Source organism: Parasteatoda tepidariorum, chromosome 10 (genome assembly GCF_982258835.1).
Source record: "Parasteatoda tepidariorum strain Cologne lab strain chromosome 10, Ptep-v5.0, whole genome shotgun sequence".
Classification (NCBI taxonomy): Eukaryota; Metazoa; Arthropoda; class Arachnida; order Araneae; family Theridiidae; genus Parasteatoda; species Parasteatoda tepidariorum.
The window spans coordinates 1,875,133-2,123,404 of NC_141764.1; the positions used below are offsets into that span (position 1 = coordinate 1,875,133).

At 31.6% G+C, this 248,272-nt stretch overlaps 3 protein-coding genes and 2 long non-coding RNA genes across 8 annotated transcripts in view; 3 read left to right on the forward strand and 2 right to left on the reverse strand.

The window, feature by feature from the left end:
- The window catches only part of LOC110282487 (uncharacterized), a 13,063-nt gene extending 2,247 nt beyond the window's left edge, over positions 1-10,816 (forward strand). The window contains exons 2-4 of the long non-coding RNA XR_015429638.1: positions 3,891-4,021; positions 7,254-7,357; positions 9,017-10,816. This is a non-coding gene — a long non-coding RNA (uncharacterized LOC110282487). The remainder of the gene's footprint in view (positions 1-3,890; positions 4,022-7,253; positions 7,358-9,016) is intronic.
- Positions 10,817-23,798: 12,982 nt separating this feature from the next.
- On the forward strand, positions 23,799-101,336 carry Nep3 (M13 family metallopeptidase neprilysin 3). 2 transcript variants are annotated; one of them, XM_087153381.1, is made up of 19 exons: positions 23,799-23,978; positions 32,002-32,029; positions 55,855-56,170; positions 57,338-57,547; positions 58,213-58,340; positions 59,812-60,030; positions 61,639-61,755; positions 62,564-62,799; positions 65,307-65,529; positions 67,378-67,476; positions 69,907-69,984; positions 73,255-73,417; positions 76,753-76,804; positions 81,061-81,128; positions 84,458-84,582; positions 88,055-88,120; positions 89,164-89,336; positions 93,835-93,949; positions 99,748-101,336. In XM_087153381.1, exons 2-18 carry the CDS (start codon positions 32,006-32,008, stop codon positions 93,932-93,934), a joined length of 2,397 nt encoding a protein of 798 aa, XP_087009507.1. In that variant the 5' UTR covers positions 23,799-23,978; positions 32,002-32,005; the 3' UTR covers positions 93,935-93,949; positions 99,748-101,336. The 2 variants fall into 2 exon arrangements, with proteins under 2 accessions (XP_087009507.1, XP_087009508.1); XM_087153382.1 differs by lacking the exons at positions 23,799-23,978; positions 32,002-32,029 and adding an exon at positions 40,532-40,678.
- Positions 101,337-115,411: 14,075 nt separating this feature from the next.
- On the reverse strand, positions 115,412-133,722 carry LOC107450837 (SUZ RNA-binding domain-containing). The gene is made up of 4 exons (XM_016066747.4): positions 133,458-133,722; positions 128,973-129,025; positions 120,896-121,141; positions 115,412-117,989 (listed from the first exon to the last, which is right to left on the reverse strand). Exons 1-4 carry the CDS (start codon positions 133,515-133,517, stop codon positions 117,878-117,880), a joined length of 471 nt encoding a protein of 156 aa, XP_015922233.1. The 5' UTR covers positions 133,518-133,722; the 3' UTR covers positions 115,412-117,877.
- Positions 133,723-145,969: 12,247 nt separating this feature from the next.
- Positions 145,970-243,390, reverse strand: LOC107450836 (uncharacterized). 3 transcript variants are annotated; one of them, XM_043048297.3, is made up of 5 exons: positions 243,170-243,390; positions 182,917-182,950; positions 160,942-161,085; positions 154,051-154,293; positions 145,970-150,001 (listed from the first exon to the last, which is right to left on the reverse strand). In XM_043048297.3, exons 1-5 carry the CDS (start codon positions 243,173-243,175, stop codon positions 149,970-149,972), a joined length of 459 nt encoding a protein of 152 aa, XP_042904231.1. In that variant the 5' UTR covers positions 243,176-243,390; the 3' UTR covers positions 145,970-149,969. The 3 variants fall into 3 exon arrangements, with proteins under 3 accessions (XP_042904231.1, XP_042904230.1, XP_042904229.1); XM_043048296.3 differs by lacking the exon at positions 243,170-243,390 and adding an exon at positions 197,190-197,670; XM_043048295.3 differs by lacking the exon at positions 243,170-243,390 and adding an exon at positions 197,190-197,355 and having other exon boundaries at positions 182,917-182,966.
- LOC147802070 (uncharacterized) lies at positions 226,981-227,386 on the forward strand. The gene is made up of 2 exons (XR_015429777.1): positions 226,981-227,075; positions 227,175-227,386. It is a non-coding gene; the product is annotated as an uncharacterized LOC147802070 (long non-coding RNA).
- Positions 243,391-248,272: the final 4,882 nt, after the last annotated feature.

The following is a 248,272-nucleotide window of genomic DNA, read 5'->3' on the forward strand; positions in this document are numbered from 1 at the left end:
AAGTTTTTACAATGAATTTTTTCTAAGAATTCAAAAAATTAGAATAATTTTCACAGTGGTTCAAAAAATTAGAATAACATGAACAAAAATAGCATAATTCATTTAAATGAAATCTGCATGAATAGTTAATACTTAGTAGCATCTCCCTTAGCTTTAATAACGTCACGCAAACGATTTTGCATACGATGCACTACTTTTTTGCAGTCATCTTTGCTGATAGTTGCCCAAACGGATTTCACGGTTTCTATGAGTTCATTTTTGTCCTTTGGAGCTAAATCCTGAAGGCGTTTCTTCATTAAACCCCATATATTCTCGATGGGGTTCAAATCGGGTGAATTGGCCGGCCAAGGAAGTAATTTGACTTTATTGTTAGTAAGCCAAGTAGTGGTGGCGTTTGACGTGTGGCAAGATGCAGAGTCTTGTTGGAAGATAAAGTCACCCTCAAATAGATCTTCCGATGACGGAATCATAAAATGTTCAAGTACCTCCTTGTATACTTCAGAATTTACCCTTCCTTTTAAAAATGCACAGCTTTCCTAAGCCCTCAGCACCCATATACCCCCAAATCATTACAGAAGTGCTAAACTTCACTGAGCGTTTCATGCAATCTGAGGTAAAAGCTTCTTGCTTGCAACGCCAAACACGGACACCCTGATGACCGTGGGAAACGCAAAACATCGATTCATCGCTAAAAAGTACGTTATTCCAGTCCTGAATACCCCATTGCAATCTGTCTTTGCACCACCTCACTCTGGCTCGTTTTTGCTTGCGTGTAAGTAGCGGCTTTTTCTTGGGCACACGTGATTGAAAATCAAGTTCATGGAGTCGTCGTAGTGTGGTAGATGTTGAGGCATCCACTCCTTGTTCTCTCCACTTTCTACTTATGAATCTCAAGCTCTTGAAGCGATTTTTAGTGACGACACGTTTCAGCATTCTGTCTTGTCTCAGTGTGGTTATTCGTTTACGACCACTATTTCAGCGATTATTTTTAAAACTTTGATTTGTAGAATAATCTTTTAAAATTTTACTTACAGTTCCTTGAGAGAAATTCACTTTTTTGGCAATCATTTGTTGACTAATTCCCTCATTGCGTAGAGTCACAATCGCTGTCTTGGTAGTGTCCGGTATGTCTTTCGTTCGACCAATTTTAACTCCCAACTAACTAAATCTGATTTTCAAACGAGCCTTTATACGCGTACTAGCTCTACAGTGGCGCAACTTATGCAAATTTTATGATTAACGTTGACCAATCACACAATTTTACAGATATTCTAATATTTTGAATCGCCTCTGGAAATATTTTAATATTTTGAAAAATTTCAATATTTTTTTTATAAAATCTCTAATACTTCTTTAGGTGCGTGTGAACAATAATATCATACGTCAACTAATTGTGGACGGTTAATAATTTTTTCGTTCGCCACCGTTGTTTATTTTTAAAGATATCACGCATTTTATAAGGTAATACAATGCCTTTTTTGGTTATTCTAATATTTTGAATTGGAGTTGTAGTGGACTGGAAACGTTTGTCGGTGAACAAATTCCTGATCTTTTTAGGCCTAGTTTAAAACGTTTCGCAATTAATATGCAGTTTTTAAAACTTTTGTAAGAACTGGATGAATCAAAGTGTAACTAAACATTTTTCAATTAGATTCCTGTATTTTGCAAGCTTTGATTTTGGAATGCTACCCTCAAAGCATGGCGATCTTTTTTTTTTTTTGTAATCTGTATTTTAATGAATCTGCATCCTTTTGAGATAATGCTATACCGCTGAAGGTCTTCACCTACGTAAGTAATATAAAAAGTATGGGAAATAAAGAGGTAAAGTTAGAAGCTTTCAATATGCAAATTATGGCAGGGTTGTGCAAGATTATCATATCTTAGAGTTCTTGCAGAAAAATTTTTCTTTTGAAGAAAAATTACTTTTCTACTGAAATGTTTACTCGTAATATTTGAATCATGCGATTGGATCATCACTTTTTGACGCGCTCCATTTACGACGATTGTATTGTAAATCGATGTAATGTCCTGATTGTATTTTCGGCAGTTATTGGTTTTCGCGTTGATTTTAAATATCCCGATATATTTTAAACAATATGGAAAATTCGAATCGTGCATTCGAGTGTTTACTTATCAAAGCAATAAATCTATATAGTTTTTGGCAGTTATTGATTTCTTAGTTTTTAAATCCGATATTTTTACGAGAAATTTATTACAACAACGTAATCTTGAAACGAAACAGGCATTTGAGGAGCAGGATTCCCGTAATTTCGTCTTTTTTTTTCGGCAATTACTACTACGGATTTCGTGATTTTTAATATTTTTTATTGTAATAATTGTTTACAAAATTCGAAGTAGGAAATAATTTGTATGCCCGTCCCACAAAATGCGAGAATATCACCCATAATATTAGAATAATTATGTTTTTATTAAAAAATTAGTTTTTGGTAAACACAGTATTTTTGTTATTTTAAATGAGTAACATATGTTTGTTATGATTAAAAGTATCTTGCAGAAAGATATTGGTGCTAGAGACTTTTGTCGCAGATAGCTCTAAAAATTCTAAGACAAGGTTTGAATGTTTTAAAAAAATATTCGAAGCTTCATGATTTACTTTAAATCACCTTTCTCTAAGCTAAGATGATCAGACGTTCCTCAAAGAATGAGTCTTGTACTCAAATTTCAACACCTCTAAAATTATAAAGAACAGAACGTTCTCAAATTTTAATGTCTTTGAATTGTTCGAAAACATTTCAGTTTTTTTACATGCAGTGAAATATTAAATATACGAATGTTTTACTAAACAAGATAATTTTGTCTAGAGAGTACTAACGTAAAGTACCATGCCAAAACTTATGGAAACTCTATAATAATCTGAAATTTTATCAACAAAAATAAACTAAAATATCATGTCTTCGTTTTACAAGTGTTAGCAAATGAGGGATATCTAATGATATAAAGCTTGATGAAGAATTTTCTTAATCTGGTATTTTTAAAAATTAGTATTTTGGCAGAAGCATTTTCCACAAATAAAGGGTCGTCCACGAATTTTAAAGTTTGAGGGAGATTGTCATCAAATCATAGTTTTGCCATGAAGCCTTTCCACCTCCCTATAGCAATATCTTAAAATGCCTCTTTTTTACAACATCGTGGATTCACTTTCGATAATAAATATTAAACACTCGTTTACACTCATTAAAGAATGAGAAAATAATACCTAGCTTTATTGCGAATTGCAAAATTCTTATATTTCACCACTTGGCAAAATCTTTCCAAACAATCGTATGGATTGGTAATTCTGCATCTGCTTAATCCATATGAGGATCTGATTCTTTGCGTTATGCGTGAATTAAACAACGTGTACAAATAAAAGTACAGAAATGGATGTAATATGCTACAAGGAGACCATGAAGCTGATCGCCAACATGCCAGATTCTGGTACGCGTAGGTCACAGACATCTGATACTATATATCAAATACGATTTTGCGATCATGAGCGATATGTATCTATTACTATAATATCGCGACCATTATCTAGTTATAATAGTATCGTGAATAGTACACGCGACAATAATTGACGTGACTGTTAAACTTAATAAACTGAAATAATAATCCAATGCAAAAATTTGAATTCTAAAAATTATCATGGTAAGATGTTAAACATAAATATCTTAGGAATACAAAAAAATTTCACTCTTAGGGAACTAGTTCTTATTGGCGAAAGAATCTGTCAACTCGTGGTGCCTATTACCGATAAGTACCCGTAATAACTTTCCGCTGTATCTAAACAGTGTGCTATACTTCCTAATTAAATGCTTTTGATTTTAAGTCAGTCATAAGTTGCTTCGATAAATGTTTGGGACAGGGTTTAATAAACTGTTTACTTTCAGCTCTGACAGTAGTCTAATTCAAGAAATTCATGCACAGACCTCTTAAACAGAACATCCCGTAGTTGGATGGAATATTCGAACAAACACCAATTTAGAATCTAAGAGTAAAAACTTCTAAGATTTTACAGCCGGTAAGTATATAGTGGTAAACTACTAAATTTTAACTCTTTATTAATTATCTAAAGTAATTAAAGATTTATTTCCTGAAAGTTGTACGGTCAAATGTGGGTTTCTTTATATATAATACAGTTCCCATATTAGTATGAGCATTTTATCGAGTAATCAATACATTTCAGTAAATGGTTTGAATCGTTGTGGCTCAGAGGGTAAAGCATTCTCCTCGCGATAACGTGACCTCGGGTTTGAATCCTAGTGGTGGCTGGTTCATATGAATTCCTTTCCAGACTAGCTCATACCAGTGCTGAAGTAAAATATTCTCATCGTGGGCTAGTTCCATCAAAGTCCACCATGAAGGCAAATTTCTCCCAGCACTTGATCTAGGAGTTCCATTGTCTTCTGGGTTGGGTTCAAAATTAAAAGATTAGAGTTGAGCGTTGATAGTCGTGAATTTTGTATTGAGGCTGCTGTTTAAATGCGGTTATAAGATAAAATCAGTCAGACAATAGTTTCCATTGTCGTTGCATTTGTACTATCAGGAAAACGAAATTGGTAGAGGATCCATTGATCTTCCTATTACAATTAAACGCCTTAAGGATACAAAATAAGTTTTCCACTTTCTTATTCTTTTTGGGTTTCTAAATTAAAGGTTAAAAACTAATATTACCTTATGCTATATAAAGATCTTACTCTGCGTCGAAACTTGACAGTGTTTATGCGCACTATAAATCAGTTAAATGATTCCTTCTAAGATGAATTTAGTGATCAGCTTTATGGACAATGTGGTACAACTCATAAAAGTGAATTTGTTAAACGAAACTTGTTTGGTAATATTAAATTACGTTTACGAACTCATCTAATTAGAACATAGCTTTAATTTTAAATATTTTTAAAAATTATTTTCGATCAAAATTATGTTTACTTGATGTATCTTAATATTGTCTAAGTGTTTAGGCGTAAAAAGCGCAAAAACATTTTCAATACATGTATGTGAATAATTTAAATTTTCGTAGAAGACTTTTAATACCAGCACTGCAAAATAATTCAACGATAAAAGTAGGGCAAAAAGCACTGACACACTGTATGTAAATTTTCGTTACCGTAAAATTTTAGAGCAAAATCTATACAGTCCCGTATAGATTTTGCTCTATAAAATTGTATCTATACAGTGCCGTAAACTATAAGATTCTATGTAAAATTTTAATTATCAGTTGACTCTACAGCTTTATTGTTTTTACGCTACTAAAACCGGTTGGGGCTTGTTTATGTTCTTGTATCAGTTGGTTAAATTATACTATATATAAATTCGACGATTAACTAAATTAGACTATATATTATATAAATATAGAATATTTATTATTGGTATTAGTATATAATGATAATGAGCCAAATGATTAGACGCAAGGTTGTGTTCTAATAATGACATGTTTTGCACAAGTTTATAGGCAATACTTTTGTAGTTAAATATACATGTAATGAATCTTTAACCAGAAGATATTTTATATACTTCCTATTTGTATTTATTTTTTAACGTATTGCTTTACAATGTTAACCAGTTGATACACGAACGTAAACAAGTTTAAACCGGTTTCCGCCGCCTAAAAACAATGCTGTATAGGATAATTAAGATTTTTCATAGAGTATAATAGTGCGTCTCATAACTTGGTTAGGAACTGGAGTTTATTTTTTATACAGAAAGATTTACTGTAAAATCACTAAAAACTCTAACCTACGGTTTAAATTTCAACGATAAAGGTATTTTGTTTACCGTCCAGTACTTTTTACTGTAATTTTATCTGGAATTGAAGACAAACTATTCGAAGTAGTAGTTTGTGGGTGAGCTGTAGTTGCTGATAGCTCTAGTAATATAATGGAAAATTATAATAATGAATATTTTAGCTAAGCTCAATTTTTACTTTTTATTTAGTGAAATGGAATTTCCAGGATTAAGAAAAGTTTCTAAAAGTGATTAGTTATAACGGTGTGTTCGGGCTCATTCAGGTTTAGTGTGTAGTAAAGAATTTGTAATTTGCTGAAGGTTTTCTTAAATTCGGCCATAATTGAAGACATTAAGTGGAAGGTATCCAACATGCGGGCTTAGAAATTTATACACTGAGGAAACAACTTAAGCTACTAAATGAATTTTTACGAACAAAATATGCTGTTTGTAGTTAGAGAGTCATCAAACTGGGTCTTATTTCGCAAAGTTTAATATTAAACTTTAAACATTTTTAAGGATTTGGATTCTTTATCATGTAGCCGCAGTAGACTTTAAGAAAAATTTATAAATTTCCTATCTTAATACTGGTCATTTGAATGAAAAGATGTGCAGATGTCGACATTTTTAATTTCGTTTTAATGACAAAATCAAAGCTTGAATATAATTCTTCAAGTTTATAAGAATTTCTGAAGAAAGATGTTTGATACCATCTAGCGTGTTTAAAAAAAAGTTAAATTATTATTAAGAGCTTTAAACTTTTGATCTCCCGCTTTTTTTTCTCAGCCGCTAAAACTTTTAGGGGGATATTTATTCGCTTGCACCAACTTTTCCGTATTTTGGGCTTTCAATTCTTAGTTCATAGAAGAGGTTACGTTTGTTTCTGAGAAAGTTCATTTGTATCAAGTTTTTCCAACTTAAAGCGCAAATTAGCGTATTTAAGTGAAATCGCTTGAACCATAAAATTGAAACTGCGATACGAAACAATCTAGACTCTAAATAAATTTAAAGCTTTAATTTTTCTTTTGCTAGGAAATTTAAATATTCAATGATTATTTTAATGGGGAAAATTAATTCTTAATACTATTCCAGTTTATTTCCAAAGATTGCTCCATATTGTGTTTTTGAAAATTATTAAACGCTTGCAAAACATTTCAGAAAATATTTTTGGTTTACTATTGTGTCCTTTACAGAAGATTTTGTAATTAAAAAAACGTCGGTAACCTTATTCTAGATATAGATCAAGATGCGAAGTCAAGAAAATGGGTATTTAAGAAAGAGCATTTGATTCTATTTTAAAAACTAAACTTATGACAATTTTTCTTAAACTAATAGATCCTAATTAGTATTGCGTTGCACCCATTATCTCTCATCAGTATTTTTTTTAAATTGAGCCTTTTTTGAAGAGCTCAAAAGTAAACAATAGTTTTTACAAGGTTGCCATTGGGTGCTATGATGTTATAACAGTACATATTTATAATAGTTTAGTATAGTATATTTAGTTTTGGCAGTCACTTTTTATCTTTTAGAATTCCGAATAAGAAGACATCACCAGGAAAGTTACATCTTCTAATTACCTAACCATCCCGAAGTCCGGAACTTTTCCCCGTGATAATGCCTAGTGTTTATAAAAGTGAGTATGTATTTCTCGTTAAACACTAAACATAGCAACACTTAATGTATACCTATTTCTTCAAATGAGCGGACTTTATGTTTCTTGATTGAAGGTATGATACATGGATATCAGGAAGGAGATAAACTGAAAAGAAAAAATTTATTAAAATTAAACAAAACTGTATTTTGCGAATTTTATGTATTACAAACACTGAGAATAAGAATTTTTAATTCATTACTCAACACATTTTTTACGAATACAGGATGTTTCCATTGTACATTTCCCGCGAGCATATTTCTTCTAATTGTTATTATTTCTATAATTGCTATAATTATACGAAATATAATTCTTATAATTAATATTTGTTCTTCTAAGAACTTGTGATGTCTTGTTTCGATATTTTTCTGTTAGCAGGTAGAAATGAAGTAAAGCTATCCAAAATAAAATATAAGCTACTTGCCAAAACATGTAGTTTTTGTCACTTTTTTCTGAAACAAAAATGCCAATCTGAAATTTTAGGTATTTTCTTGATATTTGAATTCAGTTATTCTGATTGAATTCTCTACACAAGTCTTTGCAGCAAATGTGCAACTCATCCAATGCAATACGTTGAACGCGTATTACGCTGTAATTTCTGTTCCGGTAACCTTTTTAAAGCAATAAATTATTCTCTCCGTCAAATGACCGGTTGTGGTAGAAGTAGGTATATGACACATATTATTCGAAACAAAAAAAATACAAAAAAGTGGAATATTAACTGTATATAATTGTTAGAAAAATTCATGAAGTCAAATGCGCAGAAAAGATAAGATGTTAAGCGCATTTTCTATGGCAAAGTTCTTAAACTGCCATTTGACCGGTTATGGTAGTGTTAAGGTATGGTAGTGTTAATGTTAATTGTCACATTTTAACACTGAAAAAAAGAAACTTGAGCTGTGTTCCTTTTTGGCTGTCCATCGTAAAAGCTGTACATATAAAATTCTGTGCACGGCACAATTCCCGCTAATCTTTATGGAAAACTCCCTGAATGTGAATGACCCCCGTTCACCTTATAACTATGTTTTAGTTTCCACGCATTCGTTTTAAAAGCGGAGGGCAGTCTTATTTTCAGACTTTCGCAAACAGGAGCAGCTGTAGCGAGAAGAAATTTGAACAACGCAAGATCTTCCTCCTTACAAGTGTTTTAAAACATTCCATTCCTTACAGGATTTCTTACGGAAAATTTTCTTCCTTCAGATTAATTTGTTAAATTGTGGGCTCAGATTGAGAGTGGCAAAAATGTGAGAAATTTTGATGCTTAACAACTTTGTCAAATATTTTTGCAAAATATATTTGAATTGAACCAAACTTATTTTTATTGTATTATGTTTTTAAGTTTGTTACTTATATTTAAATTTTCACACTGGTCTATATTTTGAAACTAAAAATCAAAGCGACTTAAAACTGTAGACGCGATTTGCGCAATGCTTATGGTGGTTTAAATTTTCGTAACTATTAGGACAACCCCACACCAAAAATTTTAGATACCCTGCTCCAAATAAAACTCATGGTTATGAAATTATCAAAAAGTGCTAAACATTAAGGTGATCTTAATAAAAGGTGCTAATTCTACTTAGAAAACTGAAATGTATTTTATTTAGCAATCTATTTTTGTTCCTAATGTTTCTTTTATTTCAGGTATTAAAAAAAGTCTCTACATTATTCTGCTAGAACTGTCTATATCAATCCAGTCTACTCAAGATGACCCTAGTGACGTCTCCCATCCTTTCATTCAGAAGCATGCTCAGATTTTTGTTTCCCAGTAGTTTGATACTTCACTTCTTATTATCAGAGCCAGCAATCTCCTGCCCTGAAGATATGACCATTGTGACATCACCATCCTTTCATTCGGGAAAAGGTTATGTTCTTGAGATTTTTGTTTTCCAGTAATTTTACCCTTACATAAAGTCTTCCTGGTTTCAGAAATATGTGTCAATTTAGAACTGGCCCATTCAATATAAATTAAAAGCATGTATAAACATGTTACTCAAACTTATCAGAATATTTTGTATAATATTTCAATTTTTAATGGTTCTAAACTTAGTTATCAATTTAAGTATAGCAACTTTTTTTCCTAACAGAACAATTAAACTCATTAAGTAGTGTAAAACCTATACGTCGAAAATTAATCTTTCTAGATTTCTTAATTTTTCGATATTTAAATATTTTCCATACAAATCAATGTTGAACTCTGAACGACTACTCTGTACTCTGTTTATTTTAAAACAAAATTTAAAATCGCTTAAATATTAATATCATTAACTTATGTTAATCATGAAATTATTAGAGTAAATTTTTGCTGTAAATTCAAACCTTAAAATTCTTTCTCAGTAAAATTATTTTAAATGCTAAACCCTAAAATCTATATAAAATTAAACAAGATTTATTATCGTATGGTTAAACTTTTTAAATTCGAAATAAATTTTATACGCCCTCTTAAACCAAATCTCATAGCTGCTGCAACTTTTAGTTTACATTTAGAAAGTAAACTCAACCAAAACTTTTATTTTCCCTTCGATTTTACTATTTTGATTTATTGGTGTCAGTTTTCTCTACATTTCATGGATCTAGAGTTGTTGGGAACCTTTGTCTTAATGAAACAACGTATTGAATCTATAACTTTGTTTGCCTGTAACAGTAAAGGTTAACGTTGGGTCAGGAAGAGAAGAAAAATTTATTCCCAAAATTATTATCTCAACTTAAATTGATAAAATGGCCCTTATAAACGGTTCAACTAAAACAAATGTGGTATATAAATTTCAAAAGGGAACACTTAAATTAAGAGTTGTTTTGCCTGTTGCTTTATGATTATACAATGATTAGGGATCTAACCGTTCTGATTTTGTTAAAGTAGACATTCAATAGTACTTGACAGACAGTAGACATTCTTAAAAATTTGTATTCGTACTTGTATAACTAAATTGTTTTAGAGAGTCATAAAATTATCCTTACATAAAAGCGTTTAGCAAGGAAAGGAGAACGTACATTTTTGCATTCAAACTGCATAACTTAGAGTAAAATTTGAAACTGCATAGAACTTGTACGTTATAAATTTTTTTAAGGAGTATGAAAATTACGATTATCTCTTTTCACTAGAGTAGTTAAATCATTTTAGTTTTTTACTGAATTTGATTTTTTCAATTTTTCGAGAGTCCTAAAGTTTGCAGAGGTGAAAATATTGTCCGTTAAATCCAAGACTTAAGATTTTTACATTACACTAGATTTCCGAATAATTTATTTGATAAGTTTTTACAAATAGTTATCGTGAATATTTCTAATCAAACTGATATTTAATCCGGATAAATTTTTTACTAGAAAAAAATAGTTTAATCTTATACTCTGAGACAAATACTTTCTTTTGTAGCGAAATTCCTCAAAACATTATCCACTATTGCCTACACTTAGTATAGAAAAAAGAACTAGATACAATAGAGTAAAGTGTTATTTGCAAAATATGATTTTAAGATTTAGATATATCTAGCTTTATGATTAATCATAATATAATTTTATTAGATATAGCTATAATTAGGTATAGATATATTTTAGTTAAGATTTAAATTTATATTACATAGAATGAATAGATTTCTAGTTTCCTAATTAAAATATCCAAGGAAAAAGTTTTAAATAAGTTGATGCTTTATTAAGGAATTTCGTCACTATAACAGTTTCTTACTAATCTATAACATCTTGACTTAACCTCTAATGAAACTTGGCTCAGAGTTATAAGATTTCACTAGCGTAAGAGATTCAAAATAACTCTTTATATTATGAAACTACATTTTTCACACAATTATAAAACTTTTGCCTGAAGAAAGTAACATAGCCGTTTCGAAAAATGTGATTTCAATTATCTTGGTGGTTATAAAATTGTGAGTAGTGTTTCAAAAGCATGATTTTAAAAATTGCTTTGTAAATTTCTTCTGACCTAATAATTAGATTGCAAATTACTTTAAAATATAAATGACTTTTTAAACATTTATAAATTTCTAAAACACCACTTATTAAAACAAAAATTTGAATTAAATCGTCTACCTGACAGAATATTGTCTGTCAGAAATTGTTTAAATGTGTCACAAACTAACGGTGAAGCGTGATTTCTTCGATTTCCGAAATTTTTAATTTTACGTTCCCTAAATCTGTGAGATTAAAACAGTTTGATTAAAATTCATAAGAAAATTTTGTCCGAACTTTCCATCAAACGAAAAATATAAATTGTTGGTATCTTTTATATATAGAACAGATTTTTATACTAAATAAATGATCCAGTAATATGAATTTTCGATAGTGAAATCATTCATCGGATTGTTATATTTAGCGTATACTTCGGATTCAATTATAGTAAAGTCATTATTGCGCATTCACTTTTTCATAGGCTTTATATACCGTCACATTTTTTAATCAATGCATTGCAAAGGAACCTTTTGGCATGTTTGTGTGTCATGAAAAATTGCATCAAATGAGATTTTTGTTTCTTTCAATATCCAAAGGGATACAGCAGAAGTTAATAAAAGATTTAAAAAAATTCTGCTGCCTCTACTGACTTTTTACTAGTTACAGCATAGCATTCAAGGAAAAGCCCTTTCTTTCGTGTAATTATATTCAGTCAGTTTTTACTTTAATGTATAAAAGTGTCTTTAAACTTTTCTGACAGGTCAGAGAAACAATTTAAACCTTTTGAGGTGTATAATTGAAACTAGCATTTCTGCAGGAACTTCGACTTGATTACTGCACGAGATCAAACGTTACGCTGCACATACTGACTAGTTATTTTTTTTTTTTTTTTTTCTTTTTTTTTAACAAGCGTTATTATATCTTCTCCCGATTTGGCGGGTAATTGCTTTTTTTTACTTTTGTAGAATTTCCTCTCTATTTTTAATTTAATAATCTTTGAATGTTAGCTTTATTTTATAACCTGCAAACAGCCGACCTCATGCTGAGTAGACTACTCTCCGAGTTTAAACTCCGCAGTCTTGTCATTTTCACCTCAACCCAGAAAACAAGGGAAATGTTGTGTAAAGCATTAGCCTGAATGGAAGGCATTTTGATGGAACTAACCCGCATTTGCGTTACATGGAGAGGAGAACCTTTTACGGTTAGCCCGACGGCAAAAGAGTTCTAAATCATTCTCTCAGTCTACAACTAAGATTTTACTCTAGCACAGCGGTCGGTTAAGTCAATGATATATATATTTTTACTGAAATATTCAGCTTTGAGCATAAAGTTGATAAAAAAGATTCGTCGGATGTCATGGTGACCGTGTTTTAATTGTTCATAGTGACTGCCTGACTACTTAACTTCGTATTAAAATAGCAGAATTTTTAAAATCTGAGTCTATGCATTATTCGAAAAAAATGAAATACGCGAAAACGTAAGTAACTAGTTCATCCGCAATGGAACGATAAGCCACGTGACACTTTTGTAAGTCGCGAACATAGTATTTTTAAACCACTTACGTTCGAAAACTATTGCGAGAAGAGATTCACCGAAAGCAGCTCATGGGGAGCGTTGCTCAAACAGCAAAAAAGCGTGCACGCATGGATCGGAAATTTCGAAGCTGCTGGGGGAATGAGAGACACGAAGGGGGAGTGGTAGACGGCCGTTCTGCTTTCTCTTTGTGTTTCCTCATTCTTTCAGCCGTTTCGGGACTCTTCAGTTCATTCGTGCAAGCCTTCTGCTGTGGAACAATGTCCTTATACTGTGTAAGAATGCTGACGGTTATTCTCAGTACTTGCAATATCTTAGCATGAGTGCACATTTAGAACAGTCATTTGTTTATCGATATTTGGCATGTTTAGTTTAACTTCGGTTTTTTTTTTAAAGTTCACTTTCATCAAGTCAATCTCTTTGGTTTCAAACCTTATCAAATTCTAGGACTTCGTTCATTTTTTCAAAACGTAAATGCTGGGTAGTTTCGAAGTACGAAAGGAAAATATTTTGCATGCATGTAAATATATTACGAGGATAAATGAATTATGGGTGAAGGTAAGGGGATGAAAATATTTTCCTTAATTCCAAAAGTAAATCTACTCGCTATAGATTTCATAACTTATCGAAATATTAAGAACTATTGAAAGTAATTTTAATTTATTTTTCTTTAGAAATTGAGTTAAAAAAATATTCATTTAGATTCAGTTAAAATTTCGCTTCTACGAAAAAAAGGTTACTCATAATAAACCATACCATTGCGATGACTGAACTACTTTACCAAAAACTGTTTTAGCGTACTTAAGGATAGTTTGTCCTGTCGGAATAAATTCAAATCCGTGAAGAACCCCGATGCATTAAATGCGAATGTTTTTATTTTATTTTTACTAAGACTTGTGCGAAGTGTTAATCAAATGACGCTTTAAAAGAGTAAAGCAAAATGGGGCTTAAAACCACCTAGAGATGTTTGCTTTTCTAGAAGGTATCGATTAAACCATATGCTACCAACACATTTAAGGAAATTGTAGGACCCACTCTTTAAAATAGACAAAGGGGCCGTTACCAACTCATAGTCCCAGATAGGATCCATGAAAGATATCAGATTCGTTCTATATTTGCAGCAAATATTCACCCTAGATAAAGTCTGATAGTTAAGTCATATCAAAGTCCCTTGGGTGAATCCTTAACCAAATCTTGAATTGAAATCTTAGGTTTTTCTGATTTGAAATTTTAAACTTAATGCAAATAAAATTAAAAATTTTCAAAAAGCCAACAGGATCTTAATTTAACGTATTTAATTATAAATACATAATATTTAGACACTGCTATGCAAATAAGAATTTTCTAGAAATTGAAGGTACAGTACTAATAGGATGAGAATTAAGTATAAGAGGGTGTGAGGCAATTAAATTCTGCACAAAACTATTCTCCCTCATTTTCAGAAACTTCATTGAATTTTTATCTTTTTCAAGATAACGTGTTATACATTTGTAAGTGTATCAGAGACTGTTGTGAGTAAAATTCTAATCGATTGGGGCAAGAAACTGGTATAGATGACCATTCCTGTAATAAGTAAATTATATTTTTCACTTAATTATACTTCAATTGTATCTTAATCTGTATTTTAGAAGTATATATACTTAATAACTGAATATTTAAACTTTAAATTTATAATTTTTAAAAAGTAATCTACTTTAAAAATGCGTAAGTAGTTCAATGGAGACAATAAATTAAAGCTAAACTTTCAACAATTTCTTTTAAAGACTTTTTAACAAATGAACTCTTCCGATGAAATCCTAAATTTTAAATTAGAAAAGAGATATTGCAGAGAACTTCCAATTAAAGTAAAAATTGGTTAAATTTAGAAATATAAACTGTTCCTTACCAAAGGTAATTTTGCATAAGGGCTGCAATAAAATGATCGAAACTAAATTTATGAAATATATAGTAAAGTTCATCGACCTTTACTAAATACTAAGATAACGATTACACACAAAGTTAAAATGAGTAGATTGTTTTAAAATAAACAGCTGCAGTTCAGAGTAATTAAACTGAAAGAAATTTAAAATTCTTTTAAAATTCCGTATAAATTATCTAGATTGTTAATGTTTCGGCAATGCACTGAAATTGACTGAAGTCTACGCGATACGAAGGCATCTATCTGCTATAGAAGCTTGCAAGTATGAACCGGAAGTTTTGTCATTGCTGGGAGAATGCGGGGTAAGAATGGGAAGTGGTAGACGGCCGTTCTGCTTCCTTTTTCCTATTTCGTAATCTTTCAGCAGTTTCGGAACTTCTCGATTCATGCATGGAAGCTCCTATAATAGAGAGCATATCCTCGTATTGTGTAGAAAACTTCTGTTAAATTTCGGTGCCATTAGTGACTAATTTTAAATTAAATCTATTAAATTTAAGCCTAAGATGTCACTTAAACTTTATAATCTTGGGTCTTATTTCAAAAATTTAAGATACTTTAAAATAAAATTAAATAGCAAATTACTTGAAAATAGGGATAAATTTTATGCTGTGTTCAAGCTTATGGAATATTTTAGATTTAACAATTTACTCATACATAAAGAGTTGTTTTTAAGGCACAATAGTATTTGATTTAAAAAGTTGAGCTTTATTTAAAATCTGTCTAGAATTGAGAATTTAAATATTTTCACCTTTTAAAATTGTTTTTGTAACTTGTAAAATTGTTTTGGAAGCTATTTAGATTCGCTTATTGTTAAAATTCTGAATTTTATTCATTCACTGAAACTTTGTTTCCATATTTATATGCATCGTTTTATTGAGTTGTAAATTGTGAAAAGAACTGTGTATACTCTCGATATTGTAAAAGAGCCCAGATGCAAAACTGCTGCCCAAAAGAAAGATTTTTAGAAAGCATGCAAGCAGACTTTTGAATAATTAATGCTATAAAATGTTTAAGAATATTAATAAAGCTAAAAAATATTTAACTGCTTTTAAAGATGGTAGTTCCAAAGATTTGCACCTGGACTTATGAAATAAATTGTTATAGAATTTATTTTTTCAGAATGTGTGTTGTAACAGTGCGAATTTATTAAATAAACGTTAAACTATCTCATGTACAACTATCTCATGCATTGTTTCATTAAATGTCAAACAGCTCCTGTAAATATCTTGAATAAATTTTGTAATTTTGAATTTAAATTTTCGTGTTTATTGTTCAATATAACTTAATAGCTGATTTCGATTTTTCTTAGGGGGGGGGGTTGAAATATTACGAAAGCGTGTTTTGGGAAATTTTGGACTCATCCCTCTTGTCAGCAAAAGAATCGTACTTCCTCTATTCACTAGAGAAAGTCTTTTAAAAAACCTTTTTTTTTTCATTAACTGAGAACTAATATATTTCTGTAAAAGAAAAAAAAATCAGTTTAAAATAAACGACGAAGTTTTCCGAAGTGATCAATTCTTATAAAATTTCTCGTCTAAAATTCTTTAGGAATTTTGCGTCTACCTTCAGTGGTTTAAATCTCTTGACCTCTGAAACACCTAGAAATTTTGTCAAATTTTTCCTCTCTTAAAACAATATTTTATTTAAAATTTTGAGAGAAATTTTGAAAATGTGGTTTTAATCTGTTACCTAAGCGTTGCTCATACTCCTCACCCTTGTCTGCATAAATAATCTCAAACCCTATCCCATTTTGCTTTTGCAATATTTGAACGACCCCTCGTGTATTTGAATAGTTAAGAAATTCAACAATTAAACTACTCTAATGTAACCTTTCCAGAAAGTTTAAAAGTAACCTTGTATTAAGTGTTCATTCTTTACAACATATGCTAAGACTTTGTTTGGCATATCGTGCTTTGGACTTTTTCTCAATACATTCTGCATTCTATTTATGGTGGATGTTTGCTTTATGAATTTGAGTATTGTGCTCTATCCAAACTAATGAAATAGTGATAAAGGTGAAAACGGTTCAATTGAAAAATCTATGAATATTATTAAAATACATCACAATACACATCAAATAAGTACACTGGAGTAGCTACACTGTTCGAAAATTTTTATAGATAATTTAAATCTCTAATTTTATACATATTGATAGTAATTGAGTACGATGGTGCGAGTTCAGGAATTTTATTTGTGGTAAATAACTATTGTAAAATACCAATGTTAAAATAATTTGAATAGGTATAAATATTCCCATTGTTAAATCTTTTCTTTTTGACATTGTGATATTAAAAATCCAAATCTTTTCAGGGAACTCGTGTTGGCGACAAAGCGGAAAAAGCAGTTGTGTTCGTATAACCGATAAATACCCTAAAAGTTATCGAACTTGTTTATCATTAGTTTTAATTTAAAATTTATTAGTCTTTTATTATTAAATTACTTTTATAATAAAATTACTTTCGTTTATATGACTTTAAGCAGATTTTAAAGTAATTAACATTGTGAAAAAAACTTTACTCGAAAACTCTCTCCCTCCAAAATTATAAAATTATTTTAATAATTTTAACTATGTATTTTTTTTAATTAATGTACATAGAAAGTGTACGTTTTCATCGCCCTTAATATATACGTTAAGAATTCTTATAAAAATCTAAAAAATTTATTATTTGAAATTAGTGTATAATAATAAATAAAAAAAACGAAGTTTGTAAATGTCAAGACAGTTAGTAAGTACATATTTTTCTGGAAATCTAAGAATGAAGCTATGCTTTAAAACTCCCAGTATGTTTGAAGACTGGTATCAAACTTTCCAGTACGATTTTAAATCTGGTATTAAAATTTCCAGAATGGTACCATACAAGGTTTTAAATTTCCAGTATGGTCACACTGGTCCTGGTATAATTTTTACTGGTTTTTGATACTTGTTCTACAATTTTTTTACAATAGGGTAACCCTTTACGCAGATGGGACGTCCCTTTCTGACTCTCTTAATTAAAAGTTAAAATATATTTAGGTATTTTTAGTTATAAAATGTCTAGTAATCCCTAAGAAAATCTGTTAGATTATCCGAATTTGTGCTAAAATAAAATCTAAAAGAAAGTAGATTGAAATTTTTTTATTTCTTATTCAAGAATTTTCAATTTATTTCGTAAATAAATTTCACCGATTGCTTCTTTTAGATCTAAAGTGCAAAGATGAAAAATTCTTTAGAAGTGACAGCCCTGTTTGGAAGATTTTACCTTTAACGCAAAAATGGATGCCATTTTCCAATGTTTTACCAAACCAAAAATAATTAAAATACTTAATATATTTCTTCATTTATTTTGACCTAATTATTATAAATTAATACAAAATAATGAAAAGTGTGAAATGTTAGATGAAATTTCGGCTTCAAAGGGTTAATAATACCATTAATTTTTTTCCAAAACTGGACGCAATAAAAGTGTGTTTTCACGAGAAATATAACGGAGTAGTGTTACCGCAAAAGGTGTAGAAATCTTATTCTACAGACTATTTAGACCTGATCAACTCTGGGGGATCCGTTAGTGTCAAAAAGTTCTCAAATTGAGTGATCTGCAACATACATAGATAATCTGTAAGTTAACCTACCAGGCACTTATTAAAAATAAAATCGTACGTTTAAATAAACAATGTTTGGTTACTAACTAACTGAAAAATGAAGAGTGCTGTCGATATTATCGATCACTTTAAGAAACTATAATACAAAGAAACAAATTGTTTAAATGTTATTCAGAAAATTAACTAGTGTCAATTTCCGACATCTAAAGGAACAGATCAAAGCTATTAGAAAATTATGTTATGGAATGATAAACGCGTTATTACGTTATCGATAATGTAAATTTATTACTTTAACTGCGCTGATTTGCACATTAATAGGGGAGTAGTGAGGTTGGAACGTTAATTGCAAAAATAGTCCTCTATATAACCCTGCTTTACTACTTTTAAACTGCGATTTTATTTTCCCATGATTTATTCTCTTATAGATAGTTCTCTTTACGTAGTATAGGTACAACGGTGATTTCATGGTTGATCAACATGAAAACGTTATATGGAAATATTTTAAATTTCTTGCGACAGTTCGTAAGTTTTATTAATAAATCTTTCATAAGAATGCAAGCTCTTCTACATTATAATTGAACAATAAAAATGTGCCAGTAAAAATATTTTTTGAATTGTTTTTGGAAAAAACAAGTACACTGAAGTAAAGGAAAACGAACTCTTCGATAGTTCAAACGATTTGAAGATTGTAGATTAAAAATAATCTTTGATCAATTTTGATTCCGCCCTCGCTGCAATGTGGTGACTTGCGTTCCGGTAAAAAAAAAAAATTGCGTTACAGTAGTGTTTTGAGAAACACACACTAGATACCATAAAATAAAAATCCTAATGACTTACTCAAGAAGTTACATGCACAATTATATAAAACTGACAAGTATAGTGCACATAATAATGCAGTGTGCGCCAAAAAAAACTGACCACCCTGGAGTACCTTTGATCTAATGGGGTCGGATCTTCATGTTTTAGGACTCAATTTCAGTGGTTCAAAGGGGTGACTTTAAATATAATTATTTAGTGCAGACAAAAAAAAACGTACTTTCTCTGAATAAAAATACCTTTTTTCGACTGATTTGGATTTCTAACCTCAAAAATACAGGAAGCTGCATTCTGGAAACATAGTCTGGGACAAAAGAGCTCTTCAAAGTTTAGACCCCTTAATGTTAGTTTTACTTTTTTCGTATTTCGCTATATCTAACTTTTTAAGCCAATTGAAAAAAAAATTTCTCACAATTATAAAATTTATCTATTCAAAAATAATTCCATGCAAATAATAATTTTTAGCAAATATTTATTATTTTATTTTGAATTGTGAAGTATAAAATGTTTTGAATCATTTTACTTTTTTCATATTTCGCTATAACTGTAACTTTTTAAGCCAATTGAAAAAGATTTTCACACAATTATAAAATTTATTTATTCAAAAATAATTCCATGCAAAAAATAATTTTTAGCAAATATATATTTTATTTTGAATTGTGAAGTATAAAATGTTTTGAATCATTTTAAAGAATGTAATTTTATAAGGCAAAATTTCAGCGAAATCGATCGAGTAGTTCTTGAGAAAAAGAATTTCTCAAAAGTCCATTACTTAAAATTTAATTAAATGATTAATAACGATTCCTTGCAAATCATGATTTTCGATAATGATTTATATTTTATAGTCTAGTTTAATATTGATAGATGAAAAATGTGTGTACTATAGGGTGATGAAACCTACGCATTTGACTGAAATATATCAAACAGATTTTAAGAAATACTCCAATCATCAGCAACTATGTGTTTGGTTTTGTAAATATTATGTTCAAAAAATAAATATGTGAATAAATACATAAAATAAAAATGCCACACCCAATCCAATGTTCTTTTTTGCCACATATTTCCCTAGTAATTGAGTATGCTACGAATTTTGCTCCCTCAACGAATATGCGAAATAAAATAAATATTGTATATTTTTTTTTCAAATAAGACATTTTAAATCATTAAAGTGAATAGTAACTTTTTACAGATAAATAAGTTTATGGTTCTGTATTATCAATATTTTTCAATGACAAAAATAGGGGGAAAAAATTGACTGTAAGCTTTTTTTATCATTTGTCAAAGTGTATCGAAGTGATTTAAAATATTCTTTGCAGCACATGTTTTAGTTTAAATTTTAATCAGTTCCAAGATGCTCTAAAATATCTTTGTAGTTTTTTTCTTTCTTCAGTCTCTTTTTTCAATAAGGTGTTGAGAACGTGGAAAGTGTTTTTGTGGCTGACTGTTTTGTCCCGTTTGCAAATTGCTGTTGCAAAGGTTGCGGTGGTTACACGCAAGTGGACGCATTAGACAATACTCTCATAGAAGCCGCTGTTCAAACAACAAAAACATTTTTCGGAAATTCATTTCAAGGTACTCGCCATACTCGATGGAAACCAATCATTGTGCTCAGGTGAACCATTGGGATAAATTTTCATTTTTGTTTTTTAGATTGCGATTGTTTTGAAATGAAAAAGCGAGGTAAATGCACCATTATTGAAACTGTTTGTTTTAATGTTATGGTTCTATTGTTGTCAGACAAACTATATTTTTTATAACATTCAGTATTTTATAACATTATGTATTTTATATAACATTTTTCGAACGTTTCTTCCGAATGATTTAATCGAAATATTCGGACTATGTTTAGGATCGGGGGTTAAACTCACCTCTTTCAACTACCCTTTAAAATTCAGTACAGTAGCTTAAACAGTTCTTGAGTTAAAAGAGAGACAAACACTTAGAAAAAGCTCTTCAATTTCTTATTATATATTATCAATCGATACATAAACAGTATCTAAAAATACGTATAGCCTCTAAGTCTTTTTTTTTTTAAATAAGTCCTTTGATCCACTACTTTTAAAATTCTCCCAAAGTAGGTAAATGCATCTTTCTAAAACGATTTTCTTGCGATCTATTGGCTTCAAGGTATAGGTATAGAAAATGTTGGTAGGCTTTTCAACATTCGGCTTAGTTTCCCTTAAAACGTTTTCTATGAAGTCGATATTTGTTTATGACTTGTAGAAAATTATAAAGATTCAAAGTGCGTTGAAATTACCAACGACAGAGATACATTAAATATTTTAAAAAAATCGTATAATCCAGTGTTCAAAACTCTTGCAGCGTATCTACTACTACATCATTAAAACTACAATTCACTAGTGTATATAAGACATGTTAACTCGATTCTATGTCGGGGTACCTTTTCATAGATGAAGGTTGACATTGTCGATAGCTACCATTGCCACATTGGTGACCCGGACGTCATATGAACACGCCTACGTTGGCAAAAACCCCCTCTTCGATATGAACACGCCTATCTAGACAGTAACGCCTACTTCGATGGATGATCCACATGGAACAGTTGACTTGTGACAGCGACATTATCCACGTCCTCGCACTGTTGCTACTGAGTCTCGTCTCGATCACACACACGTCAACCTGCATACACCCGACTGCTAAAGGCTACACAGGAACGACTACGATCATGATCTTAATACAGCTCTCAAGATTAATGTTGAAAAACCCGGTGACCTTCATCCAGCTCTCCCGGTCTGTCACAAATACAGCAACTAGTGGTATCCGTGTATCGAATTCTATCACAACTATAATTCTGGTGGGGGAGTACGGTAACGTATCTACCACTACAAAATTACAACTACAATTAACTAGTATATAAGACATGTTAACTCGACTCTATGTCGGGGTACCTTTTCATAGATGAAGGTTGACATGGTCGATAGCTACCATCGCCACACTCTCATAAATTGTAAGTGAATCCTATTAGAACAATCTATCAGGCTAAATATCAAATGTTTTCGTGGGCTTTCTAATACCACTTAATTTCTCCCAAAAATTCTTCCAATGAAGCTATTTTTTTCTAATTAATTTTAAATTTAGTTTTTATTTTCCAAACTGACAAGAATACAAAATTAAAAACTAAGAACCACTTGAATAATCAGCAATGGTGATAAAATAAATAATGATACTAAAAAAATTATTTAATCCATGGCTTTTAAAATTCTCAAAAAATTGGTAATTGCCCCGGATCTAGAAACATTTGATTACATGCCAAAAAAAAACTCATTGACGTCAGGTTAAAGTAGGCTGCAGTAGTTTTTTTTTATAAATTTTCAAATATCGGTTAGTTTTATTCAAAAAATATTTCACGAAGTTAAGTTTCTTCCTGTAAATTTCAGAGTTTCTTTGTTGTATCGAATTTAAAATGACAAGGTCAATAATAAACCAAATATTGATCATCATTATAAAAAATGACGTTAAAATGAATGATAATTTAAAAAAAAAAAAGCATTTGAATCATGCGTTTAAAATCAATTATTTAAGTCTCTTATGGAGAGTTTTCTACCTATATTTTATCTTTTCTTTCAACAATTACAATTATTTTAAAGTTTGGTTCGCAAAATCATACAGTTATTACCGTTAATTTCATTTATTTTTTTCTCTTTTGTAAGGGGACTGCATTCTATTAATTAGATGTGTCTCTTGGATGGAGGAACTGCTTAAAGACAGTTACGAGTTTGATTTGTCTGACTCAGCAGTAAGTACTGTTCAGTCTCTCTTAAAAGAGTAATCAGTTACAGTCTCTCTCTTAAAAGAGTAATCAGTTACAGCCTCTCTCTTAAAATAACGATCAGTTACTGTCTCTCTTGAAAAGAGTATTCAATGAAATTCTCGTCATTATTTAGAATTTGTGTACATTATAAAAAGGAAGCAAATAAAAAATAATTCATGTGAATAAAATGGTTTTTTAGAATTTCTTTATAAATTCACAAGAACTTTTAAATATCAAAAAAAAAAAAAAATTTTTTGCTTTTTAAAACCAAAATTATTAATCTAAGAAATGATGCTGTCATAAATTATTAATTCATAAATAATAAATTCAATAGTAAAAACATGCCTAATTTTCTTCCTAAAATTTTCAGCATAGTCTTTTTTTTGTTGGTACTAAGTGATAAAGGGATGCGCACGCACGCACGAACGCACGCACACATAATATATATAAGAGAGAGTATAAGCTAAAAAATATAGAGAAAACTTGGAAAATATAAAAGATTAATAAAAAGCGAAGAAAAAAAATAATTTTTAAAAAAAATATTTACAAAAATTTTTAAAAATATATATTAAAAAGTTAAAAGGACGGTAAACAAAAAAATGAAAAGATATAACTCCGTTTTTCGGATCTTATCGTGTTCTTAATTCTACTCGTTTTTTTTTCCTTTTGATTGGCATTTCTCTACATTTTGAACTTATTTTATGAGTTCTATATCCTTGCAGCTTATGAGCAGTAAATAAAACTTATTCATTTTTCTCCTTTTTTTTCCTTCTTTTTATCTTTATTTTGATATTGATATAATATTTTCTATGTATCATTACTTTCCACTTAATTTTTCCCCCTCCTACGGACAATTCCGGAGAGAGACAGCGCCTAGACGAAGAACATGACTGATCCGGAACTAGAATCCCGGGAGAGTATAAAACAGCGCCATCTAGCGGTATCCCGGGAGAAAAACAATATGGCGCTACGGCCATCATTGGAGGGATGATACCATTTCCGGATTTTAAATAATTCTAAAGCGTTCCATTCCGACCCTCGACTTTGTTTTTTTCCCGTTTTATTTTATCGAAAAAAAGAAAAACAAAGAGGTAAGTTCTTCTTTTCGTGACTTCCATTCGATTTCGAGGTGGGGATTATGGGAAAAAAAATGTCTCCCATGTTCATCTGTTTTGGAACATTTTATTCTACGAATGGATCGACCTTCCTCTTTACATTAGGAGGATCAGAGAAAAGAATGCTATTAATTCTCAAAATATTTCAAGAAGGAAATTCTGTCACCGTTTTATGAGTGTTTAAAATTAGCTTTTATGCTAGACTGTTGTTGAAATCGCAGTTCTGAATGAAGTAGAATTAAACAAGATGAATTTATTACTTTCAGTCAAGTAAACACGAAAAAGAATTGTTGTAGAATAGGTATCGAGAAGAGGTATTGCTTCGCTATAGAAGTTCATTTTGAATTGAAAACTTCGAAAGTAAATGACTGATATAGTTTTTTATAAATGCATATTTTCATAATTTATTTAAATGTATTTCTATCAAAATAAATATATAATTTTAAATTCTCTTTCCATTTTAATCAAATAATTTCTTAAAAATCACCAAAATATTAGGTAAATAATGAATTCTTAATTTGTTTTAAATATAATTACACTTTCCAGAAATCTCAACTACTGAGTCAAAAAATAATTTAATAAGCATAAAAGAAAGTCTGCATAGAATGTTATTGGAACCACTCTCCTGTAAAAATAGACGAAGCAGCAATCAAATGATGCTCGAGTTTCAACCATTAGTTTCTTACTATATAGGAATTGTGTCGCAGTTCTCCATTGTTGTCAATACATTTTTATTGTCCGGAATACATTTTTATTGTCCAGTGTAAAATTGGTATACAGACCATATTATTATACGCACTCTAAGATTCTATGTAAAATCTTAATGCTACACAACATGATTGTTTTGACGTGGCTGTCAGCACTTGCTTGTTCCCAGCAGATCACCGAAGTCAAGCATCACTGGCTGCTGTCAGTGTGCGGGTGGGTGACCACTTGGATCAGTCTGCGTAGGGACCGAGGGTGTGCGGTATGGGTCCTCGTTAAACTGTGCTACCGTGAACTGCTCGACTTCGCGCGCAGGTCGTCGGGCTACTGAAGCGGGGGTGCCATCCCCTCCGCAGAGGATCAAAATTGTGATGGCATGTCTTCGGATCATCCTCCGGGATGCTTCCCAGACCGTCGCCAATAGCCCATTGTGCAGCTCTAGTGCGACGTAAATTAACAACAGAAACAGTAACAGTTTGCACTTGTTTACGTTCGTGGATCAATTAGTTAACATTGTAATGCAATACGTTGAAAATGTAAATAGGAAGTATACAAAAAATCTAAATAAAAACCCATAACGTGTGTTTGAGTATAAAGATATTGCTTAAAAACACGTGCAAAACATGTTATTATTAAAAGACTACAGTGCGTCTCATCATTTGGTCTAATTATTACACTATAATGTTTGATATAATAAATGCTCTATATTTATGCAATATATCACTGTCCAATCATCGAATTTATATTATATATAGTCTCATTTAACCAATGGATACACTAACGTAAACTAGTGTAAACAGTCACATAAAAACAATAAAGCTGTATAGTGTATCAACTGATAATTAAGATTTTACATAGAATCTTAGAGTGCGTCTTAATAATTTGGCTGTAAGTCATGAAGGTGTTGTTTTCCTGTAAATATTTTTATATCTCTAATTGAAGGGTAGGGGAGAGTGGGGTCAATTGTAACAGGGTACGATTGTAACAGAGCAAAAATTTCGAGTGTCGGGTTCTAGATTTGGTTCCTAGGTGGCGCACAAGGTGTATTTAATAAATCTACATGCGCACCCCTGATGGCAACCATTTTTATGTACTTTTGATAGAGTTACATCACAAAAGATATTTTCACGCCACGCAAGTACTTTTTTTGGTATTAGAATATTGTATTGTAACAAAGTAATTTTGTTTAAACAAATAAAAATTAGTAACCGAATGTGTAAGTGGACACCTTAATTAACATTTCAATAAAAAAAAGATTAGTTTTGCTAATTAACTAGCATTGTTTTTTACAACCGAAGCTGAAATGGCGTCTTGGGGACAATTGTAACAATAAGTAAAGGGACGATTGTAACAGCTGAAAATAAATAATCTTATGTTTACAAACCATTACTTAACTCTTTAAGAACCACCAATAGTTTCCTATATCATTTATATTATGTTGCATGTGCATTATTTTATGTGTCACCTTTCACAGCAAAAATTAAAATTTTTAACCCCTTAAAGTTAAAAGTTTAACTCTTTAGGTTTCTGCTCATTATTATTTTTACTCCTAAAATATCACTACTATTTTGATCAATAAAAAAATATATCACAACTATGATAATATGTATAATTAACTATGTTTTAGTTAAATTTATGAACTGTTACAATTGACCCCGTAAGTGGGGACAATTGTAACAATTGCACGACTGTCAAAAATTGTTAATAACTAATATAATAATATTTAAAATCAGGTATTTATTTTTTTTCTAGTAGAGGATAGTCTACTTTACTCGTCTGTCAATTAATATTAATAATATATTGGATTTTTTGTTAGTTAAAAATAGTTAAGTAAAAAATGTTACAATTGACCCCACTCTCCCCTACTGTTATGACGTTTTTGATTTTGCTTGTTTTCTAAATATCAAAAGTTTAAAAGGATTGTTTTTATTTTTTTTCCTTGTTAGAATAAAGTAATTATTCGCTACAGTTTTAAGATAAAATTATTTAAATTGGTGTTTGAGTCTTATGAGTCGTTTTGCAATTATTATTTTCCGGCTATTATGAATGACACTTAAAGATATTCGTTCAATAATTTAGATGCACAAAGTGATGAATGCAAAAATTGCTTTTACAATATGCATCCCTCCGGTAAAGCAAAAACAGTTGTGAATTTGTTACTTTTAAATGTTATTTCAAAAAAATTATTACGTAAAAAAATGATTTATGTTCGCTTATAAATCTTAATAGTATCATAAGAGATATATTTGGACGCGGGCAGATAAGTGTTCTTTCATAGATTTTTAGTTGAATAATTTCAACTAAAAATCTATGAAAGAACACTTATTTATGCCACGAAACAGCAATCATCGGGGTTGAGCCGTGATGGGGATAGAGCGTTCGCCTTCCAATGAGAAGAACCTGGTTCGAATCCCAGCGATAGTGGGTCCTGCTCGCACCGACCACTGTGCTGACATAAAATATCCTCAGTGGTGGACGGATTATGGGTTAGGCTAACCGTGGGTTGTTTTCGTGGTTTTCCTCTCCATGTAACGCAAATGCGGATCAGTTCCATCAAAAAGTCCTCCTTGAAAGCAAATAATAAAAAATCTCCCAATACTAGATCCAGGAGTTCCCTTGTCTTCTTTATTGAGTTCAAAACTACAAGTCTACTGAGTGAAACATTAGTAGTCGTTTCAAATATTTACCATTCATTGAACAATAGCTTCGTTTGCCCGTCGGATATGTCGTTATTAACCATTATGAAAATATATATATAGCATTATTTTACAGCTTTTAACAATGCCATGTGCATGTGTAGTTCCAACATGTAAAGGGAACTACAAAAATGGGCTTAAAGTATCAGTTATTAAGTTTCCGAAAAGTGAGGAAATGAAACGAAAATGGATTAATTGCCTTTAACGAGACAGTTATCAATTAATTGTTAATAGTCGAATAACTGTTATTTATCTTTTATGTTCTGAATTTCTCTTTTTGCAGACTTTATAATGAGCTTTTTAATAAGATTTTCAAGAAGTTGCATTTAAGAATAACTATGTTTTAGGTACTGTTTACTGTTACCGAATATTAGAATAGAAAACTAACGAAGCATTCGTACTGTTGCAAAACTTTTAGACGTGAAATAAAACAAATTTAAACATCATTTGTCTTGTTTAAATATATATAAGCAGATATCATTTAATAGTTGGCTTTTTATTTTTTAAAAAAACTAGTAAAAAAAAGCTCTAGTTATATTTTTAAGAGAAAGAAAAATTAATAACAATGTTGATTCGAAATTGAAACTTATTTCTTCCTCCGATCATATCAGTAAAATTTCATAAATATTCATACTTGAAAGCAAAAACTCTGATGCATTAAATCATATTAATAAAAAAGGAATTTAATTCATTGTTAGGCATTTTAATTTTTGTACGTTATAATTTTAAATGAATATTAATGAAACTCTTGTTCATGCTTATGAATGCGTACGAATAAATTTTGAGTTAGCTCCAGGTTAAATGTGCTAATCTTGTTTTATTCCCCTTTTTATGTTTATTTTGCAAATCTGGAAGAGTTTATGTAAACAAACTTTAAAACAATAATAAATAAGAGTATACACATGCATGCATATTCATTCAAATGTATCTTATAAAAAAATATATTAATTAATGAGATGTATCTTATTGAGTAGCAGGAAAAATTATTTAAATAAATGCTTTAATGTTTTTTCTATCCTAGTTTTTTTTTTATTTATTTTTTAAATTACGATAGAAAAAACTTGTAGACAATTTCAAATGTAGTTCATAAAAAATATTCAATATTTTCTGGTCTTTTACAGTGAATGAATTTTTTTAGTTATTGAACAATTTCTGCTCATAATATTATGCTGATCTATATATATATTTCTCTTACACGGCACCAAAAAAAAACCTCATTACAACTCCCCGAATGGCAACGTTAGAAAATCGACCAATGATTGCTGCTAAAAATGTCACATGGCAAATGTCACATGAGGTGGCTCAACATATAGCGCTTTTAAAAACGGAAACAATAACCAGAGTGAGCATTATCAGGTTGATCAATTCAGATTCATGCCCTAAAAACATGATAATATTTCATTTAAACTCAATTAGGAATTAATTAATTAATTGAAGTGAGAATGCTTTAAAAGGCCGCTGTTGAATTGATATTTTTCTACTGGGAGCTACCTAAACGTCTAAAAAACGTCTAAGTGTTTGCATTGAATGCATTGAATTTTTTTATATTTCGCGTTTATTTATGCATTGAATTTACACGCTTTAAAATGCAGAATATTAGTAAAGCTGCTAGGGCTTTTAAACGTAATGAAAGAAAACGTGTTCGAAGAGCCCAAGAAAGTGTTGAGGAATGTTATGGAAGACGTAGATTGCAGAGATCAAGTGCAATAATAACTGTTCAAGATGTAACAGTAGATGTCGAAGAGTGTAATATCTGCCAAAATCAAAACTCCCCGATTAGAAATGCAGCATGGCGACCTCCACATGGTATTTCTTGGGTAATGATAACAGCCATGCATTTTAATTTATTGTATGTAAAACATCCTTATTTTGTTCTAAAATGTTATGTACTTTATCACAAATGTTAATTAATATAGAAATTGATTTCAATAATGCTGATCACCAAAAAATATTTCATTTGGCGATAAAACAAATTTTTGTGTTCTTGAAAATGAAAGACTTTTTGAGGGTTATTATCTCACAAGGAAAAGTTAGGGTTTAAAGTTTATATTTTTAAATAATAAAATTTTTTTCTAAAACTTTCAGAATTTCTAGCATTAACTAATTTATTATACACATTTAGTTGAATTTAGGTGAGTAACTGCAATATTTGATAATTTATTTTGCTAATATGTTTCTCATTTAGCTAATGTTTTGATTTTTTCACCATGTACAATCTAAATAGCTAATATACTTTTTTAAAAGCCAATAAGAATATTGATAGAATTCTTCTACATAAGTACAATACTACGTCTTTGATGATAAAATACTATGTCTTTGATGATAATATACTATGTCTTTGTGCTAGAACATTGTGTTCATTGGCGAGCGAGCGCAGCGAGCCATGGTTCACGGCGTGAACCACATAGGATTGCGTAGCAATTCTCGGGGGTTGGCGAGCGTTAGCGAGCAGGGGGTGGAGCCCCCTAGTAATACTATATTATACTAATAATTTTCTAGAGGAATCTCCATTTTGGGATATTTTTTTTACAAATTTTATAAGAAAGATTGTCATCAATAAATTTATATGTTAGAAAAACTTAATATTTGAAAATACTTCACTTTTTTATAATAATCTACAAAAATAAAAAACGGTATATTAATTTTTGAAAATAATAAATGCTATTTTAAAGTTTTACAATCTTAAGCATCGAAATACTTTGCTAAATTATTTATTATTATTACTTTAAAATTAATATACCTAGCTAAATTCTTTTGTCCTATTTTAATATTATATGCGTTGTTTATTTGTAAATAATTTCAGTGCATATGTTTAGATTATTTCCACTTGGAATTTAAGTGTATATCATACGATTCTGAAATAATTCCTTAGAACCTATTTTAAAATAAAAATGTCATGAATGTGCCAATAAAAATATAATTTTTTTATTTGTCTCTTTTCTGCCATGGTATAACATATTTTTATTTATCTCGTATTCGTTTCCTTATTAAAATGTCTCTTTTCTTATTTTCAAATGTGTGATTGAATCTAATATTTGATTACATATTATAAAATAATAAATTATACACCTAAATAAGATTTATTCTTTTGATATTTAAAATAGTTACGATGAATCAAGATTTAAAATTAAAAGAAAAAAATATGATAAAATCATTTTTTATTATTAAATGCGCATAATGTTGCTTCATGAAAAGCGTCAAACAGTCCTACATGTTCATTTTAATGAGTTATAATGTGATAAATAACATTAATTTATTCTAATAAAAAGCTAAAAATTTACCACATAAAAATATTTAAGCTCTATTAAATTAGCTAAAGCATCGCTCAAGAGTTTGAACTATTCATCATAGTTTTCTCCTAATACAATTCTGAATACCGTGTCATCTTATGGTTCGCTAACACTTTCGAGGATGACGTCACAAATGTACTGAGAGGCCTTGAATCTCGGTGGCTATGCTCTAACCCATGATCAGTCTACCACTGAGCATATTTTATGTTAGCGCTGTGTTCGGTGCAAGCCGGATGCGGAATTCGAACCGACCCGACAAGGCTAGGATTTGAACCCGATTCACCTCGTTGAAAGGCAAACGTTCTACCTCCTGAGCCACCACGACTCGTTAATACATGACAGGAATATCAGCCACTGTCACACGTTGACGCCAGCTGAAGACGAAAGTGCTCTTTTATATTCGCTTAAGGCCTCACATACCTTTTAATACATCAAAAAATTGATTTTTTTAATAATATTTTATTCTATTCTATGGATCTTTCTGAAAATTTTGAAAAAAAAAAGCATAAAAAAATTCACATTAGATCAAAAGTTATCGAAAAAATAAGTCATACATTTTCTTTAATAAAATATGTCCTGTTTTGTGTTTAAACTCATTTATCTCAAAATGCTATTTTTACACCTTGCGCGCACAATATCTCGAAAACTATTGATTAGAATTGCACAAAATTTTTACAGCAGGTCTCAAATACCTGTTTCTATAAATTAACGAAGCCATTTGAAGGTGGGATTAATGTATTGACATTTAAAAAAATGAAATAGCAATTTTTTTTGTTAAAATTTTTTAATAAATTTTAAAAAAATTTTTGCATAGAGAAAAAAGTAAAATTATTTGTTCATTCTTCGTCATTTTAGTTTTACCATATATTTCTATACTCACAAAAAAAATCAAGCAAATATTATGTAAACTTTTTCCAGAAGCTTGCGCGCAAATAAAAACAGAAAAATTTTATTGAATTAAAATTTCAATTAATTAAGAAATTTCTTAATTTTTGAAAAAAAAATTTGCATTGTTTTCAAAATGTAGACTATGTATAGTGTCATATTTCAAAATTTGGTATTTTTAGAATAATTATTATAAAATTGGCAGATGATTGAAAATTGCTCGTTTTCTCTCATTTTTTACCTATTAAAAGGTATGTGAGGCCTTAAACGCGCCACAGGGATCCTTAGATTTTTTTATTTTTTTTAAAGATTTTCTGTTTTCTTAAAATATACTCAATGCAAAATATACTCTATAAACGTAATATAAACTACTCATAATATTTGTTCCCTATCCTCATATAATCGTTTTTATTTTATTTTCAGTAACATGAATGGTATTCAACTTCAACCGGTAAGTTTTGCTCTTTTTAATGTCTTCTTTTAAATTTGCAGGCTAAAGAAATATGTCTGATGATACCATTCTAAGTTGCTCTTGTTGTCGTTGTCGTACGCGTTATAAGGCAAGGTAAACGATCGCTCTTGTTTTCCAATGGCGCCACCTCTGGCCGAGAATTCTACTTTTGTCACACCCATTTACAGAGTGGACCCATTCGGTCATCCACAGTTCGTAATTTTGACCTGAATCAGAGAACGATCCCTCTTAATTCATTACCCCCAGACATAATTTGTTATAGAAGTATGGAGGACCGTGTGACCCGACAGATTTAATGTGCATCATTTACTACAGGGAGAGGCTGGCCGTTCACACGAACGCGATCTCCTCGCTAACCAGGCTATCTTTACAAGTTATTGCTCAAGATTGATCTTCCTAGTTTAAGAATCTAAAATTATTTTTAAAAAAATAAATAAATACCTAAATATAAAATATGCCTTATGCTTTTTAAATTTAATTATTTTAATTAGCTTCTTGGCTTTGAAACTTATTTTATTATTTAAGGATTGCAATGGGTTAGCATCTTCTTTTTTTTTTTTTTTTTTTTTTTTTTAAGTTATGCATAATTAAAAATTTATTTATTTTATGAGTATTGAGTTTTGGGGGTCATAAAAAATGTGTTTACGTTTGTTAAAAATATTTCAAATCTTAAAAATGATTTATTTTATGTATGTAAAGCTTTAATAGTTCAATTTCAAACCGCATGATATGTTATAGGAACCCAAAACATTTCTGTGCCTGGGGGCCCAGCTTGCATTTAAGACTGCCCTGAACTAGGTATTAATAATAATTTAACTGTTACATGTATGATTTAAACTAAAATCATACGTTTATTTTCAACAATTTGTGAAATAAAAAAAGAATTTAAAAGTAAAGAAATTTCTTTTTTAATTTAATTTCTTTAAATGTTTATTTGGAATAATGCGAGTAATAAAGAAATGTGTTAAAATATAAATTTAAACATTTAAAAGGTCATGATCAAATAAGGAAAGAAAGTAACGAAATTATGCATACAGTCAAACCCCGGTATAATGAACCTTCTAGGGACTGAAATTTCTGTTCACTATAACCGGGAGTTCACTATATTCGTACTGCAAACAATTTCAAATTCAAAACAACTCTTCGTCTTGCGTACAAAAAAAAGTTTAGGGATGAGAAACTGAGATAACAGAAACAAACAAGAAGAAAAAAATGCTTATGGCTACATTCCCACTCAATAGATGGTTTTAAAAATCGGTATATGTGTTTTATGTAGAAATTTCAAAATAACCAAAAAATGAAGAAAAAAGTTCATAATATCAGATTTTCTCTTTATTTTAGTTCACTTTATCCACAAAAAATATGTGTATAGCGAGGCACAAGAATGAACATTTCGTTCACTATATACGGGTGTTTACTATAAACCATGTTCACTATAGCGAGGTTTGACTGTATGCGCTGTTGTTGCAAGAAATTATACCTTATTTGTAAAAAACAGTAATACAGTAACAATAATAAAATTTTATACTTGAGTGAGACGTTTTTAGAGTGCATTTATTTACATAAATATGTTTATTTTCCTTGATTTAACCCTTCTTTTCAAAGGCCCCCTAACTAAAACTAAAGTTCTTATACAGTACAGAACCGGAAAACAGAAAACCAAAAAACCGGAACGAAATTCGATAAATTTTCGCGCAATTTTAAAAAAAAAAAATTTTTTTTCCTCATAAGATTTTAGGATTTTTCTTTCTTTTTTGAAAGATGTTTACCTTACCATCATTTCAGAAATAAACATTAGTGTATTACCTCATCGTTTTTTCTTATTTTTAAGATTATTTCCAGATATATATATTTTTTTTTAGTTGGGTTTAACACTAAAAAAACTGCTTTTTGTAGCGATTCAGAAAACCGGAAAAATCAGTTATTCGGAATAACGATAGTCCCGATCGTTCCGGATAATCGGTTCTCTGCTGTAGTTATTTTTTCCTGCACCTTCGGATACCATTGTTACATATTTCCTAGCTTTTAAAATTTCTTAAATTTATTTTATATTAATCATTCTGAATCGAATTTTAATTAAGTTAAACCCCATTACTTAATTTTTATTACATTTCATAAAAAGCGAATATAAAATATTTTATTCTTTTCTAAACAATAAATGTAACGGCTAACTTTTTATTTCAATACTAATGAAAGACTTATTAATTCACTCTGTCGCGACTAAATATATTTATAACTCTTTTATTTCCTACCAAAAAAGTGTTTCAGTTACAGGGTTATATTAATTCTCACAGCCTTTCTGACGATTCGCGTTCGACAAATTATTTTCAAATTTAATATTGATTATGGGACTTTGTTCTTGGCTATGTTATCTTTCGAAAAATCGCCAACCATGGATCTTTATAGAGTCATATCATTCAAAATCTAGAGAATACATGGAAAAATTACAGAACAATGAAGAAAGGGAAAAAGAAAAATAATAATAATGAAAAATTATAAAAATCCAGAAAATAAAGTATATAATCTTTTTATCAGCTCACACGATTATATCCGCAAAAAAGAGTACTTTCTAATATTGTATCGATAAAGTCAAAGCAAAATATATATCAATACAATAGTGTGAGGTGCAGTAAAAAAAATCCAGAATTTTATTTTATTTTCCTTTTTTTCGGATTTTTATTATTTTTCTTTTTCCCTTTTTACATTGTTCTGTAATTTTTCCATGTTTTCTTTGAACTTATTTTGAAGCTACATTTTGACTTATTGAGTTCTATTTACTTGCAGCCTATGCGCAGTAAATAAGACTTATTGTTTTTCTTACTTTTCTTCCTTTTTGTGCATATATATATATATATATATATATATATATATATATATATATATATATATATATATATATATATATATATATATATATATATATTAAGCTATAAAGTTCCTTTTTAGTAAATTTTGAAACAATACTTTCTATATCAATACATTCGACTGCCAAATGACAAAAAATTTCCTAATAGCATCTGACAATTTTTTCAGTAAACATAATCGAACAGCTACGAAACAAAATTTAAATTATAAAAAAAAGTGAGAAAAAAAAATAAAACTGTTGACGCATTTAAGGAACTTTCTTGGGTGATATCTGATCTTTGACCTGATTTTATTTGTTTCCTGAATGACGTCGCTTCTTTCCATTACACACCCTTCACTACGTCATTTACGTCAATTGAATGAATGATTTATATTATTCTCTTTGATTTCAAACGAATGGATAATTCTCTGAAATGTTGCAGTGTTGCCAGATATTAAGATTAAAAAGTGACGGTTTCAAAAAAAAAAGAAAGAAAGGAAGAAAAAAAAACGTTATATATATTAAATTAAAAAAGTAAGTAAAATTTTAATTCATTGCTTAAAAATATTTTGTCAGATTCAGTATTTCGTTTTAATTCAGATGAAAGGTCACGTGATTTATTTTTCGAGAAAATATACGAGATATCCAGAACTAAAGCGGATGGGTTTTCAACGGAAAAAAAAAACAGATTATAAATTAAAAATAAAGAGAAAAAGATTAAAAATATAGAGAAAATATGGAAAATAATACAGATTAATGAAAATAAATATTTTAATATTTCACATTTAATATTTCATATTTAAAATAAATATTTTAATATTTCACATTTAATATTTCATATTTGAAAGAAATATTAAATTAATAATTTTTAATAAAAAAATATTTAAATTTTTTTTAAATATATATATATATCATAAATAGCCGGGGGAAAAATGAAACGATATAATCACTTCATCAGCTCACACGATTAAATCTGCAAAAGGGAGCGTGTGTCGAACCATTACAGGAGTATTTCCTGTTAACATTGAAAGCAATTAAACCTGCAACTATTGTTAAATCTTTTCAACGTTTTTTAAGTTCAATAAATGTGAATATTAAATTTATAAATAATTATGACAAAATTAGAGCACCTTTAAAGAACCTCTTGAAAAAAGATACAACTTGACATTTGACTCCCAAATGTCAAGAAGCACTCGAAATCATGAATAATTCTTTAATTTGTAAACCTGTTTTTAAAATATATAATCCTGAATTACAGTCCGGCATCGAAAAGACACGGCTCCCAGTAGAATACTGAAAGTTAAGCATCACTGGCTACAGTCAGTAAGAGGGTGGGTGACCCCTTTGATCAGCCTGCGTAGGGAGCGAGGGTGCGCGGTATCGGTCCTCGTTAAACTGCTCTACAGTAAAGTGCTCCACTTCGCGCGCAGGCTGTCGTGCTACCAAAGCAGGGGAGCCATCCCCTCTGAGGATAAAAAGTGGCGATGGCATGCCTTCGGATCATCTACAAGGATTTTTCCCAGACCGTCGCCAATAGCCCATAGTGCAGCTCTAGTGCGACGTTAATTAAGTACCTACCTAAATAACAATGTCATATTTTTGTGGACGCAAAAGTGGTGTTGGAGCAATTTTGAAACAGCCAGATGTTTCGGGTGTCTGACACACACAATAGCATTTCAGTCTCGTTCTTTAACACTAGAAAGACTGAAACTTAGTATATATAGTATATTGCTCAAAAGCAGTCAAAATGACTGGATTGTAAAAAAAAAATAATGTGTAAAGAAATTACTTTAAAAATATTTTTTAATATTTTTTATAATATTTACAATTATATAACAAGTTATTAGTAAATATTAACAATAAAAAACATTTTATGTTATACAAAATTCTAAGAAATTGTGTCGTTATATATATCATTGTTTTCCTAATTGAAATTAAAAGCTGTCAAAATGACTTCCTTAGGCAACTTAGTGTTCATGAACTATGAGAAAAATTATGAAAAATCACAGAATTGGAATGCCTCGCTATTGTTGATGCATTAAACAAATTTCATCATTATTTATTTGGCAATAAATTTACCATGCGGCTAAAAAATGTAAAAAAATCTAAAAGCTAGGATGTTCCGCTGGTCTTTACAATTAAGTATGTATAATAATACACAAAAGGCATCTTAAACTTTGAAGCCGACATGTTATCTCGAGATATTCCTGACACTATTGAACACGATAATAATATTGATTGAAGTAATGTTAGCCATTTTTCACATGTTTTGCAATTAGACGAAATTCGCGAAGCCCAACGAAATGATAATTTAATTGGAAATTTTATTGAAATTAATAATGTTTTATGCTTACGTAAAAAGAGTTTTACCAAAACTGTTGTTCTATTTTCTTAAATTACTTGAAATTATTCTTAAAACATTCGGTTATTTTAGGGTTCGAAAAACAATTAATTTACTTACTCTTGTTTATTATTGGTAAAATACAGGGTCATTCATAATGAATAGAGCGATAACAAACTGTTAAAGCTATTTAATGAAAAAGGTTTTACACAGAATGCCGAAGGAACTTCAACATTTTGTATCATGCATCACAGATTTTCTATGTGACTTCCCTGGGTCACACTTGGTTCATTTCATTCTGAAGCATTTGTGCAGTCACCTTTTGCACAACAATCCTATATGACATCTGCGCATGTTGTTACTTATTGATTGTGACGCTGTCTTCTCTGCACTGTGAATGACAGAATGACAACTGTTAAACATGCAGAGGACTCGCCATTTTCTCTGTAATGAATTCGCGCATGCACAGGATTCCGCTTCACCTACAGCTAAGAAAAGAATGAAATTTTGAGTTAAGAAATTCTAGAGTAAAAAAATTTTGAAGTTCCATTTATATTCTATGTTAATCTTATCGATAAAAATCATTGTCTTCTCGGCACTGTGTTTATAGAATGACATTTGTTACAAGCAGAATGCTTCGCCATTTCCACTTTTGAACTCGCGCATGCGCAGTATTCCTTGCGCATAGAAATGTTCCATCTACATTCTGTGTTAATCTTAAGGATAAATTATTTTTCATTAAATAGTAGTTTTGTTTGTATTCGCTCCATTTCTTTTGATTTCTCCTGTTTTACTTCAGATATTATAAATTTTAATGAACATTGTTATTATTCTTGGCAAAAAGCGATATGATTTACTTCAGGCAACCTTCGACAAACCATGTCCTCTCCAGATGACAAACCTTTTGAAATAATTGCAGTGGACAGTGTAGGTAGTTTTAATTATTATAATTCCACTAAAAATCTTTTATCTTATATAATTGTTCATTACACTCGATATATGTGGTCTCTTGAATCTAAATCAGTAACGACAAAAACCTATATTAACTCTTAAAAGTATTTTGATTTATCGAAAAGAGGTCATTACTTCTTCGCTCTTAAAAAGAAAAAATTCAAACATTGTAAAATTAAACAATTATTAACTACAGCCCATAGACCAGAAACTAATGGAAAAATTGAACGTTAAGGACAAACCATTGCTTAAAATGTAAAATGAGTCATTCATCTAAAAAAAATTCCCTGGCTAAAATAATGAAAAGAATTAATTTCAAACTCAGTGACTAATTTTCCTCCAGCTGATTTAACACACCGTTCATCAGAAAAAATGCATCCAACAATAGAAGAAAAATTTTGCTGTTAGAAGAGCATAACAATATTATGAAATCTATTATGATTCCTCGAATCGATTTCTCTCGTAACGATACAGGAATGTATGAGGATTTCACCAGCGATTTTCAAACATTGTGCCGCGCCACTTTTGTGTGCCTCTAATTGTTAAAGTGTGCCGCAAAATTTTAGAAATGATACACTAAATATTATAATGCTTTTCATGCTACGAGTAAAGTTTAAAAACAATAACTATAAAAAGAAGCTAACAATTAATAAATAGAAAAAGAAAAATAACAGTTAACTAATTAATCCTTTAATAAACGTGTTTTTGTAGTGAATTTTACTTTATTTCATATACAAAATTATTATCACAAACTATTTTACACAGTGTATTATTATAGGTAAATAAACAACTTTTAAAACTTATTTTTCTTTGTGTGCCGTTAAATTTCGAAATAGTTAAAAGTGTGCTTCGACAAAAAAAAAGAGAATTATTGACATAAAATTTGAAGCAATTTCTGACGTTAACTATAAAATAAACCAAAAGAATAAAGAAAATACAGAAATGTCAAAATTGCGAATTTACCACCCACCTAACAAACTAACATTTTGTCTTGAGTAATAAATGAATGTAATAAATGGAATATTAACACGGCTTAATAATATAAATATAATTAATTTAAAATTTATTTAACCATTAATGGATATTTTATATCAAATTTAATGCTTTCATTTTTATTCATGGTTGTTAAATTTAATTTACTTTTAAAATAACTGCAACTAAGTCTATCTAACGTGTTGTCCCCCCTTTTTTCTAAAAGTTTCGACTCTTCAGCGTTTCCCCATATCTGAAATAGATATGGAGCGATGCTTATCATTCCTTCTATATCTTTTCTTTTTCTTCCTTCTGTCGCATAGGCGAAATGATTGTGTCGATGCCGCGATGGATTAGAGGATAGAGTGCCCCAATGAGGTTACCCAGCTTCAAATCCCAGCGATGGCTGATTGATACAAAACTCGGTTCTCACAGACCATAGTGCTCAAGAAAAATATCTTTAGTGCTCGACGGATCATGGGTTAGAGTCCCCTTGCAGTCAGGCTGACCGAGGGAATTTTTCGTGGTTTCCGTGGTCCCATGCAACGCCTATGTAACGATAAATAGGTTGCATCAATGTTGAGGAAAGAAATAAAGAAAATTAAATAAATTGATCGATGCTAATAGGAAAAAAAGTTTTTTTTAGCATTTACAATTTTTTTCCCGAAATATATTTTATAACCGTGGATAATTCATTGTTTACTTAATATTTTGATCTTCTTAAGAAATTAATTTTTTCAAACTGCGAATGGAAAAAATAAACAAAATATATTTATTTTGATAGAAATACATTTAAGAAATTTTAAAAAGAATATGCATTTTTGAAAAATTATATTCGTATTGATTCTGTGGAAATCGAAATGAATTTTAACCGAATTCTACAGCAAAGAAATGCGTTTTCTAAAGGTGGGCAACATTATGTAAAACTGGCCTGACTTTAAAATGGTAGCCTTTTCTAACACTATATAATGTTTTTTTCTTCTTTTTTGTTTTCACTATAAAATACACTGTCATTGCATAGAATAAATTTACCGTCTGCAGTTACTCTGGAAGAATTGGTGATTAAAAACATATCTTGAGCTGTTATATATATATAATTAAACTAGAGGACTAAGTAATCCCTATTTCGCTAACGCTCACCCACCCCAATTTCAACTCAATAGACTTGTAGATTTATGGAATTTTTTTTTTCCTAAATAAATAAACTTTGGTTTAAATAATTTTTTAAAAAAAGTAACAGGATGACTCCTGTTTTGAGATTTTTGGCATCGATTCCGTTTCTCAATCGTCACTGTGCGATAGATAAAGTGCCAGAATGAAAAAAGTCGTTCATTGTCAAGGTGAGAGGGAATTTCGTAGGGATAATTGGTGAAGTGAGTAGGGGGAAAAAAACGTCTTGAGATCAACCTCTTTTAACTCTCTCATTAGAGAGAGGAGAATTGCGCAGCGTGAGTTATTTTTGAAAAATGTGTTTTGGATAAGAGTTTTCACTCCGAGAGAAATGATGGCAAATGACAAAGTAAGTCCGACATTTTTTTCACAAACAATAGATTACTCAATATTCTTAGAATATTCCTTTACGCAACAGAAGTAAGTTTCCTTTGCTCTCTGAAGCAGCATATGTGAACAGTGACCACTTCACTCCCTCCCGATATATATATATATATATATATATATATATATATATATATATATATATATATATATATATATATATATATATATATATATATATATATATATATATATATATATATATATATATATATATATATATATTATTCACTAAAATCGTAAACCAAAAAAAAATTTGATTCGGCTGTTCAACAAAGGTTATAAAATAATAAAATAAAATCATGGGGGTGGGTGAGCGTTAGCGAAATGGGTATTACTTAGTACTCTAGTTTGAAAATATATATTAACCACCTCAAAATATGTTTTCCAACCAGCAATTCTTCTAGAATAACTGCAGACAATAAATTTATTCCTTGTAATGACGACAGTGTATTTTATAGTAAAGGAAAAGAAAGAAAAAAAAAGTTAAATAGTGTTGAAAAGGCTACCATTTTAAATTCAGGCCAGTTTTACAGAATGTTGGCAAAACCAATTAGAAAATGCATTTCTTTGCTATAGAATTCGGTTAAAGTTCCTTTCGAATTGAAAACTTTAAAGAAAAATACGAATATAAATTTTTAGAAATGCATATTCTTTTTAAAATTAAATTATATTTAAAGCATTTTTAATCTATCTATCCATATATATATATATATATATATATACAGTGGCGTATGCAAGGGAGGGGTTTAGGGGTTTAAACACCCCCCTTGAGCTCAGACAAAATGGCAAAAATAAAAATTTTAGTAGAAATTATGCGAGCTATTATTTTTTAAGACAATATATTTTTTTCTGCCTTATGCCTACTTTTTTTTTCTCACGGTATTTCTCAGAATACTGAAAAAACATTTACTATAATAGGGTTGTACTTTTGAAATCAAATTCACGTGATACTGTTACGGACTGGTTCCTTTCTGTCCTGCCAGTATAGTTTTCGAGACTGGCTGTCATTCGTGAGGTCTTTACGCGATGATTCTGGAATCCTAGACGTTCTGTCGTCTTTGAGACAATTCGAGAATTTTGGAGATGCGGTGAAAAATTATATAAAAGGGGGAACGGAGTACAGTGGATGATGTAATATCAAATAATTAGGGGCCCCTTAAAATGGATTTTTTTGAAAATAAATTTTAAAAAATTAAGAAAAACAATGATTTTTTAAAAAAAAAAATCTATTTTAAATATATATTAAAATTTTTTCAAAATGTTATGATTAAAATTTAGTTCCAATTTAACAAAATAAAGTAAAATTCAATTTATTAATATTTATTTTAATTTTAAACATGCTTTCTGAAATGAAAAGATGTATAAATACTTTTATATTTGAATAAATAAAAAATATACGAGAAAAACAACTTAATCGAAGGGCCCCAAAAATTTGAATGGCCTAGGTCCCCGCGTACGCGCCGGCCTTGAGCATAGCAATTATTTTTGTGCCAATATATATATTTACTGTTCTTGGATCTTTAGGATGTCAAAACTTAAGAATTTAACAATTTTTAATTATTTTGAGAAAAAATCACGACCTGAAGTTAGTGAGGTGACAGCATCTAGTATCAATGTAAGTTTTTCTGTTGTAAAGAAATGTGATACTTCCGTTGAAGAAAACGTTTCTAGCATAACAAAATCTGATGAATGTGAAAGTGGCCCTCAAAGTGTTACTTCCCACCCATATGACATTGGACTTTTTTCAGAAGATATTACATTATGTTCTTAAACTTAAAAAATCAAATCAAAATTTAACCAAACAATGTTGTCTAAATAAAAAGTCAAAATTGTCTAGCTGTCTAAATTAGGGAAATAATAGTGCTTTATTACAGACTCGAATTTCTTTTAGTAGTTTCAGAAAATTATGAACACCCCCCTTGAAAAAATTCTGCGTACGCCACTGTATATATATATATATATATATATATATATATATATATATATATATATATATTAGTATTTACCTGGTCCACATTATCTGAACCTTTAAAAATGACAATGAAGAATTCGAATTTGGCAATTTTAACTATATAATTCAAATCTTTTTAAAATTAAAAAAAGAATACATTGTTCACCAGCAAATTATTCCTCACTCATTTATCGGTATATTTTTTCCTATTCTTCATTGTTTCTTTTTTTTTTCTTTCAAATTTAATGGTCTGTTTGCTGTGGCATTTAAAACCAAGAATCTTCCTATAGGTCAGTAATAGGGACGTATAATTCCTCTAGGGGGGAAGGGGAAGAGTAAAGGGATAATTTGGTATCAGTTTTCACCAAGGAAATATTAAAGCTCGCTTCAAATAGAGACATTTATTTATTTATTTTTTAAATTTACACGCTATAAAATTATCCATTTTTTTAAATCTGAATTTCACTACTCAAATATTGAGTAAAAATTGTAATCTTAGAAAGGGCTGCGTCTCATAATCTATTAAATTTGATCGTGATCCCCCTGGCACGTGATTCCGTGGTCTCCGGTGACTTCGCAGACTTATCCAAGTGGTCAGCCATCCGCATCCAGTGATTTCGGTGATCTATTAGGAATCATCGATCAGTATGACCATGCTAATGTTATAAACATATCTATGTTGAAATCATACGAAGTGTTGCCATAGATAAGGAGGCGGAAGAAAACACCAATGTTTTGCTTGTTACATGCAAACGAATTACCATTTAACAGTCATTCAGTAGTATCAACGACATTCTTTTCGAAATGCTTATTTGGGAATATTTAAATAAACTTATCGCGAAGACATCTAAGAATTATTCCAAGACGAGCTAAAGCAAAGATACTTCCGAATATTGCTTGAGGATAGCATCTAGAGCAGCATTTGACTTTAAAAGTGAATGTGGAAAATACTACACTATCTGGCCAAAAATAATCCCGGATGTCAGGTTTATCCTAGGTCCGTTTAAAACGTTTATCGAAAGTGAAAACCACGTCTATGGAAGCCTCAATGTGTGAATGGAAAAGTGCAGCATTGTCCACATACATCTGAGAGTTCATGTTTCCAAACACTGAAACTAACGGACCTAGGATAAACCACGTGATACACCCTTACACCATTATGCTTCCAACATTCGGGGTACATTTGGTCACATAGTGTAGGTGGGGTGATTGGAGCTGTCACGATTGGCTCAACGTCTTTGAGATTGAATCGGTCGACACTGATAACCAGGGCCATATTACCCATTAGACCAGAATAGGCCATGGCCTGGGGCCCCCTTGAAATGGATTTTTCGAAAATAAATTTTAAAAAATTAAGAAAGACAACGACTTTTCAAATTTTTTCAAAATGTTATGATTATTTTTTAGTTCTAACTTCATAAAATGAAGTAAAATTCAATTTATTATTATTTATTTTTATTTTAAATATGCTTTCTTAAATGAAAAGATCTATAAATACTTTTATATTTGAAAAAATTAAAAAATATACGAGAAAAAAATTTGAATGGCCTAGGGCCCCGCGTAAGCTTAATCCGCCCTACTGATAACTGATGTTTCTCAATGAATATCCAGAGTATTCACTGATCACTCAACAACTTTACATGGTCCATCGTAGAAGCAGTCTTTTTTCCCAAAAATATTTTAGTTAGATGGACGAACATTTTTTTTTTGCAAATTTGAGTTGAAGAAGTTTGACCCGGTCTCAGGTCTGACAGCAAGTTCTCAGTCTTTGCAAAAACTCATTTTGATGTAAAGGTTTTCTGCTGGTGCAACCCAGGTCAGATCTGAGTCCAAAGAAAACAAGAGATTCAACCCATTTTACAATAAAATGGCATTCAGACTCCGTAAAAACAAGTCTATGGCTCATTGCTGGAGGCAGGGTAGGCTTAACAGCAGGAAGGGCCCCCGGTCGTTTTACGCCCCCATAGCATACTGTTTAAACTTCACATGCATAAAATAAAGCATTTTTAAGATATTTAATAATTTTACATCTATTTATTACCCCCAAAAACTCAATGCACATAAAATAAAGCATTTTTAAAGGTGTGGTCCTACATTAAAATGCGAACTTTTAATTCAGAACCCCTATGTGCAGAATATATTTTTAAAAAAATTTAAAAAGGCTAACCATTTGTAATCCTCAAACAATAAAACAATTTTCAAAACCAAGAAGCTAATTAAATTTAAGAAAACATTGGGTTATTACAAATAAAAATAATTTCAAAAGGTATGAATTATTTCGTCAAATTATTTATAAGACAGTTATTAAAACATCTTTCAATGCAAAACAGACATAACCAGTTGTTCACCCATGTGTCATTCTGAACTCTTTCAATTTTATTACTTTATTTAACTCATTATAAATACAAAACAGAGTGGGTGATGGTCAAGCATATTTAGAAACAGTATGATTTTCAGAGTTATTTGCATGATAATCTATCACTGTTTATAGAGAAAAAAATAAAGATAATTTATACCATAGAATATACTAATTTTTAAAATTAAATAATGCTAATAAATGTTCATCCCCTCTGCAGAGGATCAAAATTGTGATGGCATGTCTTCGGATCATCCTCAGGGATGTTTCCCAGACCGTCACCAATAGCCCATTGTGCAGCTCTAGTGCGACGTAAATGAACTACAACTACAACTAGCTAATAAATGTTTATTCTTAGTTTTTTAACACAATAAGAAGTTAGATTGCGAAGGGCCCCCTGAGTACTTGAGGCCTGCCCGGATGTGGCCATGCGTAAAGACGGTACTGGCTGGGAGGATGGCACGGTGTGGTACGCACTCTGCGTGCCCCAATCATTCGAAACAATTGATTTCAATGAGTTGATGAGTTGATCAACAATTGAAACAATGAGTTGAAATTTTTGATGGTTATCCATTGATGGACCCACAGAATCTTGATGATAACCATCATGAACCATTATATTTTTCATGGTGACCAACATAAGAAACCATGATTCGAATTATTTTCATTCAGTCTTTCAAAATAATTTTACTCCTGTATTTAAATTACAAGTTACTTTGATATCTGGGTTGTGTACAAAGGTATAAAAAAAATTCAAAAGTAAGAAGAGCATTTCACAACATTCATGGAAATTCCGTTGATGGGAGAACCGAGTTCGAATCCCAACAATCGCTGCTCCATACGAATTCCTCATCCAGCGTGAAATATCCTCTGTGGGAGACGGATCATGGGTTACAGTCCCCTTGCCGTCAGGCCAACAGTGGAAGGTTTCGTGGTTTTCCTCTCCATATAGCGCAAATGCGTGTTAGTTCCATCAAAAAGTCCTCCAAGAAGGCAAATTTCTCCCACTACTTGATCCAGGAGTTCCCTTGTCTTCTGGACTGGGTTCAAACTGACAAGGTTACGGAGTTGAACATTGATAGCTGTAAACTGAAATTTCGGTCTGATGTTTAGCGACGGTTATCGATTATAAATTTTTTAAATTTATTTACATTAAAAATGCTATATATATATATATATATATATATATATATATATATATATATATATATATATATATATGTATATATATATGTATATATATATATATATATATATACATATATATATATATATATATATATATATATATATATATATATATATATATATATATATATATATATATATATATATATATATATATATATATATATATATATATAAATGCAAAAAACACGAAGAAAATTAAGAAAATAATAAGTTTTATTTATTGCGCATAAACTGCAAGTAAATAGAACTCATAAAATAAGTTCAAAATGTAGAGAAAAGTAGGGAAAATTACAGAACAATGAAGGAAGGGGAAAAAATAATAATAATAAGAATAACAAGAAAGCGGAAAGGAGAGAAAAAAATGGAAAAAAGGACAAAAATTTTAAAAAATCCGGAAAATGAAAATTATATCTTTTATTTATATTAAAGATTATAGCTTTCTTGTTATTTTTATTTTATTATTATTATTTTTTCCCTTCTTTCATTGTTCTGTAACTTTTTCCTTGTTTTCTCTATATTTTGAACTTATGTATAATATATATATATATATATATATATATATAAACCATCATATGCGACCTCTCACAACACAAAAAGTAAATGATTTACTATTGATTGTTTATAAATTTTTCTAAATAGGTGATCCTCACATTACTGCTATAGAAAATAAAATTATTTAGATTCCAGTGCTAAAAACGAAGGAGAAGATCTTTTAATTATTTAAAAAGAGAAATACTTTTTGTCAAATGTGATTATTGATTACATTCATTGAAAAGAGTGTTATTTTGGGAAGAAGCCGCCCACTGACATTCGCATTAAATATCGCTCTCTCTTGTTTATCGTCAGTATTTCAGTCACGTGATCATCCTTATATCTAGGCTGCAATTAGAAACAGTTCCGGCCTTGAACATCATTGTAAACAACAACATGAGTAGTGACCCCTTTCCTCTACGCCCCGGATATATATATATATATATATATATATATATATATATATATATATATATATATATATATATATATATATATATATATATATATATATATATATATATATATATATATATATATATATATATATATATTATATATATATTATATATATATATATATTATATATATATTATATATATATATTATATATATATATATATATATATATATATATATATATATATATATATATATATATATATATATATATATATATATATACACACAGTTCTTAGTCTCTTTAGATTGTTAATTCTTCATTGAATCATAAAGTACATAGGATAGGGTTATTTATGGAATGACACATCGGGCAAATGGCCTCCACGGTTTTGCCGGCACATACGCACACTTCTTGATATTTTTATGGAAATGCTATACTTTCGGAATGATTAAAAATAATATACTTTAGTTAAAACAATACGAAACAATGATTGGATCGTGTCATCATCTGAAACAAATGATGTCACCTCATCATCATCAAAATCATTGATTTTATTTTATCTATGGCTATCTCGATACATTTTATAATTTTAATTGTTGTGATTCCATATTTATTTGACGTTGCACAGTCCTAAGTAAATACACGTTCTCTTTCTCCTGGTCTTGCAATCGATAGATTAGCTCAAGGGTCGTTTCGCGATCCATTAAAATTCTCCGGTTGGTATCTAAACTGAACTGACAATGTCTAGCCGAGTTCACATCCGACCCCTTTCTGACTCACTAAAGTACTCAAATCTCACGAGGCATTATGCCAATACTTATTGCAATGGCCTCATGGAAAATCTGTTGCTCATTGAAATCTCAACCGATACATTCAAACTAAAGGAGACAGAATCCATGGTCATTTAAAATGATTATAAAGTATTGAATGAAAAATATTTCATTCGATAAGATTAACACAGATAAAAGATCCTGCGCATGCGCGATAGCTCGTTAGTGAGAATGGCGATTCCGGTGTCGGAATTTAACAATTGTCATTCACAGTGCAGAGAAGACAATTAAGAACCTCCAAATAAGAAACAACATACGCATAGGATGTTTGAAGAAAAGGGGTGGTTGTGCAAAAGGTGACTGCACAAATGCTTCAGAATGAAATGGTCTAAGTGTGACCCAGGGATGTTACATAGAAAATCTGTGACGCATGGATACTACAAAAGTTCCTTCGGCATTCTGTGCAAATCCTTTTTCATTAAATATTTATAGCCGTTTGTAATCGCTCTATTCATTCTAAATCATCCCCTGTAGTTAAAAAAATCCTCGTTTTTCTAATAGATTGAAAGGACTTATTTAGCGAAAGTGCAGCTTCTTATGTTTTAATTTACTTTGAAAACGTAGTTTCTCTCTATCAATCAAACTTTTGTTTTAGCGCCTCTCATTGAGCCAATCAAAATCAACTGGCGAATATACTAATTGACTTTATCATAATCAATCAAACTAAATAATGATGATAAAACACTCTTGATAATGAGGTATTTGCGAGCGGTAGTGGCTCAGAGGATAGAGCGCTCGCCTTCTAATGAGGTCAACCGGGTTCGAATCCCCGCAATGGCTGGTCGATACGAATTCCGCATCCGGCTTACAGCAATCACAGTGGTGACATGAAATGTCCTCAGTAGTAGACGGATTATGGGTGAGAGTCCCCTTGCCGTCAGGCTGACCGTGGGAGGGTTTCGTGGCTTTCCCCTCCATGTAACGCATATGCTGGTGAGTTCCATCAAAAAGTCCTTCACGATGGGAAATTTCTAACGATACTCGATCCAGGAGTTCCCTTGTCTTCTGGATTGGATTCAAAATAACAAGGCCACGGAGTTGAACATTAGGAGCCGTAAACCCAAAAAAATTGGGTCGGCTGTTTAGCGACTGTTATATTTTAAAAAAGAGCGCAGTTCTGCGAAACTGAAGATATGCTAATAAAATAATATTAATGCTTATTGTAATTTTTTTTTAATGAATTAGTAGTATCACGATTACTAACTTTTACTAACAATATTTTATTAACTTTTGTGTACTTGTTTTGTGAAAGCAGCATTTTGCGTACTGTCAGTACCGTCTTTACGCATGGGCACACCCGGGCTGTGTCCGGGAGCCTCAAGCACTCAGGGTGAGCCTTGAGAATCTTAATTTTTATAAATTGTATTAAAAGAAACTACGAGCAAAAAACATTGCCTTTTGTATTTTTTAAAATAAACACATGCTCGTGTAAAAAGTGAGCATTTTTTTTCTATAAATAGTCATGCAAACACTAATAATTTGAAAAGTTTATCACCAGCAAAACTTGAAAAGTCAACCGATATCTATTTTTCTACGTTAAAATGAGTTATTCAACTCTCTAACTCTTACTGTCTCTAGATATTCTTGACCTCCACCCATTATGTTTAGTATTTATAATTAGATAAATAAAGTAATAAAATTGAAAGAGTTTAGAATGGTCACATGAGTCAACAACTTTTAAACTGTTTATGTGCATTGAAAGATGTTTTAATAACTGACTTTATTAAAGTGACAAAATAATTCATACCTTTTCAGTTTTTTTTAAAATTTGTTATATCCTTATGTTTTTTCTTTTAATTTTAATTAGCTTGTTGGTTTTGAAACTAATTTTATTATTTAAGGTTATCATGCCATTTTTTTAAAAAAAATGTGCATAGTTTAAATATGCTTTATGTGCATTGATTTTTTGGGGGTAATAAATATGTGTTAAAATTATTGCATATCTTAAAAATGTTTTATTTTGTGAAGGGGAAATTTTTTAGTTTGATTTTAAAGAGTATGACGTGTCATAGAGGCCCAAAACATTCCCGTGTCCGTGCTTGCAATTAAGAGGGCCCTGCGTATGATATATTTTTAATTGCATGAAAAATAATGAAATAGATGTACTTACATTTTTAAAGCAAGCTTCCCAAGTTGATGATGTAATTTAATATATTCTGCGTGGTGGTATATTTTGCGATATCGAATTCCGTTTACAGTGATTTTTTTCCCTCGTTGCAAAGAGACCTCTTCTCACAGAAGATAACTTAATGATTCTCAACCTTTTTTTTTCTAATCTCAGCACACTTTTAACAATTTCGTAATTTGGCGGAGCACAAAGAAATAATTAAGCTTAAAAATTGCTTACTTGCCTATAATAATTACACTGTGTCAAATAGTTTATGATAATAAATTTGAATGTGAAATGTGCTACAAAAACACGTTCATTAAGGGCTTAATCGACGCTCTTATTTCTCCTTCTTTCCCCCCCCCCCATCGCTTAATAGCTCTTTTGTTTCGTTTTTCCTTTGTTATTAACTGTTATTTTTTTGATAGTTATTGTTACCTTTTTTTAAACATTAATTGTTGTTGTTTTTTTTTGTGATTCCTTGTTAACTTGTTTTTTTTTTGCTAATTATTAATAGCTTGCTTTTTTGTTATCCTTTGTTAATTTGTTTTAATAACTATTAATTGCATAGCTTATTTTAATTGTTAGTTTTCTTTCCTTTGGTAAGTGAATATTTAGCTTTCTTTATCTCGTCAATTAATAATTCCTATATATAATTAATAATTAATAATTAATATATATATATATATATATATATATATATATATATATATATATATATATATATATATATATATATATATATATATATATATATATATACTTTTTTTAATTTAAACTTTACTCGTAATTAAAAAGAGCATTTTAATTTTTACTATATAATTTCTAAAATTTTGCGGCACACTTTAAGAATTTGTCGGCACACAAAAGTGCCGCGGCGCAGTGGTTGAGAAGCTAAGTAATGAACTTCTCTGAGAACAAATCTTTCTCCTAATACACCTCATAATGCAATTTAATAGTCTTCCCTTATTGTATCGAATCCTTACTGTATCCAATGAATTGATAAGAATCAGACACTAAAAAGTGCATTTTCTCTCATTTATCAAGATTTAAAATGATTAAATGGTGAAAGGATTTAGAAGGCTGATTTTGTGGCATACAATTATTAAACATCAATTCAATAGTGTCGTTTCATTCTTGTGGGTACCTTTTGATAGATGAAGTTGGCATTGTTGTTTACTACTCTCGCTACATGGGTGACCCGGGCGTGATAGGAACATGCTTACGTAGACAGACTGGACAGACCCACCCACTTCGATTTGAACACGCCTACTTAAATGGAGGGTCCTCATTGAACTTGTTATTTCTGACTGTTTCATCTACTAATTACTACTATGTAACTAATTAAAAATTATTCTGACTCCGTTTTACAAAAAGCGAGAAACATTCATTTTACACAAAAATTTGTTCTATAATATCCCCATAGCAACCGATGATACAAAATTCTAACCACGTATTCAAGTGACAAGTAAATAAAATCTAATACTTTTAACAGAGTCATCAATACCAGAGGGTAACAGAAATAATAATTATGTGAAGTACAACAAGATAGGTTAAAGAAAAAGTAGACGGCATTTTTGAAACTAATTTGGAATTTACTCATTCAGTCTTATTTTTTGGTGAAGAATGTTGGTTGAGACTTATCGTCTGCTTACTTTTTAACTTTGATCTAGTTCTTAAAATTAAGTTGCTATGGTAACAGTTTGTTTACCTTTTTTGATCTTGTTCGTTCTTTTTTTGTGGAGGAGAAACAAAATGGCTTTGAGTTTTTATTTATTTATTTTTGAGCACTAATTATATTTTCATTTTTGCCATTTTATGTCTGTGAGTGTTTCGAGTTTTATTGATGAAGCTAGTATCTTATATTTACTGTAAATAGATTTTAAAATTAACACTCCTTACAGACATAGTTGGGGAAAAATTCATGTACTCGGTATTAACAAATATTTATATGTTAATCGTTATGTCCTTCTTCAGCAATTATTATTTATTAATAATCAACATGAAATTCACTTGGCAACAAAGTACGTTCTAAATTGCTGCTGTTAATACAGTCCCTGGACAAATTATTAGACGCACTATAAGATTCTATGTAAAATCATAACTATCAGGTGATACTCTATACAGCAGTATTGTTTTTATGCGATTGAATCAGTTGTTTACATTCGTATGTCAATGGGTTAACATTGTAATGCAATACGTTAAAGATAAATGCAAATAAAAAGTATATAAAAATTCTGAATGAAAACCCATTACTTGTATGTCTAAATATAAAAGTATTGCAAAACATGTAATTATTAAAAAACTACAGTGCTTCTACTAATTTGGTCTAATTATTAGAATATAATAACCTATAGAATGAGTATTCTATCTTTATATAATATATAGTCTAATTTAACCGATTGACACACGAATGTAAACAAATAGGTTTCAGTCACGTAAAATCAATAAAGCTGTAGGGGAGAGTGGGGTCAATCGTAACAGGGTACCATTGTAACAGAGCAAAAATTTCGAGTGTCGGGTTCTAGATTTGGTTCCTAGGTGGCGCACAAGGTGTATTTAATAAATCTACATGTACACCCCTGCTGGCAACCATTTTTATGTACTTTTGAAAGAGTTACATCACAAAAGATATTTTCACGCTACGTAAGTACTTTTTCTGGTATTAGAATATTATACTGTAGCAAAGTAATTTTGTTTAAGCAAATAAAAATTATTAACCGAATATGTAAGTGGGCGCCTTAATTAACATTTCAAGAGAAAAAAGATTAGTTTTGTTTATTAACTATCACAGTTTTTAACAAATGAAGCTAAAATGGCGTCTTGGGGACGATTGTAACAATAAGTAAAGGGACGATTGTAACAGCTGAAAATAAAATTCATAATTTCAATTGCAATTGTTTAACCCCTTAGGTCCCATTTCTTATGTTTACAAATCATTACTTAACTCTTTAAGAACCACCAATAGTTTCCTATATCATTTATATTATGTTGCATGTGCATTATTTTATTTGTCACCTTTCACAGCATAAATTAAAATTTTTAACCCCTTAAAGTTAAAAGTTTAACCCTTTAGGTCTCTGCTCATTATTATTTTTATTCCTAAAATATCACTACTATTTTGATCAATAAAAAAATATATCACAACTACGATAATATGCATAATTAACTATGTTTTAGTTGAATTTATGAACTGTTACAATTGACCCCGTAAGTGGGGACAACTGTAACAAGTGCACGACTGTCAAAAATTGTTAATGACTAAAATAATAACATTTAAAATAAGGTATATATATTTTTTTCTAGTAGAGGATAGTCTACTTTACTCGTCTTTCAATTAATACTAATAATATATTGGAATTTTTGTTAGTTAAAAATAGTTAAGTAAAAAATGTTACAATTGACCCCACTCTCCCCTATAGTATCACTTGATAATCAAGATTTTACCTCAAATTACTATGAATTACCCTGAAACAATAAAACAATTTTCAAAACCAAGAAGCTCATTAAAATAATTATATTAAAGATACATAAGGGTATAACAAAAGGTATGAATTATTGCGCCAAACTATTTAAAAGTCAGTTATTAAAACATCTTTCAATTCACAACAGACATAACCAGTTGCTGACCCATGTGTCATTCTGAACTCTTTCACTTTTATTACTTTATTTAACTGATTATGAATACTAAACGTAATGGGTGGTGGTCAAGCATATCTAGAGACAGTGTGACTTAGCAAGTTGAGTATCCTAAAAGTTTTATTTTAATGCAGAAAAATAAATTTCGGTTGACTGTATAAAATTTTTTGGTGATACACTATTCAAATGATGGGTGTTTGCACGATAATCAATCACCATTTGTCGAAAAATTGAAATAAAATGCTCACTTTCTACTCGAGAATATATTTATTTTAAAAAACTCAGTGTCGTTAATTCATAGTTTTTTTAATACAATTTATAATATGATTGTCAAGGGCCCCCTGAGTTCTTAGGGCCCCAGACACTACCCGAGTGTATGAGTAAAGACGGTGCTGTCGGCAATTCATTGTTTTGTGACTTGTTTAAAACCTTTTTTAGGGGAAAAAATGTAAATTAATTAGCTTCCTTTCAAAAAGATAGAAAACATTTGCTATCATTAGAAATTGTATTATTTTCCAACATTTTTGCTCTTATCTCAAAAGTGACATATGGTGTAAGTAATTAAAGGATGCTCTGCTTGCAAACATACATATTCTGATAAGAAGGAACTACCTAATCCAGTTTATCAGACGCCACAACATTTTACTTCTTGAAAACCATGAAATAAAAAAAGTAGATTCGTCTGATTTTTTTCCTCTAGAATGTGAGTATGTTAAGTCTATACTTTTTTAAATAGTTCAGTCGATGACGGAAAAAAAAATTCTTTAAACGCCCTGGCCAAATTATTATTCGCACTTAAAATCTTAATTATCAGATGATACTATAGAGCTTTATTGTTTTCACGAGACCGGTTTGCGCTTGTTTACGTTCGTGTATCAATTGATTAAATTAAACAATATATATTATAAATTTAATGATATATATATATATATATATATATATATATATATATATATATATATAATATATATATATATATATATATATATATATATATATATATATATATATATATATATATATATATATTATATAATATATATATTATATATATATATATTATATATATATATATATATATATTATATAATATATATATTATATATATATATATTATATATATATATATATATATTATATAATATATATATATTATATATATATATAATATATATATATATATATATATATATATATATATAATATACATATATATATATATATATATTATATAATATATATATATATATATATAATATACATATATATATATATATATTATATAATATATATATATATTATATATATATATAATATATATATATATTATATATATATATATAATATATATATAATTATACATACATATATATAATTAGACAAAATTATTAAACGCACAGTAGTTTTTTAAGAGTGGCATGTTTTGCGCGAATTTATGTGCAATACTTTTATATTTAAACATACATGTAAAGGAATTTTATTCAGGAGATTTTTTTATATACTTCCCATATGTTTAATATTTTTGTTAACATATTGGATTTCAAAAACGTGAAATTACAAATCGCGATATTGAATTTCAAGCACGCGAAAAAAATACTAATCGCAATATTGGATTTCTAGAACGGGCAGAAAATACAAAGATCTTTCTTTTCATTTTTTTTTTGTGTTCCTACTTTTTAATATATATATTTTAAATGTTTTTAATTTAACTATTTTTTTTCCTTCTCAATTTCAATAGTCTTTAATATTTTCCATGTTTTCTCTGAATTAATATATATATACATAGCCGCCCAGGTGACCGAGTGGTCAGCGTGTCTGACTGCGGAGCTGTTGGTCGCTGGTTCGAATCCTGCTCAGGGCACGGATGTTTCTTTCTCTCTCTGTGTTCTATGTCCTTTCCTCTTTGTGTGAATGTGACCCGCCCTATAAACATTTGCATTTTTGCATTTCTGTGGCCGATGGGACAAACCCAAAGTGCCCGCCATTAAAAAAAAATATATATATATAAATATATAGTATATATATATATGAGATACTTCCACGGTCATAATTGTTTTTACGTGATAAGACCCACAATAAAATATCTGATAAGAACAAAACTGTCTCTTTTTTTTTAAAATCCAAAAACAGATGCCCCGATATAAAAGAACTGAATTTGACGAAGAAGAAACAAGCAGCATGGCTAGTATGGCAGTGGACGCCCCCATGGTCATCAACTCTAATCCGGTCGGCAGCAGTGTCCAGGTTCGGTACTCCCCAGGCAGGAAGCGCAATTTGTGGGAGAGAGCCTCCCCTCTCGAGAAAGTCCTCATGATCAGCGTCCTCGTTCTGGTCCTCCTAGTCATCATCCTCTCATGCATTCTCGATTCTTATTCGGGACTTCCCACAGTCAAAGTGGTTCACATCTCTGCCGTCAATGGATCGACGGCAATCGTCAAATCAAACGGTGAGATTTTTATATTTCATCATTATTTTTCTTTTGTATTATTTATTTATTTTTTATATTCTTTATTATTTTTCATATTCTTTATTATTTTTTATATTATTATTGTATTTCATTTCATTATTTAATTTATTTATATTTCATTTTATTTTATTATTAATTTTTATATTATTTATTTCTCTTGTATTATTTGCAATTTATTTATTTATTTATTATGTTACTTATTTTTTTTATTATTATTCTATTTTATTTTATTATTCTATTTTATTTATTTACGTTTTTTATTTTATTTTATTTTATTATTATTAAAATTATTTATTTCTTTTGCATTATTTGTTATTTTTTTTAATTTTTTTATATTTTTTATATTATTATTATATTTTATTTTATTTATTTATATTTTATTTTATGTTTTATTTTATTACCGTCGTTGAACAGCTGACCCGGTTTTTGGGTTTTGTTCAGCTCGGTAGCATTGTAATTTTGAACCCAATCCAGATAACGAGGGAACTCCTGGATCAAGTATTGGGCGAAAATTACTTTAGTGAAGGATTTTTTGATGAAAATAACCCTAATTTGCGTTACATGGAGATGAAAAACCGCGAAAATCTCCCACAGTTAGCTTGACGGCAAGGAGCATCTGACCTATGATCCGTCAACCACTGAGTATATTTTACGCCTGCACTGTTGAAAGCCGAATGCGGAATTCTTATCCACCAGCCATTGCGGGGATTTGAACCTAACCCCTGAGCCATCATGGCTCAAACGGTAAGATTGAAAGTATTTTCATCGGGTTATTTTTGTAAATGGATGGTGTTTTCCATATAACTGTAAACAAAAGCAATCTCGAGCTCTTGACCTGCTCTTCTTCCGGTTAAAAGGTATACAGCTGATTACTATCCCCTTGCCGTCAGGCTTAACATGGGAGGATTTTGTGGTTTTCCTCTCCATGTAATGCGAGCTAGTGAGTTCCATCAAAAAGTTATCCATGAAGGCAAATTTCTCCCAATACTTGATCCAGGTGTTCCCTTGTCTTCTGGGTCTTGGGTTCACAATGACAAGGGTACGGAGTTGAACATGAGTAGTGGTAAAGCGTGTCGGTTAGAAAATTTAATAAAAAAAGATAGTGTATGAGCACACATATCTAATAATGAATTCATGCTTTTTCAGTCACTGGTTATTGCGTGACGCCGGCTTGCGTGACTGTTGCTGCAGCCATCCTGAATGCCATGGACCAATCAGTGGATCCCTGCACTGACTTCTATCAGTACTCATGCGGGGGGTGGATGAAATCGAATCCTCTGCCAGATGGAAAATCCATTTGGGGTACATTCGGAAAACTATGGCAGGAAAATCAGATCGTCATGAAAAACATTCTAGGTAAGTTTCTCTCTTTATTTGTGGGGCAAAACTATATAGTTTTCCCAAGTCAACATTTTTGATGGTTTTCCATGGATGGACCGACATAGTCTTGATGGCAACTATCAATAATTCCATCATGAACCATTATATTTCTGGATAGTAACCAACATAAGTAACCATCACCTCAATGTAGGAATTCGGACTGATTTACGATGGTCCAAAATAAGAATAGCAACTTGTTTTGATGGTTCGTTAAAGTAGAACCATCAGAAATTTCCATCATAGTTTCTTAGAAATCAAATGTTGGAGCGATCATGAACAACATATCCAAGAGTATTAATTCATGATGGTTCAACATAAGAAAAGGAATGGGTTTGATGGTATATTCCTGCTGAACCAACAATAATTATTATTAAACCATCAAGAAAAAGAATAGTTTTAACCATCATGGATCATCTAGTATTTTTTGTCCATGAGAGTCAAACTTCTCTTAATGGTTAACCATCATAGTGTATTAAAGTAGCATTTACCATCATGGAATGATAGAAGCTACTGCTAGCATATCGAACGCTAAGAACACAGAATGGAAAATGTTGGATGATGTCGGACCATCATAAACCATCAAGAATTTAGAGGCGTATAGTTAGGAAAGTATACAATTTAATGTTTTCTTTTTCTCTTAGAAGATGATAGTTTCAATTTGAAGAGCGATGCTGAGAAGAAAGCTAGAATTTATTATACTTCATGCCTCGATAAGAATGAAACAGTTGACAAATTGGGGGCTCAACCCATGCTCGATCTCTTGAAAGAAGTGAGTTCTTCTTCTATGGTTTGCTTCTATAAATAATAATTCTTTTTTTTTGCCTACCTTTATATTCACTTTAGATATCTAATTTAAATCATTTTTGAATTGAATATCATTCATTTAATTCATTTAATTAAATGAATGATATTTTCAGTAATCGCAGCTCCCTTCGTCCCTGTTTATATATATATATATATATATATATATATATATATATATATATATATATATATATATATATATATATATATATATATATATATAACATAAAAAGCTTCTGTTAATCTTTTTATGCTATCCTAATCAATTATTCTAATCGAAATACTTTCTCACACTTTTAAAAGCCACATCCTGTTCTTAAATCTATTTTTGGCTCAAGTATGCATTTAATTAAAAGCAGGACATTTTTCCCTTTGCTTTCTGTGGGAAACGCTCGATCTATTTCATAAACCAATAGCAACTACTAAGATTTCCCTCTTTCCCTAAATTAAGACATTTTACGGATTTTGCTTTGCAAGATTTTCCCTAACATATAACCAAGCAGAGCAACTTTTCGCGTTCACTTTTTCACACTTTTCTTTTGACTGCTCTGTCTAATAATTAATAAATAAATTTAGTACCCTCCTTCCCGACCTAAGACCTGTTTTAATCCTTCCACTCGGCAACGACGTTAATTGAAGCTTTTTATGTTACATACATACACACACACACACACACATATATATATATATATATATATATATATATATATATATATATATATATATATATATATATATATATATATATATATATATATATATATATATATATATATATATATATATATATATATTAACGAACTTTCATTTCGCGAAATTCTCTATTTTGCGATTTTTTTCGAGGAACCAAAAACATTTTGAAAATTTCTTCCAAATAACGAAGTGAATATCTATCAAGAGGGAACTTTTCTTTGAGATCCATTTTTCCTATTTCCCAAAATATTTCAAAACATTTTAAGCAACTCATTTTATGGGGGGAATGACCTTGAATTGATTTTCTCAGCCACTTTTAAAGAAAGTAATAAAATCCCTTTCCCTTCTTATTTGCATTCGAACGAAAAACTTTGATCAAAATTAACAAATTTTATCTGTAGCCATTAAAATTAAGAACGCATCTGGTATTGTATGTTTAAATTTACTTATATAATAAACACAGCTATAATTGTATACATAAATTTAGCTTCTATTAGTTAAAAATGTATGTAGCGTGCTAGTGTAACGCTGGATAATGTTCCATGCAGATTTCTTATAGGGTTATGATTTATAAAATAAATAGATACTAATTTGCAAGACAAAGATACATCAATGGCTATCTTAATTATGTCTAGTGTATATGAATTTAAAACCAGTTAAGTGTTTCAAAAGGTGATTTTCTATTTAACGAAGTTTCCATATAATGAGTGCAAGGAATCTCATAATTAATGTCCTTCTTTTAGGTGGGTGGTTGGAACATAAGCGGTGATTTCGATGTGAGTGAGTGGAATTTCCAGAGAACCCTGGAAATACTGCATAACCAGTACAGCAGGGGTGGACTCTTCTCCTGGGGAGTGGGGGAGGATGAGAGGAATTCTTCCAGGAACATTCTTCAGCTTGATCAGGGTGGACTGGGACTGCCAACCAGAGACTATTATCTCAACAAGAGCATGGATGACGAGGTGATTGTTTAAATACATTTCAAATGAATATGGATGGTGTTTTCAATATACATATATGTAAACAACAACAATCTCGAGCTCTTGACCTGCTCTATTTCATGTTAGAAAGTATACAGCTGCTTACTACAGCTTATTCAACGAGGTGATATTTCTAAACAAATAATTTTGCTTTTAATAAATGAAATAAACTATGTAATTTCTGAGCCCAAATCTGATGTATTTCATAAGATATTAATGATATTAAGTAATTCTGGTGAGTTTGAATTGAAAAATTGTTTTAATTCTTTATAGATGTATCGTTAAAAAAGGTCACATGGTTGCTAGATTTAGAAAGAACTCGCTTTTTTGGCTGTCCCGATTTGGCTTATTTTTACTATCACTGCTTATTACAGTTGATTCTTATTGCAATCCGTTTAAAGTTAGCATATTGTTCGAGTAACGAGATTAGTTTCCTTTTGCAAATTATCGTTTAGGTTTAAATTTTCAAGTTGATATATTGTTGACACAAGGTAAGAAGTGTGTCATAACAATACTTTTCTTCAAATGACGATTCTCACATCTTGAAATGACAGGCCTTCAAAGGACGATTCTTATAACAATTCTTCTTTTTAACACAAATAATAAACCAGGTAACAAATATACGTCTACAAGATCACGTTGATGTACGGTACAATGGTCACCGTACAATGTACATTGTACACGGTACATTGATCACGTTGTGAGCCAAATGGCTTCAAAATACACCGGAAACAGTTACCCAGAAGTATAGACGGTAAAGAGCTCGCAGCTTCAACATTTCTTTACTCAAGGAATCCTGGGCATGCGCACATGTTGAGGTGAGGCATTTTTTATTCTTTTCATTTCGAAAAAGGGATAGTGTTAATACATTCAAAATGCGATTACAAACAGCTGTAACTATTTCACGATCAATAATTAATCAATAATTCGTGATCGCAACACTCGAATACGCCATCTGGGGAGAATATGGAACTGGAAACTCAATGTAGTTTCCAGTTCCAGATAGTTTCCCAACTTAAAACAATTGAATCTATATGAAAATCAAGTGAGAAACTAACATATTTCCTTCTTCTATGACTCTCCACACGCTAATGGGGAAAACATGCGAAGTGTTGCCATAGATAAATAGTTTTCTCTGAGCCACCTGTAGCCCATTTCGATCATCAATAGAATGTTGATGGAACTTAAAAATTTATTTGCCTAAGGAAAGCGAAATCCTGCGGATACGCGAGTTCATTAGTGAAAACGGCGTGTCCGGTGTTAAAATTTAACAATTGTCATTCACAGGGCAGAAAAGATTTCGTCAGAATCACGAACCCCCAAATGGGAAAAATATACGCAGATGTCATAAGACGTTTTAAAAAAAGGATGTTTGTGCAAAAGGTGACTGCACGAATGGACTATGTGTGACCAAGGGAAGTCACATAGAGAATCTGTGACGCATGGATACAAAGTTCCTTCTACATTCTGTGTAAATTCTTTTTCATTGAATATTGATAGCCGTTTGTAATCGCTTTATTCATTCTGAATTATCCCCTGTGGTTTCTGTTATTTCAACAGCCTTAAAGAGTGTTCTTCTTTTGTTTTCAGGTGCTGATGGCATATTTATCCTATATGACGAAAGTAGGGGTGCTGCTTGGAGGAGAGGAAAATTCTACTCGAGAACAGATGGAAGACGTCATAGAATTTGAGACCAAATTAGCTAACGTAACTTCCCTTTTTCTTTCAAACATTTAAATTTTTCATAGTAATAAACAGAATATTTTTAATGCAGACTGAATTATAATAAATTAGTACATTTCTAAATGAGAAACCGCTTTTTAAGAAATGAAAAAAACACTTAGAAATTAATAGCGGACGTCGTATAAGCCAGTCATCGTTCGGATTCGAAATCAGGTTTACCTCATTGGAAAGCGAAAGCTCTGTCCCCAGAGCAATCGTGACTCGGGCATTTAATTTGTGAATATCAGTTCATTAGAACGAAAGTTAATTAGTGAGATATCTTTTTTTATTTTGAGCACTGTACATCTCAATAACGCGTCGAAATACATTTTGTCTTAATTTGCCGCTTTCTGCCACTGCGGTTTCTCTAGTTTTCCTTCTTCACTTTCAGCTATAGTTTGTCTACGATAAGAACTCCTCCCGCCAAAAAGTCTAAAACCGTCTGGTGTTATGGAAACAAGAATGGCTCTAACACAATAGACCGAAGAAAAAGATTCCCATTTTCTCGCCGATCCGAGCCAAAAACCTGTTCTAAACAGTGACCCCACATCCCTCCCTACTTGAAATAGTTGTATCTCGTTACCATGGTCACAGCCACGGGTCCAGACGAATGGTTAAGACAAACTATACCACAGTTTTCCTAATTTTGTTTTCACTTATATTTTTAATGATCAACTTTGCATTTTTTGTTTCAAACCTCTTTTGTTTTCGTCAGAATGTGCGTCTGTTGTCGAGCGCTCGAAGACACGTCTCATAACCAAATGAGAGTGATCCAATCATTTTTTTGTTGTAGATAACCATACCGAGCGATGAGAGGAGAGACGACGAGGAGCTCTACCACAAGAAGACGGTGAGTGAACTGGGAGAGTTAGCACCGGTCATCGACTGGACGCAGTATTTCAATTCGGCCTTCAGACAGGTGGACAGGGAGATAAAGCCTACGCAGGAACTTGTTCTTTACGCTCCGGAGTTCATCCGAAAGATGTCTGACCTGGTCACGCAATATCTCTCAACTACAGATGGAAAGATGTAAGAAAATTATCCCGTTTCTGTTTGTAGTTTTCATCAGACTATCCAGTGGTTATGGAGTGTCCGGATGCATATATTAATAATGATATTGGGGCCCCCTTTTTACATAGAAACAGCCTGCACATGCCTGGAATGACTTACCACCACTTTTTGATAGGACTTCCATCACATGAAATTAAAAAAGAAAAAGTTATGCACTAAAATGAATGAAGAAATGTGTACTCATTTCGTATAGGGAAATCGTTAAAAAATCACCATACTATTATGGATGCCGATTATGTTCGATTCAATTTAGTAAGAGGTATTAATTGAAATGAAAAAAAAAAAATAAGCTATGCACTACAAAGCAAAATCAATGGAGAAATGTAAACAAAGTTGTTTAGGAAAAGCATAAAAATCGAAATTATTGACTGCAGTGCTTCATTAATTTTGGTAATAGTAATTAATTGAACGCAAATGATGTTCAATTACTTTTGGTAATCGGTACTAATTGAAGGAAAATAAACTATGCACTCTATACTTATATTATTATACTTATTCTTTTTAGTTACAATTGTAAATTATATCTTTCATGAGTTGATCCAGAGTATAAGTTTAAAAGTTGTTTACTTTCCTTTAATAATTACACTGTGACAAATAGTTTATGATAATAAATTTGAATGTGAAATGTACTACAAAAACACGTTTATTAAGGGCTTAATCGACGTTCTTATTTCTCATTCTTACCCTCGCGTCGCTTAATACTTCTTTTGTTTTGTTTTTTTATGAGTTATTAACTGTTATTTTTTTCTAGTAATTGTTAGCTTGTTTTTTATAGTTATAAATTTTTAGTTTTTTTTTTAAACATGCGTGGGCACTTTTTGTGATTCATTGTTAACTTGTTTTTTTGTTAACTGTAACTGCTAACTTGTTTCCCATTGTCAAAATGGGTCTTGGTTCGGATTGGATGGCGTCCACACGATTTTCAATTGTGCTCAAGAGTTAACAGTGCGCATGCGTTGCTATGGTGACCGCTGATGTTTTTCTCTTAATTTTCAATTGCAGGCATTTTTAATGTATTTACATCATAATAATTTAAAAGTATTTCTATATTCTTTCTTATTATTAACGTATAATTATTGACTTGACTGTGATTTCAATATAAATACGAAGAAAAAGTATTGTTGTGAAACGCGTACATAGGCAAGGATATGAAAAAGGACAAACATCAATGAGAGACAGTTTTTTCAAACAAATGATTTGAAACGTTGAACGGAGTTCATCCAGAAAGAAAGAAGCATTTCACCCATGGGTAACCAGTTATCGTAATAAGACGATCACAACTCTTTTTTTCTTTTTTTTTTTTTTGCTTCTGCGTTTGGTCTCGTGGATTTTATACAGCTGAGGTTACATTATGGAGTTTTGGAAACAACAACAAGAAATCACTTCAAAAAATAAACTCTCCGAAAAAAGAGAAATTTATAAAAATGTAACTAGTAGAGAGAGAGAATAATTTTATCAAAATATATATTTGTAATAGCATTCATAAATGCAATTTTACCAGTGTGTAATTATTTGTGGCATAACTACCATGACGATTATTAAACATCAATTCAATAGTATATAAGAGATACTAAATCGATTTAGTCTTGAGGTACATTTTGGTAGATGAAGATACCCCATGAGTTACCTCAGGACGTGATAATAATTCGCTTCCATCAAAAGTAATGTCCACTTCGATTAATGGTCCACATTGAACAGTTGACTAGCTATTTTTGAGTGCGTCATCGTCCTCCCCACGCTGTTGCTTCTCAGTCTCATTTACATACTACAACGGGACCCGTTGTATTATGTAATAGACCCGTTGTAGTAGACCTGGGTACATACTTCACCCACTCGACTGTTAATAACAACATAGAAGAGAGTTGACTAGCTATTTTTGAGTGCGTCATCGTCCTCCCCACGCTGTTGCTTCTCAGTCTCATTTACATACTACAACGGGACCCGTTGTATTATGTAATAGACCCGTTGTAGTAGACCTGGGTACATACTTCACCCACTCGACTGTTAATAACAACATAGAAGAGATTACATACACATCCGTAAATTTAATACAGCTCTTATCAGGAGCGCCTAAAACTCGGTGAACTTAATACAGCTCTCACCACAAGTGCTCAAAATCCGATGAACTTAATAAAGCTCTTCCGGTGTTTCGCAAATACGGCAACTAGTGGTTGTTCATTCATCGAATTCTATCCCTGATAAAATTCTGGGGGGAGGAGTATTGTGGAGTAACTACCACTACGATTATTAAGCACCAATTCTTTAGTATGTAAGACATGCTAACTATATTCGATCGATTCCCCACATACTATTTAATCATTGAGTTAATTTTTGTTTTTAAATGGAATATAAATAGAAAAGGGCAGTAGTTTTAATTTCTTATTTTAAGAAAGAGGCGCTCAGGGAGAACACTGGTTTCTTAATTATTTGTTAAAATCCTAATCAACTGCTGATTGTGATTTCAGAGTGATTGCCAACTACCTGTCCTGGTCTCTAGTGCAGAGCCTCACATCCAGGTTATCAAAGCCATTCCGCGAAGCTTCCAAGATCCTGAGAAAAGCCCTGGTGGGATCCGAGGGCGGTGAGAGCCCCTGGAGGTACTGTGTTTCCGATACCAATGACGTCATTGGATTCGCCCTGGGCGCCATGTTCGTCAGGGAGGTCTTTCACGGAGAGAGTAAAAACAAGGTAAGTTAAAGCAACTGACACAAATATTTATAGGTATCAAAATGAGAGGCGTGGTGGCTCAGGAGATAGAGCATTGGCCTTCCAATGACTACAGTGCTGGCGTAAAAGTGTCCTAAGTGGTAGACAGATCATGGGTTAGAGTCCCCTTGCCGTCAGGTTTTCTTCTCCGTGTAACGCAAATGCGAGTTAGTTCCATCAAAAAATCTCCCATGAAGGAAAAACGTACCCCTAATGCTTGATCCAGGAGTTCCCTTGTCTTCTGAATTGGATTCAAAATGACAAGGCTACGGAGTTGAACATTAGAAGTCGTAAACCCAAACATTGAGTAGGCTGTTTAACGATGGTTATGAAATGAAATTAAAATATATCAAAATTAAAAAAAATCAAGGACAAAATTGCCTCTAAAATTAAGGACAATTTAAGGATGCTAATTCTCTAATGAGAGCAATTTGTAACATGGATTCGAAGGTATACAGCTGGTAATAGTTTCAGTAGTTATCGCACAGTGAAAAAAAAAAGTAACGTAGAGATTTTTGTTTTACTTGTTACGCAAGTTTTTTATACAAAAGAAGGAGAAAAAATAGCCTAAGTGTGGAAAATCGTTGTACAGTAGTAGAAAAATACGAGGATTCTCTTGTGAAAAACAGTAAAGTGTTATATAGGTGATCGCAACGCTCGAATACGTCATCTGGGGGAGAAGACCGGTTCCATGCCTTTAGCCCTTCCCTAACCTTCTCTTTTCAGTTGTATGGAAATGTACTGCGATATTTTTTCTCTTCTTAATATTTTTCGTATTTAATTGTTTAAAAAAAATTTATTTTAAATTTCCATGACGCTTTCTTTCAGAACTATGTGTAATGTAGTTTTCAGTTCCTTATAGTTTCCTAACTTAAAAGATATGAATCTAGTAGAAAATCAAGACAGAAACTAACGTGCTTCCTTCTCCTATGACTCTCGACACGCTACTGGTGAAAAGTATACGAGGTATTGCCATAGGTAGAGAGTTCTGCTCTACGCCACTCTGTAGCTCATTTCGATTGCCAATAGTGATGGAGAGGGAGTAGAGATATAAGAACATTTTATACAGAATTCAAAATGAATATAGCAATTGCAAACGATTTAATGAAAAATAATGTATCGATAAGGTTAACATAGAATGTAGATGGAACTTCAACATTTCTTTACGTAAGTGAAGCGGAATCTTGCGCATGCGCGAGCTTTTGATAGATGAAGGTTAGCATTGTCAATAAATAACTCTCCCACATGGGTGACCCGGACGTTATCTGAACACCCCTACCTTGACAGAAACTCCCACTTCGATTTGAACATGGCTACTTAGATAGCCCACATCAAACAGTGTACTTGCTACTTTGTGACATTGTCCTCATCACGCATTGCTACTCAGTCTCGATCACACATAACGTCGGCCTCTATGCATTCGACTAATAATTGCAGTACAAGCGTGACCACGATCGTTTACATAATACAGCACTCAATGTCCGATTATCTTAATACAGCTCTCCCACTTCTGACAAAACAGCAATGAATCCACCAGTGGTATCCGTTCATCAATTTCTATCCCGGCTTAAATTCTGGTGGGGGAGTATAGTGGCGTAACTACCACTTCAATTATTAAATATCAATTCGCTACTATACACGCCAACTTTAGTGAATTGATATTTAATAATTATAGTGGTAGTTTCTTCAATATAGCTTGATTCCTTATAATACTTTTATAAAATTATGTTTTGTTGTTGTCAATCTATAAAAAACCTTTTTGAAAAGTCATCAATTATCTTTAAATGAAACAATTTAGATGAAAACAAATAATGAATTTATTTCCCTCAGGCAGAGATCATGATAAACGAAATAAGAGATGCATTCAAAGAAAATCTTCCTCTCATAAAATGGATGGATCCTGACACTAGGAGGCTAGCCAAAGAAAAAGTATAGTATATCACTCTATAATAACCATCACTCTTCAGTCCTGGTGACTGAAATCAGTAAAAAAACATTTTTTGCTTTTAATATCTCTGTTTGTCCTTAAAAATGCAACAAATATTTTCTGTTAAATAAAAATTATATTTTAAGTTACTCATGGTGCGTAGCGTTTTTAAGAAGTGCTTAAACGTGCTTATTTTCGATTGTCGTTTTTTAAAGGCCCTTAAAGGTGCTCTTTACATTGGGTGTTTTTAAAAAATGCTTCCTTTTTCCTTTTCAAAAAAGAGATTTTTTTCCTCTTTTACCATGTCGATTTTTACTGTGTATTATGCAAAAGCGTGCTTTTCAGATTGTTCTATTCAACGTTTTCACAAGTCATTCAAACAAAATACATTTCGACATTCTGTCTGACTGTAGTGTATGAAAGGCCTTCAATCATTTTACATGTTTGATACAATATTTTCTGCCCCACATGTGCTGAACTGGGTTCGGTAAGATTATCGTACTCTCATGTGCCACTTTGCAAGATATTCTCAATTTCAGGCTTCATTTTTCACCCTCATCTTTTTAGGGTGGAAAAATCAAGAAAAGAGATTATAAACTAGCTATTTTATCATGATCATGTAAAGTCTTTGAAAACTAATTTGCATCTTGTTAATTTATACAATGCTTAAAAAGTTTTTTGTTGAAAGATTTGGCTACGCACATTGTGTAAACATTGTTAACTATCATAATCATTATTATAGAAATAAGACAAAAAATCGGATAATGGTAAAGTGATAAATAAGTAGAGATATGTATAGAAAAAAAATGAGTGGTTTATTCTTCTGTGATTGATGTACAAGGTTAGCTGTTACTTTTATCTTGATTGCTGTAAAAAATAAATTAATAGAATGAAGAAAAAATTACTAGATAATTGATTTAACACTAAACGTACCAACACTTGATGTATATCTATTTCTACTATAGCCGGTTAAATGATGGTACTTTATGTTTCTTGCTTGAGTATATGAAATATGGATGTTAGGAAGGAAATAAGTTTAAAAAACTTTATTATAATTAAGCAAAATTGTATATTGCTAATTCTTTATGTATCACAGACACAAAGAATAAGAATTTTTAATTCATTGCTCCACACATTTTTTACATATACAAGGTGTTTTCATTGTACATTTTCCGAAAACATATTTCTTCTATTATTATTTCTATGATTCTTATAATTATAAGAATATATAAGAATTATAATCATTCTTATAACTAATATTATTTCCTCTAAGAACTTGCGCTGTCTTGATTGTTTCGAGATTTTTCTGGGTAAAAACTAACCCTAGTTAGTTAGAAATGAAGTAAAGTCATTAAAATAAAATATAAGCTATTTACCAAAACTTTTAGTTTTTGTCACTTTTTCTTACTCAAAAAAGTCAATCTAAAATGTTAGGTACTTTCTTGAAATTTGAATTCACAGTTATTCTGATTGAACTCACTACGTCTTTGCAGAAGTGTAAACGAACGAATGCTATACGTCGAACACGCATTAGACAGTCATTTCTGATCCGATAACCTTATAAAGAAATAAATTGTTCTCCCGGTCAAATAACCGGTTTTTTTAGAACTAGGTATACGATAAGTATTATTCGAAACAAACAAAATAATAATAATAGAATATTAACTGTATATAATTGTTAGAAAAACAGTAAGATGATAAGCTCATTTTCGACGAAAAAGTTCTTAAGCGATCATTTGATTGACTATGGTAAGTTTAAAAGTTTATATAATAATAAGTTCATACGTAAGTTATAGTAATAAATAAGCCACCATTTTTGAGTCGCGATGGCTCAGGAGATAGAGCGTTCGCCTTTCAATAAGGTGACCCGGGTTCGAATTCCAGAGACAGCGGGTCGAAGAGAATTCTGCCTCTGGCTTTCACCGACCACAGTGCTGACATGAAATATCCTCAGTAGTAGACGGTTCATGGGTTAGAGTTCCTCAGCCATCGGGCTAACCTTGGAAGGCTTTCGTGGTTTTCATCTCCATATAACGCAAATGCGGGTTAGTTCCGTTAAAACGTCCTCCACACTAGCAAATTTCTCCCACTACTTCATCCAGGAGTTTCCTTGTCTTCAAAATCACCAGGCTATGGAGATGAACATCGGTAATCTTTAAATGGATCGGTTGTTGTTTAATGACGGTTATAAAATTAAATAGCAAGAATTATATTATTTAATGTATATATATAAACTTGCATCTATAGACTTATATTCTCAATTCTTGAGATTTCTTAAGAATAATTTCTTTCTTTTAAATATCCAAATAACTATTTTCTATTTAATAGAGTTTTTTAGTTTATGAATAATTCTTTGATTATTCCTTCTATGCAAGTCTCTAAAAATCATTTAATGTTTATTAAAATCTACATTGAATTACTTCTTTCAATAGGCAGATGCTATAACGGATATGATAGGCTTTCCAGAATTCATTTTAAACTCAAAGAAACTGGACAAAAAGTATGAAGGGGTAAGTTTCAACCGTATTTTGTTATTCATTGTATAGTTTGTCTCATGTAAGAACTCCCCTAGCCATTCATCTGGTGTAATGGTGGTGACTACGGTAATGAGATATAACTATTTCAAGTAGGGGTGTGAGATCGCTGTTTAGGACAGGTTTTAGGGGCGTCGGCTAGAGAAAGGGAATCTTTTTCTTCTGTCTATTGTGCTAGCCCTAGAGTGAAAAGAAGTTACCCTCCTTGAAATGTGCTATTCTTGTTTCCATGGCAGCAGACGGCCTCAGACTTTGTGGTGGGGGGAGTTTTTACCGTAGACAAACTATAGTTAGTAATTTTACTGATAATTGAATTTTAGTTGTAACTCTCCTCTCTCTATTTTACATGAAGTTCTAGTCATTTCTCATTTTAATTGGGTCTCTTTTTAGAACAGTTTAGCGAAATTCAGTTAGTACAGTTGAACCTCATTCACGGAAATTAGCTTCACTTGAAATATTGCTTTACATGAATTGCATGTTGGGTCCCGTGAGTCGGCAATTAATTATTGTTGTATTTTACATGTTTAACGCGAAATCTTAAAGGTTATTATCGCTTAACACGAAAGGAAACTGGATTCAGCACAGATGAGAAGAATGGGAATAAAATCTCAATCATTCATTTTTTGAGGAATGCTATGTCTATTTTCTTCCTTCGTTAGAAATAGAAGATGGGCAAAGAAATAAAATAGTTTAATAAAATAGTTAAAATTTTTAAGATTATTTTAATTTGTTAGGTTCATAATAGTATTCTTTGCATACATTGATATAGTACAGTTGGCAAAAAAAAGCTATCACACTGAATAACTCTTGTTCTAAGGAATGTATTTTCACGTACTAAGTGTCAATCTTAATAGTTCTGATGATTTCGAATATGCAGATTATTTAGTGCTAACTATTAATTAAGTTATGAAATTGGACACAAAAACGTACTTTCTCTGAATAAACATACATTTGTTTTTGCATATTTGGATTCTTAACTTTCAAAATATAAGGGGATTGCAAAATATCTAGGAAAAACGGACCCCTTGATGTTAATTTCACTTTTTGCGTTTTTAGTCATAATTTTAAAATTAATTAAGCAATTCAAAAAAAAAATTGCCCCCACTTATAAAACCCATTTACCCAAAGATAATTTCGTGCAAAACGTAATTTTTAATAATTGTTTATTATTTTTTATTATTTCATTTCTTTATGTATGAAAACATTTTGAGTTAAAAGGTGTACATTTTTTAATACCATATTAATCTACGTATTTTTCTATTGCGAAATCTAAAGTTTCGGCAGTTTTTATTTGGTAGAAGCCGAGAAAATTTTTAAAAAAATTTGATGACGATAAAGAAATATTTAAATTTGGAGATTAATATTCAAATGTGGTTAATTTACAGGGAATTGACTTCCGCTCGCGTAGAGTAAAATTTCATTCATATATTTTTTGGCTAATAAAAGATAGAGATTTTTCTTTTAATTATAAAATACGATGTTTCTTTTTTAGTCGTCTAAAAATTTATCTTCGTAATGTAATAAAAAGATTCGAATAAAAGATTTTATTGAATACAAACATTTTAATCAGCAAATGTTGCATTTTATAAAAGAATGTTTCTGATAGAATAGGATTACACATCGGTTTTTTTTTAATTTTATTTTTTAATTTGTTCTTTCAATAATAGAAACAATTTTCAATAATATACAAGCGTATGCATTGATTTGGAATAATATGTTTATCAATTTTTTAATGTATATTTTGTAATTATGAATATGAGTACGTAGTCAATATTTTTAAGCATCTTAAAATTTCTCAACATCCTATATATCGTTTTACTTTTAGAATAAATTTGTTAATTACCTGATCTCGAGTGTTTCGAATAAATTATTTTACCAACTATTCAAGTAAATTTTAACATTTCTCAAAGTCTTATTCTTTACGCTAACACGCATATTATTTTTCCTTAAATAAACTAATAAATTGTTTTCGTGCTTTAATTTATGTCTTCTTTTAAAGTAATCAAAGTTTTTTCTGAAAGAAAACTTTTATTGAAAGAAAGGTTTTATTGAAAAAGATTTTATTGAAAGAAAGTTATTGCCAGCTAACTGAGAATTAAATCTTGTTAAGAAACTTAAAATATTCTTCTAATCAAAAGTATTCGATGCAGAACGGCTAACTATTTACTAAGCATACTATTTTTTCGAAAAATGAAGATAAATTATAGATTGTCTTTTTTTATTGTTTCCTACTTATTTGAGTAATGAAAAGTAAATGCGTATGTGTGCACAGTAAGAAAATACCACAGTGTGCTTTGTTTCTTAAATAAACAAAAAATTATGGACATGCAATTTTATTTTGACGTTCAAAGTTATTCTTGCCCGCTAACTTATTGGATGCACTGTGTGAAAATATTCATGGTTTGAATGTCAAGTGTGCTGATTAATTAAGGCTAACTTCAGATATAAGACATGAATAATTACATACTGAACATAACTTCTTTTTTTTATAAATATAGAAAGAATGGAAATCAAGGAAATTGTGTAAGCTATTATAAAAAATCTTATGAAAAGATCTAAGGAAAAGATAATTTTTGATATTCTTTTTTAGTTTTATTGAATGGTTATCAAAAAAAATTATTTAAAGCAGTGATGGCTCAGGGGATAGAGCGTTTGCCTTCCAATGAGAAGAATCGGATTCGAATCGCAGCGATGGCTGGTCAACACGAATCCCACATCCGGCTTGCACAGTGTTGACTTAAAATATCCTCGGTTATAAAGTAAAATAAAAAATCTCTTTTGTTCTGCATTATAAATTTTCTTACAGTGTGTTAACACTAAGCTTTCATTTTATTTAAATTTAAAAGAAAATGATTATCCACAAGATGGCAGTAGTAATTATGTGCATACAGAGATGATTGTGTAACAGAGAGAGTGAAAATGCTCGCCAAGTGAGCCTGATGTGTAGAACGATGTAACAACTTAATGTCTGTAAATATAGTTCTCGTAAATAAATTATAAATATGTTATAATCATCAAACTCTTACTTTCTCCTCCCCCCAACCGAGCTACTCAACACCCGACATAATGGTATAGATAACAATTGTTTGAAACTATGTCCTTTTAAATGACAAAATTTTGATATTAAATGGCGAAATCGAAAGAAGAACGGTCTTTAAAAGAAAAGTGGTATTTTTAAGTGAATATTTGTTTCGCAGTTCAGTATCTATAAGAGAATAACAGAAGTGATTGTTGTTGTTTTTGCAGCTAGAATTCAGTCCAGATGAATATTTTCAAAATAACATTGTGGTGGAGCAGTTCTCCCTGAAAGTGAACATGAAGAAGTTGGACAAGCCCACCAACAGAAGCGAATGGAAGATGACACCACCCACTGTCAACGCATACTACACACCCACCAAGAATCAGATAGGTAAAAAAACCTTCATGTCATTTGTGTCATAGGAGAACTTGTTGTGAAACTAAAATTAATTTAAGAACATTCACTGCATAAAAAAACCTTACTGCAACCTTGCGTCTTTTATTGTCAAGAAAATATTTGTACTGAAATAAAAACAAGTTTCGAAATAAAGCAAAAATAGTGCAGTTTTTAACCTTTCATCCTAAAAGAATTAAAAATTATTATTTTTTTAAAGCTTTTTCAAAAAAGATTGTCACTTTTAGGTGAAATGATCACTTAGGTCCATAACGACGTTTTAGCAATTGGGTCAAATTGTATTGTCCATTAAAATTTCGTGACAAGGTGGATGTTAGCTGAGCACACAAGACTTTGCGAAAAGAAACCTTATAATGACCTACATTTAAGATTATTTTCACCTTGAGACTAGCTTTAATAAAGGTTTTTTTTTCACGCTTGAAAACCCTAAGTCAACCTCGACTTAAGGTTTTTATACAGAAGGTTGTTTTCCAAGGTTTTGGAGGAAGGTAATGTGCGTAGAACAGAGCAGATGGTCACAGATCTCGTTTTAAGGTGAGAAGGTTTACACGTAAACAGCATATCAAACCTTTTTAGGTTTACATTAAAAGGTTTTGGGGGAGTGAAAATAAACTTTATCTTACTATCTGGTATAATATAGACTGACTCGTGCACACAGCGCAAGGATACATTGATAGAGATTCTCCACTTTTGTAGATACTTTCTTAATATTTTTTTTCAATATTAAAATAACAAAAACGTCTACAGGGGAAAAAATATAATAAGAACATGACCGCAACATAGTCTCAATTTATGAAGAAGGTTGTTTAATTGCATGCTACCGAAGAGAAAAGATAAAACTGCTCATTTGACTCAAAAATGAGTGATCCCATGGTTAGAGAACAACTGGACATGACTGTCGCGTTACTTACTTATCCTCTACTTGCCTTTGGGCACTTATGGCCTCTAGCATATCCCTCCAACGCCTCCTGATCTTGCTTCCTCCCAGCCAGATATTCCACATTCCTTTAATTCGCCCAAAAACATGCGCTGGATGGTAAGTCTGGGTCTTCCTCTTGTTCTCTTGCCATCAGGGGCCCATGTAAGAGAAACAGATGTAATTTTTTCTTTGGGCATTCTAAGGATATGTCCGAGCCAGCTCCATCTTTAATTTCATCTTCTATTGTTTTTATTTTAGTTTAGTTGTTTTTATTTTACACTGTCGCATTGCTAGGGAAATAAACGATGTCGGTGACAGTTGGAAATCTTTTAATGTCATTTCATTTGTTCATAAAAATGAAAGGTAGTCGTCCAAGTTTAACATTAAAAGTTAAATACGGATTTCGCTTTGAAGAATGACAGGAGTATTAATATTGTTAATATTACTTCACTTCTTATATGATAATAATGACTTCCAACACACATCACAATACAATAACTGGACCCGTTATGATGTTTAATGTTAATGTGAATGCAGTTCTTTCATTTCATTTTCTCTTATAACTATTTATATTACGATCCCTGGCAGCACTCTATGATTCTATGTAAAATCTTAATTATCAGGTGATACTCTATACAGCTTTATTGTTTTATACGCGACTGTTTGCACTTGTTTACGTTCGTGTATCAATGGGTTAAATGAGACGATAGATAATATAAATTCGACAGTTGGATAAATTAAAGGATACATTATATAAATATAGAATATTTATCATATCAGGTATTATATTAGTATATTATAATAACATAACATTAATGCATTATAATATATATAATTGACGCCCGGTGGCTGAGCGGTAGTGCTTCGCGCTGTCGTGCCACAGGTCCCAGATTCGATTCTCGGACCGGGCAAGGCTGACTCAGCCTTTCATCCCTTCAGTGGGTCGATAAATGAGTACCAAGCGTGCTTGGGAGCTAAACACTGGGGGTTCCGCGTTCGGCTGACCACCTGACCGGAACATCTGCTCCTGCACCCAAGGTCAAGAAAACTGAGATGGGCACAGTAATCCTTGGCCCGCAAGGGCTGTCACGCCGCTGAGTTTAGTCTATTATAATAATTAGACCCAATTATTAGATGCACTGTAGTGTTTTAATAATTGCATGTTTTGCACGAGTATATATGCAATACTCTTATATTTAAACATACTTCTCATGAGTTTTTATTCAGGAGATTTTTTATTTGCTTCCCATTTGCGTTTATTTTTAACGTATTGCATTACACTGTTAACCAATGGATACAGGAGAGTAGACATATGCTGATCGGTTACTACAGTCTTGAAAAAACACTAAACTGTAAAGAGTAGACTAAAACTGTAAAGAGTAGGGGAGAGTGGGGTCAATTGTAACAGGGTACGATTGTAACAGAGCAAAAATTTCGAGTGTCGGGTTCTAGATTTGGTTCCTAGGTGGCGCACAAGGTGTATTTAATAAATCTACATGTACACCCCTACTGGCAACCATTTTTATGTACTTTTGAAAGAGTTACATCACAAAAGATATTTTCACGGCACGCAAGTACTTTTTTTGGTATTAGAATATTATATTGTAACAGAGTAATTTCGTTTAAACAAATAAAAATTATTAACCGAATATGTAAGTGGACACCTTAATAAACATTAAAAAAAAGAAGATTAGTTTTGTTAATTAACTAGCATTGTTTTTAAAAAATGAAGCTGAAATGGCGTCTTGGGGACCATTGTAACAATAAGTAAAGGGATGATTGTAACAGCTGAAAATAAATAATCTTATGTTTACAAACCATTACTTAACTCTTTAAGAGCCACCAATAGTTTCCTATATCATTTATATTATGCTGCATGTGCATTATTTTATTCGTCACCTTTCACAGCATAAATTAAATTTTTTAATCCCTTAAAGTTAAAAGTTTAACCCTTTAGGTCTCTGCTCATTATTATTTTTACTCCTAAAGTATCACTACTATTTTGATCAAAAAAAATATATCACAACTATGATAATATGTATAATTAACTATGTTTTAGTTGAATTTATGAACTGTTACAAAAAGTGCAATTGCAACAAGTGCACGACTGTCAAAAATTGTTAATAACTAATATAATAACATTTAAAATAAGGTATTTATTTTTTTTCTAGTAGAGGATAGTCTACTTTACTCGTCTGTCAATTAATACTAATAATATATTGGATTTTTTGTTAGTTAAAAATAGTTAAGTAAAAAATGTTACAATTGACCCCACTCTCCCCTACCACCTGATTATTAAGAGTTTACATAGAATCTTAGAGTGCGTGCAATAATATGGTACTTAATTTATCTTCAACATAAAATCCCTTTTAATTGTTTTCCTCTCTTAAAGTGTTTCCTGCCGGAATACTTCAGGCTCCGTTCTATGATCCTCATTATCCTAAGTAAGTTTTCACACCTTCTCTATACTTTACACACTCAATCACTTGCTTTTACCTAGTCTTTTGCCCCGACAAAGATTTCTCTTTTGAATTGTATAGTTTATTTTCTGCAGATATTTACTCTTAAAATTAGAATCATGCTCACTTTACGCCGATAGTAACGATGTAATGTTTCGATTGTATTTTCGGCAGTTATTGTTTTTCATGTGGTTTTTAAATATCCCAATATAGTTCAAACAATTCGGAAAATTCGAATCGTGCATTTAAGTACAGTAGAGTCCCGATAATCCGAGCCCCGGTTATCCGAGTTTCCGCTTTAACCGAGCTATCAAATATTTTAAGGAATTTTTTTGTTTTAGTTTATTTTTTATTTTATTTAGTTTATTTTTTATTAATAGTTAAATAGTTTTAATAATAAAAGTTAAATATACAGCCGAAAAATAAATCTGAATTTTATCTTCCAAACACTCGGGAAAACAAAATCTAACAACTTGATCCCATGAAATGATCGTTAATATCGTCAATAATGAAAAGGAACCTAGCAAAGATGATGAAGACAGTGACGATAAAAATTAACATATAAAAATCTCTCACACAGATGAACTTAAAGCTGTCGAAAATGCTACTGAATACATAGAACAACAAAAAGAGGAGACAGCAGCCTTCCTGTTATCCCTAAAAAATGGCGACACATTGCTGCAGAAAAGCACCAAAGTTATGTAAAACAAAAAACGATTAAGGATTTTTTGTTAAGTAAAAACTCTTTAATTCTCGCAAAGTGTACTTTTTAAGTTTTTTCAAGTAAGCTTTTTAATAATAATAGGAATTATATGTGGTATACTAGTATAAATTTTATATTTTTTAAATATTTTACATTTATACCAACTCTTTTTCTTTCTTTTTTTATACTCTTCGTTTTAACCGAGTTTTTCAGTTATCCGAGTTAGTCGTGGTCCACATTAACTCGGATAATCGGGACTCTACTGTATTTACTTTTTGAAGCAATGATTCTATCGATTTTGTGACTGTTATTGCTATAGATACCGCCATTGTTTCAATATCCGATATTATTTATGACAGCAACCTTATCTCGAAACGAAGCACGCATTGACGAAGCACGCATCGATTTGCGTGATTTCGTAGTCCAGTGTTTCCCAAAGTGTGGTACGCGTACCCCCAGGGGTACGGGAACAGTTTAGCGGGGGTACGCGTTCTTATGCGAAATAAGTATCTTGCAACAAACGAAAATTTCAAAAAATTTTATTTAAAAATAAAGCTAGCCATGAAAATTTACAGTTACGGCTATTTTTTGCTATAGGCTATAGGCTATTTTATATTACTATAGGCTATTTTTTGCAGAGTTAACAGTTAATAATGAATGGTGTCAAAAGCCAGTTGTGATTTTTAACTTTGGCGCAATTTTTTTATAGTAAAAAATACATTAATTTTACGAAAAATTTAGAAAGGATACGCAAAAGTCATAAGTTTCGGAAACACTGTCGTTGTCGATTCGGCAACGGATTTCATGATTTTAATTTTTTATTGTGATGATTATTTACAAAATGAGAAGATGGAAATAATGAGTACGTCCCCCCTCCCTACAAAATGCTTGAATACCACCCATACTATTAAAATAAAAAATTATGACATGTTCAATTAAAAAAAAAAAATTTTTAAACTCAGCGGTTTTGTTATTTTAAGTGGGTAACATAAACGTTCGCTATCATTGAAAGTATCTTGTAGAAAGATATTACTGCCAGAGAGTTTTGTCGCAGATAGCTCGGGAAAATTCTGCTACGGGGGTATTTTGGCGAATTTCATTAACACTTCTTTCATTTGGTACAAATTTTCTAAATGTACAGCTTAACCCATTTGGTAACTATAAAATATTTTTGTGTATTGTGCTGCCATCTATTGCACAACGCACACAAAAGTTGCAATTCCAGAAACTTATTTTATAACCGTCCCGTCGTTGAACAGCCAACCCAATTTTTGGGTTTACCACAACACATGTTAAACTATGTACCCTTGTCATTTTGAACCCAATCCATCAGAAGACGAGGGAACTCCTGGATCAAGTGTCGGGTGAAATTAGCCCACGTGGAGGACTTTTTGATGGAACTAACCCTCATTTGCTTTACATGGAGAGGGAAACCACGAAAACCTCCCACGATTAGCCTGAAGGCAAGGGGACTGTAACCCATGATCCGTCTACGACAGAGGATATTTCACGTCAGCACTGTGGTGGGTGCAAGCCGGGTGCGGAGATCGAATCGACCAGCTATCACTGGGATTGAACCCGAGTCACCGCATTGAGATTCGAGCAATCTATCCCCTGAGCCACAACGGTTCAAATTACCTATCTGGAAATAATACTATGGATGGTAGCGTTTGACGTAAAAAAAATGTCACTTTTTGAAAAATTGTGGCTTATTAGTATATCACTATAAGCTCTTACTTTTTTTTTTTAGCATTTCCGTGACACTCATTCTAAAAATTAAAAGAAATAAATAAAAAGAAGTATACTTAAAAAAAAAGTTTAAATCTCTGTGATACATATACCGAGATTGATAAGAAGTGCTGCTATGTTTTCTTACTTTTTAAATTTTTCATTAACATAGTACAGTGGTCGGCAAACTTATTAGCCAGTGAGCCAAATATGAACATTACAACAATTTTAAAAAAATTGGGAGCCAAATCTGCTTGTTTAGTAAACTTTTATTGCACTAAATAAGTAGTACACTAAATAAAACTAAATTTCATACTTAATAAATATTCATTAATGCGAATAATGTGCTTGCATCTCCTTGGAAAGTTCGAGAAAGTCAGGTTTGCATGTTGTTGTTTTTAATTTCAGGCATGATTCCAAGTTCTCATCAATAAGACGACTTCTCAGTTTACTCTTGATAATGTTCATGCTTGAAAAAGATTGTTCGCATATAGAACCGAAAAGGGAAAGAACAGCAAACGCGAGCTTTTTCAGCTGATCGTAAGAGTCAGGAATACTATTCCAAGCGTTGAAAATGTCTTCTTTCTCCAGGTCACAATATAAAACTTTAATTACCTATCTATCTTTTAACTTAAACAAAAATTTTACATGGTCTCGATTTATAGAAGAATTTTAATTTATCAAAATTAAATGTAATTTTTTTCTTAGCAAGTTTTTTTAAAATAAAAATATATTATTGCGCTTTCCGTGGATATTTGTGCCAGAGCCGCACTTAAGGAGCCAAAGAGCCACATGCGGCTCTAGAGCCGCACTTTGTCGACCACTGACATAGTAGGACTGGGCGATGTCTCAATTACTCTAACACCACGATATTTCGATACGTAGCGATGTTTCAATCACTCCTATTTATTCAAAGATTTATTACTTTGATTGCTCCTATTTTTAATCGGATGACATTTTTATGTACACACACAGTAGCACTGGGCGATGTTTCGACATTTGGTATTGTGTCATTTCGAATTCTCACACTTTTTGATTGATAAATTGAAGCAATTATATATACTTGTAATAAACTATACGTGGAAAATAAAAAGAATTATGCATTGAAAATAAATATAAAAACTTGAATAACATTTGCAGGAAGGGGGGAGACAAAATGAGTCTATTGCTGCCTATCTCAATAAAAAAGTAATTATGAATATAAAAATCTTCACAAACAGAAAAATTAAACGACAGTTATAAAATCCAAACATCGGGAGGGCAGGATAGCCTGGTTGGTAGGGCGATGGACTCTTGTTTATGAGAAATCAAATTCCAGCCGGTATTAAATGGTGACTGGTGCACGTCAGATCGGTCGAGGTCACAAATTCCTCCAAGACTCCATGACAAATCGATACCTCTGGGATCCAAGAGTTTCCCTGTCTTCTGTATTGTGTTCAAAATGACAAGACTATGGAGTTGAACATGAGGAGTCGTAAGCCCGAAATCGTGCCGGCTGTTCAACGACAGTTATAAAATAAAATTCAAAAACCGAGGATTATATAACATCGATATTTTTCGATGCACTGATGTATCGCCTACTCGAAATGAAAAGTTTACATTTTACTCAATTTTAATCCTTTTTATCTTAAGAAATTAAGTTGAAAAGAAATTTTTAACATCGAATCCGGATTTTGCTTTATTCTAAGTCTTTCTTTTTCAAGCTATTATGATTCACACTTTTAAAACTTATAGACGGATTACAAAATATTGCTTAGTATTTATTTCAATTAATATTTATTCATTTGTTCTTCTTAATATTTATTCACAGATCTCTGAACTTTGGTGCCATGGGCGTAGTCATGGGCCATGAACTAACTCATGCTTTTGATGACCAAGGTAATTTTAAATTCCTTTTTTTTAATTGTATGAATAGCTCAACAATTTACATTTTAGAAAAGAAATTTAAAAGAAATTTTAAAACAAAAAAATACCTACGGGTTTTTATTTTAAAACATTTAAAAGCTTCCTTTGGAAAAAAAAATATGGCCCGTGTTTTAAAAAAAAAATTATCATCCATTGGGTACTTGCAATCTAAGAAAAGGAAGACCACCGTGACTCACGCGCGTGGCCTATGACGTAAGCACCAGCTAATCTTTGTCAGCAATATTGAATAGTGAGTTAAGTTTCTCAAAATGTTATTTAACGTTAAGATAATTAAATACACGCATGGAATGTTTTGAAACATATTTTTTTGTAGTCTACTTCTTTTACTTAACTTAGATTTATTATTTGTTTATGTATTTTATTGTAACAGTGTTATGTTTTTGTTTTGTGTACCTGTCAAATTCGATGCATAATTTGTTTGTTTATGTTCCACGTGTTTTCATGCCTGTCTTTGTGTTAAATCTCTGCTCAAATATAGAGTGAAAGAATTGATATCTTTGTGACAGAATCTTTGTAAAAGAATATAGAATGTGTCACTTAAGAGAATTGGTTTACTCGAAGTAGAATGGAAAGAACAGTTGCTAACGTAAACAACCCATCAGTACAGAGGTACCCACACATGGATATGGGTCCTATAGTTCCGATTAATATTATATTTCTTTGATCAAAACATTGCAAAACTTTTATCACAAATCTAGACGCCGCACTATAATAATTTACGGCATTGTATCTCCGAAATATGTGAAACGAGGTGATTTATAATTGTCGGTGGATCACTCATTTCAACGAATGGATAATCAGAATAATGAATTAAACGAAAAATTTACGAAAGAAAAGTACCACTGAATCTTGCACATTTTTATTAATAAATCATTGAATGTCTTGTGAATAATTTTAAATTAACTTATTGAGGCCATAATAATTTTGCAGAAAAGCCTACGAAGCATTCTTGTTTGTTATTATGAAAGACGTCTGATTTATTTATCAATCATTTACTTTACATATTGTTTTTTTAATTTTATTTCCGTTGTTGAACAGCTGACCCAATTTTGGGTTTATGACTACTCTAACTCCATAGACTTGTCATTTTGAACCCAATCTAGAAGACAAGGGAACTGCTGGGTCAAGTATTGGGAGAAATGAACTTTTGGATGGAACTAACCGTCAATTGCGTTACATGAAGAGGAAAACCACGAAAACCTCTCACGGTTAGCCTCACGACAAAGGGACTCGAACCCACGATCCGTTTAACACTGAGGATATTTCATGTCAGCACTGTGGTCGGTGCAAGCCGGATGCGGAATTCGTATCGACCAGCCATCGCTGGGATTAGAACCCGGTTCACCTCATTCGAAGGCGAAAGCTCTATTCTCTGAGCCATCGCTGCTCTCTGTCAGATTATTGAGTTAATTCATATGGAGCAAAATCAATGGTCACACAAGGCTATTAAATACAACAAATGACGATTGTCAGGAATGTAGCTGGGTAGGCCCCACTCCAAAATGTTTCAAAATCGAAAATTATGCCGTTGTTTATGTAACATAAAAAGCTTCAACTAATCTTTTTATGTTATTCATTTATCTAACTCTTCTTCTCAATTTTTTATTCTAAACGAAACGCTCTTTCTCACACTTTAATACTCACAACCTGTCTTTTAATCTATTTTTAGTTCAAGTATGCAGTCATTAACATTTTAACGTTTATCCCTCCAACTAACCGTGAGAAAGAATTTTTTTCCTGTAGCCAATTTAATAAACCAATTATAATTATTGAGATTTCCCTTTTAGCCCTAAAATGAAGCATTTTTAGGGATTTAATTTGCAAGATTTTTCCTGACTTTTATTGAGGAGCATATTGTGTCACTTAAATGCTAACTCTTCATGAATATGTCTCGTTAAATAATAATTACGTATAGCCTGCTGCTTGAAACCTGTGTATTTCCGCATCGTTTTCATATATATATTTGGACCCCCTCTCAAATAAGGCTCCTATACTGTACTATACAATTCAGGGGCTCTACTCTCAAATATTGTTACCTAGCTACGTGGCTGCCAGTCGCCACCTAATTGCCACTTTTTTCATTGAATAAAATCGATGCTTACAGATGTACTATCGATGTCACTGAATCCAATGAGCGTTTCAATAATTTCGGAATTATGAATATTTCTGAAAACTTCTTTATTTAATGTGTGTTATATTAAAATTTTTCTTCTCCATAGAAATGAACCTGTAACCGTATTTCGATAAATGCTTCAAAATAAATTATTTACTTTATTAATATATTTTAATGATTTTATTGTTGGTTTTTCAAAATAAAGGTTACATATTTAAAAAGGGACTTTTTAAATGCTACAGCTGGTCACAGGATAGTAGCAAAATTACCAAATTTTTGTCTAAATCTATCATTTTTAGATCAATTCATAATTTATGCAAGAAATTTACAAAATAAGTACGTTTAAAATCAGACAGATTTTTACCCTTCTTTTTTTGACATCAGGAAGGAAGGCAGGCTCTGAATTTCAGGAGAGATTTCCGTATCATGATCTGTGGCAGAATAATCACCAACTCTTGGAAACTTCCGGGCAGCGGCCGCGAGAAACTAAAATGAAACATCACAGATTGGGACCCACTCGTAGCCACCCCCGGGCAAGCATCTACATGTGGGGGGATAGTAGTTATCGGCAAAGTCAACCTTCATCTATGAAAAGGTGACCCCGTCATAGAATCAAGTTAACACTGTGAGTTATATATTAAGGAATTGGAATTGTATTTTTGTAGCGGTAGATGCACTATAGTACTCCACCACCAGAATTATATCTGGGATAGAATTCGATAAATGGATACCACTACTTGATTCAATGCTGTTTTGTGAGAAGCGGAGAGAACTGTATTAAGATCACCGTACTTTTATATGCTGATTGTGAAAGCTGTAATAAATTCACGATCGTGGTCTCTCTTGTGTTGCCATTAACAGTCGAGTGTATACAGGCCGATGTTGTGTGTGATCGAGGCTGAGTAGCAACAGCAAGAGAGGTCGATAATGCTTCGGCCACAGGTAGCAAGTCAACTGTTCAATGGGGATCATCGATCGAAGTAGGCGTGTTCACGTCACGTCCGGGTCACCAATGTGGGGAGAGTCACATCGACCCTGTCAACCTTCATCTATGAAAAGGTACCCCGACATGGAATCATGTTAACATGTCTTATATACTGGTGAATTGGAATTGTATTTTTGTAGTGACAGACACAGAAAGTGTAAAAAAAAAGTGTGTTGTTTTCAGGTAGAGAGTATGATAAGTATGGAAATTTGCACCAGTGGTGGAAGAACACAACGATTGAGAGTTTCAGGGAGAGAGCTCAATGCTTCATTGATCAGTATTCATCTTTCGAAGCAAATGGAGAAAATGTAAGTTTCTATTTTTTTTCTTTGTTGATAAAGAGGAATTCTTGCAATATATATATATATATATATATATATATATATATATATATATATATATATATATATATATATATATATATATATATATATATATATATATATATATATATATACATCATCATTGCTGTATTCAGCTTGAATAATTCAGTCGTAAGCCATAATACGTTCTAAAAAGGTTTATTTTACGAATTATTATTAGACTGGTGGTTATTATTTTATTTATTAGGCTGGTGGTGATAACAGTTCACATCTCCCCTCCGCTAGGGTTGGGGGTGTGGATAAAACTCCGGAGGGTTCCGACAGACCTTTTATGGAACACGTTATTCAGGAAGAGACATGTGAAAACCATCGCTCTCGCATTAAATACTAACAGACATGGAGGTAAAAAGGCTCTGTCACTGCATAGTTTGTAACTCTACGCATCATCGATGCTTCCTAGTATGGAAGTGAAAGAGTGACAAGATTCTAAAAATAACTCCTCCTTTGAAATATAAATTTAATTATAATTCAATGGTATGTTTTCAGCCTTGAAGTCCCAAAATAGAATTTCTACACCTATTCTTTACCAAAGACATTTAATGAAAACGAAAGAGTTTTAATGTTGTTATTAATACAAAAGTATTTCTAATTTTTGTATTATTATTATTATATATATATATATATATATATATATATATATATATATATATATATATATATATATATATATATATATATATATATATATTTAAAGGGAAAAAGAATAAAATAATAAGAATCCGAAGAAAAGAAAAAGAAAAAAAATTAATGAAAATGCGGAAAAAAAGATATAATCTTTTAATCAGCTCGCACGATTATATCCGCAAAAAGGAGTGCTTTCTAATATTGTATTGATAAAATTTACATTTTGAACTTATATAATCAGCCCATACCTGCAAAAATTGGAAGAACTGAGACATACAACAAGGTGCATCCATTCAGCTTCACCCTCATCTAGATTTTCAGAAGCTTTTCTCTTAATAAATTTAAGACTACTCACATGATGTCAACACATCATGTGAGTAGATATAAATCTTATGAGACAAAATCAGATTCAAATATAACAAAATATATAACGCGCTAGTGAATAATGAAAAGTAGTATCTGTCAGGATTTGTTTCAGGATTTAGAGATATCACTCAATATATAACCGATTCTCAGAACCTCACAAAATGGAAATCAAAAATTGAAAATTTAATGACACAAATAGGACTGGGCTATAAATCGATATATCGCGACATATCGATTTAACGCCTATATCGGCAAACCGATACAGCAACTTTCATTCCAAGCGATGCATCAGAAATCTGATTTAAGTCGTCGAGTGAAGAAGACGATATAACGATATAGCGATATAGCGATACACGCAAGGACTTTCTCTTACGTTCCGATGCCAACTCGCGCTGTGGAAGACGATATTGTTTCGTTATGTTGAGACGGCCTTGACTGATGAGCGGTAGAATCAGAATCACTTTTGAGACCTTATATCGTTATATCACATGTTCGTTTTCGCACCTTCGCGATTTGAAATCGTTTCTTGTAGATTATTTTCAATGGGATTAACTTCGTGATCGCCGTCGTAACCTTGTTCTGAACGCAATCTATTATTGAAAAGAATTTATAAAGAAAAGTTTCTTCATTAATTAGGTAAGTTTTTTATTTATTTTCTAACAAAACTTTTTTTATATTTTTAAATGTGAAAATTATCGGAAATCTAATTTAAGGCACCCATAAGGAATTAAATTACAAAGTAAATAAATTTGTTAGGTTATTTTTTTACTTTCTTTTAATTTATTAAAAACCTTTTGGATAAAACTTCTAATAATTTAATGGGCTTCTATTACTGATTTTAAATTTATAAATCTTGAGTTGTTTTTATTTTTAGAAATAAAGTTAAAACAAAACTTATTTTTTGGACATAAGTCAATAAACTTTATTTGTTCAAAAGAATTTGAAAAGATTGCGAATTTTATTCATTTCTTTTTTTTTTTTTTTTTTATCAATTACTACTTCGTTTTATTAGAGAGTAAAATCATTATTTTTTTTTAATTTTCGTTTTATATTATTAGTTAATTAGCTAAATATATTTACGAATATCACAATTCTTTTTTTATTTTTAAGAATTTAATTAAGAAACTTTGCCTTACTTTGTTTTTCGTTCATAATTCGGTCATTATTTAATTTAATTTAATTATTTATATGAAATAATAATAAAAATAATGTTTAAGAAGCATTTTTTTTTCTTAAATTTATTTAGCTCTTTGTTTTAAGCATACAAATAATTTTTTAACGAACTTATTTTTTAAATTTTGTTCCTATGCTGTTAGGTAAATATATTGATAAATTTCACTTTTATTTATTTTTTTATTTTTAAACTAAGAAATCTTTTGTTATTTGCGTGATCATTTTTAGAAAATATAACAAAACTTGTGTTTACTTCTTCATTAAGAATTTGAACATTACGATCGAACTTAATAATTCTGTAATTATTTACGCATAATAGTACAAGCAAATATTGATTTGTTAAAAAAAGTTTCTTTTTTTAAAAAAAAAAAATATTTTTAACACTTTGTTTTAAGTGTATAATAAATTTCTTAACAAACTTTTTTTTAAATTTTTTAAATTTTCTTTCAATAATTTCAGCTAGATATCTTTATAAAATTCCCTTTTTATTTTTAAACTGAGAAATCTTTCAGCGAACGAAAATTTTAAGAAATTATTACAAATCTTATGCTTACTTTTTAGTTTAAAATTCGAACATTTTTAACTTTAAACTTCGGCTTTTAGTCAATCTAACTTTTATTTTAATTAAAATATATTTTGAAATTTTAAAATCAGCTTTTGTTTAATAACAATATTTTTTTTCATTAAGGGTGTTTTAGGGGTTAACTTAAATTAAGACTGCTTATACCTTATAAACGATAAAGAAGTGCAAATATTTCATTCTGTATCTACACACATTTTTTCAATAAATATTTTAAGTAAGATTTGTACATCTTAGTCAATTTATTTAATATCTTTCTTTAGCAAAACATATATATTTTCAAATTTATAAATTGATTTAAATCAATATGCGTGTGAAGTCTTGATAGAAATCTGACTTTCTGTGCCTTAAAGTAAATGAAATTCAAAAATACTATATCGCGATACATCGCTATATCGCGATGCAAAACTGACGATATATCACGATATATAATTTCTAATATCGCCCAGTCCTAGACACAAATATTGAGTGAAAAAATGTTAATCTTAAGAGGGACCCTTCATTTATAAAGTGTGAGGGGGGGTGAGGAGTGAACAACATTTGTTAAAAAGCGTGTGCCTGTGAATGTAGAAATTCTTCCTTCCAAAATAAAATTTGTATTTTGCAAACAGTTTATTTTGGGAGGGAAGAATTTCATCTTTTATCTGTTTTTAGTTGAATGGTAAGCAGACACTTGGAGAAAATATTGCTGACAATGGCGGCCTCAAAGCAGCATTCCACGTGAGTATAAATTTCTTCTGTTGAATGAACCTTTTTTTTTAACAATAATTTTGAAAGATTTTCATCCCAGAACTTCCCATTTTCAGGGTCCTATTTTACTATAAGCATGTTTTTATTTAAAATATAAATTCTCAGTTTCTTTATCCATCTATTATTATTAATATTCATCAGAGTATTTTATCTATAGAAAGTCAAAACAAAGAATTCGAACTATGAAGGCTTTTTATTAAGACTGATAAAAAAAAAACTGCATTGAATAAAAGCAACAATGTCGTTTGATTCGCAGAATTATTCTAATTTTCTCTTTCAGCTATTAATAACAAAGGCTGGCTGCACACAAACGTGCAGCAGCACAGGGGTTGAAAATCAGTGATCTAGATTGTTCGCCTATAAAACAACAACATACAGTCGAATCTCGATTTAAGGCACTTTGATTTAACGAATGCTTTTTTCTGTCTCGACAAAAAAGCTTCTAAAATGCTCTCATTTAACGAATGTTTAGCTTTGATTGAACGAACAACAATCACTGGAGAAAAAAATCGCACATAAAACTAAAACTTTTATTTTTTTCGCACTTACAATTTTGTATATTTCATACCCTAAGCCGAGTGTGTCATTATATGGATGCATTCAGTTTTAAAAGCAAGATAGCATTAAAGAATTAAGATCATTTTAAAGTTGATTTCCTAAAAAGTATAATTTTTAAGCTCATAGTAAAAAATAATTTCATATCTGTATCTCTAAGGGTATTGATATTTTTATACCATACTCTTTACAAAAATTGATATAACAAATTTCTTTGATTTAACGAATGGATGTCCGAATCGTCCAATCGAGGTACATCTGAAGTGTTGTTTTATCACTTTAATACAAGATAGACTTATTCAGAAGGTTAGCAAATATTTATTCACCATAGCTGTTCTATTTTTCATGCAGACTGTTGCCATTCAACATACAAGAAATGATTTATTATCATATTGCTTAATCGATTCATTATCGATTAAGAATAATACTACACATCTAATACTATTTTGTTTGTCTAGGCTTATCAAGAGTGGATTGGTGACAATGTTCCCGAATTACCCTTACCTGCAGTACCTCTAACCAATAATCAATTGTTCTTTATTGGATTCGCCCAAGTCTGGTGCTCTACAAGTACTCCTGAAGCCATGCACCTACAAGTAATAAACGATCCACACAGTCCAGCCAAATTCAGGTAGCTCACTCTCAACAAAAACCATTTAATGTTAAACCTTGTCATGCGGTTTACGTGTAAACCTTCTAATCTAACAATCTGTGACAATCTACCCACATTACCCTCATCCAAAACCTTGGAAAACCAGCTTGTATATGAAAACCTTAAATCGAGGTTGATTTACGGTTTTCAAGAAAATAATCCTTCAGCAAAGCTAGTCTCAAGGTGAAAATAATCTTAAATCTAGGTCATTATAAGGTTTCTTTTCGCAACGTTTTGTATGCTCAGCTAAAATACACCTTATGATGAAATTTTAATGGACAATACAATTGGATCCAATCGCTAGTGTGACGTCAGCTAATACGTCATGATGGACATAAGTGACCATTTTACCCACTTTTTAAGGAAGCTTCAAAAATAGTTTATAATCATTTTAGGATGAAAGATTTTAAACTGCACTATTTTTGATTTATTAGAAAAAAAGGTTTTTAGTACAAACATTTTCGTGACGCTAAAACGAAAATTCCGATACAAGGTTGCCGTAAGCAGGGATGTGATTCTTCCGCGGATTTCCTCTTTTTGTCAGATTTTTCCATTTTTCCCGCTAATTTCTGCGGAAATTGTTTTTTAAACAAATTAAAATATTTTATGAGGAATTTTTTTTTTTTGAAAATTCAGTCTTTGAAATAAAATAATTATATTTATTTACGATTTTCAAAGATAAACAGAAAATTCAAACTATGTCCTAGCTGCTAATCCTTCCGTATTTTTACTTATTTTAGCTATTTTCTCCTCTTTTACCCACAGAAAATAAGATTTTCCGTATTTTTATTCGTCCGCCGGATAGCTCGTATTTTCGCAATTCAGACGTCGTGACCCTGTTGTCTGGCGTAAAAGCAAACGAAAAAGAAAAAAATATATATATAGACGTGTATTTGCGGTGAAAATATTTATTTGCTCATTCAATTAATCTTGAAAATTTCTATTTATTAGGTCTAAACAAAAACAATACTAACAAGCCTTTTAGAAATCCCAAGACCAGACTCTGCAAATATCTCGATTGTTATTCACGCGATTTTAATATCAATCATCGATTTTCGTATTTACCTGATTTAAAAGTTGCGCATTGCGATCCTTATTTACGCTATTTAAACACCGTGCATTATGATTCTTATTTACGAGATTTGAAAATCCAATATCGCGTTTTGTATTTATGCATTTTTAAAATCGCGATTTTATTATCAAACATCGATTTTCGTATTTACCGGATTTGAAAGTTGAACGTTGCTATTCTTATTCAGCCGATTTAAATATCGTAAATTGCGATTCTTATTTACGAGATTTAAAAATCCAATATAGCGATTTGTATTTATACGCTTTTAAAACTCTATGTAGCGATTCGTATTCACGTGAGCTTAAAATCCAATGTCGTGATTCGCTACTGCGGTTGTAATATCACACGTCGATTTTCGTAATTATACGTGCTTTAAAAATTAGACATTGTGATTTGTATTCACGGGATTCAAAAATTATGCATTGTGATTCGTATTTACGTGATCTAAAAATTACGCATCATGATTTGTATTTTCGCATTTTTTAAAATTCGATATAGAATTTCATATTCATACAATTTTAAAATTAATCGTCGGGATTTATAATCACATGGCTAAAATCGCACTTTTTTCGTCCAATTTTTGTGTGTGTATATATATATATACATATATATATATACGTATATTCTTTCATTCTTGGATTTCCTCTTTTTTACTTTCTGACTACTCTCATCCCTGCGTAAGGTTGCATGCTTTATGGGACTCGTTTATTTTTGAGAAATTCTTTTTTTCAATGAAACAAGTTTGATTTAACTTGTTGGAATAAATAATTATTTACAGCATGTTCTTAAAAACGTATAATATTTTCCAAATGTTACTTTCCATAGTCCTTAATTTTTAAAAGAAATTACGAATCAGTTATAACGAATTAGAGCAGCCCACGTCCAAATATTTCCCTTATGATACTATCAAGATTTTTAAGTGAACATAAATCATTTTTCTAAATACTAATTTTTTGAAATAACATTTAAAATTAAAAGTATAATGCTGTAAAAAGTTCGGTGAGTTCTCTGTTTTTTTTAATTAGTCCGTATTGTTTAAATGCAGGGATGAGTTTGGTAAAAAAACACAAAAAAGAGCTGAAAATAGAAATATGAAATGTTACGTGGATAATATATTTTTGAAAAAATGCAATAATACCTGAAATGTGTGCAAGAAAAAAAGTGTATATAGGAAAAGTATTATTAAGAATATTATCAATATATATCGATTAACGATTTTATTTAAATTGTGAGAATATAAATTTCAGTGCGTGATTTTATGAATCCCAATGTGAGGTTTTCGTGAATATGAATGGATGATGCGTCATTTTAAACATCATGAGCTATGCGTTATGATTCTTATTCACGCAAATTTAATATGAAACATCGATTTTCGTATTCACCTGATTTACGCTACGCGATGTGATTCGTATTTACGTTATTTTATAATCATACGTTGCAATTCCTATTCATGCTATGCAATATAATCCACAATCATGATTTCCATTTACGCTTTTTTTAAACCAAATATCACGAATCGTGTTTACACACGCTTAAAATCCAATGCCATGATTCGTATTCACATGCTTTTAAAGTCCAGCTTTTCGATTCGTATTTACGCGATCTAATAATTGTGCACAGTAATTCGAATTTACGGGATTTAAAAATTCAATATTGCAATTCGTATTTTCGCGTTTTTAAAATCTAATATCGCTATTCATATTCACGCAATTTCAAAATCCAACTCTATTGCCACCCCTGCTAAGTCATTGTCATCCTGCAGGGTGCGTAACGTTTTTAAAAAGTGCTTAAAGGTGCTTTTTTAATTCGGGGTTTGTAAAAAGGGCTTAATTTTCTATCTTTTAAAAAGCGATTTTCTCTTTGCCGTATCATTTGTCGTTCTAAATTACAGAAAATGCATGATTTTTCACAATTTTTATCAGCAATATCTTTTTTTTTTTCATATCCATCGTTGAACAGCCGACCCAATTTCTGGGTTTGCGACTACTGATGTTAAACTCCGTAGCTTTGCCATTTTGAACCAATCCGGAAGACAAGGAAACTCGTGGATCAGTACCCTCAGAGGTATTGATTTGTCATGGGAACATGGAGGACTTCGTGACCCGACAGATTTAACGTGCATCTATCACCATTTACTACAAGTCTTCGGCCAGCGGGGATCGAAACCACGAATTCTTGAACATGGCCCCAGTGCCCTACCAACCAGGCTATCCCGGCTTCCTTTCTGCCCTATTTATCAGAAACTAGTTATTTTTATCATGATTATGTAAAGTTTATGAAAATGCTTTTGAATTTTATTGATTTTAGGTTTATATACAAGGCTCTTTAAACGATTTTAAAAAAAATAATTTTTGAAGTGATACTTCTTATGCGACTTCCAACAAGGTTGCGTTAAACGTTTAACGCTATATTTTTATTGGCCGGGAAATCACGTGGTAGGATCCAGTTTTCCCTTATTCATTTCCATATTGTTTTGGTTCTCACTAGCATAAAAATAATAAAAGTATTGTTATTCTATAAATATTTTAGTTTGATTTGATACATATATAATTTAATAGGGTGGTATTTTTTATTTTCAAACCTAGTGGATAACAAATGTAAAAAATGAGTGAAAACAATCCCACGGACAATGCGACGGATTTAAGGTTATGTCAAGGTGCGTCTCTTGTGAATATCAACTGATTGTTAGGTTTTCTCTTTTCTAATTGCCATTTATATTTCACGAAATGCAGCCATGAGGGATATTAAACTATTTATTGCAAAATCTTTATTACCACTATCCACTGCAGGTTCACAAGCTCTGGCAGACGTTACTGGTGAAGAAATTGATTATTGTGAGCGGCCTGTGATCCTTTCAGGAGATTTTAATGTGAATTTCTCGTTTCCTGAAACATTATTAACCTTCCTTAAAGACAAATTTGGATTGGAAATGATAAATGGTAGCAATGATCCAACAACCAAAGGGGTAACTACCATTGATGCAGTTTTTGCAAGAAATATTGAAAAAGTAGAACTCAAACATTTCGTATCTTTATTTAGTTATCATAATCCCATTGTAAATGTTATAGACTTGGATATTTCTCCACTCGAAAATGATAATTAAAAGATGCAATCAATTGTGAATTGTAAGCATTGTTAATAAAGTTTGTCTTAAAGAAACAATATGATTTCACTAAAAATCAATTTCTACCCCTTCCTATTTTCATTTCCACATTACGAAGTTTCACTTCTTCCGCGCGGAGGGACTCCTCGCACTATTTTTTATTACTGCAGAGATGATAATTATGATTTTTTTTCCTGTGGAAAGTGGTTCTATTTTTTGAGTGCTTAAAAAGTACTTAAAATGTAGCTGAAAAACTGTAAACACGAGTACTATAATAATAATAAATGAATGAATTGTTTCAGGGTGATCGGCACATTGTCCAATTCTGTGGACTTTGCCAAAGAGTTCAAGTGTTCCTCCAAAAGTAGTATGAATCCCAAGAACAAGTGTGAAGTCTGGTGATCTCTCTCATTCCAGGTTTGTTTAAAGTTATTCATTTCATTTCCGTTTACAGTATTTCTACTGGACAAAAAATATCCCCGGTTTGTTACTCTGGTGGAATCAAAGAATAATGTGAGAAGACAAGAAAAGGTTTTTGAGCCGACGCATGCGCACATCCATCGTAGCGTCTCTAAACAACACATTTTTTGCCATCTTTAAAGTCGCGATATCTAATCAAATTATGGATGGGTGGTCTAATGTAAACAATAACAAGCGTCCTTAAACCGGAAGAAATTTAGAAAATTTCCGGTGTATCCCTCCGCTTATGTTATGACTACGAGGCGATGTGTGAATAAGCCTAATATTCTATGCAGTTTTGTTATTGTAATTTGGGTTCAAATCTAAACATAATTGTACCATTCATAAGAGCTTTCAGAAATGTATTGATTCTCAGAGATCGTAAGGCCAAAAAAAATTTTGGAAGGTTAATATCTCATTGTGAATAATTCTTAAGTTTTGCCATGTTTTGTATTTTATCCCTTATTTGGCTACATTTGAACAAAATGTCGCCAAAAATATCTTTAAAAATATCTTTTTAAGTTAGCCTAATTAGAAAATATTCAAATGATTATAATATTAATATGATAATGCTGAAGTTTAAAGGCTGAAAGAAAGAACTCGGTACATGTGAAATACTGCAAAAGATATGATGCAATAATATGATGGCGCGTTTTTTCAATCTGCGGCGTAAAAATATATCGGAAGCAGTAACCCGGAAGTCTTGAAAGAGCAATTTTACCACTAGCGCCACCACCCTTAGCTTTACACGATCACCCATCCATACTGTAAAAATTATATTTATTTTTTAATGAGTGGGTCACGAGTCAATATTTTCCATGTTTAATAAATAAATCTTTTTTTAAATCATTTGTAAAGAGCAAAAGCAGACTGGTTTTGTGAGTCACTTTTCATTAGCTGTGAGGAGAGAGGTGTTTGCTGGGAATGGGGTTGTTTTCCCAGCATTAATGTTAGTTTTCCTAGCAAATTATCCCGAGTCAACTAGAGCATAGCAAAATTCGTCAATACGATTTGTTTTATCACGTTTTAATTCAGCCGGAAGCAAAACAAAAAATAATGATAATCTGCTGTAATTGGAAGTTTGACAATTTTTGTTTTGCTGTTTGTGGAACAGTAGACGTTTTTTGTACAATTGTATGTACGATGGTTGCTGTATTTACACTGAAGAAAAGAGTAAAAAAAATAGCTTTCGCGAACGAAAGTATTGCAGATGATTTTTCAGATGATGTAAACATGTGCAAAGACCAGGGGTCTGTTTAGAAGAAATTTGGGTCCATTAACGGACCCTTCACAAAATATCTTTTCATAAAAACGGACCCTTCACAAAATATTTTAACTCAAAAACGGACCCTTCACAAAATGATCTTTCTTTTAATCGGACCCTTCACAAATTTGTTTATCTTCATTATTATTTTATTAATCGAATAAACCCTTTCCAGGGCAGAAAACATCTTTTCATAAAAACGGACCCTTCACAAAATATTTTAACTCAAAAACGGACCCTTCACAAAATGATTTTTCTTTTAATCGGACCCTTCACAAATTTGTTTATCTTCATTATTATTTTGTTAATCAAATAAACCCTTTACTGGGCAGAAAACAAGAAAGATGGATGTAAACGAATTAAGTTTTGTTTTCGGCAGACAATTCTTCCATTATTCGTCCGAAATTAATATTTTGCTTTCAGCAGTATAGGCTAAATGCCAAATATTTGTATGTTGCATCTCTAATTTAGAAGCAGCAATTGTTGTTTATTTTTTAAAATTTAATTTTTTTAATTATAATTTTACAGTGTTGAGCATAATCTTGTATGTCTTTACAATTTAAAAACTCCTTGAAAAAGTTTTTTTTTGCAATAACGGACCCTGTTTGCACGCATTCATAAAAGCGGACCCTGATTGAAAGAATGTGAGTAATTTTTTCACAATTTCACGAAAAACGGACCTTTCACAAAATGTTTGGACAGACCCCTGAAGACTAATATTTAACTTTTTTCATTTGCCTGAAATAACTCGGGATAGTAAACTGATGGTAAATTAAATATTTTTTAGATTTCACCTTAGAACTTGTATATTATGTTTAGCTTTAGTTCCTGAGATTTTTTATTAAAATTAAAAAATAGATTGATTTTTTGCATTTTTTTATCTTCCAAAAAATGGGTAAGGGAAACGATTAAAAAGAGAAAAAATATATTTTGTTGATGCGTTGACGACCTGGATTTGTAAAAATAAAGAACACTATTTTGAAAACAAACTTTAAACTTAAGAATGTAGAGTATATGATACAATGCAACATAAATGTAAAGTAATTTTAATTTTACTTGTTAATGAGAACCTTATATCATCAAAACTTTTCGGAAACAGTTAGCTCTATTGAATCCTGTCTTTTATGTATGTAAAACAGGGTTCCCACTCAATTTCAGAAAGAAAAAAAATTCCGAGTAAATTTCAACGTAAATCTAGACCTATTTTATCTATATCATGCAATTTTTCATCAGAAAACTTTGATTCTTTTTTTGTAATGTCAAGTATTAGATTTTCTGTATAAAAAAAATAATAATAATAATGAGGATGGGAACATTTCAGTTTGACTAAAATGTGACATTTTTACCACAAATAATTGCAATAGATGTTAGAATTATTTAACTGATATTATTTAACAATAACTGATTACAGTTAATGATAAATTTAAGACTAGTTATTTTCCAGGTTTTTGAAGAAAAAAATTGCTACTTCCTCTAACTATTCCCTGATATTTGGAGTTAAAAAAAAATTTCCCTAACAATTCCAGGTTTTCCCTGACCCGTTGGATCCCTGATAAAAATTTCAATATAATTGTTAGGATTTATATTTAACAGCATCTCTTTTTCTTTTCTTTTTTTTTACTTTCGACATTAGCTGAAGTGCGAGCTTATAAATAGTGTTTTCTAAACTAGAGAGCTCTGCTAACTTTTGAGTTCCTATATTTCCGGCTGTTTCCAGTGTATTTGGAAGCCATTTGGTGCACAACGTTGCGTTTTGGAACTCTCTTGAGTAGTATATCCTGTACACGTGTATTTGTTACCTTATTTATTATTTGTGTTTAAAAAGAAGAATTATCACTTGAAGACATGTCATTTCACGACGTAGGGATCCTCGTTTGAAAAGAAAAAAAAAGAATCGTTTATAAAACACCTTCTTACCTTGTGATCACCATAACAACTACGAAACTTAAACCTAAATGATAATTTATAAAATAAAATTTAAAAATTACTCTAAAGAAAAATAAATTTCCTTTTAACTACTATAATTTTGATATCTTTATTCAAAATATTTTAAATACTTTAAGTTAGTTTGGCCGATATTGAAGCCCCCATAAACAGGCCTATGCGGTGAAATTTTAGGATCTCATTTTCCAAAACAGATGGCAGCACTTGGAGATTTTATTGCTCATTGATTAGACTTTCCAACACAGATGTCAGCACTTGATTTTTTTCTCTCACAGATTCGGAATTTTTTTATATTTTTACTTTCATTAACTGTAACTTTCATTTTACTTACATGTATTTATATTGTGTTTTGAAGGAGGGCATTTCATTACATGGTTTAAATTTTATGCCTTTTAAGCGTGATTCATTTTCAGGTTATTAGTGCCTTTAAATTGTGGTAGAAAGTTATATTTTTGTCTTTTTGTTAAGGGGCTTCTGGGCACTGTTAGTTTTGGTTTAATCCACTAACAACAGAAAGGCTCCTGTGTGTTTGCAGGCAGTGTGTCCCCTGATGAAGTACTGTTCTGCAAACACACATTTATATTTTGATTTTAATTATTAAGACTTAATTTGTGTTTTATTTTTTTATAAAATGAACTTAATCTCATATGCAATATGCTAACAATATGCTAACGCATGATGGTGCACAGCTTGAGCCAAGAACTAACAATAATAAATAAGTAAAAAGAGGCCAAATCAGAACTGCCAAAAGAGCGAGAGCAACCATGTCATCGCTTTTTTTAACGATGCATCAATAAATAACTAAAACAAATTTTCACTTCAAACTCAACAGATTAACTAAATATCTTATGAATTACAGCAGACTTGAGCCCTGAAATGATATCATTTTATTTCTTTTATTAAAAACAAAACCATCTGTTTGAAACTATCGCCTCGCAGAATGAGCTGTAGTAAGCAGCTGTATACTTTCTAAACGGAAGCAGAAAAGGTCAAGAACTCGAGATTGTTGTTGTTTACTTTTATATTGAAAACACCATTCATTAAATAATGATTTTCGGAGAGATAAGTAAAATTTCTTACGGAGGAATAGTCATTATTTAAATATGAAAAAGTGAGAAAAATTAAAGTTAACACTTCAAGTAACTTATAGTTTATAATAACTTAAAATTACAATAATATAACGGAATTTTGAAAAAAAACTCACGTTAAATTCCTTAAAAAAATGTGGCCCTTTCATCGTGCCAAATTTCAACTTCATGGACGGTTGACTGAATGTAAACAATAACAAGCTTTTTAAAACCGGAAGAAATCTAGAAAGCTTCCGGTGTATCATTCTGCTTACAGAGATGCCAACTGCTCCGGACACGCCAAAATAATTAAAAAAACGGTACATAACTCAAAGTAAATTTTCCAAAATTAGACTATTTTTGTTTGCTCTTCAAAGGGCATAGCATGACAAAAGTACCACATAGTGGTGAATTATATAAGTCAACGAATTATTTAGAAATAGTGGTGGATAAAAATCTACTAAATTGAATTTATTAAATCAAGAATCACAGTTCATAAACTTCCACTTTAAAATATATATTTGCTGTCCGGAGCAAGTTGGCATCTCTGTGCTTATGGTATGCTTCCGAGGCGATGCACGAACAGGCTTCATATTCTAAGAAGTTTAATTATTATGATTCGGTTAAAATTTACGCTTAATTTTACCATGCATAAGAATTTTCTGTAATTTATAAATTCTAACAAGCCGTGAGATTAAAACAAATTTAACATCACAGCATAAATAAAGGTTTGCCATGTTTTGAGTGTTATCCTTCATTTGGCTACAGCCAAAGCTCAAATGCGCCATCTGGCGAGAAAACCGGTTCCGTGTCTTGACCCGCCACTTTCCCTCTCCTCCTCCTTTCAGTTGCATAGGAATGTACTACGATATTTTTCTTATTTAAAAATGTTTTTTTTTTTAAATTCCACAGCGCTTTCTTTTGGAAATATGTTCAATGTAGTTTACAGTTCCATGTGGTTTCCCAACTTTAAAGTTTTTAATCTATATGAATATCAAAACAGAAACTAACGTACTTCTTTCTTTTATGACTGTCCATACGCTAATGGTGAAAGCTTGTGAAGTGTTGCCATAGGTTGAGAGTTCTGTTCTACGCTAAATGTAGCTCATTTAAATCATCAATATTTGTGTAAAATAGCACCATCGGTTTTTTTTAGGGGGACCCGGGGTAGCATCATAGCAAGTTTTCGGAGTCTTCCGAATTCCTGTGTTGTTTGTTTTGTTGAAAGTTAGGTTAAAAGTAAGCGTTATATTGTAAATACTACAAGCATAATAATATTGAAGGGTGCATGTTCCAAGCTTAGGCGTAAAAAACAGTCGGAAGTTGTAACCCGGAAGTTTACGACGCATTTCAACTCCTAGCGTCATCTGCGCTTAGCTTTGCATCCGTAGTTGCCATTTCTGAAGATTGTTACTACTAGTCTGTTTTACTATTGTCCGAATGAATTTGTTCTCATTTAACTATTCTTCCTTACGTTTCAGGAACCAAAAGAAAGGTTATTGGATCGTTTTACTTCCAGTGGTTCACTCTCGACATTTTCTACAAAAGAGCATCGCACAGAGCATCATTTCAAAATGCCAAAAATGAAAGAACAAATTTCTTAACATTTATGCAGGAACTTGTGATTATTCCATTCTATTTTGTTTTTTAATGTCATCTTCTTTATTCAAGTGGATTATTCGATTCGTTCATTGCATATAACGCCTGCTGCTAAGAATCAACTCTTGCTATCATTTACAACTTACAATGGGTCTCGTTTATTCTGGTCTCAGGGTTGTCACTCAAATCTGAAGAAGCTGTGTTTCCCCTGTACAAAATATTCAGTGAAAACACACAATCACTGTGTGCTCTTGTATTGGGCTAATTATACTAGTTAGAATGGAAGATGGGACATACTTAAATAATGTTATTTTAAATGAAATAGTTTAGTATAGCATCCTTCAATATCCTGCAGGTGAGTGGTCACCATTTCTTAAAAGAAGAAACCCTGTATTTTCCCAGTTTGTAAAGGAAAGGACTCCCCGTTATTTATCTCTGCGGAGTGGCAACCCTGATACATGTTTTGTTCCTAATTTATTACTTAAAAGTAGAAGATAAATGTGATACTGTTTCTTGTTCAGGAAGCTTTTTTATTTCTGTTTTGTGTTCTGCCATTTGTTTTGTTTTTAAGTATAGTATTGTAATTATATATGTTGTGTTTGTACTTCACTAGGCTGTGAAAAAATAATCATCAGCTACTACAGTCGAGCTCATTTATTGCTAAATCTAATTGAAGTGTGTGTATAATAAAGATATTTATGGATACCGTACAATTACAAAATGTATCTGAATCTTCATTGATTGATGAAGTGGAGTTATCCGAGTTAATGTGAACTCTCACTCGGTGAAAGCAGAGAGTATAAAAAAGGAAGATCTTTCTTTGCGAGATGGTTTTATTTCGGTTCGTTCATTTAATCAGTCTTAATGATGACAAAAGACTTTTCATAATACGTATATATATCAGTTTTAATATTCTTGATCTTCCTATGGACTGTTTGAACCGTCTTACTCCCACTGAGATCCACTCCCTGGGAAAACATAGTTTGCTTCCAGTGTGGTGCCGCACTCCATCCCATCAGTGGTATGCTGCCAACAGCCCTGGCCTATCATTAACATGCAGAGGCCCTCGGCCTTTCCTATCTGCCATGGCCAGATTTCGTAGTGGCCATCTTAAGTGTTTAAGGTTTCAAAATGGGGAAAAGACTTTCCAACCTTGCTCCTGCTCACAACCTGCTAGTCCTGATCACCTTCTTTTTTGCCTTGGCGCTTCTTATAAGCAGCTGCTGGTTGATCGGGACTTTCTGCAGATATATGGGGAACTGACGCGACGGGGCATTCTGGACCTGGTCTAGGCTTTCCTTTTCCAGGGGGATGTGTAACAACAACAACAATATTCTTGATTATATATATTTAAAAATAAATATGAAAATATACTTAAGCTACATAACATACAACTTCCAGAGCTCCCTTCCTGTCTATACTCTTTCAGCATTCAATCTATCTTAGAAATCCTTTTTCTCACCAAAAGAAAGTCCTTCGCTTCACCCTCACTCTCGGGGGATGACACTTCAGGTCAGGGGCCAATCAAATGCGTGGGAGAGGAATCCTGACAGTATAAATGTAATATGAATAGGTATAAATGTTGGAATGACACACATTTGCAGGCTTGTGTGTTCAATTTAGACTTATAAACCTTTTTCAATAGAGGGGCAGATAGCGCATTACAGAAGAGGTAACAGCGGGACCTCCAAGCTTTAAACAGTGTTTGGCGGGTGATACCGCTCGGGCATGGTGTCCCCTAAATATAATAGGGTGGCTGTCTTAACACAGGTTCGATACTCATCATTTCAGTGGGTGGATAAAATGAATGCCAAGCATGCTTAGGAACTAAACACCCAACAGGAACATCTGCGCCCCCCCCCAGAGCCTCAAGAATAGTAGGCCCTCTATGAGGCTGTCGTGCCACTGAGTTTAGTTTATAAATGTAATATATTTAACAAATACAAAACTTATACCAGATACAATTCATATTATAAATAAAACTTAAAAAGAACATACTTTTCGAGAATTAAAGAGTTTTTACTTTAGAGTTTAAAAGACCTTAATCGTTTTACATGATACTTTTCTGCTGTAATGCTTTCATTGAAAACAGGATGGCCTCTTGTTCTATAATAAATTCAATAGCACTTTCGTTAGTCCATCCGTATGGTTACACATATGTTGATTTTCATCATTTTCGTTAGTAACGATCATTTCACGAGGTTGCACAAAATTGTGCCATTATGTACATCATTATCAAATGACAGCAGTCAAATTGACTATCAGCAGTCAAAATGACTTCCTTGGGCAATCTAGTGTTAAAGCAGAAATTCGGATAATTCTACTGTCATTAAAAATGAAGATTCGAATACATCTTGTGAATAGATTTGTTTCTGAAAATTCAGACTTTTTCAGTCCTTGCAATAAATGAATTCGACTGTATTGTAATAAATTAGTTACTTTAAATGCTGCAGCGAACTTAAAATAAAAAAAAATATTAATAATGGGTCCATGCAATCAAATCCCATAGCTTGGGGAAAAAAGCTTTTGTGACTGTTTGAAAAAAATCTATTTTGTCCGTTTCTGATGTTGACCATATCCTTAATACTAATGTTTTATTGTCTTAGTTATATATATACAGTCACTATCTAAATTATTATAGGCACTCTACGATTCCATGGAAAATCTTAACTATGAGGTGATACTATACAGCTTTATTGTTCTTACACAGCTGAAACCAGTTTACGTTAGTGTATCAATGGGCTAACATTGTAATGCAATACGTTAAAAATAAATACAAATAGGAAGTATATATTAAAAACCCATTAACATGTATGTTTAAACATAAAAGTATTGCCTTTAAACTCGTGCAAATCATGTCATTATTAAAACACTACAGTGCGTCTGATAATTGGATCACATTATTATACTATACTCATATAATGCTTGATATAAAAAATATTCTATATTTCTATAATATATCGTCAAATTTATATTATGTATCGTTTATATAGGTCAAACTATTATAATATAATACCTGATATAATAAATATTCTATATTTATGTAATATATTGTCTAATGTGTCCAATCGTTGAATTTATATTATATATCGTCTCATTTAACGAATACGATAACAAGTGCAAACTGGTTTCAGTTACATAAAAACATTAAAGCTGTATAGAGTATCACCTGATATTTAAAATTTTACATAGAATCTTAGAGTGCCCCTAATAATTTGGCAAAGGATTGTAGGTAGATATGATTGGATAGCTGTTTTAAAGTTTGTGCACTGAACAATATGATACACGTTGTTTCTTTGTTTCAAATTCAAATTTTTTTTTTAAGACTTTTTTTTCAAAGAAACTCTGAACTATGTTTCTGTGCGCATAGCTATTGCTAAAACACGTTTAAATTTGATGCCTAATGTTAAAGTATAGAAATAATTTCTATTATGCATAAAGAATGTTCTGAAATTAGTTCACACATCACAGTTCCTCAATTTCATTTTAAACCTTAGTACAGAAAATTTAACCGAGTGTCAAAAAGTGCCTTACTTTTATTTTAAAAGCAATTCGACATTTAAAATTCGAAGACAATAAGAAAAATCAGTCATTTATAAATGAATGGTGGGCTGAATTTTGAAATCTTCTGCTGTATCCCTCCGCCGATGCTTATGCTTACGAGACCGATGTGTGAACAGTCTTAATATTCTAGGAAATTTTATTATCGTCATTTGTGATTAAATTTACGCATCATTTTACCCTTCACCAGAGCGTCCCGCAGTGGACTGATCGCTAAGACACGGTTCCCAGCAGATCACCGAAGTCAAGCATCATTGGCTACGGTCAGTGTGCGGGTGGGTGACCACTTGGATCAGTCTGCGTATGGACCGAGGGTGTGCGGTATGGGTCCTCGTTAAACTGTGCTACCGTGAAGTGCTCGACTTCGCGCGCAGGTCGTCGGGCTACCGAAGCGGAGGTGCCATCCCCTCCTCAGAGGATCAAAATTGTGATGCATGTCTTCGGATCATCCACCGGGATGTTTCCCAGACCGACGCCAATAGCCCACTGTGCAGCTCTAGTGCGACGTAAATTATCAACAACAACTTTCGTCAGAGCTTCCGGTCATTTACAAAATCTAACTATTTGTGACCCTAAACCAAATATAAGAAAATTAATATCGCAACATGAATAAGGTTGGCCCTTATTTGGCTGTCATTTTGTAAAATATCACCTTTATTTATTTTTAGGTTTGCATCTTGCATGCTTGTAGTCTTCCTAATTCATATGTGTTTTTTTTTTCCTTCGTTGAAATTTAAATTGAAAAAATGCGTTATAATGTAAATTTGCGTTATACTGTAAATACAAGTAAAGTAATATTTGATCTCACCCTTCTTCAAGCTTAGGAGTAAAAATCAATGGGAAACAGTAACCCGGAAGTCTTACGATGAATTTCAACCCCTAGCACCATCTGTGCTCCACAGTGATGGCGTAAAATATCCTCAGTGGCAGACGGATCATGGGTGAGAGTCCCCTTGCCATCATCGTGGGAGGTTTTCCTCTCCATGTAACGCAAATGCAGGTTAGTTCCATCAAAAAGTCCTCCAAGGAGGAAAATTTCTTCCAGGAGTTGTTCCCTTGTCTTCCGGATTGGGTTCAAAATGACAAGGCTACATTGTACATGAGTAGTTGTCAACCCAAAATTGGGTCGACTGTTATAAAATAAAACCATCCGTAATAAAAGAAAATCTATTTAATAAAAAAAAACTGTAAAAATATATTTTTTCTCTCTTAAAAAAAATTGCATCCATTAGCAGCTGTTTTAAAAAAAAATTTACTGCAGTCAGTAGGACTGACTTTAAATTTAGATTTTTAACCATTCGTTCATTGAAAATCTGTATTAATAAAATATCAGTATTAACAGTTCACTAAAAAAAAAAAAAAAAAAAATCGTAAATAATGAAACGTCTAAATTTTTTGCTACTATTAAACATTTCCGTGTCTTTTTTTTCTTTTAAGACCTGAACAAAGAAATTCTGAATAAAGAGATTTTAGAGAATTTTAAAATTTCGTGGTGCAGCATTTTTATAATATCCAAGACTATTTTTTTTTTAAAGCATAAATGAGTTAAAGTAAAAACGTTAACAAATGACTGTCCATATTGGTGCAACTACTTAGCGGAGCAAACATATTTTCAGACAATTGATCTTTTACACTTTGGTAATAGTTGTCATTCAAATCTGGAAAGAAAAAAAAAATTCTACTTGTTTTCCCTGTACGTATTATACACACTATATTAAGAGGAAACACAGCAATTACTGTGCTCTTGTGTGAGCTATATTGGGCTAACTATATTTATTAGTTTTAATTGCAGGAAAAACAGCTGCAGCTGAACATACTTAAATAATGCTATAGTAAATGAAATAGTTCAATATAGCTGAAATATCATCATTAAATATTTCATAGATTGCACTTTGAGTCGTCACCCTTTCTTAAAAGACAAAATTCCCTGTATTGTCCACGTTTCTAAATAAAAAACAAAAAATTCCCATTTATTTTAGTTGATCCCTGTATTTTCCTATGAAGTGACAACCCTGAGTCTATGGAACACTTGAAGAATTTGGATTTCGTTGACCATAAGAACAAACCCGTAGATTAATATAAGGGAGTTATTTTAGTTTTGAAAGGGAAAAAGAAGTGTCTTTTATAAACAACCTCCTGATGTTTCTATACACGGTTTTACCAAGCTCATCTTTTCATATCAGAATATTTAACACTCTGATTTCAGTGAAAGTTGTAATAAAAAATAATGATTGCAAAAATGTATCAACAGGGTCTCCAATCATATCTGTAAAAAAAATTTCCCTGTTTTTTCCCTGCGCATAATATAAACAATGAGGAAACACACATTTACTGTGCTTTTGTGCTGAACTTTTTGTTGCTGAAAAAACTTGGAGAAATGAGGAACAGCTCGACATAAAACAAATAATGCTATAATAAATTAAATAATTTAATACAGCTTAACAATCATTTTTATATATCTCATAGAATACGTTTTGAGAGATCTGCTTTTTTAAAAAGAAAAAAAATTCCCAGGTTTTCCCCAATTCGGGAGAAAAATTCCCCGCATTATCCCTGTTATTTAAAGAAATTTTTAAATGCCCTGTATTTTTCAGGTTTTCCCTGTGAAGTGGAAACCTTGTATCAGTATATTTTCTCTAAAGTTGACATCCAACAACTCATCATTATCTTCTGTGCACAAGCTTTATTCTTATATATTTTTCTCCAAAAGAATGTGTAATTAAGAATATTTTCTATAAAAAAAAATTATCTTTTAAAAGTGTGTGTGTGTCTGTAAGATAAAAAGGAATGTCATTTTATAAAAATACTCCAAAACTATGAACATAGTTTCTATTTGAATTGCACTCATAAATATTTCAACTAAAAAGGAATGATTATTTTGAATGCATGCCTTAAATTTTGTTTAATTATTATTTCCGTAAAATCATAGAATGGCCTACTTCTTGGCGATTTTTTAAAACCTCGTCAAAATGACGATAATTACTGGAATCAACGTTGCTTTTTGAATGTTAAAAAAGAAAAGACCATTTAAACTATTTTCAACTGGTACCGCACAAAAAAAATTAAATTACGGTTAAAAAAATTATATAATAACGATTTTAACAGCATCAATGGCGATAAAATAAACCCTTTTACATCTTTTCTAACGAAATCCAACTTTCGCGTAAGTATACATATCAAATAACCAATCAGTTCTAAGAATTTTTGGTGACGTTCAAAACAATTTCCCCAAAATATCTTCCGGAAACCTAGTTTGGCGAGATTTTAAAAAAAATCACCAAGAGGTGGGCTCTTCTAAGATTCACTCATTGCTTCAAAAGAAATATGTTTTTTGTTAAAGTTGTGAAAACAAATTGTAACCATGTTCAGTATTTAAAAAGTGGTACTATCTTTGTGTAGAAAGTTTTCTCGGTGATGCCAAAACTTGCTTCTAAAATGTTATAAATAAATCCAGCAAATATGAGCTTATGAAGGTCGTATTTTCTAAAATGTAATTTTCTTTTAAACGCTTATTCCATAAGAATTAAAGAATTTTGACACGAAGATTACCTTATTCTGGAAGATATACATGGGATTTCAAATTGATATATATATATAGATTGTATAATATTATATATACATACATATAAGTCTATGTAATAAAGATGTTGTTTAAACGTTGATGTTTTGCTTATTTATAATTCACTGTCACAAAACAATGATTTTTAGTCATTGAAACAACTCTTCAGAATTTCTAGTCCCGCAGTGGACTGATTGTTAAAGACACGTTTCCCAACCGATAAATCGTTAAGACCGAAGTCAAGCATCACTGGCTGCGGTCGGTGTGCGGGGGAGGAGTGACCACTTGAATTAGTCTGCGTAGGGACCGAGGGTGTGCGGTATGGGTCCTCGTTTAACTGTTCTACCATAAAGTGCTCGACTTCGCGTGCAGGTCGGCGGGCTACCGAAGCAGGGGATCAAAATGGGGATGGCATGTCCTTCGATCATCCTCAGGGATGTTTCCCAGACAGTCGCAAATAGCCCATTGTGCAGCTCTAGTACGACGTAAATGAACTACAACAACATCAGAATTTCTAATGGGGAGATTCCCATATTATGATCTATTGCAGAATTATCGCTAAGTCTTGGCAACTTCCCGGCAGCGGCTCGCAAGAGACTAAAAAAATAATAATAATAACATCACAGAAAGGGACCCACGCGAAAGGTATAACTCGTATCCATCCACTGTCTAACATCTACTGATTTTTTTTTTAAATTGCAAGTTTAAAATGTATTTGGAACCTTGGAGATTGTGGCAGATCAGGGAACGGAAATATCTCCTTTCTAATTATAATTGTTAAGCAACTTGTCAAGTTAACTTCTGATGTATCCCTCCGCTTATGTTACGCTTACGATAGGCGATGTGTAAACAGGCTCAATATTCTGGGAAGTTTTAGTGTCTTGATGTGTGTGAAATTCTACCACTGGATTCGCAACCCCCCCCCCAATCATTGGGAAGCCAGGGTCCATTATTTTGATAAAATATTTTTGTTTCGTTTCTGTCTTCTACTCTTTTTTAATGTCTCAAAATCATATGTTGGTTTCCTTACCACCAATAAACACCTGGACTCGTATCACCCCCAGGTTCTATTCCAGGACCAGCCTCTTTCCCACGTTAATCATCCAAAGTACTTGGGCTTCGTCTTGGATCAGGAGATCACGAGCAACGGGCACATACTAAATCTGGTCAACAAGAGCCGCAAGAGACTAAATCTTCTCAAGTACATCTCTGGTAGAGACTGGGGCGCTGATGCCAAAACGCTCAGGACAACATACATTACACTTATTAGGCCTATCCTAGAGTATGGGTTCCCAATCTACTTCTGTGCCTCACCATCTAACCTCCATCATTTAGAAAGAGTGCAATTGAGTGCGGCTCGCATTATAACAGGGCCTGAGAAATAGCTGCCCAAACGATACGAGGCTAATCTTCCACCCCTTAGTCATGTTAGAAACTCGAATTTGGTAAAATATTTCAACAAATTAAAAAGTTATGAAAATCAGAACCGAACCTCTGAATATCTGTCTAACTGGAGCAACAACCAGGGACTCAAAAGGAATAGCCCATTTGGTCTGGCCGATAAAATGAAGATTATTTCCCAATCGGTGGAGTATTCATCTCTTACACCTTGTGTCAGCCCGATTGAGGGACTATCTGGAGTTCACTTCCACTCAGAACTTCTGTCCCACACAAACAAGAACTCAGATGTCCCAGAATACCTACGACAGCTGGCTGTCGAGGTTATTAACTGTATCCCGAGTGATGCCACTTTAATATATACAGATGGCAGTAAGGACGAGTCAAATCACACTGGAAGCGGTATTTATATCGAGAATATTTCTGTTCGATTCTCTTGACAAAACCCAGACAATTGCTCGGTACTTAGGAGCGAATTAATAGCTATTGAGGAGGGTTTAAAAAACCATCCTCCACTCCACTGACTCTAGCGATATTTGGATTCTCACAGATAGCTCGATTCAACATCTACAGGACTGGAAGTCGAGTAAGAGACCTCGGAAGCATTCAAATAATCAATATGCTCAAAATTCTTGCAAATCGTAGGGAGGTCCACTTTCAGTGGATCCCCTCTCACTTCAACGTCCCTGGTAACGAAGTTGCGGATATCCTGGCTAAAAGAGGCTGCTCTGAGATGGCAACTACCGACTATGACCTCACTTTTCAAGAGATTTTCTCAGTGATGAAAAATAGAGACCGACACCCCTCCTGCCCATCCCTGGTTCTGTAGGAAAAGACCAGGATGTGCATTGGATCTTGAGGCTGACAGACAGGCTCAAACGGCCGCCTCGAGATTTATCAGTGGGCACCTCAAATGCATGACCTTTGAATGCGGCCGCAAAGTCTTCCCAACGTGCACCAAGTGCCATCTGATGCCGGCCGCCCCCGATCATATCCTCGACTGCTTGGGGCTCGCTCTTGCGGATATCCGTGATAGCCCACTTCTGGTGCTTGATTTTGCTAGGGTTCACGGTCTCTTGAATTTGATCTAGCTGTCCCTAGATCCTGAAGGATTGGACACACTCTTTTTTTCCTCCTCCTCTCTCCCCTTTTTTTATAACACATATTATATTATATTTTTAAAAGAAAATGAATTAAAAATAATGTACACAAAAAATGAACATTATAAAAAAATAAAACAAGTATTTAGAGAACTATAAGAATTGTCAATGTTACTACCCTTTCTATGAGAACGCGTTCTCTCCACGCTTTTAAAGCATCCCGTTCTCTTTCATGTGTGATTTGATACCTCAAAAATAGCTGCGCTGTCTCAATGGGAAAATATCCTTTGCATTTCAAATTATTTTCATCGTATTTATGGCCCCCTTCACTCTTTTGCCATCCTTTAAAAATGAGGGATATCAGGGTGCGTAGCCAAATTATGCAACAAAAAATAAGCCCCTTTTAAGCACTCGAGAAATATTTTTAAGCACTTTAAAATAATATCATAATTTGGTAGGATTCGAAAGTTTTTGACATTGACGGTTTTATCTTGTTTCAACCGTCATGTCAAAAAAAAAAAAAAAAAAAAAAAAGACTTTTAGCATTGTTTTTGACAATTGCCAAAAATCGTGAAATTTTGAATCATGCAAGGCGAATGGGCGTTTTCATACGCCTAAATAGATTGTGGTTGAATGAATTGTGAAAACGTTGAATAGAACAATGTGAACTGTGTCTTTCTGCAGAATTCAAAGCAAAAATCGACATGGTAAAGAAAAATATCTCATTTTGAAAAAGGGAAAAAATGAAGCACTTTTTAAAAACACCCCATATAAAAAGCAGCTTTAAGGGCTTTTAAAAAACGAAAATAAGCACTTTTTAAAAACGCTACGCACCCTAGATATCCACTGAACCATGTCTTCATAAAAATTGTCTCAAATAGGCAATTATCTAGAGTTTCTAGAAAAACAGATGTAGTAAGCTTTTAGTGGAGACTGATATTTTCTATTTTTTGGTGATTTCGTCAAGAGACTTTATCTGACATATAATCATTCTAAATCTTCTCTTACAATACCTCACTACCACCATCATTTAAATCAGTTGCTTACAGTTCAAAATTTTGAATAATATTCTGTTTATTTTTATTTTTATTGATTATTTTTTTTAACTTAAATTATTCGTTATTTTCCCATCCATTTAGAAATGAACTAGACACAATTTTTATTTATTTAAATAACATTTTGTCATTTTCTAAGTAAATAGTAGCATAGAGAACTCCAGTTCTAAATAAAGTTTATCTCTGAATAACAAGAACTTATTAAATAAATCAATTTCTTGGGAGGTAAGCATTTATAACTGTATGTTCATGTACAGTTAGAATTGTCATGTGTTTTATAGTTTATATATCAAATTTATTTATATAGTTCATGATTTTACCGTTTAGTCTTTGCGCATGAATCTATTTTTAAAGCACGGAATTTATTTTTGTTGTCGGAATTGTTATAATCATGAAATGAATGGAACTTTTAAAATTATTAAAAAAAACTTAGATTTCTTAATAACTTTGTTTTCATTTATAAATTAAATGTCACTTTTAATTTTATAAAAAAATTACATATAATTTAATAAACAAATTTTTTGTATTGATAATTTATATCCTACTACAAAAAATTAACACCAATTTACATTTTAATCAATTAAGAGTTTCATGAATAAAATACATATGATTTTATTAAACTCAATAATAAAATCTCCGATTAAAAATATTTTTAGGAATTGGATAATTTGTTAAATTTAATTTATTGTATAAATGCAATAAGTGTACTTTATGTAGATTTATTTACTTTGCTTTTGTCAAAATAATATAGGATTTTTAAAGAAATTTTGTTCTAATTAACCCTTAATTTGGTATTTCTGACAAATATTTTTTCAAAATTAAAAGAACTAGTTTTTTAAAATTTTAATATTGAAACTATAAGGACTGCTGAACGAGGTAGAATATGAGACTTCTTTGTGTTTACTTTTTTATTTCTTTGTGTAAATTTATGTCAAGTTTTTGAGGTTTTAAAAATGGACCAAATGATCCTAGAAAACCGAAATATCTCATCTGGTCTGTTTCTTTTCTTAAAAATAATAAAAAGATAAATATAAAACTATATTTTTAAGACACTGAGGGGAATTATAAATCGACTATGTCAACCTTCATCTATCAAAAGGTATCTCAAGATCATCAAAGAAACAGCGCAATTTTGATCTTCCCCGGCTTTGGTAGTCCGACGAGCTGCACGCGAATCGACCACCCGCTTACTGACCGCAGTTTTGGGGAACAAAATCCTCTCCGAAATTATATACGAGGGTTGTAAATTAAATAGTGGCAACTTAACCTTTAAATTCACAAAAGGACGGGCATTCGCAAATTAGATATGGGAGCTGTGGCTGTTGTCGATGTGTAGAGTGCAAAAAAAAAGTCGATTAGCTTAGAAGAGTAGTTGTTGTGTGGCGTTAAGGTGAGGAGTTTCGTTTCCATCGCTCTAAAGCATGTTTTCAAAAGGTGATCAGCGGTCGTGGCTTACAATCGAGGTTGCCCGTGGCAAAAATGCAACAGAATGCTATCGAGGATTAGTGGAAGCCTTTGGAGCAAATGCTTTACCATATAGGACAGTAGCACGATGGATTCAAGCATCTCGTCTTTTTTCGTCATTAAGCCTTTTCACAACATGCTTTAGAGCGATGGAAACGAAACTCCTCACTTTGACGCCACGCAACAACTACCCTTCTAAGCAAATCGACTGTTTTTTGCACTCTACACATCGACAACAGCGCCACCTCACCGCACCCATACCCTATTTACGCATGCGCACCCTTTTGTGAGTTTCAAGGTTAAGTTGCCACTATTTAATTTACAACCCTCGTATATTACTTGATTAATTAACTATTGTGCGGTAAGCGGGGTATAAACGTAAGAAAATTATCATTATTCAGTTTTTTGTAGTTAAAACGTTTAGAATATATACATTAGGAGATGGGGCCAGGACACTGAACTCAGTTTCGTGAGTTCTCATCCAGCTGGCCGAAAACTCCCCGCGTAGTAAATGGTGGCTGGTGCACGTTGAATCCGCCCGGTCATAAAGTCCTTCATGTTACCATAACAAGTTATACCTCTGGAGATACTGAATTGGAGATGGATCGTTCTCTGGTTCAGGTAAAAATTACAATTTGTGGAAGAATAAATGGATCAGGGCTAGATTTTACCCGTCTCCGAGGACGGCTTGTCCAACAATGTACCCGTCCTCCTTTGAAAGTAACCCGTAGCTTCTAAGTAAATAAGAATATAATTTTCTCTTATTTATTAAAAACATTAAATAAATTGTACAATGAACTAGTAGTTACTAGGATTACATTATACAGTAATAAAAGAAATACTAGGTTACTAATAGTATCTTAGTTTCTTTTATGAAATAATTTATTTCTTCTATAAATAAAATGGCCGTCCACGCAGACGTCGGATTCGAGAAATTCGTTGTCCGCGGGGAATTTTTGACGGGCGGTTTTTCGAGCCTGAAATGGATGCATTAATAGGTTCGCCTTATAAACAGGTGTGACAGAAGTCGAATTCTTGGCCATAGATGGCGCCATTTGAAGACTCACACCATTAATGGCCGACGACGACAACAGAAGGAGATAACATTGTATCTACGCACTTCGGTGTTCTTCTGGGAACTCACTGAGAGTGAAGTTATGTAAGTGGTGAGCAAGTTCTATAAATGAGTGCAAAGATTTCTCTGTTGTTCATTTACGTCGCACTAGAGCTGCACAATGGGCTATTGGCGACGGTCTGGGAAACATCCCTGAGGATGATCCGAAGACATGCCATCACAATTTTGATCCTCTGCAGAGGGGATGGCACCCCCGCTTCGGTAGCCCGACGACCTGCATGCGAAGACGAGCACTTTACGATAGAACAGTTTAACGAGGACCCATACCACACACTGACCGTAGCCAGTGATGCTTGACTTCGGTGATCTGCTGGGAACCGTGTCTTAACGATCAGTCCACTGCGGGACAAAGATTTTTCTGATGTGTGACATAAGTTCCAGAAATTCATGAAAAATAACGGAACCAAAATTTTAAACAATGAACAATGGGAAATGATATCAAATTTATTATGTTGATGAATGTATGGATTCCCTTGAGTGATCTACTATAGTATAGCTATACTAGTTTTAATTGCCTGAAAAACTTGAATAAGGTACAGCTTTAAAAAAAATAATGCATTGCTGCCAACATGGATAGGAAAAAATTAAGTAGATTTTACGAAATAATATAAATTTCATGATAATTGTTGCATAATGTACTACATATTTTACACAAAGGGAATCTTAAGGATTTTTATATTCATCAAAATAGAAAAACTGCAATATTTTTCCAGTCATGATTGACATTAACAGGGGTTTGACTAGGTTTTTCTGAGAGGCACCTATTTTGTGAAAATTTAAGACATAATTGGTACTAAAAAATTATATTAGAAAATCAACCCAAAATCATGGATTTATCGTTTCTAACGGGATACCAAAATAACATTTTAAGAAAAAGTATTTTGTGAAACTACCGTTTTTCCTAAAGTTGAATGGGTGAAGGTACCGCTAAACGGTAGTAAATTTGGCCTGGACAGACCCCTGCAAACACACTTGAAACTAATTATGTTTACTCATAATGTCGAGTAAATAGGCATTCAATTCTTCAAAAATAGAAGATTTTTTAAATTAATTAAAAAAGAGAGCTCTGAATAAAAATAAACTTAACATTTTATAACAAAAAAAAAAGCTTTGAACCGATTTCTATAAATGAGGTTCGCTTCATTATGTATTATTAATACTTATTTAAATATTCAAGCAATAATCTGTACAAAAATTCTACTTCAATAGGATTTTTTTTCAGAAAACTTACTCAATTTTAAGGAATTTTCTAAAATTTACAAAAACCAGGAGAATTTTAATTAAACAAATAGACCAGGAGACTGGCAAAATCCAAGAGTTGGCAGCTATTTAGTTATATGATTTTAATTTCAGAAAACAAGATTGTAAAAATAGTTCTAAAAAAATGTCAATGATACAAATTAGAAAGAAGAAAAACGAAATATCTAATAATATTCATCAAAAGATTTTTTAATTAATTTAAAAAGAGAGTTCTGGATAAACTAAACATTTTAGAAAGAAACAAAAAAGTGGTTCGCTTTATTATGATGTTTTCAGGGGACCCCAAAAAATCCCCTGAAACTTTTATGGACTTACTACCGACATTTTGGAGTTTCGAGAAGGGGGGGAGAAATGAAAAATTACAATTATGAAGTATTGAATGACCTAATTATAAAAGTTCAATGAATTACTTTTTTTGCAAAATTAATAACCATAAATCTTCAAACATATAAACTACTACATTTTATGTTAATATTTTAAATTACCTGAATTAATTCTTTAAAAAAATTATCTAATTTCTGCTGCTTTTTTTAATTTTCTGATGTTTGTGGGCTTGTCTTTCTTTTGTGGTGAACTTCATAATTGCAGGGAGGTTGACTTATATTTTCCTCATTTACAGTTGAAGAAATTTCCTCGAGAAGCAGTTTGCTTTTCTGCTAATGTAGAAGGTTTCTCAGAGACTTTTATAGGTGACTCATCTGAAGTACATGTTTTTAAGTCCTCTTGATATGTTTTCCGGAATTTCCAGGTATCAAAGTTCAGAATCCCCGGAATTCCGGGGTTTCCCCGGAGCACAAACACCCCTGTGTTTTAGTAATACTTTTTTAAATATTTCAGCAATAATCTGTACAAATATTCTATTTCACTAGGGATTTTTTTAGGAAACTTATTTAATTTCAAAGAATTTTCCAAGTTGTACAAAAACCAGAAGAAAAACTGACAAAATTCAGTAGTCTACTCAATGCCACGCATCTCACAACCATAGCCTGAATGAAACAAAGGCAACACACAAAATAAATTATCACTTTTTGTTTTTATTAAATAAAAGTTAGTTATACAAATTAAGACAAATAACCATTCTTATGAAAATATACATATATATATATTTTTATAATTACAAATGATGCTTCTTAAAAAGCTTTACTACAGCAGCATGCAGCCACCCTTTCGACTCTGATGGTAAAGTGTGATTTTTTTTCTTCCTATTATAATAAAATAGTTCTTCTGATATTTATAGGTGTGTATGTGACCATGAAAATAAAATAAAAAGTCCATTTATTTTATGCTGAAATTAAATAAATAGGAGAGCTGTCGTTCATTAAATAAATATATGTGTACAAGCTATCTGGACCAAAGTACCCGGACATACGGTAGTTAGGGTGGTGGAAGCATAATGGGGGGGGGGGAGTGTTACTCTTGGTCTTCTCAGAGCCCCGACCCCATAGAACATCTTTGGGACGAATGCAGATTAGGCAGCCATCCTTGCTGCAAGCTTCAGTTGCGATGGAAGTTCTATCGAAAATGGGTGGAAATTGTCCATGCGAAAGGGTGACAGACATCCTATTAATAGGTGCCTCGTGATGCTTTAAGTCCATAACCACAGGGTGTTCGGACACTTTTGTTCAGATAGTGTATTCCTAATTGCAAACAAAAAGTAAAGCTGTGTTCTCACAAATTTACATAATACATATACGGAAATAACGCACACATACAGGCTTTGTAAAATAAAGGACACTTTTCTTACAAACAAAATTTCATCATTCCTTTAAATCAAAAAAAAATTGTTTCTTTCAATTAATGAACCAGATTGCAAACGTTTATCAGATTGTGTTTATGTAAACGTAACACAAAAGCCATATCAGGGTTGGCCACTCAAATCTGTGGGGGGGGGGGGAAATTCCCTGTGTTTTCCCTGTATATATTATATACAGTATATTAAGAGGAAACTCAACAATGACTGTGCTCTTGTGTGAGCTACAGTAGGCAAACTATATTTATTAGTTTTAATTGTTGGAGGAAAAACAGCTAAACATACTTAAATAATGCTATAGTAAATGAAACAATTTAGTATAGCTGAAATATCATGGTTAAATATCCTACAGATGATGCTTAGTGTGGTCACCATTTTTTAAAAGGCAAAAGTAAGAAACAAAATTATCTGCATTTTCCTTGTTATTTTAGGTGATTTTGAAATGCCCAGTATTTTCCAGGTTTTCCCCATTCTCTTTGTGGAGTGGCAACCCTGTATATGCTGAAAACTCAAATAACATTCATTTAACCCTATAAAAATGACAATGATTGAATGTAGGGTTTAGTGGCGCAAGGTCCAGATAAAAACATGCTGTGCCATAAAAATGACAATGATTTTTTCAATTAGTTTAGTTCATCTATTTTTCAAGCACTAACCCAGCAAAAAAAAAAGTTAGGGTTGCCACTAAAATAAAAAATCCCAGTGTTTTCCCTGTACACATTATACACAATACATTAAGAGGAATAACACAATAACTGTTCTCTTGTATGAACTGCATTGGGTTAACTATACTAGTTATAATTGCTGGAAAAACTTAAAAGAAAAAAAGGAACAGCTGAACATACTTCAATAATGCTATAATAAATGAAGTACAGTACAGAACCCGTTATCCGGAAATCAGAAAACCAAATAACCGGAACAAAATTCGATAAATTTTCCCACCATTATATAAAAAAAAAAATTTTTTTTCCTTATAAAATTTTAGGATTTTTCGTTCTTTTTTGAAAGATGTTTACCTTACCATCATTTTGGAAATAATCATTAGTGTATTGCTCCATCGTTTTTTCTTCTTTTTAAGATTATTTCCCAAAAAAAATTTTTTTTAGTTGTGTTTAACAATAAAAAAACGGCTTTTTGTAGCGATTCAGAAAACCGGAAAAATCAGTTATCCGGAATAGAGATGGTCCCGATCGTTCCGGATAATCGGTTCCCTACTGTATTTTCCAGTATAACTGAAATATCCTACACATTGCGCTCAGAGTGGTCGCCATTTTTTAAAAGATGAAAATAAGAAATAAATTTCCTTGTATTCTCCGAGTTCGCATGGAAAAACTCAAAATTCCCAGTTATTTTTTGATTCCCTGTATTTTCTGGGTTCTCCCTACAGAGTGGCTAACCCTGAAAGTATCTATTTCAGAGAAGCAAGAAAATATAAACCAATAAACACTGCAAAAGAAAAAAGAGAGACATTCAAAGATGACTACAGACAATCTGTATTTCAGAAATTTGATTTTTAAAAAATGAGTGAATTTTAATCTGTAAAGAAAGCACAAGTTGGGCGCAGCAAAAACCTAAATTTCTACTGGGAAGAAGTTCATTTTTCTCACAAATAATTTATCAAATATTCAGTTTCCAGAGAGAAATGCTATTTCGACAATAGCTAATGTGTCCATATACATTATATACTTTCTTTTTTTTAAAAAAAACGAGTCCCACTAAAAAGCCTAATGCTACCGAGGTTGAAGAAATCCTTTACTTCCGTCCGGCCCTCGCGGCAGGCGTGTTACTATGATTTCGGCTTCGATCCGCCTATCCATTGATGCTGGCACGGCATTTGGGTTACTGGAAAGAAAAACACATTTTTATGATTTAAAACTAAACAAAACCAACACTTAATAAATACTTATTTCTACCATAGCCGATCAAATGGACTGGACTTCATGTTTCATGGTTGAATGTATGTAATATGGATGTTAAGAGGGAAATAAACTAAAAAAAACTTTATTATAATTAAACAAATTTGTATATTGTCAATTTTTATGTATCACAAACACAAAGAATAAAAAGTTTTAATTTATTGTACAACACATTTTCATCCATTGTACATTTTCCACAAACATATTTCTTCTAATTATTATTATCTCTGCAATTATAAGAATTTATAAGAATTATAATTCTTATAATTAATATTATTTCGTCTAAGAACTTGTGCTGTTTTGAAATTTTTCTGAGTAAAAACTAACAGTTAGTTAGAAATGAAGTAAAGCTATCCAAATAAAATATAAGCTTCTTACCAAAACAATTTGTTTTTGTCACTTTTTCTCACACAAAAATGCCAATCTAAACTTTTAGGTACTTTCTCGACATTTGAATTTACAGTCATTCTGATTGAGCTAACTACGCTAGTCTTTGCAGAAATGTGCAACTCATCGAATGCAATACGGTGAACACGCATTACATTGTCATTTCTGATCCGATAACCTTATAAAGCAGTGATTTGTTCTCCCGGTCAAATGACCAGTCGTGATAGAAATAGGTATACGACACATATTATTCGTAATAAACAAAATACGAAAAATAATAATGGAATATAACCTGTTAGAAAAAGTAACGAAATCAAATGTGCAAAAACGATGCGATGCTAAGTGCATTTTCGATGCAAAAGGTATTATACAGTCATTTGCCCGTCAAGGTAGGTGTTATGTTAAATAAACGTCTGACTTTAGAATTCGGGTTAATTCAAAATGAATATAGGGATTACAAACAGATTTAACGACAAAGAATTCATGGATAAGATTAACACAGAATGTAGATGGAACATTTCTTTACGCAAGGAATCCTGCGTGTGTGTGATGGTTCATTAGTGAAAATGGTGAGTTCCATGCAATGTTATGCATGTACTGTGCGTGTTAGAATTTAACAACTGCCATGCTGCTATAACAGTGCAGGAAAGGTTGTGTCAAACAAGAACAGAATGCATAGCCAAATTATGCATCAAAAAATAAGCACTTTTCAAGCAGTCAAAAAAAATTTTTAAGCACTTAAAAAAATATCATAATTAGGCAGGGTTGGAAAGTTTTTGACCATTGACGGCTTTATCTTGTTTTAACAGTCGCGTCGAAAGAAAAAACTTTTGGCATTGTTTTTGACAATTGTCAAAAATCATTACATTTTGAATCATATTAAACAAATGGCGTTTTCATACGCTACGGACTGACAATACGCCAAAATAGATTGTGGTTGAATTAATTGTGAAAACATTGAATAGAACAATGTGAATTGCTTTTTTTCTTCCATAATTCATAGCGAAAATCATCATGGTAAAGGAAAAAGCTCATTCTGAAAAAAGGGGAAATTAAGCACTTTTTAAAAACACCCATTGTAAAAAGCACCTTTAAGAGCTATTAAAAATCGAAAATAAGCACCTTTAAAAAATGCTACGCACCCTGAAGAACCTCCAAATGGGAACCAGGGTTCCAGCTCAATCGTGATAAAATAATTAGTTTCTGACAAAGACCTCTTTTCTTGATTATATTACACACTATAAAAAGATCGAGATTTTTCAGTTCGATTTCAGAGGGTGGAAAATGAAGCCTGATATTGAGAATATTTTGCAAAATGCAGCAGAGTTGCATATGAAAGTGCATTCATCTCACCGAACCCAACTCAGTAGACACACATGCACACTCCCAAGTATTGAATTGTGAAAACGTTGAATAGAACAATGTAAAAACCACGCTTTTGCATAATACACAGTGAAAATTGACATGGTAGAGAAGAAAAAAAATCTCATTTTCGAAAGGGAAGCTGTTTAAAAACACCCCATAAAAAAAGCACCTTCTAAAAAAGCTACGCACCATGTACTCATTAGGAATTTACGCAGTACTAAATGTAAAACATTCATGTACCAATTAAAATATCAAGATGTTAGAGTGACGATACATCGTGATGCCAAAATCTTAACATCGCTCAATCCCAGTTTTTAATTTATTCGTTCCTGCATTGCTTGATTTTACCAATATCTGGTTATTTAATGAAAAAGTGCCCTTACTGTTTTAAGTTCCACTATAGTTCATTAGTCAGCAATTTTACCATGGCCCCAGTTGGGTTTAACATTTGCTTCATATGGGTCCTATATTAGCCAATATAGAACTAATCTTAGCTAAAAAATGTCAGGAGAATCTGACAATTCTATATAGGATCGATATCGGCTGTAAAATATCGGGTGAATTGGACATTTCCATATAGGGTTAATATCGGAAAAAGAAAGAACCTTCGAACCCTTTACTCCCTGTGACAAAATTTTTTTGGGCTTTCTGCGACAAACTTCCTTGGCACTAATATCTTGCGTTAAGATATTTTCAATTATAACAATTACTAATTTAAAGTAACAGAAACGTTGTGTATACAGAAGAAAGTATAGAATAAAAATTTTAAAAATAATATTTCTTAATTCTAACATTATAGTCTATATTCTTGCATTTTGTAGGCGAAAAAATGCAATTTCAAGTTTTGTAAATCATTACAAAAATTAAAAATCATAAAATCCGTGCAGAACTCCTAAAATAAAGATCACGAATCACTCGAAAAGGGCACTTTAAGAAAGAGATACTCAAATAAGTAAATGCAAAATAGGGTGTTCTTAAAAGAAAAGAAAAATGAGAGAAAGAACATTTCATCGGGGCAAATAAGTATTCATTTATATATTTCATTCGGGGCATATTTAAACACTGAGAAGCAATTCTCACCTAGGTTCTTCTTCGCTGCTGGCTGATCCCAAAATCCTGAGTCTAGCCTCAGCATATTCTGCCTCCCTCTGCTTGAGTGTCTTGAGGGGTTGCCTTGAGGGTGATTTCTCTACCACCACTCTTGAAGATTTAGCATCGTTAGTTGGACGTTTGAGTATCTTCACTTGTGGAACATAAGGAGTTCGGGAATTCTCCTCCTCCAGTCTCATCTGAGAGTATTCACTTGTATTGGAATCTAAAACTGAACTGAGAACAATATTATTATTATGGATAGAAAAATAAATAAGAGTAGATTTTTACAAGGGGTGATTGTGGCAAAGAGTGAAAATCCCTGTAAATTTTATGAGCAAAAAATTTGCATCGATTTATATATTATACACAGGGTATCAGCTACATTTTAGATCTTCAAATTCATGACTTAACTAATTTACTATTTTCTCCGACAATAACACAACAATACATTTAATAAAGCCTTATAATAACATAAATTGAAATTATACGTTTAACCAGAACTGTCATACTCTGCATCTTCATATTTACTGATTTTAAATTTAATAAACAGAGGAAAGAAAGAGTTGAAGCAATAAAATAGCTGAACAAAAATACAAAAGCAAATTTTCTTTTCTTCTGCAGAATTATATTCTAAAGATACTTTTCTTGTTCATTGGAAAGGGAAGAAACACTCCTGATTTTTCTGTTCTCATTTCAGAATTAAAAAAATTCGCCAATGACTGGCTTGCTTCAGTTAGAATTTTAAATTGATAGAATAAAAATTATAAATTACAAAAATTCGGAAATCACAGGATAATTCGCTCCAGAAATAATGTTTTTCGTTCATTCTTTGAAAGAACACGATAAAAACATTTTATATTTTAATAAAATATGACTGTGAGTGGGGATTTTGTTACTAATTCAGATATTCGGAACACCATCAAATTGGGGGGGGAGGTAAATTCCATTTTAAGAATTAGATTTTTCAGCGACCTAAATCCATAACTTTCCATGAGTTTTTTTTTTAAATCATGACAAATTTTGTTCAATACCAAAATTCATGACTTTCCAGGTCCGCAGATACCCTGCATACATGTTTAATATTGAACTCAACTTTTTGAACTAACACTTATAATTATATTATCTACTAATGCAGTACATCACACCTTTAGAGTAATTAATTAAAAAAAAAACTTACTTCTTACAAGATTCGCGATATTGGATTTTAAAATAGCATGAATAATGAATAGCGATATCGGATTTTAAAAAAAGCGAAAACATAAATTGAAATAATAAATTTTAGAATCACGCAAATAAGAATCACTTTGCATAAGTATTAGATCACATGAATATGAATCGCAATGCATAATTTTAAATCACATATTAATGCGACAATGTATGTTTGATGTTACAAACACGTTAACACAAATCACAATATTGGATTTAAAACACACATGAAAATGAATCCAGGGATTGGATTTTAAACTAGTGAAAACACAAATCGCAATATTAGTTTTAAAAAGATGCAAATACAAATCGTGATATTAGATTTTTAAATCAGGTGAATAGGAATAGCGATGCACTATTTTGAATTGCGAATTTTAAATAATTCTGCGATATTCGTCTAAAAATTGCTTCTCCTGCTTCTTGTTTTTAGACCGGGAAAGGTGGTGCAAAAAACTCGGAATTACGTACAATAACCCTGAAATATAAATTTCATGAAAATTCTGGCATAATGTAATAAATATTTTACACATAGCATGGTTGCCACAGAAAAAAATTAACAAAATAGTTGCTTTTAGAAGCCTAAGGAATGAAAATAGTTGCATAAATAAGAACAAAAATTTATCAAAAATATGACCAAAATTTTATTGAATGACTTAACTGTCATATACTATAATCTATTTTAAAAAAAGTTTTATACAATTAAGTTTTGTACACAACATAAAATGCACTTAGATGAAAGGTGAAAACAGTAAAAAATTATAGCTTAAGTAAAAACAGAAAGAAAAAAACAATTTATAAAAATAACAAGGCTGGCAAGGTTTAGGACAGAATGGATTAATTCACCATTTAAAAAGTCCTGTAGAAAATCCCTTTGTTCAAAACCCTTTTATTCAAATTATGTCACAATTTTGAAATAATATTGAGAAGAAAAAATATATTAATTTTGGAACGCAAAACAAAATGAAGAAAAGTTTTTGCTTGATTAAAAAAGTTTATTATTATTTTTAACATTGCATTCTTTAAACTTATGCAAAAATATAATTTATCAGTATTAAAAGCATATTTAAGGGATAAAGTATTCACTTTTGTTGTTCATTGAATTGTTGAAGCTTTAAAAGTTATAAATCTCTACCTGTTACATTATATTTTCCTTTAATAAGCAAATTATATTAAAAGTATCAAATAGTTATTCTGTATGGAATTATTATGTGTAGAATGGTTACACAAATAGAATTTTTACCTTTGACCTATGTTCAAGGTTTTAGACACTTTAAGACAGTAAAACCCAGGTAGGTGTCCTGTCCAAAACCTCAACTCTGTATTTTACACATAGGGAATTTTAGGGATTTTTAGAGTCTTCAAAATAGAAAAACTACAATATTTTCTTGTTATAATTGACATTAAACATACTTCAGAGCTCATTCTAGGCAGGGTAAACAGGGCGCAGCACTCTGCTGCCCTTTTAGTCAAAAGAATTCACCCTGTTGCCCCTGAAGTAAATTAGTGCCCTGATGTAATAGACTCCATACCCTTTTTGCCCTTTCTTTCCTCAACCCTTCTTTACTTTTTCCCCAAACTCTACAATGGATTTCATGAACTGTTATTTTTAACTCTAGTTTGCCATTTCTGTCAATACATAGTTTAATATGGGAAAGGAAAAATAGCCGTTACAACCCATTGTTGCACTTGTCTTTGAAAGTTTGCAGTTACTTCCACTATCATTAAATCATAATTATTATCAATCATTTTAATTATTTAATCATAACTACAGACACTTAAAAGCATACATTTATCATTTTATTAATATATGCATGCATAATAATGCATAAATTACTAAGCTAATTAGCTCATTAACTCGATATATATGTTAATTTATCAATGAAAATAAGTAATTAATGATTGCTTTGCTACTTTCAGTTAAGTAAAAAAAAAAAATTCTTTTACTAATTGACAATGTTTTTTAATAGAACGTGTAAAGAATCCGTGTAGAACGTGAAATTATTGCCTTTTTAGAATAATAATGCCCTTTTTTTAAACTTTTGCACCCTGACCTTTTTTCTGGCTAGAATGAGCTCTGCATACTTGAGATGTTATGTATTCTGCTTACTCATAATTTCGAATATTAATAGGCATTTTATTTATCAAATATAGTTAAAACATTTTTTAAATTAATTTAAAAAGAGAAAGTTCTGAATAAAAATAAACTAAACATTTTAGAAAAAAAAAAGAAGTTTTAAATTGGTTTCTATAAATGAGGCCTGCTTCATTATGTAATACATATACTTATTTAAATATTTAAGAAAGCAATAATCTATTTTAATAGGGATTTTTTTTTAGGAAACTTACTCTCAATTTTAGAGAATTTCCTAAAATGTACAAAAACCAGGAGAATTTTTATTAAACCAGAAGACCAGAAAGTAGCAAAATTCAGTAGAGTTGGCAGCTATGCAACATGGATAGGGAAAAAATCGAGTAGATTGTACAAAATATTATAAATTTCATAATAATTGTTACATAATGTACTATATATTTTACACACAGGGAATTTTAGGGATTTTTATAGTCATCAACACTGCAATATTTTCTAGTCATGATTGACATTAAACATACTTTTAAAATGTTATGTATTATGTTAACTCATAATTTAAAATAGTAAAAGGCATTTAATTCATCAAAGACAGTTAAAAGATTTTCTTAATTAATTTAAAAAGAGAGTCGGAATAAAAATAAACTGAACATTTTAGAACAAAAAGAAGTTTTAAATTGATTTCTATAAATGAGGCCTGCTTCATTATGTATTACTAATACTTATTTAAATATTTAAGCAAGCAATAATCTATGTTAATGGGGAATTTTTTTAGGAAACTAACTCTCAATTTCAGAGAACTTTCTAAGATGTATAAAAACAAGATGAGAATTTTAATTAAGCTTGTAAACCAGATGAAAGTGACAAAATCCAGTAGAGTTGGCAGCTATGGATATAATGTGAACTCGTCCTAAAAACTCTTGTTTTGAACTACACTTACTTGTCAAGTTTTAACACAGGGTTATCACCCTTTTAACAAAGCAAAAATTAAGCACTTAAAAGGACCTTTTTTTTGCAAAAATTAAAGACTTTTGACAAGTAAAGGACTTTAAAAATAGCATGATTGTTGATCATCGAATATACATATACCACCAGTGACAGGGCCAATTATTTACCTTTCTTGAAGGAAAAAAAATCAATCAATAACAAAAAACAATTTTATTATAATGTAAGCATTGATATAATTGTATTAATTAACAGGGATCGCTAAAGAAGTACCAGGCAATTTTTGCAAACCTTTGTCGTTTTTTGTTTAAAAAATTTTTTTAGGGTAAAGGTTAATATCATCTATGAAACTAATCCGTATTACGTTTTTAACGATTTTATTGAAATTGAGTTGCAAAGTTAAGAGCAGAAATTAAGATTATCAATTTTTTTCATGTATATTAAAAAAAAAGAGTAAATAAATAAATTTGGCAAAAACATAGAAAAAATTATTAAAAGTTTTTATATTTTGCTACTAGACCTGCATCATATATTCAGTTGTGGGCCTATCTTGCTAAACATTCAGTTACGTCAAAAAATTCTTTCTTTTTCTATTAATGAATGAATGTGTATATACCTTATATATTTCATTTATAAGGGTATATATTAAAAGAATTAAAATACAAACAAGTTGAATTAAAAGTTGTGCATGAAAATAAGTTTTCCTGACTCTGTCGTGTTAAATTAAGTCCTATTCAAGTAAAATCAGGCCATATTAATATTATTAATGCACATTTAATCATTCCACTTTTTTTTTCATTACGCTTAACTTAACATATAATTTTAAAATCATTGCAATATTTTTATGGAATAAAAAAGCTATTATGTTTGAGAAGAATTATAATTTTCAAATCAATATGTTTTTTATTAGTTCTCGGTGAAACATATAAATAAAAGCATTTAAACGATTTTTCAAAGGTATATACACATTCCTAGGGCCAGAAAATTGACAAATACTGATAAATTATTTAATTTCTCTTCACTTACAGATATTTAATAATAATACATCTTCATCACCTTCCATTATTCTTAATATTATTTTCTATATTCTATAATATTATCTTATTATGATAGGACATTTTATTTTTATCGAAAATTAACAGTTTAAAACTGAAAGTGGTATTCTTTTATTATAAAAAAATCCTGTAATATCACCTTATCAGGCGACGCCTTGCAAAAAAATATGGAAATATTTTATGAAAAACGTATTGAAAACGATATGTAACTTAACAATTTTGAAATTATTAATAAACAGCAAATGTTTACTTTCATGATGAATTTTGCACAAAATTATTTTCAGCAAAACCTGTTATTAGAGATTAACTTTACATAAATGCTACTAAACAATCTGACAAAAAACATGAACTAATTTTAAAGCAACCAAAAATTGAATAAAAATTAAAAACAGTATATTAAGTTGCAATGTTAACTGAATAAAATGATTATTTAAATCTAAGGTTCTTCTAATTGAGGAGATTTAAATTTTTACATAACCATCTGCTTATCCACAAGAAATAAAAATAATAGCGTAACAATCTAAGACTTAAAAAAAAAAAAAAAAAAAAAATAATTGCAATGCAACAAAAGAACTTATAGTTACAAAATATTTAGCTATCTTATTAGAAGTAAACCATGCTTTCTTATTTAGCACACAGGAAAAAAATTTTTAAGTGTTTTTGAAAAAAACTTGGTTTTTATTAAAAAGCCAGTAAACACCAGGTTTTTGATGAAAAACCTAGGTAGGCTGGGATATTTTAAACCCTGTATATTACAGATCTTTTTAATTTTTAGTACAATCATGAATTTTAAAAAAATGATACTCCTTTCTATAAATATACAGTTACTTATTACACATTGAAATATTAGGCAAATTCATTTAATAATAATGAAATATTAGGCATTCCCTTTGTCCACACTATTCTTTTCCTTTAGAATGCTTCCCTCTCCTCATAAAGTATACTAATGAAAGAACCAATATATTATTGAAAGGATGTGTTCTCTTTCTCTTGCCTCCCCCCACACATTCCTTTTTGTCTTTCTAAAATGTTTTACCCTCAATGCATGGTCTAGGTGATAAAAGCACGGCTTTTTGTTTCAAAAAATAGAACTGAAAAACTATTCTTATCAACTGTAGTGATGCTGAAAAACTAAGGACTTTTAAAAATCTTGTACCAAAATTAAGTACTTTTAAGGGCCCTTATTTTCCAAAATAGAAATTGAGTAGTTTTTAAGGACTGTGGGAACCCTGTAACATTCATATTGCATAAGCAATATGAATGTTAATGTTTCTACAATATTGTCTACTAGTTTGTTTTTTTTAATTACACTCTAATTCTTATAAAGTTACTTTTTGATTATAAAAAAGATAATGAAAAGTACGACCATTTCCAATACTCTTTATGACTGCTTTTGGATGTTTAAAACTATTTTTAATCAGTGCCTCAGTCTAAATCAGTTGAAATTACAAGGTTGATTGATGTGTATTTATAAAGACTGAAAATCAGTATAATAAAAATTATAAATAGAACAAATGAATATATAGTACATCGAATAAGTAACTTCATACAAAATACTTTTATAACATAGTGAATAATGAAATGATATTTTGACTACAGTTGAACCTCGTTAACGCGAAGTCAAAGGGGGGACTATCATACTTATTTCATGTTAAGCGAGTTTTGTTTCATCCTATACATCATGAAAACAATTTAATCCGTATTTTGAATACATGTTTTGTACTATATTAATGTATGCGAAGACAGGGGTCTGTCTAGGTTTTTTTAAGAGGTACCTGCTTTGTAAAAATTAAAAATTCTATTAAAAGTTCAACACGACGGGTTAGGCTTACCACACCGCACTAACGGACCAAACATGTGCTACCTATTTGTAGAAGAGCTATTTTTACTCGCAAAAGCTTTTTTTTCTTCTTTCCATAGATTGCAATGAGAACGGGTTTTGCATGGTACTAGCGCTTTTACTTCCATTTCAATTAAGGAATTTAGTAGCTGACGCCCCTTTTCTCCCATGGCTTTTCGGAATCCCGGTATTTTTAACACCTTTTTTTACAAATCGTGTGAGAGGTGAATTCTTCTACTATGTCATAAAGGTAATCTGCAGGAAAAGTTCCATTGCAAATCAAAATGCGTAATTAACCCGAAGTTTATCGTTTTTAGGTGGATACAAAGACATTTTTAAAAAGCGGGGGGGGGGGGGGGTTAGAGAGAGAATCTTAGACTTGCTTTTTTAAAAGTATTTTGGGAAACTACTGTTTTTCTTATGTTGATTTTGCGAAGGTACGGCTAAACAGTAGTAAATCTGTCCTGGACAGACCCCTGAAAGAATACTATTATGAGCCAAACAAATTGAAATAAGCTTAAAAGTTTTAACTACTTTATTAAACTGCAACATTTATTGAAAAGAAATCCAATGCTTATTTTAACAATTTTATTTATTTGCCCATTACTTTCAACAAAGGAAGAAAATAGAATTATCATTCCTCAAAATGAATAATTGAGATTTTATTCACATGCTTATTATCTGCGCTGAATCCAGTTTCCTTTCAAATTAAAGCGACAATCAGCTAGAAAATTTCATGCAAAATACAACAATAATTGATTGCTGACTCACGGTAACAAACATGCGTTTAATGTAAAGCAATATTTCAGGTGAAGCGGTTTCGTGTTAATGAGGTTCGACTGTATAACTTTGGTGCAAATTATAAAATACGAAACAATATGAAAAGTCAAATTATAAAATGGAAACACAAAAATATTTTAAATAATGTCTTACTTATTTATTTTTGGTGCTTTTAAATGAAGTTCTTCTAACTTTTTGTCTAAAATCTGCAACAAAAAAAGACATGTCTTAAAAATTATATGAAATAGTACGGAAATTGTAATTAAACATTTAGATATGATAAGTTTCTTCAAAAAGTAATCGCTTCGGGTAGAACTAGGTTTCTTCAAAACCAGTGCAGGGTGCATAGCCAATTTTTCAACTAAAAATAAGCACATTTTCGGTACTTTTTAAACACTCAAAAAATATTTTTATTAAGTCTCCAAAAAAATTCACAATTAGGATCTGTGCAGCAATATAAAATTATTTTTTTCTACTTATTAAAGTTCTTAATTAATAAACATAAATCAATAAAATTCAAAAACTTTATATAATCATGATCAGGGTTACAACTCAAATCTGGAGAAAAAAAAATTCCATGTGTTTTCCCTGTACTCATTACACACAATGTATTAAAAGGAAACAATAATTATGATGCTCTTGTGTGAGCTATATTGGGTAAACTATATTTATTAGCTTTAGTTGCTGGAAAAATTTAGAGAAAAAAAAAAGGAACAGCTGAACATACTTAAATAATGCTATAATAAACGTTAGTTTAGTATAGGTGAAATATAATTAAATATAGCATAGATTACGCTTTGAGTGGTCACCATTTTTTAAAAGACAAAAATAAGAAACAAAATTCCCTGTATTTTCCCAGTTATTTAGGGTGATTTTCCAATTCCCTGTATTTTCCAATTTTTTCCTGTTTTCCTTGTGGAGCGCAAACCCTGATGATAAAATAACTAGTTCCCGATAAATATCGCAAATCATGCACATTTAGCAATTTATGACGACAAAGGACACAACAGAGTAAAAATCTCTTTTTAAAAGACAGAAAATTAAGCACTTTATAGAAATCGTGAATAAAAAGAAAGCACCTTTAAGGGCTTTTAAAAAATATAAATGAAAAATAAGCCCCTTTAAGCACTTTTTAAAGATGCTACACACCCTGCAATGGATGGTGTTTTCAATATAAAAGTAAACAACAACAATCTTGACCTTCTCTACTTCTGGTTAGAAAGTATACGGCTGCTTACTAAAACTTATTCCACTAAGTGATATTTTCAAACAGATAATTTTGTTTTCAATAAAAGAAATAAAATTATATCATTTTTGAGCTCAAATCTGCCGGTATTTTATAAGATATAAAGAATTTGCTTTTTTTGGCAATCCCAATTTGGTCTCCCAATCCAATTTATGACTGTTTGTTTGGTTTTCTCTTCACCGTCATATGTTAGTGTTAGAGTATTCTTCACACAGGAAGATTAAGTTCATTTTAAAAATTATCATTTACGTTTAAATTTTGAAGTTGGTACATTGTTTACAAGGTAAGAAGTGTTTTGTAAAATAACAAATATGTTTTTCAAATGACAATTTTTACGTCTTCAAATGACGGTTCTTCTTTTAAACACAAATAATCAGTAAGGTAACAAATACACCATTTCACAATACAAATACATCACATTCATATAACAAATATACCATTCCCACCATTTTAAAAAAAATGCTTTTTTCTTTCCTCATAAGATTTTTCTTTCTTTTTTGAAAGATGTTTACCTTACCATCATTTTGGAAATACAGGGGTAGCAGCAAAGCTTTTTAAAATTTTAGGGTAATTTTAGGAACTTTTTTCAAAAAATTTTAGGTAAATTTTAGGGGTAATATATGATTTTGCTAGGATAAAAACAGATCACACGGTAGTTTATTACATAACAGAAGATTATTACAATTCATCCACACATATCATAAATAATTGCAAGCCATAAAATAAAGCTCTGAAATTTATTAAGTCAAGAATGAAATCTCTAAAGTGTAAAAATGAAATTTCAACTTTACATATTACCTATCAAAAATTAAGTGCATAATTCAGGAACAGGCAAAAGTGAGAATAAATCAAGAGAAAAAATAAATTAACACCAACTTGGATTTTTATTTAATTTTAACTTTCTTAATCAAAACTTTATTATTACCCTTTACCTTACTTTATTAAGAAAAACTATTGTGTGATATTATTAGATTTCAAATCAGCAATTTAAATTAGAAGTTAGAGAAAAAAAAATTAATCATAATCATTTTTCTAATATATTCTTGATATGATTTGTGAGATTCTTTTACTGCCCTATCGTTCCAAATAATCATTTCCCTATTGCAGGGAAGGCGAACCAATGGCACGTGATACAATATTTTGGGCACGCCACCGATCACAAAGTTTACTATGAAGCATATTAAAAATTTAATTAAAATTCATGAAAAACAAACAAAAAAAAAAACAATTATTAACAAAAGAATTAACAATCAATGCCAAAAAAAAAAACAATTTATAACCATACATAACAAGCTAACAATAAATGACCAGCAAAAAAAATTAACAGTCCTGCTAAAGCTGGCATCTTACAACCTAATATAAGTTATTTGCCATCGAATCTGCAATAACAGAAGTCACACTGATGTTACTTTAAGTTGAATTACGCATATAACTGAGACATTGCAAAATGTATTTTTTTTCATAGTAAATCAAGAGTCTTGAGTTACTATAAGTTAAATATAGTTAAAAAGTCTTGAGATACTATTTTGTATTATTATTTTGCCAATAATCACGAAGTCAAAATTACTTGACGGCACTTCTATGACCTCATTAAACAATATTTTAGAAAAAATGGCACGTTGGTCTTTAAAGGTTCGCCACCCCTGCCCTATTGTATATATATGTGTACATATATATTCCTTATGTAATGATTAAACAATTCATTTTGATTTGGCATCAGAAACAAATAAATCAAAAACAAATAAATCAAAAACAAAATTTCAAACAATATAATCTTTAAAATTCATGCAAATATTACAAGACAGTATTAAGATAAGCAATTTGTGTAACATATACAACGGAACCTAACAAATTTATATATAATGAATTTCTGCATCTTATAAATATAAATTACTCAAAGATCAGCAATTGTTACGTGTGGATATTTCCATATCTTGATCTGTGACAGAATAATTGCCAAGTCTTGGCAACTGACGGACAGCAGCCTGCGAAAACTATTAAAAAAAAACATTGCAGAAAGGTAATAACTCAATATGATACTTGTTACCAACTCTATTATGATACGGAAATGTCCATGTTACTATGATCTTAACTTCAGAAAACAAGACTATTAAAAATAGTTCTAAAAAAATTGTCAATGGTACAAATTAAAACAAAAATTATGAAACATCTTTATCAGGGATATTTTTCAATTTAAAAATGGAAAATTAATATGTGCTTAGGTGCATAAATATAACCACAGCTGCCAACGTGAAAAGGATAAAATCCAGTAGATTTTAAAAACATATATTTCATGATTATTGTTGCATATTATACTACATATTTTATACATAGGGAATTTTATAGTCATCAAAATAGAAAAACTGTAGTATTTTCCAGTTATGATTGACATTAAACATACTTGAAATGTTATGTTTAGTAATAATTTCGAATATTAACAGGCATTCAATTCTTTAAGGATAGTTAAAAGAATTTTTTAATTAATTGAAAAAGAGAGTTCTGGATAAAGAAAAACTGAACATTTTAGAACAAATAAAAAAAGTTATGAATTAATTTCTATAAATGTGGTTCACTTCATTATGTATTAGTAATACTTATTCAAATATTCAAGCAATAATCTGTACAAAAATTCTACTTCAATAGGTATTTTTTCAGAAAACTCATTCAATTTTAAAGGAATTTTCTAAAATGCATAAAATTCAGAAGAATTTTAATTTAAGAAATAGACCAGGAGACTGGCACAATCCAGTAGAGTTAGCAGCTATGTACTTATTATAAAAATAGTTCTAAAAAAATTGTCAATGGTACAAAATTAAAAAACCATATATATCTTTATCAGGAATACTTTTCAATTTAAACTTGAAAAATCGCCCTATCGCTTTGATTATGGGCCTATAATTGTAACTTAATAATAATGGCAAACCAAATACATTAAGAGATTTTGCCATTCTTCGCAAAAGAAAGAGTAGGCAATAATCGTCTTTCGAAAGGTGAGTGTAACAATATTTAATAAGCACGCATTATTTGATAAAATGTTACCAATTAACTGATATCGCTAATCAAGACTTCGTCAGAAAGAAACCAATACCGCTGCGTAGACTATTCATCAGACATTAGCAGTTGAGAAAAATTACCTTTTGGCAATAGGCTACTTTTAAATCTGATCTTTAATTGCGTCGAATAAGAAATACTAAGTTCCGATCACTTATCTTTAATACGATAAATAATAAGATAAGTTCAACACTTATCACAGAGGTTTATTAAAAGAGTGGAGCAGATTTAATATTGTAATTCCAAGAGAGAGAAGTCACAAGAAAATACTCAAGCAGAACAAGGTACCAACATGCGGAAATGAGTTTAAATCATTTCCGCATGTAGACAAGAGTGTTTACCCCATTTTCAATCATATCTTCCCAACTGTCACAGACATCATCAGCTACGTCTTGTGCCATTTCAAACAAACCTCGTGGCCAAAACAAAATTAGTGAAAATTAAGATAATTCATTAATGATATAAGAAAATAAATACAATAACCCCCATTGTTTTTAGAAAAAAAATTAAAAATGCAAACTATAATAAAATTTTCTATATTTAATACATAATGCAGAATATAAAAATAATTAATAAACACGAATGCAGAGTAGAGTTTAGCCGAGTACTTCCTTCTATTCATTTTTATTTATGACTCCATTGACTGAAGAAGCATTCTCACTGTTTCGCTATTTTTGGGAAAAGGTTGTGAGCAATCCTGATCAAGGTTGTTATTTAACGATCGTATGGTAAAAATGTTTATTTTGAAAACTTTATTTGCATTTTTTTAAACATTTTTTCATAAGTTTGATGATATTTCGAGTCATTTCTTACTGTATTCTTCTCTTTTGAGTGAATAGTTTGTCCTTTTTGAAACATTTTCCTGGGAAACAGCATTTTTTAAATTTAAAATATATTAAATTAGCTAGAGAAACGAAAGGTATAATAGCAGAGGAAAGCAAGTAAGTGACTGAAAAAGAAGTTAATATTTGAGTTTGGCACACAAGTGTTGTCTCAATTTCAAGCACGGAGATTCTTTTTATATTCCTGCGCTGAAATGAATTCTGCTTCCGAGGAGGTGGCGCCAAGTGCCAACTTCTGGTGAACAAACTATACGTGATTTGTAAGATTTTTTTTTCTTTTTATTTTGCTGGAAAACGTGTTACACCAAGCAAAGTTCTCATGTTTCCTCTGTGGTGATTGGACATGCGTCAATCATACGTAATGAAATTGGCTCTTGAGTGGTATGAGTCTCCCTCGTTTTATTGGAATTACATACATTTGCAGACTTGTGTGCTCAATTTAAGCTTATAAACCTTTGTTAAATAGAAGAAAATGGTTGCACGATACAGCCCAGAAAGTATGTATCCTTACGACGACCTCTTGTCGGAATTTTTTTTTTTTTTAATTGTCACGAAAATGTTAGCCCTAAAAAACCTTTTCTTCAAGAAAGTGAAAATACTGCAATTTCAAACATTTCTTCCTAAAAAAAATAAAAAATGATTTTCAAAGCTTATGATATTACAGGGTTTACTATCAAAAATGATATTGAACCCTGTGAAGGTTTTCACATAGTCCCGTTGAAGCCTTGAACCTTCCTTAAGTCCCCGATTGGATTTAAAAAGTAAGGAAAATATTTCTTATCGAATAGCTTCTTATACTGGAAAGTGCGTGTTCCTGAAAAATGGACACAGATAAAAAAAGAAAATGGATACGGCATTTGTTTATAATTTTCAAACTCCTCTTATTAAAACTGTTTTTTTCTTTCCTTCAAACGAAAAAACTATTGAATACAAATAAATTCGTAATGTGATATCGTCCATTTTCCTGAATCACCTAGTACACTTTTTTTTGTAAGGACACATTTTCCAATAGAACACCGAAGTCAATAAGCGGCTGGCTTCAGCACTGGCTGCGGTCAGTAAGAAGGGTAGGTGACCACTTTGATCAGCATACGTACGTATGCTGATCAAAGTACGTATGCTTAAACTGTTCGACCGTAAAGTGTTCGACTTCACTCTCAGGTCGTGGGCTATCTTCTCTGCAGATGATCAAATTTGGGATGGCATGTATTTGGATCATCCTCGCGGGGATGTTTCCCTGACCGTCGCCCATTGTGCAGCTCTAGAGCGACGTAAATAAAACACCTACTTACCTCAATAAAATATTTATACATTCCCCCCCCCCCCCCCTTTAATTCAAGAACATTTCAGTTAATTTATTTTCAAATGTTCTTCTATGTTACATGAAGTGATAAAAGCCATCACTCTTCCCCCATCCTTATAGATTTTTTTCTATAAACTATTTTTTGATGAAAAGGACATTTTTTTATTTTGAAAAGTATCAGTTTTGAATATTTAAAATAATGTAATTTTATGCAAATATATGACTAAATTGACGGATAAAAGGAATTGTATCTGAAACACTGATGCTTACATAAAAATGATCATAATTGCGGTCAACAGGTCTAAATATAGTTTGTCTACAGTAAGAACTCCCCGGCCACAAAGTCTGAGGCCGTCTACTTCTATGGAAACAAGAAGGGTGCATTTCAGGGAGGGGAGCTTCTTTTCACTCTAGGGCGAACACAATAGACAGTAGAAAAAGATTCGCTTTAGTTCGCCGACCTGAGTCAAAACCTGCCCCGCATCCCTACTTGAAATATTTATACCTCGTTACCATAGTAAACGACTCGGGTACAGACGACTGGCAAGGGATGTTCTTGCTCTATACAACTACACAGGGGGGTGAAGCTTTTCAATGAAATGGGTTGTTGTAGTAGGCTATTAAGATGATTGTTCTTGTTTTCCAGTGGTGCCATCTATGGACAAGAATTTGACTACTGCCACACCCATTTATAGGGCAAACCCACTCATGCAGCCATTCATTCATCGGCAGATCATGATTTCGACCTGAACAAGAGAATGATCCCTCTCCAATTCAGTACCCCTAGAGGTATAATTTGTTATGGTCTACAGTAAGAACTCCCCCCCCCGATATAGAGGACCTTGTGTCCCGACACATTTAGCGTGCACCAGTCACACGTGGAGTGAGCATTTGACCAACAGGATTCAAACCCCCGTTCTCACGAACGTGAGTTCAGCGCCCTGCCAATCAACTATCCCAGTCCCATTCAATTGGGTTGTGTACTCCTAATTAATTACAATAATTTATTTTCTTCTCTTCATATTTTTTTTAAATTCCCTTAAAAATAAACTCAAAACTAAATAGCTAATTACGATAATTAAATTTTAAAAAAAACATGAATAAACAAATTCGAAAGGTATAAATTATTTCGTCAAATGATTAAAGTTAGTAATTAAAACATCTTTCAATGCACATCAGACATAACCCGTTTAAAAGTTGCTCTCTCAGAATTGTTCTGAACTCTTTCAATTTTATTACTTTATTTAACTGATTATAAATACTAAACGGAGTGAGTGGTAGTCAATCATTTTTAGAGACAGTATGACTTAAGAGAGTTGAGTATCCTGAAAACTTCATTTTAACGTAGAAAGATTGATTTCGGTTGTAAGATAAACTATACATGATAATCAGGGCCGGATTAACCTATAGGCACACTAGGCACGTGCCTAGGGCCTACGAAATTCAGGGGCCTACGAAAAACCTGGGAGAAAAAAATTTGTTGACAAAAATAATTTAGCTTTAAAAACAACAAGTGTATTTTGCACAAAATTATGAAGATACAAATAGAAATATAACAGTTTTGGGTAATAAATTATTTTGCAGAATCTTATGATCTAATATATTACTTTTTTGCGATTTTTGGATTCAACGAAATCTTGTATTATGCTGTCGAATTCCAAACTACACAAAATGTCGTATTCAATAGACATAAGTGCGAGAGATGCCAAACGATCTTGATTCATTGTTGAACACAAATAATTTTTTATCAATTTTAATCTGGAGAAAGATCTTTCTCCTTCTGCATTTGATCCAAGAATCGACAAATATATTCTTAATGCAATGTGAACGTTAGGAAAAGTATTCACAAGTTTATCTTTAATTTGAGCCTTCAACATTTCTTGTGCAGATTTATGTTCATATAAATTTGAAAATAGTAAAAATTCATCTACAAAGTTTTTCTCTAAATCGGATGAGTAAATTTTCACCAAATTTTGCGCTTTCAGTTTAATCTCAGATTCTGACAAATTTTTGTGTAATTTCCTTGTAATTCGGGTTCGATAAAACATCGATTAATGACACTTTTTGGTCGATCCAGAAAACTGGGAAATTCAAACATCCGGGATAGCGATGGTCCCGAGCATCCCAGATAATTGGTTCTTTACTGTATAAATATTTCTTGTAATTAATCTCACTATCAATTTCACTGTTTTCTTTGCTGGTTTGTTGTTGTATTGTTGACGTGAAGTGTTTACATAGTTATCGATCGAACTAATCATAATGGTATTATCGATATCAACTGCAATATCGGCAGTATGTCGGTATTGCAGATAAAGTTCAATAAACAAATTCGTAAATTAAAATCCATATTAATAAAAATGTAAAAAAAAAAAATGCAAGAAAATTTTAGCATATATTTTGAAAAGAGGGGAGGAGTGGGGGAAGGAGGGGAGGGCCCAAAAACGGCTATGCCTAGGGCCTACGAAAGGTATAATCCGGCTCTGATGATAATCTATCACTATTTATAGAAAAAAAAATGCACAATTTTTACATGAGAATATATATTTATTTTAAAAATTACATAATGCAAAATTGTTTATTATTAGCTTTTTTTTAATACAATTTATTAAAAGTAAGATTCTCCAGGGACCCCTGAGTGCTTCCCAGAAAACATTTAACCTTACCACAACCTTGTTTCGGAATTTTCTTTATATTGTCTCGAAAATGTTTGTACTAAAAACCTTTTTTCCAATAAAGCAAAAATAGTGCAGCTTCAAATCTTGCATCCCAAAAGGATTATAAATTATTTTTTAAAGCTTTTTTTTTAAAAAAAGTATTCTCACTTTGGGTCCATAACGACGTTTTAGCTGGTATCACCCTAGCGATAAGATAAAATTGCATTGTTCATTCAAATTTCAAGACAAGGTGGATTTTAGCTGAGCTTACAAGACGTTGCGAAAAGAAACCTTGTAATGACCTACATTTAAGATTATTTTCACCTTGAGACTATAGCTTTATGAAAGGATTTTTTCACGCTTGAAATCTCTAAGTCAACCTCGATGTAAGGTTTTTATTTAGAAGATTGTTTTCCAAGGCTTTGGATGAGGGTAATGAACGTTGAATAGAGCAGACCTTGCTTTAAGGTTAGAAGGTCTACACGTCAACCGCATTAAAAACGTTTTTAGGTTTACATTAAAAGGTTTTTGGTGAGTGGAAATAAACCTTATTTTGCTATCTGGGTTGAGGCCCCAGGGTACTGTCTACGCGTCAAGACGGTACTGTTAAAAATACTTCATGAAATAAATATATTATTTAAGCAGTAATAAACTGTATAAGTACTTCACGCTCTTAACCACACATGTTATTATATGTCAAATTATTGTTTTTTTTTTTTTATTTTTAATTTTCACATAAAAATCATTGACTCTTTAGAGTTTCATTTCTGAAAATTCTTTTGGAATTATATATTAAGATCTAGACTTTACTTCATTCATTATTTTTTCTTCCTGAAATGTTTATTAAAATATCTTACAAAAACGAGGCAAGTTGATTTTTAAAAATTTTTATTTTAAACTTTATAAATGAAATCCTTACGTTTACAATATTAATATCTCACATATTTCATTAATGAATGCAAATAACTATAATTATGAATGCAAATAATATGGTATATAAATATTAATTTTTTTTTTATCAACACAACGTTTCCTATTTTTTACTACTAAAAATATTCCAAAAACAGAAAATCACCTTCCCCCCCCCCAAAAAAAAAGGATAAGGATATTGAAAAAATTTATTCTACCAAATTTTGCTTTATTTAATCTAAAATTATAGTTTCTTTAAGAAATTTTAGTTTCAGTACTTTAAAATGTTTCAGTCTTAAAAATACATTTGTTTTTTATTCCAATTTTTTAACTTCATTTCATACTCTTTCATTCAAATAATAACAACAATAAAAAACGTTGCAAAACAGAAATGACCGAGTATTTGTTTGCGTGCATTATGTTTAATTATTCCAATAATAGATGGCTGCACCATTTATTTAAAATCAAAAATAATGCTTTCTGTTGAGTGGAGACGTATATTGTCAACAGATGGCACTGAGATGCATAGAAATCTTTGCCTGGAGAATCTGTAAAGAAAATCAGTTATCAAAGTTTGAAGGATTGTGGGAATGTTTTTCTCTCTCTGTCCCTTCTGTAGACTCTCGCACATTTTGCATCGAAGATGTTTCTTTTCATAGAATTTGTTTTCAACTTTTTGTTATTAATTTCATTAATAAAAGTAATTATTCTTTTTCTTTCTTAAACTTTTATTATTAATGTGTAGGGTTCACACTAGCAATGAAAATTTAGTGATCCAATAGGTATTAATTTAGTGGTCTAAAAACTTAACATGGCAGACACAGTGACAGCGGAAGACGTTGTCACACCCGGAATGGTATTACCACCTAGGTATTCATTTAGCTCAGAAACCTTACGAAAACCTTATCTCGGAATTGTCTTTTTTGCGTCACGAAAATGTTTGCTATAAAAACCCTTTTATCAATAAAGCAAAAATAATGCATTCTCAAACCTCTCATCCTAAAGGGATTAAAAATTATTTTTAAACCTTTTTTTAATAAGTTTTGTCCCTTAGGTAAAAAAAAAATAAGCGAATGGTAAACCTTTTATCAGAGTTGTCAAGATAAAGTCAACGGAAATGCAAAGCGAAAAGCTTTTTCCAAAGGAACGAAATAGTGCAAATACAAACCTTTTGTGGGTAGAAATATTAATATAAATTTTAAAAAAAATCGTATACAGAAAAACCTCACTCAAGGGCAAGGAAATAAACGAACAAAATACCTTTTTTTTATTGTTCCTTAATGTCCTGCAAAACTACAAAAACTTTCATTTAAGGTTTTCACGTAATTACCAATTGGATTTAAACTTTTACACTGTACACAGCTGTAATTGCGTGTTTAAGAAAATGGACACAGCTAAAAATGCGTGTTTAAGAAAAAGGACACAGCTGTAATTGCGTGTTTAGGAAAATGGACACAGCTAAAAATGCGTGTTTAAGAAAAAAGATGCAGCTGTAATTGCGTGTTTAAGAAAAAGGATACAGCTGTAATTGCGTGTTTAAGAAAATGGACATAGCTAAAAATGCGTGTTAAAGAAAAAAGATGCAGCTGTAATTGCGTGTTTAAGAAAATGGACACAGCTGTAATTGCGTGTTTAAGGAAATGGACACAGCTAAAAATGCGTGTTTAAGAAAATGCACACAGTTGTAATTGCGTGTTTAAGAAAATGGACACAGCTAAAAATGCGTGTTTAAGAAAAAAGATGCAGCTGTAATTGCGTGTTTAAGAAAATGCACACAGTTGTAATTGCGTGTTTAAGAAAATGGACATAGCTAAAAATGCGTGTTTAAGAAAAAAGATGCAGCTGTAATTGCGTGAATAAGAAAATGGACACAGCTGTAATTGCGTGTTTAAGGAAATGGACGCAGCTAAAAATGCGTGTTTAAGAAAATGCACACAGTTGTAATTGCGTGTTTAAGAAAATGGACACAGCTAAAAATGCGTGTTTAAGAAAAAAGATGCAGCTGTAATTGCGTGTTTAAGAAAATGGACGCAGCTAAAAATGCGTGTTTATGAAAATGGACACATAAATGGGATGGAAAAAGAGAGAGAATTTTTCCACGGGACTAAAACCTATAAAGAGTATAATATAAAACTTAGAGGAAGAGGTAAAAAAAAAAAACGATGCATGTTAATATGTTTTTATTTTATTTTATAACCGTCGTTGGACAGCCAACCCAATATTTTGGGTTTATGACTACCCATGTTCAACTCTGTAGTCATGTCCTTTTGAACCCAATCCAGAAGACGAGGGAACTCCTGGATCAAGTATTGGGAGAAATTTTGTCTTCGTGGAGGACTTTTTGATGGATCTAACCTGCATTTTCGTTACATGAAGAGGAAAACCACGACGACCTCCCACTATTAGCCTGGTGGAAAGGGGACTCTAATCCATGATTCGTTTATAGCTGAGGATATTTTATTCAGCATGGTGTTCGGTGCAAGCCGGTTGCGGAATTTGTATTGACCAGCCATCGCTGGGATTCGAACCCAGTTCACCTCACCTCTATCCTTTGAGCCATCACGACTCTAGCACGTTTAGTTTGTTCGATGGAGGTCGTTAATAGAATCTTTAAGAGACTTAAATTTGTTAAAATGATTTCTTTTTATCCATTTTCAAGCTTTTTAACAAACACAAATTTAAGTCTCACAATTAAAAGATATTCCGTAAATATTGCCAATTGCTTACTTTTTTTTCGTATTTATGACGTTTTCTTTTTCACTTAAATAAAGTTTTAAATGCTATTTGCAATACAAAAAAAACAAAAATAATATTAAAACAAAATATTCTCTAAATATTGCTAAATGCTTGCTTCTTTTATAATGAAATTTTTATGTCTTGTATTTATGTTTTCTTTTCACTTAAAAAAAATTTCAAATTCAATTTGCAGTACAAAAAGTTTAAAAAAAAGTTTTTAATTGTCCGGTTATGACTTTTACTGCATATAAGTAAGTGTATGGAACAAAAAGTGATTTTTTTAAAAAAAATTACCGTAAATATAGTCAACTCCTTTTTTTTGTTGTTGTATTTATGAAGTATTTCTTTGATGAAAAAAACTTTCGAATAATTCCTGTAGTAAAAAAAAATATGAAAATAATTTTTTAAAATGATTTTCATAATTTTTCGTACTGTATTTTTAAATACAGTACAAAGAATCAAACGATTTAAAATATTATTACAATGGTGTACTTTCAACTCGAAAAAAAGACGATCACTGATACACCGACACGTGACTTATGACGGGAACGCCAGCTGATTGCTTATAAGCAAGATGGTAGCGCTAAGATTCTCCACATAAGTTACAATGCTAATTAACGGGAAATTAATTAAATGCAATACTGAATTGCCCATCGCATTTGTTACAATATAATTTTTTTCTGTTCTACGTCTTTGACTTAATTTACATTATTATTCGTTTCTGCATTTTATTGTAAACGTGATATATTTTTGCTGTGGGTAACTAGCAACATCGATGTGAAATTGGTTTGTTTTTGTTCTACGGGGCTCCGTGCCTGTCTTTATGTTATAGTGAGTGAATTTAAATCTTTGTCGAAGAATATAGAAAGTGACACTAAATAGAATCGATACTTGACGGGCTTGGATGACTCGAAATAGAATGGAAAGAACAGTTGCTAACGTAAATCAATGCCACATTTCAACGATAAATCGAGTCATCCCATTAAGAAAATGAACTATTTATTTTATCATGATCTTGTTAATTTTTTGTAAATTATTTTTAATTTTGTTAATAAATGTATAAAGAACCTTCAATAATGAAAAAAAAACCTTTTTTTTTTAAGTACGCATGTCCTAATTATGATATTTTGTGCTAATTATGATATGATATTTTATGATATTATGTGCTTAAAAATATTTCGCAAAATCCACCAGCTGCTGTTTCAAAAATTTTAACTGTAAGTTAGATATGTTTATCGTTTTCAATTGAATTTATAAAGTTGTATTTTATCGTTTTCAATTGAATTTATAAAGTAGTATTTTATCGTTTTCAATTGAATTTATAAAGTTGTATTTTATCGTTTGGTCATTTGTTTTAATTTCGTTCCTTGAAATGCTTAAATGTTAATTCGTTAAGGATGTCGTTTGTTAATAAAGACAAAAATACATTTTCCAAAGTAAATTGCAACGTGTGACATCAGCTAATCTTTGTCCATCCATATGGAGTATTAAAGTTGAGTTCTCTATATAACTTAAAATGATATTTAACCTTAATTGAATACACAGTCGTGAAGCACATCGAATGTGTTGAATTATAATTCTTTCTATTTTACTTCTTTTATTTAACTCAGATTTATTATGCGTTTATGAATTTTATTGTAACCATGATATAATTTAGTTTTGTGCACCTCACAACGTCGATAAGTTTGTTCTACATGGCTTCGTGCCTGTCTTTGTTCAAATATAGAGTGGCGGAATTGAAATCTTTGTGAAAGAATATAGACTGTGTTACTCAAGAGAATTGGCTTACTTAAAGTAGAATGGAAAGAACCAACGCTCGAGATACTGCACAGGTATATCCCATTAAGAAAATGGACTCTTCCAATATCTAAAGCATAAAATTTAACAACACGAAAACCGTTATTGCGCACATTACCAACCTGAGTCGAAATTCTTGAGATTTTGATGGTTCATGTTGGTTTCAGTGCGATTCATGATGGTCCAACATCATCCTGCATTTTCCATTATGCGTTCATGGTATTTGATATGCCAGCTAACATCCATGATGGAAAATGCTTCTCTAATACTATAATCACTAAACCATCAAGAGAAGTTTGATTCTCATGAACCAACAATCCGTGATGGTTCATGATGCCTCCAACACTATATTTCCATGGTGGTTTAATAATAATTTTTGTTGGTTCATCAGAAATATACCATCAAAACAATTATTTTATGTTGGTTCATCATAAATCTGTCCGAATTCCCACATTGGGATGGTTCCAACATTTGATTTCTGAGAAACTATAATGGAAATTTCTGATGGTTAACATGAACAAACCATCAAAACAATTTGCTATTCTTATTAAAAATCAGAAATTTCCATTATAGTTTCTTAGAAGTCAAATGTTGGAACCATCCCAATGTAGGAATTCGGACAGATTTATGATGGACCAACATAAGAAACAAATTGTTTTGATGGTATATTCCTGATGAACCAACAAGAATTATTATTAAACAATCATGGAAATATAGTGTTGGAAGCATCATGAATTTCCATCATAGTATCTTCGAAATCAAATGTTGGCACGATCATGAACAACCATCGTCTGATAAGAATGACAGAATACACATAATTCTGAGAACTTTTATCATCAAAAACACTTTTTTACAATGGCTGCTCAAAGACGCATTTACTGTCATGTCATCTTCTTTAAATTAAATTGCGTGAGAAAAGTAACTGTTACAGAAATCTAATAAATAGCGATGAACGCTCTTTTTGGGGCCGAGATAGCCTGGTGGGCAGGGGGCTGGACTCAAGTTCGTGAGATCGGAAGTTCGAATCCAGCCAGCCGAAGACTCCCCATGTAGTAAAAGGTGACTGGTGCACGTTATATCTGTCGGGTCACAAAGTCCTCCATGTTCCCATAACAAATTATACCGCTAGGGGAATTGGAGATGGATCTTTCTCTTATTCAGATCAAAATTACGATTTGTGGATGAATGAATGAATGGGTCTGCCCTATGAACGGGAGTGACGTATGGATGTGGCACATGTCGAATCGTTGGCCAGAGATGGAGCCACTGGAAAAACAAGAACAATCGCACTCCTTGCCTTAACGGCCTACGACATCAACAACGCTACTTCTTCATCGAAAATACACACTTTTATTAATTTATTTAACTTTGAATGATTTAAAATTTTCCTCGCTTGTTTCATTAAAACTTTTATTCATTTTGGAAATTAATGTTGAGAAATATGCTTCACATTTTTTTTTTCAACTTCAAAATTTTTTTATTAACTCTTTTAATGAATATTACAGACAAACAGGTTTTTACATTTTAAGAAGTTACTTTATTAACAACAAGAGAATTTTTCATTGTTCAAAATTTTAAATTTGTGAAAGAAAAAAAAACCTTATGCTTCAAAACGTGACGGTTCTTAAAAATGCTAAAACTGGCTTACCCAATTCAAAATTCTTGATGGTCCTACCAAAATATTTTGATGGCTTATGTTGTTTTCATTGTGATTCATGATGGTCCAACATCATTAGATGGTCACCATCATCCAACATTTTCCATTATGCTTTCATGGTGTTTGATATACCTACAAACTTCCATCATTCCATGTTGGAAAATGCTACTATAAAACTAAGATGGTCAACAAACATCAAGAGAAGTTTGATTCTCATGGACCAATAATTCATGATGGTACCAACTGTACATTTCAATGATGGTTTAATTCTTGTTGGTTCAGTAAGAATATACCATCAAAAACATTTTTTTTTCTGTCGGTCTATCATAAATCAATCCGAATTCCTACATTGGGATGATGGTTGTTCATGATCGTTCCAACATTTGATTTCAAAGAAACTATGATGGAAATTTCTGATGGTTGAACATGAACAAACCATCAAAACAAGTAGCTATTCTTATGTTGGACCATCCTAAATCAGTCCGAATTCCTACTTTGAGGTGATGGTTACTTATGTTGGTCACCGTCAAAAAATGTAATGGTTCATGACGAAAATATTGATGGTCACCGTTAAGATTAAGTTCGTCCATCCATGGAAAACCATCCAATATTTTCACTTGGGTATGGCCAGTAACAAAATTTACTAATTTAGCCCTATATACTTGTAGAAAAAATTATGTTTACATAATGCATTCATTATAATTTATTCGAATAAGGTTTCAAAATGCTTCCAAACTTCTTGAATTATTTAATTCTTAACTCATCTTGAATATTACAGACAAACAGTTTAAAAAGATCTTTTTTGAACCCGATAGAGAGTCAGAGAAAGCTATCAGTAACTCAAACGAAAAATTCTTTGAGAGCCGTTTCCGTAAAATAACATCGAAGAGTGCAGTTCGAATACTTATTTTTAATAATAGTTTTGAAAAATGCTTTTCTAAAATGAGATGCTTCCTTTTTCTTTATTTTTTTAAACCTTTACACGGATGCTTTCATTCGATCGTCGAGGCTTGTTCTGTCTGCCATCGATTTCAAAAATTATTCATCTTATTTTCTCTTTCCAATATCTGTGCATATAGTATTTTACACTTCTATGACTTAGAATAATTGTACTAACCCTAATCCATTGAATGAAGCACGTGTTTCAAAGGAATCGAAAAAATTATGTATGTTTGAATCATGTTTTGTATCTATAGAGTTCTACTGAGTGGGGACTTATGGACTGTTTTTACTATCTGGACACCCTGTTGTTAGGGTGGTGGAAGTATAATGGTCTGGGGAGTGTTTCTTGCGGTTTGGTCTGCGGGTCGGTTAATGTGGCTGGAAACATAAACTCTGAGATATATGAAGTCTTTTTAGGTCTACATTAAAATGTTTTTGTTGAGTGAAAATAAATCTCATTTTGCTATCTGTAGAGGCTTGCACAGAGACGAAATGGGTGTTCAAAAACAGGACTGGCCTTCTCAGTGCCCTATAGAACACCTTTGGGACGAATTAGAACGCAAGTGACGTGGCCAGCCAAATCCGCGATGCAAGCGCCATCTATGATGGAAGTCAATTCCTATCAAAAATGGGTGGAAAGTCTTCGTGTGCAGGTTATTATCGATGGGAAAATTGAGACTAACATCATAAAAATATGTTGTACCTCAAGACGCTCCATAACCACAGGGTGTCCAAATACTTTTAGCCTTAGATAGTGTAATATCGCCTAGATTAAGAGATAACTTTAATGTTCACGAGGAAGTTCTAATACTATAATACAAAAGGTATTTACAATTTACAAATAAAGTAAGATTACAACTTAATTTTGAGCTACATCTACCTTCTTATTCAGTTGTTAGCTACCTAAATATATTTAAAAGTCAATGACTTGTTTTGTTACTAAGAAAGGCTATGTTTTTAGGCACTTGGTTAATTGGTCCGGTGTTAGTATATCATAAACGTCATCTTTCAAAAAGCCAATGATCGCCAATTAACGTGTTATTTGGCATTCTTTTTGCCGGACGCTTGATAACATAAGCACGTTCTTACGCCAAGTCAAAATTCTCGATTTTCCTATCAAAACATTTTGATGGTTTTATGTTGGTTTCAGTGCAATTCATGATGGTCCAACATCATTCTCCATTCTGTACTCAAGGTGTTTGATATGCCAACAAACTTACATCATTCCGCGATGGAAAATGCTACTTTAATACTATGATGGTTAACCATCAAGAGAAGTTTGATTCTCATGGACCAACAATCCATGTTGGTTTAATAGGAATTCTTGTTGGTTCAGCAGGAACATACCAGCGAAACAATTTTTTTTATGTAATCCTATCATAAATCAGACAGCATTTCCACATTGAGGTGGTTCATGATCGTTCCAGCATTTCATTTCTAAGAAACGATGATTTCTGTCGGTTCAACATGAACAATCCGTCAAAACAAGTTGCTATTCTTATGTTGGACCATCATAAATAAGTCCGAATTCGTACATTAGGGTGATGGTTACTTATGTTGGTCACCATCAAAAAATGTAATGCTCCTTATGGAATTACGTATGGTTACCTTCAAGATGACGTGGGTCCCTCAATTGAAAACCGTCTGAAGTTCTGACTGGGGAACGTCGAGACCTTTAATTCTGCATGCCATTTCTTCATCCTTCGTCAAGTTGCCAGTTGGCAATTGCCAACACTTTAAATATCATCGAACTATCCTAGCAATCTTTCCGGTTGTATTCAAAATCGACTTATGTAATGGTGTTGCAAATATTTACATCGATTGACTAAGATCGCGCACCATTAGACCAAGTTAGACTCGATTTCTTGCATATTATTATTACGATTTATTTCTATTTAGGCTTAATAGTGATTATAGGCTGAATCTATAGTGGCTTAATAAAGGCTGAGTAATGGCTAAGATATCGGGTCAATCGGTCCATCTCATTCAAATATAGCCCTTACTCATAGATGTTGGTTCAGCAACAGTCCGCTACTACGTTGCTATTATGGTTATTCAGAATTACATTATGAATAATAGTGTCATGTAATCTTTGTGTTTTGACTGTTTTAAGTGATGATTTTACAGAATGATTTGCGTGGACGCAACATAGTTACATCTTAAGAATAGAGTTTATGATAACAGCTCTTCTACAACCTTTGGTTCAATAACAGTTAGCTACTACGTTACTATTATGGTTATTCAGAATTATATTACGAATAATAGTGTCATGCTACTATCTTTGCGTTTTGACTACTTTAAGTGATGATTTTACAAAATGGTTTGCGTGGACGCAACGTGGTTATATTAAGAATAGAGTTAATGATAACAGCTTTTCTACAACCTTTGGTTCAATAACAGTTAGCTACTACGTTACTATTATGGTTATTCAGAATTATATTTTGAATAATAGTGTCATGCTATCTTCGTGTTTTGACTATTTCAAATGATGATTTAGCAAAATGATTTGCGTGGACGCAACATAATTATCCTAAGAATAGAGTTAATGATAACAGCTCTTCTACAACCTTTACTCATAGCTGTTGGTCTAACAACAGTCCGCTATTCCAGTTTTTCAGAATTATATTATGAATAATAGCGTCATGTAAGCTTTGTGTTATGACTATTTTAAAAGATTTGACTAAATGATTATAGAGAAAGCATTGCAGTTAAATTAAGAAGGAGTTAAACACAATGGAACTTTGTAATAACTAGAAAAACATTATTATCCACTTTAAGCAAATCGTCCCGTTATTTACAAGGAATAGGGGGGTGGACTGCCGAAGGATGATTTGAGTTCTTAAGAGGACACTATGCATTTTGTTCACAGTTCTTGGTTCTTCATGAAGTTTCTTGTAGAAAAATAGCACGATGTTCTTGGCAAATATTGAGACAGAGGTAAATGATACTAACCAAACCATGGTCATAAATCTCCATGGTACTAACCAAAGTCAAAATTCTTGATGGTCCCATCAAAACCTTTTGATGGTTTATGTTGGTTTCAGTGCGATTCATGATGGTCCAACATCATTTGATGGTCACCATCATCCAACATTTTCCATTACACTCTCATAATTTTTGATATGCCAGCAAACTTCTACCATTCCATGATGGAAAATACTACTTGAATACGATGGTTAACCATCAAAAGAAGTTTGATCCTCATGGATCAACAATTCATGTTGGTTCCAATTATACATTCATGGGAATTCTTGTTGGTTCTCGGGGATAACACCAAAACAATTTTTTTTTATGTTAGATCATTACCTTCATTGGTTGTTCATGATCGTTCCAACATTTGATTTCTAAAAAAACTATGATGGAAATTCATGATAGTCCAAAATGGTACAATATATTTCCATGAAGGTTCAATAATAATTATTGTTAGTTCAGCAGAAATATACGATCAAAACAAATTGATTTTTTATGTTGGCCCATCATCAATCAGTCCGATTCCTACACTGGAATGACAGTAGTTCATGATCGTTCTAGCATAATATTTTTAAGAAACAATAATGAAAATTTCTGATGGTCAACATGAACAAACCATCGAAACAAGTTGCTATTCATATGTTGGACCATCAAAAATCATTTCGAATTCCTACATTGGGGTGATGGTTACTTATGTCGGTTACCATCCAAAAATATAATGGTTCATAATGGAATTATGGATGGTTAAAATCCAGATTATGAGGGTCCATCCATTTAAAAACCATCAAAAATTTTGACTTTGGAGAAGGAAGATTCAGTTCTTAGAGGACACTATGCATTTTGTTCTCATTTCTTGGTTCTTCATGAATTTTCTTGTAGAAAAATAGGAGGATATTCTTCGTAACAGCGGGTCATGAATCTCTCGATGATGCCAAGGAAGGGAAGGGGTTGTCTTGAGCATGTACCAACAATGATGTGGAACTTTCGATTCTGTCGAAAAAGTGTTCTCTTGGCAAAAATATATGTACACGTTGGCTGGTTCATCACTGTTTTCCTGTCAGGATATTGACGAATTCTGGAACAAAAATGATACATGCTGAGTATAATGGATAATACACTATCTGAAAAAGAGAAAAGACCAGGCAATTTGAAAATCACCTAAAACAACAGGAAATTTTATTTTCATTCATTTATTTATTTTTTACAAATTGGGAAAATCCAGTGAATTTTGTTTCTTATTTTCGGAAATGGTGACTACTCAAATGACCAAATGACTATCTATGGGATATTTAAGGATGATATTTCAGCTATACTAAACTACATTTACTTATAGCATTATCTGTTTTAAGTATGTTCAGCTGTACCTTCCAGCAATTAAAATTAGTATAGTTAGACTAGTATAGCTCACATAAAAGCACAGTGATTGTGTGTTTTCTCTTAATACACTATCTGGTCATAAGTATCCCGGGACGCATAATGGTGTGAAGGTGTATCACGTGGTTTGGCCTGTTAGTTCCTGTGGTTGGAAAAATAAACTCTGAGTTGTATGGTGGACAATGCTGCACTCTATGGCAATATTTCGGGCCTATATCTCACACATCGCACAGTTTGACGAAATGGTTGTTCAAAAAGGTCTTCCCAAAGCCCCGACCCCATAGAACACAGCATTGGGACGAATGCAGATGACGTAGCCAGCCAAATTCTCACTGCAAGTACAGTTGCAAGTACAAGTCAATTCCTATTCAAAAACTGGTGGAAACTGGCTGTCATCGATTCAAAAAGGGGACCAACATCCTATTAATACGCGCCACTAAGTCACTGGATGTCGGGATACTTTTTGGCCAGATAGTGTAGAAGTTTTACTTTCGATTTTATAATTCTACCAAATAATCTTTTCACGTAGCGAGAATGATTTAGCTTTCAGATCTGCCTAGTTTTACACAAACTGAAATTTTATAACCCGTGCAAATATTTTAGTTAGAGTAGACGGAGATAGAAAAGTGTCGTTACTTCGTTTTACCAGTTAGCGGCACCTGGCGGAGAATTTGTAGCATTAGTTTAGTAAGCAGAGCACAGCAAACCTCCATCAGTTGGAGTTTATTAGGACAAGAGTCAAAAATGGCAATACTGCCCCACTCACTAGGTTAAAGTCTAGGTCAAACTGATATATATTTTCTTAACCGCTTCCCTGATTATGCCGAGTTAACTCGGTATGTATATATTCCAAATATTTATTATCCCGAGTAAACTCGGCCATAGCAGAATTCGTCACTACGTTTTGTTTTATCACGTGTTCATTATGCCGGAAGCAGAACAAATAATAATAATTATAATCTGCAGTGATTGGAAGTTTGCCAATTTTTGTTTGGGAGTTTTGCTATGTGTGGGGCTGCAGACGTGTTTTGCACAATTGTATATACAATAGAGAACCGATTATCCGGAACGATCGGGACCATCGCTATTCCGGATAACTGATTTTTCCGGTTTTCTGAATCGCTACAAAAAGCCGTTTTTTTAGTGTTAAATCCAACTAAAAAAAAAATATTTGGAAATAATCTTAAAAATAAGAAAAAACGATGAGGTGATTATTTCTAACGACTAATTCTAACGATTATTTCTAACGATTATTTCTGACGACTAATGATTATTTCTGAAATGATGGTAAGGTAAACATCTTTCAAAAAAGAAAGAAAAATCCTAAAATCTTATGAGGAAAAAAAAAATTTTTTTTTTAAAAATTGCGGGAAAATTTATCGAATTTCGTTCCGGTTTTTTGGTTTTCCGGTTTTCTGATTTCCGGATAAAGGGTTCTGTACTGTACAATGGTTGATAAATTTACATAGAAAAATAGAGTTTAAAAAAAAATAGCGTTCGCGAGAGAAAGTGAAAATAATGAATGAAGATGATTTTTCAGATTGTGAACATATACAAAGGCTCATATTTAACTTTTTTAATTTGCCCGAGATAATTTAATATAGTAAACGGATAATAAATTAAGTATTTTTTACACGTTAAGAAAATAAAATTTCAACTAAGAGCTTGTGTAGTAAGTTTTGTTTTAGTTCTTTGCATGTATTAATGAACAGAAATATGTCGATTTCTTGCATTTTTTTCTCAAAAAAATGGGTAAGGAAAGCGATTAAAAAGAACAAAAAACTAACATGTTGTGATGTATAGGGTCCCCAAGCAAAATATTGAAGATCAGGATAAAAGCTGCCAAAAAGTTTGTTCCTCAAATGTTTGAATCGTTAGCAGTCGGTTAAAATATGTTTAATAAGAATGTCAATACGACATTTTGTGTTTCAAATAAGCTCAGATATCGTTATTCAATGATTTGGTGAGCAAATCGACACACTCACATAATTACGATTTATGAGCATTTTACGACCATAATTATTAGAAAAACATAAAATGAATGGATGATTGATCGTGTGAAGTTAAGTACAGATGGCGCTAGGGGTTAAAATTCTGCGTAAAACTTCCGGGTAACTACTTGCCGATTGATTTTTACGCCTACGCAGACCACCATCCCATATTATTATTATATCTATAGATAACCGTCGTTGAACAGCCGACCCAATTGCATGGGTTTACGACTACTAATGTTCAACTCCGTAGCCTAGTAATTTTGAATCCTATCCAGAAGACAAGGAAATTCCTGGATCAAGTACTGGGAGAAATTTGCCTTCGAGGAGGACTTTTTGATGGAGCTAACCCGCATTTGCGTTACATGGAAAGGAAGACCACGAGAAACTCCAACGGTTAGTTTAACGGCAAGGGGACTCTAACCTATGATCCGTCTACCACTGAGGATATTTCACGTCAGCACTGTGGTTGGTGCAAGCCGGATGCGGAATTCGTATCGACTGGGATTCGAACCCGGTTCGCCTCATTGGAAGGCAAAAGCTCTATCCCCTGAGCCGTTGCAGCTCATATCCCATACTTGTTGTGAATATAATATAACGCGTGCTTTAAATTTGAATTTCAACGAAACAAACAACATAAGACACATGCTATGATGCAACCCAAAATATAGCTAACGGTGCTACTTTACACAAATATAGTCAACTAAGGCAGCGGTTCTTAACCTATGGGTCGCGACCCAAAATTGGGTCGCGAAGCATATTTCTTGGGTCACGCTGAGTCGAACCAAAAAGTTAGTAATACACCAAATAATAAGTAATACCAACACCTCCTAGAAGAAGTCATTGTGGCTTACTCAGCCTAATTTTGACTTTTTTTTGGGTCGCGACATGAACGTATTTCTCAAATTTGGGTCGCTGCTTAAAAAGGTTAAGAACCACTGAACTAAAGGATAAGATGGCAAACCTTACACTTGATTTATGGTGCGATATTAATTTTGTTAAAATTTGTTTCATGACCTGTTAGAGTTTATAAATCACAGGAAACTCTTATGAATGGTAAAAATGAAGCGTAACTTTAAACATAAATCAAATTCATAAAGCTTCCTAGAATATTAAGCCTGTACACACATCGTTTCGTAAGCATAACGTAAGCGGAGGGATACACCGGAAGTTTTCTGAATTTCTTCCCGTTTTAGGAAGCTTGTTATTGTTTACATTCAGTTAAAATTGCATACTTTTTTTATGAAAGTAGAAACAGTTTAGAATAGGTCACTGCGGCGTAACTACAACTACGACTATTAAACATCCATTCACTAGTATATAAGACATGCTAACTCGATATAATCTCGGGGAACCTTTTGATAGATGAAGGTTGGCGTGGTCCATAATAACTTTTGCCACATTGATAACCCGGATGTGATTTGAACACGCCTACTTCGATGAAGGGTGCACATTGAAAAGTTGATTTGCTATTTGTGACTGCGTCATTGACTTCCTCGCCCTGCTCATAGCAAAACAGAAGTGACCTTACACACAACCGTAAACTTAATAAAACTTCCACTACAAACGCACTAAAACACGGTGAACTTAATACAGCACTCACCACAGCAACTCCAATGTGGAGAAAGTAGTAATAGACCCTGCGAAGAATCTTTATCTAGGGAAAAATATCCCAAGACTGAATCGAGTTAGCATGTCTTATAGACTAGTGAATGGATGTTCAATAATCATGGTGGTAGGTTGGCGCTAAGCAACATACCGTCATAGTTGACGAGTCCATCACCGTCCAGGTCTGCTTCTTTGATCATGTCCTCTACTTCCTCGTCTGTCAGTTTCTCTCCCAGATTGGTCATGACGTGCCTCAATTCCGGAGCCGAGATGAAACCATCTCCATTCTTGTCGAACACCCTGAAGGCCTCCTTCAGTTCTTTCTCGCTGTCCCTCTCCTTCATCTTGTTGGACATCATAAAGCAGAACTCATTGAACTCAATCGTTCCATTGCCTGTCAACAACAAAAATTAAAGAGCAGTTCTACCAATAGTCTGGCCAAAAGAGTTATCCGGACATCCCAGAAAGCCTTAAAGGCAACCTTGTGTCAGAATTTTCTTTTTAGTGACACGAAAATGTTTGTACTAAAAACCTTTTTTCAACAAATCAAAACTATTGCAGTTTCAAACCTTTCATCCTGAAAGGATTAAAAATTATTTTTCAAAAGTTTTTTAAAATGTACTGTTGTCATTAGGCCCATCATGACGTTTTAGCTGACGTCACGCTAGCGATAGGATCCAATTGGGTATACTATAGCCTACGTCACAGGTAGTGTTATTCCTACTAAATTTAACCCATGAACGGCATTTTCTGCGAGCCTAACTTCAAGCCACAAATAAACAAACGAAGTGTTTGATCGTTTAAATAGCTGCTCGCCAGATTTTATTGCATTACAAAGAAAAGTAATTGATATTCGATTTTTGATTAATAATTGATTTATGTGGATAGTGGCATAGAATTTAGCATTGCGTCATGGTAAATGTTATTCCTACTAAGTGGAAGTAGTTGTGTTTTTTTTATATTATACCCAATTGCATTGTCCATTAAAATTTCAAGACAAGGTGGATGTTAGCTGAGCGTGCAAGACTTTGCGAAAAGAAATCTTATAATGACCTACATTTAAGATTATTTTCACCTCGAGACTAGCTTTTGTAAAGGATTTTTTTTTCTCGCTTGAAAACCCTAAGCCAACCTCGATTTAAGGTTCTTATTTAGTAGGTTGTTATCCAAGGTTTTGGATGAGGGTAATGTGCGTAGAATAGAGCAGATGGTCACACATCTCGTTTTAAGGTTAGAAGGTTTACACGTAAACCGTGTTACAAACCTTTTTAGGTTTACGTTAAAAGGTTTTTGTTGAGTGAAAATAAACCTTATTTTGCTATCCGAGAAAGCCAGTCCAACAATCAAACCACGTCTGCATCGTCCATCACCCTAATAACCGGGTGTCCGGATGCTTTTGGCCTTATAGTGTATATACACGTGCACCCAAGTCAAAATGTTTGATGGTTTTCCATGGATGGATCAAAAGAATCTTGACGGTAACCATCATGAACCATTATAATGTTTGATGGTATATTACATTATATTTATATTTTTTGAACCATCACCCCAATGTATTCGGACTGATGTATGATGTCTAACATAAAATTTTTTAAATTGCTTAAATTCCTGAGAACTAAGAAGAATTCCCTTTAAAACATCATGGAAATATAGAGTTGAAACTATCACGGATTGTTGGCCAAGGAAAATCAAACTTCTCTAGATGGTTAACCATCATAGTATTAAAGTAGCATTTTCCATCCTGGAATGATGATAGTCTGTTGGCATATCAAGCCTCATGAGCATGGAATGGAAAATGTTGGACGATGGCGACCATCAAGAATTTTGACTAGGGGCAGCTCTGTTCATTTAGAACTCATGCAGTCTTTATCAATCGTTTCTACTAAACTCAAAGGGATTTATAGTCCATCGGCAGGGACGTCCTCCAGCCATTTACAGAGATCATGAAATTTAATTTTGTTTGCACGAATAACCTTTTTAATTCGATTGACGGAAAAGAAATTGAGAAGAGTTTCAAGAAAATAACTTGTAAGTTAAATCAGCCTTCCGCAGCCATCCATTAATACCATCTCATATAGCAATAATAGCACCATTTTTGTATAATAACAAAATAATTGAATAACAAAAATGGTGGTGACTACTTCACAACAAGTAGAGAAAGAAAGAACATTCTTCCACTGCATTCTTGGTTGAAACACTGCTGTAGAAGAATTATCGTCTGCTTAAATTTTAACTTTGATGTAGTTCATAAAATTAAGTTGCTATGGTAATGGTTTGTTTTGTTTTTTTGAGCTTGTTCGCTCTTTTTTGTGCAGAAGAAACAAAATGGGTTTGAGTTTATATTTGAGCATTCATTATATTTATATTTACTCCATTTTATATCTTTGAGTATGTCGAGTTTTATTAATGAAGCTAGTATTTTAAATTTTTGTAAATAGAACTGTAAAATAAATACTTTTGTGAGTTGTAAGTTGTTTTATGGAATAATCGAGAACACTGACATCTTTAACTAATTCTGATTCGAAGTGCAAAACGGTATAAACATTTTAATGTAAAGTAGTTGCCACCATTTTTCTTGTAAAGATACTCCAAAAGTTTTTACAGACATACTTTTTGAATTCCGTAGAACTGCGTGATTAATTTTAAAGAACCCAATTTCACTTTATCAAAAACCATATACAATCTTTTGCCGACTTCCATGTAAATACATTTTCTTACCCCATTTCATTTTTTTTTGTGTGAATTATAACTATTTATCACAACGGCCGTCGGAAGAACTGTTCTTTTCCAAAAAAACTTTTGCATCAGTGTTTGCAGAGAGAGAATCGAGAGGTAATAAAACAATAACAAGAGGGGAAAAATGTTGTGTCCCAACTTTAAAAATTGTGAATCTCTTTTGAAGAAGTTTTGGTTGAGAGCCAAAAGAAAAGAAAAAAAGTCTCTCCTTTTTTTAGAAGTTTCCCCGTTTGAAGATAACAACAATGACGATAGGGGGAAAAGAGAAAAAGTTTTTCCTCACGGGCATATTCATTTTTCTTCGCTGTGCATTTTTATTATTTTTTAAGGTAACATAAATCTGCATCGTATAGAGTACATCGAAAACCTTCATCTATTTCATTTGATTTTATAACTGTCGTTGAACAGCCAACCTAATTTTTAGGGTTTACGACTACTAATGTTCAACTCCGTAGCAAGTTATATTATATTATAATCTACAGATAAGGAATAAATTAATTATTATTTCTTATAATCATCACTAGATATAGCTAATAGTATAAAACGAACGGTTAGTGGTGCATCTTGATTTCCACGGCGACCGCTATTTAAAACAACGCCAAGCTAGAATGATTCGCATTTAGTTTGTGGCTTCCATATCTGGCATCATAATAATCGAGATGTATCCAGTTGGCTTATTTCAAAAATCGCTTTTTATTTCAAAAAACTAAAGTGGCACTTCTCTTTGATATAAAAATTGATAAAAGAAAAAAAAAACATAAATATACCACTTTTAATAATAAATATAATATACCAAAAAAAACATAAATATACCACTTTTTGAATTCCAACGAAAAATATTACATCCCTATTTTTTAGTGAAAAAATACTACAGTAGTATTCAAAATGCTACGTATGGCAACTCTGCTCCAGGATCAAATAGTGAGAGAAATTTAGTCTCCGTGGAGGACATTTTGATGGAACTAACTCACATTTGCGTTACATGGAGAGGAAAACCTCCCACGGTTAGCCCGACAGCAAGGGATTCTAACCCATGACCCGTCTACCACTGAGAATATTTCACGTCAGCACTGTGATCGGTACAAGCCGGATGCGGAATTCGTATCAATTTCATTCGAACCCCGTTCACATCATTGGAAGGTGAACGCTCTATCCCCTGAGCCATCATGGCTCCAATGTTCATCTATCAAAAGATACCCCAAGATTGAATCGAGTGAGCATGTCTTATATACTAGTAAATGGATGTTTATTAATCGTAGTGGTAGTTACGCCACAATACTCCCCCATCAGAATTTTATAGAATTCGATGAACAGATACCACTTGTTGCCGTACTTGCGAAATACCGGGAGAGCTGTATTAAGTTCACCAGATTTTTCAGCGCATGTGGTGAGAGCTGTATTAAGTTCAACTAGTTTTTGAGCGTTTGTAGTGGGAGCTGTATTAGGTTTACGGTTGTACGTGTGTGGACTCTCCTGTGTCGATATGAGTGTTTGTAGGATCCCGTTTTTGTGCGTAAATGAGAGTGATAAGCAGGAGAACATGATATCGTAGTCATGAATAACAAGTAAACTGGTTAACCACTACGAATAATATTAAACAACAATTTACTAAGACATGCTTACTCGATAACATATATACTAACATGTAAATTAGTTAACATGTCTCTTGAATAGTTGTTCAATATTATTCTTAGTGGTAGTTAGGCCACAGTATATATATATTTTTAACGAATGTTCTTTTTATTTATCTTAAAGAAGACAGTGCACCAGATTTTTTTGCATATTTCCTATTGATATTTATTTTTAACGCATTGCATTACAATGTTAACCCATTGATACACGAAGGTAAACAAGTGCAAACAGTCACGTAAAAAACAATAAAGCTGTATAGAGTATCACCTGATAATTAAGATTTTACATAGAATCTTACAGTGTGTCTAATAATATGGCCATGAACTGTATTAACATAACATAAACTGCCTTTTCCTACTCAAATTATAATGCTGCGAAAGGGTTAAATGAAGCTTATACTAACTGCAATGCATATTATGCATCTCTTTATTTACTTCAGTTGTTGACTTACTCAAAATCACAATTTCAGATGCTTCGAAAAATTGCGAATCCTAACATCGGTGATGGTTGCATAGAATCGATATTTTCCGATGCATCGATTTATCGCCCACTCCCTATACAGTCCTTCAGTATGAGTTCCATCAAAGTAACATTTTTGTGGTGACCTGAATACTACAACTGCAGTATGACCAGTGGCTATTGTTTTGCAGTAGCGTTGATATCCCATAATCATATCACATCATCATCAGATGCACCAATCAGTCCCTCATTCTGATGGAAACGTAAAAGAAGATCTGGGCTGCAACCGCCACATTGGTGACCCGGACGTGATAAGATCACGACAACTTCGATGAATGGTCCTCACTGAATTCACTGACTTGCTATTTGTGATTGCATTATCGGATACACAACAGTGAACACACAAAACTCGGTGAGCTTAATACAGCTTTCACCACAAGCGCTAAAAATCCGGTGAACTTAACACAGCTCTCTCGGTCTTACGCAAATGCGGCAACTAGCGGTATCCCTTCATTGAATTCCATCCCTGATAAAATTCTGGCGTATTGTGCCGTAACTACCATTACGAATAATATTAAACAACAATTCCCAAGTACGAGATATAAGACATACTCATTCAATTGAATCTTAAGGTATCTTTTGATAAATGAAAGTCGGCATTGTTGACTTCCATTATATATCCCCACAATAACGACCATTCCATTATAACGACCGATTCAGGAAGTCCCGTTTGGTATTATTTTAATGTCCATTACAGCGTCTTCATGGAAAGATTGAATACACTTGCTTTTGTTTAAGTTAATTCATTGTATTTTATAATCGTCATTGAACAGCAGAGTTTAAGACTGCTCATATTCAACGCTGTAGCCTTGTCATTTTGAACCTAATCCAGAAGACAAGGGAACTCCAGGATTGAGAGAAATTTGCCTGCGTGGAGGACTTTTTGATGTAACTAACCCGCAATACATGGAGAAAAAGCCCCGATGGCAATGACTTGATATTTTGTAACGCTCAGAAAAATAATGAAAAATTAATATATAAAAACGCAGTTTAAGTAATATTTACAGTTTAATGAGACTGAATTTCTTTCTTTTCAAAAATTGAAACACTATTTTTAAACTACAAAAATTTTCACATTTTTGAAATTGAGTTGAAGAAAAATCTTAATAGTCACAGTGATCATTGCTGTTTTTTCCATTTATCAATAACAACATTTCTTAAACAAAAATTCAAAGAGCTATCTGGTACACTATCTGGACACCATGTGGTATGGGAGGCACATAGGATTCCCTCCCCCCCAGATCTTTGAATAGGACTTCCATCCCAGCTGAAGCTTGTAGGACGTCATCTGCTCTCATCTTGTTGGACAATCGATAAAATATTAAATTCGTGAGTCATACAAAATTACTTTGATGTGGAAACTCAAGACAATGCGCAGAACGTAAGTTTGACCTGAATCAGGGAACGATCCAATTCCAATTCAGTAGAGGTATGATTTCCTATGTGAACATAGAAGACTTTGTGAGCCGTTACATTTAACGCACACCAGTCACCATTTACTACTACATTGGGAGTCTTCGTCCCGAGGGGATCGAACTCACGACATACGTTCTAACAACTAACCTTTTTATTATTAGGTTGCGCGTATTTTGTGTCAGCAATTGAAATATACCAATAGAGCGGTTTATACGAATCCGCACCCGTCTTGCACCGACCACAGTGCTGACTTAAATATCCTCAGTGGTATGCGGATCATGAGTAAGAGTTCCTTTGCCGCCAGGTTATCCGTGGGATGTTCTCGTGGTCTTCCTCCTCATCTAATGTAAATGTGGATTAGTTCCATCCAATAAAGTCCTCCTCGAAGGCAAATTTCTCCCCAGTACTTGACGCAGGAGTTGCTTTGTCTTATGGATTGGGTTAAAAATGACAAGGTTACAGAGTTGAACATGGGTTGTCGCAAACCCAAAAAATTGGGTCGGCTGCTCAACGACTGTTATTAAATCGAACAAAATTGTCAAAGATAAAAGAAGCAAAATTGAGCGAAAATTGTCAAAGCAAAATTGAAAATTTAACTCTACTGAAATTTAAAAACATAGTCGTACCATTAACATTGCACAGGATCCAGGAGGTTAGTAAGATGAAGTAGTGAACCTGTCTCGAAAACATGTGTATTTATTTTTAGAAATGACACGGATAATTAAAACAATGTACTAACCATCTTGATCGACGAGCCTTATCATGTTGACCAGCTCTGATTCTGTTGGCCTCTGTCCCAAGGACCGCATCACGACTCCCAATTCGGCAGCCTCTATGGATCCGTCTCCGTTGTGGTCAAAAAGACCGAAAGCTTCTTTGAATTCTGTTAAAACAAACAATAACAATGATTAAGGGACTGCATGTGCTCAAAGAACCTGAATTTGTGAGTTTGTTTCGTGGGATAATACAGGGTCATTCAAAACGGCTCTAACTATCTATCTATCTATATTATATAAAACGCTAATACGTACGTATGTATGTATGTATGTATCAATAAAACCGATGATATTTCTTTTCTCGCGCTGGCAACAGTTTTCATTTTTAATTGATTGGATTCGGCGCGCAAAAGCACGTAGTGAGCAACCAGAGAACAATAACCAGAGTGAGCATTATCAGGTTGTTCAATTCAGATTCATGCACTAAAAACATGACACTATTTAATTTAAACTCAATTAGGAATTAATTAATTAATTGAAGTGAGAATGCTTTAAAAGGCCGCTGTTGAATTGATATTTTTCTACTGGGAGCTACCTAAACGTCTAAAAAACGCTTAAGTGTTTGTATTGAATGCATTGAATTTTTTTATATTTCGCGTTTATTTATGCATTGAATTTTCACGCTTTAAAATGCAGAATATTAGTGAAGCAATATTTGATAATTTATTTTGCTGATATGTTTCTTATTTAGCTAATGTTTTGATTTTTTCACCATGTACAATCTAAATAGCTAATATACTTTTTTAAAAGCCAATAAGAATATTGGTAGAATTCTTCCACATAAGTACAATACTATGTCTTTGATGATAAAATACTATGTCTTTGATGATAAAATACTATGTCTTTGATGATAATATATTATGTCTTTGTGCTAGAACATTGTGTTCATTGGCGAGCGAGCGCAGCGAGCCATGGTTCACGGCGTGAACCACATAGGATTGCGTAGCAATTCTCGGGGGTTGGCGAGCGTTAGCGAGCAGGGGGCGGAGCCTCCTACTATAATGAAAAATAATTTGCACAGAATGTCGATGGAACTTTCGTAGATTCCATGCGTCACAGATTTTCTACGTTACTTCTCTTGATCACATGCAGGTGGTAGTACATTTCATTCTGAAGCATTTGTGCCGACGCAAGCGCGGTTTTTGAGTTCTGCAAATGTTTTGGAAGCACTTACACTTTGGCATAGTATGTCAGCACATACCCTGTCTTTCACATAAATCCATGGATATAGAAATCGCAGGGTGTCAAGTTCGAAGATCTCGGCTACCAAGAACAGAAGCTATCTTTCTGGACGGCCATTTTCATGAATGAACTTTCGCGCATGAGCAGGAAATGTAAAAGATCCATCTACATTTCTGTGTTAATCTTATGGATAAATTATTTTTCATTCAATAGTTATAATTGTTTGTAATCGCTTTATTTATTTTGAATGACCCTGTATTTTCCACCCATCAGATTCCAATTCACCGCCGACGGTGATCGTAAGTGCTAGTGAACCGGAAGCACTGAAAATGACCCTTCCTCAGCTGCAAACACACATCTTGCATAGTAAAGATTTACAAGAATAATGGTGTAATGCAATCACAATTTTCTCATTTTTTCCCGAAATTTTAATTTTTTATACTTTTTAAAAAAATGAGGTAATGGATAGTGGACCGTGTAAAGCTAAGCACACCCTCCTCAAAGTTTGGTGGTGCCAACAAATATTATTTACTGTTTGGTATGTTGGTTTCATTGCGATTCATGATGGTTTAACAACATTCGATGGTCACCATTATCCAACATTTTCATTTACGAAACTTCCATTATTCCATGACGAAAAATGTTACTTTAATACTATGGTGGGTGAACCATCGAGCGAAGTTTGATTCTCATAGACCAACAATCCGCGATGGTTCATGATGGTTCCAATTATGCATTGTCAGGATGGCTTAATGGGAAAAACAAACCAAATAGCTTGGATGGAATATACCATCAAAATAAATTGAATTTTTAAGTTGGCCAATCATAGATCAGTTTGAATTCCTACATTGGGATGATGGTGGTTCATGATGGTTCCAACATGAACAAACCATCAAAACAAGATAATATTCTTATGTTGGACCATCATGAATCCGTCTGAATTCCTACATTAGAGTAATGCCTACTTATGTTAGTTACCATCAAAAATATAATGGTTCATAATGGAATTATTTATGGTTACCCTTACTATAATGTTGGTCCTTCATTGGAAAACTATCATAAATATTGACTAGGACAGATGGCCCTAGGGCAGGGATGGCGAACCAATGGCACGGGTGCCATTTATGGCACGAGACACAATATTTTGGGCACGCCACCGGTCACAATTGTTATTACACTATGCAGCATATGTAACAATTAAATTAAAATTCACAAAAAACAAACAAAATAATAAACAATTAATAACCATAAAAAACTAGCAAAAAAAAAATAACAGTCCTGCTTAAACTAACGTCTTACAGCCTAATATAAGTTATTTGTCATCGAATCTGCAACAACAGAAGTTACACTGATGTTACTTTAAGTTGTTTTAAGACATGGCAAAATGTATTTTTTTTTCAATGTAAATAAAGAGTTTTGAGTTGATAGTGTTTAGTATTACTATTTTCCCAATATTCACGAAGTCAAAATTATTTGAAGGCACGTCTATGACCTCATTAAACAATTTTTTAGAAAAAATGGCACGTTAGTGTATAAAGGTTCGCCACCCCTGCCCTAGGGGTTAAAATTCGTCGTAAGATTCCGGATTACTACTTTCGAGTGATTTTTACCCCCTAAGCTTGGAAATTGCACCATCCAATATTAATATAATAATAGTGTTTACAATATCAATTTAAATTTCAGCGAAACAAACAACAAATGAAATCGGAAGATTCCGCAAGCTTGCTATAATCCTACTTAAAAAGTAACAAACGGTGCTACTTTACACAAATATAGTCAAAAAAGGGACATGGCTAGCCTTACACGCTGTGATATTAATTTTGTTAAATGACCTGTTAGAATTTATAAATCACATAAAACTCTTATGAAAGGTAAAATATTACGCAAATTTGAAAGAAAATCACAATAATAAAACGTCCTAGAATATTAAGCCTGTTCACGCATCGCCTCGTCATTATAACATAAGCGGAAGGATACACCGGAAGTTTTCTAAATTTATTCTGGTTTTAGAAAGGTTGCTATTCAGTCAACCATCCATTGGTATAATACAATCATTATGATCTTTTCTCATTTTATACCGGATTTTAAATTTTTTATAATTTTAAATTTTTTATAATTTTAAATGATTGAAGTAATAATACAATTCAAAACTTGAGTAATGAATCTTTTAGAGTACCCTCTTTATTTTAGTCGATGGTAGAAACAGCACGACTCGAAGGCGAAACCTTGACTTGAGGGCGAACTTTATTGCTATCTAGACAAGTGAGGCATTACCCAACTCAAAATTTGTAATGATTTTCTATTGATGGACCAACATAATCTTGATGGCAACCATCAATAATTCCATCATGAACCATTATATTTTTTGATGGTAACCAACACAGCCAAGTCAAAATCATCCATGGTCCCATCAAACTGTTTTGATGGTTTATGGATAAGCATCAAAAATTTTGAATTGGGTTGGACTCAATTTTAATGGCTCGAAAGGGCGACCTCAAATATGATAATTATTCAGTTCAGACGATATTTTAAGTCACGAAATCAGAAACGAAAACTTACTTTCTCTGAATAAACCTACCTTTTTTTTTTGGACCGATTTCTGTCCCCAAATTTATAGGGGGTAGCCGCAATCTGGGAAATAAGGTCCCCATAGTTTGATCAGTAGAACGATCCGAAGTTTGGACCCCTTAATGTTAATTTTACTTTTTGCGGAACTCGAAAGCTTTTTAAGAGAATCGAAACATTTTTGCACGCAATTATAAAATTCGTCTATTGAAAGATAATTCCGCGCAAAAAATAACTTTTAGTAAATATTTATAATTGTGTAATATTAAACTTAAGAATGAGCGAATTTTTTTTTGTTGCATCTTTTGAAAGAATGTAATTTTATGGGGGAAAATATAAATTTTGCACTAAATCAGTGGAATACTTCCTGTGAAATCGAATTCTTAGTAACTGACTTTTGTGAAATTCTATTTCTCAAGAACGATTCGCTAAAATTTCCTATTTTGCCGTATAAAATTACATTTAGACAATGTAAAAAAAATTATACCATACAAATTAACATTTCTTTGACTATTAATAAAAATAATAAATTCCTACTAAAATTAATTTTTTTCATGGAATTATATTAAGATAAACGGATTTTATAATTGAGTGCAAAAATTTTACAATTCTCATAAAAGTTCAGTGAAATGCTAAAAAAGTAAAATTAACCTTAAGGGGTCCAAACCGCTCTCCTAAGCAAACTTTAGGGACCCTATTTCCCAGATGGCGGCTACCTCCTAAATTTGGGGACAGAAATCCGAATCCGTCAAAAAAAAGGTATGTCTATTCAGAGAAAGTACGTCATTAATTTAGATTTCGTAATATAAATTATCATCTGCGGTAATTAATTAGCATATTTGAACTCACCCTCTTGAACCAATAAGATCTAGTAATAAAAGATCCGATCGTTAGACCAAAAGTTATTCAGGGTGGTCTGTTTTTTTCTTTTGGCTCACTGTACATGAAAGGATTACAACTTTTAAACTATAAGTCATATAGTGTTGAATTTTGTCTAATTGATTCACACCCTTAAAAAGTATCCCGAACATAATACTTCATTTGTCTAGATAGCAATATAATTGCATTTATGGTGTAATTTATAGTGTATATATATATATAGTGTGTATATAGGGTAAATGCAAGGCATCCCAAGTCAGAATTTTTGATGGTCCCATCAAAAAAAAATTGTTGGCTTATGTTGGTTTCAGTGAGATTCATGATGGTCTAACATCATTTGATGGTCACCATCATCCAACATTTCCTGATATTTGATATGCCAACTAAATTCCATGATGGAAAATGCTACTTTAATACTATGATGGTTAACGGTCAGGGGAAGTTTGATTCTCATAGCCCATGATGGTTATACCTATGGGTTTCTACGATGGTTTCAAGGTAATTTTTGTTGGTTCTCAAGAATATACCATCAAAACAATTCTTTTTTGGACCATCATAAATCTATCCAAATTTCCTACATTGGGGTGATGGCTACTTATTGTATGTGAGTGTGTATATATATATATATATATATATATATATATATATATATATATATATATATATATATATATATATATATATATATATATATATATATATATATATATATATATATAATTATCAGGTGATACTATACAACTTTATTGTTAGATGACTGACCCCGGTTTGCACTTGTTTATGATAGTGTATGAATTGATTAACATTCTTATGCAATACGTTAAAAATAAATATAAATAGGAAGTATTTTAAAAATCCCCTGAAGGAAAACCCATTACCTGAGTTCGATTTGATTCTATACTGGTTCGTTTGATAACAAATGAATAAAATAGCATATGGACTGTATATAAAATTGCATTATCATTGGTGCTACGAGCACGCTATTGCTATAAGATCAACAACCAAATTTCAACTGTTTGGGGTTACAAGAGACGGTGGCGAGGATGCCAAGACAAGGACGCCAAGTTGGCGCTATATTTCTGAGACATTGAACAACATGTATGTTTAAATATAAAAGTATTGTATATAAACAATGGCAAATCATGTCATTATTAAAACACTACAGCGCTTCTAATCATTTGGTCTAATTATAATAATATACTAATATAATGCTTGACAATGGGTTAACATTGTAATGCAATACGTTAAAAATAAATACAGATAGGAAGTGTATATAAAAAAATCTCCCGAATAAAAACCATTTACATGTATGTTTAAATATAAAAGTATTGCATGCAAACGTGTCATTATTGAAAAACTACAGTGCGTCTAATAGTTTATAACCTCATACTAACTAATGTAATACCTGATATAATAAGTATTCTATATTTACATAATATATCGTCTAATGTATCCAAACGTCGCTTTTATATTATATATAGTCTCATTTAACCCATTGATAGACTAACGTAAACAAGTGCAAACAGTCACGTAAAAACAATAAAGCTGTATAGAGTATCAACTGATAATTAAGATTTTTCATAGATTCTTATAGTGCGTCTAATAATTTGGATGGATATTAAATGTTTGCTACACTCAAATAATCGTATATTTTTCTGCTCAATTTGATAAGAACTCTTGCAAATAAATCATATAAAAAAATGGTGCCTGAGGCGCGGTTGGGATTGATTTTTCGTTAACTGTCGTATGATCATTAGCAAAGTTAATGAAAACCATCAGCTAATGGAAAGAATCGTCGCTTTGACGCCGTTTGCGCCTCGCAACTTTATGTCGATACGCTAAATTGATTCGGAAACAGATTAAATGGTACTTTTCCTCATTGAAGATTTGAAAGTTTAATATCTAAAAAAAAAAAAGAACACATTTTGCTATGAAAAAAAAATGGCTACCAAATATTTATTCTACCATGAGACACTCGCGGCAAAGCTATAGTTCGTTTACCAGGAGTTCTCTTTCATCACGTGGTATGCGACGATACTATTTCGCTATTTTGGGGGGAAAGATGTGAACAATCTTGAACAAGGTTGCTATTTGACGATCTTAAGAGATTTCACAATCTTCACGTGAATTTTTTTTTTACATTATATATTTCATAAATTTGATGATGTTTCTTACTTTTGAGTGAATACAGTACCTGCTGGCCAAATTATTAGACGCAGTATAAGATTCTATGTAAAATTATAATTATCAGGTGATACTCTATACAGCTGTAATGTTTTTACTCGGCTGTTTGCACTTGATTACGTTCGTGTATCAATGGGTTAACATTGTCATGGATTCGTTAAAAATAAATACAAATAGGAAGTCTATAAAAAATCTCCCGAATAAAAACCCATTAACGTGTATGTTTGAATATAAAAGTATTGCCTATAAACTCGTGCAAATCATGCAATTGGGTATACTATAGCCTACGTCACAGATCGTGTTATTCCTACTAAATTTAACTAGTAAACAGCATTTTCTGCGAACCTGATTTCTAGCAACAAGTAAAACCATCAAACGAAGTGTCTTGTTATAAGTCGCTACTCGCTAGGTTGGAATTGTATTAGTCTAGTTCCTTTGGAAATAATTTATATTGTTGTTTTACCTAAGTTTATGAATTTAGTAAGCATACTTAAAACTCAGTTTATTAATTAAACTAAAAGGTAAATGTTATTCCTAGTAAGTTAAAGTAGTAGTGCTTTTTTCATATTATACCCAATTATTAAAAAATTACAGTGCGTCTCATCATTTGATCTAATTATTATAATATACTAATAAAATGCCTGATATAATAAATATTTTATATTTATATAATATATCGTCTCCCAAAGTGTGGTACGCGTAACCCTCAAGGGTACGGGAATAGTTTAGCGGGGGTACGCGTTCTTAATGCGAAATATCTTGCAACAAACGAAAATTTCTAAAAATTTTATTCAAAAACAAAGCTAGCCATGAAAGTTTATTACGTATTTTTCTATTGGCTATTTTTTGCAGAGTTAACAATTAATAATGAGTGTAGTCAACAGCCAGTTGTGACTTTTAACTTTTGTGCTATTTTTTTATAGTAAAAAATACTTCCCTTTTTTTATGAGTGGTACACAGCGTTACGACAAGTTTAGAAAGGGTAAACAAAAGTCATAAGTTTCGGAAACACTGGTCTAATTTTTCCAGTTATCAAATTTATATTATATCTTCTAATTTAACCAATTGATACACGAGAGTAAGCAAGTGCAAACCGGTTTCAGTATCGAAGAAACACTAAAGCATAATAATGAAGATCTTACATAGAATCTCAGAGTGCGTCTAATAATTTGGCCAGGGGCCGGGATAGCCTGGTCGGTAGGGCGCTGGGCCCATATCCAAGAGGTCGTGGGTTCGATCCTCGCCGGCCGAAGACTCCCCGTGTAGTAAATGGCGACTGATGCACGTTAAATCTGTCGAGTCTCAAAGTCCTCCATGTTCCCACAACAAATCAATACCTCTGGGGGTACTGATCCAGGTGTTTCCTTGTCTTCTGGATTGGTTCAAAATCACAAGGCTACGGAGTTGAACGTAAGTAGTCGTAAACCCATGAAATTGGGTCGGCTGTTCAACGACGGTTATAAAATAAAAATAAAATAAAATAAAAATAATTTGGCCAGGGGCTGTAGTTAGCTCTTTTTGAGACATTTTGCTGCAATATATTTAATTAGCTAGCGTAACGAGAAATAAAATTAGAAGATAACAATAAAGCGAAGTATGTGAATGAAAAAGAATTCACTGTCTGAAGAAGGAAGGGAGAAAACAAATTCTTGAGGGCGCGTCTTCAATACGCTTGCGCCTGAACCTCTAGAAAACAAAGCACAGGTATTAAACCTTGTCACTTTGGTGAGGGGAATGTTCGCTGTAGTTGTCTCCATTTCTCTACTTACTACCATGCTAAATGAACTCTGCGTCCAAAGAGGTGGAGCCAAGTGCCATCTCCTGGTGAACAAACTATAGTATTACCACATTAATTTATAAAGGTTTGCCAAATACAGTTACTGTAATGATTTTGGGATAGAGTGAGCGATTTAAGTTCTCTGCTTTTCAACTAATGTTGTTTCATACTCTTACAACGAACAACTGATAAATCGACAGTTCAATCAAACCCAAATCATGTTTAATTTTTGCTCTAAAATTTCATAAAACTCATAAAGGTATCATAATAAATAGATTGTGATGAACAAAGGAGGCCTTCGAACGAAGCAACCCTAAGAGTGACTCTGGTTATAAGTTAAAATTTTTTTATTTTAATTATAACCGTTGTTGAACAGTCTACCCAATTTTTTAAGTTCACGACTACTAAAATTCAACTCCGTAGCCTTATCATTTTGAACCCAATTCAGAAGACAAGGGAACTCTTGGATCAAGCATTGTCTGATATTGGCCTTCGGGGGAATTTTTTGATGGAACTAACCCGCATTTGTGCAACAACGAAAACCTCCCACGGTTAGCCTAACTTCCAGAGAACTCTTACCCATGACCCCTCTACCACTGAGGATATTTCACGTCAGCACTGTGGTCGGTGCAAGCCGAATGCGGAATTCGTATCGAATTGCCACCGCCGGGATCGAACCCCGGTTTACCTCATCGAAAGGCCAACTCTCTATCCCCTGAGTCATTACGGCTCAAATTTTAAATTTACTTGTTATTATGAAACACGAACGATAATAGTACTATAGTGCGTCTAAGTTAAGAACTCCTTCCGTCACGAAGTCTGAGGCCGTCTGGTGTTATGGAAACAAGAATGGCGCATTTTAGGGAGGTTAGCTTCACTCTAGGAAAGAGATATTTACTTTATCTCGTCAAAACCACTCCACTGAACTTTATATAACCAAAACCACTCCAAAACAATGGCCCCGCACCCCTACTTGAAATAGTCATGCCTCGTTACCATGGTCACCGCCACAGGTTCAGACGAATGTCTGGGGAATTTCTTATTTTAGACGAACTATAACGATAGTCTACTCTGACGTCATCGTGTTAAAATTTTCCCTTAACTCAGTGTTTCCCAAAGTGTGGTACGCGTACCCTCAGGGGTACGGGAACAGTTTAGCGGGAGTACGCGTTCTTATGCGAAATATCTTGCAACTAACGAAAATTTCAAAAATTTTTATTTAAAAACAAAGCTAGCCATGAAAATTTATGATGACGTATTTTTCTATTGGCTATTTTTTGTAGAGTTAACAGTTAATAATGAGTAGTGTCAACAGCCAGTTGTGATTTTTAAATCTAGCGTAATTTTTTTAAAGTAAAGGATATATAAATTTTTGTATTAGTGGTATACAGCATTGCGAATAATTTAGAAAGGGTACACAAAAGTCATAAGTTTGGGAAAAACTGCCTTAACCCAAGGGTGTGCTAGAACAGTTGATTTGAATAGAATTGAATGACACTCTACGGATTATAATTTAGTCTCTCTGTTCTATTTTTCTTTATTTCTGCACTATTACAATTGTCGTATGAATGATCGATAATTCTATTCTTTTAAAGATGAATATTATGTGTTCTAACAATAGAGTTTATTGTAGGGGAGAGTGGGGTCAATTGTAACATTTTTTACTTAACTATTTTTAACTAACAAAAAGTCCAATATATTATTAGTATTAATTGACAGACGAGTAAAGTAGACTATCCTCTACTAAAAAAATAAATAAATACCTTCTTTTGAATGTTATTATATTAGTTATTAACAATTTTTGACAGTCGTGCACTTGTTACAATTGTCCCCACTTACGGAGTCAATTGTAACAGTTCATAAATTCAACTAAAACATAGTTAATTATACATATTATCATAGTTGTGATATGTTTTTTTATTGATCAAAATAGTAGTGATATTTTAGGAGTAAAAATAATAATGAGTTGAGTCCTAAAGGGTTAAACTTTTAACTTTAAGGGGTTAAAAATTTTAATTTATGCTGTGAAAGGTGACAAATGAAATAATGCACATGCAACATAATATAAATGATAAAGGAAACTATTGGTGGTTCTTAAAGAGTTAAGTAATGGTTTGTAAACATAAGATTATTTATTTTCCGCTGTTACAATCGTCCCTTTACTTATTGTTACAATCGTCCCCAAGACGCCAGTTCAGCTTCATTTGTTAAAAACAATGCTAGTTAATCAACAAAACTAATCTTTTTTTTTGAAATGTTAATTAAGGTGTCCACTTACATACTCGGTTAATAATTTTTATTTGTTTAAACAAAATTACTTTGTTACAATATAATATTCTAATACCCAAAAAAGTACTTACGTAGCGTGTAAATATCTTTTGTGATGTAACTCTCTCAAAAGTACATAAAAATGGTTGCCAGCAGGGGTGTACATGTAGATTTATTAAATACACCTTGTGCGCCACCTAGGAACCAAATCTAGAAGCCGACACTTGAATTTTTTGCTGTGTTACAAGCGTACCCTGTTACAATTGACCCCACTCTCCCCTACTTCTCTGTGATTAAAAAAAAAGAATAAAAAAGGCTGTAATCTTTAAAAGTGGATGCTATTTTTTTTTTTAAATTTTAGCGCTAAAATTTCATAAAACGATTAATTTGCATCATATTTTAGAATAAATTAAATTCAGAAATTTCCTGTGTAAATGTAATCCAATGTTCTAATTTCGTCGGCTGTTCTTCATCATCGCTCAGATCGAATGGCCAGACATTCAAATTTTCTGGATACTAAATCTCTCTCACGTCACATATTGCATTCATGGGTTCTTTTTTTTTTTAATCCATTGTTTGTCGGTTTATTTCTCCATTCTCCGATGTATTTGACGTCATTTATTATTGTTTCTAAGAAATGAGAAGAAAAAACAACAGCATAAAAACTTCTTTTTATTTTATTTTAGTGTAGGCTATAGAAAATGAATGAAGATGATAAATTTAAGATTGAATATGTTTTTTTTTAATGGGAAAAAGGAAAGAAAATATAAAGATAAAAGAGTGCAACTACTGGTTACAGTCCATTGGTCAAAGGCCAATTCAAGTGATGGTTCTCCATCAATAGATTGATTTTCATTTCATTCGTTTCTTTTCTTTTTTCAGTAGTCATACAGTCCGTGGCTAAATTATTTGACGAAATTATTTGACGAACTAAATTATTTGAAATTATTTCCCATAAGATTCTATGTAAAATCTTAATTATTAGTAGAGCCCGGATTTTGATGACCTAAAAAATCTCAATGAATGCCCTTAAAAAGTGCAAAAAATGCCCTTATGAACTGCAAAGAATGCCCTTAAAAGTGCAAAAAATGCCCTTAAAATGCGAAAATTGCGCTAAAAATGCCTTATGTCATGACTTAAATAGAAGTAAAAATATTGAACTAAAACAATGTTTTACGCTTTAAAATTATTATGAGTCGTTTCAAAAAATATAAAGCAATGCAATACTTGTTCTACGTTCATTAATGTTTGACAAATATGTTTTATATCCAGAAATAACAAAAAAAAAAGGAAAATATATTGACTCCAAAAGATTTTCATTTTGTATAGAAACTGAAATGAATATAACAACTTCCATCTCATAATATTACTAAATATCAGACTTACAGTGGATTATAAATTTTTTTTTTTTTTAATATTTTGAAATGTAAGCGAGCGTCTCTTGTCTGAAAGCAAACTTTTATACCAGGAGAAGCTTCTTTCAACGTCTACTGATGTTATTGGTGCGTACTTGAAAAGGACGGTCACACTCACTGACAATTCTTCTTCAATTTGAAAAGATGTTGCTTCACCTGTTAATATCCTAGAAATTTTCTTCATTGTTTGGAAGCCAGTGTAATAATAAAAAATTATAAAAATTAGAAAAATTTAACAAAAATTTAAAAAATGCTTTAAAATGCAAATGCGCCCCAAAATTTTAAAGAAAATGCCCTATAAATCTCAAAAAATGCTCTAAAGGACAAAAAATGTCCAAAAATGCAAATGTCATCAAAATCCGGGCCTTAATTATCAGTATATACTATACAGCTTTAGTGTTTTTACGTGACTGTTTGCACTTGTTTACGTTAGTCTATCAATTGGTTAACATTGTAATGCAATACGTTAAAAATAAATACAAATAGGAAGTATATAAAAACTCTCCCGTATTAAAACCCATTACACGTATGTTTAAATATAAAAGTATTGCCTATAAACTCGTGCAAAACATGTCATTATTAAAACACTACAGCGCGTCTAATAATTTTATCTAATTATTATAATATACTCATATATTACCTGATATAATAAATATTCTATATTTATATAATATATCCTCTAATTCATCCAATTGTATTTATATTAAAATAGTAATTATGACAATAACCAGCAGGGCCCTCGGGCCCTTCTGGGCAAACAGTGTTTTGGTCCCCTCTAACATATCATACTGTTGAAAATCGAACTAAAACACTTCGCATTCATAAAATAAAGCATTTTTAAAATTTGCATTAATTATAACACATTTTTATTGCCCCCAAAAACTCAATGCACAAAAAATAAAGCATTTTTAAACGTGTGGTTCTACATTAAAATGCGAACTTTTAATTTGGAGCCCCTATATGAAGAATTGTTTTTTTTTTTTTTTTTTTTTTTTTTTTTTAATTGAGATGTCAACCAGTAGCTAGCTAATCTTCAAATAATAAAACGATTTTCAAAACCAAGAAGCTCATTAAAATAATTAGATACATAAGGGTATAAGAAAAAGTATGAATTATCGCGTCAAACTACACTCCATAACAAAAAAATCGACGCACCAAGAACGCACTAAGAATCGCAAAATCGACGCTCGATTAGGCTGGAATGATGCCGACTGGGGACATATAGTCTTTAGCGACGAATCCCGCTTCCAACTGTGTCCTGACGATCATCGAAGACGTGTTTGGAGACGCACAGGGCACAGGGGGGATCCTGAACTCACTATTGCAAGCCACACCGGCCCTCAACAAGGCATTATGGTCTGGGATGCCACTTCCTTTGACAGCCGGACCCCTTTGGTCGTTATTAGAGGTACACTTACTGCACAGCGATACGTCGACGACATCCTAAAACCTGTTTTGCTACCGTTCCTTTTGCAGCGCCCTGGGCTGGTTTTTCAGCAGGCAATGTCAGACCACATACGGCACGTGTTGCTATGATCTGTCTGCAAGCTTGTCAAACTCTTCCTTGGCCTGCCAGATCACCAGATCTCTCTCCCATCGAGCATGTCTGGGATATAATGGGAAGGGGATTGCATCTGGCACGGAATGTTGATGACCTCGTTCGACAATTGGATCGAATTTGGCAGGGAATACCGCAAGAGACCATCCGGGAGCTTTATCGGTCTATGCCACGCCGTGTGGCAGCTTGTATCCCGGCTAGAGGCGGATCAACACCTTATTGAACTTGTTACTGTAACTATGCAATAAATTATTTAATTGTTCTGAAATTTTAATCATTTACTATTCTGCACATTGTCTTCCTATCCACCAATTTTCGTTTCAATCGGACAACTCCTTCTTGGTGCGTCGATTTTTTTTGTTATAGAGTGTATTTAAAAGTCAGTTATTAAAACATCTTTCCATGCACAACAGACATAACCAGTTGCTGACCCATGCGTCATTCACTTTTATTACTTTATTTAACTGATTATAAATACTAAACGGAGTGAGTGGTAGTCAATCATTTTTAGAGACAGTATGACTTAAGAGAGTTGAGTATCTTGAAAACTTCATTTTAACGTAGAAAGATTGATTTCGGTTGTAAGATAAACTATACATGATAATCTATCACTATTTATAGAAAAAAAATTCACAATTTTTACACGAGAATATATATTTGTTTTAAAAATTATGTGATGCAATGCTGTTTATTCTTTTTAAGTACAATTTATAAAAAGTAAGAATCTCAAGCGCCCCCTGATTGCGTCAGGGGGCTACTGCGAGGGTGTTCCATGCGTAAAGACGGTGTAGTCATTATATGAATCAGCTCATCATAAGAAAATCATTTTGATGAATTAAATGTAAAAAAAATTAAAACCAGGTGAACACAGTCTGGAAAGAAGTTTTTTTTTATTGTGCTGGTCTGTTTTTATGAATGCTGCTCTTACGTTAGATGAAATCTTTATGTGTGGTGATGGTGCTGATGGATGAAGTTTGATCTAGTCGAAAATTGTGCGAAGATGAAAAACCTAGAACAACACCCCCAAAGGAGTGTTATCTAGTGTGTGTGTTTCTAGTGTTTGCCAAAGGATAAAAGTAAGAGTTGGCACTAAATAAGGGTGATGTACGAAAAAAGTTTCTATAAATATTACAGTCATAAACATTGCTTTTCATTGAATAAAGCTGTAAGCTAGATCTCATATCAGGCAATGTTTGTTATTGATTTACTGTAACGTAAGTGGTTGTTGATAAATATATATTGCATTTGATCCTACCAATTAAGAGGGAAACTGAAAGAGAAACACTAAAGTTGTATTACATAATAAACTGGAGAACCTTGGCTAAGGGAAGAATGTCTTGGCATAGGCTTGTTGAGAAAGCCAAGGCCCATCCTGGGCTGTCGTGCCAATGAGAAGAGAAGAAGAAGGTTGTGTTACAATATATTTGGTGCTAATCAAAAAAGATCATTTACCACCATCGTCTGTTTGAAGTAGTTCTTAAAATGAAATAGAGATGGCAGCAAAAAGTCACGTGATTAGCAAACGTTTATTTTTATGTAGTTAATTCCCCGTGTAGTTATGTCTCAAAAAAATTGTGTTATGAAGTCCCGCTTGGTAATTCCAAAGTCTCCCCAAGAAGGAACCCTTTCACAATACTTGAATTAATATGAAACTGAGATAAAGTTTAAAAAGAACAACTGCATAAAAACGTTAAAGTAGTTGCATAAAAAAGAAGCGAAAACAACATCTTATGTTTCACTGGTAGAATTTGTAATTGCACAGTCTTACTATGCAATCACATCGTGGCTATCAAATTGTCGTAATTGACAATTCGATAGCCACGAAAATAATTCAAAAATGGCATCGGCTTTAGAACAGGGGCGTCTGGATGAGAGGTCAAGGGAGATGGTTCTGACCCCCTAAACGTTTTCACTATTCGACAAAATGGGTCATTTTTACGAAAAATCGTTTTCTCATATTTTGTTTAGAAAACACAAATGAAATTATGAACATACTTTGTTTAAATTTCTAATTTATTTGGAGTCATTCAATTGTAAATCTCTGAGAGCAGTTAGGCATTGCCTTTAATCTAATTAAATATCGAGACATAAATATTAGCGGGCGATCATACAAAATCTGCCTATTATTGAAACAGAGGGAATAGAATTAGGATCAATATGAAGGCATTGACACAAGTTACTGGACAATTTCGTGCGGATGATTTTGAAATCATGCCAAATCCCTCCCCTCCCTCCCCCTCACATAAAAAGTTTTGTTGTTAAACGCGGATGCACTATAAGGCCGGATTTGAGACGCTCGTCTTGAATGGTGAGAAACGGAAAGTTATACAAAACAGATAAATACAGAGAATTAAATGATCACACAGAATTTGTTTAAAATTCATGAAATAACTTGAGTTTTAAAACAGATTATATAATTGAATGTAGTATTTATTTACTTCAAAGTTTTAAACATCTCTTTAAAAATTACTTTCAAATTGTGTAGGAAATTCATAAGTTTATTAAACTCAAATAACTACTTTTAATAAAATATAAAAAAATTTATCTATTCAAATAGTTGTTTGTGTGTTTTAGAAATAATTTCAAATTTTGTCTAAAATCATTAAATATATCACTCACTCTTCTGAGTTCATTGTATATATCGTTTTAAAAAATAAATAAATTTTTTGACTATAATTAATATTGAAAGAAATTTTAAAATTGCGTTTTTATTTTGTTCCTCCGTTAAGAGTTGCAGTACACATAAACGCACGCACACGTCCAACCAAAACACACACACACATAGATATAAATGAAAAGGGCTAACCATAAAGAGTTTCAGCACTCAAGATGGCTGACAATAAGAGTTGTTCAAAAGTAATGGAAAAAGATTAACGAAATTAAATTTAAAAGGTTAACGAATTATTTTAGTTTGTTCTTCGTGAAGAGTTGCAATAAACAAAAAAATGCATGACATAGGTAATAAAATGATTTCTGCCTTTCAAAAATCTCGGATAAAATACATATATGAATTCCAAAATATTCGATTTCTTATACTTTTGTATCATTAGGTGGCAGTTCCTCTTTTTTTACTTGGAGCTCTTCAATCTTATCCTCGAACCCAGAAGGAAAAGAGAGAACATCATTTTATTTCTTATCTGATTTCTCTCCCATAATGGAACACTTTGTTCATTTTCGATGAGAGAGAGAGTTGCTAGTCATTAACTGAATGAAAGGACCTTTTCACACAATGGGTGTCTAATGAAGAAAATCACCAACATTCGAAGTATGAATACTTTGATTCAAAATACTGAAATGTATAATATGTTCCGAACGTAACTTTGCAGGATTGCCAAAATGAACAAAAAAAAGTTGCTTTTAGTTGTCTAAAGTGTGAAAATACCTCCTAAAAACTATTCGTTGCCTAAATAAGAACAAGAATTTTTCAATAATATGAGTAAAATTTTTTTAAATGACTTAATTGCCATATTATACCATGGATCCATTTAGTCAAGTGGGTTGCAAATCTGATCATTTTTATATAAACGTTAGTGTCTTAGCACTCAATTTTTACATTAAAAAAAAACAGTATATTTGTAGAAAATAAAATACCTTTAATGACTAGAATACAAACAAAAAAATACTTAATCATTCAAAAAATCATACTTTTTCTAAAATTTTTTCCCTTTTATCAATATTTCCCTTTATATATATATTATAAACACAAAATTTAAAGAAAAAAACTATAAGAAATTGTCAGAAATGTGTCCTGTTTCCTATAAAAACTAGTTTAACTCCCACATTTCTAATTAAATGGTACAAAAGTAAAAACCATTTTTTTAAGAGTTCGTGAACTTTTAACAAACAGAAAAATATTTTTTCTGTCCTCCCTTAAAAATATTTTTACTCATTGCATATTTTATTTATTTTATAACCGTCATTGAACAAATAACCCAATTTAGGGTTTCCGACTTATAATTTTCAACTCCGTAGCCTTATCATTTTGAACCCAATCCAGAAGACGATGGAACTCCTGAATCAAGTATTGGGAGAAACTTTCCCTTCGTGGAGGACTTTTTGATGGAACTAACACGCACTTGCATTACATGGAAAGGTAAATGACGAAAACCTCCCACGGATAGCCTGACGGCAAGGGGACTCTCACCCACAATCCGTCAACCACTGAGGATATTTTGCGTCAGCACAGTGGTCGGTTCGAGCCGGGTGTGGAATTCGTATCGACCAGTCATCGCAGGGATTTGTACCCGGTTCACCTCATTGAAAGCAAAAGTTTTATCCCCTGAGCCATCAGGGCTCTACTCCTCTCATATTAATTGATACAATAACAGAAGAAATTAAAATTAAATCATAGATTCCATTTCCCATTTTGTAATGCCTTCGCCTTCAATAAACTGTTTATACTTCCTTAATCCTTTTTAAATGGTACACCAGCTCAAAAGTCTTTAACGGCTATGACAGGAGGGCGGTGCCATTTTGATACTGGTCAGACGACATGGACAGCGGCTGAGCTGGTAACCCACCTTCTAAACTTCCATACAACAACCAGCGAGAGGACAGTAGTCGGCTGACTCACGATGCGCACAACTGCGCAACACGAGTTCTTCTTACGACAAACCTTGAATCATGGTGGCTCGAGCGTTCGCCTCCCAATCAAGTAAACCGGGTTTAAATCCAAAGCTATACATCGTCCGCAGCCGGCTTGTACAGACAACAGTGCCGACGTAAAATATTCTCAGTGGTAGATGGATCATAGGTTAGAGAACCCTTGCCGCTGGGCTAACCGTGGGAGGTTTTCGTGGGCTTTACTCTCCCTGAAACGCAAACGCGGGTAAGTTCCATCGAAAAATCCTCCACGAGGGCAAATTTCTCCCAATACTTGATCCAGGAGTTCTCTTGTCTTCTGGATTGGGTTAGAAATGACAAGGCTACGGAGTTGGACATTAGTAGTCGTAAACCCCAAAATTTGGGTTGGCTATTCAACGACGGTTTTAAAATAATATAAAATAAAACCATTTAAAAGAGCGTGGTCATTTTAAAATTAAATTTTAAAGAAACTTCAAAACAGACTTTAAAAATGTGCCATTCATCGCCTGAAAAAAAAATTTTTTTTTTCTTCAGAGGAACTTGAGAATGAAACGTTTTTTTCTTTACTAAACTTCCATTTTAAGTACTTAGAGAATACATAAGTTTCTTTTTGGGGATTCTTGTAGAAGAGATTATATAAAAGTAAAATGTGGCGAAAATGTCCTCCGCTTAAGCAAATCAGGAGGATAATACGATTTCGCAGACTTTTATGCAAAATATCCCAAATACTTTTTTTTTAAAAAAACACGCGTCTAAGCTATTCCGAAGAAAATTTAACAAGATTAAAGAACTTAATCTTTTTGCTTAGAGATTTACTTTATGTAACATTTCACAATGTGAATTTTATGCAATATTTGTTAAACAAGCAAAGATGTAAACAACGCAGTTAAGCTCTCATTCAATTATTATGTCCTTATAACAAAAGCCTAGTTTTATTCAAAAAGGAAAAATCAATCTCATTTAAATCCGATTTCCTGAATAAACAGGGGGTCGTTCAAATATCACTTCACACTATTTTTGGCTCAATTCCCCCTGTTGTTCGCAAAAATAAACAAATGAGAAGAACACTGCCAGAAAAAACCAGGACCCACTTAGGACCGTCTTAATAGAATGTAGGAGGCCGGGATAGCCTGGTTGGTACTGCACTGGGCTCATGACCAAGACGTCGTGGGTTCGATACCCGGCGGCCAAAGACTTCCCGTGTAGTAAATAATGACTGATGCACGTTAAATATGTCGGGGTCGCAAGGTCCTCCATGTTCCCATAACAAATCAATACCTCTGGGGGTCAGGGATCGATCAAGACAACTTCAGGCCCACCAAATTTTCCGGGCTCCTTACAAAATATTTTGAAATTAAAATACTGAAGAGTAGTCCAAACAATGGAAAAGAATCTATTGTACTGCAGGATTCAAGAGAAACATTCTAAGAAAGTTTGAAAGCTGACAATTGAAGATTATATTTCTAAGATAAAGTTTACGTATCTATAAATTAAAGCAAAATATAAAACAACAAACTAATGTTATGTCGTAATAAAAATAGTTGGGTGACCACAAACAATTGAAATCAGTGATTTTCGCTAAAAACCGCGGATTAGCGGAATTATTTTTTCATCATCAACAAAACTTAAACCAACACAAATCTAGCCCACCTTTCATTAACTTTTTACTAAGTTTTGAGGCCCCTCAGAAATTGTGGGCCCTAGGCCCATGCCTATTGGGCCTAGTCGATAATCAGGTTCTGCTGGGAGTAGGGGTTTCCTTGTCTTCTGGATTAGGTTCAAAATTACAAGGCTACGGAATTGAACATTGGTAGTCGTAAACCCAGAATTGGATCGGCTGTTTAACGACGGTTATGAAATAAATAATAGAATGTAGGGTCCCCGGAAGCAGAAATATTTTGGGTCCCTATAACATGTCATATTGTTTGAAATCGAAATTTAAAAAAACATCACATTCATGAAATAAAGCATTTTTAGGATAATTTTAACAAACACATTTTTATTACCTCAAAAATTCAATGAAGATAAAATAAAGCATTTTTAAACTAAGCATAATATTTTTTAAATACATTGAGATTCTAATCAGTTGCAATAACAAAATAGTTTTCGAAACCACGGAGGCTAATTAAAATAATTATATTAAAAAAAAACCCATAAAGGGTATAACAAATCAAGAAAAGAAAAAACTTAGCAGTTATTAAAACATTTTTCAATGCATATCAGTCATGACCTGTTTAAAAGTTGCTGTATCGTAGTGCTGTGTCGTTCTAAATTCTTTCAATTATTACTCTTAATAATTGACAGAATTTAGAATAATTGAGTGGGGAAGCTTTTTTTTTTAGTGACATTATGAATGAACATTAAACTTGCTTCACATTAATTTCTTTCACAGGGGCGTATGCACGCGCAAATTGAACAGTAAGAACACTGATTTTGACAGAAATTGAACACTGTTTGAATATCCTGAAAACTACATTTTAAAATAGATGTCTGTTGACTTTTTAAGTTTCCTGGGGATAAACTATTCAAATGACCGGTGTTCACTTGATAATCACTATTTGTAGAAAGAAAAACAAAATGCGCGCTTTACAGAATATAATATATTTATTTCAAAAAATATCTAAGACAATGTTGTTTATTCTAAGCTTTTTTTAAATACAATTTGTGAAAAGTAAGATACTCAAGGGACTCCCTGAGTGCTCGGTTCTGCCCTTGGACCCCCCCCCCCTCTCTCTCTCTCTGCTTTTTTAATTGTAGTAAACATATTTTTGAATCAAATTTAATATTATTTAAGAATCTTTTGTTGTTTTGTTTTTCTTTTATGTTTTAAACTCTTGACTTCTGAAACCCTTCGAAGATTTTTTTTTAACAATTCTCTGCTTCCTCGAATTCAAATTTCATTCCAAATTTGAAAATTTTCACGTGTAACCTTTTTCAAAACCTGTTTTCAGTGGAGAATTCTTTTTTTAAAAAACTAAGTGGATATTAAGTCCACTCGAATCCCAGAATCCCCAGGTTCGAATCCCAGAAATGGCAGGTTGATATGAATTCCGCATCCGACTTCCACCGACCTTAGTGCTGACGTGCAATATTCTCAGTGGTGGACGGATCGTGGGTTAGAGTCGCCTTGCCGTCAAGCTAACCTTGGGAGGTTTCTTTCTACATGCAACGCAAATGCGGGTCAGTTCCATCAAAAGTCCTTCCCGAAGGCAAAATTTCTCCCAATACTTGATCCAGGAGTTTCCTTGTCTTCTGGATTGGATTCAAAATGACAAGTCTACGAAGTTGAGCATTAGTAGCCGTAAAAAAAAATCGGGTAGGCTGTTCAACGATGGTTATAGAGGATAAAAAATTGGATGGTGCGTTTTTTCAAGTTTAGGCGTAAAAATCAGTAGTAACCCGAAAGTCTTATGACGAATTTTAACCCCTAGCGCCCTCTAGGCTTAGCTTTACATGGTAAACCATCCTTTTATTCTAAACGAATATAAATACAAAGCAGAAGAAGAAGAAGAAAAGATTGACTTACCGGCAATTTGTTCGTCTGAGAGTCCGTATTCTGCCTGCAAATGAAATAACCTGTATGAAACATTTAAAAAATTAAATAAATTAAACTAGTTTAAATCACGCAGTTTCAAATTCCTTTTTTGTGAACACATTTGCACAATATTTTTAAAAACTAAAGTAAACACAGTGGGGCAACAGTCCACCCTAGACAAAATGTTTGATGATTTTCCATCGGTGGACCAACATACTATTGATGGTAAGCATCAATAATTCCATCATGAACCATTATATTTGACTTGAATCGTATCTCGGAGCCCCATATGAAAAGATTAAAAAGAAGGAAATTGCATGTGATAAGATTTTTAAAATATCGGATTGCGATTTAACGATTTCACTGAGATCGAAAATATTATTCGCTAAATTGAGGATAATTCGTAATATGAAGGGCAAAATAAAAATTGACTAGCCTTATGGCATATCCAAACATTTCTAATAAAGTAAATATACAAAATAAATAGAAGGAATTATTCAGGAAATTAAAATACAGCAAATGAATTTGAAATTTCGAAGCATTTCGTGAGAATGATTTCTTACTTTAACAAAGTTCTTTTTCGACGTTATGAAAAGAAAGGCATTCGGTAAGTTTCCAAAGCATCAGTATCACTGCAGATTCATCGTGTCGCTATTCTTTGTATCTTATAAATCTACTTCATTAATTTCATGAAATTCGGTAAATAGGGTTTCGACTGTAATTCATAATTAATTGAACTGTTTTGAATTGAATTTTAATGTTCTTATTAGAAAAATGTAAACTTTTTTTAAAGTTTGATGGACAGGCTATTAAAACCTAATGAAATACACTGGTGTAAAAAAATTAAGAGAATTTGCAGGACTTGGTCGATTATCGCTAGAACTACAGAAACGATTTTAATTGATACAATACAAAACAAATGACCATTCGAAAATTGCAATACACACACGCAAGATCGTGCGTAACACTTGTTGGAGTCGGTGGAAGGTATGCAACAGCGGTTGCAGAATAAACAAACAAAATGGGCTAATAGGGGGTATGGACCCCTCTTACAGGAGTTGCAGCGTGATTTCATACTTGAAATAAGGCAGTTTATCATTTCCTGTGACAATTTCATACCTTCTGACACATACCAGTGTTACGTACCATGTGCATTACAATTGTTATATGGTTATTTGTATTGAAATGTATCCATGTATGTACATATCAAATTTCATTAAAATCAGTCCATTAGCTCTAGAGATAATCGACCCACTCTGCAAATTCTCTTAATTCCATACACCACTGAAATATGGATCACAGAAAAAAGTAAAAATTGCCAAAAATTAAATTTTTATATCTCTCACATACATCTTTGAAATTCATTATTGAATGCCCATGTTTTTTTTCCTGTGGGTTTTGTTATTCTAAATTCTACCTTCATTGCAAAAGGTCACTAAAATGACACTATCACGATCATTATTCATATTTATAATTTTATTTTACAACCGTCGTTGAACAGCCGACCCAATTTTTTGTGTTTACGACTACTAATATTCAACTCCTTAGCCTTGTCATTTTGAACCCCCAATCCAGAAGACAAGGGAACTCCTGCATCAGGCATTGGGAGAAATTTGCCCTCCTGAAGGACACTTTGATGGAACTAACCCGCATTTGCGTTACATGGAGAGGAAAACCTTCCACGGTTAAAATAGCGGCAAGGGGACTCTAATCCATGATCAGTCTACCACTGAGGATATTTTACGTCAGCACTGTGCAAGCCGGAATCCACCTGTCATTGTTTGGATTTGAACCCGGTTCACCTCATTGGAAGGCTCTATCCCCTGAGCCACTACGGCTCTGATACCCATAATACGATACTATCATTATCGATCTATCAAAAAGATAATAGGGTAATGCATAGCGATAAGGTTTGTGAGAGCTGATAAATTTTATTTGAATTATAACATAATTTAATATTATAATTATATAATATTATTATTATACAATATTACAGAATTATAATATAAATTATCTGGAATGAGAAAATATCGCTATACTTTGTAAAGTGTCTCTATTACTTGAGAGTTTGTACCAACACATGGACTCTAATAAATTGATTTTAGGAGAAACAGAAATATGAATTTTTTGGAATTTTTCTAATTGGATAGAAAACAAAGCTCGATAGACAGTCCATAATGCCAATATTGTTTTCACCAAAAATTTTTATGTTTATTATGATATAAAAATTACTTGCCTTCAACTAATAAGGCATAAAATTCTTTTAAGGAAATACAGTTTTCCCGCTGTTAGCAATATTATCGAAGGAAAAAAAAAGGTTTTTATTTATTTCTGGCATCAATGTATTTCTATAGGATCGAAATATATGGATTTCACTTCTTATTGTTATTTAAACATTCAATAATGAGATGAAAAAATTTCTTTATAACGATGTTATATTATTAACTTAGAACCTTATTTTGGGATTCCGCAGTCGTGTTCAATTTCCGTTTCTCTCCCAGAAAGCCTTGCGGCATCCTTTTCTTTTTACTCTCACGAAAATGTCTGTACTAAAAAACCTTTTTTCAATAAAGCAAAAATAATGCAGTTCCAAACCTTTCATCCTAAAAAGATTAAAAATGATTTTTTAAAGCTTTTTTAAAAAAAATTGTCACCTAGGTAGCTAAGCATACAAGAAATTGAGGGAAGCTTATAATTGCCTAGATTTAAGATTATTTTCACGCTATAAAACCCTAAGACAACCTCGATTTACATGTTTTTAAATAGAAGGTTGCTTTCCATGGTTTTAGATGAGGGTAATGCACGTAGAATAGAGTAGATGGTCACAGATCTCGTTTAAAGGTTAGAAAGATTGCACGTCCGCATAAAAAAACCTTTTTGGTTTAACTTAAAAGGTTTTTGTGAATGAAAATAAACCTTATTTCGCAATTGTTGGTCTGTAGTATAGTTCAGTAATTCAATCATCTTTCTTTTATTGTCCGTCGAAATTTTTCTGGGATAATTAACGCATAGTGACGTCATGATAATATAAAAAGGTCCGGTAAAACACGGGATTGACAACCTTTTTCAGAAGAAAAAAAATATTCGCGCCAATTCAAACTTTTCTGACATTCTACAAATTATAAAAAAGATAGTATGATTTGTCTACGGTAAGAACTTCCCTCGCGACGAAATCTCAGGCCGACTGCTATGGAAACAAGAATAGCGCATTTTAGGTAGGGTAGTCTTTTCACTCTAAAGCTCATACAATTGACCGGGGGAAGAAAAGAAAAAAGAGTCCCTTTCTCTCGCTGAAACCTGCCCTAAACAGTGACCCTACACTCCTACTTGAAATAGTTATATCTCGTTACCATAGTCACCGCCGCGGGTCCAGACGAATGGCTTGGGGAGTTCTTACTTTAGACAAACTATAGTAACATTCTCACTGGTAGACGGATCATGGGTACTTGCCGACGGGCTAACCATAGGAGGTTCTCATAATTTTCCTCTTCATGTAAAGCTAATACGAGTTAGTTCAAGGAAAAAATGTCCTCCACGAAGGCTACTTTGCCCTCAATGCTCAATCTGGGAGTTCCCTTGTCTTCTGGGCTTCGTTCACAATGACAAGGTTATGGAGATAAACATCGATAACCTTGATCTTAAAAATGGTTCTTATGCTCAACGTCGGTTATAAAAATGTAATAAAGGCTAACAAATGATATTTAAATATAACTATCTTATTATGCACATTCTTTGTTGTTGTAAATTTGCGTAGTCTAGATTTTAATATATAAATGCTTGAAAGTGCGAATTCAACATAATTTGAGTAGCAATTTTTTAAATTATAAACTCTAATTTTAAAAATCAGAATTTCCGATAAACCGTTATCATATGAACAGAAAAACTACCCATGGAATGGTTTAAATACCGTATCATTTGGTTTTACTAACCAGAATTTTAGATATCTTTTACCAAAAATGACACAACCCTAGAGTACGGTGATTTTTCCACACTATTTTTTCTCTTGCAGAAAAAATAACACTGAAGCCTAATTTGATAACACAAATTTTTTTTTAAATTTTGAAGTAAGTTTTTTGAACATTGTTTTCTTTTGTATTTGTTTAAGTATTATACTTTTGTATTTGTTTTTGTATTCTTTTCTCCCTAACTGGACTTTTGGCAAAATCTTTGGGGTACAGAGAGAGACCCCCTGTGACGACCTCAGCTTCGGTTGTCATTTATTTATTTTTCATTGTTTATTTCTTTATATATTCTATAGGTTTCCTATGTTATATTTTTCACTCCAAATTGTATTGGATCTACAGCCAAGTATGTATTCATCCGACTTTATTTATTCACACTTAAATGTGTGATATTAAAACTAAATGGATAGAATAATTAGTTTTGACTTAATGAGAGTTATGAAGGTTCTATGCATAAAGAATACAATTTTGTATGTGCTCGACATTTCTATCTAGGGCAATGTTTTTTAATGTTTTGTTTGCTCGATAAATCCAAAATCAAAACTAAGATCATAAACAATTTTTCTAAAGGTGAATTTTTTTCTTTCTATTTATGTAAAGTTTCATAATTTTTGGTGTGTCTAATCCCGAACAGTGTTCAGTAAAACATCAGAGTGAATAATGACAGGGAGTTTCGTAACTAGTAATAATTACACCACAACAATTGGGAAAATACAAGGAATTTAAAAATAACCTACAGGGAAAATGCAGGGAAAATAACAGGGAAAATGCAGGGAAATTTTACTTTTCTTTACAAACAGGGAAAATAAAGGGAATTTTATTCCTTATTTTCATCTTTTTAAAAATTGTATCCACTTAAAATGCAATCTATAGGATATTTAAGGATGATATTTCAGCTATATTTAACTAGTTCATTTACTATAGCATTGTTTCTTTTATGTATGTTGAGCTGTTCCTTCTAAGTTTTTTCAGAAATTATAGCTAGTTTTGTTAGGCCTATACAAGAGCTTCAGTGATTGTGTGTTTCCCCTCAATATATTGTGTATAATATGTACACGTTGTTGTAGTTGTAGTTCATTTACATCGCGCTAGAGCTGCACAATGGGCTATTGGCGACGGTCTGGGAAACATCCCGGAGGATGATCCGAGGACATGCCATCAAATTTTGATCCTCTGTAGAGGGGATGGCACCCCTGATTCGGTATCCCGACGACCTGCACGCGAATTCGAGCACTTTAAGGTAGAACAGTTAAACGAGGACCCATACAGCACACCCTCGGTCCCTACGCAGACTGATCCAAGAGGTCACCCACCCGCACACTGACCTCAGTCAGTGAAGCTTGACTTCGGTGATCTGCTGATTAACGATCAGTCCACTGCGGGACTATGTAGAGGGAAAACACAAGGAATTTTTTTCTCCAGATTTGCGTAGCAACACTGACTCATCTCCAATCAATAATCCATAATTCATTTAATATTTTGGTTGTTTATATGAACAGTATTTATGTAAAAGGCCAATGAAAAAAATTGCATAATTAAAAACAAAAATAATTAAATAACAGTGTATGGAATAAATTACGAAAGAGATATACATTTATTTCTTACAAAATACTATTTGCACTTCTAGAGGAGCTTTTCAATTCAAAATAAAATCAAGAACAGGGTGCAGAGCGTTTTTAAAAAGTACTTAAAGGTGCTGACATTTGATTTACGTTTTTTAAAAACTCTTAGAGGTGCTTTTTTATTCGGGGTTTGTAAAAAGGGCTTAATTTTCTATCTTTTAAAAATAATTTTTTTTCTTTGATGTATCGATCATCGTTTTGAATTTCAAAAAAAGCATGATTTTCACCATTTTCTCTGCAATATTTATCAGAAACTATTTATTTTATTATGATTACGTAACGCTTTTGAAAATGTTCTGAAATTTATTGATTTTTATATTTATAAATTAAGAATTTTAAACAATAGACATAAATAATTTTTATTACTACATAGATCCTAATTATAATTTTGTTCTGTTTTGGAAACTGATTGAAAATATTTTTTGAGTGCTTAAAAATAACTTAAAAGGTGATTATTTTTTGTTGAAAAATCTGGGTGCGCACAAGGAAGAATATAATTATGTTTTTATTTCCTCTAACTATAATTCTCAAATTTTATATTTCTTAAAAGCCTTCGGACGGAAGCGCAAAATTGAGGTAAAAGAGTAAATAGAAGCATTTTGTTTTATAGCGCGTTCCTACTGCAGTACTGAAGTGCGTTTGATTTGTTAGTTACCAAGGATAGACCTGCAAATGTATGAGCGCAAGGTAATAATATTATACTGGATAATTAAAGGAAATTTGTAATTAATAAGATAGATATTTAATTATACAATTTTAATGATTTTAGAAAAATAATATTTATTTTAAATAAAAGAGAGAAACATGATTTGCCCGTTTTGCACAGAATTTTAGTCACAGATTTGCCCGAATTGGATTTGCACATGGGGAAAAATATGAATTAACAAAGAAGATTTTAGTAAATTTATTAATAATAACTCACAATTATTTTAAATAGAATTTGATTGCTTTAGCTGTGTATCCATTGTTCTTTTTATCAAATTTTGAAAGAGTTTGTTTTTTGAATAAATAAGCATTACTACTATTCTCTTAATTCTATTCATTTGATTATAAATGGTATTTTAATAGATGTTTTAAGAAACATTAGAGTTACAAGAAATTAGTTTAGCTATATTAAAATTCAAAAAAAAAAATTTTATTGTATAAATCAACGAAACAGATATCTTCTTCTTTTATTATACCCAAATCCAAAAAATTAAAAATAATATAATCATCATGAATACGAAGCAAAATTAATTCCTCGGGGTAAATATTATTTAATAAACTTGTATAATCTCGAAAATTGAAGATATTTATATCTTCAATCAGCAATCTAACAACAAATTTAATATTAAGAGTATAATTATTTTCATAATAGTACAAAAATTAGTTAAAAAAAGATCATCCTCGTGCTATTCCATCCATTTAAAGAAACATATCTTTTCCGTTGTAACGATAATTATTAAAAAGACAAAAACTAATCAAAATTTCCCAATAATCAAAATCGCAATTACGGATATTCTTAAAATCATAGTAATTATTTAAAAAAGACATCTTTTAGTTTAGAAAGGGGAATGCTATTGAAAAGATCCTGGAAATCAAAAGTCGCAATAGAATTAATTTTACTATGTTTAATGAAATCTAAAATCGGTTGATTATTAGTGATAATCCAAGAGAAACCTTCTTAAATAATATTGTTAAAAATTTTATTTATGTAGTTAAAAAAGTTAGAATAAAAGTCTTAGTTTTTTCCAGGATTTGCATTGAATTTTTTTTTGTTTTGTTTATTTTTAAATTATGTCATTTTATTTTATTGTAATAACTTTCTTCCTCTCTTTTCATTTTTCTGAAATTTTCCATGTATTCTTTACATTTACATTCATATGTATATATATATATATATATATATATATATATATATATATATATATATATATATATATATATATATATATATATATATATATATATATATATATATATATATAAGATATTTCTTATATATATATATATATATATATATATATATATATATATATATATATATATATATATATATATACTTGCGTAAAAGCTGCAAGTAAATAAAACTCATAAAATAAGTTCAAAATGTAGGGAAAACATGGAAAATAATTACAGAACAATGAAAAAAGGGGGTAAAAGAAAAATAGTAATAAAAAAATAATAACAATAAAAAAAACAAGGAACTGGAGACAAAAAAATTTCGAAAAAAAGGGAAAAAAATGAATAAAAATCCAGAAAACAAAAGATATAATCTTTTCATCAGCTCACAAGATTATATCCGCTACCCCCTCCAGTTTCGTGTTTTTTATTATTATTATTATATTTTTTTTTATTATCATTTTTCTTTTTTTCCCTTTTTTCATTGTTCTGTAATTTTTTTCCATGTTTTCTCCACATTTTGAACTTATTTTATGAATTCTATTTACTTGCAGCTTATGCGCAATAAATAAAACTTATTGTTTTTCTTTATTTTCGTCGTGTTTTTTTCCTTTTTGTATTTACTTATTATGCTATATATATATATATAATTGAGTTTGCATTGAATACATATTTTAAAGACTGACAGTCTATCAAGCACATAAGGCTTCATTAAAAAGAAGACGGAACACATTATTGTTACGATTCATTCTTGTTGTTGATATCGCATGATAAAACTCATAAAATAAGTTCAAAATGTAGAAAAAAATGTGGAAAAAAATTACAGAATATAATAAATGATTATAAAAAATAATATATGAATATAAAAAATGAATAATATATGAATATCCGTGAATATAAAAAATGATTTTGAAAATTTGAGATTTAAATGTCATTTCTTTGAAAACTTCTATTTTCCTTGTTTTGAAGGTGAATCACTCTAATTTATGAGTGACAAAGAAAGGACAATTGAAATGCGTATTTGACAGCATCTGAAACCAAAATAAATCTCTTCAGGTGAGAATGACAATAGAATCACGTGACATTCTTTCACTACTTATAAATTTTTTTTTTAAAAAAAAAGTGGAAAATGGTTAAATATCTAAATTTTTAATTGAATTTATTTCAGTTGATTTAAGCGAATTAAGGTAGGTGGATGAAAAACATCAAAACCAGTTTGATCGCCTGCTGAAATGCTTCTATCAGATGAGTTTTTTCAGGGCCTTAATACAGTTGGACCTCTATTTAACGAAGTCTCTAAATCTCGATCATAATTTCGTTATATGGAAAATTCGTTCAATAGAAAATCATTTTTGAAATACTCAAACAACTCGAAACAAGTTGTAAATTCATATAATTTTTTTTTGTGCATATACACAAGATATAATAAAAATAACAATGGATACACATTCACCTTGTAAACTAGTATCCACGATTTATTTTACAAATCTTAACCCTGAAAGAAATCTGCATGCAACATACATTTTTAACAAAAAAAAGCTAAATTTATGTATAAAATTATAGCAGCATTTATTATAAAGTTAATTTTAAGCATACATTACCACGTGCATTCATAAGTTTAATGGCTACCGATAAAATCTGTTTATTTTGGTCTGAGTTTTCCGTTTGAAATGCAAACACAAAAAGTGAAAGGGATTTAATTACTTTCGTTAAAAGTTAAAATGGCTGAGAAAATCAATTCAAGGTCATTGCCCCCCTAAAATGCGTTTGAAATGTTCGGAAATATTTTGGGAAATAGGAAAAGGGGATCCCAAAGAAAAGTTCGTGAAATTCACTTCGCTATTTGGAAGTTATTTTGCGAAGAAATTTCCAAAATGTTCTTCATGCCTCAAAAAAAAAAAATCACAAAATAGAGAGATTCGTAAGTTCGTAAAACAGAAGTCCGTGACCCTTAATAGGCTTAAAATCACTCATCTTTTATGAAAAACAAAACACCTTCATCCATGGCACAAAGGTAAACTGAAGAGATATCAGTTGGAAAATTTCAAATATTTGAAAAATATCGGCATTGTTTCGTTAGCATACTATAATAAATATTAAAAAAAAACATACATAAAATATAAAAAAAACATTTTTATCCTGAAAATGACAATATATGCGGCAAACAATAAAAAAATATTAATAATGATATTATTAACTTATTCGTAAATAATGTTATTTTGTTCTACTTTGCACGAACGAAATTTATAAAGAAGTGCGTTTTAAATTATCATCGGATCGTTTTAACGCTATCAACGGGGGGACCATTTTTTATCCTGAAATTGAAAAATCGATAAATGTAGTACTATGTTTAAATTCTTAGAACGGCCTCCCATTCTAAATGTATCTATCTACCCCACCCTTTATTCTATTTACTTCCGAAATCAATAATCCCCCCCTCCCTCCTCTCTCTAATGATCAGAAATTTTTTTTTATTCCTTTCATTTAGATTTTCCTGTAGCAATTACATGTTAACTGTCTCCAGTCAACAATAAGTGCCGCGATGGCTCAGGGGATAGAGCGTTCGCCTTCCAATGTGGTGACCAGGGTTCGAATCCCAGCGATGGCTGGTCTTTACGAATTCCACATCAGGCATAAAATATCCTCAGTGGTTGACGGATTGTGGGCGAGAGTCCCCTTGCCCTCAGGTTAACCGTGGGAGATTTTCGCGGTTTTCCTCTCCATGTAACGCAAATGCGTGTGAGTTCCATCAAAAAGTCCTTCACGCCGGCAAATTTCTTCCAATACTTGATTCAGGATTTGGCTTGTCTTCTGGACTGGACTCAAAATGATAAGGCTACGGCTGTTCTACTACGGAATCTCTGGGATTCGAACACGTATCACCTCATGGAAAAACGAACGTTCTATCCCCTGAGCCATCACGGCTCGAAAACAACGGATTTTCGAATGTATGGCAGTGTACTGCAAACTAAGCAACCAAACGTTAGAGGGTAGGTATAGTTTGTCTACAGAAAGAACTCCCACCGCCACAAGTTTTCGTGGTTTTCCTCTCCATGTAACGCAAATGCGGGTGAGTTCCATCAAAAAGTCCTCCACGAAAGCACATTTCTCTCACTACTTGATCTATGAGTTCCCTTGTCTTTTGGATTGTGTTCAAAGTGGTAAGGCTACGGAGTTGAACATTGATAGTCGTAAACACAAAAAAATGTGTCAGCTGTTCAACGACTGTTATAAAATGAAATAGAATAAAATCATTGATGAAGGGAGTTCGATTGCCACCAAAATAATTTATGAAAGAATGAATTCTTGTACCACGATTTCTATGAGATGAGCAATCTTTAAGGTGATTCTCAATGAATAGAATCAGCTCACTTACATGATTTAAATTGCTGATTAAAATCTGTTTCAAAATGGTGATATGCTTGGTATGATACGAGGTTTTTTTTGGTTTTCCTCTCCACGTAAAGCAAATGCCGGTTAGTTCCATCAAAAAGTCCTACACGAAGGCACATTTCTCCCAATACTCGATCCAGGAGTTCCCTCGTCTTCTGGATTGGGTTCAAAATGACAAGGCTATGGAGTTGAAAATGAGTAGTGGTAATAGCAAAAAGTTGGGCATGCTGTTCAGCAATGGTTATAAAATAAAATACCTGTTTTCAAAATCATGCTAGAAGATTTTCTCAAAAACAGCCCTTAGTAGCCTATTTGCCAACTATTATTTTTATTATCTTCCTGTGACGATATAAGATCAGATTTTTTCTTTTTTTAAATTTTTTATGTAGCAATTACATGTTAACTGTTGTAGTTATTGACAATGTCAACCTTCATATATAAAAAGCAGCCCTAACATTGAATCGAGTGAACATGTCTTAGTTCCTGGCCAAGTTATAAGAGGCACTGTTGTCTTTTTAATAATGACATGTTTTGCACGAGTTTATAGGCAATACTCTTATATATTTAAACATACATGTAACGGGTTTTTATTCCGGGAGATTTTTTTATATACCTCCGATTTGTATTTAGTCTTAATGTAATGCATTACAATGTTAACCAAGGGATACACGAACATAAACAAGTGCAAACATGTTTCAGCCGCTTGCGTCATTTGTGGATGTGTTTCTGTGGCTTTGATGCGGTGTGTTTTATTTGTTTCGCAGTTTCATACTACTCAGTTATTTGTTTATTTTGTGTGCAGAGTTTAAATAATGAATAGATTTATCCAATCGAAACTATTTCTTTCATTAGATTGATTAAATAGAAGATAATTCTTTTAAAATTGACTAAGAAATTCAATTCTTCCTTTTTCATTTTAAAATGCAGTTTTTCGAAAGTAAAATTCTCAAGTATTTGGGGTTATGTCCATGCGTAAAGAGGATACTCTTTTAAGATTATAATAAAATCAACGCCAATGAAACCTTTTTTCAATCAAAACACTCCACAGTGTACGTCAATTGCGTTATCTAATCAAGACATTGAAGTCCCTTTTTTATAGAATCTCACAAGATATCTGCTTTCATCGATTCAATTTGAATAGAGTATCCAAAACATTGCAATTGGTTTCATGAAAAAATACAGTCGAATCCCGTTTCATCGAATTCCTAGGGACCAAAGCATTTACCGATATTAACGACTTTCAAAATGAACAAAAATTATTTTGTTCCATTGGAATGATTCGCATAAAAAAAAATAATATATACATTGCATTTAAATAAAGTTTTGATCTATTTGTTTTCTACTTATGGAAAATATCAAATCAGTATTTTAAAACCTTACAAAAACAATTCAATTTAAAAGGAACAATGGATTTATGATCACTCACTTATCAGAAATGACGTCATTTTTTATTATTATTTACAAATGATTTAGAACCAGTAGAAATTGCCAACTTCTCCAAAAAATGATTTTCGAACAACTGAACTGGAAGCCACGTGTATTTTCACTTTTACAAACATGGACGGACCCTTTCATATCTTTTCATTTTGAAGAAGCAAAAATATTTGAGAACTTTTGAAGAATGGAAAAGTGTGTTGATCAGGAGATTTGGTGCTTATTTTCCGCTCCATTAAATCGGATTACCCATTTCGAAATATCGGTATTTTTAATCCATTGTTTCGATGGAGATTCATTTCGGAATACGGAAAATATTTGTTATTTTCGCTATTTTGGATTTTACTAAAACAGGATTTTTTTCAAACGTTTATTAGATTTATAACCGGGCTTATAAGAGTTTTGAAGAACAGCAAAAGCGTGAGCGTAAAAAGAAAAATTAAAAATAGTTCTCATCCATGTCATGATAGACTTAAGTGGGTGTTACTTTTAAAAGTAAGTAAAACTTAACAACAACAAAACTATTAAAGCATTCATTTTAATAAGTTTTAACCTTGCTTGCAATTGAAAATGAGAGAACTTTAAAAAAAAATAAATCTATAAATTGTTATAGCTAGAACATTATTTTTTTATGAGAATACATTTAAAAAACAGTGTTTTACAAAACAATAATATATGTTCAGAAATGTTAACCCTACTTGAATTTAAAAAAGAGAGAACTTTAAAAGAAAATCTTTTAATTGTTACAGCTCAAACATTATTTTTCAATTCTTACTAAAGTCCCTTCCCACATTATGAGACGCACTCTAAGATTCTATGTAAAATCTTAATTATCAGGTGATACTCTATACAGCTTTATTGTTTTTACACCGACTGTTTGCACTTGTTTACATTCGTGTATTCATTGGTTAAAATGAGACGATATAGAATATAAATTCAACGATTGGATACATTAGAGAATATTTATTACATCAAGTATTATACTGATATATTATAATAATTTGATCAAATTATGAGACGCACTGTAGTGTTTTAATAATGACATGATTTGCACGAGTTTATTAAGCAATACTTTTATGTGTAAACATACATGTAATGGGTTTTTATTCAGGAGATTTTTTATATACTTCCTATTTGTATTTATTTTTTAAGTATTGCATTACAATGCTAACTCATTGATACAGGAGCTTAAACAAATGCAAACCGGTTTCATCAGAGTAAAAACAATACAGCAGTATAGTATCTCCTGATAATTATAATATTACGTAGAATCTTATAGTGGTTCTAATAATATGCCCAGGGACTGTATTATTCCACACTCTCTCTATATATCTTGTTCAAATTTTCAGTCGTTCTTCAAAATACTTTTTATTCATCCACTACAAATTCAAATACATTTTCTTAAACTTGTAGTGGATGTACAGTACACTCGATGTTAATACAGTTTTTTTCAAATATTAATTCATCCATTAAATTTAATTCATTCATTTTAGTTTTATATGGGAGAATTTTTTTTTAATTATTTCATAAAAAGTAACTAAAATAAAAATTTTCTTTATCGACCTAAGAAAGAATGAACTCTTTATATATATATATATTAAATGTTTTCTTATGAGATTAAAAAAAAAAAAAAAAAAAAAGTGTATTACGAAATAATAATTTACGTTAAGAAGTTTTAACCTCACTTCGAACTTTAAAGATCCATAAAAATTTTCTTTATCGACCTAAGAAGGAATGAACTCCTTATAAATATATTAAATATTTTCTTATGAGAATAAATTTTAAAAAAAAAAAACAAAAACAAAAAAAATAACAGTTTATTACGAAATAATAATTTACGTTTAGAAGTTTTAACCTCACTTCGAACTTTAAAGATCCATTAGGATACCGAAGTTCAGTAAATAAGTTTTGGGATCTACAGTTACCGTTCGTTAATCCATCCGGAAAGTCTTTTTCAAATAAAATCACTCACTTTAATAGCCTCAATATCATCCATGTGGTTTTGGGACACCACAGGGGGGGCAGACTTTCCCTACTGCGGAGGAAGTATGTAGGATTCAGTTATGGGACAGAATGTTCCACTCCTGGGACAACACCTCAGAAAAGTTTCGATGACCATCTTTTCTCCGACCGTCGATGGCTTTGATTCCGAAAGACACACACATCCCGTAACTGGACCTGCGCCGTAATCACCCCCTCCTTCCCCTCCCCTTCCCCTTCCTCTTTTTTGATTGACGTGTCAAATTTTGGACGACAGCCAAAGTAAATATAGATTCCTTCTTTTTCCCCCTCCACCTACACTCTCACTCGATTTACTGTCCACATTTTTTAATTTTCTTTTCCCGAACTGTGGAATTCGGTTTTTATGCCTCGATTAAAGAAAAAAGTCTTCCCGAGATTTTGTTTCGTAAACTTTTAAAGAGGAAGGAGTTGGTGACGCAGCAGGCACAGACAACGCCTCCTACAACTGAAAGCATCAACACGGTTTCTTATAGGTAGTCCGCTCAGTGGCCACCACGAACAGTGGCCTAGTTTTAATGCATGTTCGAGGGGGGGGGGTTATCTCCTTCTAATATATGTATACAACAAAATAAATAAATACAAGAAAACACGGAGAAAGTTAAGAAAAACAATAACTCACTTAACATTCGAATTAATCAACACCGTTCTGATATGAACAGTAATCAATAACCTGGAATTGAATCATTTTAGAGTACGTAAATTTAACAGTGTCAAAATTAATATTTTAGATATTGTAGAAGATTTAGATTTGAGACTACAAAAAGAAAATTACTACATGCTTTTATACAAAACAATTTTGCCGTATGGGCTAAACGATACCTTCCAACGTAAGAGAAGGATTAACATTAACTTTAACAACATTAACTTTAATAACTCCTCAACTTATTCACTTTTTCGTATTAAAGACAAGCGTACAAATCGAGGTAAACTGGTTCAAGAAGTAACAGAAACTCTCTTAATAGTGACAAATCAAATATTAATTTTCTTTCTAATATGGAAAAAGATTTTAATAAACATTATAACATTAAACCAATTAAAGATTTTGTCTTCTCCCTTAAGAATTATGATGTATATAAGTTCTACGATCTTATTATTAACTTTTCTTTTATTAATTTACATTTTAAAATTCTTTGTTTCGATCTTATAAAAGCCAAAATGAGCAAAATTTCGCCAAATAAAAAGAAAAGTTTAGATAATTTATATTTCGTTATTAACTTTCAAAATCCTATTTTCGGTAAGATCAAATTTCACAACATTTTTAAAAATTTTAAAGCTTGATTTCCATTAAAAGATTTTAACATAATTAAAAGTTTTAAATATAATAAATCTCTTGGTAGAACTATATTTAATTATAATGATATAAGCAAAAATTTAGGAAGTATTAATATATTCGATTATGAATGTATCAATTCAGACCCATTTACCATATATCAATCAATAAAATTCTAAAATACTTTCTTAATGATCTCAATAGTTTTTGTTTAAAGATATCAAATAGATTCTCTTAACCTCTAGGTATGCTAACAGAATGGAAATGGGGTTTTAATTATTATTTTAAAAACTTTGTTTTCTATAATAAAGCTAATTTAAATAAGAGTAACAATCCAACAAATTTTTCTAATATTGTTCAATCAATTAAGCAACTTCAAAAAAATTTTGTAATTACTACCATAGACAAAGCTAACAATAATTATGCTACATTCTGTAAAAATTTTTATGCTGAACTAATAAATTAAAAAATAGTAAAAATTTTAAACTTAGTAATTTCAATAATAATATTGTCATTAAAAATTTTTTAGCTTTTTATAAGAGATGAAAAATTAAAATTAGCAATATACAATTTCCTTACTTAATTATCAGTCCTAAATTTCATAAAATTCCTGTAAAATTTAGAACTATCACATGTGGATCTAATACTTATCTAACTAAACCTGGCACCATTTTCTCTAACTAGTTAAATAAAATTATTAACAATATTTTTAAAGAAGGTTTCTCTTGGATTATCACTAATAATCAACCGATTTTAGACTTCATTAAACATAATAAAATTAATTCTATTGCGATTTGGTTCATTGTAGACCTCGCCCAAAGTTCAGCTGTCAAGATAAGGATAATTGCTTTCAGGTGCGTTAAAAAGCTCCCCTAGAACGGACTTGGCTTAATACTCCCTGGGCATGATATAGATATTTTCTCTCGGCGAATTTCTTATAACAAGGTTACTATTTTTCCTGGTATGAAGAAGGATTTTTCCTCTTTGCAAGAGTGAGATGGAAGTCTTAGTCATGAGAGGGAAAAGTCTTAGCTATCAGAGGGAAAATTTTCTAAGAATGAAGGAAGCGAAAGAGCTGTACCTTGACTTACCGCCATTTCATGAATAGCTTATCTTGTCTAGCGAATTGAAATAGATTTATGTAGTGTTTCTGCAATTTTAAATAAACTATAAAATTAAATAAAATTTCAATTATCAGAACATTTTTTTCTAAACATTCGAAGTCGTTATTAACAATCGCATTAAATAAATATTTGAAATCTTTAAGAATTTGTTTAATTGTAGTTCAAATCTAATTTTTCATTGAGTACAATTATTACGTCAATTAAATTTAATGAAATCGATCATAAAGTTATTATTATGATTAATAATTTTAAACCATAAAATTTATCGTCTGTATGAATGAGGTTTGAAAATGCAACACATATAAGAATTTAACATAATATAGTAACTGCAACGTTAAAACATAATTAGAAAAAATAATTATTTTTCTCAAGATTTTATGGGATAATGATTGAAACTATTTCTATGTATTGATATTCAAGCCGTGATACAGACTTGCGAACTAAAGAACTAAATTAAATTCATGTTCAGTACAGAACTGAGAAATCATTCAATAGTCTTTAATGGTATTAACAAAATATTTTCACGTCAATTTTATTTATTATTATTGAGCACAACATTGTTAAATGCGGTTTTATAATTAACTCTCTTTTTTTCCCAAATCCAAAGTTTTTTTCTTACTTTTTCAAAAATCTTGATCCTGAAGCCTTTTTTTTAAAACCTTAGTTGTTCTTTTTCGCAAATAAATTTTTCGACAATTTATTAGCTTTCAGAAAAATCACCTTTTACTAAAATAAATTAAATATAGTTAGTTGGTTTTTGTCATACGAAATGAAGGAATGTAAATCAATTTGCTCAATCCAAAAATCTTTTTAAATTTAAATGAAATTATATTTTATACAAAAAGAAAAAAAACGGTACAGAAAATTTTTTTTACACATAGAATATCCCAATAAACAACGCCTGTAAACTATATTTTTAAAATTCTTTTAAAAGTAAAGTTGAACTTATAGTTTTTATTAGATGTCACAAAATAACATTGAATCATGAAAAAATCTAATAAAAACTGGAGCAATAATTTATGAGGTAAGAGACATTGAAAAAAGTTTGAATAGCAGAATTAAAAGAAAGTAATTTAAATCCAATTAGAATTATTTCTCAAGAAATACTTTAGTCGTGTTTAGGTCATGAAATTTCTCAAACTTTAAAAAAATGAGCTTTCAAAGAACAGCAATGAATTACAAACGAAAACAAGTATTTTTGAACACCTTATGCCAAAAAATAAAGCAATTAATTTGAATGAAAGGTTAAAAAAAGATTGATGATGGATAGATGAAATAAAAGATTTTAATATGCATTGGTATCTTTGGTTGATGTTTGCAAATCCCTCCATACTTAAAATTTTAATAAAATAGTAATTTTTTCTTGCATCTTTTTGGGCTATAACTCCGCAGATAATCAACGAAATTTTCGGAACTATTTTCAATTACTATTGAAATTGCTATTTTTAAGTTTATATAAAAAATTGTTAAAAATTTCTCAAGATATGAGCTTTTAAAGTAGTTTTTTTACTCTATGCATGAGGGGAATAATTTTAGAAAAGTTTTTATATATTTAACATTTTCAACCATTTAACATTTTTATATATTTATTATATATTAAACAGGTGATTAAGAATTTAATGCAGTAGTAAAATTTTCATTACTTTAAAAAGTAATGAAAATCACGTCTCCACTCCAAACTAATCATCATGTAGATTAGGGAAAAGATATACCATGTGATTGCTATTTTATCAGGGAAGCAAACTCAGAAGACAATGAAACCCTTAACTTCAGAACTAATTTTTTTGTGAAAGGTCTTTAAGAACTAAGTTTGCGTTACTTGAGTGATAATTCTATTGATATTATACTACTAATTCTATTAATATTATTTTGTTAATTTTTCATGTGTACTATAAAAAAAATCTACAATTGTAAAGTTCAATTTTTTTAAAATTTGTCTACCATATTAAATTTAATGACAATTTAATGAATACCAAGGTGGCCCTTGGACGACTAAATTTTTATTGCTAAATTAAACCCTACGAATGACCTAAGTATCTCTAAAGTTATAAAATAATCTTAGTATTTCTTGAGAAATTAATGAAAATGTCAAAATCTGAAAGTGTCTCGCCCATCATTGTAGGGCAGTATGTATTATTGTTACTCAATAGTTGTATTCTCTGTTGAATAATTACTCGCACAAACATGCAGAAGTAGAGCGTCTATCAATAATCCACTGTAAATCATTCATATCTCTAAGAATATTTTAAAGTCACATTAAATTAATTTTGATAGACTATAATCAAATGATCACTGACAAAGTGTCCATCTTAAGGGTGTAAAAGACCTCAAAAATTAATAATTTCTGATTTTTTTTTTTAAATGTAATTTTTATCTCTTGAGAGATATTTAGAGATTATTCTAATGCACAAAATATTCGTAAAGGTTCGTAAGCACTAAAAATAGTCTTGAATGTATGCACAAACTGTAATTTGTTTCAATTTTTGAATTTTTATTTGATTGACTTGTATACTCAGTAATCTGAAGAATATGTAAACTACTATTAATTCCATTTCACATAGGATCAATATTTTTTCTCCCCTTTAAATTTAGAATATTTGGTAAATTTGACTTGACGACTTTTATTAAACGATTAAAAAAATAATGGCCTATCGGGGAATATTCACGGGTGGGTATTCAGAACATCTGAAAGAACTTTTTAATTTAATGAATCCAAAAAAACTGGTATTTATAAGGAAGTAATTACTGCAGACAAAGTTTAACTGCGTGGAACAATCAGAACTATTAAAAGAGGATAAAGTATCTGGACGAGCATCAAAGAGAACAAAATGGCGATACAAAAGAACATTAGCAAAATGTAATAACAAATGAAAAAACAAAGATGTTGACATTGTTTGAAATAGGTATTTTTTTTAAAAAATAATTATATGCTATACAAATTTTGATAAACCAGCACAGCTTTAAAGCTTAGCATACCCATGCGCCTTATCAGGGGCATGGGTATGCTGAGCTTTATGACGTATTATATGATCATTTTCTAGAATTAAGGAAGCTTTGCAATCATCTGAAATACCCTTATAATAGATTTTCGTTCTGTGTTTCATCCTTATTCTAAATAAAAATTCATTAAATAAAACTAATTTACCACCTAGAATTGATTCGACATACTCAAACTGAGCCATTTTGTTTGCTTGGAGCCAACCTTAAAAAGTGATAAAGATAGTGTTGTTATCTCTCCCCTCTTTTACAAACAAAACTGGAAATTCAACTCCTTATCAACCCAGACCCAATATAACAGGTGCTTATATAGGAAATTTTTTTTGTTTTGTTAATTTTTAATACTTTTTATTCCTGTACTGATTCACTCTTACTCTTTCACTTATTTTACACTACAATATTTTAAATCGTTAATTTTTTAACTGGAATTTTTATATTTTTCTCATTATTTTAGAATAATTTAAGTCAAAATAAGTGAAAATATTATATTTAGTATTTTAATAATTTTTGATTACGAAATACAACATGAAACACCATTGTTTTTACTGCGTTAAAATTAAAATTTTATAAACATGACACTTCCAAACAATCTTCAAATGTGCCCTTATTTAGATTTAAATTAAGAAAAACAATTATTCATTATTGAAATTACAAAATTAATTATTGATATACTTTTGAGTAAGAATTATTGATACAATTTTATAAAAAATAAAAAAAAAATTTAAAAAAAACTTTCGAATAACGCTTTTAAAAGAAATACACAAGTTATTTCCTGATAATCTATACGAATTTTTAGTAACTATTCGAGTGTTTTTTATAATTAAAAAATACCTAAATATATTTTTGCTTATAACTAGAGCATCAGAATTTTTTTTTTTAAAACGGACACTAGTCTCCAATTTACGTCCAAAGATTATTAATATGCTGCCTTTGTAATTTTTTGCCAACATTTTACGACGACGACAAATGAATCAACAGCAACAAAAGCATTGTGATAAAAAAAAAGAAAAATAAATTGAAAGCATTGCTTTATAAAACTGAAGTGCCACGAATATCTTTTTTTTTTTATTATTTTGTAATAAAAATTTTTTAATTGAGTCTTTTAATGTTTATGAGTTTTTTTAATATAGCATAGTAAGAAAATTTTAATCATAAAGCATCTTTTATGGTAATATCATGTTACTATTCATAAAGCACCTTTTATGAACGGTAGCATCTTCACTTGAATTCCATAAATAACTATCATTGTGGTATACTGATTTTTTTTTTACTATCATTTTGAGGTTTCAAAAAAAATAAATAAAAAAGCAAAGGCTACAGTTTGATTATACCCAGCATTTTCAATCGGATAATGCAATTCAGTATTAAATTTAAATTTAAGTATAAAAAATATACGAAGACACACGGTATGTATAAATAATCTTCAAAAAGTTAGCATCGGAGTTCCCCCCCCCTCGTAATTTGAACGGTACCCATGACAAAAACACTTGGAAATGTCGTGTAATGTTTTTACTCAAATCCCTAAAAATCCCTTGTGCATCCGAAAAATTCCGCAAGTTTCACTCTCCCACTAAAGGAAGAATTAATCAACTATGTCTCTCAAAAACGAGGTAAATCAGTTTTCCATTTGAGACCCTTTATCGTCGTTGGCATCATAAAGATTTGGCGAGTAATGATCTACTTGAACAGGTGCGGTTTTACAATAGAGTTCCTCCGCCCACTCCATCAATCATTCAGGTGGGGGAGAAACTTATAGGCGAGACCTATAAGACAGCTTGCGATTTTTGATTTCCAGGATCTTTTCAATAGCATTCCCCTTTCTAAACTAAAAGATGTCCTTTTGAATTATTACTATGATTTTAAAAATATCCTTCGTTGCGATTTTGATAATTGGGAAATTCTGATTAATTTTTGTCTTTTTAATAATTATCTTTACAATGGAAAGGATATTTTTCTTCAAATTGATGGAGTACCACAAGGATCTAATTATTCATCTCTCTTAGCTAACTTATTTTTGCATTATTATGAAAAAAATTATACTCTTAGCATTAAATTTGTTTTTAGATATATTGATGACTTAATTATCTTTAATTTTCCAGACTATACTATTTTATTAAATGACATTTACCCCGAGGAATTAATCTTACTTCGTAATCATGATGATAATATTAATTTCAATTTTTTGGACTTGGGTATTATAAAAGTTGAAAATATCTGCTTTATTGATTTATACGATAAAAGAAATGATTTTAATTTTAATATTAATAAACTAATTACTTGGAATTCTAATGTTTCTAGGAGCATCTATTTAAATACCACTTTTAATGAAATGAACAGAATTAAAAGAATATGTAGTAATATTTATTTATCCAAAAAACAAATCGATAAACTCTTTCAAAATTTGATAAAAAACAACGGATACCCAACTAAAGTAATAAAATTTTATATTAAATCATTAAATTAATCGTATATTTTTGTGGATATAATTTTCTAATTATTTTCTTTGTTAATTTATATAATTTTCCCATGTGCAGATTCATTTCGGTAAAATCCGTTGCCAAAATTATTTACTAAATAATTTCTTTGTTAATTTGTATAATTTTTCCATGTGCAAATCCATTTTATGCAAATCCGTGGTCAAAATTATTTACTAAAAAATTCTTTAACTAAAAAATTTCCTTTGTTAATTTATATAATTTTTCCATGTGCAAATCCATTTCGGGCATATCCGTGGGTAAAATTATTTACTAAAAATTCCTTTATTAATTTATACAATTTTTCCATGTGCAAATCCATTTCGGGGAAATCCGCGACTAAAATTATTTACTAAAAATTTTTCCATGTGCAAATCCATTTCGGGCAAGTCCGTGTTAAAATTATCTACTAAATTTTTTTTTCTTTGATAATTTATATAATTTTTTCCTTGTGCAAATCCATTTCGGGTAAATCCGTGGCTAAAATTATTTGCAAAATAGGTAATTTATGTTTCTCTTTTCTATTTTATATTTTTTCTTAAATAAATATTTATTTTCTAAAATTATTTATGGTCAACTTTTTTAAATTATCCAGTATAATCTTACCTTGCGCACATCCATTTCGGGCCCATCCTTGGTAACTAACAAATCAATGCACAGCATAACAAATCATTTCAGCAATGCAGTAAGAATTTCACTTTAAAACAAAACTTCTCTAGTTACTCTCAATTTGCGCTTTTCTTGTCATAGTTTGTAATCTGGCAATCTTGTTGCGAAAATATTTTTAAATCATTCTTGAAAAATTTCCCGTTCATGTAAGTACATCTGATTTCGCTACTCGCTTTATAGATTTTGTTTTATACTGCTTTTTTTTAAATTTTATTTTCTGTTTTTACGTGTTACTTTTACTTATTGTGTTCTATTTTATTTGTTGTAATTTTTGTAAAAAAAAAAATTTTTTTTTTGAGAGCTCCTCCCACTATCGTATTAATATATTTTGTTTTGGCTATATTGATACAATATCAGAAAGCACTCTTTTTTTGCGGATATAATCGTGTGGGCTGATGAAAAGATTATATCTTTTATTTTCTTGATTTTTTAAAAAAATTTCATCCTTTTTTTTTTCATTATTATTCCCCCCCCCCTTTTTTTTTTCTTCATATGTCTATAACTTTCCTCTGTTTTATCTTCATTTTGAACATACATATATATATATTCTAAACGTTTAAATTACAAAAAATGAATAAAGAACACTCATGTGTATTATCTTACTTACCGTACAATAGTTGATCAGTCAAGTAATGTTTAATTTCGGAGGGGGGGGGGTACGGTAACCCTCCTCATAACTAAGCCACTGACTATGAATGTAGTCCAGTTTAGGAAGGAGTTATTTATTACAATATCTAGTAAAAATAAGAAATTGGTAGAAAATATATGTCTAAAAATTTGTGTATTGGATTGGTTTGTGTTGTTTACTTGTCAACCATCAAAGATTATATTCTCAAATATAAATTTCTCTCAATTACTTTAAAAAAAATTTACTTTTTCAAATAGTCTGCGCTGACTACTCATGAAAAACAGCGTGGAGGCTTTCTGATGTACGACATGACTTAGGCAGGGGCATTTGCCCTGTGCCCCCACATCAGAAGAGGGTCCCCAAATCGAATATAAAATTTATTACACATTTGCTTCTTTAATGACCTTTTTTTTCAACAAAATATCGGTACAGTGTAAAATCCGCCAGTTTTATGTCAGCTTCTTCATTCATCTATCGTATGAACACAATCTGGTGGCGGACTTCAATTAAATTTTCGCCATGACGATGGACACGTTTGGCCAATCAAGAGCCTGTATTTTTACATATCGTGAAATGTCATATGTTTACAAAAATACTGGCTTCTGATTGGCTTCATTAAGTCATCGTCATTTCGAAAATTTAGCTGAATTCAGCCCTAATGTCAGCACGGACATGAATGTTTCCCAGTTAGATGACAGTCAGTAAACTGCACTCGGTATGACGGACATAGAAGTGTCAGAAAATACTGGGTTCGAATCCCAGCAATAGCTGGTTGAAACGAATTCCGCATCCGATTCGCACCGACTACAGTGCTCACGTAAATTATCCTCAGTGGTAGACGGATCATGTGTTGCAGCCCCCTTGCTTTCAGGCTAACCATTGGAGGTTTTCCTCTCCATATGACGCAAGTACGGGTTATTTAAATCAAAAAGACCTCCGCGAAGGCAAATTTCTCCCGACACATGATCCAGGAGTTCCATTGTCTTATGGATTGGGCTCAAAATGACAAGGCTACGGAGTAGAAACTAAAAAACTAAGTCAGCTGTTCAACGACGGTTATAAAAATTAAATAAAGCCCTGTGTTTGGCAGCACTTATTCCAAAAACTTCTTTTCGAACCAAATTTCCTTTTAAAGGTTGACCGTTCTTTATTAAACACAGAAATATACATACATATATATATATATATATATATATATATATATATATATATATATATATATATATATATATATATATATATATATATATATATATATATATATATATATATATATATATATATATATATATATATATATATATATATATATATATATATATATATATATTATTAGACACATTATAAGATTCTATGTAAAATCTTAATTATCAGGTGATACTCTATACAGCTTTATTGTTTTTACGTGACTGTTTGCACTTGTTTACGTTAGTGTATCAATGGGTTAAATGAGACATTATATAATATAAATTCGACGATAGATACATTAGACGATATATTATATAAATATAGAATATTTATTATATCAAGTATTATATTAGTTAGATTGAGGTTATAAACTATTAGACGCATTGTAGTTTTTTAATAATGACACGTTTTGCACGAGTTTGCATGCAATACTTTTATATTTAAACATACATGTAAATGGGTTTTATTCAGGAGATTTTTCATATACTTCCTATTTGTATTTATTTTTAACGTGCTGCATTACAATGTTAACCCATTGATACCGGAGCGTAAACAAATGCAAACCGGTTTCATCCGAATCAAAACAATACAGCTGGATAATTTCGCCTGATAATTATAATCGATGATGATGTTATCGGTAATTTCGTATTACATCTTGCTTACTCTATAGTGCGTATTAAATCTATAGAAGAACTTTTCTCTTCGTTCTTAAAGGGATTAAATAATAAATACCAGAATTTTTGTTAAAAAAAAAACTTAAAGTTTTTTCGGATATAAAATATTATATTACAAAATATTAAATATCCCAGAATTTTTTTATTCAATTTTTTTTTCCTCCTTTGGATTTATGATTAGGAAATGACCTTAGATAAACCTTGTTATTTCATCTCTCCATATTTTTAATTTCAAACGTTGCAAACTTAAAAAGATTTCCCAGTAGAATATCATTAGCCTCAATATCGATTTTCTGCCTTCTTTCATTCTTGGGACATTAGTGTCGATGAATAACATTCACTCCTTGCTTGTGGAATATAATATTTATACGAGCTGTTCTTTTAAAAAGCTTGTTATTCTAAAGTAAAGTATGTATTCCGTGAAATCTATACGATTATTGGTTAAAAAGTGATAATCCCTCTCATTTTATTTTATTTTATAACCGTCGTTAAACAGAAATTGTCAGAAATAAGAATTTTTCAGAAATGTGTCCTTTGAAAACTAGTTTAACTCTCTCATCTCTTAATTAATGGTACAACAGTAAAAAAAACATTTTTTTTAAAAAAACAGTAAAATATTTTTTCTGTGCTTCCTTAAAAAATATTTTAACTCATTGCCGTCGTTGAACAACCCTCCCAATTTTTTGAGTTCACGACTGTTCAATTCCTTAGCCTTGTCATTTTAAACCAGTGTTGCCAGGTGTCGATAACCGTTCACCCCCAGATGGTGTTGTAAAATCCCCTAAAAAAATTAAAAAAACCCCAAAATTTTTAACTTAATGTATAAGTATTAAAAAATAGTACAAAAGTTAAATAATGTATAGAAAATGTTACTTTAATACTTTTTAATATTTTATTATCAACAAATTAATCTTTTTTACATCTCAATCGTTACATTATCTTCAATTTCAACTAACATATTTTAAATATTTTTTTCATTACTTTTTCACTCGCACATTTTTTCATAAATATTTTATTATCAACGATATAGTCTTTTTAATATTTTAATTCTGACATTATGCTTAAACTTCTGATGAAATATGCAACATATTTTTTTGTCAATACTTTCTGATTTGAATATATTTTCGCTGTTAAACATTTTTAACAATGAGGTACAATGTAGGTACAAAATTTTGACAACCATCAGAAAGTTCATATCGAACACGCAAAGTAAAATTAGCTGTAGAAATGTTTATGCGCCTTTAACTCAACTTTATAACATTTACAAAATGCTAACTCACTTCTGCCAATCACCGATGTCAACCACTCTACAAAAAAAAATTTAAGTTTGATTTGAAATAATGTGTTGATAAATAAAAAAGAGGATGAACAATTGTACTATTAATTTACCTTTAAACTGCTTTTCGTGTTCTCAATCTTTCTTGTTCTTTTGTACGTACTTCTTTTTTTTCTTTATCCTTTGGCATTATTTTTAAACCATGCACATTAAAGACTTTAAATAATTTGAATTCAAATTCACCAAACGTACAGGTTGATCGAACTAAGTAATAACTTATTACATTCAACAAAAGGGCTAAGTTCTAAAATTAAAACTTAATCTTTTTGTTTTGGTTTAACATATTGATTTTCATATTACCATCTCATACATTCAGTTATAAAATTTGATATTAGAACGCAATCAAAATGAAACTAGTAGTAAAATTCACAAATAGCCCTAAAACAAACCCCTAAAAACAAATTCCCCTAAGATGTCCACTGAAGATAAAAATAAAAAAAATCCCCCTAAATTAAGGGGGAAAAATCCTAATCTAGTAACACTGTTTTGAACCCCCAATCCAGAACACAAGGGAATTCCTGTATCAAGTAGTGGGGGAAATTTCCCTTCACGGAGGATTTTTTTGATGGAACTAACCTGCATTCGCGTTACAAGGAGAGGAAAACCACGAAAACCTTACACGGTTTTGAAATTCGCAATGAGGAATTCGTATCAAGCCGGGGATTACTTTTACTGTAAAGAATGCGTAGAAGGCAATGTGCAGGTAGTTCAAGAAATGGAACAATTTTTATAACTTTCATTTTTTTGCACTTTGAACTTGGGTGATATAGACTGATTCCTTAGGATAATATAGATTGATATCTTAGGATGATATAGACTGATTTCTTCAATTAAACGGTAGCACATATTTAAATAAAGGATAGTTTGCACCAACAACGAGTTGTTTTTTCCACTAATTTTTTTTAAACTTTTGGTCAGTTTTTTCTTTTCCTTATCAAACTATTGCGAAGCGAGGGAACGAAATACTACTTCAGTAATAAAGAACCGAACTATATGGAGGTATTTAAATTGTTGACCTCATTATACATAGATAACAGGAGAATTGACTATAACCTAAAATAAGCTATAAAGTCCCCTCCAATGGTCAGACGAAGCATCATTCTGTCCATTATTATTGAGTTTCTGACACTTCTATGGCCATCATGCCGAATGCAGTTTTCTAATTGTCATCTAACTGCGAAACATTCATACCTTTGCTGATATTAGGGAGGAATTCAGCTAAATCTTCGAAATGACGATGGCTCGATGAAGCCAATCAGAAGTCTGTATTTTTGAAATGTAAATTAGAGGAATTTGATTGGCCAAATTTCTCCATCGTCATTGCAAAAATTTAGCTTACAAGGGAAACTAGGGAAGTGTGACTCGCCAATTTTGAAATAAACTAGTGGAATGTATGCCTTATGAGGAATAATTTCAGGGGGTAGCATTCGTTTCGGCCCATAGAAGGTCCTGTGAGAGGTAAAAAATAATTCATTATATAGAAAAATCGGTATTTTATTACTTCAATGCAGACTATTAGTTATTTTAATTGTCTTATACTCTAATTAATTTGTAAGTAATTGGTTAATTAATCAAATTGCTAGCTAATAAATTAGTTGGTAAATTAATTATGAATTAATTAATTGATATGCAATTACATACTCCAATTAATTTAGAAAAAATTTTGAAAAAAAAATTTAAAAAATTTGATGTCAATTTTTTTTAAAATTAACCTGACAGGTTTTTCTGAAAAACTACAGATATATAACATTTTCGTAATCAATTTTGACAATAAATATGCATTATATAGTACGTGAAAGTACCACAAAATTAATTGGAGTATGAGATAATTACAATAATTAATAGTCTGCATTGAAGTAATAAAATACAGATTTTTCTATATATTGAATTATTTTTTATCTCTCACAGGACCTTCTATGGGCCGAAACAAATGTTGCCCCCTGAAATTATTCCTCATAAGGCATACATTCCACTAGTTTATTTCAAAATTGGCGAGTCACTCTTCCCTAGTTTCCCTTGTTAGTCCTGCTCCTAGCAAGCCATGGATTTACGAAACAAAGATCGCATTTTTACGATAGATCAATGACGAAGAACTGACGGATTTTACACTGTACTCATATTTTATTTTTAAAATAAAGTTCATTAAAGAAGGAAATGTAAAATAAACTTTTTATTCATCTTAGTAAACTTTCTATTCGATCCTACTCTGATGTGGGGGCCCGGGGCAACCGCCCCGTATGCCTTAGTCAGGCTCTGAAAAGGACAACATCTTACCATTGAAATCGTGATTCGAATAATGTTTTTTTTTTAAAACGTCTCTCATTTGGAAGCCATTCAAAAGGGTCGTTTTTAGTTCGCAATATATATGATGTCGAATAGCAAATATCCATAGTTGAAATTCACTGGTTGGAGGTTCTTTATGATTAATATTGCCAGATTTTCGTTTGAAAGTTGGAAGCACTCCAAATAGCCATACGTGCATGTTAAGTGAAGTGATATAAAAAGATTTCATCAGACAATCATTTTCGTCGAAGTGACAAAAAAATAAAATTTTTTTAAAAAAAAGTGTATACAGTAGTATCCCGATTATCCGAATCAATGTGATCCACGACTCACTCGGATAAATCGAAAAATTCGGTTAAAGCGATGAGTATAAAAAAAAAAGGAAAGAGTAGGTATAAATGTAATATATTTACCTAATACAAAATTTATACCACATACAATTCATATTACAGTCCCTATCCATATTATGAGACGCACTGTAAGATTCTATGCAAAATTTTAATTATCAGGTGATACAGCCTTATTGTTTTGCCGCGGCAGAAACCGGTTTGCACTTGTTTGCAGTCGTGTATCAATGGGTTAACATTATAATGCAATACGTTAAAAATAAATACAAATGGGAAGTATATAAAAAATCTCCCGAATAAAAACCCATGACATGTATGTTTAAATATAAAAGTATTGCCTATAAACTTGTGCAAAACATGTCATTATCAAGACGTCCAATTATTTGGTCTAATTATCATAATATATATATATATATATATATATATATATATATATATATATATATATATATATATATATATATATATATATATATATATATATATATATATATATATATATATATATATATATATATAATAAATAAATAAATACAAGAAAAACGAAGAAAGTTAAGAAAAACAATAAGTATCATTTATTGCGCATAAGCTGCAAGTAAACAGAACTCATTAGATAAGTTCAAAAAGAAGATAAAACAAAGAAAAATTATAGACATATGAAAAAGAAAGGGGGGGGGGAAGGGGGAAAGGTTTGTTATTTTTTTACTTATTATTTCATGAGTAAAAAAATAACAAACAACAGTTTGCAAAAAAAAAAAAAAAAAAAAAAAAGATGAAATTTTATTTAAAAAAAACCGGAAAAAAAGATATAATCTTTTCATCAGCCCACACGATTATATCCGCAAAACAGAGTGCTTTCTGATATTGTATCAATAAAGCCAAAGCAAAATATATTAGTACAAAAGTGTGAGGAGCACTCAAAAATTTTTTTTACAAAAATTACAACAAATAAAATAGAACACAAAAAGTAAATGTAAGTAAAAATAACATGCAAAAACAGAAAATAAAATAAAATAAAAAGAAAAAACAGTATAAAAAATGGACTATAAAGCGAGTAGCGAAATCAGATCGACTTGCATGGACGGGAAATTTCTGTTTTGCGGATATAATCGTGTGGGCTGATGAAAAGATTATATATATTTTTTTTCCTGATCTTTATTAAATAAAATTTCATCTTTTTTTTTCCTTTTAAACTGTTGTTTGTTATTTTTTTACTTATTATTTCCCCCCCCCCCTCCTTTTTTTCACATGTCTATAATTTTTCTTTGTTTTATCTTCATTTTGAACTTATGTATATATATATATATATATATATTGATATATATATATATATATCCTCTAATTTATCCTATCGTCGAATTTATATTATCTCACTTAAAACGAGCATACTTTATGAGAATTAAAGAGTTTTTAATTAAAAAAGACCTTTTACATTACTTTTCTGCTGTAACGTTTTCATTGATAAAGGGAAGGCTGATGGTATCGCTTCTTTTAGTTCTTCTATAGTACTTTCGATAGTTTCTAGCCCATTTGCATAAATTACATATAGATATGCTGATTTTTATCATCTTCGCTAGATTCATGTGCGTTAGTAACGATCATTTCATGAAATCACGTTGTTGGATTTTGTTTTCCTCAGTTTTTGGAAGATAAAAATTCAGATTTTTCTTTTATTCGCCGGTAGTTTAAAAAATGAAAGTAGGACAAAAAAATCCTTGAAATATTTGATTTTCCTCTGTCAAAGCGAAAACTTGGATCATCGGGACTCTACTGCACATTTAAAGTTAGTATTTCTGTTAAGCAGGTCTCTTTATAATGAATGGACTCCAAGGACCTAAAACAAAATTCAGTTGCCCTTATGTTGTTTAAATTAAATGAGAAACGGAATACAGTTTGTCGAAAGTAAAAACTACCCTAACCATTCGTCTGGATCCTACATAGGAAGACTACGTAGGGACCGAGGTAGCGCGGTATCAGTTCTCGTTTAACTGTTCTATAGTAAAGTGCTCAACATCATGCACAGGTCGTCGGGCTACCAAAACATTGGAGCCATCCCCCTTCAGAGGATTGCGATGGCATGTCTTCGGATCATCTTTAGGGATGTTTCCCCGACCGTCGCCAAAAGCCCACTCCGCAGCTCTAGTGCGACGTAAATGAAGTACCTACCTATGTACCTGTAGTTTGTCAAAAGTAAGAACTCCCCTAGACATTCGTCCGGACCCGCGGAGGTGACTATGGCAACTATTTCAAGAAGGGGTGTGGGGGTCACTGTTTAGGACAGGCTCAGGTCAGCAAGAAAAAGGGAATCTTTTTCTTCGATCTACTGTGTTAGTCCTAGAGTAAAGAGAAACTACCCTCCCTGAAATGCGCTTTTCTAAGCAGAAGACGGCCTTAGACTTTGCGGCGGGGGGAGTTCTAAACGTAGAAAAACTATAGATACGTAAATGCCTGTAATCAAGTAACTGAATTGGATTTATCTTTGAGTTTTACAGAGAAGTGATTATTTACGACTGTGATTTATTGGTGAACTATTTATGACGAAAATTCAGATAAAACTCAATACGAAATATAATTTTTAATAATTAATTATTTAATTTTATTAAAACCCATTTTTTGAATGATTAGTTACACTTTTTTTTCATCCTATTATAATTTGTATCCTTTTCATATATTTTCATAGAGTGAAATTTTTAACCAAAATGGACCGAATTGTTCCTGAGTTTAAAGAAGGCGTATTTTTAAAATTCCGCTTGTTCAATTCCGTTCAAATTTTGAGTCTTCGCCATTGAAAATTGCTTTCTAAAATCGTATACCTTACATTTCATATATTTTTTCGACTATTTATAAATAAAAAAATAAATTATTTTTAAAAAATTTTTTTTTATGGAATTATCTTTGGATAAACAAATTGTATAATTGTGTGCAAAACTTTTTAAATTTGCTTAATACGTTGTTGAGATATGGCGAAATACGCAAAGTTTACACTTTCGATTGTTTTCCTAATCAAACTATTGAGACCGTATTTTCCAGATGACGGCCTATACATTTTGTTTTTTATTTTATATGTTAACAGCCGACCCAATGTAGGGTATACGACTACTAACGTTCAACTCCTTTTAGCCTTAAACCCAATACAGAAGACAATGGAACTCAAGTATTGGGCGAAATTTGATTTCTTGAAGGACTTTTTGATGGAACTAAACCGCATTTGTGTAACACGGAGAAGAAAACCTCTCACGGTTCGTCTGACGGCAAGGGGCCTCTAACCCATGATCCGTCTACCACTGAAGATAGTTTACGCCAGCAATGTGGTCGGCGCGAGCCGGATGCGGAATTCATATCGACCAGCCAATGACAGGGACAAAGAATATAAAAGTGAGAAGAAGACCCTCATATCTCATAGGCCCCCATATAAACCTGTTCCGGAGACACTCCATGGGGGAGGGGGTGGTGGAAATATTGCTGGGAAAACAACCTCTCTCTCCCCACTCATGTAAACAACTAATGAAAAGCGACTCAAACAGACTTATATGGTTTTGAAAAAGGTTTAATTATTAAACAAGGAAAATAATGACTTGTGACCCATTCATTAAAAAATAAATATAATTTTAACATAGGTGTATGAGTTAAACAGATTTTAACTGCTTCCCTTCACATTTTTTTTGAGGAATAAAAATGCAAAAGATCAACATATTTTTTTTATTTCATTAATAAATACAAGGAACTAAAACAAGACATAATGCACAAGTTTTAAGTAGAAATTTTTTTTAAGTGTAATTAATTGGTTCAATGGGTTAAATTAGACGATATATGATTCAAATTAGACGATATATTAAATAAATATGGAATATTTATTATATCAGGTATTATATTAGTCTATTATAATAATTAGGCCCAATTATTAGCGACACTGTAGTGTTTTAATAATGACATGATTTGCTCGTGTTTATAGGCAATACTTTTATATTTAAACATACATGTAATGGGTTTTCATCCGGGAGATTATTGAAGTTATACTTCTTATGCGACTTCCAACAAGGTTGCGTTAAACGTTTAACGCTACATTTTTATTGGCCGGGAAATCACGTGGTAGGATCCAGTTTTCCCTCATTCATTTCCACATTGTTTTGGTTCTCACTAGCATAAAAGTATTGTTTTTCTATAAATATTTTTTTTAGTTTGTTTTGATACACATATAGTTTAATTCGCGATCGCAACGCTCGAGTACGCCGTCTAGCGGGAGCCTGTAAATATCAGACATTAATTTATCACGTTTTCATTTAGTTCCATCAAAGTCATTGACTGAATCAGACGCCATTTTTTAGCAGCAAATAGGAAACAAAATTTCCCTAAGGAAAAGGCCGAAGAACTTGAAAAAAATCTCCAGAATATTAGTAAATCTTTCAGGAACAGAACACGCCAAACATTTGAAGAAAAATTCCCCAATAATTTTTAATTTCTATTATCAACAAACTTGCAACTGATGACTTCCGATTTCGGATACTGTTACAGATGTGTGTATTAAGGTAAAATGCATTTCTTCTGTCTTCAATTCATTACGAATTAAAGTGAAGTCAACATTGCTTTCGTCATTCCAGTGAATAAATATGAATTCAGAACATACAGAATTGTAATAGTTATAGCATATTCTTCGTTATAGAATAGTATATATTTCTGTATCCATATAATTCGGAAAACAACAATAAAAAATTATCCAAGTTACTTGAAATAGTGCCATTTGTGCTGATTCTTAATTCATTTAAATCCTTTTCTTGGTAAGTTTTTTTTAATTTTGAAAGAATAAGTTCAACTAGAATTCAGCTATTCTGTTTTTAGCTACATATTCAAATTCATATCAATTATAAAATTTTGCTGTGTAGTATGTTATCTAAAAGTAATGAAGGTATAAACTATGTATCTATTATTTGAGAATAAAGTTTTCAAACAAGGAACTTATCATTTTGGAATTCTCCGGGAATCATAAATCAGGTAAGTGCAATGATTTTTACAATAAAAAATTTGCTTGTAAATATTTTTTTTTCATTTGATGATGGTTCTCTACAGAATGGTTTTTAACGTCTGATTAAGAACTATAAGAATAATAAAAAAAGAAACAATATGAAAGTTTTTATTTCAATGTAAAGAATTCTTAAAATCGTTTTTTTTATCCTAAGAATTCTTTATTTTCCGTTTTTTAGTTTATAATTTTTTGATAAAAATTGTTCTCAAAATACTTTTGAAAAATTAAATGGTATAACATTATGTGTTTATGTATACTTCTTGTATATTCCAATGTTTGAAATAATATGATTCAGAAAAGTATGGAATAAAAATTCGGTACTTACGACGTATTAACGCCATCGCCGCTACAGATTTGGCGGTTTTTAAGTGCCGCCAATCTACACTTAAAATTTTTGCGACAGTTCATAAAATAAAACACTTTATTTAAAATCAAAATAGTTAATTGGATTTCGGTGGAAAATGAGCCGATATAGAGTTTAGCATAGATTCAAAACAATCATATCGCCATATGAACTCTGATGAATAAGATTCCAAATGAAATAACATTTCCAAAACGTACGTTTGCCAAGATAAAGTTTTATGTTGTGGGAATTGGTACATTTTCGTTTTTTCGGTAAAATATTTCCCTCCTGAAAAAATAAAATTGCATCTTGTTTTGTTTTTGGCAAATCCCAAAGACGAATATTCGTAGCACTAAAAATGGCGACAAAAAAGAATTTTTTTTGTTTTTGTTTCGTCAGCATTCTTTATTTTACGTTTCTTAGTTTCTAAATAATGATTTTTATTGAAACTTGAAATTTTTTGATAAAAATTGTTGTCAAAAAACGTTGTTTACAAAATTAAATTTCATAAAATTATGAGGCTTATGTATACTTTTTGTTCATTTTAATTTTTGAAGTAATATGATTCTTAAAACTATAGAATGTAAAGTTTAAATGGGCCTTTCATGTTATATCATTAAATTTAGTAATACTATTTCTCGGGCATTAGGTTTTAACTCTTATAAGAATATACATATTTTTTTCTGTTAATGTACAAATATTTTTCCGATGTGTTTTGGATATTCCTTCTCTAATAAAAAGAGATACCATTTTGTTTTCGGTTGTACAAGAAAGAAGATCAAGCATTTTTCTTTTTTAAATTTAATAAGCCACATTAAAGAAGGAACGTTGCAATGCTACACGCTACATTAACGACGTCTCCAGAGCATATATGGCAGTACTTTTACTTTCGTTACTTGTACCGCCGGTACAAGTAAAAAGTACGAACTTTTACTTGTACTTCGTTACTTTTTAAATTTAGTACTTTTACTTGTACTTTCGTTACTTTTTTAGGGAAAAAGTACAAGTACTTGTAACGGAAATGTCGAATGAAATCGTTACTTTTTTCTAAAACTCGGTAAGCTTTCTAAAAAAAAAATAAATAAATAAAATTAAAAAAAAGAAAAATTAAATTTAAGAAAAATGCTATGTTTTTTTTTTAATTTATAAAATTAATGTGCAATATATATGCATTCACAGTTAACTTCGTGCTTAAATACCTTGACCTTTTAAAATTGTCATTCCTGACTCAGTGACACTACTTTCGAAATGCAATTATTTTGCAAAATGAATAAAAATATTAATTAGCAAGTTATTTTCCTTCATTTTCGAGTTTTATGCATTTATTTAACACATTTTATATAAAAAATGTTGTATTTTGCTATTACGTTTTTCAATTTTCTTTTTGAACTCACCAATAATACATTTTTGTCTTAATACATTTTTTACTAAATACATTTTTACCTAGTACATTTTTTACTAAAATTATGTTTATGCCCGACCTTGTCAAACAACGCCCAGTCAAATCTCTAAGAATTTCAGAACTATTTGTGCTCTTGAAAACTATTATAATTACTATTTTAACTCTTGAAAACTCGAAGGTATTAATTTAGCCGCTGATACTGAAATTCGTTTACAAATTTTAATTATTCCGTTAGGCAGAAATGCTCGGAAAATGTTTTTCGCGCATGACTTCAGTATTAGCCATTGTTACAAATAAAACTGTAGACTGTTCTGTTTCAACTTATACTGCACATTCAATTATTTTTTACTAGCTCAAGGATTACAAAGCTATCTAAAATCCCGTGTTTGCTTTGTTTATGTTTGTGCTTTCAAAACACGTTTCTATAGAGTAAAACAATTTTAAATCAATGGTAATTTAAATAAATAAAAATAAAAAATTAAAAATTAAGATCAATAGATAAAATTTCTTTTTCGTGCAAATCCATAAAAAGTTTGATATTAAAATTATATTTGATTTTGAAATTATATTATACGATTATATTATTAAATTATATAATAATATTCTTCCGAATTTAAAAATAAATTAATGTTCATAACTTTCAAAATTAAAAATAATTAAATAAATAACAACAATTTTGCAAAAACATTAAAGAACATAAGAATATTATTCAGTAAAATTTTGGGTTACTTTGAATTTTCGATTTCCTAGAAATGTACTTTTAAATCGTTACTTTTTTTGTTTAGTACTTGTACTTTTACTTTTTACTCGTTACTTTTTAAAATAAGAACTTTTTACTTTTTACTCGCAACTTTTTTTAAAAATACTTGTACTTTTACTCGTTACTTTTTAAAAGTAACGTTGCCATATATGCTCCAGAGTAACTGAATGACGGTTCATATGGAAATCGCAGGTAAGCGTCTCATACAACAACGCCCCCTATAGTTCGTTGCGATCGCGAATAGGGTAGTATTATTTATTTTCAAATGTAGTGGATAACAATTGTAAAAAATGAGTGAAAACAATCCCACGCACAATGCGACGGATTTATAAGGTTATGTCAAGGTACGTCTCTTGTGAATATCAATTGATTGTTAGGTTTTCTCTTCTGAAATTACATTATGACGCATTCACATACATTATTAATACAAATACATTTTCCAGGGCGAGACGATGAGGCAACCACAAGCACTTCCACTGGTTCAAGAGATCCACCAGGGAAAAATGCACACTATTACCGTGATTACAGAGCACGGAAGCGAGCGGAGCAGGAAAAAGAGTCGTTGAATAGAACTAGTGATCCTTCTACGACTGCTGATTCTTCTACAATTAACGTCGCAGGTTGCGAAGTTTAACTTCTTCGGCGCGGAGGGTCTCCACGCACTATTTTTTTTTATATGCTTCCTATTGATATTTATTTTTAACGTATTGCATTACAATGTTAAACAATTGATACACGAACGTAAATAACCAGTTTCAACCGCTTAAAAACAATAAAGCTTTATAGTTTCAACTAATAATTAAGATTTCACATAGAATCTTATGGGACGTAATATGGCCAGAATATAAAATTGAAAATAAAAATTTGAATCATTTCCCCCTGTGGGGAATACTAACATGAAATTAAACTAATATGAGCCATCGAATAACGAAATAAAACTAAATTACCAAAATAAATTATTTATTAGAAACTTCAAAATGAAAAACTGAATGAGAACATGCTTCAAACTTCCAAAGTTGTTGGGAAAAAAAGGCTCTGCGCCCTGAAACTCGCGTAAAGCCTGAGTGAAACATGCTGTCGCGAAATCGCTAATCCAACTGAAGCAGGTAAAAATATTCTAGTTAGCAAGAGTTTCAGAGCGCATGCGTAACAAATCAACAAATAAGAAAAGATTTCTCCTAATAAGTTATCGTTAGATTATTCAACTACGGCTGAACCAACATCTCCTAGAAAAGAGCAGGCCCCAGCGCGGCTTACCATAAATATCCTTTAGTAGTCCAAACGTAATGACTAGAGCCGGATTTTGATGACCAAAAAAATCTCAACTAATGCCCTTAAAAAGTGCAAAAAATGTCCTTAAAAAGAGCAAAAAATGCCCTTAAAAATGCAAAAATTGCGCAAAAAATGCCTTAAATAAAGTAAAAATATTGAATTAAAAAAATGTTTTGCTCTTTAAAATTATTATGAGTCATTTAAAAAATATAAAGCAATGCAATACTTGTTCTACGTTCATTAAAGTTTGAAAAATATGTTTTACATTCTAAAATAACAAAAAAAGGAAAATATATTGACACCAAAATATTTTTATTTTGTATAGAAACTTTAATGGATATAACAACTTCCATCTCATAATATTACTAAATATCAGAATTACATTGGATTATTAAATGTTTTTTGATAATTTGAAATGTAAACGAGCGTCTCTTGTCTGAAAGTAAATTTTCATTCCTGCAGAAGCTTCTTTCAACGTCTACTGATGTTATAGGTGTGTACTTGAAAAAGACGGTCTCACTTACTGACAATTCTTCTTCAATATGAAAAGATTTTGCTTCACTTGTTAATATCCTATAGATTTTCTTCATTGTTTGGAAGCCAGTGTAATAATGAAAATTGATAAAAAATTGGAAAAAATTAACAAAAAATTTTAAAAAATGCATTAAACTGCAAAGTACGCCCCAAAAATGTAAAGAAAAATGCCCTATAAATCTAAAAAAATGCTCTAAAAGATAAAAAATGTCCAAAAATGCAAAAAATGCAAATGTCATCAAAATCCGGGCCTTAGTAATGACATACAGTCAATTCGCTATAACTCGAAGTACGATAACTCGAATATTACTATAACTCGATTTTTTTATGAGGTCCCGACCCTTTTATCTTCAATTTCATGTTAATTATTCTCGATTACTCGAATTTAACTCCCTTTAACTCGATTTTTTTGGACCTTTTAAAGCAAGAAAAAAAGTCTAGGAGCTGATATCTTGCCCCTTCCTTTGCAACACACACACAATGTCTTTCGCACTCTTCATGGAGAAGCTAAAGCTGTCCCTCTTGAAGTATGTGAACAGTGGTTAAATGAAACGTTACCAAATTTACCTCAAGGATGCAGATAAAATGATGTTTTCAATATTGATGAAATGGGCTTATTTTTTACATGTCTTCCAAATAAGACTATGTTAAGGATGAAAACTGCTCAGGGGGTAAAATGAGCAAGGAACGTTTGACTGTCCTAGTTGGAGGAAATGCGTCTGGGACAGAGAAAATGCCCTTACTTATTATCGGAAAATACCGAAATCCCCGATGTTTCAAGAATGTAAAAACGTATCCTTTGGATTACAACTCTAACAAAAAGTTTCGGATGACATCAGTTTTGTTTGAAGACTATGTAAGAAAATTGGATCGGAAATTCTTCGCTGAAAAAGGAAAAGTGATACTCTTTATGGATAAATGCACAGCGCATAGTGATCTACCTAATTTGAAAGCAGTAAACTTGCAGTTTCTCCCGCCAAACACAACAGCAAAGTTGCAATCGATGGACCAGGGTATTATAAAGTGCTTCAAACAGTCTAATCGTAAATGGCTTCTCAGAAAAATGATCTTAAATATTGTAAGCATTTAGAAGATTTGTAATTAATAAGCATTAATTAAATAATGGGACAATATTTTGAAAGTCCAAAACCGAAACTAACGGAAAGTCGAACTTCCGATAGGTCGAAGTTTTTCGTCAGTCCTATCAGATTCGAATTATCGCGAATTCACTGTATTTTGTATTTTCAACCACTGCGCGGCTTAGTACCCCGAACGTAATGACATCTTCTTTATTTTTCATCAACTTCGTCACATCGGACTACTAAATTGATCCGTGCTGAGGTCTTCCTACTTATAGGAGGTGTTGGCTGAACACCCCTGTATGAATTCCTCTTTTCAACTTTGAAGAAAAGTAAAAATAATTTTCAGCTTTCCATATGTGAATGTAGGTACTTTTAATTTACGTCGCACTAGAGCTGCAGAATGGGCTATTAGCGACGTTTTGGAAAACGTCCCTGAGGATGATGTGAAGACACGCCATCGCCATTTTGATCCTCTGCAGAGGGGATGGCTCCCCTGCTTCGGTAACCCGACGACCTGCCCGCGAAGTCGAGCACTTTACGGTAGAACAGTTTAACGAGGACCCATACCGCACACCCTCGGTCCCTACTCAGGCTGATCCAAGGGGTCGCCCACTGTCCGCAGTCAGTGATGCTCGACTTCGGTGTTCCACCGGGAACCGTGACTTTACGATCAGTCGATGGCGGAACCATTTTTGAATGATAAAACGAAAAATATTCAACTCACAAACAAGAAAATGTTAATGTCGACATTCACAGTGTTTTGAAACCGAGTTATTCGCTAGAATTTAAATGCTAAGTGAACATTGAGAGCATAAATTCCCCCCACCCCCCCCAAGATGTTCTCTTTTTATTTCCTTTCCAATGTTCTTCGGCGCAGCTGTCATTGAAAGAAGCACAAAGAAAAGAAAACTTTCTCTTTGGGGAAAGAATAATACATGAAGTCCTCAAAAAATCTGTGAAACAGATGCTGTCAATCTCTTTTTTAACTTTTCATTTTTTCAAACATCGTTTGGTTTTTGACAGAAAATTCTAAAACATTTCTTGGCAACAAGTTAAAGAAACTGGATAGATATTTGTTTCTATTTATTTTTTTTTTTTTACTTTCTCACTTTCGTGCTCTTGGAAAGCATTTTTTTTCCGCACAAATTATGAGAGAGATAAAAATCGCTGAGAAAGTGACATTTAAACGTGATTCTCTCGGTATTTGCTTTACTTATCTGTTTCAGAGTTTAAAAAAAAAATGAGTTGAAAATCAGAGTTAGACTAAGATAGGGGCATACGGGGCATTTGCCCATGCCCCCCACATCAGAGGGGCTCCCCAAATTGAATAGAATTTATTTCACTTTTCCTTCGTTAATGAACTTTTTTTTAAACAAAATATCAGTACAGTGAAAAATCCGTCAGTTTTATGTTAGCTTCTTCATTCATCTATCGCAGTGTTTCCCTAACTTATGACTTTTGTGTACCCTTTCCAAATTTTTCGTAACGCTGTGTACCACTCATAAGCAATTTTTTACTATAAAAAATTGTACAATAGTTAAAAATCACAATTGGCTGTTGACACCACTCATTATTAACAGTTAACTCTGCAAAATATAGCCAATAGAAAAATACGTCATAATATATTTTCATGGCTAGCTTTGTTTCGAATTAAAATTTTTTGAAATTTTCTTTTGTTGCAAGATATTTCGCATAAGAAGGCGTACCCCCGAGGGTTACGCGTACCACACTTTGGGAAACAATGATCTATTGTATGAAAACAAGAAAAAAATTTATATTTTGCAAATCCATGGCTCTCTAGGGCGGAATTCATCTAAATTTTCACAACGGCGATGGTCACATTTGGCGAATCAAAAATCTGTATTTTTACATATTGCAAAATTCGATATGTTTACAAAAAATACGGGCTTCTGATAGACCTCATTGAGCGAAAATTTTGCTTCATTTCTCCCTAATGTCGGCAAGGATATGAAATGTTTCGCTGCTGGGTGAGAAAGTCAACAATCAAATAAACTGCATTCGACATGATGGACATAGAATTGACAGAAAATCAATAATAATGGACAGAATGATATTTCTTCTGACCATTGGAGGAAGGGGGGACCTTATAGCTATTTTAGGCTATAGTCAATTTTTTTGTTATGCACACTGGTGGACAAAATTAAGACAACATCAGAATTGGACAAAGCTTCAATGGGCTAATGTTCTCTTCACAGATGAGTCCAGATTCAGTCTACAACCTGATTCTGGAAGGTTATTGATATGGAGGGAACCTGGAACTCGATACCATCCCAGCAGCTTTATCAAAAGGGACCATTATGCTGGTGGAGAACTCATGGTTTGGGCAGGGATCATGCAAGATACCCGCACACCACTCCATGTGTTTGACAATGGTTCCGTGAATGCCCAGAGGTCCTAGAGCCCTATGTGGGTCTTTTCAGGGGCGCTGTTGGCCCTGAGCTCATTTTTATGGACGACAATGCGCGACCACATAGGGCTCTCATGGTTGATGAGTATCTGGAAAGCGAGGATATTCAACGAATGGATTTGCCAGCCAAATTCCCTGACCTGAATCTTATTGAACATGCTTGGGATGCTCTTGGGAGAGCTATTGCGATGCGCAAACCTCCCCCCAGAACCATTCTGGAGTTAAAAATTGCTCTGGTGGAAGAATGGGAGGGTCTTCCACAAGTCCTCCTTAACTCCCTTCTTAACAGCATGCATACTCGTTGTGCATGCTGTCTGTCTGTCAGGTGTGACCATACACCATACTAGAGGCAACACACACTGCACAAGCCTCACTTTTATTGTCATATTTTATCCTTAAGTTCAGACTACATTGTATTTATTGGCTATAGGTCCTGCCAGTGAATGGCACTTTCATTTTTGTTTTGCACACTTTATTATCATGGAATTAGCTATATCCATACCAAATTTCATTTATTTATATTCAGTATTTTTTGGGATATTTGAGAAAATGTCTTCCATCTCTTAATTTTGTCCACCAGTGTATTTGTAATGAGGGGAATTTTTTTTATATACCTCCATAAAGTTTGACTCTTCATGACTGAAACAGTAAATCAGAGGGGGGGGGGGCTAAGAAGTTTTGCCCGGGCCCCAATTAGGCTGAGTCGGGCACTGATCAAAGCAAACGAATCTTTCTCTTATTCGAACGAAACGAGTATTATTTCGGAATGCAAGGACGCAAAAATTTAGACCCCTGCAACATGACATAACGTTAAGAAGCGATCTAAATAACTTTCACATACATAAAATAAATAATTTTTAAGATAGGATGCATTCATTTTAAGAAAATTAAACACATTTTGATTACCTCAGAAATTCAAATAAAGCAATTTTTTAAACATTGCATGATTCTTAAAAAAATGAGATACTAACCAGTTGTAAAATCCTTAAAATAATTACAAACCATGGAAGTTAATTAAATTAAATAAACATAAAGGTATAACAAATTAAAAAAAAAAAATTTCAAAAGATATGAATCCCAGAAAGGCATTTAACCTTACGGCAACCTTGTGTTCGGAATTTTCTTTTTATCGTCACGAAAATGTTTGCACTAAAAACCTTGTTTCAATAAAGTAAAAATAGTGCAGTTTCAAACCTTTCATCCTAAAGAAAATTTTAAAAAAATTTCAAATCTTTCATCCTAAAATGAGTTAAAATTTTTTTTTTAAAGCTTTGTTAAAAAGTATTGTCACTTAGGTCCATCGTGACGTTTTAGCTGACGTCACACTAGCGATAGGATCCAATTGGGTATACTATAGCCTACGTCACAGGTTGTGTTATTCCTACTAAATTTAACCCATGAACGGCATTTTCTGCGAGCCTAACTTCAAGCCACAAATAAACAAACGAAGTGTTTGATCGTTTAAATAGCTGCTCGCCAGATTTTATTGCATTATAAAGAAAAGTAATTGATATTCGATTTTTGATTAATAACTGATTTATGTGGATAGTGGCATAGAATTTAGCATTGCGTCATGGTAAATGTTATTCCTACTAAGTGGAAGTAATTGTGTTTTTTTTATATTATACCCAATTGCATTGTCCATTAAAATTTCATGACAAGGTGGATGTTAGCTGAACATGCAAGACTTAGCTAAAAGAAACCTCATAAATACCTAGATTTAAGATTATTGAAGTTATACTTCTTATGCGACTTCCAACAAGGTTTTTATTGGCCGGGAAATCACGTGGTAGGAACCAGTTTTCCCTCATTCATTTCCATATTGTTTTGGTTCTCACCAGCATAAAATTATTGTTTTTCTGTAAATATTTCTTTAGTTTGTTTTGATACACATACAATTTAATAGGGTAGTATTTATTTATTTTCAAATTTAGTGGATAACAATTGTAAAAAATGAGTGAAAACAATCCCACGGACAATGTGACGGATTTAAGGTTATGTCAAGGTACGTCTCTTGTAAATATCAATTGATTGTTAGGTTTTCTCTTTTGAAATTACATTATGACGCATTCACATACATTATTAATAGAAATACATTTTCCAGGGCGAGACGATGAGGCAACCACAAGCACTTCCACTGGTTCAAGAGGTCCACGAGGGAAAAATGCACACTATTACCGTGATTACAGAGCACGGAAGCGAGTGGAGCAGGAAAAAGAGTCGTTGAATAGAACTAGTGATCCTTCTACGACTGCTGATTCTTCTACAATTAACATCGCAGGTTGCGAAGTTTAACTTCTTCCGCGCGGAGGGACTCCACGCACTATTTTTTTTTTCACCTTGAGACTAGATTTACTATAGGATTTTTTTCACGCTTAAAAACCCTAAGTCAACCTCGATTTAAGGTTTTTATAGAGAAGGTTGTTTTCCAAGGTTTTGGATTGGGGTAATGTGCGTAGAGTAGATCAGATGGTCACAGATCTCGTTTTAAGGTTAGAAGGTTTACACTGTCAAACCTTTTTGAAAGGTTTTTGCTGAGTGAAAATAAACCTTATTTTGGTATCTGGGAATTATTTTGTCAAATTAAACAATTATGAAAACATTTTTCAATGCCCAAGTACTTCAAATGTTCATTGGAATGTAGAAAAATAGATTTCGGTTGCCTTTAAAGTTTTCTTGGAGATAAATTATTCAAATTATGGGTGTTTGCCTGACAATCAAGCACTATTAGAAAAAAATGCACTGTTTATACAAAAGAATCTATTTATTTTAGAAAATATATCAGGCAATGCAATTTATACTTAGCTTTATTTTAATACAATTTATAAAAAGTAGGATTCTCAAGATTTGTGCCTGGGGCCAGGGTATGCCCATGCGTAGGGGAGAGTGGGGTCAATTGTAACAGGGTACGATTGTAACAGAGCAAAAATTTCGAGTGTCGGATTCTAGATTTGGTTCTTAGGGGGCGCACAAGGTGTATTTAGTAAATCTACATGTACACCCCGGCTGGCAACTATTTTTATGTACTTTTGAAAGAGATACATCACAAATGATATTTTCAAGCTACGTAAGTACTTTTTTTGGTATTAGAATATTATACTGTAGCAAAGTAATTTCGTTTAAACAAATAAAAATTATTAACCGAATATGTAAGTGGACACCTTAATTAACATTTAAAAAAAAAGATTAGTTTTGTTATTTAACTAGTATTGTTTTTAACAAATGAAGCTGAACTGGCGTCTTGGGGACGATTGTAACAATAGGTTAAGGGACGATTGTAACAGCTGAAAATAAATAATCTTATGTTAACAAACCATTACTTAACTCTTTAAGAACCACCAATAGTTTCCTATATCATTTATATTATGTTGCATGTGCATTATTTTATTTGTCACCTTTCACAGCATAAATTAAAATTTTTAACCACCCCTTAAAGTTAAAAGTTTAACCCTTTAGGTCTCTGCTCATTATTATTTTTACTCCTAAAATATCACTACTATTTTGATCAATAAAAAAATATATCACATCTATGATAATATGTATAATTAACTATGTTTTAGTTGCATTTATGAACTGTTACAATTGACCCCGTAAGTGGGGACATTGTAACAAGTGCACGACTGTGAAAAATTGTTAATAACTAATATAATAACATTTAAAATAAGGTATTTATTTTTCCTTCTAGTAAAGGATAGTCTACTTTACTCGTCTGTCAATTAATACTAATAATATATTGGATTTAATGTTAGTTAAAAATAGTTAAGTAAAAAATGTTACAACTGACCCCACTCTCCCCTACTGCTACACTGGTCTTTCACAATATTTAAGTAAAGGAAATATGTTACATCAAATTATCTAATTTTGTACAATCAAATGTACAACGATTTGTTAATTTAAAATTGTTTTTTTTTATCGAGTATTCTCTTATTTCAAAAGGAAAATTTAAAACTTAATATTTATGACTAATTCATCGGTACTAAAATACAACCAAATATCTAATTATATTCCTTCATAAATAAGAAACCTTCATAGATTTTTAAAAGTTATACAACAAATGTATTTTATCATTTCAATCAGTTACCTTAGTAACTGAGTTACCCCATTTCTGTTGGCTCTGATTTAATTAAGCATGTTCAGTAAAAAAAAAAAAAAAAATGCATCGTAGAGTAATAATGCCTGCCAAATTTAATCAACGAGTTAATTTAATTCGAGTTCATATTTAGAGTGTCATTTCTTCCGCTGCTCTGGTTTTAATAATATTAGATTAAAAGAACTTTCCTTTTTTATAGTGTCAATAAACAGGTAGAATATGTTTCAATTAGAAATAACCGTGAACTTTCACTTATGCGCCGGCCTAAAGGAACAACAGAAAAATGCGCATAAATGAAAACCTTTCAACACTCTCAAACGCAACATAAATTGCATTAAAAACATGATTTCATGTTTGAGAGGAATGGTTAAATTAGCGAATGATAACTAAAATAAAATGTTCTGCCCTCTCATCCGATAACTTATTTTTAGGTCTAATATATCTGTTATGTTTGAGAGAAATTAGCGAATGATAACTAAAATAAATTGCTCTGCCCTCTCATCAGATAACTTATTTTTAGGTCTAATATATCTTAAGTAAGTTTGAGAGAAATAGTTAAATGACCGAAAGAGAACTAAAATAAAATTCGAATTCGGAACAAAGAGTAAATGCATCTCAAATTTAAAAAAAAAAAATACTAATAGCAAAATATGAGTCAGACAAATTACAATACAGGGATGTTTATTATTTAAAATAATACAAAAATTGTTTATTTTAAAACATTATTTTCAGTTGTTAAAAATTGTAAGACAGCGAAAAAAAAATTTCATGCATTTAGAGAAAAATAAATGTATCTCAGCCCATTTAATGGATAATATGATCTTATTGCTTTGATCGAAACTCTTCTAATAAGCTAACTCGATCTTCTTCTTTAAAAAATAAACGAACTTACAGGAAAAGGGAAAAAATAAACGCAAAATATACTCCAATCAAATTCCTTAAATACGTGTGCAATTATTGTTTCGTCTGCATTCTTGGAGCCATTTTTTTCCCTTTAGTATTTCTTTTAAAGAGTGTTGCCAACTGCTGGTGATAAAATAGCAACTTGAAATAGATCGGGCAGAAGGACAAGCCATTCAGAAAAACAAAACACCACTGCAATGCGACAAAGCATACCTGAAGGAGTCTGTTTGAAACAGTGTGTTTAGCTTTTATCTGTCCTTCTAAAAAACATTTTTTTTTTTATCTTAGCATTGCCTCCTCCAACAAGCTTCTTCTTCTGCAGGAGAGAAAAGAAGAGCTTTATTCAAAGAACAAACTGTTTCTTTTTTTTTTGGTGTTTCAAAAATGAATGCAGATCCTGCTCTAGTGAAAGTACAAAACTTTTCATCATCTCCTATCATTTTGATAAATTTAAAACAAAACGAGGCTGTTTGAATCGTTTGTTTATATTTCAGAAAGATTTGTGTTAAAGAAAACCTGGAATAAAACCGTTGTTAGGAAGAACGGAAATGATAATAAAAAAATAATAAAAAGATTGAAACAAAAGAATGCAAAATTTTAAAAAAGAAAGTTAAAAATAATTAATTAAAATGAAGACCGATTATATTTTTTTATTTTATAGCCGATATTGAACAGCCGACCCAACTTTTTGGGTTTACGACTACTAATAATAACTAACTTAACCCTGCCCGCCCCTGTGCAATCCAGAAGACAAGGGAACTCCTGGATCAAGTATTGGGAGAAATTTGATTTCATGAAGGACTTTTTGATGGAACTAAAATGCAATTGCGTTACGTGGAAAGAAAAACCACGAAAACATCACAGGGAGAGCCTGACTTCAGGGAGACTCCAATCCATGATCCGCCTACCAATGAGGATATTTTATGTCAGCACAGTGGTCGGTGCAAGCCGGATGCGGAATTCCTATCGACCAGCCATCGCTGAGATTCGAAACCGGTTCACCTCATTGGAAGGGAGGACTTCTTGATGGAACTAATCCGCATTTGCGTCATAAGGCGAGGAAAACCACGAAAACGATGGTTTAGTTCGATGGTTAGGGGACTCTAATCCATGATCCATCTACCACTGAGGATATTTTACGTCAGCACTGCGGTCGATACAAGCCAGGTGCATGAATCGTATCGTCCAGCCATCGCTGGGATTCGAACCCGGTGCGTCTCAATGGAAGGCGAATATTCTATCCCCTTGAGCACAATAAAGACAGATTAGTGACTGAAAAGACTCTTCATCCCACATAGTTATGTCCACAAAATTCTGATATTACGTTCGGATCGCCAAAGAAAAATATATCAATGTGTGAGGAGTTAAACTACTGCAACTAAAGTCAGTGGCGCGACAGCCCATTGAGGGTAAAGACCTACTGTAGCCCTCTCAATTTTCTAGATCTTAGGCTCTGGGGTGAAGGAGCAGGAGTTATATATTTTATATGTTCCGGTTAGGTTGGCAACCGAGGGCAGAAAGACCAGTGTTAAGTTCCCAATCATGCTTGGTACGAGGTGTGAGGTTGCACCAAAGACAAAAATGTAACCGATTCGTCAACAAAATTCAATTCAGTAAAAAACAAAACACAAAAACACGAAATAAAATATATAATGTACATAATAATAAAATATATAAATTCGGGGAAAGAAATATTATGTACCTGGCAGATTACGAAGGAAAAAAAAAAGGAAAGAAATTAAAGCGTAAAAGTAGGAAAATGTATTTAAGGTGTACCCCGCAGTCGGTTATTATTATTATAATTATTAAACCAGTTAACTCAAAAGTTCGTATTTTAATAACAACATTTTGATTCAATAACTTGCATGGAAATGAATAACATCTGTTGATTAATATTAGTTAATTTAATTAAAATTAAGATGGTTGTTGGTTAAATATTAAATTTTGGAAAGAATGACTTTTTCAGCCGAAATTGAAGTGCAAATTTCAATTACAAACTAAACACGAGTTTCATTCAGAACTTCAATTTGGATGGAAGTTATTATAATATTAAGAGATCCGTGGTGGCTCAGGGGATAGAGCGTTTGCCTTCCTGTGAGGGGATACGGGTTCGAATCCCAGCGATGGCTGGTCGATGCGAATTCCGCACTCGGCTCGCACCGACCAAAGTGCTGACGTAAAATATCGTCAGCGGATCATGGGTGCGCTATCCGTGGAAGGTTAAAGTAGTTTTCCTCTCCATATGTAACGCAAATGCTGGTTAATTTCATTAAAATAAAGTCCTAGGAGAACGTTAACCCAAAAATTGGGTCGGCAGTTCAACGACGGTTATAAAATAAAATACTGTTTTACTTTTATTGTAGTGAATTATTTGTAAATTAGTTACTTTTTGGAAATGCTATATTTATTCAAAAACACGAAAAAATTTTCGAAACGTGGAAACTTTAATCAAACAATATTCAAAATCAAATCTTAGAAAAAATGAAATCTGGAAACTGATTCGGTGATTCGTATCACCATCAATATATTTAAATCATCTAAGTGAGCTGATTCTGTTCATTCGATTCACCTTAGTGATTCGTTTTGCTCATCTCACTGAAATCGTGGTACAAGAATTCATTCTTTTATAAATAATTTGGTGGCTTTTAAACCCCCTTCATCAATGATTTTATTTTATTTCATTTTATAACCGTTGTTGAACAGCCGACCCAATTTAGGGTTTTCGACCACCCATGTTCAACGCCTTTTGAACACAATCCAGAGAACACGGACTCTTTAGACGAACATCAATCTTTGCTTCTTCTTTGTATTTATATTCGGGAACAACGTTTAGAATAAATGGATGGTTTACCGTGTAAAGCTAAGCCTAGATGGCGCTAGGGGTTAAAATTCGTCATTAGACTTTCGGGTTACTACTTCCGGCTGATTTTTACGACTAAACTAGAAAAAAACCATCCAATTTTTTTTCTTCTATAGCCATCGTTGAACAGCCTACCCCATTTTTTGTTTTAAGGCTACTAATGTTCAACTTCGTAGCCTTGTCATTTTGAATCCAATTCAGAAGACAAGGAAACTCCTGGATCAAGTATTGGGAGAAATTTTGCCTTCGTGAAGGACTTTTTGATGGAACTGACTCGCATTTGCTTTACTAGTACAGGAAAACACGGTTTGCCCGTGGCAAGGGGACTCTAACTCATGATCCGTCTACCACTGAGGATATTTTAAGTCAGCACTGGGGTCGGTGCAAGCCGATTGCGCAATTCGAATCAACCTGCCATTGCTGGAATTCGAACCCGGTGCACCTCACTGGAGGGCGAACGTTCTTATCCCTTGAGACATCCCGGCATTTTTATCTTTTTCATTAGTTTGGTTTTAGCTCCCTTGCGGAGGACATTGTCTACACGTGACGTGATTGGGAAGTAAAATGAATGCGTCAAACATTAATTAACATTCTACGAAGACTGGCATTATTCATTTCTGTGCAATTTCTAATCTAAAATATTTTGCCGCATTTTTTTTTCTTCTTTAGGTTATTAACACGCGACAACATCATTAATGTCTTCCTGCCTTAAACGCTCTAATTTTAGAATTCTTTTTGGGGTGGACGAAAGAATAAAAACGAAAAATGAACATGAATGAAATTGTTGCCACCCAATACAAGGAAAACTTCTCTTTTTTTCCCTCACTTTCTTACTTTAATTAGTATTGTAGTTGGCGGGATAAATATGATCATTAAAAAAAAATAGTAATGGCAAAATTTAAGGGCAGCAAACCAACGATCTATTAGATTTCAAAATTCCGCAGAATAATTTCATTCGCAGTCGCAACGCTCGAATATTCCATCTGGGGAGAAGACCGGTTCCATGAACTAACCCTTTCCCCACCTTTTCTTCTCAGTTGTATAGGAGTGTACAACGATATTTTATCCTTTCTAATATTTTTCGTATGTAATTGTCACAAATACTTTTTTTTTTAATTTTCCATGACGCTTTCTTTTAGAACTATGTTTAATTTAGTTCTCAGTTCCATGTAGTTTTCTAACTTAAAAAGTTTTTAATCTATTTGAAAATCAGGACAGAATGTACTTCCTTCTTCGATGACTCTCCACACGCTACTGGTGAAAGCATGCGAAGTATTGCCATGGGTAGAGAGTTCTGCTCTACGTCGCCCGTTTTGATCCCCAATTGAAATTTCACCTTAATTGCTCTTCTTTCTCTACTGAAGATTTTAAAGAAATTTACAGCATCAAAAAGCATCTAAATATTCATTAAGCAAAACAAAAATACAGACAAAAATTAAAATTTGGAATTTATGAACTGAAAGAAAGTAGACTGTAAAAAAAAAAACATTCATTTTTTAAAAATAATATCAGTTTAGTAAAAAAAAAAGAATAGAAATCCCTTGGCAAAAAAGAATTTATCTAGACATTGTTGGAGTAAATAATTGTTTATTATTAAATATTAATTGTTGTTTATTATTAAATGTTAATTGTTATAATTGTTTATTAATTGCTTATTGGAGTAAATAATTGTTATTTTAATTAATGTTAAAGTCGAAATAACGATAATAATGATGTCGATAATGGTAAGAATAAATAAATAAATAGAGTAAAGTAAATAAATAAAGTAAAAAAAGTGTAGAGAAAATAAATAAATAGTTGTTTATTATGCGTTTGAATTATTATTAAAGTCAAAATAACAACAATAATAATGTCGAAATTAACGATGGTCCGAGAACACTAAAATTTGACCAGAACTCAATGTAATTTTTTGATCCCTCACAAAATAGTTTAAGTATCATTCATTTAAATTCACTTAATTAACTTTAAAGTTGAATCGACACATCTATTCGCGATCGCAACGAACTATAGGGGGCGTTGTTGTATGAGACGCTTACCTGCGATTTCCATATGAACCGTCATTCAGTTACTCTGGAGACGTCGTTAATATAGCGTGTAGCATTGCAACGTTCCTTCTTTAATGTGGCTTATTAAATTTAAAAAAGAAAAATGCTTGATCTTCTTTCTTGTACAACCGAAAACAAAATGGTATCTCTTTTTATTAGAGAAGGAACATCCAAAACACATCGGAAAAATATTTGTACATTAACAGAAAAAAATATGTATATTCTTATAAGAGTTAAAACCTAATGCCCGAGAAATACTATTACTAAATTTAATGATATAACATGAAAGGCCCATTTAAACTTTACATTCTATAGTTTTAAGAATCATATTAGTTCAAAAATTAAAATGAACAAAAAGTATACATAAGCCTCATAATTTTATGAAATTTAATTTAGTAAACAACGTTTTTTGACAACAATTTTTATCAAAAAATTTCAAGTTTCAATAAAAATCATTATTTAGAAACTAAGAAACGTAAAATAAAGAATACTGACGAAACAAAAACAAAAAAAAAACAATTCTTTTTTGTCGCCATTTTTAGTGCTACGAATATTCGTCTTTGGGATTTGCCAAAAACAAAACAAGATGCAATTTTATTTTTTCAGGAGGGAAATATTTTACCGAAAAAACGAAAATGTACCAATTCCCACAACATAAAACTTTATCTTGGCAAACGTACGTTTTGGAAATGTTATTTCATTTGGAATCTTATTCAGAGTTCATATGGCGATATGATTGTTTTGAATCTATGCTAAACTCTATATCGGCTCATTTTCCACCGAAATCCAATTAACTATTTTGATTTTAAATAAAGTGTTTTATTTTATGAACTGTCGCAAAAATTTTAAGTGTAGATTGGCGGCACTTAAAAACCGCCAAATCTGTAGCGGCAGTGGCGTTAATACGTCGTAAGTACCGAATTTTTATTCCATACTTTTCTGAATCATATTATTTCAAACATTGGAATATACAAGAAGTATACATAAACACATAATGTTATACCATTTAATTTTTCAAAAGTATTTTGAGAACAATTTTTATCAAAAAATTATAAACTAAAAAACGGAAAATAAAGAATTCTTAGGATAAAAAAAACGATTTTAAGAATTATTAACATTGAAATAAAAACTTTCATATTGTTTCTTTTTTTATTATTCTTATAGTTCTTAATCAGACGTAAAAAACCATTCTGTAGAGAACCATCTTCAAATGAAAAAAAAATATTTACAAGCAAATTTTTTATTGTAAAAATCATTGCACTTACCAGATTTATGATTCCCGGAGAATTCCAAAATGATAAGTTCCTTGTTTGAAAACTTTATTCTCAAATAATAGATACATAGTTTATACCTTCATTACTTTTAGATAACATACTACACAGCAAAATGTTATAATTGATATGAATTTGAATATGTAGCTAAAAACAGAATAGCTGAATTCTAGTTGAACTTATTCTTTCAAAATTAAAAAAAACTTACCAAGAAAACGATTTAAATTAATTAAGAATCAGCACAAATGGCACTATTTCAAGTAACTTGGATAATTTTTTATTGTTGTTTTCCGAATTATATGGATACAGAAATATATACTATTCTATAACGAAGAAGAATATGCTATAACTATTACAATTCTGTATGTTCTGAATTCATATTTATTCACTGGAATGACGAAAGCAATGTTGACTTCACTTTAATTCGTAATGAATTGAAGACAGAAGAAATGCATTTTACCTTAATACACACATCTGTAACAGTATCCGAAATCGGAAGTCATCAGTTGCAAGTTTGTTGATAATAGAAATTAAAAATTATTGAGGAATTTTTCTTCAAATGTTTGGCGTGTTCTGTTCCTGAAAGATTTACTAATATTCTGGAGATTTTTTTCAAGTTCTTCGGTCTTTTCCTTAGGGAAATTTTGTTTCTTATTTGCTGCTAAAAAATGGCGTCTGATTCAGTCAATGACTTTGATGGAACTAAATGAAAACGTGATAAATTAATGTCCGATATTTACAGGCTCCCGCTAGACGGCGTACTCGAGCGTTGCGATCGCGAATTAGTTACACACGTATTACGTTCATGTATTAATAGACACGGTATTAATTAAATGATATATTTTTTAATTCAAAATATTGAGAGGAAAATTCGTAAGAAAATAAAATTAAGCATAAAATAGAAGCGAGAACGTAACTTATTTAAATCGTAGAACATAACAATTTTATTTTACAACTTTAGTATCGTTTGATTTTTTAAATAAAGCGGTACAAATTCCAGCTCATAGCTCGCACACAATTAAATAATTAATAACTCACTCATCAAATCATGCTTGCGCGAAAACAACTTAAGTATTGCTTAATTATCTGCCACTCAAGTTCGATTTAACACGAGGCAAGTATTTCACTCTAACACAGGTGTATTCAACTCGACCTTGCAGGTCGTCGGGCTACCGAAACAGGGGTGCCATCCCCTCTGCAGAGGATCAAAATTGTGATGGTATGTCTTCGGATCATCCTCAGGGATGCTTCCCAGACAGTCGCCAATAGCCCATTGTGCAGTTTTAGTGTGACGTAAATAAAATACCTACTTACCTCAACTCGACCTCAAAAAATGTCTCTCTTTTTTTGAGTAAGAGATTTCAGTCATTCATTTTAAGAGAGTTAAGAGTGAAAATGTTCCTTTGGACTATTTAAATGAGAAAACATATGCGATAGCACTCTTTTATCATAATATTATTACGAATTTATTTATATGAGTATAATTTTGTGAATATCCTTTTGTTATTAGGCAAAATATCTCACACGATTCCTAAATAAATAGTTTAATTAGAAAATTTAAAAGAAAGTCGTAATTCTAGCGTAATTTACAGAGAAAATAACGCCTTATATATTTCTTAAGGAAAACTCGGTTTGGCAACATTTTTGCCGACTTAACGATCATTTTGGTAATACTTGGCAACCCTTACGGAGACAAAATGAGAGTTTTGAAAAATGTGAGTTTCGAAGCTAAGGAGTACGCTATCTAACAATCAATCTTTTTTTCCTTTCTAATTTATTATTTTGTAAATATTTTGATTTTATTTAACTTGTGTTTATGATCCGTTAGCTTTCTCATTTCTTAATATTTTTGTAAATAATTTCTACTTGTTTTTCTATTTTGTAATTTTGTACATATTTCTAATTGGCACTATCATGTTATAATTTAGTTATTACCATGGTGATGTGTCATTTTCTCTTTTCTACTCCATATTTAGCCATTTGTGTTCCAGCTTTGTAATCAGTATTTTATTTTTCATTTTTACAGATGACCTCCACTACAAGATAATTGGGAAAAAAGCCAATTTTGGCCTCAGATTCCGAGCTACACATACCAGACCAAATCGCAATAGATAGAGAGTATTATAGTTTTCTGATTTGCGAGTCTCTTATGAACAGTCTGAAGTTTCAAAGCCTGTGCTGTGTGCCAGACGGGACTGAAAAATGCTGTATTTTCTAGAAATTTCCGATAATAAATTTTTGGAAGGACAGTTTCATTCATCCACACGAGCCCCTACCCTGATAGCAAAATAAGGTTTATTTCCACTCAGCAAAAAACCTTTTAATAAAAAACCTAAAAAGTGTTTTTATGCGGTATACGCGTAAACCTTTTAACCTTAAAACAAGATCTTTGACAATCTGCTCTATTTTACACACATTACAGTATTCCAAAACCTTGGAAAACAACCTTCTATGTAAAAACCTTAAATAAAGGTTGAGTTAGGGTTTTCAAAAGTGAAAAAATCCTTTCATAAAGCTAGTCTCAAGGTGAAATTAATTTTAAATTTAGGTCATTATAAGATTTCTTTTTGCATTTCATGCTCAGCAACCTAAGCGACAATACTTTTTAGAAAAGCTTTAAAAAATAATTTTTAATCCCTTTAGGATGAAAGGTTTGAAACTGCACTATTTTTGCTCTATTGAAAAAAGGTTTTTAGTATGAACATTTTCGTGACATTAAAAGGATAATTTCGGTACAAGGTTGCTGTAAGGTTAAATGCCTTTTCTGGGCTCTGCTCGATACAATATATAACCAATATAATAGAGAAACTTTTAAGTAGACTCTATTTTTGTTTGTTTGTATGCAATATAGATTCTTTACTCCAACTGGTGTTTTATTTATGAAATTATATTCTGTGATATTAATAGTGTGTCATTTTATTAAAAATATAAAAACTCTCATTCCAAAACAATTTCTTTCAATAGCAATTTAAAAAAGAAAAAAGTTGCTTGTTGAAAAATATTATGTGTATGCGAGCATTGTAACCCAAAGCGATAAGCCCTGTAACAGAATCGTAGCGACATTGTCACAGGGCGTTACAGAGTTCTTGCAGAAAGAATTTTCTTTTGAAAAGTAAAGAAAAGATTTAATTTCCTATTCTACAGAAATTTACGCGCAATATTTGAATCATGCATTTAGATACACACTTTTTGGCTCGCTGCATTTACGCCGATAGTATCGCACATCGATATAATGTTTTGATTGTACTATCGGCAGTTATGGATATTAACTTTCACGTGATTTTTAAATATCCCGATGTATTTCATAAAATTTGGAAAATTCGAATCGTGCATTTGAATATTTATCTTTCAAACCAATAATTCTATCGAATTTTTGCCAGTTATTGCTATTGTTTTCTCCATAGTTTTTAAATCCGATATTTTTTATACGATATTATTAATTTATTACAACAACCTAATCTCGAAACGAAACACGTCGATGTTTTTCGGCAATTACTTCTACGGATTTTTAATTATTTTTCTTATTGTGAAGATTCACAAAATATGAAGAAGAAAAAATAATTTGTGCTTCCCTCCCCCGAACAAAATGCGAGAATATCACCCATACTATTAGAATAAAAATTACATGTTCAATTAAAAAAATAATTATAGTTTATTTTTTAAACACAGCGCTTTTGATATTTTAAATGAGATGTTTGCTATTATTAAAAGTATCTTGCATAGACAGATCCCAAATCAAAGTTTTTGATGGTTTTCCAGTGATGGACAAACATAATCTTGATGGTAACCATCAATAATTCCATCATGAACCATCATATTTTTTGATGGTAACCAACATAAGTAACCATCACTCCAATGTATTAAATCGGACTGATTTATGATGGTCCAACATAAGAATACCAACTTGTTTTGATGGTTTGCTCTTATAGAACAATCATGAATTTCCATCATAGTATCTTAGAAATCAAATGTTGGAACGATCATGAACAACCATCATCCCATTGTGTGAATTCGGACTGATTTATCCAACATAAAATTGTTTTGATGGTAAATTCCTGAGAACCAACAAAAGAATTCCCCTTAAACCATCAAGAAAAAGAATAGTTGGAACCATCATGGGCCATCACGGATTGTTGATCCATGAGAAGCAAACGATGGTTAACCATCATAGTATTCAAGTAGTATTTTCCATCATGGAGTGATGGAAGTTTGTTGGCACATCAAATACCTTGAACGTGTAATGGAAAATGTTGGATGTGACCATCAAATGATGTTGGACCATAGTCAGAGCCGGATTATACCTTTCGTGGGCCCTAGGCATAGCCGTTTTTGGGCCCTCCCCTCCTTCCCCCACTCCTCCCCTCTTTTCAAAATATATGCTAAAATTTTCTTGCATATTTTTTTTTTACATTTTTATTAATATGAATTTTAATTTACGAATTTGTTTATTGAACTTTATCTGCAATACCGACATATTGCCGATATTGCAGTTGATATCGATAATACCATTATGATTAGTTCGATCGATAACTATGTAAACACTTCACGTCAACAATACAACAACAAACCAGCAAAGAAAACAGTGAAATTGATAGTAAGATTAATTACAAGAAATTATACAGTAGAGAACCAATTATCTGGGATGCTCGGGACCATCGCTATCCCGGATGTCTGAATTTCCCAGTTTTCTGGATCGACCAAAAAGTGTCATTAATCGATGTTTTATCGAACCCGAATTACAAGGAAATTACACAAAAATTTGTCAGAATCTGAGATTAAACTAAAAGCGCAAAATTTGGTGAAAATTTACTCATCCGATTTAGAGAAAAACTTTGTAGATGAATTTTTACTATTTTCAAATTTGTATGAACATAAATCTGCACAAGAAATGTTGAAGGCTCAAATTAAAGATAAACTTGTGAATACTTTTCCTAACGTTCACATTGCATTAAGAATATATTTGTCGATTCTTGGATCAAATGCAGAAGGAGAAAGATCTTTCTCCAGATTAAAATTGATAAAAAATTATTTGCTTTCAACAATAAATCAAGATCGTTTGGCATCGCCCGCTCTCATGTCTATTGAATCCGACATTTTGCGTAGTTTGGAATTCGACAGCATAATACAAGATTTCGTTGAATCCAAAAATTGGAAAAAAGTAATATATTAGATCATAAGATTCTGCAAAATAATTTATTACAGTAAAATATTATATTTTTATTTGTATCTTCATAATTTTGTGCAAAATACACTTGTTTTTAAAGCTAAATTATTTTTGTCAACAAATTTTTTTCTCCCAAGTTTTTCGTAGGCCCCTGAATTTCGAAGGCCCCTGAATTTCGTAGGCCCTAGGCACGTGCCTAGTGTGCCTATAGGTTAATCCGGCCCTGCTTGAACGTGTAATGGAAAATGTTGGATGTGACCATCAAATGATGTTGGACCATAGTGAATCGCGAAGAAACCAACATAAACATCAAAATATTTTGTCTATGAATTTTTTCACCTAAGTGACAATATCTTATAAAAAAAAATGCTTTAAAAATGAGGTTGAAGGCTTGAAACTGCAATGTTTTTGCTTTATTGAAAAAAAGGGTTTTCATAAGCAAACATTTTCGCGATAGTAAAAAGAAAATTCCGAGACAAGGTTGCCGTAAGCTTACATGCTTTCTGGGATATTTGTTTTTTATCTGACACATAAAAACCTTCAACTAATCCTTTTCTTAATTTAATATTCAAAACTAAACGCTTTCTCACACTTTAATATTATAATATGAACGTTTAATAATTTAGTATTAACATCCTGTCTTTTAATCTATTTTTAGTCTTTGTTTAAATATTTATTTTTATGTCCAAGACTATATTTTCCTTCACATTTTCATAAATATTTTCCATATTTTGCTCTTTGTTAGATTGATTTAAAATAGTTTTTTCTTCTTTTTTTTTATTATTACATTCTTATTATTTTCTCTTATAAAACTTAATTGGTATTTTTATTGCAATCTTTAACCTAGATTTCAGGAAAAAATTTATAAAGACAAGTTGCTTTTACAATCAGAAAAAAGCGATCAGTTTTTCTCCGATTTTACATTACAATCCTGTTAATCGTGATGCAAAATCCAATACATTCTTTTAAACCTAATATGGCAGAAGGTAGATCAGTATTTAAAATAAGAAACTCAACTTACCTTGCCATATTTTTAAATTTAAAGTGCATTTTTGATTAAGTTGCAAATTACCTTTGAAGCAACACCTCGAAAGCCAAGACAAACTGACTCGTTTGTGGTTTACTTTTGTTAAATGTGTCACTTTCTTTTTGAACTCCAGGTCTAAATTGGGATTGTTGGTTGAAATTCTGACACGGCTGAGAGAGAAATTTTTGATTTTGAGGTGGATAGTTATAATAACTGAGTTATTAATAAATATCGGTCTTTATGTCCGACCTTGAAATGGTTGTCTACACCCACGCAATTTGGATTCCAGCATTTTTTTGTTCATTTTCATTTTGGGATAAGACAGTGGGAATATCATGAATTATTTTAGAAACAATTGTGATCCATTCATTGGGTTCTTCTAGAACAAAAAGTGTTTTTATTTGTAGGGGTATAATCCTATAGACAAACCCTCAATTATACGCTGATTACTTAAGTTTATTTTTCGTCCTAACTTAACCTTTTCGGGAAAATATAAGTTTAGATCTTTAGCTTCGCCAGAAAATTGTATGTCATGTACTCGTATAAATTTTGTATTTATTCAAAATATTACATATACACCTACTTTTTCCTCTTCGCTTTAATCGAGTTTTTCGAATCAGTCGTGGAACTCAAACTTTACTTTTATGAAGCGATCCACTCAACGATTTTGAATGTTACTTTCGAAGATAAAATCGAATTCAAAGTTTTTGTCAACAAAAACATAAAATGTTAACCTTACCATCATGATTATCCACTCCCTGTAAACAATGACACTCTATTTTAAGGCACCACTACTCCAGTAAGAAGAAGGAAAAAAACGATTTCGATTAAAAAATCTGTAAAATAATCTATTTGTTTCAATTATTTATTCAATTGGCTTTGACACATACAATCTAACTAACACCACAATTACTTTTTCCCTTCGGTGCGCGTCTCGAAATAGAAAAAAAAGGGCCATCTAGTGGCGAAAGGGGAAAAGAGTCTCTCGCCTCATTGCCAAATTAAAACTAAAAACAAAGACAAAATAATAAAGAAAACAATCTCGCATTTTGTGTTGCCTTTAGAATTGTGTTCTTTTTTTCTTTCTTCTTCTTCTTTAAAGCAGTCGATGGCGGCGCAACTGTCCGCGTTGATCCTTTTTGCCTCAACTCATTCTTCAGACTTCGACCAGACAAGACTTACACTCGAATTTCCACGAGCGCCATTTTCAAGTGCAACGTTAAAAAAAAAAGTTTGCTTTCGCAAATCTAATTACTCAATCTAATTACTCAATTAAATAATGACTCAAAATGATCACAATTTAAAGAAAAAAAAGGGACTTCTGGTGGGACTTTTATCAATTGCAATTCAACTTCCTCTTAATGCGTTCCTTACCAAAATTTCACAACTTCAATCTAATTTTTTGTTTAAAATGCTTGCGAAATTTTCACGAACTTATGATCCTTACGAATCTTGTATAACTTCTATCTAATTTCTTTTGCAAATGCTTGTAAATATTTTTACGAGTTTTCTTTAAATGCGATCTGCCTCATTTTTGTTTAAATGTGAAATTTTTGCCAATTGCAATTCAACTTCCTTTTAATGTGATCCTTGCAAAATTTCATTAGCTTTCTTTATGGATGACAAGTTTGTGACTCCTTTATAAAACCTTTTTTAAAATTTTCCGTGTTTTTGTATTTGTCATTTTATATATACGTGTATGAAATAGTAATATTAATTCCTTTTAAATGTAGTTGTTGTTCATTTACGTCGCACTAGAGCTGCACAATGGGCTATGAGCAACGGTCTGGGAAACACCCCCGAGGATGATCCGAAGTCATGCCATCACAATTTTGATCCTCTGCAGAGTGGATGGCACCCTTCGACTTTCGGTAGCCCGACAACCAGCTCGAGAGGTCGAGCATTTTACGGTAGAACAGTTTAACGAGGACCCATACCACACACCCTTCGGTCCCTACGCAGACTAATCCAAGTGGTCACCTACCCGCACTCTGATCGCAGCCAGTGACTTCGGTGCCTTGCTGGGAAGCGTGTCTTAACGATCAGTCCACTGCGGGACATTCTTTTTAAATGCGTCCCCTGTTTAAATAATGCTGCATAATACTTATAGTGTGTCCAGAAATAGCTGAGTAAATCAGCTATTTCTGGACACACTATAAGTTTTTTCATTATTATAATTATGTTTTGTTAAACATTTCCAAGACACAAACATAACAAAACTCTTTTTTTTTTATTGATCTGTTTCATTTTATTCTATTTTATTTTATAATCGTCGTTGAACAGCCGATCCAATTTTGGGTCAACTGTTCACGACTACTCACGCTCAATTCCGCAGCCTCGTCATTTTGAACCCAATCCAGAAGACAAGGAAACTCCTGGATCAGTACCCCCAGAAGTACGATTTGTAACTGGAACATGGAAGACTTTGTGACTCGACAGATTTAACGCGCACCAGTCAGCATTTACTACACGGGGAGTCTTCGGCCGGCGGAGATCGACCCCACAACCTCTTGGACATGGGCCCAGTGCCCTACCCAACAGCCTTTTTGCCATCGATATGCATGTTGCCTTACAGCTCTTGTCAATGTCAGAAAGATTTTTGAGAAACCGGGTCCCTCAGCTGGTGATGAATTTCATCTCCTCCCCTGGGAGAGTGGGGAAACAAGTCGCAGGAACGAATCTGTTTTTTCCCGAATACCCTTGTCTGAAGCTAAATTCCTAATCAGTGTGCCTCACTGATAACCCCTATATTAATTTGTTCGACATGTATAAAGGAAATAAAAAGAAAAAACATGTTTTCGATGAGTAGTCGGTCCTTATTTGAAGATAAAGTTCAGATCGTCATGTAAAAATTCGTCATTTTTGATTGTAACTGTATCGATTAAAAATGGTGGAATAATGAAGTGAAAGACCCTATGAAATATATTGTTGCTTGATTATAATAAAATGAGCAGTTTCATCCTTTTTTACGGACTGCTAGGCTATTCAAAGTATGTGTTATAGTATTTGTACCTCATTTCGCTAAACAAATATCTTAGAAACTCTCTTAAAGCATTTGAGACAGTTAATTTTTTGATGAAAATTGATATTTTTATTTTTTGTTCTCGGTTACTTTTGCAATTATAATAAATTTTTCGACATTGAAAGACCAAATATCATTCATTCCAAAATACAATTAAAAAAAAAATAAATTAATAATTAATTAATTTTAATTAATTTTATAATTAATTATAATTACTATATTTATTTATAATTACGATATTTATATATTATGACTGTATTACTATATGTGATTATGATATTTATTCCGTATTACTATTTACATAGCATTTTCTACATTTACTTATAATTATTATAATTTAGTATATATGATTACTATATTTATTCCATATTATTAGTTTCATAGCATTTTCTATATTTATTTAAAATTATATGATTAATTATAATAACTTTATTTACTTATTATTACTATATAACTATTTGTGATTACTATATTTATTCCGTATTACTAGTTACATACCATTTTCTATATTTATTTATAATTACTATATTTATTTATTAATGTAAGGGATGGCTTTGATGCTTTCCATTTTGGAGTATTCTATGATCTATAAATGTTATTAAAAGATACATGGGTATTTTCACAAAATGCTATTTTCTCAGTAGTATTTGCTATTTTAAAAGGTATATTTATAAATACATTTTAAAAGATATATATTTAGAAATATATTTTGAAAGATATATATTTGCTTTTATAAAAGAGTCGTTATTTTAAAAGATAGATTAATAAAAATATAGGCTATTTTAAAAGATCATGAGTATTTTCTCAGTATAGTTTTAAATAAATCCCACAATGTAAGAAGAAACAATCCTTGGTGTCACAAAATAAAGGGTACCTTTCCACTTCGTCAGATATGAAAAATTCGTCATGCAGCTTTTTTTCTCAATATTTTATGAAAGGTTCATTAAAAAATAAATAAATAAAATAACTGGTGAAGTGAAAAAGCGCCGAGGATAACCATCTGTTATTTTAATAGACAGCTAGTGCCATCTATGTTTCAATCTTTGAGTTTTCCGTCTTTTATTAAAAATTTATATTACGGAAATTTCTGGTCATATTTGTGTGTATTCCGCAATGACGACAATTTATTGACGGATGTAAACAATTGGAAACAAACAATTGGAAAACAATTGAAAACAATTGGAATCACGGTGAAAAACAATTTGAAAGCAATGCGGGAGGGAAACACATGAAAGGAATTGCAAAGCATCATTTTTCATTGTAGTTTTACTACAACTTTTTTAAAATTTAATATTAACATTTCTCAATATATGTGATCCATTTTATTTTCGAGTTCGAGAACACAATTTCGTTACTATGTGCAATCAAGTCTTTTTTTTCTTTTTTTTTTTTTCGAGAAATGACTCTATTTTACGACTTTAATATTTTACTATATTAATGGCTCCAATATTTTCGTGCGTTTTCTGGCATAAAATTACAATGGCTAAAAATGACATTTTAAGTAATATTTAATTTATTGTTTCCTTTCATAAGTAAATGTTTATTTATTAATAATATGGGATGTCCTTTTACAAAAAACTGGCGCTGGACCAAAGAAAAAAAAAAAAAAAAAAGGAAATGAAATATATGATAATTTTAAAAGTTCGAATGTTAGATTGAACACTATTTAATGTTCTATAACATTAGCTCTAATATTAGAAAATAGGATTCAGAAGTCTAGCTTTTTCTAGCACTGCAGTATTATATTGTATCTTTGTAATGTTAGATAATATCATTTTGCTACATCGGCGTAAATTATTTCAATAAAAGAAATACATTTAAAAAATATTACTAACAACTACTAGCAAAACTACCTTCATAAAACCCCATATCTTAAATTTGTGAACTTTGTAAAATTCAAAAACAAATTTAAATTTATAAATCAAATTTTATTAAGTCAAACATTTAAGCAAGGTTAAATTGTAAACTAATTATAAATTGTAATTTTAATGAGTTAACCTGAATTCTGCTTAGCGCAGCTAATGTTTAACACCTGATCTGATAAAAATCAAAATAAATTTTAGTAAAAATAACAAAGCTTTAAAAAAAGAAGTAAAATGTTTTTAATTAATTATAGGTCATTTTTTATTTTATTTCACTTTTATTGTTGATTTTTAAATTTATGTGCAAATCAAGTAAATAACAATTAATTTGAAATTACATTATTTTAATAATTTTATAAAATACTTTTTAAAAATATTTCGAAAAAAAATTATTTTAAATAGTAAAATCTCTATAATTTAATTAAAAATTCTGCTTTAATCTGCCTGAAACTCAGAATCGCAAGGAAAAAAAAGAAACATAAGTTTAGTTCTGAGAAAAATGTAGTATAATTCAAATTAAAATTAGTTCACGAAAATGGTTTTTAGTGACGAATTGTAACTTTTGGTGGCGCCATCTATTATTTTTTATATGTAGCTCTGAAACAAATAATTCATAAAAAAAGAAAGAAAGAAATAAAAATAAATACTTGAAATTTATTTAGTTTCGACCATAACATTTTGTGACTCTGAAGATTCTTAAATAATATTTTTGATATCTAAACTTTAATTTAATAAATTATTTTTAAAACGGAGACAAATTTTTAAAAAATTACTGTGATGTGATAAGAAGCGCTCTTAAGTTACAATTACCATAATTGATTATAATTAAACTAACAATTCACATATTTTCTTTCTAAATTTTTAATTTAAGCTGACTGTTTAAACTATATTCCTTCAAATAAGAGAAAAAAATGAAACAACCCCCAATTTAATTTTTTTTTATTTCAGAAACTTTGGG

Bases quoted from the DNA above. Each gene is read 5' to 3' on its own strand.
- Nep3 (XM_087153381.1), top strand. From the start codon at position 32,006: ATGAATGGTATTCAACTTCAACCG. The intron at 56,171-57,337 runs GTGAGATTTTTA...ATGCTTTTTCAG, and splicing joins GGCAATCGTCAAATCAAACG to TCACTGGTTATTGCGTGACG. The intron at 57,548-58,212 runs GTAAGTTTCTCT...TTTTTCTCTTAG, and splicing joins CGTCATGAAAAACATTCTAG to AAGATGATAGTTTCAATTTG.
- LOC107450837 (XM_016066747.4), bottom strand. From the start codon at position 133,517: ATGGCACAAGACGTAGCTGATGATGTCTGTGACAGTTGGGAAGATATG. The intron at 129,026-133,457 runs GTAAACACTCTT...TTTTTGTTGCAG, and splicing joins AAGATATGATTGAAAATGGG to ATTTTAGACAAAAAGTTAGA. The intron at 121,142-128,972 runs GTAAGACATTAT...TATTGTTCTCAG, and splicing joins AAAGCACCAAAAATAAATAA to TTCAGTTTTAGATTCCAATA.
- LOC107450836 (XM_043048295.3), bottom strand. From the start codon at position 197,209: ATGATATTGAGGCTATTAAA. The intron at 182,967-197,189 runs GTGAGTGATTTT...TGTTTCATACAG, and splicing joins ATGATATTGAGGCTATTAAA to GTTATTTCATTTGCAGGCAG. The intron at 161,086-182,916 runs GTAAGTCAATCT...TTGTTTTAACAG, and splicing joins CTCAGACGAACAAATTGCCG to AATTCAAAGAAGCTTTCGGT.